At 41.4% G+C, this 261,809-nt stretch overlaps 4 protein-coding genes and 1 non-coding gene across 18 annotated transcripts; 3 read left to right on the top strand and 2 right to left on the bottom strand.

Annotated features, from left to right (window-relative positions):
• Positions 1 to 9,931: 9,931 nt before the first annotated feature.
• max (myc associated factor X) lies at positions 9,932 to 26,792 on the top strand. 7 transcript variants are annotated; one of them, XM_049589566.1, is made up of 5 exons: positions 9,933 to 10,105; positions 10,403 to 10,429; positions 20,511 to 20,672; positions 23,653 to 23,776; positions 25,869 to 26,792. In XM_049589566.1, the coding sequence occupies exons 1-5, from the start codon at positions 10,070 to 10,072 to the stop codon at positions 26,057 to 26,059; spliced, it is 540 nt and encodes a 179-aa protein (XP_049445523.1). In that variant the 5' UTR covers positions 9,933 to 10,069; the 3' UTR covers positions 26,060 to 26,792. The 7 variants fall into 7 exon arrangements, with proteins under 7 accessions (XP_049445524.1, XP_049445523.1, XP_049445529.1 ...); XM_049589565.1 differs by having other exon boundaries at positions 9,934 to 10,105; positions 23,638 to 23,776; XM_049589570.1 differs by having other exon boundaries at positions 9,935 to 10,105; positions 20,511 to 20,618.
• A 3,429-nt stretch (positions 26,793 to 30,221) lies between these two features.
• On the bottom strand, positions 30,222 to 64,396 carry fntb (farnesyltransferase, CAAX box, beta). Its single transcript, XM_049589549.1, has 12 exons — positions 63,979 to 64,396; positions 60,172 to 60,236; positions 55,510 to 55,582; positions 53,220 to 53,311; positions 48,482 to 48,628; positions 46,154 to 46,237; positions 43,529 to 43,615; positions 43,304 to 43,433; positions 36,243 to 36,375; positions 34,905 to 35,016; positions 34,644 to 34,758; positions 30,222 to 30,705 (listed from the first exon to the last, which is right to left on the bottom strand). Exons 1-12 carry the CDS (start codon positions 64,075 to 64,077, stop codon positions 30,538 to 30,540), a joined length of 1,305 nt encoding a protein of 434 aa, XP_049445506.1. The 5' UTR covers positions 64,078 to 64,396; the 3' UTR covers positions 30,222 to 30,537.
• Positions 64,397 to 67,222: 2,826 nt separating this feature from the next.
• Positions 67,223 to 94,565, top strand: rab15 (RAB15, member RAS oncogene family). Its single transcript, XM_049589564.1, has 7 exons — positions 67,223 to 67,567; positions 81,885 to 81,945; positions 84,510 to 84,570; positions 87,173 to 87,250; positions 87,835 to 87,924; positions 90,204 to 90,269; positions 90,550 to 94,565. Exons 1-7 carry the CDS (start codon positions 67,444 to 67,446, stop codon positions 90,709 to 90,711), a joined length of 642 nt encoding a protein of 213 aa, XP_049445521.1. The 5' UTR covers positions 67,223 to 67,443; the 3' UTR covers positions 90,712 to 94,565.
• trnat-ugu (transfer RNA threonine (anticodon UGU)) lies at positions 90,410 to 90,482 on the bottom strand. Its single transcript has one exon. It is a non-coding gene; the product is annotated as a tRNA-Thr (tRNA).
• A 25,568-nt stretch (positions 94,566 to 120,133) lies between the features above and the next one.
• Positions 120,134 to 248,534, top strand: sipa1l1 (signal-induced proliferation-associated 1 like 1). 8 transcript variants are annotated; one of them, XM_049589540.1, is made up of 29 exons: positions 120,167 to 120,389; positions 136,013 to 136,161; positions 159,944 to 160,012; positions 176,800 to 176,952; positions 177,220 to 177,290; positions 187,702 to 187,758; positions 194,080 to 194,215; positions 195,337 to 196,905; positions 197,176 to 197,398; positions 199,384 to 199,514; positions 203,107 to 203,295; positions 203,949 to 204,123; positions 205,879 to 205,982; positions 206,839 to 206,996; positions 217,124 to 217,703; positions 221,209 to 221,307; positions 222,051 to 222,226; positions 224,094 to 224,381; positions 224,899 to 225,048; positions 226,375 to 226,505; positions 231,212 to 231,309; positions 231,584 to 232,065; positions 233,644 to 233,835; positions 238,433 to 238,598; positions 239,611 to 239,845; positions 240,199 to 240,369; positions 240,575 to 240,686; positions 240,855 to 240,933; positions 244,396 to 248,534. In XM_049589540.1, the coding sequence occupies exons 8-29, from the start codon at positions 195,472 to 195,474 to the stop codon at positions 244,537 to 244,539; spliced, it is 5,517 nt and encodes a 1,838-aa protein (XP_049445497.1). In that variant the 5' UTR covers positions 120,167 to 120,389; positions 136,013 to 136,161; positions 159,944 to 160,012; positions 176,800 to 176,952; positions 177,220 to 177,290; positions 187,702 to 187,758; positions 194,080 to 194,215; positions 195,337 to 195,471; the 3' UTR covers positions 244,540 to 248,534. The 8 variants fall into 8 exon arrangements, with proteins under 8 accessions (XP_049445493.1, XP_049445497.1, XP_049445496.1 ...); XM_049589539.1 differs by lacking the exon at positions 187,702 to 187,758 and adding an exon at positions 140,823 to 140,903; XM_049589537.1 differs by lacking the exon at positions 176,800 to 176,952.
• The last annotated feature ends 13,275 nt before the right edge of the window (positions 248,535 to 261,809 follow it).

Raw genomic sequence — 261,809 nt, 5'->3', positions numbered from 1 at the left:
CAATGTAATTTGATATCTGTTGGTTTTTTTTAAATAAAGCTGTGATGTTGATCATATTTTTTAGAGCAGGCAGAGTTGAAAAACAGCATTTCAGAAACAAACTTGTTAACAGATTCGTACTTGGAATATTGTGTCAGCAACAATCGTGTCATGCAATTCAATTTTTTCAGTTCCACTTAAAAGCACTTAAAAATACTGTGATCAGAGACACATACTGTACATATGCAGTACTGCACACACACATATATATACACACAAATGGCTCATAAAAAATGCAAAATGTTCACGAAACATGGGGCATGTTATTCAAAAGCCACTACACTCATTTCCAGTGCAGATTACGCCAGGGACCCTACCACAAACACTTTCCATGAAACGGCTTATAATCCTCTCCTGATCAAATTTTAAGATTAAGCTGAAACACATGGGATTTACCTGGTGCAGACATGCAAGAGCAAAGACAGATTAACTAATTTTAACAACAACAAAAAAAGTATAGACACAAAAATGAGGGGAGGGAGGATGTGTGCAGCGAGCTTGGAAGTGGTGGGTTGTTTGCTGAGAAAGCTCAACAGTTTTTTATTGTTTTCACCTTAATAAGGATCTCAAATGTAAACATACTAGTGAAGACATAGTCTGCATAGCCTAGGATCTGAGGAGGCAATCAGAGTTTTAACTACTCTCAAAATGAGACAGTTTGTCAAACTAAAACTACTTTCAAAAAGTAGTTCAACTACATCCAAACTACATCATGGAAAATTATCACAATCTGAGTCTGGAATCTCATGTTCTTACACGGAGGTACAACAGAACTGACTGAACTGAGTAAAGTTTGATTTAGGGACTGGGGCATCCAGTCCTCACTGAGGCAACCCGAGGATGTGTTTTAATGAGAAGGCAGGGAGCAATTGTTGAGGTGGTAGATCCAAAATTTCTAGGGAAATTCATAATATCCGATCGCAGACATCCTGGTTGCAAACTACAGGTGTTTTTAATCTAATATCAGGTGATTGTCATTTAATAACAACCATGGCCAATGAGCTGTGGCATTGTGCCATATTATATGGCAAAAAATGTCATGAGAATACAATGAGTATGTAGTTTGTAATTAACTACCTAAACTACATGACCCAAAGTAGTTAACTACCGAAAAAGCTACTGAGATTTGAATGTAGTTAAACTACAACCCAACTACTGCAAATTGTGGTTAAACTAGAAATTGAACTACATGTAGTTAAATACTCCCCAACACTGGTATTAATCCATGCTAAAAATTAAGCACAACGTCTCACAATCATAAAAGTTGTTTAGTATGTTTAGTAAGTTAGTTAGTTAGTTAGTTAGTTAGTAGTTTTAGCGGCATAATTCTAAGTTTAATAATTAATGCCAGATTGCCTCAGCTGCAAAAACAGGTCAATAGTCCTGATGGTGGTGCTACAGCAAGCCTCTACAGTTCAAAATTTTGAAAATTCACAACAAATCAACCATATGTGCTACAGATTTGCAACTTTCACCAAAATGTAGCCCTAATACTTTTAACTTTTGTACATTTAAACCTATTGCAAATTATGAAGTCCATCACTCTGTTTTTTCAAAAACTCTAAAACTTATTAAACCTATCTCCTCCCACAATTTTTGCTCAATTGACACCAAACTTGCTACAGAGCATCTTCAGACTGACAGATTTTTGATTTATCGAAAATTGAGCCTACAGTGCATCAAAATGTTTGACTGTAAACAGTACTGTAAACATATACTTGCAAATTCTTGCTCAATACATTTTCAATGTTCATTAAAAAAAATGACATAATTCTAGAGTCATGGTAGATGATATTTGGAAAATATCAGAATTTTATCTCAAAAACTGAATTTTTTTTACAGCATTTTGAATTTCGCTCTCATGCGAACAATTGGAGTCAGTGTAAAAATGGCATTTTTAAACATCAGTTTTTCACTTATGGAGCCAATAAATCATTGTTAAAAACAAATTACCAACATCTCCATGCTGTCTAGATGCAATTTGTGTATTTTCGGATTTTTATCTTAATAACTGAATATTTGACAGCCGTTTGAAATCTGCCTTTACACACTAACAGCTGCTGTCTTGCACACAGGTGACTGGCTTAGTCAATTTGTGAAGCTACATGTGACATTTCTGTTTGCCAATTAGCTCAGTGAGATAGAGGATAGTTCTTGGTGTTGAAGATTGTGAGTTCAAGCCTCAGCTCGTGCAACATTTCCATATGAGAAATCTACCCAAGCTTTTCATAAAGGTCCAGTCCCATGCCAGATGTTCTCAACTGGAAACACAAGACAATAGTCCTGATGGTGGCGCTACAGCAAGCCTCTAAATTTCAAAACTTTGAAAATTCATAACAAATCAACCATATGTGCTACAGCTTTGGAACTTTCACTTTGAAATTTGCTTTTCCATGGCATGGATGGCTACTGTCTGGCACCCTGATGCTTGGCTTAGTCAAGCCTTTCTAATGTGAAAGTCCTATGTTCAGGCATCATGCTATGTGGATTAGAGATTATAATAATTATGATCCAGGCAGTTTTGCGGAGAGACAAATACTCTTTATCAACACTTATCCCTTGTCTCTTTTCCCTGTTTATTTGGCTTAGCTATCAGTCAATATGCAGAGTCTATCCAATAGCTACTTTTACATTTTAAAAAATGTTTTCATCTTTGTCAGCATGGATAATGTTTAGCTTTAAGCTAGATCAGGCCAGTTTGTTCATAATTGCTAGCAGTTAATGTTATTCTTACTTTTTTGTTCTTGAGTTTTTTCTTTCCTTTGTATATTATGAGTCTGATCACTTCAGCCACTCATCCACAATTTGAAGGGCATGCCATAATTATATAATGTAACTTCTGTGTTGTGATATGCTTTGTTTTAGTGTGTGTGTTGCTCAGAATTGCCTAATTTTGCCTAAAATTGCCCGGCCCTGACCATTGCTGCACAGCAGCTATAATTTATGGTCACTTCTGGCTCCAAAACACCAAGATGGCAATGGCCGGAATACCAATGTTAAGGTTTTAAAACGGCAGTCAAACATCACAGTAGCTACCTCCATTATTTTATACAGTCCATTCTTTATTCATTTACCTAATTTTGAATTAAAGCTCCTGTGTGTTGGATTTAGTGGCATCTCACAGTTAAGGTACAGAACTTCAACTTCTCCAGTGTACCAGGCATGTATGAGCCAACTGCGATGACTAACGTGAAGACACAGATGGCCACATCAGGAGCCGTGTTTGGTTTGTCTGTTCCGGGCTACTGCTACTACAGAAACAACATGGCAGACTCTGTGAGAGAGGACCTGCTCTGAATGTAGATATAAACAGCTCACTCTATGGTAATGAAAACACAATAATTCAGATTTTCAGGTGATTATACACTGATGAAAACCTGTTATGATTATTATATTTCTACTATTATATATTATAATTTTTTCCCTATATATATATATATATATATCAGCCATTGCCTAGAGGGTCATGGCAATAAGAGAAATGTGTAATTTGCACTCAAGTAAGTATCTGAAACAATGCAGAGTCCTTTTCAAAACTCTCATTTTATTCACTCTCCTCTCCTCATCTTCTGTAAAGCAAAGCAGGTTTATTTATAAAACGCATTATATGGCACATTTCAGCAACTCTATAAACATCAAAAGCATTTAGACAAAGTGCAGAATAAACACATTTTAAAAGGACATTAAACAAAATTAAAAACGTTGTTAAGGGGCTGGACAGTAGAAAAAAACATACTAAGACAGGTTTCAAATACAAGAATAATATTAATGTAAATATATAGATAACATGGAAGTGCCAAAAACTGTAGTTCTTTGAAAGGCCATTTGAGGCTGGCTCTGGAAGCCAGTCAGTCCCTATGGACCCCTGTGTTAAGGTGAATTTATTCTTGTGTGTCAGCTCTATGTAGAGCCTGTGCCGTAGACTACGTGCATGGATGGCCTATGCCGTTGTGAGCATTTATATTTGTGCAGTTGTGTCTGTGTCACTCTGCAGTTACACCTCCAAAACACTGGTCGGCTGTGGGGTTTCTGTGAAGTGCTGAAAAGTTTAGTTGGAAACAGTAAATGTGGCTTAATAAGCTACACTTTCAAACACAAGTACACAAATCGGCTTCACTGAAACTCGCAGCATTCACAGACAAAGCACTTGTCTTCTGCTAGACTCATTTACCTACAATTACAACATGCTAATCTTTTTAGCACAAGCCTATGGCATTTTATATTATATAAATTAGCCTAGCGACAAGCAGAGATTTCCTCTGCTTATATGAAGCCAGGATAAATCACACACAAGACTTAAAATGCTATCTTAGTGGAGGCTTTATTATCTTCACAATTTATTGTTTCTTATCTGTGAAATGAAAGTGAATAAAAGCTTTGTTTCCACTGAGGGGAATGGTTTCAGCTTACAAAAATAGACAGGAGGTCTGCGTCCCCACAACCTGTAGTTACATTTCTGTTGAGGTGCATGTCAGGCTATGGCGTAGGCTACAGCGTTGGCTCTGCACCAACACAGAGCTTACGCCATAGCTACGGCATCGATTCAGCGCAGTATAAAATATAAATCCTGCTTTAAATGCCCAATTTAAGAGCATTAATAAACATGTTAACTGTCTTGTACAAAAAAACAGTGTTGATCTCTCTAGCTAATTTCCTCATTAATGACAACTTTTAAAGAACAAATTTTATTTAAAAAATTACCCTGATACATTTTCCTAAGGCTTAAAGTTACGCATAATTTAGGGTGGGACACTTTGAGTGACAGGCTGTCTGTTGATAGTGTCCTCCGCTTCTCAGTCAGATCCATCTCTCTCGCCCAAATAAGGTCATGTTTAGCTCCAAAAAACCAGGATGGCGACGACTGAATGGCTTCAGCCTGGAGTCCGCAAACCAATGGGTGACATCATGGTGGCTACGTCTATAACTTTTACAGCCTATGATTGCAGTTTACACCTCATTAAATCCTGCGGTCACACAAGACAAAATATTGATTATGACCGTACAAGTTTAACTGCATCAGTTTGTATTCCATCCTATCACTTGTAGGTAAAATTCCTGTGTAATGAAATGTTAACACGGCACAATTAACTGCGTTTGAAACTATGCTTATCCAAGACACTTTGCGTGGAGAGAGAAACTGCCTTAATCTGATAGTGCCCCCCCCCCCCCTTTCAAAAATCATGCACTGACGACAACAACAAGAACAAAAACAAAAAAATAAATAAATAAATAAATAAATCTCTAATGGTGACTGGGATCCTTCCAGTGTAGTCTGCAATATGCTGGAAGGGGACAAAAGGAGGGCATTTTAATGGTTTAGCGGGCTAGCCCTATAAAGACACAGGGGGAGGGGAGGGAGGCTCTGCCTGCACTGATCAGCCTCTCTGCCTATAATTACAGCCCAGTGCTGCACATACCTGGATTTTTACTACTATTCCTCCTGCAGCCTCAGCCACAGCTAATCAGTGTTGGAGCTCCCTGCAGCCTGAATATTATGGACTGAAATGGTACTAAAACACTTCATAACTCAGCTCAGGCCTTGAGGGGGAAAAGCATTAAGGGTGTGGCGAGACGGCAGTAGAGAAAAATCTTGGTTTCTGTGCGCGCTGCCTCATTATCATATTTTCCTCTGTAACATTACCCATCCCCGGAGGTAATTTAAATGCGATTGTGGAGCGCAAATATAGCTAGATGCTTTCTCGCTGTCGTCCATGAAGACAGAGAGGCTTCACTGCAGCAGATGCATTATTAAAGCCTGGCCTTATTGTGTTGTCATCCTTTACATAGGCTATACTGTTACCGACCATGTTTCCGGGTGACCCCGTTTGGCTCTGCTGCTGCAGGACATACTGTATGATTCTATAACATGGTAGATGGGGTGTAAAATTGGTGGGAGGACTAGATATAGGGGTAAGACAGAAAAGGAGGGGGGAGATCCAGGCTGGTTAGAGAGTGGAGGACGAGATGGTAGGATCAAGGTCAGTGCAGGTCTAAAGCGCTGTGTCGCATGGAGGGCAGGGTGTCGCTAACAGCTGCTGTGGCCTCTTGACCTGCTGCAGGGAGGGATGAGGCTGGTCCCAGCTTGTTTTTTTACACATTTACTGATCCACTGTTGCAGCGCAAAATAATCCACAGTGTAAGCTCCTTATCCACAGCACAATTTTGTGAAAAAGGAAGCACCAGAGCAGATTATTTGGTCCTGAGACCAGCCTTTGCACTACATAACACATTTTCCCCCCATCATTACATGTTTATAAAATAATCTTAAAGGTATGTTGTGGGGAAATTAATGCATCATTATCATGGCTGTATGTCAGAATTATTGGGCTGCAATCAACAACAGGTATGTAATAATTCTCTTGATTAATTGTTTGGTCAATGAAACATCAGTAAATGCCAAAAAAGATGTACATCAAAATATCACAGAGTGCTTGTTTTGTCTGGCCGACAGTCTAAAACCAAAAGATATTCAGTTTACAACCACAGAAAATAACAAAAAACACAAAATACTTACACTTTAGTCACTGGAACTTTGTAATTTTTTGCCATTTTGCTTGAAGAATTACTTCAATGAGTCATGGGTTATCACAATATTTGCAAATTCATTTTCTTTTAACTGGATTTACCAGTTATTTGGCACCCTGCGCCACAAGGATAATAAATAGTAAATAGTAAATGGACTGCACGTGTATAGCGCTTTTCTCGTCTTCCGACCACTCAAAGCATTTTAACACTACATGTCACATTCACCCATTCACACACACATTCACACACTGGTGGCCGAGGCTACCATACATGGTGCCATCTGCTACTCAGTAACCATTCAACATGCTTACACACACTCATTCAACACTTTGGATCACTGCTATACACCTTTAAGAGGCAGCTGCAGACCGGAGTCGCTGCCCATGTATGGGAGGAGTGACCATGTGACCATCTTGTTGAGGTCAAGCAGGCCCCCAGAAAGTGCTTTCGAGACAGTTTGACTTAGTGGCCAAACTGTGGAATTATTATTTCAGAGCCAGTCACGTGATGCCATTGGGTCGAAAAGACTTTTTCCCTTAGACTTACATGGGGAAAGAGACATATATATAACTCTTTTTCAGCCCTAGAGTTTCATGCCTCAGACTGGCCCATTTTAGATCACGACCTATTATAACCTTACATGTTAAGTCTACAGTAGCGCACTGTTCTCTAAAGCCTTGTAATTCAGTGTATTTTTCTAAAATATTTCCAATTCAGTTGGATGGGTTGCTTCACAATGTAGATTTATTTCAACATGAGTGCACATCTCCAACATTATTCTTAACAACACAACATCCTTTTCAACAACATCAGAATCTATATTCTGTTCAAATAAGTAGTGCCCCCTCTGGACTTGTGGGCTCATGGCTGGTGCTTGGTGCTGGATCTTGCTTCTGAGGGGCTACAAGACTAAGTTTCCCAGTTATGTGGCGTCGCATCATACTATTATTTAAATTATATAATGTTATGTTATATGTTACAATGCCACACAATTCATTGACTTGATAATTAATTAACTTGAACGGTGGTAGTTGGAGATGTATGCGTAGTCAAACGCAGCTGCTGAGCTCCGTGGAGCCGTTGTCTCGACCCCAGGTGCCGCAGGGACTTCGGCTTTCTCCGTCCACTCTTCTGACGAGGAGGCATGTCAGTGGTCGATTCCACAAATCGTTGGAGATGTGTGCGTAATCAGACCACAGCTGCAGAGCACCGTGGAGCCAGTGTCTCCACCTCAGAGGGTGCCAGTGAAGGCAGTCCAGGGATAGCGGTAGCAGTATACGTGATACCCAGTGCCATGACTGAACACCAACCCAATAAAAAAAATAACTGAACACCGTCCCTCCCGATTAGCCACTCCGGGCCTGGTGGATACACCCGTGAAATGACTTGCATCACTATCGGGATTTGATCCATTCGTTTGATAACATTTGGAAAGTCTAGAACTGCAGGATTAAATAATTTTATCCCCATACAAGTTAGCGGAGTGCTAAACTTCAAGTAGCCCACTTGGCTAGCTGTAACCAGCCACTAGGCTAGTGTAGTCTTAATTGTCCCTGCTCAATGGGCTGAATGATGCAGAAGATCCGGATAATTTTACACCGGCAAAGTCGAACTTCTCTGGCTTCATGTGCCACTGAGCCAACCCGGTCTCACTCCGAAGTCGTCTAAACCTGGGGCTTGGGCAGTGACTTGCGGCATAAGATACTGACGAAAGAAAGCCGTCCTTTAACAGCAGCATGATACGTGACGGGTCACCATTATAGCTTAACTGCACGACAGAACAAGAACAAAAGTTAAGGCAGCGAAAATCCAAGTAGGGTGACTGGGAGGGGTGGTGCATGGGTCCAAGATTATAAAGCCAAACCCTGTTCTTTTTTTCTACACTTAACCATGTACTTTTGTTGCCTAAATCCAACCACATGATTTAGTTGATGGAGGAAAATAAAACTTCAATTTGCGTTGTTGTACTGACAAAGTGTGTTCATTTTGAAAGAGACTGTATGTAAACGTATAATTTCCTGTGAAAACAGAAGTGTATTTTGAAAGAAGACAATGCATTTAACAGGCAGAACTTGACCAACACAACCAGGGTACCTTGCATATTGTATCTGAACGTGGAAAGCCCATGACCAAATGTCGATATGTGATAAGGTCAGAGTGAGAATGTGTTGACTGAACAACTTTCATAGGAATGAATGAGCACACACCGTTGACGTCACCAATGACATCAGTGAATTTACTGAGTCTGTGGTGGATTTAATTTGTGAAACAACAAAAGCAACTGTCCCAAAAACTATGGTTAAATCGTTCCACAACCATCCAGGTTGCCATAAAAGCACACACTGCAGCCACTCTGAAACACAGACTATTGAAAAGCAGCAGCCTCCAGTGTCAGAAAAGGCAAGAAATAAAAAAACTGCACCACACAAGCTGAAGGAAGTGATTAAATTGCATTTCACTGCAGTTGTACTTTGTATGACTTTATTTTGATTTGTTCTGTACACACAATTCTAATTGCATGTCTGCATGTCCTGGAAGAGGGATCACACCTCAGTTGCTCTTCCTGAGGTTTCTTACATTTTCTTGCCTGTTAATTTTTTTTTTTTTTTTTGGCAAAAGGAGTTTGGACACAGGGGAAATCATATGTTGCAAAGGTCTCTGAGACAAATTGTGATATATGATATTGCGTTTTATCAATAAATTTGAAATGAATGTTACAAATAAATGATTGATTAATGTGTTTTTCAGCTCAATTGTAAGTTGTTTCAGTTGTAAGTACAGTCATATAGATAAAGGCTGTGAGTGAAAATAAAAGCGAAATATAAAGAAAAACTACAACAAATATCAGTAAATAAGGTTGAATTTGTGACTAGAGAAACCAATCACATGATTGATGTTTGTTTGTTTGTAGGCTGTTGTATCTGGGACCGTGTGTGTGTGTGTGTGTGTGCGTGTGTGGTTTTGTGTTCCTTGGGTGTATTCTTAAAATCCACGTGTCTCGGCCATGGCCTTATTTAGCTTCTCTGACATACAAATATGACTCCGACTACAATTCCCACATTGCTTCTGAAGCGAAGGGACGCTGTGACGTCGGAAGCTAGCTAAATGACTCGTGGATATTGTAGTTTACGAAAAAACACTGCTCTCTATTTTTTTTATATTTAACGAGCTGAGTAATGTCTCTGCCGCTCGGCGCTAAATAAATCTATCTTTTAAAATTAGTATACATGAAAAATCATTCGATAATTTGAGGTGTTTATGTGGCGATTTACCGAACAACTGCCGGAGCGACTACATTTCCCACACGCCCCTGGGTTGCCGCGCATGTGCGGTGCGCAGCGGTGTCTGTGTGTGTGGAGTGTAGTCACGTGGAGAAGTCCTCCTCGGCTCTGTCCAAACAGTGAGCGTTTAGCAGTCTGTCTGTTGGAGCGCCGCTCGGTGCTAAACTGCTTCATGTTGTTTTTTTAGCCTCCCGTCCCTTTAAACTAGACTATTTTATCGAAGAATGAGTGATAACGATGACATCGAAGTCGATAGTGACGTGAGTATGAACACTTTTAGCCTTTTACCGATGTTACTCTTGCTAACCCGACGATTTAGCTGAACTAGCGGCTCAGCTAGCGTTAGCTACCAATAAGCTGGCTAGCTTTTTCTGTCTTGATAAGTATGTGTGTGTTTTTTGTCGGATTTCTAGTTAAATTGATACGCAGCGCTAGCCTTTGTTGCTTCACAGCATTATACACATGCTAAATTTGACTTTCAAGTGACTTCAGCGGAAGAGTGAGATGTGCTGAACAATTATGGCTACAATTGTACTTTTTGTTCTGTTTCTTTGCAGGAAGACTCGCCGAGATATCACTGTGTGGTGCGTAATGCTGGGGGGATTGTGTCCAATGTCGATAATGTCTCACTGTTATTGCAAACTTGATTTTATCCATCACATTCTGCTTATTTTTATGGTGTTTTGGGGAAGGTTACACACTTGGAGGTTGATTGAAAGTGAATGGGAAAGCACTGTTTTTTTTGTGGGGCAGCTGTATTTAGGTGTAAATTAATATTTGTGCACGGCAATATACCGTCATTTTCTGTAGCTTTCTACACCAGTGCGGCTTCAGCAGCGTTAGCAGTGCACTGCAGGGTATCCCCCATCCTGTGTGTACACGGCCATAGGGAGACGGTGACACGACATCTATATTTAGACCAAAGCTTTATCCCGCTACAAAGGCTTTATTGTTGCTTGTTTATTATTTTTTTTCCGGTTAATACAAAGCTGTCTGTGTTCGGTGGCAGCCGGTTAGTCGCTCCGAGTCGTTTCCTCCCCGGTGGTTCACCTCACACCATGGGGATTCCGCTCGCGATCTTTTTTTTATGTGCAAATTACACATGTAGGTCATCTGAGTGACGAGAGAGCGCTTACATTTGTGCTGCATTCATGGTGATGCAGATGAGGCTTGTTGCATGTGTCTGAGGAGCGGCAGCCGCGCCTGCTGCCTGCTGCATCTCGGGTCGGACGAGCCTTCGTGTCAGGAAGGGGTGCTGCGGGATGTTTTCCTGTGTTGCAGCCGGTGATTAGAGCCATCTTCTCTCTACAGGCCACTAAAGGGCTGGCAGCCTAAATGAATGACGTATAGCTGCATCGCATGCCGGCGAGAAAAACACCCTGCACGACTCGGTGCACAACACGACGCCTCACCTCCTATCACATAACCTGAACCTGAATTCAGAAATATAACATTAATGCTAAATTGTAGAGCATGCATTAGTAATATTAAGATAGATATATCTTTTTTTAAGCTGGTGTCCTCCAATAGACCTTTCTCCCTTGATCACGGGCACTTTAGCCTCAATTGCAGAGCCACAAAACAAACTGAAACATGATTTCAGCACACTTACTGTTAGTAAATATGATTACCAAAGCTGTAAACATAAAATATGTATCTCCTGATCACTGTTTGTCTTTTATAGTCACACAGTTGCCTCCATTTCTGCATTTCTTGCCTTAAATTAATAAAAATGAAGCCTTTCACTGTCAACTATATAAGTGATAATTAAATATCAGCTCTTCCAGTTTCAAAATTGCAATTTCAATATAAAAAAACCACGAGTAATTCCGCCATGCATACAAGCATAGGAGTAAAACCATTAAGCGGTAATGGTGGGTGGAGGGTGGCAGACACTGAATGGGTTTTCCAATCTAGATAGTGGGTGCTGTTGTCGAGTTGGGCAGATAAGAAACTGACCCTCGCGTCTAGACACAAATTGAAATGGGTGGGGAACACTAAAGACTTGATGTATAGCGTGCATGCAATCCAAAGGACTTGACTTACAGCCAAGACTTGAAGTCAACAGACAAAGTTTGGGCAACAATTAAGATAAACATTAAAGTCATTTCTAACCAAAAATGTCATAGAAACACAGATTTAGATCCTCAAATGTGAGGCTTGATATTGTTATAAATTGAATATCTTTGAGTTTTTGACATTTAGATTAAACACATTGGGTTCTGAGAACTTGTATGAGCATTTTTTACAATAGAGTGATGCAGATATGACTTTTTTTGAAGGCTGATGTGAAAGTTAAGGTCGTCCTGGTCAAAATTCAGTGGGAAATCCCATTGGATTTCTTTGATGAGGAAACCACAGCGACTGTAGAGAGATGGTGAAAATGGGATTTTCCCTTTGGATTGTGGATTATTGCTGAAAATAAGCTCTGTGATAAACAAACGTTTTGTTCAGCAATATCATCTTCACAAATGAATATCACTTTTATGTTCTTTGAGTGTGAATGCAGTCGCCACAAGCAAAACCCAAACATTAGGCTATAAACAAACTACACGACAGTCGCATGACTTCAAAGTCTGGCTGTGTTTGCTGTGACGATTTCCTGCAGTCTCATTTAGCCACTTGTGAGCAGCCGCCTTTTTGAAGACATCTAAAGGCGTCAAAATTCACTTACTGATGTATTTTATGTTGTAGAGCACAACGTGAAAGTCTCTGAAGCTTGTGTTAACCACAGACCTTATTTCAGGCATCTAACCAAAAACCAGTTTAAAACAAACACTGAATTAAAGACAAGGGATACGGGAGTGCAAAGATGCTAACTCCAAGTTTTAGGTCTCATTCCTTCACCACTACTTGCTGACATTTTATAGATGAAATAATTGACAACAAAAATAAAAATATACCAATCAAAAATGAAACCAGTTGTTGTTGCAGCTCAACTTGAACATAGCTCCATAGCAGGGAAGAACATTGTGTTTATCTTATACTTTCTACTTTATCTTTGCCACAGTGGTGTCAGTCACCTGTAGCTGGAGCTCCTGTACTATTGGTGTTTCCACCGAGAAGGTTCTCCACGTTCTCCACCAGCTCGACAGAAGTGTAGGTTTTCATGCAGAGAATGTGAGACGGCCACCAGTGGCTGGGAAGCGGCAGCTACCAGCTCTTCCACCTGGAGCCGTTATGTAATGTGTCATGGTCAGGTATGAATAGAATGGAGGCAGCAGCTCAGCTGGCGTGTCCTCTTAGGCAGCCAGCGAAAGGTATCGGTTTTATGATGAACTGATAACGGTTGCACTGAGGTAACTGGACACCTGTTTTTCAAAGTGCCAGATGAGCTTAGCCACTCAGATAGTTTATACTATATAGGTAAGAAGGCACAAGAACATGTCTGAGTACAATCCGCTGTATTTATAATGCAGTTTGTTATTACTGAATCAGCACTTGTGATTAAGCACCAAATAAGATGTTCATAAAACTCTCATGTAATAAACTTATTTCACTAAGTCTGGAATACACATATGCAAAATAACATAATTTCATGGTGAGGTTGGAAGTTGTGCAGGATTCTAGAAAATAAGTATGGAAAAATAAGTGATTTTGTTGTACAGTTTATGCCGTTGTGTCACTTAAACTTCTCAGTGTTTATTAGACCATGGTACACAACATTACAAATCAGTTAAAATAATTTAATTTTAGCAATATATATATTTTTATATCATTTAAGTATCTTGATTTACCAATTATTTAACATGCTGGATTATCCAAAAAAGATTTCCCTGTTTGATAACTGTATCCATCCAACAAGTGTTGATCCTGATGCATCACGTCTTGTGATCAATTTAGTTGTAGATGACGGCCTAAAAGATGGCCACACCTATTGAATACTGTACGTGTCATTTCCTGTGTAAAAGAGAACATCTGACCTCTTCTGTGAAAATCAACATTTTAATTCATAAAAGTGTACAGAGGTGGCCTACCTCGACAAAAAACACTGGAAAGAATAACTGAATTCTTTAAAACAAAATATATATATTTATTTATAAAATAGAATTTAAAATGTCAATTCAAAGTACTGCACCTCTCTTAGTCTACAAAGGCAACTTGATTTTGAGCAAGTAAAAACAGACAGGAAACAGACAGACGTTTACAAGCAAAGAAGCCGTTTAAATTCTCAGACGCCCCAAACCGACATCAACAAACTAGAAGCATTGAAGGCCAACTGTTGCGTCACCTCACGTTGCCCGTGACTTGGCCAAAAAGTTGCACTTCAACACACCTCAATGACTACAGCCAAAGGCTAACTAGCGTGTATGTTCTGCGCCTGCCTGAGAGGAAATAACTTCATTCATCAATTCAAGACACTAGTTGGCCTGTTGGCACATTAACAACCGAATCCTAAGGATATTCACCGTGTGTTAGTGAAGAACAATCCATTACAAACCGTAACTGTTGAAGAGCTCAGTGGCTAAAAGTTTAACCTTACCTGACATAACATGTTTGTATTGATTTCACACCCTCTTGACTTAAGTGGTTTGTTTGCTTTCCTCACTTCCGTTTCGCTTCTTGTGCACGGACTTAAACTGCCAATCAGAGTGATTTTTATTACTGACAGACTCTGCTATCACCAGAGATAATTCACCATGCTGAATTGGCCGAAAAACAGCCGATAAGGGCAAAAAAAGCGCGAATGGTGTGGGACACACCGCAGAAACTAGGGCAACAGACGCTCACCAAACTTGTAGGCTATAAACCTTATATCCAACCTGACCTGGTATGTAAAGAAAAAAAAGTCATGATAAAATAATGATTAAAAAAATGAATAAGGAAATTGTCCACATGGCAGATATGCAGCTAAGTTTTGTGCCAAGCTTCAGATAGAGCACAGACTTGTCCTCCAGCTCCTTGTTCACCAGGCTGATGGTCTCTGTGTTGAATGACGCTCTGTACCTGTTGGTAGAGCACCTGGGAGGCATGAGTGTTGCCTGAGAGGGAGTATCTGGAACTGGGGTGGAGCACATCGGCACTACTCCATGATGTCATGGGCCTCTGCCCTGACCTGCTCCTCACAGAATAAGGTGAAACTCCAGAGGGGCACTCCAGTAATTTTGTCAAGCCGTTTTATCATTATAGGATCATTTTATTAAAGATTACTGGATGATTCCACTTGTAAAAGCTTCACAGTATTGACATGTAGAAGTAGCTGATTACAGAGTGTTCACATTAAATCACCCTGGGGCACTTAATACCCATAATGGAGCGGCTCCAGGGAGCTGTGCTTGAATACATGTTTGCATCATAATTACCTTTTTAAAGATGAGTGATATTAAGTACAGTGCCTCATAAATGTGTGTGCGTTATGTAAGAGTTAAAACAAGTCAGCTGATGCTCACATCCTCTCTTAAGACCCAGGCATACCAAACTGGCATAAAAAAACGTGTGGCGACGGAGGCTGACTGTTGCCTCACGTTGCCTGTGTCTCGGGCAAAAAGTTGCACAACTGGCACGTACGTTCTCCGCCTGCTTGAGAGGAAATAACTCTTGTCTGTATTTGTTGTTCAAAAACTGAAACTGGAAGACCAACAGGACAGATTCAAGATGCTAGTTAGCCAGTTAGCACGTTAACAATACTACCATATGATGAAAGAACAAGTGATATCTGTGGTGCATCCAGAAATCCTGACACCAGATCACCATGTTCAGGGACTACATTGACGGCTGCGTTGGAGAACAGTTACATGAAAATTCGGAACAGACGCGGTGTTGTTGGAGCTTCCACAATTGGTCATGCCTAAAGGCACTTTCGATAGTGAGATACTGAGCGAGCTTTGAAAGAGAGCAAACAGTTACGAACCATTTTTGCTAAACAGCTCAATGGCTAAAAAAAGATCTTACCTCGTATACCACAATAGTTTCAATCTCATGCCTTTTAGCTGTTTGTTTACTTTCCTCACTTCCATTTTTCTTCTCATGCACTGAGCTGAACTGCCAGTGATTTCACTCAATGACAGGCTCCACCGATCCAATACGCTGAATCGACTGAAAAACAGCCGACCAGGGTCGGCTAATGCCAACGATGCGGGACACGCCACAAAAACTAGAGCGACAGATCCTCACCGACAGCCTGACATTGACCAACCGCTGACCGTTGGTTTGGTGTGTCAGGGCCCTCAAGTGTTTAGTGGAAATTATGTGTCACCAAATGTGCTCAACGCAACTTGAAAATGTTAAAATGTAGTGCTAAAGGCAAAAAACAAAGCAAAAGACATTCAGTCTCACATGGGATCTGAAAATGCAGAAGCAAAAACTTAAATACAGTGAGCGTGACACAGGATAAAAAAAAAAACTCACGTTAAGTTAACATAACCTGTTAATTTTAAATTAGGAGCAAAGGCTGATGTGTAATCTGGTTTCTATTATAATATGGTGTCTTCAGCCCTAGTTACAAGGAGGAAATCATCCATGTATACTTTGTTAACCTCCTTTCGATTAGTGAAACAGTGAGAATCACAATGGCTGCCAGACTTGTAATTGCACATGCCTTCAATGCCAGTCATGTGTTTGTGCCGGGGTTAATGAAGGGAGTGGAGTCTCGCCTCTCTGGGCTTTGTGTATGATACGAGGAGGAGGCACATAGTCCTCGTGGATTTGTCTCTCCTGGATGGTTTGTGGCTCTTGTGCAACAGGCCGCAGGAGCAGTTGTCACCATGCCAGCCAGACTAATCACAAGGCGAGCATTGTGAGGGACATGCCTCGAATTTTGATGAAGTGTTGTTTATTACGGTGTCAGTTTCATATGTGTGGCGTTTAAGGTGATAGTTTACAGTGCAGGTTGGGTCATTTCCTGTTTTGTAGCATTAAGTTGCTAGCCGTTAGCTTGTAGTCGTTGCAGATGTTGGTAACTGAGTCACACTTGACACACTGTTCCTCCCACCCAACATATGACACCCTGAAGGCTTGTCTTAACCTGCGTGTCGTCTCACTTGTGGCTACTCCGTCGTGGACAAAATGAGTCAGATGATACCAGCTCGCGTGACTTCCACCTTGTCTCCCGTCTGCCCGAGGCAATGTCATGACCACACCATCGTGCTGTTTCAGACCTAATATTTAAATCAGGCCCTGCTTTAATAGAGTATGAAGCGAGATGATCAGTGGAGCTGTGTGAGCTTTGATTGGGTGCTGGATTTAATGTCCCAGCCTGGTGACAGTGTGGATTAGGCCAGACTCAGATGTGATTGGAGGTTGCGATGGTTTGGCCTTAAAACAGGTCGGACCACAGGCAGCAAACTGATCTCCTGCCTGCCTCTGGTCATGTGATTATGGCAGCCATCTTATGCCTTAACACAGTAATTAGAAAACAAGTATGTGGTTGAAATTTGGAGCCTGTTAGATGCAGCTGAACAAGCCTGTGTGTGTGTTACTGGTAATGTTTAAGATGAGGACTGGGCTCTTGTGATGAAGCCAGTTATTTAACTTGGCAAAAGACGTGAGAAATGTGGCTCAGTGCAGAAGGAAAACCAACAATCCCTGCACATCATCCAAGTAAATTCTTCTGTGCATAAACCCTTTAATCTTTAGCTGCCAAACTCTCCCAGAAGTACCATCATAAATCTACACGTAACTAAGGCTTTGACGGTCATTGTGCCGTTTTATTCAGTTGGTTTAATCCTCATCCAGGATCAGCTGTTCGTGTCCGCCCACCTCTCACCCCAATTGAATGACTTGAGTTCCTTGACTTTGGCCCAGGTCATGAATTTGAAGGGCCACTCCTGTGTGCTCCTGCAGAGAAGGAGGGACAGAAATGCACTGAGGGTGGGGTCGGCTCGGCTCACAGTGAAGGAGGGGGATGGAAGCTCAGGAGGAGGCCCAAAGACAAAAAGACCACAGAATGCTCTAACCTCTAGAGAGCAACATTTAGATTTGTTTTCAACACTGTTTGTTGAGCCTTTTTACCATATATCAGTCAGGTGACAGACAATTAATGCTATTTCACTATTGATTATCTGTATGTATGTCTACCTGGGTGGCAATCAAATTGCTCAAAATGGGACTAACACACTGAGGTAGTGTGATTGGGAGTCCAATTATTCAAGTCCGATTATTCCTGTAAACATGTATACCGTTGGACCCAAACTGGGTTAGGCGCTTTTTGCGTGCTCCACAATTTCCACCACAGACTTTGACCTGGAATTTACATAGCATCAAATGTGTAACAGAAGAAGAAGCCAGTAACAACATGACAAAATCTACATTCTGAGCCGTGCATTTTTTTGGACAGATGAGGAGACGCAGTTCATGCTGTGTCAGCAGAAAGAGTCAAACATTTTAAAATACATGGATGGGAGGAAAAAACACAGAATGGCGATTGTTTGGTCTGTGATGTAATAGGTCAACCGGAAAAAGTACTTGTTAATACTAACAAGCTGGAGTGGAGTCGGACATACTTCTGTCAATAAATGGATTCCCCTCCCATGCTTGTGTACTGGGACAAGGACAGGAGTCCAATTAAATGGCCTAGTTGAGCTTTAGGCGTAGCTCCACTTAACTGTACATGTAAACATGCTGATGCTGATTTCAGTTGTGTGAGATTGTGCAGTCTTGTTGGAGATACACAGATTATTTAACAACAGTTTTTTGACCCATGGCATCAACTTTTGGTTGCCGCAACTGAAAATATATTGTCATTTTTAGTCACCTTGGATTTTGAGCAATTAAAATACTGTGCAGTTAATAATGAAAATATGGCATGAAGAATGTTTTAAAGCTTCTTAAAATAACCGAACAAAAGTCCTTGTACTGTAAAACTTCAATTAGTAGCCCGGGCTATTATTTCCTCAAATCACTGAACTCAGCAGTTTATATTTGGGGGACATCTATATGGGACAGGCCTTTAATTCCTTTAACCCAAAGCTATTGTGCTGCAAAGATGGGAAAGAGAATCAACTTGTTCATGTGAACCAGTATGAATATAGCTTGTGTAAAAGTTAATCTTCAAATAATATATCAAATATGTGTTATGACACTCGCTTCACCGCACCCAAGGATTACGGCACCCAGCATACCAACACAATGTCACTTTATCCTGTTCAGACAATACTCACAACTTGGATTGGTTTTTACGAAAAACACTTGATTCTTTTGATCAGTGGACTAAAGGAATATAAATAACTTAACGGGTAATCAAGGAATGGACACATATTCTGACTTTATGACTTTATGACGTCTTCTCTGGTGCTCATGGTTGCAGTAGAATGAACCGAGCTAACTTTTAAAACTGTGTATGTACGATCTAAACAGCTAACATTAGCTCAAGTGGGTAGCCACTAGCCACGAAGTAGCTCAGGTTCATCTGGTTCTTTGTTAGTTGATCTGTAAGAACATTTGTTTGTGATGTTGACAGGTTAGTTGAAGGTGTCGACCCTCAGTCAAACAACATAATTTGCTTTGGCTCTAAAACAGCTGCTTTTGCACACACGAGTTAACGCACCAACACACTATCGAGTTCTGACTGTAACAGCAATATTTAGATATCACCAATGCATCCAATATCTTTCATTTTTTTCAGGTTACACATTCTGTTTTTGCTATCCCTGTTTTTTTTGTATTTTATTTGCTAAATCGTCCAAAAAGTAGTTGCTGATTTCTCAAAATGGCAGCCTGGCAGCTGTTACAGTCTAGCCCTGTGACCCCCTTGATACACTGAGTAACATCCTCCAAAAATAAATTTATAAATATATATATATATATATATATATATATATATATTCATCAGTAATCTGTATGTAAACTAAGTGAATTTTGTCAATTTTGCTGCTGCTACAATGCAGTTTTTGTGTTCGTTTTCTTTTAATATTTCAATTTGATCTATTCACCGGCTTTGCCCAGAGTACACAAATATTTACTACAGGATTTTCTTTCCTTTTGTTGTGTAGCAGACTGTGACCGACTTCACTAGGTCGCCACCAAACAATAGCATCCTTATCAGCAACCAACACAAGAACTTGTGTTAGTATGTCAAGGTTTGATGTCGGCTTCAGTTTAAGCTTTAATGTAAATAACAGCTGTCCTCGGAGTGTGACAGTCGTTTGTCTGAGGTTTGATTGATACTGAAGTTGTTGTTATCTTTAGTAAAGATGTCGTGCAACCAAGAATAATTACGTCAAGGTTTTTGATGAATTATAAGCTTTTACAAATTAGGGTTAGATCAGTATTTTGTCTGTAGCTGGAACAGTTAGTTGATTAATTGATACACACTTCATCAGCGGGTCTTATGTGATGGTAAATAAAAAATCTTTAGGGTTCTGACTGTTGGTCAGACTAAACAAGCAGTTAAAAAGATGTCACCTTGGGCTTGAGAAATTTGTGAAAGGTATTTTTTACAGAGCAATTCATCAAGAAAATAGTTGGCAGATAAATCAATAATGAAAATAATCACTGGGGCTTTGATGTAGTAAATGTTGGCTTCTTACTAAAAATCTCACACTAGCTTGTCGTTCAGATCCGATGTGATGGATAGAAAGATGTCTGTATATGTTTTGGTTGGGGGTACACTGGGGGTGTTGTAAAGGCAGCAGAGCCGTTTGTGTAGGTCGACCACGGATGCCCGCTGTCGTCTGCCCACGCTGCTCTGCTGCCAGGCTTAAGGCCTTGTGACTCTTCTCATTGCAGGCAGACAAACGGGCACACCACAATGCACTGGAGCGCAAACGTAGGGACCACATCAAAGACAGCTTTCACAGCCTCCGGGACTCGGTACCTGCCCTGCAGGGAGAAAAGGTTGGTACAGCTCAGCCTGCAGCTCCTCCAGGCACACGATGTTCAGGCTCTCATGTAAGAAATTTTTGAACTTTTGCCGTGTTGTTTTTACTAAAAGGTGAAGTATAATACTGTGGTATGTTCTGTGAGGTCTTTACAGCAGAGGATATTTAGCGATGAGTGTGTTTCTGCCATGATGTAATTTTAATGAACGTACAGAGATGCAGATGTCTTTACTTGGCTGTGTGTGTGTCAGTGGAGAGAAGCAGTTGAAGGGACTGGGCGGAGGGCAGATGGTGGAGGACGAGTGCAGATTGGCAGCAGCGAAACAGTGATGCAGTCTAAATACTTGGACCAGCGTCAGGAAGTTATTATGGGGAAATTTTGTTGCTCTCTTCCTGTTTTGACATCCACAACATTGAGAATATTTGGAGAGCTGGTTCAGGAACTGGGCACACAGGGTTTTAGTTTCCCCTTAAAGACCAGTTCATGGCTCTAACACCGTGTGAGGGGCGGGGGGCTGATGAGATGATGTGAGGGATATTTGCTGATCATTTGTAAGAAGTGTTGGGTTACAGCTGCTTCAGTGCTCGACCCTCTCTTCTCTCCCAGGACCATCCTGCTATTATAGCTCTGATTTAGGGCCAGCATGCAGCATTTTTCTTCCTGTGAGAGGAAACAGAATATTAAGAGAGTATTAGGGCTGGGTACCAAACCTCAAGTACTTTTTACAGACTAAAATCTGTCTGTAGCATCAAGTTCTCAAGACTGCTGTGGTAGTTGGTGTCACTGTTGTTACACGGGGCCCTTTAACACTGCCTGTTCAAGGTGGGGATGTTGCGGAGTTATTCCACCTCGCCATTCTGTCTAAAAGGTACGGTCACGGAATAGTGGGACAGAGTCGTCTTGTCTGAAAGCCAGCAGCGGAGGTAGTAACAGTGCAGAATTGATGTCTGTGTAAAAGGGACAGCCAGCAGAACGGGACGGGTGTGACGTTTTAATGACGTGTTAAATATGTGACCCACTGCTGGGAGACTAAGGGGCCGTACACATGCCATGTCTTAAACTGCCTGGAAAATGCGATGTCAGGCACTGGGTGCTACTTTTGTGCCTTTTTGAGCCAGCTTTCAAGACTTCGATGACAGGTTGTGCCTGAGGTTGCAAAGCAACCTTAACAAGCACTGTATCATAGCCTTTTTACCTAAAATCCTAAGTGCAGAGCTGATCTTCTTCCAGGCACTGTTTATAAGTGTGTAGGCCTATTGTACGTAGGACAGAAGAAAGCTTTGAGTAGCCCTGCACTAACATGATAAACTTTCCCGTATTTATCAGACTATATTTATTGATTGAAGTCGATTGCGATTGGTTGTTCCTTGTCACATGACATGCAGTGTACGTTGCTGCGTTCCAAAAGTTGAACTCAATGGCATTGCTCTGGCGTTTGAGCTTGCCTGCTGTGCATCTACATTGAAAACAATAAATTTGAGGGTGCAAAAAACCCAGCATGTGTATAGCCCCTTTAAAAATATAGCTAGCAGCAGTTAGCAGCTAACTCAAAGAAGATGAACAGCAACTGAAAATGTTTGCAAATTGGGAAAACAAAGAAGTCCAGGAGCTCCTTAGCCTCCAACCAGAGGGCGAGATCAGCTGCCACATGACAGAGACGGCAAATGATTGGTATTGCCACATTATCCCATTAAAGCGCTGTCGATGCAACTGTTACATGTCAATATGTCAAACTAGAAGCTGACACTGTTGTGTTACGTCACGCCTGTCACCTCTTTAGCTTTCAGGATGCTGGCATGCAGTCTAAAATCATAGACTTGGGCGCCATGATATTGCTGTTGTTTAGTTCTGTATAAAAGAGCAAAGCAGGTGTGATGAAGGGACTTCATTGCAGCCCTATAATGCAGTCTCTGTGTAAAAAGGGCTACAGGGTTAGGTAATAAACCAGTTATATTACTTGCCCTCTGCCCCCACCATTGTTTCGCTTTCTTTTTGTTAATCAATACGATTGCTGACGTGCTCCACAATTAAAATCTGTGCTGCTGTTGGGTTTATGTGTGCATGTCGCACACAAAGGCCTCCGTTGTTACTTGCACCCAACAAGCTAGAAATTGAACACAAGTACAGAGTTGTAGCTATGGAGACGATACACCATCTCATCTCGTGGTGTTGGATTAAACTAGCAGATTTTCAGAACAAGTTTCAACTCCTGTCATCGCAAATCTTTGGTATAAACAGGGTTTTATTATTATTATTTTTTTAAAGATATTTTTTAGGGCATTTTGCCTTTATTGGACAGGTAAGCGTGAAAGGGGGAGAGGGAGGGGGGATGACATGCAGCAAAGGGCCACGGGCTGGATTCGAACCCGGGCCGCTGCGGCAACAGCCTTGTACATGGGGCGCCTGCTCTACCACTAAGCCACCGACGCCCCGAACAGGGTTTTATTTAATAAAGATTTTACTGTATAACATAACAGGAAGGCGACTTGCTCTTAGGTGATAAAGTGAAACTGGGGTTTTGGTGTTGATACAGAAACTTGAATCTTGTGTCCACGCTACTACAGAAAATGATACCCAGCCCTAATGAGTACAAATCTCTGTGATGCTGATATTAAGTCAATAATTGGCGGTGCCAGATAGCTCGTGGACAAAAGGGAAGCTCTACAGCGAGGCAGCATTAATTAGAGATGAAGCAAATGTCTGTTTTCTGTGAAGACTTAGGAGCTGATTTGCAGCCAGCTGACGGGCTGCTGCGGCACTTTTGTTTGCTGTAATTTTGTTTGCGCGGCGAACACGCTGACAGTAATGTGTCAGGGTTGTGACCTAGCCTGTGGATGTCAGACAGAAGTGCCGCAGGAATTTTGAGAGGTTAAGAGGAGGCAAGCTGTGCAGAAACACACAGCGGTGTCCTAGATTTGGCATGCGGTAGTTTGAGTCTGCAGTATCATGATAGGAGTTATGACTGTGTGAAAAATGTGATGAGAACTCTGTATACTTGCGTCATTGCTTCAATTTTTGCATGTGTCACTAACAGCAGTCTACCAAACAGGCGTCTCGAGCTCAAATCCTAGACAAAGCCACAGAGTACATCCAATACATGAGACGAAAAAACCACACGCACCAGCAGGACATCGACGACCTGAAGAGGCAGAACGCACTGCTGGAGCAGCAAGGTAACAACGCCACCTCTCCTGTCACTGTGTTCCTCAGGGTGGGGACGCTCTACATGACTGCATTTGTTTTCAGAACTTCAGTTTGGGGCAGTGGCGAGGTTTCTGTGGTTGTGAGTATTACCTAATTAAATTTGACCTGCCACAGTCAGAGAGAGTGTGTGTGAGGAAATGCAAATGCTCCACCGCCATGTTTGTTTTAGTTGGAGTTTAAGTGATTGTAGTGATAAGAGAGCATGTGGGTGAATAGTTTTGAGAACATGAAGTCCCAATCTCAACATCAAAGTGTTTGTGCCACCACAACTCATCAGATAAGTAGAAAGCCAATGTTTAGCCCCTCTCCGAGCCTAATTTAGCTTTTATAACTCAGTGTGTTTTCTTTCAAATGTTGACAGCGTGCCAGCGGCTGAGATGCCTGCAGGACTTGAGCCAGGATTCTCAAAATACTCAATCAGAGCCCTCCCAGCCTGCCCTGATTTCTTATTTAATTTAGATCTTCACTTTTTAAAACAGTTAAATAATGTTTTATTCATTAATATCAGCCCCAGAAACACATCCCCAGGTTTCCCCTAAAGGAGCAGTGTGTAGGATTTAGTGGCATCTTGTGGTGAGGACTGCAGATTGGAACCAGCCTTTAGTGTTCATTGTTGAGGAGGTTTTAAGCAAGAGTTGAATTATCCGCAGAGGTCTCTTCCTCTCCAAAACAAATGGACCAGGTGATTAAAACCAGTAAAAACACTGCAGAAAGCAGTGTTACATTACAAATCAGGCTTTCTCCTATGCTCTGTGGCTCATCGTTGACAGGTCGCTAGCCCAATCTGTGCTCACCTTTTCCTCTGAAACTTAAGATCCAGACGTTCAGGAGATTTTTACCGGGAGTAGATTTATCTGCAGAGGTCTGTTCTTCTCCAAAACAAAATGACTCAGCGATTAAAACCGGTAGAACACTAAGTAAAGCACTTTCTCGGGTTATGTTTCTGTGATGCCCATCCTCTGTGCTGCTGGGTTAGGCTAGCATTATCAGGAATATTTGCTACATGAGTGCAGTGCAGAGTGATGATAAGCTCACCAGTGGAACCACAGACTGTACATGAAGGTGAACATGACAGCACTTCCTCGACCGCCCCCTGGTGGCTGGCTGCAGTACAGGTCATAATCCCCAACTCCTCCACATTAGCGGATGGGACATGGGCCAAACTAAAAACTCTAAGTACATGGCAAATAAATTTCTCCCAAAGATGGATTTTCCGCCATTTTAGGTCGTTCTCATCACGCTGCTTTATGTTCAAGTGTTAGTCTTTCTAAGTTTGTTTTTAATACGTTATTTGATGCTATAAAAAGGGGGTTGACATCAAGATTGACAGCTGTATGTGCCAAATCAGTGTGCTCAAAATCAGTGGTGCTGCACGACATGTTGGACTGGTGTCTGGGTGGACTTAATACCATGTAGACTGCTACCGCGCAGACTCTGGCTCCAAATAATGTCACCAGTGCCAGATGGTAGCAGCAATATCCATGATATTTAGCCTTCATTTTTGTACATGTGTCAGTCATAGACTGTATATAAAGATGGACAACACGTCTCCACTTCCTCCCACAGTGGAGACGCAATGTACATCTTTATATATAGTCTGAGTGACACATGAAGGGGGGCACTTGCATGCACATGCAGCTGGACAGAGGAGCTTTTATAACAGCATGCACAGAGGCAGGAGGCCTTTTACTTGGAGTATTAATTGAAAATCTGATGAATGTGTGGCAGGTTTTTGAAAGTAAATACAATGAGTATCAGATGGCAGTGGAACAGAGGCGAGCTGGAAGATGGGGCATGACTGGATATGCAGAGGAAATCTCTGTTGAGGGTGCTTCCCACTCAGCAGAGCAGGGTTATTTAAAAGCTGGTGGTGCAACACAACAGTATCCATTTTGTATTCTGAGATCATCTGTGGAGACTGTTTGCCACTGGTCAGCATCACAGATGTGCTGGTTAGACTGGGTCCATTTAAGGACAGCATGTTGAGTCATGTTTTGAAATCCTGCCGTTGACCTTCCTCACCCTCCTCCTCCCTGTTTCTTCCTGTGTGTGTTCGTGCAGTCCGTGCTCTGGAGAAGGTGAAGGGCTCCGCGCAGCTCCAGGCCAGCTACTCCTCGTCTGACAGCAGCCTGTATACCAACCCCAAAGGCAGTGCCGTGTCGGCGTTCGACGGGGGCTCTGACTCCAGCTCCGAGTCCGAGGCCGAGTCGGAGCCTCCCAACAGGAAGAAGCTGCGCGTGGAGGCCAGCTAGAGAGCGGAGTCGGTTAAAACCTAGCCAAGGTCGAGGCGGCAGGGGCACAAAGGAGGGCCAGAGGAAGCGCAGCCATCGAGGCTCATCGACCCCTCCCCTCCCCCCCCTCTCATGCCAACAACCACCACCCCCCGGCCTCCCTCACCGTCCTCCTCGCTCTCTCTCCTCCATCTGTGGGTGGGCTCGCACTGGAGACTCATGACCCCTCTAACCTCCACACACCGACGCCACAATTGTCTCTCTCTCCACCCGATTTCCACGAACAGGAGGGATGAAGTCAGCAGGGTGGAAGACGACTGCTTCAGTCCATGTAGAGAGCTTCAGGTTTTTCTCCCCTCCTCTCCCCATCCCTCTCCTTCTCTCTTTTCTTTCCATCATTGGTATTTCCCCCCCTCCGGCAACATCTACAATCCAAAACCCAAAAAGAGGCAGCTTGGCTACTTAAGGACTTGATGCTTTTTTTGTACCCTCAATAAAGCCCCTCCTCCTCCCCGGGTTCTTTTTTGGGGGGGGAGGGCGCGCCTGGCGTACTCCAAGCACTGCTATATTATATATTTTTGTTTTTGTTTATTTTGTTATTCTTGATAAAAACCTGTTTAGAATTTACACACACACACCTAGATAAATTGTCCCAGAGAAGTTTACCTTTTTAAAATAAAAAAAAAAAATCAAACATTTGTAGCTTACTTTTTTCCACTAAAGAATGTGAAGATGCTTTGAAGCAAATCTTAAAGTGATGATACCCACCTCAGGCCCACTGGATTGCAGATGTTTTCTGCCTGACACGTTTGTTAACACAAGATTTAAAGAAAAGAAAAAAAGAGAAAACATGACTCCTTTGTTGAAATTGATGTTTTGAAGGAGAATATTCCTAAACCTGTATCGTAATTTGTCCTTTAGCTTGAAGTAGTGAATGACTTTAGGTGGCTGAATACGTTAGGCATCTCGTTTTATATATCATTTAAAAAAAAGAGCATTGATTGGATGTTTTGAAGTTCTAAAGTATGTTATGCATTTTGTAGTAATCTCACGAGTCATGGGAAAATGCCAATTTGTCACATGTAGTTTTCCTTAAGGGTATGAAATAGGTATTGAATGTCAAAAAGGTAGCTCCCGTCTTTTGCAGTACAAGGAAGCAAATTAACCCCTGTCGATGTGTCGTGCTTTACACAGTAAAAATCAATGTTGCTGAATTCCCCCCCCTCAAGGAAAAAAAGGAAGCATTTTTGCGTGTCTAGGAAACGTGTGTGTATGTATATTGTTTCCATTTTATTTCCATTTAGGAGGATATAATTAGTGTAATAGGTCTTTGTTTGTCCGATTCCATTCCATGGAAATTACAAGTATGTTGTACATACTGCCAACAATTGTCTTGCAAGTTGAGGCCTACCTTTACTATGAGACTATAAAATAAACTATTTTATCCTTTAACACGCTCCGTGTGGTTTTTTAGCTTACAGACCAAAGTGTTAAATAACATTTCCTGTCATCTCGGGGGGACCAAGTCAGTGGTTTGCATGCAAGTCTCAATTCTTTGCATTCAATGGTGTTCTCACACTTGGTCCTTTTCAGCCCTCTAAGCCAACGCAAAGAGGTGACTCAGCACTTTTGCCCGTATGTGAACACTCCAAGAGAACTCCGACCACTTCGGTTCACTTCAAGTCCGCAGTGCAGTTTGGTCCATAGGAGATACTGCACGTCTCCAGATGTGGAATGTAGAATACATTTAACAGCAACAGTTTACGGCACAGAAACGCTAAGGTTTTCCTCTGATTTTAAGTTCATCCAAAGGCGAGGGGTTTCATAACTGCACTGCACTGCAGTGCAGCATCAAAGTAAAAACAAAACTATGTCAGTATAGTGTGAAAACACTCTAACTTTTGAGTTTTGATCTCTATAAGTCATAATGCACTCTTCATCAAATCTAATGCCATTTTACCAACAGAGTAATAATATATTAAATTTAAAAAACTCATGAATGCTTTTTAAAATAAGTATCTGTTAAAATAACTGTGAAGCTAACATTAGCATTAGCTCGCTCACTATGTTAATATTAGTCTTGACTTACTGTTCAAATGTCGTATGAAGTTATAAGTTCTTGCATCTCTGTAATGTTCCACCTACATGCTTTGCACAGGGAGCTGCAATTTGTTTTTTGTCACCTGCTGCAATGTCTTTGTACACAAATTAAATTATCTTGTGTATAATTTTTTCCAACTGGTCCTTGGTAACATAATTTTTTCATATTTCTTTGCTTCAGCTTGATTGGATGCCATCAAATTGGTTCATACTAAGAATATCTGGGGTCCCATTTTTAAAAGAATGCTTAGGATCCATACTCAAACCCAAAAATGGTGTGTGCCAAAAAATATTCAACACTTTCTACAATCAGGCTTCCATCTCACCATCTGAGTCGCCAATTTCCCTTCTACAAAATGTTTGTGAGCATGGGACAAAGTTTCATCAAGTCTGTTTTTATGCATCACAACTTTTGCGTGGGAAGTGGCGTACGCCTCCCTCGGGCCACACTTGTGCGTACGCAGTGTTTTTAAATGAGACCCCTGGGGAGTTAAGTGTCGACTTGCTGGGAGTGGAGAGCATTGTTACTTGATTCAAAAAATGAAGGGAATTTGATGTGTGGCAACCTTTTTAAATAATGGACTTTTAAATATTTGGGGTTGGATGAAGGTATCGAGTATTTTAAAGTCAAAAGGTTCAAGTCCAAGTGAAGTCACAAGTCATTGGTGTAGGAGTTTATATTGAGTTCTGAAGTCATCCAATTTGTGACTTGAGTCCACACCTATGACAGGTATGGGATGCAATTTCATGTCTCAATTCTCCAGGATAAAATAATTGCAATCAAAGATGTATTACTGGGGACCCAGGGACGTGTAGCGTCAACTTTGGTGCAATTTGGACACGCCACACATTTAGTATTTATATATCATTTTATGAGTGGTTTTATGAGAAAGCTGCTAGCAGCAATACCTGGCCTGTTTGAAACCGGCTCTGTACTACCACTAATAATCAGTCACCTTCCCCCCTCTCACTACCACAACTGCTGCAGCAGAGCTCTCAGGACCAGACGGACAGCAGGCAAACATGACTTCAGGTTTTTCTGGTTTCCAGAGATGCTGGCAGGTGTCTGCAATAAAGACTGAGGGCACACTGTCCTTTCATGTCCTGTTATGTAACCATTCTCCCCTTACACTGTAGTGTGGAGTCTTTAACTATGTGGAGGAAAACAGACTGCAGACTGGGCCAGCTGATGGTTGTGTCATGTGTAACCAACAACCAGTAGCCAACCTGCCTACCCACAATGCAACATGGTGAATCTGCCTTTTCTTATTTCATGCATGCAGTGTTTGTATTTGCTGCTTTGAGGAAGAGACGTCGCCTGGATGAGTCAAAGTCTAACAGCCCCATGCTGACCCCAAACAGGAGGTCTAACATGTTTAATCATTTGGATCATATTTTATTTACTGAGTAAGCTGATTGTTCTGCAAGTTTGATTTGAATGGAGCTGTGTCTTATGTGCTGCTGTCCCTTTTCTCTCCACTGCAGATCTGCCCAGGTGTGCTGCATTAGTTAACGAGGTGCAGCACACCTGGGCGTGGAGTGGAGGAGGGGCTTAAGAGCTCCTGTGCAGCAGCAGAGCAGAGAGGCTCTGGTGTGGGGACTGCTGGTCCTGCTGCCTCTCAGCCTGGGATTTTTGTTGTCTTGTTTGATTGTTTAATTTGTAATAAATCCAATGGATTGTGTGTGTGTGTGCGCTATTTGCAGTTCTTCGCAGATGTTTTTGAAGGAAATGACAGAATATAAAATTCTAGTGGAGATACAGCAAATCCTTTATTCTTCCAGTTTGTTGTCCTAAAAATAACAATTTAAATATACTGAGTCAAAAAATATGCACCATGTGTCACTTTAGACTGTAAACTCTCCCGAAGGTGGATAAAATACCAGAGAAAATACTGAGGACCAAACCTGAAGGTGCTCAGTCGGAGTTTCAGCCCTGCTTCAGTCTTGGTTTTTGCAAAGATAATAAAGATATTGTTAAGATGTTGAGGTGTGTGTAATGTGTTTTATCTGTTGTATCTTAGTGTTTTTAAAGTAATAATGTGTCTGGAGTGTGTGTGAAATTGCAAATCAGTTTATAACACCATTATGAAAATTGCTATATAAAGTTTTATTCATACTGAAACCTTACCATGTCTCCCTTTTATTTCAGAGAATGAAAACATGAGGCATTGCAAGCACAAATTCAGCTGAATGCTAAGCTGCCCACACACAACCGCTGACCTTTATTCAGGCAAACTCCTCCTAAACTCCAGCCCTCATTTCTACCAACGGTCGACCCTCCGACCGTTTTTTATTTAGGGCTCGTCTACATCAGACTGCTGACTGCTGTTTGCTGGTTCGAGCCCGTTCCCCAGAGTCGGCTGGTTCACACACACAGTGACGTCTCCACCAATGACTAACTAGGACTGATGGTCGTCTGGTCCGGAGGCAGTGGTGGAGTCCGACGGTGTGTCGTCAGCAGAGGCTCCTGGCTGTCTGTTGTCATTGGGGACGGGCAGCCGGTGAAAGAACTGCAGGGCCTGAGCCACCTTCTCTGGACAGATGTTGTAAACTGGATGAGTTGGAGCCTACGAGAGAGAACAAGAGGAAAATCAGACTCCTGCTGAACCAGAATATTTTATTTTAAAGCTTCTGGTTGCTTCTATTGATCTGTTTTTGTGTTTATCCTGGGCCCAAATTTCCAGCAGCTTTATTTAATCTGGGTGTAATTACAGCTTCAGTATTACCTCTACAGTACATTTCAGTTACAGTGCAGTGTAAACCGTACTCCTCTGTCCATGGAGACTTTTCATTGATTACTTCAGAATATGACTGGTCTGCTTAAGTATCCATTTCTTTAAACACTTCCACACTGTATAAAGTTGTATGTAAACTGTTTATTCTAAATGTTTATGAAACAAAAACATCCCTCAAACATAACAAGCTTAGCACAGTGGTTCCCAACTGGTGGTTTGCAGTCCAAAAGTGGGTCGAGGGTGTATTCTAAATGGACCCCCAGTGACTCACAATGTGTCAAATTTGTAATTTAAAAAAAAACAAAACAAAAAAAAAACACTTTATTTTGAAGTGCAGTGAAGTTCTGCCACAGAGCTTTTATTTTGAAGTGGTGTTACCTGCTGTAGCGTGAGCGAGGGACAGCTACATGACAGAGGCAGCAAACTAGCAAATAAAAACAGCTGTTACATGCAGGCCTGATCCCAAAAAAGACTGGACGCTGTGTTAAATGTAAATAAAAACAGAGTGCAATGATTTGCAAAACCTTTTTTACATACAGTGGAGGCAAATGAGTATTCAACACGTCAAAAATGTTTTCAAATGTTAGCATAACATGCTAACTGAAATGTATTCAACTATAGGAGAGGCCTTTGTTTGCGATAAAAAATGCTTGCTGTATGAAGAAACTTAATCTCTCACAGTGTTCAGACTTTGGCCCATTCTTTCACACAGGCAGGCTTTAAATCTTAAAGAGTTTGGGGGCCGCTTGTGAATCTTGAGAAAAAATTTTTACTTTTAAAACTACTACAGTTAAGCTTGGTTTCCACCGAGCCGTACGATAGAGTACAATTCGGTACAATTTTTTTCCATTTCCACTGTGAAAAGTTGTGGATGGTACCAATAGAATCGTTCCATACCGTCCCCATTTTTGGCCCCCCTCTGTTGGGGTACCTAGCACACAGATCTGGAACTAAAAGGTGGAGCTGTGAACACTGCAGCCCACTGATTGGTCAATAGAGGACGGTGACTCTGCTCAGGGCTGAGTTGTGGCTGGTTTTGAGGCTCATGTAACCACTGTTCATACCGTGGAGAGTTTTATTAGTAAACTGTAACTATAAAATGAAAGGATGTTTTGCTGCCTCTCACAGCAGCTGGAGTCAGAGAAAACATAACTTAATTCACTGGGTCAACTGCCGGCAACTTTTAAGGTGGAACTTTAACTTGTAATGTTACTCAGTGCATGAGTTGTGAACGTCGTGAATCCATCAACATACCTTAAATTTCACTGTGACAACTTTGACCATCACTTTAGTTTTTATATGACATACACTTTTAGTAATGAGTGGATGTTCAAGCATTCTGTGGACAATAAACGAGGTGCCGACTTCCAGTTGTGTCACTGGTAATGAGGAAATACAGTGAGTGCTGGACAGAGCAGTGAGTGACAATAACCCCGCCCACATTTAAGAGTACTGTGTGCAGTTGAAACGCTAGGGTCTAGGTACCTAGGTTCCAAAGGTACCATACTAAAAGTGTTTGGTGGAAACTGGGCTGTAGTGTCCTCATTCTGAAACACTGACTGAGTGTTGTTAAAAGAAAAGATGATGTAACACAGCAGTAAGCATACCTCTATCCCACCTTTTCAAAATATGTTGCAGGAATCAAACTCAGAATGAGTGCATATTTACAAAAAACAAAGTGTATCAGTCTGAGCATTAAATATCTCGTCTTTGGACTGAATTCAACTGAATATACCTGAAGGTCTGAAAGGATTTGCAGATCATTGCATTCTGTTTTTATTCACATTTTACACAGCGCCCCCACTTTTTTTTTTTTTTACATTACAACAGCCCTGCAATAAATACCACCTTTGTCCTGTCCTGTATTTTGTCAACCTTTGTCTGTGGTGGGGACAAAACAGTGCAATGCAGTCTAATGCAACACCACCACTTGTGCAGCCTCCAAACTTTCCAGTGTTGAATCAACACTTCTCTGATGACGTCTGAAAAAAGGAGAAGATGTAATAACGCTTACTGAGGCAGCATTTGTTGCAGGGCTGATTTATTACACTGAGCTTGTGTCCCTAATATTCTGTCCACACCCTGTGGCTTTATACGTACATGGTAGTGTTGTCACGATACCAAAATCTTTGTTTCGGTACCAATACCAATATGAATTTCGATACTTTTCGATACTCTTCGGTACTTTTCCTAGGGAAAAGTCCTTTTGGATACAAACCTTCAGAACAATAAATAGTAGGGGTGTAACGGCACCAAAAAAATCATGGTTCGGTCAGTACCTCAGTACAGACGTCACGGTTTGATAACTCAAATGTTCCACCAAGTTTGTGTTGTCTTGTGATGTCTCCCTTTGCGAGGCAGACTTTCTCTTGTCTTTTTTCACGTGCGCCAGCTGCGAATGTTGATACAGGTGTTGTCATACGCACCACTTGTGCAATCTGTGCTCCAGTAGGAACAAGAAAGGCGTTTGTGTGCATAATTGAGTAAAATAAATTAACTAAATTAATGAACTGAATCAATTTCAAAGTACCGGTATTTTCCAAATGCAGTATAGTACCGTTTGGAATACTCTAGTACCGCGATACTATTTTAGTACCGGTATACCGTGCAACACTAGTACATGTCCACTCTTACTGAAGACACAATAAAACAAACCAACTGTTGTGCACATCGGCTGCAGACTCCTGTGCTATAACCTAAGAGGTGCTGTGTGCATGTGGCGTGGGCAGATTTACTGTAACCAGCTCTGTGTGCCAGTAATACAACAGGAAACAGGAAAATAAAACCAACACCACTGAAATCTTTAAGTCAAACCACATGACATCTTACTCTCAGCACCACCCAGACATCAGTGCTTCTCATTTTAAATTTCCATCAGAATGCAACCTGATGATGAGGAAGTGAACCCACAGACCATCACGCTGAGAATTAAAGGCACGTCTTTCATTCAAAGGTGCAGAAATGAGGAACACCGTCATGCTCTCTTGAGTAAATTCATCAGAAAATACATCTGTGTGCTGCAAAAATGGCAGATGACAGACAGCCAATAGTTTAATTATTTACTGCTGGTGGAAAAATGAAATGGTGCGACTGCATCTGAGGCAAAATCAGACTTTAAAAGGCGTTCAGCTCATTTAGATTTTTTTTTTCTTTTTCATTTTCAAGGAGACTCCATTAAATCATCAAAATGATGTTGTTTGCTAATTAATAAAATAACCCTCTGACTAATGCTGATTATTTGGGGCCACTTGACAGTAATTTGGGAATAAAAAATGTTTTGATTTTCACCATGAGTCACTTCAAGAGTCACTGTGGAGCTTTTCTTGCAGCTCCTGCAGCAGAATGTAACAACCAGTGATTCCTAACCAGGGCTACTTGTACCGCAGGTGGTACACGGCTGGCAGGTACCCTCTCAGAGAATATGCAGAGTTTTACAAAATGTCCGATTCCTTTAAGCACCACCTGCCGGCTGACTGTGCAGAAAGACTAGTTTGCAAGGTGGCTGAGAGGTCGAGACAGAGTAATGGGTACATGGGTAGCACACCTGGTTTACAATAATTAAAACATGACAGGTAGTTTCAATAAAGAAGTATTTCAGCTCATGTAATAGGTGTAACAAGGTTTCCAAATTACTTCAACTCTTAAGGAACAGGAGAGAAGTCATTTGTTTCTCCTAAAACTGGATCCATTCTTGATAGTAAATAATCCATCTCTGAAATAATCCACCTTCGCTCAGCCGTTCCTCCCTCCCAGCCCTGCTGCAGCCTCACCAATCTGTTCTCCTCCCTGCCAAGGATCATCTCGTGATGGAGGTCCATGTTCCCAAAGTGCTGCGCTACGGAGAGGCCGCTCAGGCAGTAACACGTGTGGTAGAAATCTCTGGACCTGCACACAATAAAAACACAACAACACAGGAGAGAGTTAATGATGTGAATGAGTGAAAACCGTGTGATTACATTTGATAGTGTCACCAGCCTTTAATGTGGGGTGTGTGTGTGTGTGTGTGTGTGTCCAGATGGTGCGGTACTGACTTGCCAGGCTTATCCAGAAGGCCCCCTGTTGGGTTCTGACAGCACAGGAGGATGTATTCCTGCAAGGCCTGCTGCTCGAACATCCACCGCTGCCGACTCAGCTCCGACTCTCCTGCACAAACACAGTTCAGCCAAACGTGAAACTTCAGACTCACGAGTTTCCCTTTTTGTCCTAAAACTAACGAGATTAATTAAATAATAATAATAATAATAATAAAAAATAACAAAAAGTCAATTAAAGCAGGGATTTAATGAGTGAATGAGAGAGAAAATCAGAGATCTAATCAAAAATCCAGGTGAAAATGCAATAATAAAAATGACATTTCAAATGTAAACACGAATAATTTTTTGAGTTACTGTGACGTGCTCTTTCAGCAGCTTGTTTGCAATTAGCACCCATCTCCCTCTTTACTTCCCACTGTACAGTACGATGCATTCCCTGGGCAGTGCCTGCTACAAGACGACCTTGTTTACTGTAAACTGTGATAATCAGTGTCTTTAAAATGCATCAGCATATACATTCCATGTGAAGTTAAACATGACCTCCAGCACTTCAGATTTATGGTGAGAAACTGGTTAAACTGGAAATGACAAGTCCATATTTATCATACTGACATTCATTGTGTGTAGCAGGGATAAACCCAAGCCAACACAGGAGAAAAACTCTTATTAAATCTTGCTGTGAGACCTTTGTGTGTATTGCACGGTGTGTATCCATGTGGGAAAAATCCAGGAAGTAAACAAAACGTTGAAGAAGAGTACACTTGCAAGATAAATGTGACACTTTCTATGTCACAATGGAGGGACAACTACGCAGGTTGATTTTAGCACTGCTCATCGTGGACTATATTGCTGTCATTGTTCATTTTAGTCAAACCATACAGTTTGAAAACGAGGCGCGGCTCCAACTAGAAAACAATGTTTTGATGCATTGGATGTGCTGAATGTGCATATTAAGGCAGTACAGGAGGAGGTGCACATTAATAATCCTCCAGGACTGTAACATGCTCATGTTTAACCCAAACAATGTGTCATGTGACTGCAGTTGGTTCAGATCCAGGCCTGAACACGTTCTCAACACAAATGAACCGCACCAGAGTTCGTTTGTAACCGGACCAAGACCACCTCTTCAAGAAGGTCTTGATCCAGTTGTTTTGGTGGAGGCATGCAGCAGCCTGACACTGACATTTGTTTAGTCATTACACACTAATTAAAAAAGCAAGACGTTTGATTAAGTTAAAAAAAATGCAATTAGCAGTCAAAAGCCTGTCCATGTGATTATACAGTACAGCCACTGTACACAGCCTCGGGGCTTTGCTATGAGCAGAGATACAGTACCTTCTTTGAATAAGGCTCTATGGAGTAGAGGCAGGAGTCCAGCCTGCCAGAAAGAGTAGCAGCCATCCACCAGCTTATTACAGCGGCCCTGGAAGCCTCCTTCAAACCGCATCTGTCTGCTGACCACCCACCTCTGAGGATGACACAGGACAAACACACAGTTAATAGGATCACATGTCCATCCTGTGGAAACTCTGAGGATGGTTTAACTCTGATGGAGTCACTTTGACTGTAATCACATCGACCCTGAGCACTGCCAGAGACAGAGCTGGAGCCCTGCAGGGTCACACAGGACCAGAGACAGAGGCGAAGGGATAAAGGAAAGCCATGTCTTATTTTCAGAACTGGAAAGGAATTGGTTGTATCGTTGCCACGGAAACCACTAATTGGTGCACATCCAGTCTCCCCAGCTTGGATTGGGCAACCATGAAATATTGGGTTTAATACCAGCTGGGGTCTGGTCTGTCTGCGAGGAAGAGGGAGGATGACGTTTAGCTCATTATTGTTAGTTTATAGGGATTCATTCCAGACACTGAAGAGGGAAAACTCAGTGTCAGTGAAGGAGGGATGAAGAGGAGGAGGACGAGGAGGTCCACAGTATTTCTAACTTTGATATGTTATTTTGAAATACTGATAGTCTGTACCATTTTTGAAACCACTGGGAATACATTTTTATTAAAAGACAAATATAACAAGGCAACTTTTCTACAAGTGCCACCTGACACGCTCCACCCACCTAAACACTAATGCAAACCATGTACCCCCCCTCATGGCAACACCACTCCCCAGTAGCTGTGGCCCCCCAGCAGGACAATGCACCATGCCACACTGCAAGCATCGATCAGGAGTGGCCCATGGAACATGACCGAGACCTCAAGACATTGACTTGGCCTCCAAATTCCCCAAATCCCAGTCTGATCAAACATCTTTGGGATGTGCTGGTACCCCACCTCACAACCCACAGGACTCAAAAGATCTGAAGCTAACGCCCTGGTGCCAGACACTATAGGTCACCCTCCAGAGGTCCTGTGTCCATGCCTCGACAGGTCAGGGCTGGTCCAAAGAGGACCCACTATGGATCAGGGGTACCTCTGGGGTACCTGCATGTCCCACAAATGTTTGATCAGATTGGGATCTGGGGTGTTTGGAGGCAAAGTCAACACCTTGAGCTCTTTGTCCCGTTCCTTGGGTCATTTCTGAGTTGCTGAGAATTCTTCATCGTCCAATGATTGTGAACAGTCTTTGAGTCTTTCATGCTGGAGAAATTTTCACGGTAATGTGACCGAATGTATTTAAGACCCATCGGATCCAAAGACATTTTAAGGCTTTTTAAGGACCTGTAGACACCGTGTACAGTGGGGGACACATTCAAAAGCCTCTGAGATGGTCACACATTCAAAAATGCAGTTAAGTGCAAGTAAGAAACCAAAACGGTGCCACAAAAGCCCGGATGCAACCTGAGCGAACGAGACAAGTGTCGAGAAGACAGGACTGTGAGTGACGGGAGTCTATCGGAGGCCCTGCAGCAGTGTGTGTGTGTGTGTGTGTCAATTCGCTGTTGGAGAGAAGAGATAGCAACAAAGTGGTATTGACAGTGTGGAAAATGAGTATTATGCATGAATAAGCAACTTTACAGTGGAGAGACTTTCAACATCGCTAGTTATTTAGCTGTAACATGCAAAGATCCTAATGTTCTACTATTGTTTTGAAGGAAAGAACTTTGTCCTCTTACAGTTACAAGGACATTCAAAATAATCATTTAATTTTTAATCAGTAATCTAGATCATACATGCTTCATGCTGCTGCTGCTGAGTTTAGTGGGAATTACGCTGCTTCCGTCTCCCTGTACTCGACAGAAAGGGTCCAAATTAACACCAACCAAGTGCCAAATGTGGGTAGATTAAATACGAGACAAGTAAATCTCAGAAGAAATGTTTGCACCAAAACAGTCATGTATTAAAAACAATGCAGAGAACCTCTATCTTGTTTTGGTGTCATTGACGGCCACGCTGCTTCTGTCCTCTGTCATCAGTGTCAGAGTCTGACATGTATGCACCCACTATGAAATGTGTTTTTACATGCATCTTAATTGTGCCGCCAAACTGACAATCTTGAGCTCTCCGAGGTCATTTACTCAGATGCAGCACCTAGCATTCATTAATCAATGGCAGCGACACATCTGCACCTCTACTTCAAACTGCCATTTTCAGGTTTTGAAAACACTCAAAAGGAGCAGTTTTGTTTTTGCAGCCTTGTGCGCGCTGTACAAATTCAAGAGGAAGAAGAAGAAGAAGAAGATACATGTCCACACTCATCACCGGATTGTCAATTGTTGTCCCTGAAAATGCAACAAAAGTACAAAAAAAAGTACGAGGCCAGATACATTTGAGAGTTGCTTAAAAAAATGAATCTTTTCTCAATGTTGATTATTCGTTCATTCTTTCAGAGATGAAACTGGGGCTGATTTACGCAGCGTGACTCATCCTACATCACTCGATAAAGGACAACTTCATAAAAGACGTTTTTGTTCACACCCACTTCAATACTGCGCCATTTTAAATTCAATTCAATTCAACAGAACTTTTTAGTTTTCCCGAAGGAAATTCTTGTGCCAGAGAACGCTTCAAGTAACCACAATGTTAATGATTCACAACCAGAACAACCAGTGGGCTCCCCGGGTCAGGGTCACTCTCTGGGCCCAGTTTTAGAACAACACAGTATTAAATATCTGGCAAAGTATACAAAAGTGTAAACAGAAGTTTTTGCCTTGTCTTGTAAGATGTAATAGCTACAGAATAATGACACCATCTGCGATTACACTGGTTCCTTATAAGCCTAATTTTCACCACACAAGTCTGTCTGGCACCAAGTACGATCTGCCGGGAAAATGAGATGGCACTTGTGTTTTCCCCAGTAGCTATGCCCAGTTACTAAACAGTACTAATATAAGTTGACGAACTAAAAATAATAAAAACAAATAAGATGAAATCTATGTTTCCAGTTTCGTTGATGAGACGAAACGCGATGACAATGTTCATGGTCAACTATCGGACATTGAAAACGGAGAGCGGGTGAGCTTGTAATTATCTTCATATGTCACAAAACGACAGGCTGGCAAACTCCAGTCAATAGTCTGCACCAGAATGTTTTGCTAGCCAGCAAAAACACTCACACATTATTCACAAGTTATTTTTCTGCCTCTAAACAGGTAGATCGATGAGTCAGAGTTTACAATGAACGTTGGTACAGGTTAGTTATTTGTGGTGTCAAAGTTTTTGAGAGCATAAATAGAGAGATGTTGAGCTTTGCAAATGATGATCAGTAAGTGTGTGCTTGTAAATCACCCCTTAAATCTGTCAAACACTGCTGGAGAAATAACAGTCTGTAAGTGTGAAGAAATGATTTGTAGCTGTGGAAAAAAAATTCTAAATTAAATTTTTATACAAACTGTCACCTTGATTCTAAGTTTTGATACCTGAATTAGCCTGACTGGATTAAATTAGAGATTTAAAAAAACAAACAAAAAACAAACACATAATGACGTCATGTCTTCAGACATGTCTCAAGATGAGATATTAACATTCATTTGTTATGACGACTAGAGCTTAAGTGTCAGAACGCAGAGGAAAATGTCCATCATGTTTTCTTCAAAGCTCACTGTCTTTAAATGTCTTGCTTTGTATGACTAAAACTCCAACTGCTGTGTTTCAGTTGTCATCGACCATCCCCAAAATGTAGTTTACTTGGTGATTAGTCACAGGAAATATATGTTTTTTTTTCACCCAATAGCAATCACATTATCAAAAAGGTCTTCAATACAACCAGTAAAGGGTTAACTATTGTAGGCAGGAGCCACCTGGCTGCAGGTGAAATATCAGCGTCCTTGACTGACTCTGAGAGGCTGTTTATAAATGAAGATCTGATTGGACCAAACCTCCAGCATGCTCGTCTGAGCTGCGAGTCTTACTGCAGTAACCCTGTGACCAATGTCTTGCAGGGATAGCAGGAGTCTTTACTTTTCTACATACCTTAAATTCTGTCTATTAACTTAAGAACTGATTGTTCAAACAAATCCATATTGAACAACAATCAAAGTTATGTCCACCTTCGTCCTTCGTCCAACTCAGAGCTATGACTGTCAACAAAAGCTGCCCACACAACGCCCCCAGCTGTATATTTGCTGTAGATGCCACTGCTTTATTACTGGGCATCTTGCTGAAACCACAGATGCACGATTAGTCTCCAGCGATGCACACTGTTTACTAGTCGGCTATTCTGAGAAACCCCTCGTCCAAAGCCCAAAGAGATTTGATTTACAGTGACATAAAGCAGAGAAAGACGTTAAATCCTCACATTTTAGAAGCTGTACACTCGCATTATAAAACCTTACAGGACTCTGAGTGTCACCTGCTCTGACACACATCTGTCACGGCTCAGCAACGGAGGCGACAGCGTGCAGCAGGTGAGTCATGCTGTTGTAGATATTCTCGACCTGGTGTCGACTTACAACCTTTGCTGAACCGCCACAGACCATCTCTGGCAGCTCCAGCTCCGCTGACACTCAGGTTAAACCACTGAGACAGAAATCCATATTACCAGGGAGGGTTTCAGTGACAGAGGATACTTTAGAGCGCGCGCTCTGTTAACCTGTGACTTTGGCTGGGTGTCAATGGATATTCAGATCTGTGAAGCTGTTTAAAGAAGGGGGGGGTGTTCCTAATGACTAATTTCCCTGACGGGGGGGGTTTGAACTTAGATTAGTCCACCTGCCTGAAAGTAAAAAACACACTTGATTTATTTCCTGCATGATGGCTTAAAGAAATTAAAGCACTGATTCTGAACATCAGCTGTGTTTCTCCTTTCAATAGTAGATTTACACGCTGCAGGTTGGCCTCCTGGTGACACACCATCTCTGTTTCTCTTCCAGATGACCTTAGGCTCCGTGTCACTGAGCATCTGCCCTGCTGCACAGTCCCTGAGCACAACTCTAAAGCTCTACCCAAACTAAAGCTCCGGGGCCGCTGCTCAAACCTCATCCTCCTCTGGAAGCAGTCAAATGACGAGAGAATTTCCCCACAGGCATCAACACAGTATCTCAAATGGTGACAACTCCAGCCACTGAAAGAAAACGGATGGAAACTTTGTCCTCTGATATGCCGAGAGCCCGGTGGCTACATAAACAACTAAAATGAAAAAATGTCACGGTATCGCTGACGGCGACGTCTCTAAATAGATCTGCGAGACACAAAATGGTGCTGAACACACATTCAGGACAGAATCTTATCTAAATAAGCAACAAAAAAAGAGCCAGGCTGTGTACTATTTCACAGCACAATGGCTCTCTAGCAGGCATTATCAGTAGTTTTACTTAATGAAATCTCGCTCTGGGTTATAACATTTTATTCTATCACAGCTGTGTGTTTGTGCTCGGCCCTGCACAGCGGTGAGACGCCTATAAAAGGGATATTGCTTCAACGCAAAGGCTCTGTTGTCACGGATACGGATAGCATCTTTTATTGTTGTCTTTAGGACTCGATATGCAGCAGCACCACAGGTCCTGTTTAATGTTATTTCAATACTTCTTTGTTAGGGGTCTCGAGATTCTCCAAATCCATGCTTCAATTTGACTTTCCACTTCGAGGTCCTGATTCGATTTATACGATTTAACTGTTGTTAGATTATCAAGTCTCAAATCGTTAATATCAACAGATCACTGTCGTTTCATGTCAGTGACTGTCATTTGCATTTTCAGATTCTTCTTTAAAAAGAAGCCTACGTTTGTGTATCTTCCAGTTTGCTTTGTTAATTACGTGCTGCATCACGACATGTGCTAGCTTAGATGATTTGAATTGGCTCTCTACCATGTGTAATCTTAGCATGGGTGGAGAGATGTTAATTAGACTTGTTTAAAGGAGGGAAACTGGATGTAATGATTTAATAATTGTAAATGTATATTTTGTAAGAATTGAGTTTAAAGATATTTTTTCGAACAACACACTTCCTGTCAGTGTTGTAAACTTCCTGCATTTGGAGATTAAAGTATCCTCTCTCGCTGGAATCATTCATGCGATAGTTGTCCAACCCAAACCAGTAACCTATTTGTCGCAGTTCACGCGTGGGAATTATAGTGTGTGACACATCAAAAGCCCTGACTGGCAGCCAGTGTGAGGGATAATAACATTTAAAAGGAGAAAGCCGTGAGTGGGACAATGGATCGCTTTATTGTACAGAGCAAATTACAACAAAGCACTAGTGAAGTCGACCAACCACTGAAAGAAAAGTGAAAGAAACTGTCAGTAGACTCTATCATGAAAGCTATCTATCTTATTTCTACTTATGTTTATTGTCTTACATCGTGATAAGAGTGACACACATTATAGAGGCTGTTGTGCACAGATATAAATACAGGTGTGCCTTGAGATTTTGGGCTTGCTCTTTGATGTGCCCTGGGAACAAAAAGTTTGAAAACCACTGGGCTACATGGAATCAAGCGTGATACGTTTTTTTGGAATGTATCACACTTAAGCCATTTGGTCAAATTTAAATAATTTATTTGTAAATTAATAGCAATGACTTATTTCATCAGTCAGTCGGGGACAAAAAGCAGAGCCACTAGATGACAGCAAGCAGCTTTCACTTTCAGTTTACTAGCTCAGCCTATAAACTAGTTTTTCCGTCAATGATGCATTCGTTGTTTACAAAACTCATGGTGAAGGCAAAATGCTGGCACGCCATTAACTTTAGAGGAGGGGGAGGATTTTCCAGTTCTACTGTTCTTCCTCCATTAACTTTGACTCAGCGAGTGGCCATGTTGTCTCAAAGGGCAGCTGCGTGCTATGGTAAGCTACGCCATGTCGTCAGTGAAGCGTTGTGTTTGTCTTTGGACACGCAAGCACACAGGGGAGAAGGGAATTGCTTATCTTTGCATTTCAATTAGGGAATTTGACAGCTCATTTGTTTGATTCTCGATTTAGAATCAGAAATGTGACACCCCATTATCCACGAAAATGTGCCTGTGATTGAGAAAGTGAGAAAATGTCAGGTGAATGAGAGTTCCTCACCAGCAGCGCTCTCAGATCCAGCATATGCTCTTTGCCCAGGATGACGAGGGCAGCTGTGCCGCAGAACGTGTAGCCACCGTGGGCCTCCAAACCAGGCACTCCGCTCAGACCTCCCTCCCAGTTCTGACAGCTGCAGACAGAGGAAATAAAACACACACTAAAACTCTGCCTGGTTTACGGAGGAATGGTGGCACAAAACAGTTTTGTGATGGTGGCGGCATGTACCTAAGGATCCAGTTGGTCGTGTCCTCGAACAGTTTAGGTGTGATGATGTTCGTGAGCGACGCTACAGACGCTGCACAGTATGCACTCCTGTAAGAGAGAAACACAGGCTGATGTGGATGGACAGAGAGAGGCGTGGGTGAGCAGGAAGTCTGCTCCTCCTACACTTACACATTGTCATCCAAAGCTTAGTATTTTTAGACCGCCAGCAGGCCAAATATAAACATCCATTTTGTTTTTTGTGGCTCAGAGGGAGAGCGTGTTGCCCACCAGTCCACATGTTGAAGTATCCTTGTGCAAGATAGTGAATTGCTCCCGATGGATCAGTGTGTGAGTGTGTTAAAATCTGAGTCGCAGGTGACACCTTGTATGGTAGCCTCGGCGACCAGTGAGTGAATGAATGGATGAATGTGACATGTAGTGTTAAAGAGCTTTGAGTAGTTGGAAGACTAGCAAGTCAATGTGAAGTCACCTTGGCTTTTATGCGTTTCATTTTCCTTTGTCAAGAGACTGTAAAGCTTTAACAAATAATAAGATAAAGCTGGTTAAATTATCTCGGTGTTATTATCGAGAAATCCCTTGAAGAGACCAGAAACATTAGTGAATTACCAAACTAACTGGTACCGTCTGTGTAGCCAAAGCCTGACGAAGCTTGTTCCTGTGTGCATGACCAGTGTTTATTCTTCTCAGCAGTGTTGATGTGGAAACACAACTCTGAGCATGCTCAGTGACATCAGGGAGCTTCTTCCAGAGCTTAAAAATGCAGTCGTAAAATGCTGTCAAAACTTTCATATCTAACTGCCAACACAGCTTTCATATTTCTCCAGAGGGACAGAGGCAGACGACGCACAGAGAATACAAAAACCTAAATACAACCCTAAATGCTCTGCTGAGTTAAAAGTTGATTTTAAATGCTCAGAAAACAAAGTTCATGGTCTTCTCAAAAGCTTCTCAGATGCTTGCCTGTACCCTCATTTGTAATGAGGGTACAGGCAAGGGGAGTAACAGGTACCCCTAGAGGTACTTTGGAGTACTGCAGAGGGTACAAAAGATTTTTTAAGAAAATGGTAATTTAAAAATGTCAATCAAGCATAATCTTTAAAATAATTGTTGCTAAAAATAAGTTCAATGAAAAAATGCAAATGTAAGTTTGATAAGCCATATTTTATATTTTTTTCCTATCTTAAATGCAATCGCTAATGGCTATAAATCTTCAACAACAGTGGTTGTATTGGTGGTAATAAAAGAATGTGAAGGGATCAGAAGGGAATAGGATATATCAGGCTTTGGCTACACAGACATAGGGTTGCCCCCCTAATAGCTGACCAAGCATTAGTCAACCAGAAAGGTCATTAGTCGGCAAGATTTCATTGGTCGCTTAGTCACAGAAATTAACAAAACAAGCAAACGTGAAACTCTATTAAGAGCTGCGCCTTGTCAAAATAAATCAAATCTTATATGACTGGACCATGTGGGAATTTAATTTGAAAGGTCAGGCAGGAAATCCAAAGTGTGGGATCATTTTGAGAAGGTGAAGGACGAACCCAAGGTGATACGTAAACTCATCTTCGTTGGTCGACTACAAACATGACGTATCATCTGAAACATGGAAGTAGCTACATGCCCATTAGCCACTTAGCACAATCATTACTGCTTTGCCCACAGCGTCATTTACAGGCGGCTCGCTCAGTGTGTGACGTGCACTTGTAGATAAAATATAGGCCTATATTAATGAAGGGTCATTAGTACGGTTTTGTATTTCTCTGTAATGTAGCACAGTGTTAACAATGTTACTGATACTATTCTTTCTCACACCTTTAACTCAAACCATTGTGTTGCCCCACTAGACTATTGGTCGACTAGAAAAATTCTTAGTCCTACACAGACAATGCTTGTCAGTAGGATCAATATAATGTTGGTTTTAGTCTTTTAATGGGGTTTGCTGACATTAAGAAAAACACTGAATATCACAAGACGTATCCTTGAATGAATATTAACAACCTTTAAAACCCACTGTGTTCTCTCAGAAATTAAAACAAGGCTTCGTGAATAATTACGATATGTGGTTCTCACAGGACAACGTCAGATAAAGAAACCCGTCGCAGAGGAAAAGAGTTTAAATAACACATAATGACAGCAGAACATTAATTGGCTGGCAACAGATAACAGCCTCCTCTGAGAGTGAAAAAGTAACTTTGACTTCTGAGCTTCTTTGTTGGAACAGAAGACGATACCTCAAAGCTGCTTATTAAAAAACCCACTGTGACACACACACACTAATTCAAATAATATAAATCCACTCTTACGCAAGAAAGATGTGGGTATTTCTCCTCTTTTATATCAACACTCCAGGGGAACAAAAGAGCATAAAAGGAGATGGAGATAAAAGGAGAGGCGTACTTTTTAATAATGTCCTACTTATTTGGTGGAGAGACTAAATGTGCAAATTCATCTGCAGAGTGTGTCGACTGTCACACAGCAAACACACAGTAATGTATAACTGTGGATACCAAACGTGTTTTTAATCGAGCCTGTGATTGTGGTGATTTTATCTTCCTGCTAATAGAAAAAAAAGAGAGAACAGAGAAGAGAGGGTGGAGAAGGTAGCGTTATCTTCTGGGCACTCACCTGACATCCACCTCCCCTCCGACGTGCATCACAAACGAGCCATCTGGCTGCTTCACTGACATTAGGAAATCTAACAGCTTCTCCCTGGAGAGGGTACACACAGGAGGAGAGAGGGGGGATTAGAGAGAAGAAGACGAGGGGAGATAATGGACAGAGCAGAGAGAAGGAGATGAGGCGAGAGAAATAACGGGGGGGGGGGGGGTTTGCACAGTGAGAGGAGCAGTCTAAGTACTGAAGGTTTAATAAACAGTCAACACAGAAATTACAACTGGAAACAGTAGCATCAGTTACTCAGATATAAATGCAGTCGATAAGGAGTCATGTAAACGCTACCTCTACATGCTCTTATAATTAACTACTGGTAAATAACACCAACAAGATGTGTCTGTAATATTCTCCTACAACTGTAATAATGTCATAATAAAAATTCAATTATACTAAAAGAGATTAAAAAGCATCATTATACAGCCACTGATTAAAGCTTTGACATGTAAATATGATTATACCTACTGATTAAAGCTTTGACATGTAAATATCATTATACCTACTTATACGTGCCATCAAACTGATTTAATATAAATGGAAATAAAAGGCCTTGCTTTATTGTTTTATTTATAACCTGAAGCCCTCGACACCATTCAGACTGCATGTGACTTCAGTATAAAAACAATGTGATACTCTTGAGGTGATTTGTACGGTGGTTGGCAGAGAATTAGGGCCGTAGTATTCTTGTCACAAACAACGCGAATGCGACTGAATCATGGCTGCCATGCATGATCTGCATTCGTTTGATGCGTCGGTCGCACATCTCAACGTGAGGTACTGTGACACGTGCGCTCATGCGAATGAACACGATGACCGTGAGATCAGACCAGATGGAGTCGCTGTCGGAGCAATGGCAGAAACTTGCAGGCTGACAGACCTGGTGCGGAACTACCTGCATCTCTATGATGTTTCCACGCCGTTATATAGTGACACAGTTCTACCACTAAGCCACCCCAAGGTCGCCAGTATTGTGTGATTTGCCTAGGTAGTGCTGCAGCAAGTACATACACAGACACGGCGCATTGTGTAAGCATACGTTCGATCAAGCGGCAAGTCTATATGGCCCTAAATCAATGTGTTCAAAATCTAATTTGTGGCCTCAATTTATGTAAATCATTCTCATGTTTTAATTAATGCGTGCCCAAGAGGTAAGTGCAGATACAAAGAGCCAGCACAGCGCACCCTGCCGTCCTGCCGCAGCCAACTCCACCATCAGGGGTAACAGCAGGCTAGTGGCCAGCAGCAGTGCTTGGTTTAACCTGAGTAATGGCAGCAACAGAAAGTTTGCTAACTCGGTGGTGGGGAGTCGGAGCAGCCTGGGATCAGACAAACTTGACAAAGTTTTGCTGGCTACCAGCCCACTGTGAGCCCTAGCACTGGGGTTAGCACTGGCTTATTTTGATTTGATACAGCTGCTAACTTACTGCATTCCATACAAAGCAGCCGTGAAAGACTGGCAAGAAAGAACGGTCCTGAGGGAGTCTAAAGCAGGGTGAGAAGTTTTAAGTGCAACTTTTCAAGGAGCTGTATCAACTGTTTTCATCGTGTCAGTCTCCAACACAACTGCTGATCTGCACAAGAAACTGAGTGGAATAATTCATCAAAACGACATGTTCTATGTGTGCGTTAACACGAAGGGTACTGTGGTTATTTTACAATGATCTGATACTGGTTGCACAAAATGTTACCAGCAGATCTGTCATGCATTTTTTGTGGCTTCATGGTTCACAAACACACTCCGGTTAGAGACTGCAGATGGAGCAGATACTTAATGCTTTCAGATGGCTGTATAGAGTCACCAGAGTAAAGGAAAGGCCTTCAGTGTAGCAGTAAGGTGCAGCAGAGAGCACGAGTGATGATATTTACATGTACAGGAAAAGGAAAACTACCACAAACAGCCCAAACTAAATTGGAGCTGGACTCATTGTGCTGGCTCTCTGTATACACACTTACCTCATGCTCAGAAATGAATAGAAACATGGCCTCAATTTATTTATTTTTCCTCCCTATGGCCACTCCCAGGCACCGTACATTTATATTATATAGTGCATCGTGTTACTCAGAGTTAGCCTTTTTTTGTACTGCCACCAAAGTGACTTGACTCTAGGCTGCATTTTGACATTGAAATATCTACAGAAGAAGCATCCAATCATCTACGTATAAAGGAGTATTACGACAAAACAAAAGTCAGCTTTGACAGAATATTTTCTGTGTTCTTTAACATTATGTTTGGTGTTGTGTTAGAACAGTGAGGTAACTGGGGCTGTGTGACCATCACCATACCTGTCTATAACATTATAGGCCTCTTCTGTGCCGATGATACAGAGGGCGTTGACAGCAGCATAGGTGGGTGCAAGGTGAGCATGCTGTGCTGGTCCACCGGCGAAACCGCCTGTTGGGCTCTGACAGCGAGCCAGAAACTGACACACACTGGAAGGAGAAGAAGATCAAAAAGTTATGACCTCAAACTGTTTCATGTACTTACACAAGCAGACACTATAACAGCTGAATGTTACTGACATATCAGCCTACAAAAAGAGAATGAGCGAGTGTGTCCTGCATATTTGATCACAGGATGTGCACTGATTATGTAACCTTAACCAACAGAGATATTTGGGTTGGAGACAGAAGCATTAACAGTGGTATAAAACATGAGGGTCTGCATTTTTTATGGGTTTTGTTGCACAGTTCTTATCAGTGTAGGTTATACACACTGTTGTATATTATTCTCTAAGTTGACCTCACTGCATTCTTAAAACTAAAACTTCAACAAATCTGCACATTTGTTCAATGTATAAAACAGTAGTATGTTATCCTATGAATAGATTTTATGGTTTTGTATTTTAGTACATATATTGTCTATTCTATTGATGTATATTTTGAGCGGTGGTTCCCAACTGGTCCAGCGAAGGGGCTCAGATTTCTTAATACATATTTCTCTCTTCTAGTTTGACATATGTGTCTAAGTTTTTACTGTTCCCATGCAATGCCTAATAAACCTGTTGCTGTGACATCAGAATTTCCCACTTTGGGATCAATAAAGGACTGAAAGACAAATGCTAAATATCATGTTGTGCATCATTTTGGGAACAGAGTGAACGCATTACAGTCATGGCTTGTTACTGTTTGAGTAATCCTCTCTCCTCTTGCACAAATCCCAAATGTTGCCACTCTGTTTCCATCAGACGTTGCACAGTACAGATTTCAACGTGAATGTGCTCTTTCATAGCTCAGATAGCTCACTTTCAACAGGTCAGATATTAATATTCAGGTGGATGATGATGACGAACCACACAGAGAATGTGGAGACAGAAAGGGAGGACAGCTCCGCCCTTAATGCAGCTGTGGTGCCAAAATAAAGACAGGGAGGGAGTGGTGACGGCCAAATAGGTAACTCCAGTGGAGAGAGGCAGAGGAGGGAATGTGTCTTTTAATTCTGTCATGTATTGCCAATTTTCACAAAGAATAGAACAATAAAATGCATCGGAATCAGTGTGCAAGGTTTGTGTGCTCAACGATTTATTTTTTTTTTCGGTTGTCAGATTAAAAAAACTAACCCCCCCTCCCCCAACACAGAAAGTCTGATGCATTTTATTGTTCTGTTCATTCCAAAAATTTGCAATATGAGACAAAATGGAAACAGACATTTGCTCCCTTGCTCCTCCCCACTGGAGGAACCTCCCCGGTTGTCTCCACTCTCAGCTCATGTCTTGCATTTGGCACCGTTGCTAACTGAAGGGGCTGAGCTGTCCTCCCTCTTTATCGACACAATCGCTTTCTGTCTGTGTGCTGTCCTAATCCTTTAATACATCATCATGCACCTGAATGTTACTATGAGAAAGTTTCAGAGTCAGTGTATAAACATGAGTGACACGTGTTTTTATTTTCAACTGTGTGTCAAAGCCCAGTCAGCTCTGATTCTTCAGCAATTTCAGGTCTCGCTCTCAGTGTCTCTGCACCGTCACTGCAGCTGGGGAATGACTGTAACGGCGTATATCGGCACTTTCTATCGTGAAAAGTCACAAAACAAAACCAAAACCTGAAGCAGATGACCATATGGAAACATTCAGAACAGTCTGAGGCTGTTGGTCACATGGATGACTTTTACATATGTTGACCTCATTATTTGAAACTTTGGCCTTGTTTAATATGAATATCCGACACTGTAACATTATATATATGACAGGAAATAAGGGAAAGCATAATAGGTCCCCTTTAAACACCCAGTTTCTATTCACTAGTTAATCAGAGCTCTAATTCTGCATCTCAGATCTGCAGGACTTCATCAGGCTGTAAAGTGAGCACCGCTGGCTGAGCTCCCTCTCCCTGACGTGGCACCGAGCACGGACCATCTCAACCCCAGTTCTCATTTCTTTCCAGTCCTGTGCACCGAGCTGCTTCCCTCATAAACGTCCTCCTCATCCTCCGCCATGGAGAGAAATCACAAAACTGTGAGCACGCCGTGAGCCAACTGAGTTGGAAGTGAAACCTACATTAACTCTGGCCGAACAGCGCAGTGTCAGTACTGACCTGAGAACAGTGTATGTTTCATGGGACGGCGAAAGCAAGCTGTTGTAGGTTGCATTGTTGAAAATCCTTGAACAGGGCCTGTGTGTTTGTGTGTGTGAGCACGAGGGTGTCACATTGGCGCTGGGCAGTGCCAGCCGGTGTGTTGGCACGCCTCGCAGTCATAATGAGAGTGTGGGTTGGCAGCCTGGCATCGCTGCTTGCCACGGGCTCTGCTGAGCGTTACTTTGGACTGGCAGTAATTTAATCAAATGACATTTTGGTGGCAATAAAAGCGACAGCGTTTGAAGTCACGGCTGCATAAACATGTCTAAAACAATACACCTGCTTGTTCTGCTCAATGCTGTCATTACACTAATCACAATTATCAGTCACAGTGATCGGAGGAAAACATTAATTTCTTCTTACACAAACGCCATGGCGATAATTACTGTGGGTGTTCGATTACAGACATGAATTAAGATTAATTGGGGCAGTTATTTATGAAACAACAGGCAATAAATGATTTAACAGCACAATCCTGAATATCAATGACTCACTGGAGAAATAGTAGAAAATGGATCATCACTCATTATATGGTCATTTTAGGGTTTATATTTTAGTATAAAATCTACCTCTCTATCTTCATCATGTTCAGTATGATGCCTGCAGTAAATAACACAACCTGGAGCTCTTCTGTTTTGTACTGACATTAACAAAAATAGGAGGTCAGTGGTCAGGTCAGTGCTTTTTTTTATGAAACAAAGTGATGGGTTATTAATTCAAATTTTTTGCACAAATTTTGTATCTATGTTATGGTTTAGTTAACACAGATGTAGTTTGGTCATATTTTGTGTTTGTCCTTTGACATCTTGGGACCATTTCAGGGTCCGACAGCTAAAGGATTTCCGACTTTTATAATGCCAATCAGAATGACAACTTTTGAGTGTAAGACTGTGTCAGACTAAAAAAGAAAAAGATAACTAGCTGAGGAAAAATAAGAACTGGAACCCATTACTTGGGTTCAGGAACAATTTTGTCCAAATGTTTTATTGAGACATAAGACTTGACTTTTTTTGGTCTCATGGAGGGAACAAGGGAAGAAGAGAACTGAGAAATATGTGGTGTTTGTTCTCACACTTCCTCACTCTGAGTCTGCATGTGGGACTCCACTGTCTTGATTCCCATTCTGACGAGTTTTAAAAACTTCCTGCATAAAATACACCAAGCCTCGTCTGCAATGCCCTGTACCAGTTTCAGCCAGGCTGAAAAATCTTGCCTAAACAGTCAATTTTCCTTGACTGTGCATTTCCCCATGTTCTCCAGGGTACAGTAACAACAAGCTAGCAGACAGTGAATTCTCTTCTCTGAGCATCCCAGCTGTAAACGAAATATGAATGTTGTTGGTTCCACTATCCTGGTCTGTGTGGTGTTAATGTGAGAGGCATTTTTAATTTCAAAGGGGAAAAAAATTGGATTATTATCATTAAATCATCCAATTATCCAGTTATTTGGAAATTTTAAAATGGAGCATCAGAAAAAAAAATAATTACTTTCCGATGTCTGAGCATTTATACGACTACTGAAACACTGATTTTAGACATTTTAATACACATTAAGGCCTTATTTTAGATTAATGAAATTAGTGCCTTTTAATCCTTTGAAATCAGGAGCGACATCACTTTTCTTGCGCTGCTTTCAGACCCCTTCCACAAGTATTTAAACCTTTGAACCCTGAGCACGCTGGTGCGATTTCTTAAAAAACATGGGAAAAACATTTGGTAAAAATAACCCCATAAATTACAAAGACTTAACAGATTCAGAAAATGATTTAACAAATAAAACTAGGGACAAAAAGGAAAAAAATCTCAGGAAAATCTACATTACAATTTTTTTTCTTACATAAAATTAAGTTAAGTAATTAAAATTATGTTACAGAATTATTATAATTTTCTTTTTTCCCCAGGTCATTTTCTTGTTTGTTTTTAACTCTTTTTTTAAATTATTATTTTTTTTTTAACAAATTTTCTTGTTTTAATTTTCTCTTTTTACTAATTTCTCGCAAATTTTTGGGGTCATTTTTTCTTTTATTTCTCGTTGCCCTCGTCCCATGTTTTAGAAAGAAATTAAGCCAATTTGCTCAGGTTTCAAAGGGTTAAGACTTTTCAAGGATCTGCAGGAACCCCGAAGTTGGAAATAAGTCTAAATGACATTTAGTCTTATAAGTCTATGTGCGTAGGGCAATTGTATTATGTTACTTGTTTCACATATTTATATTGTATGACACAATAAACCAAAACTACAACCGCTCATGTTGCAGTTAGAGAGTGTGTGTGAAGCTGAAGTTAATTATCAACATTTTTCATTTCATTGCAGCAGCATTATTTGCTCTACTCCAGTAATTATGAGAATTATGCAATGGCAATAAATAATAAAAAGTCTTTGGCAATGGCTCGCTGTAGCAGCCTAGTTGTGAGAGTGAGAGTGTGTGTGTGTGTGTGTGTGTGTGACTCACTCAGAGGCAACCGTAGCGGGAATGTGCTCCTCTAGTAGCTCCAGACTGTGAAGAATCCAGAAGCAAAGCCACGGTCTGCTAGCATCCAGACACTACCCGCACGCACACACACACACACACACACACACACACACACACACACACACATACACACACATCACATGATCAGATGGGCATCAGATGACCAATTACAGCAGTAAATGAGATAGTGAGATCAGTCAGTCAGAGACAGAGACGAGAGTAAACAGAAGCAGCAGAGAGCGAGCCTGCAGGAGGGGAACCATAGCGCTGAGAGATGATGGTGTTTGTGATAAAAACAACACACTGATGGGCTGTTTCTTTATTACATAATATTGTGACTCAGCTTCTAATTTCCATCAGCAGATCTCTGCAACATTGCTGCAGTGTTTGAAGTGGACATATAGATACTGAGCAGTGTGACAGTAGAGTAACACACTGGCTGTCAATCAAACACTGACATGAGGGCTGAGTGGACGACACACGCCTTCCTCTCTCTTTTCTGGTGAAACGAGAGAACAGTTAACACACAAAAACAGAGGTGACCTTCCCCTGAGCAGACGAGAATATGTTTTGCAAAGTGAATAGAGTGGTATTTCTATTTAAAGCAGAGGCAGCGAGTGTTACTGTCCTTCTGTCCTGGCTACGACTGACACACTGGTACTAATGCAGCCGCTGAGTGAACGGACCGGTATGATAATGTTATTAGTCAGACTCATCTTTAATTTTGTTTATTGTGCGTTTTATCTCGTTTTTTGACAAATGAATCAAACTGATAATACGAGTTCAGGGAGGTGAAGAGACAGTCTGTAACCATAACTGTACAAAGCGTACAAAAAGAGCAGTAACACTTAATAAATAGTCAAAAAGCACCCAGATGGCGCTGGGGGAGGGAGACAAAGCGACAACAGAAAGAAATGGAAATGATTTAAGAGGTGCTGGATAACGTACATGGTATTATTATGTTTTTTTTTTAACATGATAGTGATATTTCATTTTTAAATATCATGGTTATCATCAATACTGCTATACTGCAACGTGCCTAGTTGCAATATTTAGTTAACACTTTGACACCTGGAGCGACATCACTTTTCTTGTGCTGCTTTCAAACGCCTTTCGCACATATTTAAACCTTTGAACGCTGAGCAAGATGGTGTGATTTTTTTTAAAAAAAAATCATGGGCAAAAAGGCAATAAGCGACTTGGTGAGAAATGACAAAATGCAACAGTAAATTAATTAATTAATTAAGAAATGAAGAACAAAAATAAGGAAAGCAAGAAAAATCTAGGGGAAAACTATATTTATAATCATTATTATTAATATTAATATTATATTTTAAAATCGTGTTACAGAGCTGCTGTAATTTTTAAGTAGTCTTTCCAGGTCATTTGCTTATTTGTTTTTAACTTTTTTTTTTTTTTTTAATTTTCTCTCTTTACCAATTTTTGAGTCATCTCTTCTTTCGTTGCCTTCTTCCCATGTTTTTAATAGAAATCAAGCCACTTTGCTCAGGTTTCAAAGGATTAAAGGGACCAGTTATATCATTGGTGTTGAACTGTCTGATCCGTCTCATACCTTCCGTAAGAGTGAAATTTTTAAGGCTTAAGATATTCACAGTGTCCTCTTCATCCTCTGTATGGAGAATATGAGCTGTTGACCTCCACAGGCCAGGTCTAACAGGCTGAACAGTCAGTCCCGCCAGGATTCCATGATGTTGGGATCACAACCGTTAATGCAAATGTGTTCAATCCCTGTGAATTCAGCACGACTTTGCAATTTTGTCCAGTCATTGCAACTTTACCGCAAATTTGACCATTTAAACAGTTAAAATCTGTATTTCATTGTAGAGATGTGTGCAGCGAATTGATTTACTCAGCCACTCTCTCTCTGTTTATCATGAGACTGCTGCTGTAGGACCACTGCTCTGGCCTGACGGCCACTTCACTGGATAACTTTGTAATGTTATTTATATGTGGTATAAAAAAATGTGTATATGCTGGTTTTTCCCCTTATTTATTTATCAAAAGTGTCTCTGGTACAATATTGGGGTAAACATATACATATATAAATATTCTTGGTTTATCTGTATCATAAATAATGAAGTTAGGGTTGAAAATTAACATTTTTAGTCCAAAATCTACCAACCATTCAATAGGTTACCAGTGTGTTTTGACTGGTGACTGATGCAAATCCAGCAGCCAGAAGTTGGCTGGTGGCTGGTGTTAATTTCCAACCCTGTGTTGGCTGCCTGCTGGACGTGTGATACTGTACCTCATAAGCATCTGACAAGTGACGTAAGCCCTTCTTGAGATATAGGTAGTGCTGTTCCCGCAACAACGTCGGCCTGGACACCAAACACAGGACAGAAGGATCAGGTAGAAACAGGCAGCAGCGTGAAACAGGCAAGAAAATGTCAAAAGAGACAGAACAGTTAAAAAGGAGACGCTCAATTCAGTCCCTTTGGAGAAATGCTATTCATGGACACTCTTGTTTTTGCCATTTTAAACATCATGTGTAACCTCATAGCTATGACACAAAATGAAAAATTGTTTGTGTTTCCATCAGATGTCCACCAGGTGATCACTCTGCGTGCTTCACACTTTCATAAGCAATACACTTAATACTTTTCAAAATTAAAACTATGTCACAAAATCTGAGACTAACTGAAATCTTTTCCTCACATAAGGCACTGCTATCAGCTTGTTTATTTATTTATTAACCTATATATGTTTTGAGGTATCTTGGCTCCTCTGCAGCCTCATTAGTGTCTCCTTTGTGTTTCTCTTCCTAATTTATTATTCACTTCCTATCAGCAGGAGAGTTTCATGGTCTGTCCTCATTTAGAACAGGAAAGAAAAAGGAACATCTGGCAAACAAACACAGGAGTTTGAACTGGTTTACTACTTTCAGGTGCCAATAATAATAAATGTGCTGTTTTGTGCCTTTGCATAAAGGTCCGTTTCAGGATGAGAGCTGCAAACTAGCTTGAGCTAATAATACTTTGGTATGTAGCATTAGTCCAAGATAAACTCAGTACTTGTCTCTCTAAAAAATGAACATGACATTTAAAAAAAAAAAACTAGGCCCCAGACCAGTTTAAATACGTAGAAAAAAAACTGTACAAATATTCAAATATGAAAGCTATGCACTCTATAAACCATGACTGTGCTTTGTGTGCATTGATGTAGTGTGTGTCAGCCAACAGTGAAGTTTCCTCGTATCCCTGAGCAGAGTGACAAAGTAGTATTTATATATGAGCACATAAAAACATAAAACCCTCTGAGCCTCAGTCACACACTGTTCCCCTCCATCCTTTGAATGTCAGCGTGCTCCACAGGAACTTTCATCTGCATCTGTAGCTCCTCACACACACACACACACACACGTACGTGTCTGACAGTGTGTGTGTGTCACTGAGTCAAAGACAGCTGACCCTCGCCTCCTTCCTCTCCACCCACCCAGTCCGATTCCCCGCCTGCGTTCTCTACGACCATTGTGATTACACTCTACCTACACAGAGTTAGTCACAGACCGCTGCCCAAGGTTTCATCGCAGTTATTCTGCAACACAACAACAATCAGGAGGGAGAAGAGGACGAGCGCTAAGCAGCTAAAACCCAGCCCGCCCACCTCAGTGACGCTCGTCAGACAAGGCTTCCACTCGGCTGTTCAGGAGCTGAGGGCAGACGTAACTACAGACGAGCGTGGACATAAATGAAACCGATAATTTCACGTTGAGCAGAACTTACATTTAAAAAATAAAGAGCAGTACACACTTCTTCACTCTTCAACTGCCACTCAAACTGTATGTTTGTTTTAGGCCGTCTTATGTTGGTTTCAGTGGCATATTTGGACAATTGTACGACTTTCATGTAAGACTGCAATTACCTTCCCAGAGTCCAGGCCAAACACATGATCACTACCAAACGCACGACCTCCACTGATGAACACGGTTCATTTTCTTGTACTACATCTCCCCATTGACTGCAGCGCTGGTGACATTGAGGTCCGCGCAGTTGTCATAGAAATGAGATGAGTCACCCCATTAAGAGGAGACTGATGACAGCTGATAGCAGGAGCAAAGTATGTGGGCTGATCAACACGTCGTTTAGATAACAGCCATCATACATCAGCGTCTCCGCGGGCAAACAGCAGGTGTCACAGCCAATGAGCAGTGTTCCTGGAAATGTCTCGTAATGGCAGTGAAATGAATTCATCATTATGAGTGTGATGAATAGATGCTCCTCATCACTACGGCTACACATTATCTGAGCAATTTGTTACCCCGGGTTTGAAAATGCATGTTTTTCCACACTCAGTATATACTATATAATGGCTTTTATTATCTACTGAGGTTAGGTCAGGACAAATTAGGGCACTGATTTTATACGTAATTATTGTACTAAAATCTGACGAGACAGAGTCACACCTGAAGCACAAAGCAAGGCTACTTCATTTTCCATTTCATATACCAACATGAGGCAGTTCCACCTCCATAAAAGAGTACACCACAGATTTAATATTTCACTTCTCTCTCATAGCTGGACTCACACTGATTTATGCTCAGTATTTGGGATATGAAATATTTTGCCAGTCATTTAACCCTTTGAAACCTGGAGCAACATCACTTTTCTTGCGCCGCTTTCAGAAACCTTTAACAAGTATTTAAAACTTTGAACCCTGAGCGAATTGGTGCAATTTCTTTCAAAAATATGGGAATAAAGGACAACGTAAAATGTCCCACAAATTAAAAAAACAAAAACAAAAGAGTCTAGGGAAAAACTACCTTAACTATATTACAATTATTTTTATTACATATTTAAAATTATAGTACAGAATTCCTATCATTTTAAGCACTTTTTTTTTTAACTTTTTTTTAAATAGTTGTCCTGTTTTTTATTTTCTCTTTTTTACTACTTCGATAAGAAATTTCCCACAGATTGTAAAAATAAATAGATTCAGAATTTTTTTTTTTTAAACTAGGGGAAAAGGAAAAAAGGTACTGAAAAACAATATTTCTATTTTTTTCCTATATTTTAAAATTATGTTACAGAATTCTGTATAATATTTAAGAATGTTTTTTCTGATCATTTTCTTGTTTGTTTTTTAACTTACTTTCTTTTCTTTTTTTGTTTTTACTTGTTTTCTTGCTCCTAATTTTCTCTTTTTACTAATTTCTTGCAATTTTTGGGGTCATTTCTTCTTTTGTTGCTTACCGTCTTCTTCCGTGCTTTGACAGAAATCCCACCAATTTGCTCAGGTTTCAAAGGGTTAAAGAATAACTACGGTTTAGATATTCCTAGAGATGTTCCGATGCCATTTTCTCGTTCCCGATACCGATCCTGATACTTTAACTTGGGCAATGGCTGATATTGATTACCGATCTGATATCATTGCATGAGAAAATAATAATAATAATAACAGCTGTATAGTACTAACCCTGTATTGATGTGGCATAGCTCAAGATAAACCCTTTGTAAAACATGAATACATGTAAGAAATGGATGACTTAAAACTTTCTTTTTTTATCCAGTATATAATATTGCCACATTACATTTTATTAATGGCTTATGTTCCAGTATTTACCAGATACTGGTTCTTCTTCATTGCTCTAAAACAGTAGTCGCCAGTGACTCCACAACCTGCCGTGTAGGTTAGTGTTTTAGAGCGGCAAAGACAAATTGATTTCCAGGAAACTGCTATTTTTATCAGAGTGTAAATCTATTATGCAGTTTATTGATATATTACTTTGTATCGGATCTGTGCATAGACTTGCCTACTCGCTGATATCCGATCTAGCATTTTAGACTGTATCAAAGTCTTGAGCAACATTTAGGGTGCTTTCACACCTGCCCTGTTTGGTTTGGTTCAATATAACTCAAGTTCATTTGCCCCCAAAGTGTGGTTCGTTTGGGCAGGTGTGAACACAGCAATCACACTCAGGTGTGCACCAAAACCGAGACCTTCTTGAAGAGGTGGTTTCAGTAAGGTTACAAACGAACTCTGGTGCGGTTTGCAGTCACATGACACATTGTTTGGGTTAAACATGAGCATGTTACAGTCCTGGAGGATTATTAATGTGCACCTCCTCCTGTACTGCCTTAATATGCACATTCAGCACATCCAATGCATCAAAACATTGTTTTCTAGTTGGAGCCGCGCCTCGTTTTCAAACTGTATGGTTTGACTAAAATGAACAATGACAGCAATATAGTCCACGATGAGCAGCGCTAAAATCAACCTGCGTAGTTGTCCCTCCATTGTGACATTAGAAAGTGTCACATTTATCTTGCAAGTGTACTCTTCTTCAACGTTTGGTTTACTTCCTGGATTTTTCCCACATGGAAATTCTGACCAATCAAGAGCAGCTTTTTCGCTCAAGGCATTTGATCTGGTCCGCTTGTAAATGCTGCTGTGAGAACACGATCCAACTCTAGGCAATTATGCAACTTTGTATCAATTTAGCCCCTGATTCAGACCAAAGCAAGACAACTCTAGGTCTGAAAGCACCCTCAGTCTTCCCTCGATTATTTTGCATGCATATCAGATTTTTGTTAAACACTGTGACGTCTGACCAAAGTCAGGGAAGTTGAATAATGTCTGTAGGGCAGAGCTTTTCCTGGAAGAGACTTTCCTGTCAGATGTTGGGTTAATGTTGGTTAGCAGCATTAAGCAGTGTGTAACATCCTCGCAACCACTGATGTGAAAACAGCTCAGACCTAATGGAACAGCACTGCGACAGAGAATTTTCACTATGACAGTGTAGCTTGGTTTTAGAAAATGCTGTGTAAAGGCAAAGTGGTACAATAAGAAAAGAAACATATAAGTCAGAGACAAACTCTCCAAACCCAACCACTGTCTGTGCTCCCATTTGCTGGAACTTGTTATTTCAGAAACAGCTGTAGCAGCACACGGCATCTCTTTGGATACTCACTGTGGTAGGCTGTGTATTTGCTTGTAAACACTGATGACTTCTTCAATGCTGCGCTCCACTTTTTTCTGGTTGAAAAGGACAGGCAAGAAAAGAAAAGGGCAGAAAGGAGAAGAGCGTAAACAGTGACTATGAAGGTCACTGTGAGCTAAAGACAACCAACAGCAAAATCAGCCTTTCATCAGCTGGTTGTTTTCATCAGTCAAATGCAGAGCAGAGGTTCGGTTTGCTTACAGAGCTACAGACTTAAAGATAGAAGCATCACATATGTTGCATTGTGCTGATTCTAAATTGCAGTAGTTACATTTTTGATCTGGCATGACTTTTATAATTTCTCTGTGATAGATAAGTGACACTTATAATTAATTTTTTTGCCACAAAATAAACAAATGATGACAAAAGAGTGGAGGCGTAGTATGATTTAGTGTAAATAAGTTGATTTGTAATAGGATAAATCTAAAATATGACTTAGTGACAGGGTTTCTAAATGACCTTAACTTATCTTTGGCAGTTTCTTGGTACCTATCAGCTGATGGATGCAAATTATCTGCTGAGCTCACCATGATATTTTACAAAATGTCACTGTTGAGGAACATGAACTGTCTCCTGTGAATGAAAAAAGTAAGCAATCAAATACTATGTGTCAGCTGTTAATATCATGAAAGCAAATCGATCAGCCAGGCTCTAAATTGGGTAACTTCTGGTTAAAAATAAAAATAGCAGTTTCCTGGAAATCAATTTGTTGGCCCTGGAGAGGGCCAACACAAGTGTGTAAAAATACTTCGCTACAAATTGTCCTGCATTCAAAATCTTACTTAAAGCCCAGTTTGTAGGACTTAGGGGCATTTAGGGACAAGAAATCTTCTCCCTGTGCTGTTATGTTGTTGTGGTGCAGAGGCTTATGTACTTCTAAGACCTTGAGAGCGATGCTGGACGGGGGTTTAGGACCCCTGGTAGGTTCAACCTTACCACACTGGTCTCAGGCGATGAGCCAGACAAAAGTCAGCACACTGGCCCTCTAAGCTTGGGGGTTGAGCCTGGCATTAACAACATTAGCCCAGAACAGATTAACCAAACACTGGCTTTATACAGTGCCTTTTGCTATATATATATTTGATATATTTTACATACTGCTGGGTGGGTGGTTTGATCCATAATAATACATCATAAATAAGTTGATTTATATTTTGTATCAGTAATCTAATTCTACAAAGTAACTTGGAACTGATGTTGTTACATAAATATAGAGGAATGAAAAGTAAAATATTGGTTTCCACAAGGCAGTGGAGCAGAAATATGAAGTAGCATGTAATAGAACTACTGAAGTAAAGTACAAGTACCTCATAATTGTACGGTAAAGTACAGACAAGAACACTATTTTTACCTCTACTACTTTTACTATTTATTATTACTTGTGTATTTCTGACTTGACTCTACAAATGGCAAATAAAGTTATCTGATCTTATCGTACTTGAGCAAAGATACTTAGTTAGACTCTATTACTAGGAAAGGGGGTCATTTCTCTTTTCGGTATCTCTTACTTTAAAGGGAACTACATCCTTATTCAAAATGCATACATTGTATTCCTAAGGTTGAAGACAGTCCAAATATGTTAATAAAAAGGACTATCTCTCCTCCAGATCCAAAGACAAGAGTGCTGAAACTCAAATTTAAGATTTCATAGGGTATAAAGTCTGGAGCTGCTCCATGGACAATGAATTGAAAAGGTGCTATAGGTTAGTGGTTCCCAACTGGTGGGTTGTGGTCCAAAAGTGGGTCACGGGTCCATTGTGATTGGACTGCAAGTGACTCGCAAATAGGGATGGGCAAACGATCAAAATTCATTATTTGATCATCAAAAAAATTAACGATCAATTATTGATTAATTGATAAGCGAGTATTTCAAAAGACAGAAAACAAAAGAGTGCAGCGCAGACTGTTGCCGCAAGAGAGCGCAGCTGCCCCAGTTTTGAGCTTCAACCCCCAAGGCCAAAGAGGAAGAATGGCACGCATACGCAGTTCACCCGTGGGTGTTTACAACTGTTGCCAGCCAGAGTTACGGGCTTCAGTTTTCAGCAAAACCTCCGTCTTTCAAGGGCATAGTGTTTTCAGAGGCCTCAAGGGAAGCCACTGAGGCTTTGGAGAGCGATGAGAGCCTCCGTCTGTTTCTGATTTTTTGCCTGGCATAGGTCCAGCGGGGGTCTCGTAGGACCGTCGAGCCGCCGTGCTCGGCAGGCGGAAGGGTCTTGTTGGCCCGGGGACTCGCCGGGCGGAAGGATCTCGTTGGCCCAGGGACTCGCCGGGCAGGGGGGTCTCGTTGGCACGGCGGCTCGCCGGACCTATGCCAGGCATTGTAGGGGAAACACTGCGACTATCGATCAAAATTATTTGTGATCGATCAAAAGCCTTAACAATCAATCATCGATAATCAAAAACTGATGCCCATCCCTACTCGCAAACATGTCAAGTTTGTAAAAAGAAACATTATTTTAGAGTACAGTGAATTTCTGCCACAGAGCTTTTACTTTGAAGGGCTGTCTCCTGCTGTAGAGTGAGTGAATAACTGACAGCTACTCAACAGAGACAGCAAACTAGCTCAGTGACATGGCCAAACGCAAGTATGACGCTGATGTATTAAACTGTCTGGACTTTGATCAAGGGGTGGGAATCACCAGAGGCTCCATGTATGATATTATCGTGATACTTAAATCACGACACAATATTACTGTGATTTTAAATATGTTGGTTTATGCTGAGTTTTGCAATAAGTATATTACCATGTTACCTTTTTTTTCAATTGCAAATTTATGTCCCCAAAGAAAACTTTTGTCAACGTCTGTTTTATTATCCAGTAAGATTACGCTTGCAGTCTGTTCATCTCACTTCAGCCATTCAATTGCAGCAGCAAAATGTTCTTAGTAAACCAAATAAGCAATTGTTATTTTTTCTGTTATTCTTCTGCTGTATTGATTATTTCCCCCACCCCTACTTTGAACTAATGACTGGAGAAATTGGACCCCATGGTTAGACCAGTTGGGAACCACTGCTATAGATGACACTGAGAGCACCCAAAGGAATATTCCCTGTATACGGGAACATTTTCTGTCTCAGGACTGTACAGTAGAATAAAGATCATTTGGGTACTGAAAAAAAGACCCATCCTGATGACAACATCCTGATGGTCCACAAAATCAGGTTCCCATTCATTGTCTGTGGAGCAGCTCCAGACTTTATACTTCATGACATCACAAGTTTCTGGTTTCTGTCTTTGAGAGAGAGAGAGAGAGTAGCTCATGTCCACAAATACTGATTAAACTTTACTAAACCACAAAAACAACATGTCAGAATTTCACAATTTAAGTGTTCTTCCCCTTTAATTGCTGTATCCTTGAATTAATAAACCACACTAACTCAAATCCAGACCATAATAAGTCTATTAGATGTGGAGTTTTCCTCTCAGTCTGGTCAACAGTCTCACAGTAAATTGACATGTGTTGTACTCAGGCTTAACTGTTTAAGTTACTTAGCTAAAGGCTAACTTAATTCATAATCTCATTAAGGTACAATGCTAGCTACCTAAAAGCTCAACTTTGCTAACCAGCTAGCTAATTACTTCTGATCAGTTTCCGGTCGTTCTCCTAATCTACAGATTGATTCATGGTGACAGAAATAAAGTGTGTGAGAGTTCAATCTCTGTCACACTTCTCCGCACGCGCCTCCATCCTGAGCAGAGAGGCTGCCACTCAATCTCAGCATCGGCATTAGCATTAGCCACATTACCTAACGGAGCTAATCTGTGCCGCCACTCACCTGCTCCACCGAAGTCACAGTCTCCACACCGTCATCCACGAACATTTCCGCGGGGTGGCATTCATCGAAGCACCGCAGAGGCGTCGGTACACCGTCCATGGTGCTGGTGGCGACAGGACCCGTAAGCTGCAGGGGAGCGGGGAGTGAAGCGATGCTGTTAGTTTGTTTTGGTAGTTTAGTTTCTCTGGACTCCGCTCACTTCCTGCTGAGGTTGGAGTGGGCGGAAACTGCGCGCACTTCTGCTACGGCGTCTCTAAGGGAACAAACTTTAGTCATTCACAGTGCGATAAAAGGCACACAAACACTCAGAGCCTCTGGCAAAAGTGTCTGACGTGAGTTTTATGACAAATTATGAATAAACGAGTAAGTAAATGTCTGTGTTATCGTTTTATGTCATTCCCACTCTCTCATTGGTGTTATGTCACTGACGTCGAAAGAAGCAATACCACCGCGCGCGTTATTTCTATCGTTGATCTGCGTCAAGTCGCCTACAAACAAAATGGTGCACTACCGGAAGTGGTGTGACCTAGCCTTCAAAATAAACGCTCAAAATGAAAAAAAAAATCACATTTCTACATGATTTTTTTTATTTCCATACAGCCTTAATGGACACTAATGACAAAAGTGACACAAAGTTAGACACCCCTGTAGTTAGCATGTTTTTAAAGCTTTTTTTAAATTTGCATTTCTTTTTTATTGGGGGTTTTCAGAGTAAAACACACGGTAAGTATTTTATAAGTGCAGAAGACATCAAAAAACAACAATTATATAAAATAGAAATTAAACAAACCCATATTTTACAGTTGAATTATCACACACATAAGGAAAAAGCAGTAGCTGCAGTACTTTAATTTTTTGGAATTTCAGTTCTTAGAGAACAGAAAAAATGTATTGAGACAAGTTGAATAAGACAAAATAAAAAGGGAAGAATGCAGTGGGGAAAAAAAGAATAAGCTGGAAAAAAAGTATTTCAAATATGTCAATAGTGCTTTTGTGAATGGTGTTTAATCCAGGCTAGTTTGTGGAAAGGATTAACAACATTTTTGAAGTGGTCAATAAAGGGTGGCCAGATCTGGTAGAATTTGTCTTCACATCCTCTCAATGAGATTTTTTCTCCAGCATCTTTCAAAGTGCAGGCAGAGTGTGTTGGAGCTGTGCCTGCTTTCAGTCCAGTAATACCAGTCTGTGTGATAGAAGGGTTACAAACGTTATCATGTTTTATTGAAAGGCGGTTTACACAAGGTCAGATCCTTTGACTCCAAACACAGCTGTGACACAGCTGTACACACAGATGGATTACCAACCAGGCAAAGCAGGAAACTTTTCAGTTGGCTGAGATCTTAAGAGGTCCTGTAGCTTCAGATTCAATTACTTAATCACAAATTTGATTGTAAATAAATGTTAAAAATGCAAACCTGTCAGATGAGAAACAGGAAATGACACCACTGAAGTTTTGAACACTATATTTGTCATTGTCACACTGTTAGCATATATGAGTTGATTTTTGAGATGTGGTTTGATTTAATAACAAATGCACACAACTAAGATTAGGGTGTAGGTTGGAGTGTTGGCTGGGGAATCCTATTGGCTGCCAGCTGAGGTACAGCTATTATACCATCTGACTGTGGAGACAGTGTAGTTAGGACAGTAAGGAAATGTTACTGGATGTGATGGGCTTTTCAAATAACCAGCGAAGCATGTTGTACATGTTTGTCATTAGCCTTTCTAGTCTTGAGGTCCCATGTTGCAGAGGGGCCCTGAGTTTAAATCTGGTTCTAATATGTCATGCTTGCATTGTGCATTTTACTTAACAAATATCCCACTACTAGTTTGATCAGTTTGAAGCAAAGTACAGATACTTTAATAAACATTACATAAAAAGTGGATGATATGTAACCTGCAATAAGCAGATGTAATAAGAATATGCTGTGAGCTTTATAAACTATCACACATATAAGAAATCTTATTCTTTTAAATGTCCCCAGGGTGCGCTCAGAGCTTGGTAAAACTGCTTTCTCCAAAGCTCTAAAGTGTTGCTACCTTAGAAGCACTCCTGTCCTTGAACATTATAAAGGGCTTTTTTAAAACTGCCTTGAAGGAAACATGTTGCTGCTTCATAAAGTCCTTGACCTATTCTGTATGGTGGATTGTGTATGGACATCATTGGTTTAGCCTGTAAACCCGTTTTCTTCTTACATTTTTCTCTTGTGTTGCTTAACATATTGTGTATGTTGTATGTGACTTAGCTTTTTATTTTTTATTTTTTTATTCTTGTAACTGCCTGTGCCGCTGTCTTTACGAGGGCTCCCTGGAAGAAGAGATCTTGTATATCGATGGGACCTTCATGGCTAAATAAAATAGAATCACATTAAATAAGATTCAATTCAATTCAACTGAACACAGCCAGTAACCTATTTACAGGTAGACTCTCTTCTTATATATATATATATATATATATATATATATATATATATATATATATAATATAAAACACAATTTCATTGTATTTGGAAGTTGTTAAAGTAAAGTAGTATAAATTTTATTTTATTCAATTTTATCATTTATATTTTATTTCAGTTGATTTCATTTTATTATTTTTATTTTATTTTATTTTATTTTATTATGTTTACATGTTATTTCATTTTATTATTTTTATTTTAATTTATTATGTGTACATGTTATTTCATTTCATTAATTTAATTTAATTTTATTCTATTTTATTTCAATTGATTTCATTTTATTATTTAATTTAATTTAATTTTATTATGTTTATATGTTATTCATTTCATCATTTTTATTTTTATTTATTATGTGTACATGTTATTTTATTTCATTTCATTATTTTATTTTATTAATTTTATTTATTTCATTTCATTTTATTGTTTTTAATTTCTTTTTTTTCTAATTTCATTTTATTTTGTTATTTTATTTTTTTTATTTCATTTTTACTTTTTTTTAATTTCATTTTGTTTTATTAAATTTTTCCTCTGTTGTCTAATGTATTTTCGATACAGTTAAAAACACGCCCTTTGTGATAATATGTCATGGTTGCATCACAAGATGTTTATATTTATTTTATTTACTACTGTAACTTCTTTGCACTGACCTGTTTTTATAATGAATGTGATTTTTGCCAGAGGTGTTTTCGTTCTCATAAAAAAAATCCTTTAAAATAAGTCCTCTGCAGCTTTTATGTTGGAAAGCAGCACCGGAAGTCTTATTTCCTCACTGAGTCCTACCTGACTATGCTCCACCGCACCCACTGGAAGCTGGAGGCTGCCTGGGAAGCTGGAGCATCCCTGTTTTGTCACCTACCGACCCAGCGTCAGTGAACACAAAGCAGCAGAGCCACAGCCTCATGGTGACCGTGTGAGCAGACATGGGATGCAGGAGGGGAGGGATCGCTCATCCATCGCTGAGTTAGCTGACTGGGGCTGTTTCTAATCCAACACTACATCCAACACCATGGCTAAACAGTATGATGTGCTCTTCCGACTCCTGCTCCTCGGAGATTCTGGGGTTGGGAAAACATGTTTGTTATGCAGATTCACGGACAACGAATTTCACCCGTCTCACATCTCCACCATCGGTAAGACTCTACACTGCCACCAGGAGTTATTGCTTCATTTGTATCCATCATATTTGCCTTAATTATCAACCCCATTGCTTTGCATGGTCTCTCAGCCTTTTCTCTTGATGTCATCAGCCTCTGTTTGTGGCCACTGGCTCATCACTTTCTATCCCACACATTAGATCTGATCAGGAATTTAACAGGGCTTTGTGCAGATTTAATTAGAGAGGTTTATTCACGTGGAATAAAGACTGTAAAATCAGTGTAATTGCATTGGCTGGGGAAGCCCTGAGGGGGAAGATCCAACACTTGGCAGTCACACAGATGAGTTTACCAACTATCAGCACTTGGCACTGCCAATGGAAGCAAGTGCCACACAGAATATAGCAACGGCATACGTTCATACATGGGAGCAGGTTGTGCGTCAGGCACCCACCAAACTGATAGGGGCCTCAAAATGAAGAACAGTTTTTTTTTCAGTATCATATAAGTTTGCAGAATTAGTGCGTGGCTGCCTGTCACGTGTAGAGAAGAAGATGTGGTGATTGGTAAAGACATTTTTAAGGAACCTCTGATCCTCCAATCCTTGAAGACGTCTCAATGCCTACTTGCCAAACAATTATGGTACAAATATAAGTTGTTTGACTGAAAATTAATCAGTAACTATTCTGGTAATTGGTCAATCGATTCAGTTGGTTTTCAAGCAAAACGTGATGGTTTCCTCCAGCTTCCTTTTTAATCACAGTATTTTTTTGTGTTTTGGACAAAAATATAAGGCTGGACAATATGGAGAAAATCAAATATCACTATATTTTCGACCATGTCCCGTGATATCGATATTGCGACGACATTGTAGGGTTGACTATTGGTGCTTTCACAAAATATTTACACAGTAAGATATTGATAAATAATCATCAGTAATGTGAGGAACATAATCTGGTTTTAAATGTCAAGAAAACAAAAGAAATGGTGCTCGACTCTAGGTCCATTGGTGATCATAGTGTAGTTTTTATTAATGAGGAAAGAGTTGATCAGGTTACAGTACACAAGTACTTAGGCATTCATTTTGATTTTCAATTACAGTGGGCTTATCATGTTGACGATGTGTGTTCAAGAGTCAGTCGACGTCTCTATTTTCTACGTAGGCTCAGGGTACATGGAGTAGATAAAAATGTATTGTTATTGTTTAACAGGGCATCCATTGAAACTATTATCCGTTATGGCATCACAACATGATTTGGTAACCTGACCGTCAAAGCCAGATCACAACTTCAAAACTTGATTAAGAGGGTAGGTAAAATAATTGGCATGCTGCCCCCATCTTCAGTACAGGACATATTTGAGCAGACAGTCATGAAGCAAGGCCAAAAAATTACTACAGATCCGAATCATATCCTCTATAAGGAGTATGAATTGATGCCTTCAGGCAGAAGGTACAGGTTACCCAACTATAAGTTGAACAGGTACAAATTTTCATTTATCCCACTGTCAATCAAGCTACTTAACAACAAGGAAATGAAGGTCAACTTTTTAAACTTAGGGGCAATGTGCAATACTTGGGGATATTGGGGCGGGGGGTATATATTTGTCTTCTTAATTTATATGTTGTCTGTATATGTGGCAGCTGTGTGATGGTGGACGGTCTCTCACAGGTCCAAAACAAATTTCTTCTAAGAAAAACAATAAAGATCTTATCTTATCTATCTTATCTTATATAATGACAAGGTAGGTAAAGGCAATAATTAGAACAGCTGGAACGGTTTGGTAAGTTCAGGAAATGACATCACTTTACTTCAATGCAGGCTTTACGATATTACAATATCCAAAATCTAAGATGGCAGCATGGTGGTACAGTGGTTAGCATTATCGCTTCACAGCAAGAGGGTTCCTGGTTCGAACCTGGGGTGGGGGGTTCATGTGGAGTTTGCATGTTCTCCCTGTGTCAGCGTGGGTTTTCTCCAGGTACTCCGGCTTCCTCCCACAGTCCAAAGACATGCATAATTGGTGACTCTAAATTGTCCGTAGGTGTGAATGTGAGTGTGAATGGTTGTCTGTCTCTATGTGTCAGCCCTGTGATAGCCTGTTGACCTGTCCAGGGTGTACCCTGCCTCTCACCCAATGTCAGCTGGGATAGGCTCCAGCCTTCCCGCAAACTTTAACAGGATATGCGGTTACAGAAAATGAATTAATGAAAATCTAAGATAATGTCTAGTCTCATATAGATATACATTCATACATACATTTCCCCTAACCGCTTATCCTGTTAGGGGTTGTGGGGGGCTGGAGCCTATCCCAGCTGACACTGGGCGAGAGGCAGGGTTCACCCTGGACAGGTCGCCAGACTATCACAGGGCTGACACATAGAGACAGACAACCATTCACACTCACATTCACACCTATGGACAATTTAGAGTCATCAATTAACCTGCATGTCTTTGGACTGTGGGAGGAAGCCGGAGTACCCAGAGAAAACCCACGCTGACACAGGGAGAACATGCAACCTCTGCACAGAGGGGCTCCTCCACCCCAGGTCCGAACTCCCCATCCTGGGTTCACACCAGGAACCTTCTTCCTGTGAGGCGACAATGCTAACCACTGCACCACCATGTCGCCTCACACACATATAATATTGATATTGATGTTGCTTTGACCAAATAATTAATTAATTGACAGGGAAAACAAATCCAGCACCATACACACATATATGTGTATATATATATATATATATATATATATATGTACATATATATATATATATATATAAATATATATATATATATATGTATATCTAGCTGTAGAGTAAACTAACAGTACCTCTTCCTACCTGTGCTCGTGGATTTGCCTCATCCCTGGATATGACTATTGACTCAGCAAAGCCGAACCAGCCTCTTTCCTCTATAGTTAATATGGGCTGTGCAGTATATCTACCTCCATAGTTAGGATTCAGAGTGCAGAGCATGACAGGCGCATTACCGTGCTTCACTTTGAGGTGAGCGAAATAAGGATGTACAGTAAGCAGTGGGGGGGTTTTTTCTTTCCACATGCTACGGTTGTGTCTCTTATCTCTTCTTCTGTGGCAACCGGGCGGCCGTGTCTGAGTGTACGTTTGGGCGTGTGTTGAGATATTTTCTCCCAGTAAGCTCCTACTGTTTGTGGGAGCAACTACTTTCTGACATTGTTTGCAGTAATTGGACATAATGTGGACGGAATACAGGATACAGACATCCCTGTGGCTCAAGTGTGAAGTTAAAGTCAGGAAATGCTCCTCCTGGTTTCCTGGTTTTGATGAATAGCTGACTTTTTGTTGTGAAGATAGAGAATATGTTGTCTGATTAAGGTCAAGACAATAAATCATGGAGCTGGTGGTCAGGCTGGGATGTGCTGACAGATGGTGCTTGAAAAGATCTGGCAGTAAAGAGAATACAATTCCAGCATTAATTGTTAATTTTGGCATCATTTATTAACATGGTTTGGACCACTGGTGCGTTTGCATGGAGGCTTTTATGGTGGATTCAAAGCCTGTATGAATTCTGAGCGCTCAGTGAACTCCTGCAAACACCCCACTGCCACAGCATGAGACTCAAACTCATGTTTCAGACTCTCCTGCTTATCGCACTGCATTTCAAAGGCTTTTGTTGTTTCACCAGCTCCACCCAATAATGATAGGAGCTCATAAGGCTTACTACGACTGCAGTATGCTATTTAAAGTCGTGCACCTATAGCGCTCTACAGGACACTTCCTCCCTGTAGAGTCATGTTCATATAATTGCAGCCTTTTACAACAAAGGTCCATCCTCTCTTCATGTAGTGATCTGTTTGTGCTTTTGTTGCAACTGCTCTCAACCACAGCTGGGTGCTGAGGTATCAGGCTCTTGTGTCGGCACAGGTGGCGGAGTCCAGATATTTATACTGGACTGAATAGTTGTGGGCAGCAGCCTGTGTCTAGAAGCCGTGCTGGGAGGTCTTTCACAGGCGATAATTCAGACTCGCCTCCTGAGACTGTACAAGCCCGACAAAGTCCAAAGAGACAGAGAGATCAAGAGTGACCACCATCAGTGCTCTCCTGCAGACGATCAATAAATAATTTCCCAACCTTCACGGTGACAGAGGGATATAAATTCTCTCCCATGTCCCCCCCTCCATGGTTAACTCCATAATTCATCAGTTTCCATTTCAGTCGACTCCCCTCTCTCAGTTTTTGCTCTTAATTATCTCAAAAACTGCTGGACCTCTCACCCATGCAGGGTTAGATTCAACAGAGCATCACAAGTTTTTGTAGAAACATTAGAGGATAAAAATCTGATGAGAGTCTTATTTTGCATCTCCTGCAGGTATGCATAAAAATGTACCCATGAAATTCATAGACTGAGCAAATAGATGCTGATACAGTATGTGGGGACCCAAACATTACTCCTGTGTGATTGATGATGAGCATCTTATTCTAAAACCATGAACATTGATGCTGCTTCTCATGCCCTCTTGACATTAGCTGTTTGTTTACTTTCCTCACTTCTGATTCTGTCTCTCATGTGCTGATCTAAACAATACAAATGACTGCATTTACTCCACCATATTTAACACTGATTCAACATGCTGAATTGGCCAAAACAAAGCCGACAAGGGCCCGCAAGTGTCAACGGTGCAGACACTACAATAACTAGGGCGACAGATGTTTCCTGATGGCTCAACACTGACCAACAGCTAGAGCTTGGATTCTCTGCCCAAGCCCAAGCCAGGTCGGGCCGGGGCCCCCCACCCCTCTGACGGGCCCAGGCCGGGCCAGTCAGATATGAGAGAGAGAGAGAGAGAGAGAGAGAGAGAGAGAGTCAGATATGAGAGAGAGAGAGAAATGGCTACAGGTTGGGTTTTGCAATTCACACATACAGAAAGAAAGAGAGAGGGGGGGTGGTAGAGAGAAGTGGGAGGGACACCAGCTTTCCGTGCCTCCAAAAAATATGCCCTATTCATTCAGTGTTTACCCAACACGCTCAATACATGGACATGCAATGGCAAATTGTCATTAACTTATTACGTTATAAAAAACGATGAAAATATGGACTTACCCATGTTTAAAATGACCTGTTGAAGTGAAAAAACGAAAAAACAAGAATGGTTTAATGGTTATCCCATTGGGGATAACGTTATAGAACAAGTAAAAAGGCAAAGGCAGAGAGAAACAGCAGGGAAACAATGTATTTCCACATCTAACTCAGCGAATTAAGGGTTTGTTTTGGCCAAAGCAGAGTTGGTGATTGTTGGAACAATGGACTAACTAACTAGACGACCAGCTAGACCAACATTAGACTAAGGTTAATTTTGTTTCCACTGACTTTGAATGAAGTGCATTTTATGACAGCTTGACAAGGCAATTAACTTAGTCTTATAAGAAGAAAATACACTTTATTGATAACTGAGGGGAAGTTCAATCTTTATACTCTGTTGTCATATACACACAGACCTGGAATACACACACATGCACAAACAGGACCTATACATGCATTAAATGGAGAGATGTCAGAGTGAAGGGGCTGCCCATGTACAAGTGCTCCAAGCATTTGGGGGTTTGGTACCTTGCTCAAGGCCACCATGACAGTGCCCAGGAAGTGAACTGGCACCTCTCCAGCTACCTGTCCACACTCCATATTTGGTCGCGATGGGGACTCAAGCCGGCGACCCTCTGGTTCCCAACTCAGGTTCTTATATGCTGAGTTACTGCTGCCTGCTTAGTGTGGTGAAAGAGAGAAACTTGAATTCAGAAGGTGCACAGGTATATTTTTCTGTTTATTAAGTGAAATATGCGTAAGAATATGACCTTTTTGACAACTTGTTAGTTTATGTTGTTTATTCATTAGACTGAAAAAGCTACAAGAGCTTGCAAAACGCTGCAAACTTGCCATTAAGAGGGCAGGGTCAGGGTAGATTGCGCTGCACACAAATATCATCATATACTGTGTACTCCGTTAAATTTTAAAAAGCTATTAAGCCTCCTTTCAGCCACAGGACATCATTTGAGTTCATCCCAGAGGTGTTGGACTGTGTTGAGGTCAGGGCTCTGTGCAGCGCATCAACCTCACCCACACCAATCTCAGAAAACCTTCACTTTATGGACCTTGTGTTGTGCAAGACGGCATTGTAATGTTGAAACAGGAAAGGGTCTTCCCCATCCTGTTATAAAGTTGCGAGTACGGTGTTGTCTAAATCAAGATTTTGCTAAATATTCAACTCAAACCATGACAGACAGCCCCAGAACACAAATACACAAAAGAAAAAAATTGTACAGAGGTACCCGCTTCCAGAGTTGTTTGTTTCCTGTGCTGTAAACAGGTATTTAGAGATTTTTATGTTTATCTTGGTTCATGTTTAACACGACTTTCTCCCAGCCTTTATATGTTTTTTTGGCATTCTACATCAGGTCAGTGGTGTCCATTTAAATTGATACAGCAAATAGTCTTCACAGGCAACATGATGAAATACAGCAGATATTTATTTTAACCTAATGGTCTTGTTGAAGGACATCCTGGGTTTTTTTTTAATTCAAACTTTGAAAGAGTTTCTCACACAAAAGGAAGAGAGTCGTAACCACAGAACGAGTCATTCAGATCCACCATTGTTGATCCACCAAGGCTTTTCGACAATGCATGGGACACTCAGAGCTGCAGATAGCAGTTGAAAATATGTATGAAAAATATTAAAAGGGTATGACATTTTCCCCTGGTCAAAGCTCATGATAAAGCAAAAGTTCCAGCTTTTACTCTCCTTCAGTATCAGTAAAAATCAGTAGTGGGCTCTAACCTGGAGGAATAAACCACCTTGGCTCATTCAGGTATCACATATTATTTTAACAGGTCACTCTGTTCCACATAAGACTTTCATCTGGGCCCCAGAGAGCACATTGCTCTGGCAAAGAGCAGCTGTAGAGATGATTTATTAATGCTATTCAGTCACACTGCTCAGTTTAATCTTCCTCACCATTACCTCGGCAGCCTCGTCACCGGACTCCTGCGAGCTCCTAGCTGTCACAACACCTATAAAGTACGAGCACGGCCCTGCCCTATATCATAGCTCAATAAGCAGCTGTCCTCCTGGTGGTGATCCCTGTGGTGTTATGGTCACGGCCTGGTCGTACACCCGGCCCTCCGCTGCCGGACGAGCTCATTAGTCTAAAGGGCGGGGCACGGGTCACAGCCGCCACAGACAGTTATCAGCTCATAAAGAGCTATCAGAGAAAACAGAGGGGTTGTCAGAGCTGTATTTCTTTCTGGGTTTTCCAGGAACATAAAAGCTGTGGCCTTATATCTCTAGTACGGAAGTTAGAGTTTTATGAGTCTCTTTTTTTGGTTTGTTAATCTTAAAAGCTGCAAACGGTTGCTCTAGTGCTGGGGATGTCTAAGAGCACAGCTTTGCAAACTACCAGTTACTTTATAGTGGATGAAGTTGAACAATTAAACTGACTTAGAATTTTACTTGTCGACCAATAGTCATCATTTAGGGCCATTAGTTGACTAGTCGCCGCATGTTTATGATGTTAATTTAATTATTAGATTATATATTTTGGATGGGGCAACACAATGGTTTGAGTTGAAGGTGTGAGAAAGAATAGTATCAATAACATTGTTAACACTGTGCTACATTACAGAGAAATACAAAACCGTACTAATGAACCTTCATTAATATAGGCCTATATTTTATCTACAAGTGCACGTCACACACTGAGCGAGCCGCCTGTTAATGACGCTGTGGGCAAAGCAGTAATGATTGTGCTAAGTGGCTAATGGGCATGTAGCTACTGACAAGTTTCAGATGATACGTCATGTTTGTAGTCGACCAATGAAGATGAGTTTACATATCACCTTGGGTTCGTCCTTCACCTTCTCAAAATGATCCCACACTTTGGATTTCCTGCCCGACATGTTATTAACTGGCCTGTGGAATAACCGCAGGTACCAGCCCTGGAAATTAACCTGACTCCTGTCTGACTGCTGAGTGTGGCCACTTCCTGTGTCTGCCCTTTCAAATTAAATTCCCACATGGTCCAGTCATATATGGTTTGATTTATTTTGACAAGGCACAGCTCTTAACACGCTTTTTTTTCTGCAACTAAGCGACCAATGAAATTGCTAACTAATGACCTTTTATGTCGACAATGTTTGGACGACTATCGGGGCAGCCCAAGTACTTTCAGTAGTTATCTACACAAAAATGGAATAAAAGTAATGTAACTACTTGAATCTCTATGCACATGTGAATGAACTACCAGCAATCTTAAGTGCTATATCTTAGGCAACTGGATTTGCTTGAGTTTCTTTCTTTTTTCTTTCTGTTTTTCTTGTCACAATAAAATCTCAAAAAGACCCGGAGTGGACAGAAAGGAAGTGACACAAAAACGAAACAACACCGTCATTCCTTATGTCGCAGGAGTATCCGAGAAACTCATGAGGATTCTCAACAACCACCACATCCCTGTGCACTTAAATCCAGTAAGGGGAGGCAGAAACTCGTTCACCCTAAGGACAAAACACCCAGGCAGATGCAATTGAGTAATGTCATATATGCAGTTCAATAGAGTCAGGAATGCACATTCAAGAAACTCAAGCAGGTCCAGTTGCCTACGCTACAGCACTCAAGATTATTACCATGACCTGGATGACTGAGAATCTTCACCAATATAAACTACCAGCACGCTTCTGCAAAATGGAGCAGTGTGAGGCTGAGGCTTTTTAAGTCTTCCCACACAACTTTAAACCAGGTGCAGACCTAACTGTTTTCTTAGTTTTAGTGAAAGTGATGTTTTTCCTCTCAGTTTTCACTCAGCCTTTATCTCTTGGAAAAGATTTAGATACAGTTATGTCTTTAATTAAAATCCTGATCCAAATATAAATACTGTGTAACACTGCTCTGGTATAAAATAACCACAATGAGTCATCGTACAAGTTTCATCACATTAGAGGCCAATACAAAGCTTAATTGTTCAGTCCAGGTTGATAACAACTTCTTAATTGGACAGAAAGTGTCCCATGTCCTGTTGCACCATAAAGACAGCAGCTGTTGACAGTTGTTGGCCATCCTCTGATAGTCGTGGATGACAGACCTGTTCCCCGGTGAATTTGTGTCAGTGCCAAAGCGCCCATCCGTCCGTCCATTAGCGAGTCTGTTGCCATTACCTACAGCACGCTGACACGTGTCACCGCCTAATCCGTCTTGCACAGTTGAACACAGTCATCCTGGTAATTCGTCAAGTCAATTTTGGGTGTGTACCCATTAGTTTTTACATGACTTTCACACTGCTGATTGTGAAGGGCTGCCATGTTAAATTAACTGCTGTCTCTGCCTGCACATTGCGCTTGTCTCCATTGTCACAGCTCGCTCTGAAGAGGAGAGGGAAATCTGTAGAATGACTTCTTTTTTCTTTACAAGCTGGCGTTCGTGATTTAGGATGGACAGCCGAATTATTCTCAAAACCTGGCAAATGCGAGGGCCTTCAGTCAGTGTGAGGTGGGAGCTTTTGTTTGCAGTGAAAGAACAGTTAAGACAAATGTGTCATTCACAGTTTAGTCTCAGTTTGCATATGAAAGCCTGCAGGTGAGTTTGTTCCCCTGACGACTGAACTGATGCCAGATACCCAGCCAACATGTGGATGTTGTTGTATGTGGGGCCCATGTGGGCACTACATTGGCTGAAAAATGGGCCCTATATGGGATTGTTCATGGGTTCCATCTTGGCCCCATGCCAACTGCCCACATGGCTGGGTTTACCCAAGAGGGCTCCACATTGGTTAGGCTAGGGCTACCTGGGTAGCACCTGTGTATGGGCCATAAATGGACACCTTACCTTATTTACTTGGGTAGACCCATCCTTGTGCGCAGTTGGCATTGGGTCAATATGGAACCTGTGAACAATCCCATATAGGGCCTATTTCTCAGCCCATATACTACCCACAAGGACCCTATGTACAAATGTTGGCTAAGTATTTGCACTGTAATACTGAAGGCTGCTCCTGAAGAACCCAGTCGCCAAAAAAAATGTTGGCATTGTACATTTCTGCAAACCACGGATACGTTATATTTGTACCTTTCATATGTATGATATCAACCTTTCTGACTTTGTCATCAGGAGGTGTAGGGGACGATGGATGGTGTGACACAGAGGCAAGACAACTGCCACTGCTCAAGACCAGCGAACAACAAAACTAGTTGTTTTTAAGTGAGACATCAGTGGTATTTCCAGCAGTGATATAGCCATTAAAAGGGGTTGTTTTTTAGCAGGACATTGGCTGCATTTTCTGTTACATTTCCAGTGGTGTTTCCACATAGGCGAAACAGCTACCAATCTGCAGACCACTGTTCAAGACCAACAAACAACAAATTGCCAGAGAACAGCAGCATTTCCAGGGGCCTACCAGACGAAATGTGATTTTTTTTGGTGAGACATTGGCGAGACGACTGCCAAGCTGCAGACCAAAGTTCAAGCCCAATGAACAAAACTGTTTTTTTGTTTGTTTTTTGAGTCAGACATTAGCAACAGTTCCAGCAGCAATCGTGTGACCAAAAGTGGTTGTATTTTAAGGAGACATCGGTAGAATTTCCAGCTGTGATTGCACCACCAAAAACAGGCATTTTAAGCCAAAATATCTTTTTTTTGTGCCTAAACATAACCACATGTTAATGTGACCAGTGGACTCTAGTGTTGTCTGCGTTGTGTTGCTATGAAGAAACCCAGACTGTGGATATCTTTGGAGGCGATCTCCGTTTATTCCTTTATTCCTTTTACCCCCAAACGTTAACGTAGAGGTACAGAAACTGGTTACATATTGACTATGGAGGCCTAAGCGTGTCAGGTAATAACAACTGAAACAAATTTTGTGTAATCATAATACTTAACATTACAACTGCACATTTGACTTTGTTACACATATTACTGCTGTAGAATTGACCCTGTTAGATTAACCACACCATTTTTGAAACATAACGTGAAGCTTCAACATACTCACTAAATCATAATATACAAACAATCATAATGTTTGTGGTTTGCAGAAACGTACAATGCCAACATTTATTCTGGTGATTCGGTTGTCTTGAACATTTTTGATTGCAGACGATGACATAACGAAGACCTAACATTCAGGACTTTCTTTACCACTTCTCAGCCAGTGGGACTTCTGCTGTAGCAATGGAGACGCCCAGAACAATTTGAATATCAAACCTCTAACAAGGAGACTCATTTTTCATACCTTCACGACAGCCGTTGAGTTATTCATTGTTTGCAAACAGCCTCATTTCACCAGGCAGTCATAAAACAATGCAGAGCAATCAGATGGGTGCTCATACAATTTATTTGTTGAGCAGCAGGAAGCAGACAGTGTGGGCGGAAGCATCTTTTGTTTTCTGGTAAATATAACTCAAAACGCATTAATGTCTGAGAGACCAGTTACTGATTTTGATTTATTCTCATAAGAGTCGTCTGGGTAGTCATCTTGACTTACTTTCATCTTTCCAGACTTGGTCCACCCCCTTGCCGTAGACTAGACTACTGTACAGCTGGAGAATGCATTAGTCCATATATGCAGCTCATATTTAAGAGGAGGTTTACACACTGCTAATACAGCCGGACGATGACACGGGAGGACAGCCTCTATTTCATGATCTCCTCTCCAGCCTGAGGCAAGGCAAGCCACTGATTGTTATGCTGACCTTTCACTTAGTCTGAATGCTCTCTTGTCAAAGGCAAAGGCCGCCTCGCGACTTAAATGAGGCCTCATGCTGTCGACCCAGTGAGCTCCAGCCTCTGCGGAGTCTTCCCTTGACTCCAGCTTGTTTTTAGCAAACAGCCAGGCCAGCCATAGTACATATGTCAGCTGTTTCTTTATGTCAATCTCCTGGAATACAAACCTTGCAGAAACGAAGCAATAAAAACCGGCACTTCTTCCAGTTACGTGAATCGATTGGACTCAGTGGCTCTTTCTCGGAGCGTGATGCCTACTGTGACATATTGGTGTTGAGTGTCAGGTTAATTGGGATGAACTGTTAATTGATTTCTCAGGGATTAGTGTGGTCTGTAGAAGCCTGTGGGTTTGCTTTTCTCTAACTTGGATGCATTAGTCCGAGGAGACAGTTGTGGAGAAGAGAGACAAGAGGAAAATAACTCAGTAGAGACAGAGTTAATGGTTAAACTGGCATATTTAAATGGTAAAAGCTTGATTCTTTGACTCAGGTTTTTGATTGTACCCATAATGCTGTCTAGATTATTTTGGTATGAGTTGCCGAGTGTTGAGCAATGTCTCTTTCCAGAAATCATGACCTGGTTACTCAAGATAATCCACAGACCTTATTGTGAGCAGTTTCATGTAGGAACTATTTGTTTTCTATTGAACTACACCCACCAATTGTACCACCATGCAGAAGGAAGCGTGCAGTCATGGACGAAAGGTTCATGACAGTGCGAGATGTAAACAGTAATAGAGTCCTCCTCGGTTGAGCTGTAACATTAGCTTGTTCAGTGGTGCTAGGTAATTCATGATTGATTCATATTTGGTCAGCGCTGCCGCTTGTCAGTTTGACTGCAGTTCACGAGCAGTGATTGGCAGCTGACTTCGAGACTCCTTAGATTTGATTGCTTGTTTTCATCCACATGTGTAAGGACATCATAAGAAATATGACAAGGCAGAGAAACATTCTTGTTTTCACAGATCATTTGTCTTATGTAGACCAACTACAGCTTTAAAGGGACACAAAAACCGACTATACCCACCAACTGTATCTGTGCGCAGAAGGAAGCGTGCATCTACTGTTAGCTCACCTAGCACCACTTAGCTAGCTAGATGTTAGAGCTCAGCCAAGGAGGACGCCATTAATGTTCACATCTTGTGCTGTCACGAGCCTCTCGTCTATGAGTAGATGCACTCTTCCTTCCGCGTGGTGATACAGTTGGCAGGTGTAGTTCAGTAAAAAGAAACTAGTTCCTCCACGAAACTGCTCACAACAAGGTCTGTGGATTATCTTGAGTAACCAGGTCATGATTTCTGTAAAGAGACATTGTTGTTGACTTTTTAAAAAAAAAAAAAAAATGGCGCTTTGAGCACCACAAGCTGAGTGCCATCTAGTTCCTGTATATTCGAGGGAAGGCAGACATCTCTACAGCCGATATCTCCAACACTCTGCAACTCACACCAAAACAATCTAGACTAATAAACAGCACTACAGGTAAGAAGAAAAATATGTATTTTTGATTTTGGGGGGATCTATCCCTTTAAAAAACAGAGCTTTACAGTTAGAGGTGCTGCTGTTGGTTAAAAACTACATCTGAACTTCAGTATTTTCTCAAAGCTGTAGATAAATATAGGCTGTCTAAACCCTGCAGTAATCCATCCATCTATGTTCCTCTGTCATATCTCTGTCAATAAAGACGAGCTTACATTCTACGTCTGAACATGCTTTACATATGCTGGATTTTTAAAGCTGATTCTGATTAGTCTATAATAATAATAATAAGTTATTTGACTCTGTAGAGGCATTTACAATTTAGATATATTATTCTCCACATTACACAGCTGAGACTTGAGTTTGGTTATTGTGCAGTGAAATAATTCTCATGGAAGTGAGGTTGTGCTACAGGAATTTAGATTCGTGACTTGTTGTATCCTGTATAGATAGTCTTTTTCCACCCTGACAAAATGAATTCCTGGTAAAGTAATCGATATATGGATTTATTTTTTGTTATAAAAGCATAAAAATATACTTAGCATGAGCGGCCTCTCTTCACGTATATCAATATCTAGTCAGGCCTTTAAAAATGAACTCAGGGTGAGTCTTGATAGAAATAAAAAATGGGCCCCGCCTGTGGTTTTCCATCCATGAACAATATCACAGCCGTCTGAGAAAGATCAGAGATCACTGAAGCATGAGTGACCCCCCCTCCCCCCCTCTCCATCTCAGCTCTGCCCCTTCTCTCTCATCTCCTCCTCTATCGTTTTGCCCTTCTCCCTTATTTCACCTCCTGTATGATCGATGCAGAGAAGTGAACTAAACGAGGACTGTGCTCGCTGGATCATTAGCCCCATCTTCTAACAGGCTGATTATACAGGGATGATGTGGCTCTCGTTGCGTTAATGCCCTCTATGATGTTGCAAAGCTGCGGCAGATACTGGTGAACCTTCGTCTGTAAAAGACACGCCTGCTTAATTGATTTCAGTCAATTATGGGGTGGAGAGTGCAAATGCCTGTGAGAAGATTCAGAACATTTAGTCAGAACACAGCACTCACAGGTCTGGAGGAAGATCACATACATCCAGAGCTCCTATGTGAGTGTAATGTTTCCTAACCTTTTCTCTTCTCTCCCACAGGAGTCGACTTCAAAATGAAGACACTGCTAATAGATGGTATCAAAGTACGGATACAGATATGGTAAGGCTGTGGCATGGGACGCCATGTTGGACGGCCTTGTGCAGGAGATTAAAAAATGTTATTAGATATTACACAACAGCAGTTCATACAGAGGGGATATTATGGGATATTATTTATTTGTAGTCTTTGACTTCAGCCCAGAATTAAACCTCACACCTAACGGTACCTTCAAACAGAGATGATTTACAAAGATACACAGATTTTCAAATTATTTTTACCTGACTGCTTATAAATTATCAAACTGACCATCATAATATTATACCGGAAAATATGTGCAACTAAATAGTGCTAAAAAATATATTGACAATTAGATGGACGACATTATGTCAAACAACAAAAATCTACTCAGATGAGAGGGTAGTGAGGGGATGGTTTGTATTCTGATATCAGTGTAGTATGTTGCATCAATAGATGCCCAAACAGACTTACAAAGCTGACTCTCAATTTTCATGTACATATGTGTGAAACCAAATATACCAATTATAGGAACACATTATAGTATATTCTACGTGCCTTCATACTTTTAGTGTATATTATTCAGTCTAGTTTGCCTAATTTTCAAAGCTTTAGTAATAAAAATGAGTCCATACTTTGACACTCAGTCCACATTCTCATTTTCATCCAACCAAAATAATTCAGGATTTTTGTTCTGCATTCTTGCAAAGGTACATGCATGCTGTCATATAAAGAGGAAAACTCATGAACATGCACTTAAAGCACAGGCTGGGACGGTCGAGAAGCTTGCTGAATTCAATTCAACAGAACTTTATTTATCCCAAACGGACATTTTTTGTGCCAGCGAATGCTTCAATTACAATAACACAAATTACAGTAACAACAATTAAAATTCACAAACCAGTACTAACCAGAACAACCAGGGGGTTCCCTTGGTCAGAGTCACACACTGGGCCCAGTATTCAAACAACAGTCTATTAAGTATCAGTCAAAAATATTCAAAATATACAAGCATGCACTGCTGCATCCTGCAAAACCACGCCCATCCTAGTACATACCAAGTTTTTAGGGAGTCCACAGCACTGAGGTCATGTCCTTTGTAATTTTGGGGAATTCTGTTTGCAGCCTGGAGCAATTTTAAGTTTGACATTGACAAATTTGCACATTTTGTAAACTGTTCTCTGTAGTTTTAGACTCAGTATGTTTATGTTGAACTACTTTCAGGTCAATTGAATAATAGTACTTTCATGCAGGAGACTGGAGTTTGTGTCGCGTCACAGACCTAAAAGTAATGCTATAGTTTTTATAAGCTGGAGCCATGATTATAGTATAGTTTCCATGCCCTGATATTGTAGAATTAGAGAATTTTTAAAAACCTAAATGTGGAATTTTTTAAATCATATTTTAAAAAATGTGTCTCCTCCAATATCAATAGCATTGGTCTAGTGTCTTTGTGGGGCTGTTCTTATAGGCACAGGGGTGATTCTGAGCTAACATGCTCACACTGACAGTGCTAACATATTGATGTTTAGCAGGTAAGGTTTACCAGTGCTGTGTCTCAAATCACGTACTTCTGTACTTACACTTAATATTTTGAGTGCATAAGTGCATTCACACTGAGAAGTATGGAAAAATGCAGTGCACTATGAGTACCCGGATGGTGCACTCAAACGGTCAAGAAGTTGAGTGTGGAACTATGGACACTTCTCGCACTCAATGGTCGCCATCTTGGCTACGTATCGGAAGGGAAGGGAACACTTTTCAAACTGGAAATGGCGGCCGAAGACTGTGCGACTGTGAACGGCGCTGCGTTATACAAATACATGTGTTATTTGCACTATGCACCACTATACTGTTGTCGGGTATAAGCCAGCAGTATGTTTATTGGGTTCATTTAGCAGTCTGTAATGATTTGGCGAACAATAACGTGAATGCAAATGCTAGTTTGCTAACTAGCTAATTTGCGGTCGTTTATTTCCGGTAAGTGCACAACGGCCGTGTTTGGCTTGAGACAACACTACCCTGTCGAAATTCGTGCACTACGCCAATAAGTACATAGTGCACATAGTATACTACATAAAAGTGTACTAACTGAAGTATGTGATTTGAGACACACCACAGATTTACCACTTTAGCTTAGTCTGTTAGCATGCTAACATTTGCTAATCAAAAGTAAAACACAATGTACAGGGGAACTGCCCATTGGTTCGACATCCCATTGTTCCAACCATATTAAACTCATTGTTCCGAAGTCCGTTCCGAAATCATCATGATGCCCTGTGGTTAAGGTCTGGTTAGGTTTAGGCACAAAAACCATTTGGTTAGGGTCAGGAAAAGATCATGGTGTGGGTTAAAATGAAAAAGAAAGTGACAAACACATAAGCCGTGAGCCTGCTCCGCCTCAAGCCGGTCGCGGCGCACCATACGCCCGCCGCGAGCCGTTCAGCACCATGGACAGTCGGACTAATGGGATGTCGAACCAATGACATGGACCCATGTACAGCAGCTTGGGCTGATGGTAATGTCAATAGTTTTACAGGTATTTTTGCTCATGAACCACAGTATTGGACACATTTAACATTTGTCATTTATGGCTGTTGTCTTTCCAGGGACACGGCAGGCCAGGAAAGATACCAGACCATCACCAAGCAGTACTACAGACGAGCACAGGTAGTCCTCTACTCTCCTCCACTGACTCTGCTGCTGCAACTCACTTTGTAAACTTTTTTTTTTTTTTTTTGGCCTGTATCCTATTTTCCCTCATTCACATGTGACTAATGGAGACAACATTTTCGGTTCAGCAAAACAGGCTGTGATACAATCCTTATAGGCAATTGTGCAGCATGAATTTACAATCTGACAGGCTCAGATCGTTATTTGATATGTGACAACATTATGGACCCTACAAAGAAATGAATCATCATTCTGGCTCACTCAAAGAAAAGTCTCATTCTGAAATCTCATGGACTTTTTCACATTGTTGAAATCAGCGAAACATTCAGCCATAGCTTAGTGTTATCTTTTAAAAAGCAATAAGCTACACTGTCTGTACTCCAACACAACAAACTCTTCCCTGCACTCCTCTCACCAATGTTTCCACTGATGTTTTTCCTGCAACATGTCACCTCTTACAACATTTCAGAACGAGACTTCTCCTTGAGCGAGACTTGGTCATAATAACAGATAAGCTAAAGGTAAAGAAAAATGTTCAGTTTCACTTCTAATAACAATCTGAGCCTGTCAGTGGCAAAACAAGCACTTTAAATGGATGTAAGTTGATGGTGCACAGTTGCCTGTGGGTTTACATCGCAGCCTGTTACACTGCTGTGGCTGCAGCAGTCTGACTCAACACTGGATCACTTTCAGGGACTGTTGTCTTCATTAGTCACTTAGATACAAAAACATAGGAAAATTGGTTTCAGGGTGAAAAACATTTAAGTTCCCCCTTAATGTGATATTATTATGATTATAAAGTAGCACAACAAACTGAAATCAAACTAATCTCTGAAATTAAATTAGTCACAGCTACAAGAATAACTCATGACTCATAGTTGGCACCACTTGAGGTGCTGTGATGAACCATTTTAAAGGGATCTCTCATGGATCAAAGTTTCTATGTGTTGTAATGGAACAACCCACTGAGCAAGCAACGTCTGTGGACGTCCAAGTCTAGTTGATATCACGTCTGTGGACCTTATATCAACTAGACTTGGACATCCACAGACATTGCTTGCTCAGTGGGAAGAACTGTAAGAAAACATCACAGAAACTTAGAACAAGACCAGTGCAGTTTAAAGTATCAAACAGGGTATGCCAGTCCTCCTCGAGGTTATTTAAGGTGAAATTAACAGAGGCAGCCCGTATTGCTGGAGATGTAGGATGAGCGTCGGCACACTCGTCCTGCCCTGCTGCACAGAAATCCTGGTCTTCCGTACATGAGGATATCAAAATGATCCTTAAATTAGACATCCCATTTTGCCCAAACTTTTTTGTCCTGGGAGATCCCGTCCCTTTAAAACCCTTGCCTGCACCCTAGGCAGACTGGGTCCAGACATCAGTCATATTGGGGAGAAAAGTTAGTATAACAGAATGGAAGGCAGTCACCTTACCACCAGCCAGGGTGTGGTTCACCCACCTGGGTGTTGTGGCTGCACATGAGGTCCCCTCCTTTAGGGTTATTAATCGGGTGGTGAAATACTATGCAAAGTGAGTGAATTACACCTCCTTCATTAAAGGTCCCTGAGGTAACTATACGATAACATACTGGGTCAAATCCTTCAAAATGATTAAGAAATGTGTCTTGTGATATTCAGTTGTTTTCACATTTGCCGATTATTATTTAATTCATTTATTTATTTATTTTATTTTTACTTTTGTATTTTATTTTTTATTTATTTATGTATTTTTATTTTTTGTTTTTTATCTACTTATGTATTTTTTCATTTACTCATGTATGTTTTTTATTTACTTATGTATTTTTTATTCACTTATGTATGTTTTTTATTTACTTATGTTTTTTGTTTACTTGTGTATTTTTATTTTTTATTTTTATTTACTTATGCATTTTAATTTTTTATCTACTCATGTATTTTTTTAATTTACTTATGTTTTTTTATTTTCATTAACTTATGTATATTTATTTATTTATTTTTTATTTACGTATTTACGTATTTTCATTTTTAGCATTGTTAATTGTCATTTATTCATTTTGCCTCAGCATTGTCAGATTTATATGGCCATATGATGTATCCCATTTGATGCTTTTTTTCTGCTCAAAAGAAAACAATAAAAATGACTGACTATAAAAAAAAAAGTTTCTATATATAGCAGCTTTAAATTATCACTAAAACATTGGGAGGATTTCACAGCAGCTGTGTTGTAAGTGTGAGGATGTTACGAGTAGGTCTTCATGGCCAAACACAGCCACCACCCTGACACTGCTTTATTTTGCCTCTGCTTTCTGTCGTTAAAGAGGTTACAGAGGTTAAACAGACTGAAACTGAATTGTCCATTTCCCAGAAACTGGTCAGTGGTATTGTGTCCTGTTCCTGTCTTGTGCTATAAAAATCAGCAGATGTCTCATCCAGCCAGTCTCACAATGTAAAATGAATTGTTGGCAGAGGCTGCCAGCTCTCTAAGTGGTGGTCTGGATTCTTTACAGGAATCAAATTAATGTTTCTAAATGTATTGATTTTTAAATTCTGCGTTTAAGTGTCACAACATGCTGTAAAATGCGTTGTCTGTTTTTTAATCCTGGAACATCTCTCCTCAGGGAATCTTCCTGGTGTATGATATCACGAGTGAGCGATCCTTCCAGCACATCATGAAGTGGGCCAGTGATGTGGACGAGGTGAGTCACACAGATTTGGGATTTAGTATCAACAGACAGTTTTCTTCTGCAGTGTAGAAAAAGGGCAAAACTGACACAACTCCTCACTGAGCAGAGGCCTCGGGTTGACAAAGAGCAGACGCCTGACGTGGTGTGATAAAAACCAAACTGCTCTGTTTATTATTTTCCATCTTCCATCAATACTTGTCATCTTATTTTTAAATGTGGACTCATGAATATTTGGTAAAGACATTTCTTTCTCTTGTAGTCACATTCTTTTAATATCTTTGAGTCTTCATAAAGCCATCTCGTCTGCCCTGCTTCCCCCCTGTCATTTCCCACATGATTTTATTCTATTAATTTAGTCATTATGGACCTAATATCCTCCATGCGTCCCTCCAAATATACACTCTATTGATCTTGGCACGCTTCCCATTTACTTGTAATCTAGGTCTCATTTCCTGAGCACTGTGTTTTCTCCCCTCTGCAATCTCTTGACATTTGAAATCTCTCTCTTCCAGTCTCTTTAATGTTGTTTTATATTCCTCTTCCTTATCTGTAAATATCCCTCATTCCCTTTATATTCATATGACAACCGCCTGCAGTACGCTCCGGAGAAGGTCCGGAAGATCCTCGTGGGGAACAAAGCAGATGAGGTAGACAAGAGACAGGTGGCCACAGAGCAAGGCATCAAGGTGGGTACATTATTATTATGCTGGTTGTCTTTGCTGTATTAGTTTAGCAGAAGATTGTGGGTTCAGTTTGGGTTCTGTAAGAAATTATTAGGATATTGATGCCACTTTGATGTCTGTATTAGTTTTGGAGCTGGAGGCTGTTAGCTTAGCTCAAAATGATGCCTTTCATCACCTCTTAAGCTCATAAATTAACACGTTGTATCCTATTTGTTTAATCTGCAAATATAAAAATGTCAATTTGTTGTCTTAGACAGAGTTATGTGCTGTTACAAACAACAGTTATCCATTTGCACAGCACTTAGATATACTTTATTAATCCCCGAGGAGAAATTGGATTTTTTTTCACTCTGTTGTCATATACACACAGGTCTGGAACACACACACACGCACAAAGATATACATGACAGATAAAAAAAACAACAACTACGTTTTCCTCCAAGAGTTTGAGATGACAGAGTATATAAAGGAGTGTTTGAGTCTGTTGGTTTAGCTAGAGGAAGTCTGAGGAGGGTTCCAGATGGCAGAAAGTGAATCTGTTGATGTGAAGGATGGGAACAATCAGACAGGATGGATTCTGTTTTCTTATATAACGGCATGTTGTAAAGATCCTGCAGAGTTTCCTCCAGTTATTCTGCTGCAAACACTGGCCACTTTATTGAGGACATTATTTTAGCGCTGTTTATGGAGGGTTGTTGATGATTTGGTGATTCAGAGGGTGAGCCTGATTGCATCCTGGAAGTCCTTCTTTTTGATGGTGTCTTTGATGGGTCTCTCTACAATATCGTCTGCCATGCTGACACTGACACCCTGTTGATTCGGATGGATTTTGATTGGCTGTCAGTGTTTCTATCAATCATGCTCTGAAAGTGATCCCAATGATATTGTTTGTCACTGTCGCCATCTGCCATCTGTGATAGCCGTAGCTGGAGGCATTATGTTTTCATGATGAGGTTGTCCGTCCGTCCGTCCGTCTGTCCGTCCGTCCGTTCGTCTGTCCCTCCCTCCCATTCTTGTGAACGCGATATCCCAAGAACACTGTGAGGGAATTTCCTCAAATTTGGCACAAATGTCCCTTTGGACCTAATAATGACTTCATTCAGTTTTGGTGGTCATAAATCCAAGGTCAAAGTCACTGTGACCTTGTCTGTCTGATTTTCATGAACGCAAAATCTCAAGAACACCGTGAGTGAATTACTTCAAATTTGGCACAAATGTTCACTTCTCTGTTCACAAATGAAGAATAAAATGATTAGATTTTGGTTGTCCAAGGTCAAGGTCACTGTGACCTTGCATCCATCTCATTCTCATAAATGCGATATCTCAAGAACACCTTAAGGGTTTTAACTCAAACGTCTTATAGGATATAATGATGGAGTGATGACGCTTTATATCCAAGAGGTCAAAGGTCAGCTGCAATCTGACATCATAATGTTCTGCATAAACACTTCTCTGGCCAATATTTAACAACATATCTCAGGAACAGAAGGGGAGACATTTGGTCAGATACTGAACTGGTGACACTAACCTTGAGTGTCCACCATGAAACTGTGCTGATTGTATAGATCTTCTGTGCTGCCCAGGAGAAGATATGTGTGAAGTATCCATGTTTTCACAGACTCAGATGTAAACTGTAAGAGAAACTTGACTGGTGTGCAGAGGCATACAGCTGTGGGACAATAATTAAAGTTTTAGATATTTTATTTTTGAACTTTGAAGAAAGCCAGGCTAACTGTCTTCCTCTGCTTTACGTCTTTATGCTAAGCTAGGCTAATTGCTTCACGGCAGTAAATGTATAGTTATTGGAAATTAGGTTCTTTTAGCAAGACAGCAAATTAGGTTATCTCCATAAATGTTGAATTGAACAAAGGTACTTTCTCCAGGTTGCCCAAAAGCTTGTAATCTCTAGAATAATTTTCAGTTAGAAAATCAGGCTCAGAATTCTGTCTGGGTTCTGGTAGAAACTTTGGCTCCAAGTTCATCAAACCATGTCACCCTTTGGGCTTGACATGGACACTGGTATAAAAACAATTAGTGCAGTTCCAGTCAGGCACTCATGTCTGCTCTGTAGGCCCTGACACACCGAGCAGACCTCAGACTAAGACTGACTAATGTTTCACCTCCTGTTGCCTCACATTGCCTCATATTTTCCATTAAAAGCAGACAGGCAGCAGAGCACGCTGCACCTGTGTGGAAGGAAATAACGAGTCAGTTGTCTGCGCTCCTAATTCAAAATGACAAAAACAGCGAAGTGAAATGCGTCACTGTTATCTGTCTTGCAGCTGGCCAAGGCTTACGGAATGGACTTCTTCGAGACAAGTGCCTTCACCAACCAAAACATAACAGAGGTGAGCTGATCCAAACTCATGTCGTTTTATGACCATGTGCAGAGCAGCATTTAGCCATAATTATAACATGAAAAGTCCCAATTAGAACAGACAGATTTTTATTGAATACAGGCAATGAGACAGTACTATTTAAAGGAAACAGGCCCCAGTGAGATTTGAACTCACGACCCCTGGTTTACAAGACCAGTGCTCTAACCCCTGAGCTATGAGGCCTTCATATGAGGATATCAATGGATCTTATCTGTTTTATCTTATCCTGGTGGCTTTGTTTCTCTTCCAGACTTTTACACGACTGGCTGAACAGGTGCTGGCAGCCAATAGAAAGGACCTGGATCTTCTCCGGACGTCCATTAATGACGAGATTAATCTTGCTGCTCTAGAGGAAGAGGAAGGACTCTGCGACAGCGCGGCTGGCGACCAAGGCAAAGGCTGCTGGTGTTAAAGAAACAATTTAAATTAGTCTGTTATCACCAAACACTCTGCACACGCTGGGCAAAATGTGTCTCCTTTTGTTGAAATAAATGGGAACATCAACCTGCAATTTTTAAAGCAGCTATGTTCCTCTGTTTCACATTAGCATTGCCAGAAATGCTAACGAGCCATTTGAGAGCAGTTTCAAGGACAAAGGTGGAAACATTTTGCCACGCGGTGCCAAGTGTGTGGTGGATTAGCTGACTGAAGGTCCAAATGTCAAGGTTTCCCTCAGTGGGCCTGAATGTTCATTGTCTAAAGCACTAATTCCTGCTCAGTTCAGTGTGTCTTTGGTGTAAACAAATGCAAACCCTGTCCACTACTAATTCTGCAATTGACAAATAGTTGAAAAGACTAAACACAAAACTTCCAGGAGAGCTGTAAATGAAGATTGCATCATCTTTTCTTGCAGAATTTGTACAGTTGTCTGATGTAGAGGACGGGGAATGACTTCATCACTGACTTGAAACTTTTAACAAGGTTGTGTTTCATGTTATTTTCCAAGCGCTGTCTCTGATATTGATCATAGGGCTGGCAAATCAATGACTGATTACATTTGGCCTTCATCCACCCCTTTGTGTTGTGGGTATTAGCTCTCCTGCACCCATAACCTTTCTACCTTTGAATGCATGAGATGTAGTGTGAGGATTTGACCACAAGAGGGTGCTCCATGCATTGAGAAAACAGCACACACACTGGAGAGGTGTTCAGTGTTAAGTTATGCTAGTTTACTCTCTTATGTGTTTGTTTTAAGTTGTAATTGCACTTGAAATCATGGGTGGATTATGAGACAATGGGCCCCCGGGCACAGATATGCAAAAGGCCCCATCACCTCTTCTATGTAGGAGTAAGACACACAGACTTTGTGGTTTGGTATTGCCTCTTCTTTATTGTTGTTGTTGTTTTACTGCGCTTTGTAGTCTTTTTGTGTCACTTTTAAGTTATTTTGCGTCTTTTTTGGTCGTTTTCGTGTCTCTTTGCAGTTCCTTTGCATTCCCTTCGCTAAGTCCCGCCCCTGGACGCAGACTGGCCAATCATAACGAAGCATAGGGCCGGCTCAGACCAGGGTCCAACACCAACACAGCTGTGCTCCATTGATTCTAATGCAATCGTTTCAGATTTCCTTCATTTTCAGGCTTGTTTTGTGGCTTTGGAGCTAAATGTTGTGCCTGGGGCACGTTGTGTATTAATGAATCCCATTACCTGGAGAGGTTGGAAAAAGATATACGTTTCTTCTCTGTTCCAGAACCAAACCTTCAAGCTGATTTTGTAGAACCCTCTGTCTGCTTCTCTCTGGAATCACTATTTAATTTTTCCAAAAATATGATAATGTTTCTTCTCCATGCTTATTCCGACAGCTTGTTGGACCATCACAAAGGGCGGGGCTTAAAAAGGTCAATTCCATGCCATTATGCTGCCTCGCTGTTCTGTATTAAGGGTACAATCGCAGAATGGGGGACAGAGTTGTCTCACCTTTAAGCTGGCAGTAAAGGTAATAACAGTGCTGAAATGTGTCCATGTAAAAGGGCAGCTGGCAGGATGGGACTATGGATGGCACCTCTTATGAGGTTGAAAAAGACATGTTATATGTGTGACCCACCGTCGGAAGATTTAAAAAGCAGCTGGTAGTAGTAGTAGTTAGCAGCTGACTCAAAATAAGAACAGTGGCAGAAAATGTCAGCAAATTGGGAAAACAATGAGGTCTGGGAGCTCCTTATTCTCTGAGGAGAGGGCGAGATCAGCTGCCATGTAACAAGGAAGATAAATGATTGTTATTACCATTGCAAGTGGGTAGGGATGCTGGAGAATATTCCCACCTTATGTTATTCTATGTAAAAATTCTGCCCATTTTTTTTCACGATCCCTCCACATTGTTCAACAAAGAAACCGAACATCAAAATGTTCTGCTCAGTTAGGACGTGTGCTTGTATTTCATATCATAAAAAAACTTTCCAAAATATTCAGTTTATTGAGAAATTTTCACCATTTAAATGAGGAACGCCCACGTTTAATACAAATGGAAGGTTCTTCAAACATTTTCAAAATCTATTTCTACATTCACGTAGAAACTCCAAAAACTTTAAAATCTTTCGTACCTTCTGGCTTGTATTCAACTCTGAAATCCTATTCACACTTTTTGAAATATTCAGACTTTTTTTGAAGCATGGTAGAAATGCCCTCCTCAGGTTTTTACATTGGTGTGTATAGGACAAAATGTTCAGAGTTAGAGTGGGGGACTCAGCTGTCAGAGTGCAGAGAGCTTCTTAAACCTTTTCTCTTTAGCTCACTGTCACACCCACAATTTTTACTCCACATACATCATTTTTGGTCAAAATGGAGTAAAACTTGTGCTCTTTCAAAGAATGTAGCTATGGAAACAATCCGACTTACACGTTTGGCACAGTGAGCCTGAAAGTCAGAGAAACTCCACCAACTGTCGCATTGAACTCAGTGTTAACTGAGACCAGGAATCTTAAAATAGTCCATAGATTTCATGCATTAATGGTATTATTCAACATTTAAAGCCAGTCAGCTTTGCAAAATGCAGCATTCACACCCGCAATTCTCAAGTTGTTCATAATGTGCTGGCAATGTGTATGTCACACTAGAGGCTAATGTTGTTTCATTCTGTGTAAAAATGCAAAGTTGACATAAAGAAGGGACTTCATAGCGCTCCATCGTGCAATCTCTGTGTTAAAGAATAAAGGCCTTTGGAGTCTCTTCCTGGTTAATCTGTGTTAATTTAAGGGACATTGTGCAGATGAAGGCCAGGGGGGCCCTGACACTTTGGGCCCCTGGGCCTGTGCCCAGCAGACCTGTTCAATAATCCATCCATGCTTGCAATGACTACCTTTAATGTGATGAAAAGATTTTAAGTATATGCAGCCATTTTATTCTTTTCTTTGTTTATATGCAAATATTTGCTCCAGAGGAAGTTTTGCAGCTTGTAAAATCATCCATGTAAGACCACACATACACTCTGATTGTTTGCCGTTAAGTTTACCTGTTTAAGTCGTTAACTGAGGGAAACATTGAGAGCAAAGTGATTATATTTCCCTGTAGCAAAACTGAAGATATTTTTCATTTTATAGTGTGTGTTTATAACAGAAAGTATCTCAAAGAACAGATAGCTTGATAATTGCCCACTGCATTGTACATACCAGGTTTTTCAGAGAATTGTAGATCGGTAGAATCATGAGAATACGCCATTTATTTAATGTGTTACCATTAGAGGGCTGTATAAAAACGTTGATATCCTAGATGGTCTGAAATATTCCCTCTGTGAAGATAATAATGTCTTGGTCATTCTGTCCTTTTCTCACTGTTTTGTACAGAGTCCAGTGGAGATGCCATTTCTTCTTTTCCCCCCTTAGACTTTAAAAGGGACAAGCGAGAGTTTTGCATGCGACCCACTCTTCTTTCCTTTCCTTTATTGCAACTTCAATGAAGTTAATGATCAACTGACCGTCATACAAGTATAGCATTTGACCAGAGTTGCCTGTTTGAGACTTAAACAGAATGGCCATCATCGGACGAACTTTGGCTACTTTTTTCTTTTTTTTCTTTTTTTTTTTTTTTGCAACTTAGTAATACGAAATGCTACTCAAAACAGTTGTTAATCTGTGCACTGTGTGAAATGGCAGTATGTTGTGCGGAATGATGTTCTGGACTAAGCTCTAGATACACAATGTATCTGTGTTGTTTTCAAGAACTCTTTTTCTTTCTTTTAGACTACTTCAACTTGTATTTGTGGAAATATATTACATGCAACATGTAAAATGCAACATGTTATTCTTGGAGAAAAGATGTCAGATGTTTATGATTAAATACTTGCAGATATACGACTTAGTGCCAGCGTGTCTTCTTGGTTATGTTGGGACCCAAGATGCAATATATAGGCTACTATATACAATATACTTCAACACTGTGTTGGAGTGATGAGTACTTAAAGGGATAGTTCGGATTTTTTGCAGTAGGGTTGTATGGGGTGCCTGTACATTGTCAGTGTATTACATACAGTAGATGGCAGTCAGCACACCCCCAGTTTGGAAAAGCAGGCTGCACAGAGGCTAAGCAATGTACTGCTGTGGGTGGGGGTCAGCAGGAAAATGTATTTAGCCACCTAAAAAAAGTCCCACCTAAAACTATCAATATCAGTTTAAGTGTACGCTATATTGAGAGTATCTCCAATGCTTTACCTTTCTGTCAGACAGTCTGTTTCCACAGGGAAGCTGTTAATGGTTTCAGCTCCCCATTTATGCTTTTGTCAAATCCACCAGACTCCATTGGGAAAAACAGTAATTTTAGCTTGCTTACCATGGAGCTGCTGGTCTACTGCTGCCTCGATCAGTTAGTTAGTTTGTGTTATGATGTGACTTTGGTGAACCTGAGCTAAACCTTTTTAACACCCAAGTCACACAGTAACACAAACAAACTAACTGATCAAAGCAGCGTTAGACCAACAGCTTCTCTGTTCAGCGATGTTAAATCACTGATTTTCTCAATGGAGTCCGGCATTAAAGAAAGTGATACGACAGCTTCAGTTTCCCATCGTAAATCGCTGTCTGATGGAAAGGTAAAGCAGTGAAAATACTCTCAATATAGCATTTTGATTTTTTCTTTTTAGGTGGCTAAAATACATTTTGTTGCTAACCCCCCTCCACAGCAGTACATTGCTTAGCTTCCATGTTGGAGTCCAGCCTGCTTCTCCAAACTGGGGGCGTGCTGACTGACATTTATTATTTGTAAAACACTGTCTATGGATAACTACACAATACAACCTCACTTCAAAAAATCTGAACTATTCCTTTAAAATCCCAAGACCCTATCTTAACTACAATACAAAGACACAACAGACTGTAGATTGTGCATTTCCTCCTCATTTATACATTAAAACTGAACGTGCCTCAGTGTCATGGCATACAATGACTACAGCTGTTGGGGAAAGTACAGCATGCACCAACAGCACTTGATCTATCATACTAATGAAGGCTATAAGTAGTACAGATGTGATGCAAACCAGAAGTTTAGTTTCCCACATTTTCTAATATTGGTATTTATTCATAAATATTGTTTTATTTTCCTGAGCTGTGCATAAAGGCTTGAGTTACTGATACCATGCACATTACAACCAGGCAACCAGGTAGGTAAGAGCACACGTGTTTGTGCTGCATCGATCTGCAAGTGATTCGTAACATGTCACTATTTGTTTAGTATAATAAATTGTACACATAAAGGTAGTGCAGTGAGCAAAATAATGAAAAAAAGAAATAGGACTGAGTGATATGGCTAAAAATATCTGGAAATTAAGAATATTTTTAAGGTACTGATATACAGGGGTGGGCAGTATGAAGTATTCTTAAATAACAATTAAGGAGTTTAATAGGAATAAAGTATAACTCAAACTAATAAATCACTTCGATAAATCACCAGATAGGAGTGCCTGATTTTGGCTAAACCAGTGATTAAATTCATAAAAAAAATTAAAGTACATCATCACATTAAAGCAAAACATCTTGTAAATCCAGTACTGTCATAAAATCTTTCACATTAACAATGGTGACAGGAAGCAACTGAAAACAGAGAAAACTCCTGAAGACTGTGAGGTGTGGCTGAAAGCTCTTGAAAAAGGACCTGAAGTAATAAATAAATAAATAATTAATGAACTTTACCACACAGTATAGCAAAAAAATAATGAATATTTTATCGAAGGTTTGAGCAATGGAACAAAAACAAACAAGGATCACTTTACCTAATAGGAGACCAGTAAACACACATAAAAAATAAAGAAAAAATACACTGTAAAAAGGTTGCTGCAAATTTTACAGAAACTTACTAGCAGCTGGATGCTATCAAGTTACTGTAAAAGTTTTTTACAGTATCATTACTGTATTTTTCTTACAGATTCATGACTGTATTTTCATGTATCATCACTGTATTGTCATTTACAGTATCATACTGTAAACACTGATCACAGTATCAGTCACAGTTACAATTACACTCACACACACACACACACACACACACACACACACACACACACACACTGACATCCAATGCTAAGCACATCAATCCAGCAGTAACACTTGATTATTGATTACTACTGAATGATTAACACTTGATTATCTTAAAATGACTGATAACCAGGGGCCCTATGTAAATATTCATCACGCTAGAGCCATTACTGTAGTCCATGGGACACTTTATCCTCCAGTGTCTTTGTAGTATCCATTTAACTGTTGTAATGGTTTGGTAATTGGTAATCTGTGATGATACCTGTCTGGGGGATGAAAACAATATTTAGTTTAAATGTAAAAACACAAACACTGTCAAAAACAGGAAGAAGTACCTGTTAAAATACTTTGTAAACCACTCGTCCATGTTTAAACTTAAATTATTTTTTATTTAATGTGAGTTTTTTATTTTATTTTAACAGGCACATATCTAAGGTGGCAATCTGAATCACCCACAAGGCCCTGTGTATCTGTGGGCGTGGTCTCATCAGTCATGCTGCCAATCTGCCTGCTCACCTGAAAGCCATCCACTGATCAGCCCCAGCAGTACAAGTAACTCAGCTCTGCAGTCCAGTCTCTGCCAGATCGCTCAGTCTACCTTACTACCAACAGTCTACTTGTTGCTTTCTTTGCTCTTGAATTTTTTTTTTTTTTGCCTGTACCTTGTTTCCCTGTGCCTCAGATCCACACCCATCAATCACCAGTTTGCCTGCTACTCCAGTCTGCCAACCTGTTTCCAGCCCTGCTCAGCCTGCCTGCCATGTTTCTCCAGTGACCTGGATCAACACAAGACATCCCTTCTTGCCTTATTGAAAATAAATCCATTCATACCTGCAGATACGACAGACGCAGTGTTGATAAAATGATCTATGAAATCTTAAAACATTCATCTTCATATATTAAAACCAGATGGGAGAAGGAAGGAGGGATAACTATGTCTGAAGAAGAAAAGCCAATGAAAAGTAAATTACAATTTAAAAGAAAAAATCTTTAAACTTAACCGCCATCTGAATTACACTCTTACACTCTGTGGATAAACACCCTGATTTGGAGGATATACTCTGGACAAAAGTTGTTGCTGTACTGATACAAAGAGGTTTCTCTTTCATGTTAGTTCACAATTTGACCACTAGGTGACAGATTCACCCCATGATTTGGTTTTACTCAGTTTGTCACAGTCTGCTTTTAAGAGTGCAAGGCACTTAAAAATGTGTCATAGTGAGAGTTATTAGTCACTTATTGTGTTACATAGGAAATATTTACAACAATAAACAGAACCACTAGTTACCACAGAATCATGTAATCACATCTGTGGTGACTTTTATTCACATAACTTGAATGCTTTACATAGCCAAGAGTCCACTTTATCCCTAAACCCCTTTGAGGCCTGACAGTTTTACCATCCTGCCATCCCCACACATTAATTTAGTGTCCACAGGAAAATTACAGTAACATAAATTTGTCATTAGTCGTCTGTGCTGGGGCTTTCTCAGTAAGAGCTACAGAGAAAAAAAAAGCTGCAAAGCTTTTGTTCATCACCTCATCTGAGTTGTTAATGTTGTGAACTCATTAAAAGCTCTTTGGGTGAAAATCAGCATAATAATGAATATGCATGCAGGACTGTTGTCTGGTTGACAGATATGACAGCTCAGTATCTATCACACGGCTGAGTGACACACGGACACACGTACAGAATAACAAGTCAACTTGCACGCTGACACATAGCACCCACGCGCACACATGTACACACACAAATATATGTACACAAGCAGGGAGCTCAGTGTTGTTGTTGTGAACAGAAGCCCATCATCATCATTTTCTGCAACACAATCCCCCACCACATTACTCCAGGTCTTGCAGCTGTCTGACATTCGGCCATATGGTGTGTGTGTGAGTGTGTGTCAACGTATGTGAGTGTAAATGACTGAGTGTTTGGGCGTATGGGTGATAAAACTGTATCTGCGCGTGGGAAAGTGAGAAAAAAGGAGTAAGACAGAGAAGCTCTGTGATAAGGACAGGTACAGAATACTGAGAGGAGAGTTCATTCATGTTCACACGAGGGAGTGAGCTCAGTTTCCTTGACCTTCACACCGTACAAGCTTTGACTTGTTCAGTATTATCAACATGGAAGTCCAGCTGGCAACACCCAGACAGGAAAATGAGAAATAAAAGTAGCCTTGAGTGTTGGGAGCATAAAAATGATGTTCACTCCAAAATCAAAAATATTTTTCCTCTCACCTGTGATGCTGTTCATCAGTCTAGATTGTTTTGTTGCGAGTTGCTGAGTGTTGGAGATATCAGCTGTGGAGATGTCTGCCTTCTCTCCAGTGTAATGGAACTATATGGCACTTGGCATTTGAAAAACGTTGTATCTGGATGTGGAAAGTCCATGACAAAATGTTAATATGTGACAAGGTCGGAGTGACAATGTGTTGAATCCACAGACCTTGTTGTGAGCAGTCTCATGGAGGGACAATTTTCTTTCTACCGAACTACACCCGCCAACCGTATCACCATGCTGAAGGAAAGGTGCATCTACTTATGGACAAGAGGCTCGTGCTTGTGCCAGCGCAAGATGGAAACATTAATGGCGTCCTCCTCAGCTGAGCTTTAATGTTGGCTAGCTCAGTGGTGCTACGTGAGCTAGCAGTAGATGCACGTTTCCCCCTGCACAGTGTTATGGTTAGCGGGTGTTGTTCAGTAAAAAGAAAATAGTTCCTACATGAAACTGCTTGCAACAAGGTCTGTGGATTATCTTTTGTAACCAGGTCATAATTTCTTGAAAAGACATTACTGCTGAGTATTTCAAATGTGTTTTTTTTTTGTGGAGCTTCAACAGGGCCGCTGCTGGACATTTGGGTCCCCTAAGTGCAGTTACTTTGTTGCGTGCCCCAAACTCTGCAAAGACAGTATATATATTCCACACATAGACTGTATAGAAGAACTGTAGACCAGGTATTTCTCATCAGTCGCGCGAGGCTCTACAAAGGCACACACATCTGCATTACCTGGCTGCAAGGTCATTAATTAGCTTCTGAGGGAGTTCTGCATTGAAGCAGATGACAGCAAGACCACTCAGACATTCCTGTACCATTGTTGAATGCAGGTATGTTTTAATGACCTTAAGCTTTGAAAAACGTTGCTCAGCAGAGGCAGCTGACTGCAATAATAACTGTAATAATAACTAAGAATGCAAACACACAGCTTGGTGAGCTTTGTGCTTCAGCAGCACTGTGCGATGAGCCAGTTGCAAGCTGTTTTGGTGCACCCTCCAGCACTGGTGCCCTATGCACAGCACCTGATGTACGTGTCACTTTGAGCACCACAAGCTGAGTGCCATCTAGTTCCATTATACTGGAGAGAAGGCAGACGTCTCTACAGCTGATATCTCCAACACTCTGCAACTCACACCAAAATAATCTAGACTGATAAACAGCACCACAGGAAAAATATGAGGAGGAAAAATATGTGTTTTTGACGTGGGGGTAAACTGGTGCTTGCTGTCCTTGCTGCAGTCATAGTCAATGCCACTGGAACGGCCCCTTCTGTTGAGCTGGTCACACTTAGCCTGCAAAGGTCTTGTGGCTTGTGGGAAACACCTGTGTTTAAGAAAAAGTTTTTCTCACAGTTTCACTCTGTATATCCTCTGCCGATGCTAACTTCTACTACAAAAATGTAGAGACAAGTTTATAATTAAAACACATTTCAGACACAAGGGTATTTTAAAGTTCTTTACATAATCATAAACGCAGAGAACAAATAAAACCATGTAAGACAATTAATAAAAGAGAAATTGGGAAAAGCAGTGATCAAGAGACAAGTTCTGAGCCTCGATTTAAAAGAACAAAAGGTTTTCAATCAATTGTCTTGGAAGTTTGTTCCAGACCTGTGGTGCATAGAAACTGCTGTCCCAAATTTCATCTGAGCTCTCTTAAAGTGTCATTATGATTATTTTTTTTTGATCACCTGGGGACAGAAGAACTCCAAAGCAATCTGAAAAACCTCTGTTTCCAACATATTTCATTATTATGTTATTGTGTAAATGTATTAGCAATGACTGTGTTACTGACTCACCAGGCACCCATGGAGCATCACTAGCTCTCATTTGGAGTGCAGAATGCTTTCCTCATTAGCAAGTTGCTAATTGTGTGTGGTGACCAGGTAGTGTACAGTCAGTTTACCTGTGGGTTCGTTTGTTAAGATAACTGCCTGCTGCTGGACACAGGATTGATGAAAGTGGAATTTGCAGACCAAAACAATTGGCTAAAAAAGAATAAAAGGAGTCGACAGACCCGGGGACAGCTGCAGACCCAGCGCTGTGTGGATTTTTTGTTTCGCAACACATAGTCTCTTCATTCATTGTTAATATGAAAATGTTGTGCAGCTTTAGAGATCACAAGAAATCAAAGTTCTTCTGTCTTTATAAAAATGTTTTTGTGGCTTCATGCCTGTTTTCTCTTAAATATGCTTTGACAAATTATTTCGTCCACGATATTGTTTGAAATTAATTACAAGCCATTCTGCTCTTGATCAAAAAATATTTATTTTTTATGATGAAAGAGAGAGAGAGCAGGAGTGATATGATCTATGGAGGGGGTTCTGGTTATGATACGGTCGGCTGAATTCTGGATCAACTGGAGTTTATGAAGACACTTGAGAGGAAGACCAAAGAGGCAGGAGAAGCAATAATCAATACAAGATGTAATCAGGATGGCTGTGCTCAGAGGTGTAAGTGATGGGCGAAGACGATTAATATTTCGTAGATGAAAGTATGCAGAGAAAGTAACATTATTGATGTGGACCTCAAAGGACAATGTACTGTCCAGGAAGACACCCAGACTCTTGACCTGAGGGGATGGATGGACTTTGGAGTTGTCAATGGTTCAAGAGAAACTGTGCGGTTTAGCCAGAGTAGATTTAGTTCCTGCAAGGAGAACCTCAGTTTTTATCACTGTTAAGTTTGAGGAAATTGCATGAAAGCCGAGATTTAATATCCAATAAGCAGTCAGAAAGGGAACGGGGGGGGAGAACGGAAGTAGGCCTGGTGGATAGATAGAGCTGGATGTCATTGGCGTAACGGTGGAATTTAATAGCAAATTTTCTGAAGATATGGGCAAAAGGTAGAAGATAGATATTGAGTAAAGTCCTATCAGCACATTGATCACGTGATGGCAACTTTATGTCAACCTGATTACATGTGTTATGTACAAATTCCAGTGCATTACTTTAAGTTTAAACTGTGCATAAGAACAACTGATTGGGCAGTCTGGGGTACCTTCTGCATGAAAATTTGAGGGTCAAGAACTTCATTTCCTGCATTTTACTGAATTTTTATGCATCAATTTGTGCCTTTTCTGCACCGCCTTATGGAAATTTGATGGTACTTCCTGCTTCAACCTTGTGTAGATGTTCTTCTTTCTGCTTTATGATAGTTTGCAACTTGTTTTTTGGGGTTGCATACTGATACCACATACTTGACCAGAGGTATTGTTGTATCTATGAGTCACTTTCGAGCAGTTCATTGGAATAAAAGTCCTCTGCTTTATGTTTTTACTAGTGGAGACAAATGCAGATGCACTACATTTTGCCCCCCAGAATCTACGCCTATGTTGCTCTGTTAAAAAAAAAATCATAATACACATAATAGTACAATACATAATCACACAGTTGTATCATGGTTAGATGGATATGTAGGCTATGATTTGCTAGCCAGCAGGATGGCACCTTAACACAAGATTAATCAAATGTATCACTGACAAAAATGCTCCGTGCCCAGTTGTAACAAATCATGAAATGAATCCCTCACAGTCACTGTTACCCACGAGATGATGACTTCACGTGAAGGCCACCAGAGGACCTCTCTACACACCCACTCCTAATCCTAAATACCTGCCCGGCAGCTTTAATTAACTGCTGCAGCGCCCTGCTGCCAAGCCAGACCCAGACACCCCCCCTTCCGCTCTGCACTTCCCAGTATCCTCGCCAATGCCTCCATTCCAAATGGAGCTGTAGCTTCATGTTCACAGCGAGCCAGAAAATCAGTGGAGAAAATAGACTCTAAATCACACATTCAGATGGAGCAGTGTAGGTGGAAGGTTTCTTGTACATCCAGATCTAGCATTGAATCATTTTGTCCTCCATCTTCTCATGCCACCTGTGGTTGCACTGTGCTTTTTAAAGCTACCTGTGTTCTCAAGAACCACCTCCATCTATCCTCCTTAACAATATCTAAAAAACAAACTGAGTGGGTAGGGCTAGTCTGCAGCAGGAACATCTCCCTCCAAAAAGCAACAGCAGTGGAGGCATTTGCCTGACTCTGTTGTTGTCGTCGGTACTTTGGAGTAATTTTGCAGTTCATATTCAGTGCTCTCACTTAGTTCAAAGAGAAAAGAACATGTAATGAGGAGATGTTAGGAAAAGAGGACTAATGGTATAAATGATGTAGCTACTGTTATGTCTCTCTGAGAATAATAAATGCTGCATAGTTACAATTTAACATATACAGCAGCTATTGCAAACTAAAGCTGCACTATTCAATACTTATATATTAACAAGTGATCAAATGACTATGGGTAATGTAAAATGTGTTACTCATAGTAACAACCAACAGAGAATTATCACAGATTTTTTAACAGAGTTTAAAGGACTTGTAGGCGACATCCAGAGCAAAAATACAGCAGCAGACAACTATTAATTATGTAAAGATATAGTGGAGTAATGGCGCCCTGAGCAGAGGATGAAGTCATGCTACCTCTGTGTAATCCAAGCTTCTCTGTTCTTTGTTGTGGTAAGGTGGTCCGACTAAATGTGCATGTTAGTGCATGTGAGTTTCTGTGTGTGTATCCTTCCAGCCACCTTATCGCTGCCTCTCAGCACTGCGTTGATATGGCTGTTACTGCTGATACTGGGACAGCGTTGTTGCAGAAGCTAAGCACCCACTCCGGTTACCCTGCAGGTAACAATGGCCCTTTTTACACTTTATGCTACCTTTGCAGTTTTACACAGAAGCAAACAACAGCAGCATCACGCCGTGTAATTTTAGATAGCATGCCAGCGTACTGAAAGCGATAGAGATGTGACTAGGGTTGCGATACGTTATGGTTTTCCCTGGATTTCCCAGTGTAGGGAGCTCCCAAACCTCATTGTTTTCCCAATTTGTGGACATTTTCAGCTGCTGTTCTTAGTCTTTAAGTTAGCTGCTAACTGCTATCAGCTGCCTTTTAAATCTCCCAGCGGTGGGTCATACACAAAATATGTCATCAAAACATCACACCTATTCCGTCCATAGCCCATCCTGCTGGCTGTACCTTTTACACAGATGTTGTTTTGATGCTGTCACTACCTCCGCTGCAGGCTTATAGGTGAAACAACTCTGCCTCCCCATTCCACAATTATACACTTTTCTTAGAGAACAACAAGGCTGCATAATGTCATGGAATTCCTGCCTTGAAGAGGCAGCATAAAGGTGCTGATGTTAGCTTTGTCAGCACTATTGTTAGCGCTGTTTATAGAATCAGCACTGCTAGCTGCTAGCCGCTGGCTCAGCCACCTCCATCTTGAGAATCGTGTGCAGACAATCCCAGACTCTGAATCATAGATGTGCTCTGAATGTCACATTCAGCTCCTTTAAGCATCTTTCAGATGATTGTTTTAGCTGATTGTTTTATTTTCTCCAACCCACAACTTTACTGTCTTGATTTAGCCTACTCTCAAATATCCTTTCGTCCTTGTTTCCAGATGCAGCAGGCAGCTGCGTCCCAGATAAAGCCACTGTATGCTTCTTGTCCAGAGGCAAGCAGTAGACAAAGTTAAGGCAAGCTAATGAGCATCAAGCAGCTATTACTAGCCCTCTTGTGGATAGATCTGATTTATCATAAATGCTGGCAAAGCGACACAGTCCATAACATAAGCATAGCAGAAATGTCAGATAGGTCTGATAGCAGTGTTAAATATATGTTTTTAAACTAGGGCTGTCAGCATTAATGCCTGAATGAAATGAAGACTGAAGATAACATGTTTTTTATTTTTTGTCCTTTCAACGCACCCTTACTTGTAGTCAAGCTGCCACAGCGGCTTTCCACGTTCCTGCTGCTGCAGCAATGAAAAATAACAACACCACTGTGCTTTAAATGAGCTACCAACTAAGAGCTAAGCACTCAGGTGCAGCTAATCAGACTGATGTCAGCGGGGAACTGAATCACAAAGCCAGCAAAGCACTATTTTGGAGTAAGTGAATCGCCACAGACCTGTGGATGAAACTAAATCGAAAAAGTTACCCACAGCGCTTGCTAAATGGGTGGAAACTGACTGTAGACCAGTCAACACTGTGGAAGTCTTTGGGTCTAAGGGATGTCCTTAGATTGGCATGTTGTGATCAGCCATATGACGTACTGTCTTGTGGAGCATTAGTTTCATGTAAACAGGACCGTTCTCAGAGTATCTGCACATCATAATACAACACTGATTTATAAGAAATAAATCTACAAGTCAAGATCATAAAGTACATTTCCTTGCATTCATTCATTCACCTTGTTAATGTGAACCTCAAAATTGTCTTAAAAGGCAAAATACTGGAATTTTAAACATGCTATTAAAAATGTGATTTATTACTATTAACTATTGATTGATTGATTTTAAAAATTAATCATTTGACAGCTCTCATAAATAAATAAATAGGTTACAGTTACAGCTGAAAATGATAACTGAAATTAACAAGTTTGCCGATTTCATCATTTCATAAAACTTTATTTGGTAGCCCAGGCTATTACAGGTATTTGCTTAAATCACTGAACTCAACAGGCCTATATTTGGGACAGACATTTAATTTCATTCACACAAAACATTTGCTCAGCAAAGACGGGACATACAATCAAATTGTTTATTTAAACTGGTATGAATATTACAAGTCCAAAAATTAGGATTCTCTTTTTACAGCACTCGAGGATTAAGGCACCTGACATACCGACAAAACACCACTTTATCCTGATAAAATAATACTCACAACTTGGATTAATTTTCATAGAAAAATCTTCTTTATTCTCTTTATCATTGGACCCTTACAGACTAAAGGAATATGAGTAAATTACTGGGTAACTGACGAATGGGCACACATTCTGACTTAATGACAGCTGCAGAGGAAGGGAGTCCCCATTTTTTTGGTCATGCCAGTAAATCTGAATAAATTATGGTCTTCTTTGGTGCTCATGGTTTCAGTAAAATGAACCAATTGTGGAGAATCTAACCAAGCTAACAATGTGTAGCATCTCTACTTTGACAAAAGTTTAAAAGTTTATATTCGTATGTGCGATCTAAACAGCTAACTAACCTAAGTTCAAGTGGGTAGCCAACAACCTGTTTTTATTCATCCAAAGAACTTAAAAAAATAAAAATGAACTGCTTGGCAACCAGACCAGGCCTCTAATTGAGACAGGTGTTTATTCATCAAAATGTGTAGCCACACCAGGCTAGTGAAAGGGACTGGGTGTTTAATTGGGACTAGGCTTTTAATTGAAGTTTTATGGTGCATACACATTGTCACAATTCAAAACAAATGCCAGTAGTCTACCCTGAGGTATACCAGAATATTACTCAAACATGATTGACATGATACATTTTCTCTCTTTTATTTCTCATCTGCAGCTCAAAATAAATCTTTGCTGCTTGATGTTGATAATAAAACAACTAGTGAGCAGTTTCTTTTTACAGGGTCCTTGCAGTTATTAATTCTGCCCATATATGCACTTTAATCTAAAAAAAAGTTGTGCCTCAGACTTACAAACTAATAACTGCGGGATTCCAGGGAGTGCTCTAAAGCAACACAAAGCCAACGCAATTCAAATGAGTCAGCTCTGCCATCCTCCCACCTTTGTACACACAAGAAACACACTTGATTGCACTGATTGCATCACATAACAGGTAACATGTTTTCACATGAAGCTCTCAGTGTGGATTTTAATCCTTTAAAGACGTTTCAACAAGAACCAGAAGCTCTTAAAGTTGCTCTAATCAATATTTTAAAGGGATCGAATGTCTGAACGTGGAAGGTGAAAGGGTTGCCTGTAGAATGAACCCACTCAGCTCTGCAGTTCCCCTTTGCTCTAAAGAGCTTTTGAGCACTTTTTGTTTTTAGGGCACTTTGAACATTTACAGTTCTATGATAAATACGCAGCCTATCAGCCAATGGAGATGTCTTATGATTCAAAGCTCCAGAACAGCTAGGAAATAGACTTTGTTTTGTCAAAGGCAGCCATGTTTGCATGACTCAAGCGTGTATTCTTCTATTTTTAATCACTGCCAAGGAAGACACAGTGCTTGTCGGAAGCATGGTGAAATGTGTTTTTGTTGGTGAATCACTGCATCAGCAACTTGTCTCAGAGATCAAGCTTTAATCCTGCCTCCTTCCTTTCAATCGCGTTAGAAACACTGAGCATGTGCGTGTTCTTGCATTTGAATGCGGTATGTATGAGAAAGGGGGGGGGGAATTTCTGTTTGACAATTAATCACACTTCCTTTCTACTTGTGCTATCATCACAGGAGCTGGAGCTCTGCCCTAGCAACAGGGGGTAAACATATACTGAATGCAGGTGTTGTACATAGACGTGCGAGATTGGTGGAGATTCACAGCATCTGAGTTGGATGGTACCTTCTCCTTTCTAATATCTATTTTTTTCAACTGCGGCCCCCAAATCCCATCAGAGCGTGTCCGTATCCAGGCCAACCATTGGCTCGCCTCTTCCCACGCCCCCCCCCCTCCTCATATGAAGTTGGGAATCAAAAACATAACAACTCCAAAGTCTCCTCAGGACAACAAACGTTATTTCTGGTGAGGGAACGTTCAGTGTTTGTGTGCACGTGTGGCGGGGGTGGTTGGTGAAATTGAGAGGCGGAGGAGGAGGAGTGTGTGTACGTGTGTGTGTGTGTGTGTGTGTGTGTGTATACATATATATATATATATATATATATATATATATATATATATATATATATATATATATAGGTGTGTGTACGTGCCCTTATATGCATTCCTGAACTGGGTCCAACTCCGATGCACTTGTTCTTCTGCAGGGTGCTGTGATGTCATCCTCCCACCTCTCCACTGTGTTTTCACACCAACATGAGTCACACTGCTCCAGCTCTCTTCGTGGGGAGGTGTGTGTGTGTGCATACAGAACCAAATGGGGGGTATTTTGAACTTGAATTCTGTCTATGCCTCTGCCTTTTTAAACATATCTTAGAAGAGTTCTCTGTTAGTTCCTGCACTCTACAAAGGGAGGCTGGGATCGAGAGGATCATAGAGCAGCGCAGCCTTTGACAGGCAGCTCCGATGTTAATCCTCTGCGAAACCACCTGCCTCTTTGCCACATGCAGAGATGGAGAACAATATATATGCTATGTATTCATCTCTAATGGCGCACTGTCTTTAATATACAAGTTTCTTAATAAGTAATACAAATCTAGTAATGGAGTTTACATGGAGCATGCAGAGTGATGACTTAAATTCCCATGGGACGAACCTGTCTGGGTCCCTGTAGCTGAGGAAAAACTGATCTGTGGAGAAACAGCTCTACAAATTGGCTTCAGCTGCAATTCAGCTACATTTAATGAACAAGAAAACAAAGACAAATCATTATGCATTACTGAGAGTGAGGGTGATAAAGGTACACGAGGAGCTGAAAGCCTGTCTCTCTGTTTTGCTTTTATTTCTAACTTCCATTCAATAGATTCAATATGCTCCCGGCATACAGCTGAAGCTGCGCCCATAAAATATACACATGGTAAATAATTGATGATTTATCCTTCCTTAGTCTGTCTTTGCTGTGTTTGTTTTAGCAACTGGCATTCAAGTTGGTGGACAAGACTTTAAGGCGTGTTCAAATAAAGCTGATTGCGCAGGGCTTGTGATGAAGGAGTTTATTTGTCTTGCTCTAACTGCTTCAAACCAAGTATGTCTCAGCCATATGCCCTAGGCTACAGACTCCAACATGTGCAACGGCAGGAATAAAACATACAGTTTTTATGATAATGTCACCTCCAACCAATTATCAGTTCATTCTCTTAAGTGTTTCTTCTGTTCAAGGTCATGGTATCAACAGATTAACTAACGTTTCATCTAGTTTATCACCAGGTCAAACTTTTAATTCCTCACATATTTTGGTTTATGGCAAATACCTGAAAAAAAAATAACATTTCCATCAGCCTCAGCTGTACTTTGTGTGTGGTACTACTTTACAAGTCTTAGTAACAATTGTTGTGCTCACAACAAACACGATGCAAATTTTTGCGTTGCGTTACTCACGCAAGTTTGAACACTAGAATCTTTTGTGTTGACTCACTTCATGCGCCCGAATAACTGGTGTCTTACGTGTGTGAAATTGCTGAATTGATGGATGAACTTCCGCCGGTACATCCACAGAGTCATACGTCCCTGGAGGATCTCAATGCTGATTGGCTATTGTGGCTGATTTTCAGATTTTTCAATTCTCGCGAATAAGCGCATGATGCAAATAAGCGCTACTTGCTTCATTCGTGCAGCTTCATTCGCCTAATTTGCATCACGTCCATCGCGCTGCCTGGGTGAAATTCGTGTCTAATCACGTCTTTAAATTGACTTTACATGTAATTCAGTTTGCGCGCATTGTTTATTAGCGCCTGGTGTGAACGCAACACAACACTCTCGACAAAGAGCACGGATGTATTACAATTATTATGAACAGGTCTACTGGGCAGTGGCCCAGGGGCCCAATGTGTCAGGGGGCCCCCGTGGCCTTCACCTGTAAAATGTCACTCAAATTAACATGTATGGAAAAGACTCAAAAATACCACCATGAAATGCAAAGGAACTGCACAAAATAATTACAAAAAAGGCCAAAGCAACCACAAAGAAACACAGTCAAGACAGACACAAAATCAGTTTGAAGAAACACATAAACACTCAGAAGACAAAGTTGTCTCAGAGACACAAAATGAGCAAGAACATGCACAAAATTACCACAAAGAAACACAAAATGGGTGGAGAAGACACAAAGTTGCCTAAGAGACACAAAACAAGCGAAAAAGACTCAAAATGAGCTCAAAGAGACACAAAATGGCACAGTGGTGCAGTGGTTAGCATTGTTGCCTCACAGTAAGAGGGTTCCTGGTTTGAACCCAGGGTGGGGGAGCCCTTCTGGGGGAGGCCTTCTCCCTGTCTCAACATGGGTTTTCTCCAGGCACTCCAGCTTCCTCCCACAGTCCAGAGACATGCAGGTTAATTGGTGACTCTAAATTGTCCTTAGGTGTGAATGTGAGTGTGAATGGTTGTCTGTCTCTATGTGTCAGCCCTGTGATAGTCTGGCGATAGTCTGTACCCTACCTTTCAGCCAATGTCAGCTGGGATAGGCTCCAGCCCCCCCTGCGACCCCTAACAGGATAAGTGGTTACAGAAAATGAATGAATGAGAAACAAAATGAGCGACACAAGAACCCAAAAAGATGCAAGGCAACTACAAACGCAGAACAACAATGAAGAGTCTTTGTGTCTGGCTTCTATGTTGCAGAGGTGGTGGGGTCCTCTGCATATCAGTACCCAGGGGCCCCTTGTCTCATAATCCTCCAAGACTAAGATGGTGAACACAGTAAACATTACCATGCTAACGCTGTATTTGTGTGTATGCTAGCATGCTGGAGTTTAGCTGACATCACAGCTGTATCTGAGCACAGCCTCACAGAGCTGCGGGCGTTGCTTCAGACTTTTAATTTGTGTTTCTTCTTCATGTGCAATCTTGTGATCACATCCTTTAGGAATGCATGGGGCATAAACTATCCACTTAGCTCAAAATGTCCCACAACACTGATGCAGCCTAAAATGTAAGTGCTGAGAAAAATGGTTGTCTATCTGTGAGCATGTTCTCTTTCTTTTTAAGTAGCGATTGGACTGAACATCATCAGCTGCTGTTCTTCTCCTGTCTATCCTAAAAAATGTCTGCCAATCACTCAGTCTAGTGAATTAACCCCTCCAGTTTACTCTCAGAATAACAATGTGCGACAAAACACTAATTACACACACACACTCCAATCAAGAAACAGTGGTCTCCACTTATGAAAAACAAGCGCATCAAATTCTATCTATTTTAAGAGCGCACTGTCTGCATAATGCCCCTTAGTAAAGGAGACAAAAGAGCCAGTGTATGTGAAAACAACTTGTCGCCTTTCTTCATGTCAATCTCTATTAGTGTAGGAGCGCCGCTTGAGTGGAACTTTGTGAATGGGGCCCATTCTTTTCATTCCTCCGCTTCCAGGGGCAACACAGCCAGGAATTTCACCACTCTCCCTCTCTGGGGCACTGCGGTCATGTATCCTATAGGTGGTCGCCCCATGTCTGACTCCACTACTTGACATCTTAATATAACTGAGACAGAACGTAACAGTCGGCCCCATCAGACATGATAACATCTTGTTTGATGCTGTACAGTAAAGGGCATGCTGTAAAAGAGTGGAGGTCAAAGGCTGAACTTTGAAAACAGCCTCGCTCATTAAGATGTCTTCTTTCCCCACAGATCAGTCCATCATACCACCAGGAGAGAGCATCAAAGATAATGGTGGAGGTATAGGCCAAGACGCTGCAAGTTCAAAGACAGGCCCCATACCTCATGAAATTAGAAGAACATACTGTAAAATAACCTGTGACAGCCATTGCTATGAAATAGGAACTGTGACCTTATCTATGGTTTTGTACTAATTTCATATTACAAACTAAATTCCATAGTTTATAGTTTAGTAGTTTAGTTTATAGTTTATAATGTGTCCAAATTGGTGAGGTGTATTCAAGTAAGAAGAATTAGAATCAGCCTAAATGGCCAAGTACCAACACATGGAATTAGACTCTGCATTTTATTTTTGATTGTTTGTTTTCTGTGCTCTCAATGTACATGCACAGAAAGCTGAGCAACGACTCCTATAAACATTTGACCACTATACAGTGGTGGAAAAACGTTTTCGGACACCCTTAAAATTTAACACAATCTCAAATATTATCATGAAATATTTGTGGAAAAATATTTTTTGTGTTTCAAAAGGTGTGGCTGCATTAGACAGATACAAACAAATACAAATTATATTTTTTTGTTTATTGTTTACAAGAAAAACTAACAAAACTAAATTCTTGACAGTTTCAATATGTCAGTTCTCAACATTGTCGGTATCAAAGTCAACAAATAACAGAGAATGTGTTCAAAACTGAACAAAAAATAAATAAACCATCACATCATCAAATTAATATTTAGTAGTCCTGCCATTGGCACGTAGTAGAGCTCTAATCCTGGCATGTTCCCCACGAGCCTTTCACACTGTTGAGGGGTAATCTTGTCCCATTCTTCTTGAATTACTGCTTTTAATTCTTCTAAATTCTTTGGTTTATGCTTTGAAACAGACCTTTTGATAATCCACCACAGATTTTCAATGAGGCTCATGTCCGGTCCGGGGATTGAGCTGGCCACTCTAAGACCTGGATACTGTGCTCCTGCAGCCAAGTTCTACTGGCCTTGGATGTGTGGCAAGGGGCATTATCTTGTTGAAACATCCAGTTTTTACCTCGACGGAACAGTGCACGCGCAGAAGGGAGCATGTGGGTTTCGAGAATGGTACAATACTTGGTAGAGTTCAATGTGTCATCACAGGCAGTGAGATGACCAACACCAGCAGCACTCATGCATCCCTAAACCATGATACTGCCTCCACCATGCTTGACAGTAGGTACTGTACATGCTGGAGATAATGCTTCGCCTGGCCTTCTGCGTACCCTCACATTAGTAGGAGGAAGATAAAGCTGGAAACTGGACTCATCTGACCACGAAATCTTCTTCCAATTCCTGGCTGTCCAGTTCTTGTGTGCCTGGGCCCAACGACGCCGGGCTAACCTCTGTCTCTCATTGATCAGGGGCTTCTTGATAGCCTTGTAGGACCTTAGGCCATGATCTAGAAGTCGGCCACGTACAGTGCGGGTGGAACACTGGACACCAGTTTGGTTTGACCACTGCTGCTGAAGCTCCTGTGATGTCATTTGGCGGTTTTGCCTGCACATGCGGATCAGGATGCGGCCATTTCTTGCTGAAGAAACCCTTGGACACCCAGATCTTGGTTTGTCTTCCAAGCTGTTGGTTCATCTGTATTTCTGCAGAGTGTATCCAACTGCTGAAGGACTGCATCTGCACTTCCTGGCTATCTGGCAGCAGCTGTACCCTTCCTGGCTGAGAATCTTTATCTTCAGGCGTGTTTCCTGAGTTAGGTTCCTTGTTTTAGCCATTTTTGTGTCTGAAGAACTTTCAAATGTGCTGGCTTTATGTAGACACGAAGCTTGGCAACAAAAATTGTGTCTTTTAATAAAAAGAACGACCTTCATCACTGGTACCAAAATGACCCAATACTCAAAATTTCTTATGTATTTTTATGGAACCAATCAATTTTAAGTTTTTTTTAGGATTTATTTAGTATTTTAGCTGTGACTGTACTAAAAGAAATTGCACTTGAAGACCTAAGAGTGATTCTTAATGCAATATTTCACAAATGCATGGGGTGTCCGAAAACTTTTTTCCACCACTGTATGTATATCAGTTTATCAATATCAGTTTAAGGAGGGATTTATACTTTTGTGTCGAATCGACACAAAAGTATAAGCTGAGGAAATCTCCACTCATCACTAGGCTAATTTACACAAAGTAAAATGCCATAGACTTGTGCTAATAACATTAGCATGTTATATTTGTTTGGAAAACGTGTTTAGTATAAGACAGTTGTTTTGTCAGTGAACCTCGTGAGTTGTAATGGAGCCGAATTTTGTAACGTTACCTTTGTTAAATGTTGCTGTTGTCCCTGGCTTCATATGAGAAGAGGAAATCTCCGCTAGCCACTAGGCTAATTTATACAATGTATAGTGCCATAGGCTTGTGCTAAAAACATTAGCATGTTGTATTTATGGGGAAAATGTATGAAATTGTCTCTATTAAGCCATGTTTAATGTATGTTTAATGTGTGTCTTGGGTGTGTTTTGAATCAACTAAACTTTACAGCGCTTCACAGAAACTTCTGCCACTGACTAGTGTTTTGGAGGTGTAACCGCACAGTGACACAGACACACCACCGCACAAGTAAAAATGCTCACAATGGCATAGGCCATGTGCGTAGGCAATGTTGTAGGTTCTGCATAGAACTGACGCACAAGTATAACTATAGCTTAAAACTGTACGCTATATTTGGAGCATTTTTACTGCTTTGCCTCACCCGTTAACCTACGGAGACAGTGGAAGACCAACAACTCCAGTGTTCTGCAAAGTAAAATTACTGCTTTTGTCAACAGAGTCTTGTGGCTTTGAGATAATGGCTTCAGTTCCCTGTCAAAAAGAGCAGTTTGACAACCAGGGAAAGATGAGAAAATTCTCTTAGTATCGCATACACTTAAAACTGATACTGATTTTTTTTAGGTGACTAAAAACTAATTCGGGTAAGGTTTGCTCAGCACTGTTTATATACATGACACAGGGGGGTTCTACCTGGAGTTAGTTACTGTAAACAAATATTATAATTTGGTCTATAGACTGTTTCAAATTAGAAAATGTAAACATGCTAAATAGGTTCAAGTGTATTTCCTGTTTCCTGTTCAGTGACAGCGTTCGAGAAGCCAGACTTCGCTGTCGATTCTATTGGAGTCAACGTTCCTCTTCGGTGTGTTTGCCCCTAGCTCCCCCGCCTGTCTTGTGCTTTATTTTGTTGTTTTCACATTGATAACTTGTATCCTACTATTTGTTAGTCATTTGTTTTGTTGTTAGCATTAACGCTGGAAAGTTTAGAATTGCATAATGTTCATGGATAAAAAGATAAACAGGATTTGGACAAACCTGAAGACTCTTTCATAGTTCCCACTGACCATATAAACAACAGACTACCTGTAACCACCAGTCCACCTATAACTGTCCACGTCATGAAACAAAATGAAGTCATCAGAATTTTGAGTTGCATTAATTTCAAGTTAAACCATGTTGCAGCACACATTCAAACGAACCTAGGTTTAAGAAATAAAAACTGCACTGCAAATCACACTATAATGCATCATATTTCACCTTTGACTGAAAAATCCTTCCACCATATTAAAAAACACACATTACCTGATGTCAACTGACGTTTTTCATCTCAATATGCACTTTTATTTTCCTTGTTATTTGTCTCCAAACAGATCATGGCTCTGTCCACCAGCGGCTGAGATGCCGCTTTTTCAGTCGAAGTAGAAACAACAAAGATATGATGGGTCATAGTGTGATTTGCAGTGGCCGCCCCATTGACTCTAATAGAACTGACACCAACGTCTGGCTCCTACAGCGCTGTCACTGACGTCATGACTGTTCTTTCTTTCATAATTTCCTTCAACAGCTCCAGGAAGAATATGGAAAACAACACAGAGAAATGAACAACACATAAATAATTCTGAAATCTTTAGAGAGACATTTTGCTTTCTCTTTATTATTGTTTATTAGCTGTGGTTATCTGAAGTTGCAGTGTTGTTGGAGTGCATCAGGACACATGCTGCATCATTTCCTGTGGAAAACTGAAAAGTATTATGCTGAGTTTTTGTATGCTAATGGAAAAAGTGGTGTATGAGGACACACTGTTTGCTATATACAACAGTAAATAGCAAACAGTGTGTACAATTAGTATGGAATTAGGACACACTTATTGTTTTATTGCATACCAACAGAACAAACATGATACATTACAACTGGTATCTAGTACAAACTGTACATAATTGATATAAAGTATGGAACTGGGACACAGTTTGTGATACGACCTGTGTCCTGATTCCTAACTACATATAAACTGTAGCCATACTTTCTTTATGCAGTACTGTACATTCACACTGAAAGTGTGACTTGTGAATGGACACTCGGCATTAGCACGTACCGCAGGTTGAAGTGTCAGAATTGATATTGGCTGCACCCCTAAAGACTACTATCTAGAATGACACATTAGTAGGCTATATACGCCCCCTCACACACACACACACACACGCACACACACATTTTTGCAGTATCAGTCGTATGCTCGGGGAAAATGAGCTGGAAAGTTTTCAGAGGAAGAAATGTCAGCAGCTGGTAAAGTGTATGTTGCGTCATTGCCACACATGCTGAAGGACACACACACGTTCCTTTGCATCAGTCAGTATTTGGAGATGCTGTCTGCCTCTGCTCTGCACAGGGTCTTTTCTTATGAGTGGTGTGTATCACATTGTTATCATAAATAAAAACAGATGAAGGACACAGGACACTTCTCAGACTGTATAAACCTCATAATTTCTCTTAAAGTCCAACCACCAGATGAATAAAATGTTCTCAAGTTGTCACACTTATTTGCCGCACTGGAAACTAATGCCTCATTATTTTATTGGCATAGCAAACAGTAAAGTTTCACTGTCATCATCTACTGTCGGTGATGTTGTCTTCTCTGTGCTTTAATCCATGCTGAATCTCATTCTGTGGCTAACCCAATTAGACTACTTGAGCTAATCCTGGGGGAGCATTTTTTTCCACCAGAGAACAATACAGCCCGCCCACACAAATATCCGCCCCATGACAGAATGGGGTGGGTAGTGTTAGGACCCACAGAGCTACAGGAATAGAGAGGTTTTAATGACGGTAATCTCTTTTCCTTTGTCTTTATTAGATTGTTATGTAATCCTGGACGACATTTTAGAATAATGGATGCATAGATGGAAAGTGGAAACGAAAGGAAGGCAGAGGTAAATGTGGAGAGAACGAGTAAATGAAGATAAGAATGTGAAGTACTGTCGCTGGGACCAGAATTAATAATTATAGAGAAGAAAAGACAGGACAGACTTTGTAGACAGCAAGCACCGAGAACAAGGTTGTAACTATTCGCAGGTGATTATGTAGGAGAGAACGATGAATTCCTGTGACTCCCATACTATTCACCCACTCCTTATGTTGGTACCTGCTGAGCTGCTTTAATTAGGGCAGTGTTCTTTCTCTTATCTAATTAAAATTTTATGCTGAAATAATTAATGTATGTGAGGAAAGCAAGCAGGTGGAATTTGCAACGCTGAGCTCACAGCATTGAAGTTATATCAGTTATATCAGTTATATCAGTTTTTTCCCCCACACACATAAATACGTCACCATTTCTGGTAGTGACATTTAATGTTGGGTGGATGGCGCATAGGAGGATGTGATGTGTTTTATTATTAATGCCGTGGTGCCAAAGCTGTCTGATGGGTGGCATAAACAACCATGGCCATGGTATATTGGTTATAATCTCTCTGTAGAGGTTTTAATAAAGGAGTCTCACTGGTTGTGATCTCAGGGATGCTCAGAGGCCATCACAGATCAACTTTTCCTCAGGGTGCCAAACAATCAGAAGTGGGAAAAAAGTAAGTTCATTTACTCAACACCTGTAAAAGTCTGTTTACAGGTGTTGAGGAGCACGATTACAGATGTGAAAAAAAGTTACATAAAGTCTTTGTGGCGCTGGAGAGAGCTGTGTCAAGTCTGGTAAACCACTTCAAGTGATGTCACTTGGTTGTGTCAGAGGACTACTGCTTTGAAAAAAAAGATCTGGAGGTGCAGAGTTAGAAGCAAGTGAGTTTAACAGATCTCTAGCCTGCTCCTGTAGTGAACCTATAAACCATTTTAAGGCTGACGTCACAATGACATCAGTTTGTTAGCTGGAGGCAAAACACGACTCATCACCACAGGGCTGTAGGCTACATAGGAGTCTTAAAATGTTGTCTTGTTGTGTTACTGGGAGCCAGAATAGAAGGAGTCATGGCTCAAAACTAAATTCTATCACATACCAGCCGCCACTGCCCGTCAACAAAAACAAAGACAACGGTATGGTTAAATGCGATAAGATGAAAGGGCTGGATATATAATTGCGCAGCAGACCCTACGCCGTAGCCTACGCAGGTCTCTTACGCCGTTGTGAGCATTTATACTTGTGTGGTGGTGTGTCACTGTGCAGTTCCACCTCCAAAACACCAGTCGGCAGCAGAGGTTTCTGCGAAGTGCTGTCAAGTTTAGTTGATTCAAAACACACCTGAAACATGGCTTAATAGCAACAATTTCAAACACAAGTACACAAAGTGGCTTCACTATAACTCACAGCATTCACAGACAAACACTGCTGGACATATGTTTCCCACAAATACAACATGCTAATGTTTATAGCACAAGCCTATGGCATTTTACATTGTATAAATTAGCCTAGCAACTAGCAGAGATTTCCTCTACTCATATGAAGCCAAGATCTGTCTCGTCGCGACGTGTAGTTACATTTCTGGAGAGGTGCACGTCGGGCTACAACATAGGCTCTACGTTGATGCAGAGCTTACGTAGCTACGGTGTCGATTCAAAGCAGAAGTATAAATTCCGCCTTACCCTATCCTTAACTATCTCTCTTTTAACCATAGACTATAGCTTTTAACCTAATTCCTCATAGCTAGCTAATCATTAACTTAGCATTCTTGTCAGGGCTTCCACTTCTGGGCAAAGAGCAGAGGGACTGATTGTGGACTGACGTGTAGGTTAAGGTGGGCGAGTCATGTAGTGACCTACTTGCATTTTTCAGCCTCTGGGGTTGCCATTTTTTTTTTCAGCACAAAAGTTCTGATAAACCCTTTGTGTGCTACATGCACAGCACCAACATGGCAGTGAACGTTTGAAATAATGGGTAAGGAAAGTCAAACATCTGCAAACTAAAGTCCTTAACATTTTTTGCTCAGGTAGTGGAAACCAAAACAGGCCTAAAAGGAGAATAAAGGCCAATATTTGACTTGGCCAGAAACTGATGTCTTTTCTTTTCTTGTCATTAGATTTTTCAAATAAAGCACATACATATAGAAACAAACAAAGCCAACCAACATAAACAACACCTAGACATTAAAGACAGACAAGAGAGAAAAGTATAGAAAGGAATATCCATGGGGTGTCGGTGGCTTAGTGGTAGAGCAGGCGCCCCATGTACAAGGCTGTTGCTGCAGCGACTCGGGTTTGAATGCAGCCTGTGGCCCTTTGCTGCATGTCATCCCCCCTCTCTCTCTCTCCCCCCTTCACACTTACCTGTCCTGTCCAATAAAAGTAAAATGCCCTAAAAATATCTTTTAAAAGAAAGAAAGAAAGAAAGAAAGAAAGAAAGGAATATCCATAAAAAATACACCCCCAAAAGAACAAATGCTGCAGTATATTAGCCTACAACTAAGAATTAATATGCTAATAAGTTTTAAAAAAGAGATTGTACAGCAATGTGATATTGACATCGACGGATGGAGCAATCAGCTACTGCCTTCCAGGGATAAGCAAGTCAGAGTTTCTGTAGGAAAATGTGTAATGGTTCCCAAAGTTGCCAGAACTTGTGTGATTTATTATTGAGATCCAAGTCAGTTTCTCCAGAGGAAGCACAGCTGATATCTGTGATAACCACATGTCAGCCGAGGGGACGTGTAGAGCAGACCATTGTAGCAAAATGCACTTTTTAGGTCCTGTTTACATGACAACAATTTCAATTGAAAAGGGTAAACTTTAGTTGTGTTTTGGCTGATCGTTTACATGACAGTATTTTGGGTGCCTGAAAACGGGTTCCACAGTGCAATTTTATGGAAAGAGCATCATTTCCGTTGTCATGTAAACTTGCAATATGCAGTTCCTCTGAAAACTGAGACTTTTCGCACATGCGCATTACGGTTCCAGTCACAAAGCATGCGTGAGAAAGTTGACCATCACAACAACAATGGTGGACTCCTGAACTCTGCTTGTGCTGCTCACCCTGTTGAATTTATCAACGCTTGTCAAGCAAAGTGTAAATTTACTGTGGCAACTCCACCTCGTCGTCCGTCCAGACAAATGTTCGTGTGGTTACCATTTTGTTTGTTTAAAGGCTAAGAATGAACTCTCTAATACTGGACTTATCTCTTTAACTACATGAGGTGCTACACAATATAACAGTGGCTCATTTTGATGTCTTGTCAAAGGACCCAGAATTCCCAACAACACACCTTCCAGCTAGGCTTTATGGCTTCTGATGGCTGTCCATACCTGGATGCAAACTGCAATAGATGATGCAACAGAAGCTGCCATGATTTCATCATGTGCAGTGATCATCATCAACACCCAAACCTGCCACACAAACACCAGTTGCTTGCGGAGAAAAGCTGTCGCTGAAAAGCCCATCCGATTCTGTTGCCAGAGCAACACTCTCCCTCTCTCCCCCATCCTCTCACCAGCAATCCGCCCATTCGCCTTTTTGCTCCACTCTCGCGAGACTGCGCAGTGTGCTCATTCGCGTATAGCACCGCTGCTCCGGTTGGTATCGCGAGAGCAGAGCGCAGAAGGAGAGGCGGTGACCTCATCGTCGTCGCGAGGCGGAGCGAACCGCTGCAACTTTGGATGAACTTCTGATTTGAACAAACCGAGAGGCGGTCGGCGGAGTGCTCGGACAACAACACACACAAAGGTGAGGACGTGTAGAGGTTTTCTGCTCCGAAGTCTTCACAGCAGGTTCGTCTTATCTCTACCGGCCGTGACGGTTTGTGTACGCCGGTGACTGACCTGCGAGAGCGTGATTTTTTCCTCTCGAAAACGCCGACAAGGTGGAAATTAATAAAGGTGAGTGCGCTCTGTATCCTCGTTGGTATTCCCTCTGACACACAGGCTGTAACAACACCGTTAGTTTGGGGGTAACAGCCAAGTTGTAGGCGGTTTGTTCCATATATGTACATTCAGTGTCTCAGCAAACCTTCATGTGAGGCATTCACGGATGCCAGGTGGGAAAACTACACTTAAAAGTTTAGCTAGCAGTCGGTTGGTGATGTTAGTGGGTGGTGTGTCAGGGCGCCTAATATCTGATGAAGTTAGCTGTATGTTAACGAGCTCTGTCATGTCATTAGCTTATTAAACACACACCCTCCGTACCTCTCATTGAGACAGACCACAGTTTAAAATTTAACGGTGGCTCTTAAAGAAACAGGAAACCCCAGCGAAATCACCATCAGATAGAGGTAATTGTTGTTTGGTTAAGTCCCTGCGTGGCTGCTGTGTAATTGGGATGGCTAGCTCCAGTTGTGGGTTTCCTGTCCATCGACACAGACAAACCCTGTCATACTTCTGGTGAAGCAGCTCCTGTGTTTTTCCCGAAGCTCTTCGTGCAAAGTCAGTGCAATGTTGCTGTCATGCATCGCTGCAGTTTGCACGGGGTGCTGGACATTTGCAGTGTGTGCATGCACCGACCGTGTGGTTTTTTTGCAGGAGAAAGTTTAAGAATTGTTTCCCTGCAAACCAGACTTTTAGGGTATTTAAATCTTATAAATAATGCATGATATGTTGCTAAAGAAAGCAATGCACATACCTGGGAGCCTGCAGGGAATCACACATTAAGTTAAAGCATCAATTCCACCCTGTCAAAAGCAGTCTCATTAATCAAAATGGCCGTCTGTGTAGTCAAGTCAGATTTGAATAGTGATGTAACTGCCACATTTAAGTGATCGTCACATGATTTAACAGCAGAATGAGCAAACTATACCCTTATGATGCTTTAGCTCAACGCAAAAGTTAGTCTGCAAGTTTGTTAGTCTGCTCCTCCGAGCCCTCCTCTGCCCTAATGACACCCTGAGAGGGATTCTTATTCTAAGTGCCCCCCCATGGCTGCCATCTCAACCTGTGGAGTTTGTCCCCAGGCTACCAGCTTCAGCCTCCCAGGGGGCTCACACACTCACACACAGAAACACAGCTTCCTCCTTTGACAACTCCTAAATGGACACGTCAAAGAGATGCCATCTCTATTCATCGGGGTGGCCGGGGTGGGTCAGATTCTCAACTTAAAACACAACAGCAGCATTAGAGATATATTCTCTCCAGGAGACAGCATTTCAGCTGCTTTGTCCGCTTTGCTTTAGCTGCTGCAGCCTCTGTGTCGACACCACCCCCCCTCTACCCAAAACTCTTATGTGTGAACATGCCATGAGCCCTCCCTTGTTGGTGCTTGTGAATGCCAAGGCTGAGCAGATCTGGGGGCTGTGTTGCATTTACAATATTAAGTAGGCTATTGAGATTGAGTGTGTAGGTGGCGGCACACATGTTCTGTGACACATGTAGCTGCCGACTAAAGGAGAGGTGGGAGAATGGAAAAAGAGAGAAACAGAAAGGGCTGCTGATGGGCAGCTAAAAGATTATCAAAGGGCTTTTGGGGATGTAGAGCAGCCGAAACATCTCTCCAGGTGTTCCTGGATTAAGCAGCTGGGGTTGGCTGAAAACTTGTCTTCGGAAATGCTTCAGCCCTCTCCAGCGTGCGCACAGACGGGGCTCTTATTGGGAGTTTCAAATGAAGGTTTTCCCAGGCCCTAGTTAAAGCTTGCAAGATAAGTCTTTAGCTTTAAATTTGTATCAGATGCACTGTGATCGAGACGTGGTCACTCTTTCAAAAAATCCTCTAATGTGTAGCCTGGGCTGATCTGGAACAGGCAAGGCTTTGGCAGCGTGCACAGAGAGAAATCTGGCAAATGCAAAGTCAGGAAAAAGAGGACATTTCAATCTCATAGCTGGCCAGCTTGCACTTTCACTGTTTACATGCGATGCGTTGCACTGACAGGAGCTGAAAATGGGGTCTCACCTATTTATGATCTCCCACACTACGCCCCCCCCCTCCCTTACCCGGCTACTTTCTCGCATCTCTGCCTCGTCCTCCCCTTCTGTCTCACTTCTGTCACTACTTCTTTACTCTCCACCTCCCACGATTCCCTCCTCCCATCACTGACAGTGCCTTTTCCTCTCGTCTTGCTTCCTTCCTGTTGTGGGAAGCATGACAAGACTCTGACATTCTCATCATTTCTGTCCACATCCCTCACCTTATCTATCCTTCTCTCTTTCCCCCCATACCCCCTCCCGCTCCCTGGTCTTCATTTCTCCTTTTCCTCTCCTCCGTGTCTCCGTCTCCCTCCCCTCCTCGTCTGTCTCTCTGCATACTGGAGATTGGAATGTGCGTTCCCTCTGTTTAAGGTCTTAGGGTGGGCTGTCTCTTGAGAAATACCAGAGCAAGAAATACTCGTTAACAGTGAATATATCACACTGCAGGGCAGAATGATTTAATAAAACTACTAGGCTCCGGCAAATCAGGGTTTTCCTTCGTAGAGAATTCAAAGGTGGCCTTCTGGCTCAATTACTGTGCAGATTTTTTACCTTAACCTTAACATAACATATTTCAAGAGCGGTATGTTAAATGAGTCACTGCCAACTGCGGTTGCAACAACAGAATCCGTCCAGGATGGCTCAAGGATGCTGTGCCAGCTGATTAGCAGAGTCAACTTAATTCTCCCACACAGGGTAATTCATTTTGTCTACTGCTCCAGATATTAAAGACAGCATTAATTCCACACCATAAACATTAGAATAACATACACAGTAAGACCACAACATAATCATACACACTGACCATTATAGGCAAAATTCGCATTACGGACAATACATGGTCTATTTGTCAGGTCTGACAGTAGACAGAATATAGGAAGAGAAGGTCTGATGATGGAAAGACGAGTCAGAGTGCAGCTGTTATTGATCAACTGGTGTCCCTCTCAAGTGGTGACTTTCCTGTGAACAAATTGGTGGTTGTTTGTCGTGAAGGTTGATATTGAAAGATAGAAATGCACACTTTTCTGTTGCTCTCTTGCAAGCCTAAAATAAGAGAATGTAAAGCTGCTCAGTCACAACTTTGATGCATTAATTCAACTTATAAGATCCATTTATAAGTAGGGTTGTAGAGCACTGGTTTCATCACGATGTGACACTGTATCAATTTTTTGACAACGATATGATATTTGTTGATTGCAAAGTCTATGATACAGTTTCAGTTTGGTTAGTTTCAGAGGCCTGCAATCCATATGAGTGGATATCATATCCCATTTAACACAGCTGGTTACAGAAGAAGCTGCCAACCCTTTCTTTTTTGCTTTTGGCTATATAAGATAAAGACAGAACCTAACTAATGTAAATAATTGTAACTGGTTAAGTTACTTTAAGTTGACTTTAAAGTAACGATCCATCGGTCTGGATCAATCTCTCAATTCAGTGATCAATGATCCAGCACCATTGATACAAAGTAAAAACATTGATCTGTATCGTCAGCCGAGAGAAAGACAATGAGGATAACGTTATTTACTTGGGAATAAATCAGCAGTGTGGAAATAAAGGGGTCAAGAGACACAGCACATGCCTTATGTAAACAATGTCATTATGAGATAAAACATGACATAACGTTACCTGCCTGGTCGGGCATTTTATCCTGCTAACTTATCACTACAACAGAATTAGCAACTCTGTTTTAACAATGTTCAGCTGAATAAACGTGCCTACAGGCTGATATTGAAATGTGCTCTTCTGTCAGGAGATGCAGTGATTTTTACCAACAGTGAGTAAGAAAAACTATAAATAATTAATGTAATCATTCATGTAAGTTATGAATGGAGGAAAGTTCGCTAGCTGCTAGGCTAATTTTTGCAATGTAAACATGCTTAAGCTAGTAATGGGTGACTTGCAAAAGACAATTGACATGTCTATGAACCTTGACAGTTATTAGTGAGCTGAATTTTATACCTTTTGTTAAATGATCTTGTTATTAATCCATGTTTTATGGCTGTTTGGAGACGTTTGCCTTCAGGGATAGAGTTTTAGATAAAGATCAGGGTTTGGGTTAAAATTAAAACATTAATTAACATTAATTAATTAACTTATCCCATGTGCTGTTTCATGTGTGTTAGTGGAGTCGGTTTGAAGTAAATTTTATTGCACTTAAGCGGTTACAAATACTTACATAAGTCGTGTCATTTTAAAACTTTTATGGCCAAAAGCAAAAAAGAAATGGGTTGCAGCTTCTTCTGTAATTGATTATGTTAAATAGGCAGACAATATCGTTTCATATTGATAGCATCATATCAAAATTGTTTTGTGGCAGACTTAGTAATATCAGTGAATATTATATCGATGTTCAGAAAATCGATATAATACTGTATCGTGATGAAACCAGTGATTTACATCCCCACTAACACACATAAATCAGCATATAAGATAGCCTTCAGGATTTTCTGACAGAAATCCCTTTCTAGAAGCAATATCTTAATTTTAACCCAAACGATCACAATTTTTCTTAAAAAATTAGGGCGATGTGGCTTGAAGGCCTGAAGGCAAACTTCCCCCAACAGACATAAAATGAATGGACTAACAAGAGAATTTAACAAAAGAACAAAATTTGGCTCAATTGTAAGTGTCAAGGGTAATAGACAAAACAGTTTGTTTTTACCTAGTCACCATTATGGTCTCAAGCACTTTTACACTGCATAATTTAGTCTAGTGGCTTGTGGACTCTTTCTGTATTCATATAGCTTAACAAATTACATGTATTATTTATACTTTTTCCTACTCACCATTGGTTTAAGTCACTGCATCTCCTGACAGAACAGCACGGTTGAATATCAGCCTGCATGCACATTTTTTCAACCTAGAATTATTGAAATAGAGCAGCTCATATTGCTATAAAGAAGAGTTAGTGGAGTGAGATGTCCATACGTTGTGTTTCCTTAGTATTATATCTCATAACGGCATTGTTTACATATGGCATGTGCTTTGTTTGTTGACCCGTATTTCTCCTAAATCCAAACTATTTCCACATGCTGATTTTATTCCAGAATAAATAACATTATCCTCATTGTCTTTCGTTTGGCTGCCTGCCATTATCTGCCTGGTGCTGGCCGATGGTGACACAGACTTTCAGAATAAAAGCATATCCTAAAGATGATAATATAAATCAGTGTTTTCACTCTGCATTGATGACATTGGATCATTGAATCAGTACATTGATCCGGACTGATGGATTGTCACACTCCTGTTTTCAGAAACATTAGCTTAGCTGTATTAAAGCTTTAAATGCACCTACGAGACTTTTATTCAGTCTTTCACTTGAATGAAAGCATTCAGTTGCACGATGAATGTGAAAACAAACTCATCATAGTGACCACTATCATTCAAGGATAATTAACACTTGTAACAAAGGTGCCAATCTAAGCTGTTTCACCACCAAACACATTCTCATTTTGGCTGTGCATGTACACCTCATACCTGTCTTTAAAGATAATAACAGCCAGATGAACTTGAAACAGTTCTATTAATTCAACAGATAGGTGGGCATGTCTGGCTATTTTGCAATGATTGCAAAATCCAGAAAGTATTTTTAAATATTGCATCCCTGAAGACTGGAGCGCAGCGTTGTTAGAAAGGCTAGGTCTGTGTGCTCTGACACATTTGAAGTGCAAGCCAGCATATTGTTTTCACTTAACAAACAGCCCTTGCGGTGTTTTCTCTGATATGTGAAATTGCATATCTCTTTTGATCCATGTCTTTTTGCAGAGAATAAATCGGAAACCCTGTGGAGGCTTTCAGTTGGTCGTGTCAGGGCCTTTCATAGCAGCCAGAGGAAGGAAAGAGAGGGCACACGAAGAGCCAGTTAATTTTAGCTGTTCCACCTGAGGTGAGGGGACTTAAAAGCTAAATTTTCCCTGCTATCGGATCCCTTTCTCTTTCTCCATTTTTCTCCTCTGTGTCTGCTGAAATAACTTCTTAATTAGGGCTGTAAGAGTGGATTATGGAACATGAAAGCAGTGTGGATTATAAAAAAAGCCCAGATTTCAGTTGTGACAGATGAGCAAAAAAAATCTATAAAAACATCATGAAACAATGACTAAGCAGGCTAATCCATGCAGAAGTAAACAGAAGGAACATACTGTACAGATGGAGAGTCCTGAGAGAGAGAGAGGGAGAGAACAGCCGGGATATTATGAGAACCATGCTTAAATACTGTCAGCATTAGCTAGCAGTCATAATTCTTACAGTAGTACAAGCCAGGGTGGTCAGTTAGCGCCAGATAAAACCTAATCTTTTATATAAAGATGGAAAGACTATGCACTCTTTATGACTATTTTGGACATCATTTAATGAAAGTCTATTAGGCATGTGTGGATCCAACATTTTCTGTCCTGATACCGATCCAAACACCTCAAGTTTGGGTTTCTGCAGTGTCCAAAATTAACTCTTGGACTCCCCAGTCAAGGGGACTGAAAATCCACCGCTCAAGGATATTGTTTTACAGACCGATATGTTAAATTGGGTTTTTGTACCATATAAAGTATATATTAGTTTGGCACATTTCACAAGATAGTGAGGCATCATGTTGAATCCTGAATTAAAGAAGAGGCCAGACAAAAATCAGTTGTTTCTGGTTTTGTCTTTGGCATACTGGTGACAAGCAGAAAAATTCATCACCATAGCCTTAGCATCATTCTGTACCCAGTGTTTTACAACTCCTTCATCTTCAAATCTCCATTTCTGGCAGAACTTTCATTTTGTATTTGCCTCATCCTCCTTTACATAGGTGGATTTTTGTTCAAAGGTTGGCTAACCCCCAATTTCCACATACTTAGTCAGCGCTGCGCAGCGCAGCACAGTGTGTGGTAGGTACGCTCCCATTCTAGTGAATAGCTTCATTTCCACAGCGAGCGCTGCACAGCATCTCTGGAGTGTCCCAGAAGTGCCACTGCGCTGCGCTTCGTCGGAGATACACACCAGGTCTATTTTTCAGCGAGTGAGTGTCCATTGCACGTCAAGCCACGAAGCTTAGATCGCACCAAACCGGAAACGGAACGCACACAGCATCCCGTAACTTTCCAAATACAACACAAAGCGTGGACTACGGATTGTAAACTCTCAGTTTTTTAAAAATCACGTCACATCCTGTCGCGCAAGTTGTTAGTCAGTGCGAGAGTCTGAGGAAAGATGGACGAGGAGAAACTCAGAGTTGAAGTGGAAAACCATAGTATTTTGTATGACACCGCACATCCTTATCTTACAAGGATACAAACCGAAAGGAGAAGATGTGGTGTGAAATTGCAGGAATTTTGGGAGTGAATGGTGCCTTTTATCGTGTGATTTCGCAGTTTCCACGTGTGACCTTGTGGCTCCGCTCTGCGGTGCAGCGCTCCAGCAGGCAAGGGTACATGTCGCCAGTTGCTCCAGATCCGCGGCGCTGCATAGCGTGGTGCAGACGGAGTTTGTGGAAATTAGTCCTCATAAAACTGTACCTAGCAGAAGATCAGCAGGAAGTGATAGTTTTGTACATGATGTCCCTCATGGTAAACAGTGCTGTGGAGCTAGGTGCTTTTGAGATGATCAGTTGTGTGTGTGTGTGTGTGTGTGTGTGTGTGTGTGTGTCAAACTCCAACACAGACCACAGAGGACAGAAGCTGCATGCCCGAAAATGACACCAAAACATGATGGAGACAATCAGCATGGTCTTTTATTAGGCTACCTCACTATTGTGGTACAAGCATTTACCTCTCCGGAGAACCCGGAGAAAACCCATGTTGGCACAGGTAGAACATGCAAACGCCACAGTGCTAACCACTGCACCACCATGTCACCCCAAATAAATTTAGATAGCTCCAAATTGTAATTCAAATGAGGCTTGTATTGAAGACACGAAATCCTAATGCTAGTCTTCATAACAGCATTGGCAACCCTCTGCTCAAGCACAGCAGGTTGATATAGCTGAACCTTTGAAGTTTACTTTGTGAACCCTTCAGCTTATTTAATGTGTGTAAACCCTAAATCCTTTAGAACTATGAATAAAATTGATTGCACTCCTGCTGAAGGCAGAATATCCAAGTGAGAATTTCACTTTGCTTCTGTTTTTTTCCATCATGTGGCCTCAGACCCCTTTTAGGCCGATGATTGATCCAGAGTGAACCGATTAAAGGGATAATTCAGGTTTTTGGACATGAAGTTGTGTGAAACGCTGACCATCTGTAGCTCTGATGTGACTGCCTCCTGCTCTGAGAAATCGCCCGTAGCTTACCGGAGAAAAAGTAGTTCTTAAGATATAAGGGGGACACGTAACCAAAAGGTTTTAAGCTACAAAAAAGTATGCATGTGTTTTGTTAGACTATTTCAATAATTTTAAAACATCCCCGCATTACGTCAGACCTTGCTATCAACTGGGACTATTTTCTGGCCAGTATCACTCCGCCGTGCAGGCCCGCAAGATAGCACGGCAACAAAAATCAATTAGACAGTTCATCACCACACCGTGCAGGTGCGCAGGATAGCAACGGCTAACGAAAACTTCATCGGCTGTTTCCAACAGAGAACCAGTAGGCTATTATTAGTGAGGAAGAGGATGTACTAGCCCTATATATACCTACTACTACAGCGCAAACACCGGCTCAGGCTCACGACACACCCTCGTCAGCTGCTGTAGGTAAACAGAGGAATACCAAAATAGTGCAAACTTGTGATTCCCCAGCTGTGGGAATAAAAACATCGCCGGCTCCCAATTCCATCGGTTTCCTGTTACAGATGTAACCCGTAGGCAACTTTGGCTAACCCACCACCAGAACAAAGCAGAGACTGGTCATAATCACACGAATTCACATTTCTATGTGATTGATTACTCATGTCATGGATTTAGCAGTTCGCCTAATATAATAAACTAAATGCCGACGGTAAAACGAGGCCGCGTATAATGTAGCCTACTCTCCACAACACAACAGGCTATTAGTTCAATCAAACATTTTGTTTTACAGACAATCAGTTACAGACATCGTTATATAGACTGGTATTAGGTAATATATCTCTCTTTGGGCACAGCAATGCGGAAATTGCGTTTTCTCTGTCCGTCGGGATCTGTGGGCAGCTGAAGTGAGCCTGACATACGCGCAGTTGCTTCACCCTCGCTGGCTTGGTAGCGAGGTTCATCCCAATTGACACAAGCCAAAGTTGCCTACGGGTTACATCTGTAACAGGAAACCGATGGAATTGGGAACCGGCGATGTTTTTATTCCCACAGCTGGGGAATCACAAGTTTGCACTATTTTGGTATTCCTCTGTTTACCTACAGCAGCTGACGAGGGTGTGTCGTGAGCCTGAGCCGGTGTTCACGCTGTAGTAGTAGGTATATATAGGGCTAGTACATCTTTTTCCTCACTAATAATAGCCTACTGGTTCTCTGTTGTAAACAGCCGATGAAGTTTTTCGTTAGCCGTTGCTATCCTGCGCACCTGCACGGCGTGGTGATGAACTGTCTAATTGATTTCTGTTGGCGAGTTGTCTTGCGGGCCTGCACGGCGGAGTGATACTGGCCAGAAAATAGTCCCAATTGATAGCAAGGTCTGACGTAATGCGGGGATGTTTTAAAATGATTGAAATAGTCTAACAAAACACATGCATACTTTTTTGTAGCTTAAAACCTTTTGGTTACGTGTCCCCCTTATATCTTAAGAACTACTTTTTCTCTGGTAAGCTACAGGCGATTTCTCAGAGCAGGAGGCTCGTTGACAGTAGTGACACCGTCACATCAGAGCTACAGATGGTCAGCGTTTCACACAACTTCATGTCCAAAAACCTGAGCTATCACTTTAAATCGTTAAACACATATTCCATCTGACTTTGTGATTCGGCTCCTGTCCAGGGATGTAATGTAGGGCTGACACTATTCACCTTTGAGTGATGATAGATTTTGGAATACTGTACTACTGTAAAATAATTGTATGATGCAGATCATACGGCAGCTACCGAAGATATCGGAAAGGCATTGTTGTGGAAGTTAACACTGTTAACTTTGTCAGCACTGTTGCTGTTGTTTAGCACTGTTTATGGAGTTAGCACTGTTAGCTGCTAGCCACTAGCTCAGCCACCTCCATTTTGAGAACTGTGTATAGACAACTCATATCCTCTGAATTTTTGCACAGAGCCCCTTTAATCTCTGAGAAGCTCAAATATGCTGTTAAGTGTACGAAGTTGTGTGAACTTTATATCTATAGAAAATAGTCACAACTGTACTATCACTGCAGTGATGATCCAATACCATTATTGCAAAAAGCTTTCTCATACAGTGTTGAGTACAATTCTGTTGTGCTCTGTTATAAATAGTTTGCAGAAGAGGGAGAGCAGTCGCAACGTGGCAACTGTCAGCTTTGAAAAGTCGAGTGCAGGTGGAACATGTGTTCATTAATCTGCATCAAAAATGGATTGTGTGTGAAAGTGGATGATTTTGTCAGTGTCAGTCCTTAGCCCCTCCTCTCTTAGGCACCACATTGACATCGCAAGAACGCGACTGTGCACGAGAACTGTAAATCTTATCCCCCAAACATGTATGGGAGCATTGCCGAAATTCCCACCAACTGCCTTGCCATCTGTTTCCAAGCAGACAGAGCTCTCAAATTTCTGTCTTGCTGGATGACTAAAAGGATGTTCCTACTGTTGGCTGCCTGGGTTGGTATTACTGATAGAAGTGCTCATTCTGACCCTGTTGGATTTGTTAATTGTTGCCATCTCTCCTGTGCCATTTTGGGAAAATTAGTGAGTGTGTGTGTGTGTGTGTGTGTGTGTGTGTGTGTGTGTGTGTGTGTGGAGCCGCAACCTGAAATTTATGCAAGCTATTTGTCAGGAAATTACATAGCTATTTCAACACTCGATGGGATGGGATGAAGATGTGATTGGATTGTTGTCAGTCTGAGCTAGATTGAATTTCTCGTATGACATGGAGCTACTGGCTCAGGTAGAATTAATATTGGGTAACTTGAGTTTAATCTTCACCTTAGAAATGATTGTAATGTATTACACGTATGTTGCATGTTGCATTTTGCAAATTCTTATGACAGGCTGAGCATGAAGCTTTCTAAATATTCAATCAAAGTCATCAGATAAATTCAGATGCAATTTGTGTGACTTAAAGCTTTAAAAGCAGCTCATCTTTTTGAGTTTGGTTTTGGATATGGCATTACTTGCAGCTTTGATAAGTTTTATAAACAAAGCACACAGGCAAGTCTTACACAGTGTCTCTCCCCAGTTGGATTTTTGTCTTTTTGAAATATAGACAGTTTGAAGGAACATATCAACCACTTTGCCTGTTGGTGTTTACAGTCAAGCACCAACCTGGAAGACATGCCTATAGTGGGACAGAACATAATGCACCATCTATTGTAAAACACAAATGATCCTGTACCCAATACCAAACATGCTTTAAGCCATCTGCTCATCCAGATGTTTTTGAAAATGGACATTTTTCTGTCCACACAACCTTTGTCATAAAATATCTATCCACACTAGAACACAAAAATGACCTCAAATGCTTGGTCTTCAACAGCCTCCCCTCATTACAAAGGTAGTAAAGTATACAGCCTTAGGCCCTGATCACACAGAAAGCAATTTGCAACCTGTAAAATGCGAGGCACACCACACTGCCTTTTTTAAAAGAATTAAAAAGGCAGTTAAAAAAAAACTCTTGCTGTGCCAAAAATGGACAGGTTGAGTGGCAAAATAGTTTTTCAGACACAGGGAAATGGAGATCTGTGTACATGAGACCCAAAAAAAGAGGGTGGATCACGGGGAGGACCATTAGTTGATCCACGAGCTTCGTCTCGATGATGGCTGTTTCCAGGCATATTTTAGGGTGACTCAGGGGCAGTTTGACAACCAGCTGTCTATTGTCGAGCCGTGTACCTTTGGGTATCCAGCAGCTAGTTTCTCCTCCATTGTTTAGCAACTGTAAACTTGTTGTCGTGACCACCACAGAAGGCCTGCCTCTCAAATTATGATGATAAGATGACAAAAAAGAGATGACATGGGGCGCTTTTCCGCTCTGAGCTCAAGGTTTTTCAGCTGGAGGAGTTCCAAGCTCTCCCACAAATACGCGAGCTGCCTAGAGCGCAGAAACACGAGGCGCATTGCAAGGCAAAAACTGCGAGCAAAATGTTTCATTCTCATTAAAAACAATTACAAAATGGCACCTTTTACAAAACCTACTACTGGAGATCTCATCACCGTTGATTCCCGTTCGATAAAAGCATGGAAATACTCACTGAAACATAAGAGTGATGCACTGGACATGTGAAAGTCTTATTTTTCTATTCTTTATCTACTACAGTCCCATTCTGGAAAGCATCCCACCATCTGCTGGTTTCACTGGGACCAGTCCAAAACTGTCATTTCTGGAGCAGATGCATTTGTTCATCCATGAATTGGCATAACAATATTGAGTTTCAATGTAAAGTAGTCATTAGACCAAGCAGTGCTAACAAAACTTAAGCACGCTGGTAGTCTGCTTTTATTGTTGTTTCTAGCATATGCACATTACACAAAGCAACAATGGGTATGCATGAATTTATGAGATGACATCATAATTTCTAGGACTGCCCCTAATAGTTGACCAAATGTTTGTCGATCAGCAAGGTCATTAGTCAGTTAACTCAGTGTTAACAATGTTACTGATACTATTCTTTCTCAGACCTTGACCTCAAACCATTGTGTTGCCCTGCCCAAAATATAGAATTTAGTAATTAAATTGATATCGTAAACATGCAGGCGACTAGTCGACTAATGGCCCTAGTTGATGACTACTGGTCAATTAGGAAAATTCTTTATCGAGGGCAGCCCTAATAATTTCCCAAATGCTCTGTTTGGTGCCCTATTAGTGGCCTAAAACTGTGTTTGCGTGTGGACGAGAGGCCAAAGCTCATTATAGTTTTACACGAGCAAACCTGTACCACAGCCCTACATGGAAAAGAACAACAGGATCTCATCAGTGTTGACGTCAGTATCTTTGGATGTTGGTTCAGTGTTACCTTTAGAAAATTCCACACTTTAAGTGACATCAACACTTTGTGGAGTTAACATTTCAACATCACATTTTGAGGATGTATTTGTACATAGGATAGCCAGTGTTTGGGTGAAGTTGAAGGAAAAGGAAAATAGAGCATCAGTTTTGCTCTTGACGCTTGCCAGCAACAGTCAGTATAAATGCAAGCAGCTGAAACCATGGCAACAATGTCAAATACTACATCACATTGCACACTGAATCCAGGCCCACCTAAACTGATTGGTAAATTGGTGTCAGGAGCAAAATATGGAGCCCAAAAAAACCCCACACTATCTGAGTTTATGAGTATTGCCCTCCTGTGGGCAAACATTCAGCCAGATAGGCATGCGTTTTTGCTTTGTAAGACACTGAGTGAAGAACAGAGTGAGATATGAGAAAAAATGAAGAATGGTTTGCATTTTGCGACAATCTATTAAGAGATTAAGGCACTTTTATTATGTGATAGGTTTTACCTGAGGAGTCTCTGTAATTGGAAGTTTTATCCATTAAAGCCCTGTTCAGACAGGATTAGTTTTATCACGGAGATGTACTGTGATTTTTACTGCTGTATGAAGTGCACAAGATTTTTCTCTCCCATCTCTAAGTGGATCCATAAATAGTCTCTGTTTTTTGACATGCTTCTCTTTTTTCTTTTTATTAGTGAGCCTTCAACTAAAATAATTTGTCAAGGACAACGAGACATCTTATTCTTTGCAGTACTTTTTTTTTTTATTTTAGTGTACTTGACCTCTGTCGGGTGCAATGAAAGGTTTTAGTTAAGATTTTGTTAATGTGAATAGAAACTAATTTACACAAACAAGTAAAAAACAAACTGTATTTTGAGTCAGAGCCAGCAGACTCATCCAATAGACTGTTGTTATTTCAGCCACTTTGCAGCAGTATATCTAGGCTCTTAAGCTGTGTTTGTGTAACTATATGTTTAAAGGCTACTTACATTCAAAAAGCCTGCTGGGGATGCACTTCACCTTCCACAGTGTATCCAGGGAAAGTGGTGTTCATTACTAATCACTTACTGTGTTTTTGCACTGGCTAACATGCTGTCCAAAGCAATCCAGTTACACCAAGGAGTATGGCTATTTTTTTTTATCACCCAAATGCCCCTGGAACATTTGACCCATCCTTGTGGGACTGAGTTGGCATCCGAGCATTCTCATGGCATGAGACATCCACTCAATTTGATGCCTGAATTACTCAGATAAAACCTAAAAAAGAGCACGGTCAGTTGAGTTACATAATGCACACAGTTTGGTTTGGGAAAAGAATATTCCTTCCTTCTGCATCTACTGCAGACTCTGCCTATGTTTATGACTGATGAATTTGACAGACTGTATATGATACGTAATATTCTTGTTGTAGCCTGTCCTTTTGTCGGTCCAAGCTGCCCAGAAAGTCTGCACTACTGTATTCATTTCAATGAAAATGAATGAGAGTGCACCATGAAATAAGATCATCCTCTTTAATAACTGATAACAGTATATACTGTATATGTACATATATTTTGACAGGATTAGTATAATCAGGCAGTTAGAATTAAGTCAGGTTTTACTTTTTTTTACTTTTTATGCCTCCATGCCAGCAACATGAACGTGGTATCTCAGGAACGCCTTAAAGAAATTTAATCAAATTTGGCACAAATGTCCGCCTCGACTGAAGGATTAACTGATTAGAATTTGGTAGTCAAAGGTCACTTGTGCCCGACCTCACAAGAAAAAGTTTTGGCCATATCTCAAGAATTCATAAGCTAATCATGACAAAAATTTCATACAAATAGGGTAAAATGATAAACTGATGACATTTTATACCCAAAAAGGTAAAAAGTTGGCTTCACTGTGGCATCATAATGTTCTGCAAAAACATGTCTCTGGCCATTATTTAATACCATTTACCAGAATAGAAGGTGGGACTCGGGGTGTGCCATAACATCTCATTTACGATAATATTGGTATAATTTTAATATCATAAGAAAAATTCATATTGTGATATTCACGTTATATAGACTTGTTGACATATAAACGTCATACTGTTACCCACGGCAACAAAAAGCATGGCTGAAAGTGAAATTATTACCGTGGCTCTGAAAAGAGGAGCAGCTTCAGTAGTGTGGAATAAACTGTGGCGTTCTGAATGTGTTATTTAACAGCCCCGGACTTCTCAGACTCTTAGCGACTTACTGCTAAGAGGAAACTCATTCAGTGGCTCCTCTGGTAGCAGCACAGCGTCAGCCCAAAAAATATCTTTAAAAAAAAAAAGAAAAAAAAAAGTGTAATTTATGGTAGGTAGAATTCTTTCAAAGTCTTTCATCGTAGGCCTGTGTGCAGCGCAGTGATTCACTCAGCCTCTCCCTTACTCTATTGAATCCGTGCCTGGGATCAGGTCACACAGACACAGTGACAGGGCTAACTGTACAACTGTGAGGCGCAAAATCAAGTTTGTCAATTGATAGTTGGGTTCTGGCAAATTTTTAGGTGTTCAACACAGGCTGTGTCTGTAGTTTGTCAAATATGCAATTTCCTTAACAGACTCCTGCTTTTCTCATACACAGCTGAAGGGAAACCTCCTCTGATAACAGTAGGCACAGGATTAAAGGAAGACATATCCTGGTCATTGTTTATCGCTGCTGGATGGAGTCGTTTCCCTGAGCTCAAGGAATCCGCCACCACTTGAAGTTGGGAAAGCTGTCATCCTTTGGCAGTAAGTTTTCTTTTCTGTTAAAATACTGCATGCAGTGTTAAAAAAAAAAAGCTATCAGCAACTTTTGAAGCAGCTGCCTTTTATGTGATGAAGAAGGAGATATAAGGGATGTTGTCTTCCTCTGTGTCATAGCATGCATCGCAGATCCACCACAGCGTGAAGAAGAAGTTCAGAGGGAAAAATCTGGCTTTAAAGTCAACAGGCTTTTGAGTTGTTTCCCGTCCTTGGAATTGATTCATTAAGTGTGCTGTAATTGACAGTCTCTGTGATTTCACTGTCAGTTTGAGTTCTTTTCCACGGCTTTAATGCCCCACTGAGCCACAGCAAACCCAACAGATAATCTTGTGGTCATGTTGATGTTTCTGGTAATGTGGCTGCTTGGGAGGGGTTGTGTTAAGATACTGGAACACTGGTTAAGTTCTCGAGATACTTCAAAATGTCAGTCACGAAAAGGGAATCTGTCAAAAGCTCAAAATAAGTGGACGTTTTTTAAAGAAAGAGCTGTTTTTAAAACAAAGTATGTAGGCAGTTGTGTTGGTGCTATTTTTGCTTTCTTAAAAAACGGTGCTCCTTAGCAGCTCTGTTGAAGTCTTTGTACAGCACCTATCTATAATACTAATAACTGCAGAACAATGTTACTGTCAGCTATGATTATCATGGTGGATTAACATCATCCTGTAATAGATTGGATCTGATCAGGGTTTAGTTTTTTAAGCTCCTGGAGACTTGGTTTCAAATGTTATTTCTCCATAAAATGTAATATTATGACAAAATCAGCAGCAATCAAAGATAAAGTTTGGGAAGTTATTATTTGTGAAGCACTAAACTGATGAAGCAAAGCTGCCTCATCAGACTGACATGACTGTGTGGGCATGGTTTGATCACATTTGATTGACAGTGCTGGCAACATAACATTATATGTATATTCAGTCCTTGTGTGAACTGTTATTTAACTTACCCCAGCATGCAGGGAATATTTGGGGAGCGCATAGTAAAGGCTCCAGCCTTCTGCGACCTTGAATAGGGCAAGCAACAAAGTATATATGGATGTTTTTTTCTTGAGCTCAGCCGTTGCCATCTTACTAACAGTGATTCTTGTGCTGGTTGGAGCTACTTTTGTTGCAGAGGGTTGGTGGTGGTTTCATGTCTGTGGGTATAATGTTTGCATCATAAAGCATATCTGCTGTTTAGCTGATCACACGCTGGTATGAAAGTCTTACTGTAAAAAGTAGCATGGATCCGGATTAAAGACTGCTGTAAGAAAAGTTGCATTTGATAAACATAAGAAAAAACGAGGCATAGTTTCATTGATGTAATTTCACTAAGAAAAGTTGAATGAGGCTCCAGCACTCACTCATTGTGCCAAGGAGAAGAAAGCTCTGGTGAATCCTTGTAATTAAAGTCATCTTGCTGGAGTTTGTGTGTTCCAAGGAGGTCCTCGATTGTGCCAGGAGAGGTAAACACATAAATCCATCCTGATGTACTGAGAGCAGCAGCAGCAGCTTTTGGCTGAACCTTGGATTGTCTTCCTGCTTCGCAGATCCATGTACTGACACAGAGCCAGAGATAATGCTGATAGTGGTGGATTCCTCACTGACACTTGTCAGGAGCCGGATATGATGCTCATTTTGCAGTTATAGTTGGGCTGAGGCTATATTGTGTTATTTATTGTCACTTATTTACTTTTAGGGATTTAATGTCCAGTCTATGGACTGAATTACAGCGATGCCAGGCTAACAACAGCAATCACTTCCCAGGAGACAATTGCCAATTGATTTGAATTGTAGTGATGTATGAAATCAGTGAACTTGCTTTTTTCTGTTGTCATTATCAGCCGGAACTGTAATGTTTAAAGATACATAGTTTAACACGGTGGTTTGACCTGACATTTCTGCTGTGCCAATTTTGTAGTCTGAGAAACACTGAATTCAACAAATTCAGTGCCCCATATCATAGTTTCAGTGCTTCCCGGGGCTGAAAAAATCTCTGAGGAAACACTGACATGTGAGATACATTGTCATGTTTTGGTTTTAGCTGGCTAATGTCATTTAACATCTTGCTTTCTAATGCAGACAAATTGCTAGCTAGCAAACACAGCAAAATACTGTATTGAGAGGATAATGAAAGCTAATTCACCCCTTCTCTATGGGCTGGTTTGCATATTACTTTATCAGCCATGAAGTGACCAACAGCAGATCCATGCAGCGTAGCAAGGTTACAGTGAGCTGGGTGGCCAACGCACGAACTGTAACCCAAGCCAAGGTTAGCCAACTAGCTGTTAAGCTACACTGCATGGATCTACTGTTCATTGCTTTGTAACACCAGTTGATCAAGTAATTTGCAAATAGCAAGCTAGTTAGTATCATGGCCATACTTAACAGGCTCAGACAGAGGTGTCACTAACAGGAAGGACTTTCTGAAAGTTACATACAGAACCTTTATGTGTCTTGTACGCAATATTTAGAAATTTTTCTTCACTTAACCTTCACACTAATCAATTGAGGCAGTCGTAGACCACCAGCCCCCATGTTGTGGGAAGTAAAATTACTGTGTTTGTAAATGGAGTGTGGTGGCTTTGAGGTAACTGCTTTAGTTTCTCGTTGTAAAGTGGTGTCTGATGGCAAGGTAAAGCAATGAAAATGTTCTTAATATAGCCTACATTTATTAAACTGATACTAATTTTTTTCGGAGGGAGCTTTTTTTAGGTGAGTAAAAACTAAGGAATTGAGGCAGCATTTGCTAAGCCCCATTTTACGTAAGTGATGCAGGGATTTGCTATCTGAAACTTACTGTAAACAAACATTGTGATTCGGTCTATAAAATATCTGTTCATGCTGAAAAATACCCATCACAGTCAGGCTTCATATTGCTTCTTTAAAACTCATAGGCAGTCAATTTAAATGATATAAAACAGATTTTTTTTAGAAACTTGAATTGGCTTTGTTGGCGTTTTTGATTGATGAATCACTTGAACAGTGTATTATTGAGTTAATGTTGAATTTTCCTTCAGTCAAAAAAAAGATGAATTGGGCTCATACTGTTGATTCCAGTGTCAATTCCAGACACAGACATAAACTAGGCGAGAGGATTGGACCGGCGCAAGTGGCCCTGCAGATGCTTTTCTTTAAAACCAGAGAAACGAGGTCACAATGCCCAGGCGTTCAACATCTGGCTCGCAGGTGGTGGAAGCAGAAACCAAAACAGGAAAGTGGCCTGTCATGATCTGTGGTGCTCGCCGCAACCTCTGCGTTCACTGCGCTCATCCAAGAAGGGGAGTGTTTTGGCATGTAAGGTGATGGCCTTGAGAGCCGGCGTGGAGTTTCCATTCTTGGTTTAATGGATTTCAGGTTCATGGCTTTGTGAAGACCAAATGTCTGGTAAAAGTGCATCAGTCTTTCACTAGGTTCATCCCATCATGCTTTTAGTTGAGCCATGGGTGTGCAATGGCATGCAGCAGAATGTGTGAGAATACGGCGTGTACACAATAGGGATGACCTCATTGTTTTCAAATTCATCTAAGCTCAACATACAGAAGAACAATGAATTCTGCATGCCACACTGCCCTGACCTCCCTCTCCTTACACTGTGTATGTGTGTGTTTACGTCCCCCCTCTCTGAGGTGTGTGTTTACCTTCTAGTTTACAGAGGTTCTTAAAATATTTACTCAGGGCTGAACTAGTTAATGATTATTTGGACAATCATGATTGAAAGTGTTGGGCTACACACACTGGGGTATGTTGTGGCAGAGGAGCCAGCTCCATTGGGCTTTGTTCCTGGTGTCAGTTATTGAATGCAGTCCCAACCTCACTGACCCTGTTGAACTTTTGCGCTGATAGACTGTAAACTAAGAGAAAATCTAATTTGTGCTTTCATCTCCCATCACAAAGATTTGCTCAGTGAAGCTGGCCTGCATTATAGTGTGTTGTGATTTTTGTTGTGTATTTTTTTTTATAATTGTCTTGACTAGGGACGTCAGTTTTGGTTAATCCTGCTTTCGATAGCCTGACACTAATTAACCAGTAACTAACTGTTTAATTTTTAAGAAAAAAAAAACAATAACATGAAACAGAAGAGGCCTTGTTTTTCAGTTCAGTGCTCCATTGACTCAGTGAGCTTTAGCACTGCATTTCAAAGTGCTATCTATCGTGCCTTTTATTTTATTATCTGTGGGCTTTGCTAACAGAAAACCAGCCAGCTGTGTTAACACGTGGAAACACAGTACTCACTGCACACCCTCTGGTCTCCACTGGATAGCTATCGTTAGCCTTGGCTGCTCTGTACTGTGCACTGCCTGGGTCAGGAGGAAGCTAACTAGTAGCACCTCTCATTTGGTCGCTACAGCCTCTGGTCTCCCCACATATAGCCCTGGTGAGTAAGCACCGCTAGCAATGCTGTTAGTTTGGTACGGTATTGCTAGCAGTAATTTACCCTTTGCTAAGCCCCGCCCCTTTGTGATGGTCTGTTTTGACTGTCCAAGAAAAAGAGCAACTTGAAGACGTCATACTTCAGTGGTGTTCATTATGTATTCAGTTTCTGATAATGACTTTAGTTGTTATTTTATCTCACACGTGTTAGGATGTTACATACCTTGACATGTTTCGGTGGAATCTTCCTCAGAAGTGTCACGTGGTGGTGGTTGTGACCCCTCTTTCTCTTGACAGATCAGCTGATAAAGATGCGTCACAACCACTACCAAGTGACACTTCTGAGGAAGGCGGAAGTTTCCGCCGAAACATGTCAAGGTATGTAACATCCTAACACATGTCTGAGATAAAATAACAACTAAAGTCCTGATTGAAGACGTCATGTTATGCTCTGAGAAATTGTGATGGGAAATTTGTTTTCTGTTTTTTTGACATTTAACCCTTTAAAATTGTTCTAATTTATTGTTGTTTCCCAGTGTTTATAAAACCAGATTTTTTTTGTCATCTCCCATAGGACTGGGTGGCGTACCAAAAACCAGTGTTTATTTTCATTATGATATGAATTTTTCATATACTGCAATACCGGTGAATAGCCCAAACAACGTCCGGAACACGTGTGGCGGGAAAGTGTTTCAGGGGGGGACCCATTTCACCGCTGCACACCACAGGCGTGCTAGAGCTGGCAAGAGTGAGAGCATAGAGAAAAGTTTAGAGGCGAGAATGGCTGCCTGAGAGAGTCCTGAATGCAAAGCAACTGTACATGTTGCCGAAGAACACGATGACCCAGAAGAACTCCTACCAAAACGAGCAGTGTTTCCCCTATATGCAACGAGCAGCGACGCACCGCCGCCACTGATACAATTGTCTCTGTATCGCGCACGGCGGAGTTCGCCCCGATGTGCACACACACACATACACACACACGAGCGCATACACACACGGGTGAGCACGGCTTGGGCCGCATTTTCCTGACCGAACCCGACCCAAATCAACAGTTATAACCGAGCACGGCACTAATGGAGCGGAGCCTGTGTTGCGTTCAGGCGTTGTCACGTAAATAACCAATCCCAGCACTTGAACAGGCCATAGCACAACACAGCAGCATGTCAAGTGGGCCGAATCCGAGCAAAATACCGTCAAATACCATGAAACCGATATGATTTTAAAAACAAAAACCTGATATGAAAATTTTGTCATACCACCCAGCCCTAATCTCCCAGTAACCTGCTGTCACCCCTCAGTCCTGCTGCAATGACACTTGACTCAAGGAACAAGTGATGGTGACCTTGTCTGTTGGAAAGCCTCCCTGCTCTTCTTTTCTCACACCTGTCTCCTCCGCATCTCTCTCTCCTTGTCACCACGAACACAGACTGTTGCTGCCTTGTTACGCAGTCACTCAAATTGAGCGGGCCCCTCTCTGGCGTTAGAGTGCTTCAAATGGTCATCGGAGGCGATTTACCACACAGAGCTTTGATCCATTCCAGTGGCGTTCTGACAACTTTTAGCTAATGCCTCTGCTGGGTCTCTCCAGCTGTGAGGAGGAAAGCTCGATCAGTGGTTTATGGATGTGAGACGTGTGAGCTTAAGCGAGCTGCTGTTTTTCATTAAGAGGCAACTGACGCATGGGAGGAGAGTTGACTGCCCTGGCGGTTCTTTCTAATGACAGCCGGCTAGTTTGGAAGTAAAGCGTCTTCAACAAGGGCCCACAGGGTTGTTTTTAATGAAGAGACTGCCTGAAGCCCTTTAGCATCTCATAAAGCACTTGGGGAAAATGGCCACGGTTGAGGAGAGGTTGAAATGAAGGGACTCACTTCAGCATGTCTCCTTCGCCTCCTCTATTATATGGTCTCATCACTGACACACTGGTTTGAAAGAAATGGCCTTTTTCGTCGACTTTGTAGTCAGAGAGTTCGAGAACAGACTTTTAGAAAATAAACAATGGACCCGAGTAACTGTCAGGGGGATACTTTTGCTTCATGAATTCATATGTATCAGGTTTGTGGCTGTGTAGGATTATATCAATGGCTGCGAGAGGCCAGGTGTAGAGATTTAATGGGATATCAGATGACTTGAATAGCATGATTGTAGTCGGACATCACAGTCTGTACCCGAGATGAAAAGAGTATCTAGAGGGTTGTAGCTCAAAGCACCACTGGGTTCTCGTTGCTTCCTGATATGAGATTCAATAAGCTAATGTTGCCAGGCAACGGGTGCAATTCCACTTTTGGCAAGTATTGCTTAGTAACAAAATTTGTTTCCAAGAAGTAAAGGCAGAATCACTGGTGGGATCAATGATGGATACAACCCTGGAATTTAATCACCCATTTTAGGAATTTAAAGCAGTTACTGTGTTAGACTACAGCTGAGGGGAGTGTATGTCCCTCACAGGATCCCTTATGTTTTTATTTTCAGTGTAATTAATTAAAACAACAAAGGTAGGGGGAAAACAAACATTAACACAGTACGCTGTGAGCTGATGCATCTCCATGCACGGGCGTCATCTTTTTTAGTTTTCCGTAGCTGAATCCTCCACAAATATCCCCACAGGTTGTGTCAGAGCTGGAGCACTCTTGTCTCACAATGCACCTCTGCCTGCAAATGGCCAATGGTGCACTAGTGGGAGGTAGAGTAGGAGGAGAGGGGTAGTGTGAACAGGGCCTGCGGGGGTGGTGCTGCCGCGTTACATAATGTCAGATGAACCCAGCTGTGCTGTGTTGTTTAGCCCATGGGTGAAGCGGTGCCAGCCCAGCCGACTGATGAGTCCACCTGCGCTCATCACAGTGGGTTCGGCATTAGGGTACAGGTCAATGAACAGATTGACACTGCTCAGACTGATCACATGTCGTCAGCGTGGATCAGAGGCAAATTGAAATGGGCAAATCATGAAACGGCAGCGCCAACATCCTCTCTTCCGGCACTGTGTTGCCATGGCAGCGCAGTTGTTGTGTTGTCAGAAACCTTGGAGTGTAATGATAATGCAGGGTTCTAACAACGGTAATTAGAAGCTATTTTCCTTTTCTTTTTCTAACGACTAAAGCTCCCTTCTGTAGTGCTCTCTTATCCCTACAGCCACTCATCAGTGGAGCAATGCACCAAGAGGAAATATCCCTTCATCATATGTTGTAGAAAAGCGGCAGCTTACACTAGTTAGTACTATCTTCTCCCCTCATATTGGCAATGTGTTACTCTATGATTGTGGACAGCAACCTCTGCAAAGACTCGCTTACCATTAATTTCCCCGGCCAACTGGTGTGTTTCTTTTGGCAGGCTCTGCAAGTAGCATAAACCTTGAATAAAGACTGGATAATACACTGCAGGTGTCTTCCAGGAAGGGGCCTATCACCCTGCAAGCTCTATTTAAAAAGCCTGTATCAGAGTCACTATCATTAAAAGCTCGTCATGTTGCCCTCCCAGACCTCTGTAATTAAAGGAAGAGGCGTCTGTGTTTTATCTCGAACTCTGTGTCTCTGATACGACATAACAGCTAGACGCACAGACAAACTCACATTTACCATGAACTAGAAGTTTGTTTTTAACAAACAGGCTGAAACTCAAACTCCTGCGTACACGTCAGTCATTAAGGGACATCAGCCATTAAAAGAAATGTCAGCAGGACTGTCGGCTGTGTTCTGTTTGTGTATAGCAGTTTATCTTGTTATAGCCAAAGGAAATGTCTAAACTAAAAAGCATGAGGTTCAGCTCATTCAGTTTGATGTTATGGTGGGCATGTTCAGTGGAAAGTTTGAGTTGATGTATCTATTTCTGGTGTGCTTGTTGTGTTGATGAAAATGTAATTGGGGAAAAGTGAACATTTTCAAAGTTGCCAGTAGATAATCACATTTTTGTTAAGCCAATTGTGATGTAGCACACTATACACAATGTCTTTCTTTGAGTGTACACTACATAGAAGAGAAAAAATGGGACCACACAGACAGGCCTCAAGTGATTGATGGATGGATGATACCATGTAGCAACGATTTGTTAAGCGCTGCCCGAAAACACCCAACAGGAACTCATCTTATGTTGGCTTCGCCCCGCCCAGCCTCTCCAGACCTCTGCCATTTTTGGCCCCTTTGACAGGATTTGATGGGAACATGGTGGAGCCTCTGCCACTGTATGTCTGCATCCAAAGCAGACCCTGCAACTCTGTTTCAGACCTCAAATGAGATTGGGTGAGAGTGAGATGGCCACAAAAATTACAGAGATTCTTGGATAGCCACAAGACTGGGTAGAGATATGCAGGGGAAGGAAGACAGATGGAAGACAACAAGTTAAGTTTTGGCTGGTGAAAGTGGAGAGGACAAAATGAAAAATGAAGACATTTGATCTGCACAAGGGGAAAAGGCAGAAGGTAGAGAGTAATATACGAGCAGAAGAGGTTTTAGAGTGATGAACTCGAGGGAGGGAAAGGTGGACCTCAAGAAGATCCAGCCCCCGGACTTAATTGTTTTGTTTTGCTAGGAAAAACCCCAGATGCCTGTAGTCAAGCAACGGCTTGACCCTTTCTTTGGTCGTGAGCTGCAGGGCTGAGGGCACTGCACAGAAAGCTTAGTGGTAGGCCTTTTATTCAAAGGCCTTTTCTCTGTTTTGGCCCTTTAGGAGGTGCAAAGCTTCACATCAGTCAAAGTGTCACAGGGCTAGCTGTCTGTAGCCCTATCCTCCTCCTCCTATCCCTTATAACAGCGATTACCCAGGAACCCCTGCACACTGTTTCTCACGGCTATTAAACATGCACTTGTCAATCTGCCTCCTCATCGTGTGACTGATTGCCTCACAGCCATTTGCCTCTCAGCTGGTTCAGGCCCTATCGATACAAGTGCAGATTTTCTACCCCAGTGGTCTCCAACCATGTGGCTTTGAGAGACGCATCTATGCATAGTTACATCCCGCCTCATCAATTTTTACTTAGAAGTGATTAATTCAAAAATAATGATTAATTGCCTTTTCAACTGGCTGCCATTAGGGCTGGATATCAAATGCAATACTTGTAATGCCACAGGTACTCTTACATATGTTCTACTGAGCACCAGTTTACGTTAAATGAATCAGTGCCAGATGTTGGTACCTGGGAGTGCATCTTGGTGAGAACACCAGGAAGCCAGTCACAGAGCTCCAAGGCCAGCAACAGAGCTCCGTGGAGCGAGGTACTTTTTAGTCTATTATTTATTTATTTGTTTTATTTGTTTATTTAACAAGGACAGTGCACAGCTCTCAGCTATACCAGAGTTAGCTACTAGCTAATTTTCATCTGTAGTGCCTGAGCAGGAACAGAAAACATATAGCGTTAAGACAGAAATCTAACACTATAGTCTATTATGTCACCCCTGCAGCTTGTTCAAAATTTTGTTATAACAGAGGAAGTAAAGTACCAAAAAAGGTTTAGTTAGGTACTGTTACTGAATTTCAGGCACCAGTATCAGTTCAAATGTGAACAGTAGCCAACCCACGCTGTCAGTAAGGGTGCTTACAGACTTAGAGTTGTCTTGCTTTGGTCCGAATCAGGGACTAATTTTGTCACAAAGTTGCATAATTGTCTAGAGTTGGTTCGTGTTCTCACGGCAGCATTTACAAGTGGACCGGATCAAATGCCTGCATGAGAAAGCTGCTCTTGATTGGTCAGAACTTCCATGTGGGAAAAATCCAGGAAGTAAACAAAACGTTGAAGAAGAGTACACTTGCAAGATAAATGTGACACTTTCTAATGTCACAATGGAGGGACAACTACGCAGGTTGATTTTAGCGCTGCTCATCGTGGACTATATTGCTGTCATTGTTCATTTTAGTCAAACCATACAGTTTGAAAACGAGGCGCGGCTCCAACTAGAAAACAATGTTTTGATGCATTGGATGTGCTGAATGTGCATATTAAGGCAGTACAGGAGGAGGTGCACATTAATAATCCTCCAGGACTGTAACATGCTCATGTTTAACCCAAACAACGTGTCATGTGACTGCAGTTGGTTCGGATTCAGGCCTGAACACGTTCTCACCACAAATGAACCGCATCAGAGTTTGTTTGTAACCGGACCGAGACCACCTCTTCAAGAAGGTCACAGTCTGGTTGTTTTGGTGCACACCTGAGTGTGATTACTGTGTTCACACCTGCCCAAACGAACCACACTAAGGGGACAAATGAACTTGAGTTCGATTTAACCGAACAAAACAGGGCAGGTGTGAAAGCACCCTAAGATTGAATGGAATATGAATGGAATGTGGTTTGGGAACACTGTCTCGTCTCATGGTGCACGCACGGTATGCTGTAGCAAGATACAGATAGCGTCTGTTGCTAGACCTGTACGTACAGTTAAGAATGTTAAAAAAATCTGTGAATATTTGCCAAACTAAATATTTGTCATCAAAAAACCACCTTACATTAAGTGCATAACAAGATAAGTAATGTATTGCACTGCACATCATGGGTTTAAAGCTAAAACCACACCACCAATCAAAGAGCTATCTTTGTGTTTGTCAAGACATGGATATTTGTTTATGTCTTTGTTTACAGTTGACCACGTTCCCCTGTTAGGTTGATCTGTTAACTTAAGCTGTCCGCCCACTGAACTTATCAGACATTGTTTTTGGTTCTGCCTGTTAATGATGCTACCTGGGACCATGTCTGGAGATTGTTTAGACTGTTAGCACAATAAAAAGAAGAGTGAGAACAAACCCTGGGGTAATTGCTGTAAGTACGGGGCATGTGTCCTCAGATGTCAGGATTAAAAGCATTAGCCTACAGTTGCCTCCCTCTCCCTCCTGTGTTTACCTTGATGTTAGAGCTACAGTTTTTCCTACATCTGGTTTAGGAGCCAGGCATATGTGTGTCTGGTTAGTAAACTGGCACACATCTCTGACTATCATTGACTCCTGACTTTACGTCCTATAAAATAACACACTTGCAGACAAATGCAGTTAATGATAATTCATTTGATTCAGAATGGTAGGATAAAGATCAGATCATATTGTGAAGAAACACAGAATTAGATCCGTTTGTGCAGATGAGTGTTCTGGCTATCAATTACGTACAGCTTCAGCTGTTACTATGTATACACAAATAAACAAAGCATTTGGTTCCACTGTACAAAATACACAACAAAGTATGCGGACTAAATGACAGATTGTTAGGAAATACATCTTGGATCACAAAACAACATTAGTGTTTGTGCCAAACTGTCACAGTACAGGGATCACAGTTTGGTGCATGCAGCCACACGCGGAATACACAGGATGTAGACTAATGGATGGAATGTGGAACCAAAGTTTTGCTCAGAAACTTTTGGCTGTATGTTGTTAGCAACGAGCTGATTGGTGTACAAGTCTGTTTGTTTTGCATTTTCAATTTCATAGCATAAGAGATTCTTTTCAGTTTTATAGCCTGGTTTGACCTCATTCAAGCATTCAGTGCTTAATGCCCTATAGTGCTGTTATCCAGGCTACTGTTACCGTTGCTGCTACAGACTCTCAGCAAAAAAGACTCGCCCACCATGCTCTGGGATTGGATAGTGAAATGTTACATTAATCTAAGCATCCCCCATTGGCTATTCAGGTGGAAGCATCTAAAGTGTGTCCCAAGTATTTGTACTTTTAGGTTTGAAACCTGGGATCCACAGCTCTGTGTGAACTTTTGTTTACCCACAAACACATTAATTTTTAACTGCAAACACAGTGTGTACCTGCAAACCTTTTTTGTAACAGGAAATGTTGGTGCAAATATTCTTTATGCACTCACAAATGTTTTTCATTTATTCAAAAATGACACACACAGCAGCAGATCTCCTTTCGTTTTCAAAAATTGAATCTGTTGAGATATTTTTTTACACATTCAAACACTTGAACTCACTTGATCAAAACATTTTTTACACACTGACACACTGAATTAATAGAAGATGTTTTCACACATTGAGATATGGTCATACACAGCTACAATACTTCTGACCCCCCAGATTGTCCACCCTCCACCCTGGCAGACACACTGCACTAAAGGCAGCACCCTTCTTGACCTCATGTTTGTAATAAAACTCTTTCCGGTTGCTGTAACGTGACATGTTGCTGGGGTCAACATATGCAGTAGATGTCAAAGTCTTGCCCTTTTTGTCATGGCTAAAGGGCCAATATGAATTTTGTTCATACTGGCCAAATCAACTGTAGTATCATCATATGCCAACAGAATATATGTGCTTATTTGTTCAGTCCTGTTCTCAGAATTGGCACCTTTTACATCTCAGGAGATTGCAGGCCTGCATATGTAGTTGTCAAAAAGATCACCAACTAGAAAGACGTGTGGTCAAAATCACCTTGGACTACATCTCCTAGTGTCGGGTGAAATATAGTAGGGAGAAGCAAGAGGCAGGAGTCTTAATGGTGACTTTGCTGTGCCATGGCTACCCCTGCCACTGCTGTTGTTTATAGTGTGAACGGTAGAAAGAAGAAGAAAAGATCGAGAGAAGAAACTTAAAAAAAAAAAGAAAACGACATATTATTGTTGTCGGGCTGTTGAAGGCTGGAGTTTTATGAGCTTCGAGGCCGGGGATGTGGTAGCGGTGATTTATAGCTTTCATTATCAAGGTTTAACCACACTGTTGGTTTCCAATAGACACCACACAGACCTACACACACTTGAGATAACTGAATGCTTGTACTTCACCAGGTTTTGGTGAGCCAGAGGTGCTGGGCATTTTAAGTTTTCTAAAGTGCAGTTTTGACCACAAGGATTAAATGTTAATGCTGCCCAAGGTCTGTATCAGAGGCTGAGGTGCAGGTGGCCTTTGGAGACAGACACACACACGTACACATGACCACACACTCACACACACACCCTTGGCTACCTGAATCTTTTATATTTTTCTTTTCCCGTTCTCACTGTCAAGTGCAGACGAGGGGGAAGTGGAGAGAGCGGAAAGGTTTTTTCCAGCTGAACTTGTGAACTCAAGTTGGGACTCTACACTCCTCTGTCTCCTCAACATTTTCTTCTCTGTCTCACTTTATCTTTTTGTGTTTCTATCTGTAGCACTCTCTTTGGGCTTCAACCCCTCTTTTTTCCCTCTGATTTAGCCTGTTTTTCCTGGATAACACTCTCTCTTATTCCTCTCTCCACCTAACCTTCCTCTCTTCTCTCCCTGCCTCCTCCTTGTGGACTTCAGCTGTGGCGTGATTTACAGTCGTTGCAGAGGAACTGCTACTTTGGTCATGCTTTTCTTCCTCGCCACATTTTGTCAATTCCCCTCTGTACACAGATGATTCCCAGGCTTCTTCAGACACACGCAGACTTGTTCCTTTCTTTTCCTTCCTTTTCTTCTTTCTTCTCTGTCTTTAATTCTACTCATCTTTTTGGCTTGATTGTAGTGATACTTGGCTAAAAAATCGACCACATCGCCGCCACGGCACTCAAACGCCCTCCCCTCAATACCCTTGTGATTAACATTGATTCTCTGAATAGACTCTTCGACCACGCTCACATTACAGGGTTTAATGCTCAGTTCTTATCATTTCCTTAGATCCGTTCATCACATTCATGTTTAATGTGACCCATATCTGAGGCCTCACATGCAACCAATAACGTCACACACGGGCCAGTTGGAATGGCATCAGAAAATGTCACATTTGTAAAACAGCCGTTTTGGGCCGAAATTAATGACATAGCGGTGCAAGCTTCATCTCCAAGTGATCGCTATAGTAGGAAGGTCTGATGATGTCATCCCACATAATAAGTAGCCATGTGCTTCTGTTTGGAAGAGTGTGTAGTGTATTTTCTGAGAAATAGCCCTTCAGAGCAATGGGTGTTTGTTTTTGGGATAAGGGGCTGTTGTACAAATGGGCTTTGGGTCCACCAGCAGTTATTGCTGGTGGTTCTGTGGAGAGCTAAGTGTGGGTGGAGGAGAGGAGTCAAGAGTGATTGGGCCGTGATGTTTAGGGTTTCCCTGAGGTAAAGTTCTTCCGAACGTTAGACTGTCCAGTGCTATGTTCTAATATATCTGTCAGCACCTCACGACAACGCTGTTACTGCATGTAGGTAAGGGGCCAGCTGCAGTCAGGCTGTATTGGCTGGCAACTTGGGCAGCCTAGCGCAGCAGCAGTATGGCTACGGCAGCCTTCTGTAGTTTTGATGAACCGCTCCCACACTGTATGATGAATGATCTGCATCTGCACAGCGACATATGATCGAAAAACCATGGATCTATGGGAAAAGCACACATGAATTCAGATATGACTATTCTCACAGCTTTCGCATGGTCAGTGATAGGATACCTATCAGATTTTGTACAACATATGACAAGCTGCACCGTTCATATGCTCTCCTGTGAAAAGTAATGCGCCACATTCGTATATATCGTATGTTAGGTTGGGGTGGTAGATGGGTCACAGAACATTGGACTTTCTCCCAGGAGACTCATGTAAAGGTACTTTGTCACCATGTTTCCCTTTCTGAATCCAACCATAGTAACTTTAGCTTAAGTACGTAACTTTACATTAAGTATGCCATGTCGTTTGTGGGGCGCTAATTTGTAGCATATCATAGGAACTGTTGTATCAGGATACATAACATATGAAAGTGGCCCTGATCTGATTGGAAAAAAAATTGAGTTTCTGTGTCCACACTACTCTGAAAAAAATCAGATTTGTGTCACATGAAAGCAAGAAAATGAGATTTGGGTCACATTTTCTTGTTATGTGACTGCAGCCTCAGTGTGTTGACTCGTGGAAAATTACACAAAGTTGCACAGACCCACATATACGCAGTCAAAAGCACACACTTCTCATGACTAAAACCATGATGATAGTAAATTGGAGGCTTTTGTGGCCGTTGGGTGAACTCCTCCTGGCATGTCAGGAGCTTCACGAATAGCTTGGCCCATCAAAGCACACTGGCCGTCAGTGCAAGCAAACGCACACGCCAGGTTTCGCTGAATAGCAGCAGCAGCGGCTAAAAGCAGGCCTAATCCAGGCTCCACTCTGAAGAAGGTTTAACCGACAAATAGATTTGATACAGCGGCTCGGCCAGCCTGTATCCCTGTTTTCCGAGGGGCTGAAGAGTGTGGGAGAGGAAAACTGAAGCTTATGTCCCCATGACTAAGGAATGTGAAAAGCAGGCAGCTGAGACTTGATAGAGAGCTGTGGCCAAAACAATGAAGATAGGTTTAGAATAGGCAGAAAGTGAGGATAGGTGGCAAAGGAACAAAGCTGCTTATGCTGGCTTGTGGTGGCTTTGAAATGGCTTTGAAATGGAATCCACAGAGAATTTGAGTTTCTGCAAGTTCTCTGAGCTTCCCCATACACCTTCATGGGGCTTTACAGAGAGCCCTTCTTCACTCCCTCTATGCATCACATAGCACCCCTCATTTTATTGACTCATTCTGTAATGTGGGGCATTCTCTTAGCATTGGGCGTGAGGTTGGTATTTTTATGGGCTATTAAAAAAAAAGGTGTTGATTTTATATCAGTGCAGTTTTTCTTTTCACAGTCTTGGCATTTGTAAAGCCTTGCCAGCTGAGGATTAGAGCCCAGGCTCAGGTAGAGTGGGTTACATAAGAAGTACTTAAAAGGTGCTAATTATTCTTGTAGGTTAAATGCTTCTTCTCAGCTAGACAGGAAGTGAGAACCTAATAGCACACGTGGCAACACTTAAATTTATGTCTTAAGAAATGGGTTACAATGGCAGCTTTTTGGAAGCATATTTTGGTTGAGGCTAATTTATATCAATGGAATTCTTTGTGAAAGAATACAAAACATCACTAATTCTCCCTTTTCTGTATCACAAGATCTACAGCCTTTCATAAGTCTGCATGATTAGACCAAGACAGGAAGAAGTGTGTCATCGTGAGACAGGTTATTTCTAGTCTCTTATGTCATCTCTTGCTCTTCAGAGCCCCTGACATCATTGTTTTGAGAAGAATTGAGCGTAGCGTTAGTTCAGGCAGGACACGATGTCAAGATGTCAAGCTCAGCTCACATCCCAGCTACATAAGCTGATCTCAGACAGCCCAATCAACAGATGGAGCAGCTGATTGATGGAAGGGAGTCAGCTGATAGATCACATGATTCCTTTCTATGCAACCAATTGACGAATCTCATTTAGGGCGCCCCATTTGAACTGCTTCAGCCTACCTGCTGCTGCTTCCTCTGCAAGCTCCATTGCAACCCGTCTCCACTCCAGCTCCTACTTTTCATGCTGTGTCTGACTTATCAGTGTCATTTCTGTTTGTTATTGATGCTGCTCTGTTCTGTTCCCGGGTTTTTTTTTTGCTGCTGCTCTTCCTGTGTTACGCTTCCCCTGTAGGCGCATGGAAGGGCAGTGAGGTTTGCTCTCCTTGCCTCAGGCTGTCCTTGTTAGCACGTGGAAGTGCAGAGTGGTGGGCTCTCTCCGCCTTAGGCTTTTCACATAGACACGTGAAAGACACTTTCTGCATAGGCCCAAGGAAAGGCAGAGAGGCCCCAGAACAGAGCCATACTACCAAATATAATACTGCAACTGGAAATAGAGTTTTCTTTGACTGAAGTGTTTCTGACTGAACTGTAATGGTGAAATTATGACATACCTAAGGACAGCCTAGCAATCATATAGTAGGATCCTAAAGTCCAAGATTACAGAAAAACAAGAAATTTACGTTAAAATCCCTCAATTTCTGGATCAATAACTGAACCTTTGCCAAATATAGCTATATAAATGTTAAATTTTTCACAGCATTGAAGGACTAGCAAAAAAAAAATCTAATGTGAGAATAGGAATGTAAGTTGTCCAACAACAGAAAATAAAATGCAAGTTAAAATTCATGTGTTGAACAACCATGCTTCAGTTAACCTAATAAACTATAAATTCAAAGTTAGCATTAGAAAAAAAAAAATGCAAACTCCCTTTCGCTACTATTGTTGTCGGTTATATAAGTTACACACAGCACTGATGGACTGTCTCCGAAAGCTGGAGATGCTCTCGTCCCGATCACTTCCGAGTCTGCCCAGTTAGCATGAGCTAACACAGCAGCAGCAGTTAACATCCATCGCCGAGCCGTTTAACGGTCCCAGCAAACTAACACCAACATTGAAACGAAAACTGTCTTTAAACCTGGTAATGACCATTAAGTAACGTTAACCGGGTGATGCTTACAGTTATCCCTACACAGACTGCATGGAGCTCACACTCCTGCAGCAGTAGTCTCATGATAAAAACACAGAGGGTGCGACAAGGGGGCAAGGAAGCGCTGAGTGAAGCAGTAAACTGCATGGAGCTTTACAATGAAATAAGATTTTACTTATTTTAAACAGTAAAAATGATATCTAAAAGTCATGTTCACATGTGGGAGGTTGGGTGGCGAATATTCTTTAAGTTGAATTAATACTAACGTCCAAATACTCGAGTACTTATACCAATCCCTATTTGTTATCCATTTTTTGATATATGTGAACTGGTCAACACTATGTGCGGCAGACAGGGTAGAGAAGATGTAAAGTATTGCAATACGGACGACTGCACTGTCGGTTTTGGTCTTTCCCAGGGTTTGTTGACATTGACAGAGATATTCAACAATGCTAACTTTATCCTTTAAAAACACATTAAGGATGAAAGGTGGTTTCTTTGATGTGTCCAGTGCAGTTCCCAATAAGGATTTGATCCCACAGCCCAGAGGAACCATGACCATCAGTAGCTGACTGGGAAGAGAACTAGCTCCTTAAACCCTCTGCTGCGTTCTTGTGCATCCTGCCAGACATCTGGACGTTGTCTCTTTTACGACCTGCAACTTGAGCTAATGCTCTGTCTGAATCCAGTATACCACAGCATGATTTGTATTGTCAAGCTGTCTCCTAAAACAACCCTGCCAAAGTACACATTCTTCCTAATCACAGCATTTACTCTGGTCATATTGGATTTTGTTTTATTGCTAATGGATGGAACATGCTTCAGATCTGCAGTAATAATGCATTATGGAGGGAAATCAGCTGTTGGTCTTGTAAACTTTACATTTTATGGAATGTTTTGCAGATTGAATTTGACATTTGGTGCTTGACTTTACCAGACATGATCTCTAAATCCAAGGTAGTGTGCAGTTGAGAGGCCTGAATGTGTTTGATCATCCCTAACAAACAAAAGCTGATGTTGAAAATCACAACTGACTTCTCACGGAGCCCCCACACTTTGTCGTTTCAAAAGACGTGAAGATCTATCAGCTTGTTTTTCTGTGATATTTTTTTTTAATTTCAAGGTTACAGTAAGCTGCCCTAGCTCCAGGGCTGGTGTAAAAGCATCTGGAGGAGCTTGTGGCTTTGGCCTTGGACGTGAACTCTCCTGCCAGCCCACACGATGACTTTACCAGCTCTGACCTGTTTTGCCCTTCTCTTTTTCTTCCGTTCTCCCTTTCTCCCTGCTCTCCAGAACCTGCATCTCTCTTTCATTTCTCTGCCATCTGTCTGCCCTCTCTCTGAAACTCTTTTGCCCTCTCCTATCTAGCAGTCACAGTACCGGTCGTAGCTGCAGCTGCGTGTGCTTCCCCAGACAAGCTTGATTGGATTATGCAGTTTCATATGAAGCTCTGATTCCATCGCATTCCTAATAAATGACTGCTTACAGTTATGTTTAATAAATTATTTCATGTTGATTTTTTTTTTTTTTTTAGGTTATCCAGCTAGCACAGCAAGCAGGCAGTCACAGGCAGTATTTTCATATATAATTTTCTTCTCAACTTTTACAAAAGCTGGCAAAACTGGGTACTTTGGTGTCAAATTTAACTCCTGTGTGTCATGTGAACCCACAGTCAGAGGCCACACTTTATAAATGTGTTGAAACAGAGCTCACAATCATTAACTAGTAACATTAACAGAGCATGACTAATGGACAAGTTCCTGTTAGCGTGTGGCCTTGTGAAGCCAATCGAAGTTAGGCCATGCGGCAGTAGTCATCACCAGCATCCCAGTGGATAAGTGGTGGGGTGGAACAAAAGGTTGTCCACTTAGTTACTGTACTGAGTGTTTCATTCCAGTGTGTATGCTCACTTCCATTACATGCTTTCCTATTATCTCCTACAAATGTGGGTCATTGATGTGTAAACTGTTGGCTGCTAACATTGTTAGACTCAAGATTACTCAGCCAGAAAACCTAAAAAAAATCTTCTGTAACATGACTAAAGCAGGCTTAACTAACCCAAGTTAAACATCTGCAGATTGGTCAAGCAGGGGAAGATGAATGGACTGGTGAGATACAGTATGATAGGATGACAGAGGTTTGTTGTAGTTGACTCATGCCTCAGCTATGTGTGTCCTTTTATCTGCTAAGCGGATAGTGGTAGAAAGTGTGTGTGTGTGTGTGTGTGTGTGTGTGTGTGTGTGTGTGTACTGAGCAACTGTGTACATGTGTTCCAGTTTGCATAGAGAAGATGGTTTCCCCCAGATTGACATGGGTGGACCATTAGCAAGCCTCATTAGGCTGAATGCCAGCATGCAGAAACAGACGATGGAGAGGTCCAAGGTCCAGGTTAGCAGTCTGTACTAATAGCTTGGCATATAAAGAGATGAAGCTGACTGTTTAGGTTCGGAAGATACAAATGAGTTTGGAGAGTAAATCTGAGTAAGTTTGGAGTAGAGGATCGGAATATTAAAATAAGTTTGTGGTTTCTTGTGATCGGAAGTTTTGTAGAGAAGGAATGCAGTTTTTTTTCTGGCTGATAATAGTGCTCACCTTGAATACTGCTTTTAATTGTCTCTCTTAACACCTCTGCTACACAATTCCCTCAACTGTTACAAGGTGTTGAATAAGGCTACATTCACACCAGATCAGGCATTTTGGCGATTAGCTGCAGGGTTGTACAGCGGTGTGAGAGTGTCACTAATATGGCCCATTTGTGGATGGATGGAGAACAGCTACAGTGAGCCAATCTCCCCATTGTCTTCGCTAAGTTGTGTTCACAGACACAAACAAAGCGAGTGCTCGTCTTTGTTCTTTTTACTCACTATAATATTTAACTATAGAAATAGACTGTATTTCTTTTTCCAGTGGTCTGCAGGTGTCTTTTGGCGTGATCGCTGGTTACGTTATTGGCCAGCCCAGTGTGACATCATGTTGCATTTCTCCAAAAGTTTATATTGCTTCTACTTTTTGCCCCATGCCGCTGTGTGTTATTTTTCTGCATCCCCCCCTCCTCACTGCAGCAGCCTAGATGCACTACTCACATTTAAATTAATGGGAGGACTCATTGCATGTGAATGCAGCCTAAGAGATCACACACATGCTGCATCTTTAACCTCTTGGAAAACGTGAGGTCAGGCGCTGCCTCTGCTGCATCTGAGGATGCTAAGCAACCTTGACAAGCACTGTATCACAGCCTATTTACCTGAAATCCTGAATGCAGAGCTGATTTTCTTCCACATGCTGTTTTTACGTGTGTAGGCGTATCGTCTGTGGGTCAGACTTTTATGTATGTACCATAGACTTATACTTACGGAAGAAGGAAAAGATCTGTGTCGACTGTGATTGGTTATTCCTTGTCACATGACATGTGGTGCGTGCTGCTGCATTCCAAATGTTGAACTCGGTTTATCTCAAGAGTGCAGCCGTTGCACCCTGAAAAATAAGTGTTAGGGAAGGCGTGCGCGCCGTGACGGTGTTGCTCTGGCGGGCCTGCCATGCATCTACATTGAAAACAATGACTTTGAGGGCACAAAAGATGCGGCATGTGTAGGCCCTCTAAGAATGATAATAAATATGTGATAAAATTCTTGTTACTAAGTTTGAACCTCAAGTGTGATCTAATCTCAGTTATGAGACAACATGCTGCATGGCATCTTGGATATCAGATCTCTCAGGTTAATCGTACAAGAGACTTGAGTGCTTCGCTAATACCTTGCACAAATCAGTTCCTTGTTTTTTTAATATGTTAAGCCAGTTCCTGTTAATACTACTTAGTGAAGTCATTTTGTCTCTCTGTATAAATTTGTTTGGGCAGAGCTGGTTTAATTAAACTTTAAATCACATCAAGTCAAGTTCATACAGATTGTGTTTGTCAGATCTGTCAAACCGTGGTGCCATGAGTCGGGGCTAACAAGGTAATTACTGGATTGCCGATATCTGGTGGGAAGCAGAAAGTTAAAGTTGGTTGTAATGAGTCAAATCAATTGAATCCACAGGACCACACAGATGGAACTTATATCGAGTCTGCAGAGTTGGCGGCTCCAGGAAATCCAGCCAACCTCCACAGAGAGAAAATGAAATGTGTGTGCTGGTGGATGTGTGTTTAAAAACAACTGCCAGATGACTTGTTGAGCTCTGAATACACTGGACACCTCTGTCATTGACTGGTTTGAAGCACGATTTGCGATTTTTCCTTTGCATTCTCTGCTTTGTTGCTGTCAGCACAAGCTGCCTATGAGCATCATAAATGTAGATCCCTTCTGTCTCTGCTCTAATGGATAATATTCATTAGACTGTGAAAATTAAAGCTTGTGCATCATTAGAGGCATGATGGTTTTAGAGTCTTGTTAGCGTGATGGTCCTTGAACTTGGATTACCACTACCATTTTGAGATACTCCATTAAAATCCATACTGATATGTTTTCCCAGAGGCTTTTTAAGCTGATTTTAACAAGCTGAAAGATTTTGTGTCACCTTGTTAAAGATACAGAGTGTGACCCATCCTTTGCAGGGATGTGCCGCATATTCCCCTCAACCATTTCTGCAATTTAAAATGGAATAAAATGCAACCAGTCATTAACTCATACACACTTTTTGCAGTGGGACCCAGCTTAGATTTTGCATTCTCAAAAAGAAAGCCAAGGCTCTTGTTGTTATCTCTGTCTCAGTTTTCATCAGGACGCTGTCGTGAAAGAGGTTATTGTTCTCAGGGGGATTTAGCTTTTAAGATAATGGTATCACATAAAACTAGTCTCCAAAGCAGGAGGTGTCACTGAAACCAAAACCAAACTCTGGCTTTCCAGTGATTTCAGGTTCTGTCTTGAGCAATGTGAGAAGATTTTCTGGTATGCACAACACCTGTTGTATTGTAATGAGGAATCTAACTCAGGCAGCAGACAGTCCAGAGCGCCAGCTTCAGGTCTCTGTGCCTGGTCGAGCTGAAATTATGAGTCTGTTTATTGTTGAATAAATGCACATACAATTAGTTGACAATGATTTTGATAATTCGTGAATAGTTTCAAGCTTCAGTTAATCAGTTAGCCTGCTAAATTCAGCCCTAATTATTTCTCACAAACTTCTTGATCAACATAATGAAGGGCCTGGTTAAAAAGTCTCAAATTTGCAAGCTTAAATGTTTGATATTATATGAATGAAAGATTAACAGGGAGAATATGAGTCCTGAAGTTGACGTGACATGACCATCTTGAGAGGAGATATATCACTCTGTTGGAGTTGTGGGAACCACTCAGTCGACTGTTATGACCTGCCGCCGGTGATGCATTTCATTTTAACAGAGGAAAGTGACGGTCAGCGCTGCTGGCAAAAATTGAGAAGATGCTACCTGAATGTTTTATAGACTGCTTTTGCTAATGAGAAAGAGAAAGTGTGTTTTGCCAACGTGGGTGTCAGAAACTGTCGCTCTTCAACCAAATAATTAATCTAAACTGATATAAATTTAACTTTCTGGTGCAGTAAAATGCTGGCACTGTAAAGCCAGGCTTCCACTAAGGTGTTTGTGTTTGAGGAGGGCAATTCAGTAAAATTCAATAGAGTAAAGTTCAGTAGAATTGTATTTTTAGGCTTTTTAGCCGATACCGATCCTTGAAAATATCCCTGGATCGGTACCTGTATCTTAGGGTTGCTAATTTAGAAATTGTTTTGTGGCGGATAGCTGATCTTCTTTAGCCAATCATTGACCGTAAACTGACATTGTAGAGCTGCATCTAGTGTTTTGCTTCAATTAGGGCCTCCTTTCCCCACTGTCACTGACTTTCTCTTTATCATGACACTACTGCTGTGGGAGTGTGAGCGCCACACATGCACAGTGACTGGACTAACTGTTAGCATCACACGGCTAATGTTACCTAACATGTTTAACAAGAGCTGTGCAGCTGTGAATTTGTTGGGAGCGCTTAACAGCTTGGTGTTGGATATTAGCCGCTGCTACTGTGTGAGTTTGTGCTAAGTGGGCAGGCATTGAACTGACCTCTGCCTCTGGGTCATAAGCTTGTTGAGGGGTTTGTGGTCGTCTCCTACAAGCAATATTGTTGCATTGCCCTGCCGGCGTCGTACGAATCCAAGCTAGGTAGAAGCAGACTCTGCTTTCTCATCATCTCCCTGTGTTGCCAGTATAATACATTTGATGTACATTTCAACTGTTTAACTGATTAGTATTAATTGCTCAGTTTTTTTTATTGTCAGTTAATGGTTAAACAGCCAATCATTAATAACCTTACTGTCTCTCTTTCAGGGTCGCCTTAGAACCTTCAGACCGTGTCGTCTGCAGTTCACTGGCCTCGACGAGATACTGGAATCATCAGTGAGTATCCAGCTTACTCACTTTTGGTTTGAGGGTCTGCTGTTCAAAATCTGTTTGTGTTCAGGCTGAGTTAAATTTACAGGCAACACTTGTACAAGTGTTGTCAAGGTAACTGTTCTTCTGCTGCACTTATTTTTTCAAGAAAGACCACTGAAATTCCTCAAGTGAAAGACCCTGTACGACAGAGCTGTTCAGGAGAAAATACACAAATTTTCATCAGTCTTATTGTCCCCACCTTTGGGGAAAATTTACTGATGACAGATATTGACTACCATCAGGGTTTAGTGACAGGGTTTTCTTTTTACATCGCCACTTGAACAAATGACCAGCCATTTTTCTGTTTTTTTTCTTTCTCTAAACATTTATTCTGTGGCCTTACCATCATTTTTTTTGTTGTATCCCATTATTATAAACATCTCAATTCATTGTAAATGTGTTATTCCTATTATCCACCAATAAGTTAAAAGGTCTGTCCCAGCACTAAAAAGTTAATGCCTCCTACTTGAGATCTGGAGTTATACTCAACAGATGGGGTGTCTAGCAATGTAGTTAAGTTGTGTGAAGAAAATGCCAAAGGATAATGTTCTGGTTGTCTTTGGCTATAAAAAATGTAAGATATAGACTTAGAAATTCTAATATAATATAGTATATAAATCTTAGGGAATAATATGGATTGTAAAAATGAGGAGTAATCTGCGTTGAGATGAAACATGGTGAGTAGGTGGCCCTTATCTATGAGATTGAAACGGCATGTTTTGTTCCAGTAAATGCTTTGCTTCTCTCTCTCTCTCTCTCTGTTTCTTTCCCTCTCTCGCTTCTTTTTCTTTCTCTCTCACCTCCTCCTCCAGCCAGCAATGCCGCTCTCCTCCCCTCCCACACACACACATAGACACATAGATACAGACACTACTATGCTCACACAAGTATGAAGGAGGAAGGGGTAGAAAGACAAGGAATGAGAGATAGCACGGAGCATGAAAGAAAAACACACCAGGGAAGAGACACAGAGATGATGATCATAAAAAGTGGGAGAGGGGAATATAATGAGAGTAATCAAACCAGGGCTGGGGTCGATATTGACAATTATCACAATAAATGTCAGATCATTACTTGAAAAATAGACTGATTTTTTTCTTCTGAGTGAAAGGTTATTTATTGTCAGAATGTGACAAACAAACAGCAGAGCATTTCACAAATCTGAGGTAGATACAAAACAATGATAATCGAAATTATGATTGTAAATAATGAATAGACAGTGAAATCTGAATTTTGGTCAGCATAATGTCAAACCCAGACAGTGTTTTAGCTGACAGTGTGAACAAAATAAATGAACAAAAGAATACTGTGGTCTGTATTTTATGTAAAAGTTTTAAACACACAGCAAGTAATTTTTGCCATTTCTCAATCAAAACATCAATGACAGACTTTGATGACATTGTGAAGTAGCGCAGGATCATTCATTGTTAAATGACGTGGGAAAAACCTGACATTATAACATGAATTAAATAACTTATCATTAGCATTAGACGAGTCGACTGTGAGCTACTGTAGCTAACGTTATGTCGTGAATTCAATTTATGTTGTAGCACTGCGCTGTTATCCGGGGCCAAAACAGTCATACTAAAATTTATCAGCATGTTGAATGTTGTTGTAACATTATCATGTTACTGCTGTGGTTCCCAACTGGTGGGTCACGGCCCAAAAGTTGTATGGGGCCCATTCTGAATGGACCGCAAGTGACCCGCAAACAAGTTTGTGAAAAACACACTTAATTGTTAAGTACACTGAATTTCCAGCACAGAGCTTTTATTTTAAAGTGCTGTGTCCTGCTGTTTACTCGTTCAACAACATGGCCATACGCAAGTTTGATGCTTAATGTATTAAACTGTGTGGACCTGGAACTAATGACTAAGGAGAAGTCTGGCTGAACCAGTTGGGAACTAGCTTGGTGGCTGGTCTTGACTTCTTTTGCTTCCACTACTACTTCTTATTTTGTTTAATGGCGGTTGGCAGCTGGCATTTATGGTGCCCTGTTCTCCTGGTATAGGGGTAGTTTATTATCTTGAACATTTATCCAACATTTGTTATATTTTAATCAAGGAAAATTATATTGAGATAATCATTTTATCGCACAGCCCTAGATAATTGTTATATTGCTAAACCCAAACAGGAGGAAACAAATTAAAATTAAATACTTGAGTGCATTTTATTAAAAGCTACAAGGGCCCAAAATTAACACCAGTAGTCAATAAAGTTAGTAGATTTGTGGAACTCACTCTGTCTGTTAAGAAACAAAGATACAATCCAAATATGCAGTGTAAGTTAAAGAAAATGTATGTGAAAATTACAAAAAACCTAGTCTAGCATCTTCTCATGTACATGAAGCATAATTTGAAGCAGTGGAAATCAACTTTGTATTTTAACACAGACATGGTACTGGACAAGCTAAGTTTCTTCATGCTTATAGTAGGTCCTAGAAGATAATGGATTTTATCTATTTAAAAATGATTGCAACCGGGTCCCGTTTAAGGTCTTGGTGCTTCCAAATTTTAAAAGATTTGTCACCTTACATTCTAAATCACCAGAGACCACAATCAATTTCAAGCTCAGTAAATGTATTTTTGTTTTTTATGTTGAGGCCTTCAAGCTACAGAGACAAAGCGCAACACATCATGTTCTGAAAACCACGCCCAGGGGGAGGAAAACAAACGGTGTCATAATATGCAACTTAGGGCTAGAGCGCTAACAAAATGCCTGTAGCTCAGTAAAAACAGTAGATATCAGCATGTCAAATGATTGTTTTAACACCTTATGTCGATATTGTCGGTCTGTCTCAGTGTCCCTTCTCCTTAAGTTACTAAAGATTCCACTAAATGGCCAATGGTGACATACTCTGATATTTACAGCTGTTTGATTGAATCACCAAGTAAGATCATTAGTTAAGGTGACACAGTTCAAAACCAGGCCTTGCAAAGCTTAGTTAGCTTCAGCCTCTACAGTTTGTCTGGCTAAATTAGCAAAATACTTGCTGCCAACGATATACTGGATATCAGGATCCTACGGTTTTCCCATTCTCCTTGCTGATGCCTCATGTCTGTATCCACTTTTTCTTAAAAGCTCAGTTTTTTGGTTTGGCACCTTTATAAAAACTTAGATCTGGGTCCTTTACCCTATTGGCAGTGCATCCCATCACACAGCAGCTTTAAAGCATTTTTCTGTTGTTTGCTTGCAGATGGAAAAGATAAGGAGGCACTTTTACTCAATATAAAGTCAATGGAGAACAATGGATTGTTTTCCCCTCTGGTGGGGGTGGGACTTAAATGTGCTCTGTCTCTAAAGACTGTATCAAATTTGACAACAGAAATATTCTAAATGTGTCCTTTTGTATTTCTTGTTGGCATTTTTGCAGTGTATGTGAATGACATCAGCCGACAGGAAGTAAACATGGACTCAAGCTGTTGCCTAGCAATGCAATTCCAGTGGAACGGTCCATAGAGACAAACTATTTTGCCCTTTATCTTTAAGCTAAAGCATGCCAGCTGTGGATGTCTATCTTTTTTTGCACACAATAGTATCCATTGCATCAATTGTGCCTCAGTTGTTCATTAGTTGTCTGGGATTCTCTGAACAACCTCTGTTGCCAAAGTGCAGCACCGATTATGTAAGACTGTATGCTTATACATGGATGCAAGGGATGTACAATAGCTGCGTCTGCATTCAGTCAGGTACAATGCACTGCTGTGTCCACACAGGCCCATTAAATTTTGTCTGAATGGAAATAGAGTGTCTATGAGCAGAGCTCTCCCTTCCTGTCGAATGTTTGCCCTGGTTTTCCAGGTTTTGTTCTGCTTGTAGTAAACTCTGCGTGGCCTTGACAAATCGTCTGTGGTTGTATCACAGGCTTAGATATGTTTGTATGCAGTGAGGCTGTACTTTGAGGACTTCTGTCATTGCGGATGGTTCCCCCAGTGCTGCCTCTGACAGCTGTGCTTTTACTGGATGGATGGATGGATGGATGGATGCATGCATGCATGGATGGAAAGAAAGAAAAGAAAAGAGAGAGAGAGGGTAGTTGACTGGATGGACTGACTACTCACGTACTTTCTGTATCCATCTCTCTTTTTCCCACTTTCAGTCTCAGCATCTCATCTCCTCCCACATGCTCTCACATTGAGTGAGGAATCAATCCTTCTCACTTCTATTATATCTCCCTATCAATCTCTATCGCTCTTCCTGCCACTTCATTCTGGCCATTCTCTACGAACCGAATACGCTTGCTGTGGGCACAAATGAGCGCGTGTCTCTGCAGTCCCACAGCAATCATACCACGTCCTCATTAGGTCTATTCTAGTGGCCCGCCTTATCCTGCTTCATCCCTTTCCTCCTATAATTGGGCAAAAGCCTCTGCCTACCTGTCAGCTAGAGCCCCAATACAAATGCTGCAATTTATTCCTTACTGCCACAGGGTCTATTAGCTGTGTGTAGGTTTTGACAATGGCCTCAGAGTAGCCATGGGTCACTGCTGTCCAGTGTCATTTTCAGTAAATGGTTGGACCCTGTGGAGTCAGATATGGTTCAAACCACCACCACCTTTGCCGCCTTATTGATAATGGCTGCACTCCACATAGAAAGAAAGGAGGATTAAATGTATACTGTTTGTTTCCCGGCCCTTTAGGTCAAAGTAGAAGATTTTTAGCCTCATTATTGCTCTGTTTTTTTACATCATGACTAGTGTTAAAGATAAAGGTTGCTTGTTTGGCGTGGTTCCCTTTACAGATGACCTTGTGAAGGGCTCTCTTCAGAATGTTTTGAGAATGTTCTGGACAAACAGACACATTAAGGATTTGCATTTGCATGCACAACATGTAAATGAAAAATGATTTAAAATACTGTAAATAGCAGGGCTGTACGTTAAGTTTTTGCACACAGCACTGGAGCTACAGAGGTTTAAAGGTTTGCAGCACAGGACACAAAACTATAACATGAGTATAAAAGTATCAAGTAGGCCTAAATATATTGTAGTTTGAAACAAAACAAAAATGTTTGTGGGGGAGGTAAAAAGTTGCTTTCCATCTGTTGGCCTTTCAAATGAATCTAGTGCTGGAATATTATTTAAATCATTTTATTTATTTAGGCTTTTAATCTTATTTATGCACAGAGTATCAACAGAGAGGCCGAGGGACAGAAAGAGCGAGAGACATTTTGTCCACGTTATATACGTCTTGTATGTGAAACGTCTGTGTTGCCGCTGCATTTTTTAAACACATCTGTCATCTGCATCCAGGCGCTGTCTCCATGTCACAAAATAGACTACAACGACAAGAAGACAAGAAGAATGGCAACGTGCTATGATCCACCTCACACATAAACTAGCAGCACAGCACTGGATTGCACGTGTGCGGTGCTCATTTCATTCATCTCACAGACTAATTTAGTGTAGCACGTGCAACATACAGACTGAGTCCGTGCCACTCTGCAGTTACACCTCCAAAACACCAGTCGGCGGCGGGTTTTCTGTGAAGTGCTGTAAAGTTTAGTTGATTCAAAACACACCTGAAACACACATTAAACATGGTTTAGTAGAAACAATTTCAAACGCAAGTACACAAATTGGCTTCACTATAACTCGCACATTTACAGACAAAGCACTTGTCTTCTGCCCGACACATTTTCCCCACAAATACAACATGCTAATGTTTTTAGCACAAGCCTATGACATTTTACATTGTATAAATTAGCTTGGCGGCTAGCAGACTTTTCCTCTACTCAAATGAAGCCAGGTACAACAGCAACAGTTAACAAAGGTAACTTTACAAAATTTGGCTCCATCACAACTCACAAGGTTCCCTGACAAAACAACTGTCTTATACTAAACACGTTTTCCAAACAAATACAACATGCTAACGTTTTTAGCACAAGCATATGGCATTTTACGTTGTATAAATTAGCCTAGCGATGAGCAGAGATTTCCTCTACTCATATGGAGCCAGGACAAATCACACACAAGAATTAAAATGCTAGTTTAGTTTTAGTTTTTACTGTTTTTTTAACTAGTTTTTACCTTCACAATGTATTGTTTATTATCTGTGAAATAAAAGTAAATAAAAGCTTCGTTTCCACTGAGGGAAATGGTTTTAGCTTACAAAAATAGACAGGAGGTCTGCGATGCAGCAATGGTAGTTGCATTTCTGGGAAGGTTCATGGCACCGGCATAGGGTACGGTGAAGGCTCTGCGTCAACGCAGAGCTTATGCCGTTTGTGCCGGGTTTGAGAATATTTTGGTTATCCAATGGTCAACCATGTACAGAATGGTCCTCTTTATTTATTTAGCTTATTTCAAGTTAATTAAAAAGTTGATCTACTTAAGTGTTCTCTTGTTCTTAAATGTTCTTGTAGTTGATTTAATACCACCCACACCCACCCGCCCCCTCAAAAAAAATTTGGATGGATTTGAAGAATCATTAAACCCTTACATTAAATATCTCTTCATTATCAAAATAAGACAAGCACAAGGCTTTGTGCCAAATTGGGTTTGAAGTGAGGGTGCATTTTCACAGTTTTGTTCTTCGGGGAGAACCCTGCTGTTGTGTTTAAGAATGCAACACATGTTGAGTTGCATGAGTCTTGAGAACAAGAGGAAATGTTGAAGCAAAATAACCTTCACCTTTACAGTTGTTGTGCTTCTGTATTGTGCTGTCGGCAGAGCTTGTTGATATAATAGAACTAGTTTGTGTGGCAGGAAAGTGTGTGCAACATGCAAACCCATTCTTACTGTTTGTGGCAAGTATGGTTGATCCTGAAATGGCCTCTACTGTGCTGCTATGTTTATTTATATCAGTGTCACATATGTCATGAAGGCAGAAGCAGTAGATGTAAAACACAGACAGTAGAAAAAAGCTTTTGTAGAAGCGTTCGTATGTGACGTTCAAGACTAAATACAGTTGTATGAACAAACCGCTTTCATGTCTTAAAAAGTTAAACCTTAAATTAAAGCATGCATGCTGTGAGCCTTTTCATTTATGCAGTAACAACAACTAGCAGGAACATAAAACAAAAACTGGCAGCATAAAAATATTGGCAGCAGTAAGAAGACACATCACAAAATCTTGATCAAAGAGTCTGTATTGAGGCTCTGTACATAAGCGTCTGATTGCAGTAGTATAATTTGCAGTCCTACAGAGCATGTGCTGTAAACACAACAGAGTAGTATTAACACACTCTAACACTTAAGCAAATAATCCCCTGTTTATTGAGCTATTGTTGAACTACTTTGGAAATGGTTTTTATTTTTCTTGAAAGCCACTCTTACCCAGACTTCAGTCATGAGCATGCCTGGCTCACCCATTCCCTGTATGACCTGTCACTTCCTCACGGGAAGCAGGAAGCGGCTGAGATGTGTTTCCTGTTGGAATGTGAGACGGCTTCCTCGGCTACAGCAAAGGCTTTCACAGCCCTGTCGGAAAGAAAAAGGAAGGAACAGCGTTTCCTTACTATTTAGTCACTGCACATTACAGCCACGTGCATTTAACTTTTACTTTATCCACACCTTAATGCAAGGTATTAAACCACTTTAATTCTAGTTTAACTCAAGTGGTTTTTTTTGTCTTTTTCCAGGGTGTCTGCAGGTTCTTAAAAAGTCTTAGAATGTTACATTTTATAACAATGAGGCCTTAAAAGTCATTAAATAGTCACAAATTTGAATTGGCTGTGAGGTCTTAACTACTACAAACTTTTGATCCTATTTAATTGATCCATTTTTTAAATTTCTTTTTATGAAAATGAGTGAAGCCTTTCTATGTAAAAGTCCACAAGTCTAATGTTACGAATCTTTAAAAAACTATAATACTGTCATTTTACTTCACACTTACTTTTACCTGTTGGCAAAATGCAGATTGACTTAACTCACTCTGATAACCATATTCCTACGTAACACTCACCTCTGCGCAAGACCACATACATTTACTACTTACCTGCAATGTGTTCTTATGATGCTTGTCCAAAAATCTGTCCTAAATTTAGTCAAAAGTTGTCTTGAACGGATCTTAAAAAGCATTAAATTGAACTATCTGATACCCATAGACACCCTGTTTTCTCTTCTGATAAAAATGCAAACATTCCCTGTCATGAGACTTGGGTGGTGTATATCTTTTCATACCTTTTTCACCCTATTAAACAGAAAAATGCAACCACACACCTTCAAAATTCAAGTTTTTGTCTTTCACCGAACTTAACTGCCTCGTTAATTCATCGTAAAACACACTTTATTAAAACTCACCAAAGCTGTCTCGGTAAGTCTTTCCAGTGTTCACATAATTACAGTCTATGGTTTGGTAAAAAACAACTAAGACTAAAAGCAAAAACACTGATTCACTGAGTCAGATGTGCTAGCTCTACTGCTGTTCTCCCCTGCTGTCTCTCTGCTGCTGCTGGCTGGCTACAGTCCTGTGACGTTATCCCCACCACTCACAGTCGCCATCTTTCTCAGTTCAGCTGCTTGTTTTATCAGCAGAGCCTGACATCTGGTGGCGCATGCTGTGCACTGCATCACCTCAATACAGTGTTGTCTTGATAGTTAATAGAAAGTATCTGTCTCTTTGACAGTATTGAAAATCATATCGCTAGGTTTTGTAGATATCATATCTTATGCCTCAAAACGAAGGGCTTGACTTGCACATTTCTACAAGTAGGGTTATAATAGAGTTGGTGCTTTTATGCTGCATAGCACTGATTGTGATCCAGGACTGTAACATGCTCATGTTTAACCCAAACAATGTGTCATGTGACTGCAGTTGGGTCAGATCGAGGTCGGAACACGTTCTCACCACAAACAAATGGCACCGGAGTTCATTTGTAACCAGACTGAGACCACCTCTTCAAGAAGGTTCCAGTCTGGTTGTTTTGGTGCGCAGCTGAGTGTGATTGCTGTGTTCATACCTGCTTAAATAAACTGCACTTAGGGGGCAAACATTCTGATTGGCTGAATTGACATTTGAAATGAGAGATCACTGAGAAAGTTTAGAGTCGAGTGATAGGTGTTCTATCCTGCAACCCAGGCCTTGACTCACTGGGGGGACGTGCACCATTGTTTTGCAAAGGCTCTTTTTTTCCTTGTACACACTAAACTGGCGTTCAAGATTCATCCACTGTCGAAATACTTTGGGTAAAGCTTAGTTTTTGAGTGATAAATGCTTTTCATTGTAGATAGAAGGTTGAAATGTAGAGAAAAAGATGCACTTGTAAAGTTAACCTGTTTAATGTTAGCGTACTCTAACATTGAGAGAACAGGTGGGAAGCAGTACATTTCCTCTGTGGCTTCATTCATATTTCTCCTCCTTGTCATTTTTCATGCGTGTCATTTCTTCGCTGCTGTCCATGTATCTGTCCGCCTGTCTCTCCTCCTCTGTCTTGTTGCACAGAAGCCACACATACACAAGTATTGTGGAGTGAGCTGCTCTCAGTTCTCAGTCCTACTCACTCCTCTCCTTACTGCAGTGCTGTAGCAGCCCACGCAGAGCAGCGCCATTTTGGAAATCTGCAGCTCTTTTCTGATGGCTGTAATCCATGTCTTTCTCTCTGTGGCTTCAGAAGTCACCTGTGCTATAAGGCAGCGGATAACAAGACGTCTTCATTCAATCTGTGGACGTCTGCATGAATGAATGAACCCTGTGTCACTACTTAATAAACTTTGCATTATAGAATTGAAGTAGAGCAGGTGAGATGTTTAGATATGTTCACGGTTTATTTTTATATATAGCGCCAATAGTTCTTGTATGTGGTCATATAATTTGAGTATGACAAGGTTTCTGCTGCCTCTAACTAGGATGTAATTAACTCTTTAGTTTTAATGACAGGGCTGCAGTTTGGTTTGCTCTCTCACCTCCCCCGTTCCTCTCACTTTTGTTTTCCTTTCTTCCAAAATGTTCCTCTCTTAAATTTCCCATTCTTTAATTCATTTAATTTCTTGCATATCTCTTCCCCATCCTCTCCTCACTCCCTTTCTTTATCTCTCTACAGTACATCAGCCCCGAGCCACCATGTTAATTACACCACAGTTCTTTTTTCTCTATTATTCACCACTCTGCTATTTCTGTCACCCTCGCTGCTGCGCCTGCTTCTGCTACGTTGCCAGCATTTTGCTAGGGTCTGCAGTGGCTGTTGAAGTGAGGAGGGGGCGTGCGCTGGTGCCCAATTCAAAAACAAATGGCTGTTTAGCGTCATCTGATTGGCACAGATTAGAGGGCTCTTGGTGCTGGTGCAGAGGTGGCTGTTGCAGAGGACCAGGCGGCTTCGTCGCTGCTGTCTGAGCACAGCTGACTGAACCATTTGCCTCCAATGTGTTTTTACAATTTTAATGACATTTTGCTCTATTAAATGTAATTTGATGAATGAAGACAGAGTAATGGGTTAGAAGAAGCCAAATCTCACCTGATTAATGGTTTTATTTTTTAACAGTGTCACCTCAGTGCTGAGGTCAGACCAGCCGACAGACTGATGCAACAGCCCTGGAAAAATACTTGTTTCTGAGATGTAGTTATCTGTTAAACAGCTTAGCACTGATGCACAAACCTTCCTAACTATAGTCCAGACATTTCCCCAAAGCTATTTGCATGACAGCTGCCATCATAACAGCTGACCATTAGCCTCTGAGTGACTAGATACTTTTATATACCTTATTGAAGGCAAATTTTGTGGAAGATTTACTGACTGAACATGATGTAATCGGCACAAGCAAATCTTGTCCTTTATCTTTAGTTTAAACAAGTTTAGTTTACTAGTCTTGACAAGACCAAAAAAAACGGGAAAATTTATATTTATAATTATTATTATTACATATTTAAAATTATGGTACAGAGTTATTATAATTTTTATGCACCTTTCCCAGCTCATTTCCTCCTAATGTTTTTTTTTTTAACTTTCTCTCTCTCTCTCTCTTTTTTTTTTTTTTTTTTTTACAAATTTTCTTGTTTTTTATTTTCTCTTTTCACTAATTTCTTGCAAATGTTTTGGGTCATTTCTTCTTGTATTGCTTCCCATGTTTTTGAAAGAAATTAAGCCAATTTGCCCAGGTTTCAAAGGCTTCATATTCATTTTCCCTTAGTATTTGATACTATATATACTACTTTCTCACACTGTACTCTCTCTGACAGTGAGTTGACGCACAAACACATATTTTGTGGTTGAACAAATGTTTTATTACTATGATTAAAACTTGAAACCATTTTTCCATGGAAGTATGAGTAAAAAGTCTCCCCTTTAAAAATAACTCAAATAAAGGTCAAACTCTCAATCCAGTTCCATTTTTTCAGTGTTATACAAAACCAAATGTACACTTTACGATAATCGTCAGTGTTCATATCACGGTATACCTTGAAATCCGTATATTGCTGCAACCCTACTGCAGGAAGAATAATAGGGATGCACCGAATATTCGGTAACCGAATATATTCGGCCGAATATCGCAAAAAAACACACATTCGTTATTCGGTGGAATAAGGTAAAAGCAAGGCCGAATAATAGCAGCGTGTTTTGATAACGCAATCAAACGGCGTGCCGTGACGGGCGGAGTAAAATGTTGGTAGTGTGGCGATCCGCCCGTCACGGCACTCGCATTTGCGACCAAAAATAGTTTTGAGCGAGCAAAATAGGCTTAAATCATTCAGCACGCTGTGCGAGCAGCCTACAGATTTCAACCAGCAGCAGAAACGAAAGCCGAATCCCATCGGTTGTGGGTTGAACGGGGGTCACAGACACAGACAGTAACGGTAATGTATTCCTGTCAAATACGGTGGCCATCGGCTTACAGAGCGACGGAGAAGTCGGTTCCAATAATATCCTCTTCTTGGCGTCATGATTGCCCAAAAGTACCTGAACAGCCGAGCCAGCCGAACACAGGTATGTGACTTGTCAGAGGAGAAACAAGCCGTTCACATTTCTCTCTTTCTGGCAGTAACGGCCCACAAACCTCACCGCACTTTAGGGACTGTTCTTTACTTATGAAGGGACTTGTCAGGGGAGGAGGGTGGCTGGTTGATTCTTATTTTATTTATTTATTTTATTTTGATCCCCCCTATGTTAATCACTTATTGATGTTGTTTTTGAAGTATGAATAAGTCAATAAGTAATTTATTCCATTGAAATATCATTGATGTATTATAGAAAAGTGATTTATCTTTTCATAAATGACAAAAGTCACATCTGCCTCATTTTCGCTGTGGTATCGTGATACTACTCAGAACCATGATATTTTCATTGGTATTGCACAGTGGGTCCCAATTTTGGTACCGTGACAACACTAATCTGGAGGGGGTTCATCTGCAAAAACTAATGAAAAACTAAACAATGATATTCGGTATTCAGTACTCGGTATTCGGCCAAGCGTTTAATATTATTCGGCTTTGGCTTCGGCCACAAATTTTCATTTCGGTGCATCCCTAAAGAATATTGTTCTCATTAATGCAAAAAAGGCTTTAATTATTGTTGTTTACTTCAGTCATTCTGCTGCTCTCTGTGACTAACCAAGAAAATTCATCGTGTGATAGCCTTTGTATGTTTATCTTTTAATATCAGTTTTAAATGTTGTGCCCTCACTGTCAGTTTTTACTTGCGGTATCAAAATTGGTAACGAATATTGATATTTTTCAAGGTGTTGTATTGAAGTTAGAAATTGTAGTATCATGACAACTCTACTCTGTATACGCTGCCAACTCATGTCTTTATTTATTTGAACTTTTTTTCACTTTCCTATAACTTTTTTGCCGGTGTTGCTCCAATACTAATACTGAGTGTCAACTTAGTGCATCACACATGCCATGCACCTACTGCCAAATCACAGAGAGTCTGAGGAGCCGGAACGGTGTTATTTTTAGGCACTGAAGAAGAGCTATGGTAAATGGGTTGGAACCTCTCAGACAGGACCCTTGTTCGGTCCGGGTGTCTCTGAGTGCATGTGTGTGTTCTCCTGTTTACTTATTTATTGTTTCATGGAGACACCTAGGAGTGAACAAGGTGTGACAGCATGCATGTTGCAGTAAATGTCAGCAAGTGCCCAGGTGTTAGGGGAAGAAACAAGCGCTAGTCAGGTAGGGCTGGGTCGATGGACCATGCTAGTTTCATGATGGCTGACAGTCATCGATCACTGAGCCCAAGATTGTGATTTAGTAGTTGTGATCAATAGTGGAGACAGTTCAGTGAGATTCAGGACAGGAAATATCTAAATAGCAAGAGCAGTGATGGACAGCACGGCTCAACAGGCAGAAAACGAGCGCAAAAAACTTCAACAAAACAGCTGTTTGACAAGCCACTTGGGAAAGTGTAAAGTTAAAACAAGTCAGCAGCCTCTGTTCTGCACCACAGTTTTTTCTAAAATCAAAACATGCAGTCCTTAACCAGCAGGCCTCAAGAAACAGGCACCTCTCAGGCAGGTTAGTAATGAGATGCGTCATACCTGCAGTTTGAATAAAATTAGACGAGTGGAGCAGCAGTTATGACTTTTCAGTGTTTGGAAATTTGACCTTAATACCACTCCAGTCAGGCCAATTATAGGATTGCATAAAAGTATGTCATCCCTCTAGCTTTTGGCAAAATGTGACCAGTGATGTAAACCTCACATTTTAGCTGAGGCAATTTATTATTATTTTTTTTTTTTGGCAAGGACGTTTTCTAACCACTAGTGTGGTGCAGGAAATGTTTGAACTTGTGCTGTACCTCATCAGGCCATTTAGCTGCCACCTGTCTTGTGTCATGGATGGGTGGACGGCCTGAACTAAATGTGCTTGTGATTAATGGGGTTTCTTCAGCAGAATAACATGGAACATTAAAATGTGCGTCTCATCATCCTAAACTGAACATGCACATATGCACAGTCCATGTACTGTAAAATCAGGGCTCTGGATGCCAACACAAATTAATGTCAGTCAGATCAAAGAGGACCTCACAGTCACCAGTGGAGCATGTTTGTTTTACATCTGACCAGTAAAATATTTCATGCTCAAATTAACCAGTGCAGCCTAAATGTGGAGCCAGCTGTGTCACCAGTATTATTGGGAAGAGCAGTGGAGGCACCCTAAGGACATGCCCACACTCCTCCATGTTATCGGTCAAAAATAAAAGTGACACGTCAAACATGCATAACTCAAAGATCTAACATGAGATGGACAGTGATACTTTCAGTTGTGAAGTAACATAGTTACATCACTATTATCAGTCTAAAAATAACACATCAGCCTGCAGGGAAAAATCACTCTACCTATCTACCAACCCCCACCCTCCCAAAATCCTCTCTGCTTGCCATAAATAATAAATCAGCCCGTTAGGAGGGCAATTGGCTGTATGGACCTGATTCATCAGAGCTCACGCGACCCAGATACCACCGTTCTGTGTGAACGGTTAAAAGCCAGTGTGATGGTGAAGAGCACAGTAGCTCAATAGTTCATATGGGATTTGATTGGATACAGATCAACAGTGGTTACAAGTTTAGTTCAATGATGATTGAACTGGTGTTGTCAAACCAACAGGAACACATGTCAGTGTTAAACAAACAAAGCTGTTCACATCAACATGTCACAAAGGTGTTATGTAATGCTTATTGGATTGGACTGCTGGACAGATATCCTTGTTGTGTTGTCAAAATGCTGCATGTTTTTCATTTGAATTAATACTTCATTTAGTAAATAATTGGGCAGCAGCTATTGATTATTATCCTCCTGAGACCTGAACTTTTGTTTGGTATACATTTTGAATTCCTCCTACCTATTTGGGATCAGTAGGACTCGATGGGTATAAAAACAAAACATTGGCAACGATAATTAAGTCCCAATGTCCTCAAACGAGTACTTCCTAATTAACAGTGTCTTAGCTTGTTACTGTTGCTAAAATTGGTCAAATGTGTTGCCATATCAAACTACAAACATTATTAATTATAAATAAACAAGTTTCAACCATAAAATGTGATCAGGTTTTGCTCCTTGTCCACTTTTGTGTCAGGATCAGCTGCAGACTGACTTGGCAGAGATGGCTGCCATCTTGTTTTTACATGGATTAATGTATTGTGCTCTTACTACCACTAGAGGGCACAAAAAAGCGTCCACGAAGGAGGACAACAGGTCTAAGTTTAAATCGAAGAAAGTATAAGGTGAAGTAAACCCGAAATGTGATGTCCTCATATGAGGACACAGGGTCTATTCTACCGATTATTCCAATAAATCAAGTAATTAGATAAGAATACTTTATTAAAGATCAATACAAAATATACAAAAGAGAAATAAGAAAGGTCTCCTATATGTCCTCTCACGCAGGTGCAGAACATGCATACTTTTTAGCTGTTAGTTTGGTGTGTTCATGTGCAATTTTTTGGCCAAGACGCAGTGATATGAGGTGACACAGCAGTGGGCTGTCGTCGCCACTAGTTCTCTGATGTCGGTTTTGTGTGTCTGGGCCTTTCTGCTGAGATGCTGAAGCATTGACGTCATACTGTGTTGGCTAGTTTGGTTTTTCAAAAGTTGCCATAGAGTATTTTTTTTTCATCTTGAAATGTCCCCAAACTTGGTACACTTTTGTTTTCTCTGGACTGTTGCTTGTCTTCACCCCTTCCTGTTTTCTCTCTCTTCCTCCATTTTGCAGTTCTGCACCATCAAACCTATCTACAACATCAGTGCCTTGTGTGACGGTAGTAAATATCAGTGTGAAATTTATTTTGCTGTATATAGTTACATGGATTAAACAAAGTTAGTTTTAGTAATCGAGTTACTCAGATTTGCATGTATTTCACATGTGCTTCATCTTCACAATATGAATCTGTTTCAATGAGGAGAAACAAAAGATTGAAGTGAAGATAATATTTAATACAGAATATGAGTTTACAGATTAACAGATGATTTGTGCTGGTTGAGATTTAACAGAAGTCTTTGGCGCTTGGACACCAAAGAAAGTTGTTTTGTGATCGAGGGACATCTGAGCGGCAGCAGGATAAATTCCTCATGGAGTCCAGACACTGGTGGTGGCTGATGACTCTGAGGCTGATGAGGCTGATGAATCCGTTACCATATTTAAAATGAGGAGCAGTAAGACGATAGGCTGACAGAGAAGGTGTGTGGCTTTGCTATTGGTTGATTGTGAATCAGCTGATGACTCAGTTGACCTACCCAGGCCATGACACCTAGAGATAGAGGGTGAGCATACGTGCAAGGAGTGAATTGCAGGTTGAGAAAGAAACGTACAGCCTGAGCATGAAATGTATTGTCCTCCTGACTGAACTTTCGCCAGAGCTTCAATTGTTTCATCCTGATAAAGGAATGTGGATGTGTATTGACTAGAAAAACATCTCCTTTCATCATGGCGGTAGAGAGGAGAGGAAACAAAAGTGTTGGACCCCTGAGACACAGTCGAAGGAAGGCAAGGAAGTGCGTGTTATGTCATATGCGTGAGGGCAAAGCAGGTATTGTTGTCTTGCTGTGGAAATGGTTTGTGGCTTTGAATAAACTGCACTGCTGAGCAGAAGAAGCAGTCATACATGTGATGCTGTGGTAAACTACCTCTTCCTGTATAAATGCTCAGTGTACTTGTATAATAAGAAGTCTTTTTCAACAGTTCTGCAGTGGGAACAAACATTGACACACTTGCATGTAGGGGGAGTATGACGGCCATGCTATTTGTGTCATCGTTGCACGCTGTGGACCGAAAAAACAAAGTGGCACTTAGCCTTAGTCACTCTCTCCTCTAAACCCCCGTAATACCCCCCCCCCCCCCCCACCTTCATTTCCTATCACTCCTATCTCTTCTTTTCCCCACAGACGGAGGCATCATCATAGCTGTTAATCCAGAGGGATGGAGTGAGGAGTGTTTGAACAGAGTGTTAACAAGTTCACTGACATGGGACACCGAAAAGTATTGAAAACTGTGTGTTCTCAAGCCAGCAAGAACAAAATGTTACATTACTGTTTCAGGTCAGGGCAGATGTGTTTAACAAAAATACATTTTATACATTGAAGACACTGTTTTTGTTTTTGATATATGCTTTATACAGCCAGTCGAGTACACGTCTGGTCCTTTACTTACCTGAGGTGGATCTGACTGTTGTCACTTGATGGATTTTCACAGCTCATCACATCTATCATGATTCAGAATAAAACAGACTTTATTTAGTCAGGATGAAACAGTTTGAGGTTGATTCTGGCAACGTTGGGCATTTCATCTTCTTTTCATCTTTTTAGGTGCTTTGTCTGAACAAGAGATCCAGCCACCCACAGTCAAAGGAGAGCAGCTGTTTTTGTGTCAAGGCCAGGTAAGAGTATTTTCATAAAGCATCCGCATATGCCAGCTTTGGTAACAAACAACAAAAAAAAACAAAACAAAAAGAGGAGTTCAGTAAATTATGAGTCACAATGAAATTAATGCAAGTGTCAATGGAGTCATGAAGAAATGAGTTCCAAGTATGGAAATGAGAAGTTATATATTTTTGACTGAGGACTTAAAATGGAGACAGAGCCTTCATATGGATTGTAAAGGCCCTGACTGCAGCTCTTTGCTACTCACTGGTGTCGAGCTAACCGTGCCCCTGGGTATTACTGCTGCTGTTTGAGGATTCAGAATAAATATGTTTGACATTAAATCTGTTGGCGGTCATTGTTCAGTATGAAGGGTCACAACAGGTATCAAACTTAAAGTATACATATGACAGGGAACAAAGCAAGAAACCCAATCACAGTCCTCCCCATTCCACCAACCCCTATTAACAGCCGGAATATTGTCAACAGGATGGTCCTCCTTATCCTGAATAGTACAAAAAATGACAGATGAGCTGTAAGTCAGGCTCAATATCAAAAGCGAGGGGGAGAGATGCCTGTGCAAAAGGCAGGTTGAGAATGATGAGGCACTTTATCAGAGTATACACTGACAGAAAGCACCAAGAACAAAAGACAAACACAAAATCTTAAGATAAGCTGACAGCTCTGGGAGTATTTCAGAAAGGAGCCCCAAACCTTTTGGTATTTTATATCTGAGATACAAATTGAGTAGCTGATCTTTTCAAGACTAAGGCAGGACATAATGTCCCTCAGTCGCTGGGCATGTGTGGGCAGGGCAGCATCCCTCCATCTGATTAGAGCTGCCCATCTGGCCAGCAGAGAGGCAAATGATAGTGTACAGCATTGGATTGGAGTCAGGTGTACACCATTCTCTGTGGTAGTGCCAGACAGAGTGACCAGAGGGTTGGGTTGCAAGACAAAGTTGAGGATGGAGGATAGGGTTTGGAAAACATCCCTCCAGTATTTTTAAGGCTCAAACACATCCAGTACAGCCTCATTTCTACCAAACACTTTTGGCATGGTACCTCTGGAACCAAAAGTAACCCTTCAGAGATGATACCTAGACCCTAGCGTTTCCACTGCAAACAGTACTCTTAAATGTGGGCGGGGTTGTTGTCACTCACTGCTCCGTCCAGCACTCACTGTATTTCCCGGTTACCTGGTTTAGTTACGCCCCAACATTTTCTGAACAAATTAAAACAGGCTGCAGTGAGAGTCTCTCTCCATGGGATAATAGAAAATAGCAGGTTTGTGCATTTAGTCCTTCTGAGGCAAGCTCAGGGGTTTAGTGTTGCCATAGCCCTCAGGAACAACGCTCTGTGATGCTTTCTTTTTTCTCCAAGTGAGGATTAGAATATATGCCATTCACATAACCCGGTCCAAATAAACATATATAAACACTGGAAGATCCACTCATTACTAAAAGTGTATGTCATATAAAAACTAAAGTAATGGTCAAAGTTGTCACAGTGAAATTTAAGGTGTGTTGATTGAGTCACATCGTCAACTCATGCATTGAGTAACATTACAAGTTAACGTTCCACCAGCCACAGCTCAGCCCTGAGCAGAGTGACCGTCCTCTGTTGACCAATCAACAGACTGGAGTGTTCACACCTCCACCTTTTAACACCAGATCTGTGTGCTAGGTATCCCAACAGAGGGGGGACCACAACTGGGAACAGTTCCATTGGGACCATCCACAGCTTTTCACAGTGGAAACTAGGGGTGTAACGGTACACAAAAGTCACGGTTCGGTACGTACCTTGGTACACAAGTCATGGTTCGGTTTTTTTTTCGGTACAGTAATGAAAAAAATAGACAACTATTAAATATCTTTTACTTATTGGTAACCTTATTAAAACATACCACCACAGCAGTTAACTCTTTTTACACAATTTTTGAATGAAACAAATATATATAAAATCCTGCTTTTTCACATTGTTTGAATGAAAATAGAAATATAAAAGTGAAAAATAAAATCCTGCTGTTTTTTTAACACATTTTTTGAATGAAAAATATAAATATAAATTTCTGCTTTAACAGTTTTACTCAATTAAAATAAAAAGTATAGTGCAGCTGGTCAGCTTTAAAGCCTGCTCAGATTCAGTTTTACAAGGAACTTACTTAGCTTTCCCACTTTGTTAAAGTGCAGTAAACAAAACATGCTTATATCTAAAGTGCAGCTTAAACAATTTTACTCAACTCCAATGGCGTTGATTATTTCTTTAGCGCAGTGGTCAGGGAAATGCTCTTTCTTTTTAAACGACGACGATATCGTAGTTTGCACCAGATTGCTTTTTCTAGTCGTGCCGATTAACGTTCAAACTCGGGTGGTGTCGCTTTAGATGCGTTAGCATGTTAGACGTGTTTCCAAGTACATACCCGACCGCTGTTCTGCAGTGTCGGCACACTGCTTTGTCTTGTCCACTTGTTTATTTCCATCTTCGTATTTTACCCTGAAACCAAAGTAGGGATGCACTGAAATGAAAATTTGTGGCCGAAGCCAAAGCCGAATAATATTAAACGCTTGGCCGAATACTGAGTACCGAATACTGAATATCATTGTTTAGTTTTTCAGTAGTTTTTGCAGATGAACCCCCTCCAGATTAGTGTTGTCATGGTACCAAAATTGGGACCCACTGTGCGATACCAATGAAAATATCATGGTTCTGAGTAGTATCACGATACCACAGCGAAAATGACGCAGATGTGCCTTTTGTCATTTATAAAAAGATAAATCACTTTTTTATTATAGGCTACATCAATGATATTTCAATGGGATAAATTACTTACTGACTTATTCATACTTCAAAAACGCATCAATAAGTGATTAACATAGGGGGGATCAAAATAAAATAAATAAATAAAATAAGAATCAACCAGCCACCCTCCTCCCCTGACAAGTCCCTTCATAAGTAAAGAACAGTCCCTAAAGTGCGGTGAGGTTTGTGGGCCGTTACTGCCGGAAAGAGAGAAATGTGAATGGCTTGTTTCTCCTCTGACACATCACATACCTGTGTTCGGCTGGCTTGGCTGTTGAGGTACTTCTGGGCAGTCATGACACCAAGAAGAGGATATTATTGGAGCCGACTTCTCCGTCACCCGGTAAGCCGATGGCCGCCGTATTTGACAGGAATACATTACTGTTACTATCTGTGTCTCTGACCCCCGTACAACCCACAACCGATGGGATTCGGCTTTCGTTTCTGCTGCTGGTTGACATCTGTAGGCTGCTCGCACAGCGTGCTGAATAATTTAAGCCTATTTTGCTCGCTCAAAACTATTTTTAGTCGCAAATGCGAGTGCCGTGACGGGCGGATCGCCACACTGCCGACATTTTACTCCGCCCGTCACGGCACGCTGTTTGATTGCGTTATCAAAACACGCCGCTATTATTCAGCCTTGCTTTTAACTTATTCCACCGAATACCGAATGTGTGTTTTTTTGCAATATTCGGCCGAATATATTCGGTTACCGGTTAACTAGATATTTTAAATGGTTCGGCTCGCAAAAATGGAATTAAAATAAAATAAAATAAAATAAAATAATATCCAATAATTCGGTACAGGGTCATGCTGAACCGAAAGTCGCGTACCGAGTGGTTCGACACAAATACATGTACCGTTACGGCCCTAGTGGAAACAGAAAAAAAGTATACTAAACTGAACTGAACTGTACTGCTAGGTGGAAACAGGGCTATAGATAGTGGATAACAAATGTTTGTGCGACGGGTTTGAGCAAAGAATATCATCAGCGGTGTTCATATCAGGCGGTTCAGGGAAGTTTGATATCTGAGAGTGAAGAAAATGTCTGAGTTGCAAGTACCTGAAAAAACTGATATTTGGTAGATTGAACTTTGCAGAGAGCTGTTCAAATGACACAGAACAGCTACACATTATAAGGTATTTGAAGTGCACCAAGCTTTGTATATAAGTGCAGGGTCAAGTAAAGCAGGCTGGAAAAGGTTTTTATGGATAAGACCAGTTTTTAGGTCTTTTATAGTGATGTTTAAACCTTATCAAAACCTTTTTAGGTACCTGGAACAAGAACAAAATTCAAATATTCCACTATTAAATGACAGCTACTCATTGTAACCATCGTTACCACACACACACACACACACACACACACACACACACACACACACACACCTCTCATCACTCGGTCAAATTTCTATGCTCATCTCCTCTCTGCCTCCATTGCCATCCTGTGATAGCCAGGGATAGGGGAGTGAACGCTGTAGAACGCCTTCGCAATTTCACACTTGAGAGAAAAAGACAACATCGGCAGACTTCAGAGCACCCAAAAAGCCCCTTTTTACTTCTCAGTGAGCCGGAGAGGAGACCCCACCCCACTGCCGGGCTCTGCAGAGGGAGGAAAAAAAACAGCCGAGCACGTTTATCTTTCCACACAATTACAATTTCACTTTGAAATGCTCTGAGCTGAAACTCCAACACATTGGACTGCCTGCTGCCTGGCAACTTTCAAAGAGAATAATGTTTGATTTATTTATTTTTTTCTCGCCTTATCTTCCCTCTGTGTCTCGGCCTGCCATTTCCTCATCTACACACAGACAAGCTGAGATTAAAAAGCTGTTTGGCTTTCAAATGGCTATGTAGAACACCGGGCCACTACCGTTACATTCTGACACACAAGAGCTTTAGAGTACCTGCAGCTCGTTTTAATATGTTTATTTTGGGAGCGTCTTTGGTGCAGAGCAGTCGTCGCTGATGTTTTTGTGAACTGCAATTCCCAGACAAACACTTACAACTCTCATTACTACTGTGGAACATTTTGCAAGTAGTTTATATTCAATCACATTTGAATATGACTGAAGAGTTCCCGTACAAAGTTTATAACCAACTGCAAAGTGAGACACTAATGACACTGAGCCTGGGAAAGACGATGGTGAGAAAATAATAATGTGATGCAACATTTGTCATCATCTGGGTACTTTGTTTGAGTGTACTTGTGTGTGAGACAGAGAAAGAGACCAAACGCCTGAGTCATTAACTGGAATTTGTCCATGTTTTTTTTGTTCCTAAGGTTCTTTGTATTACCTGCAGTGGCTCTACTCCCACACACACACACACACACACACACACACACACACACACACACACAGCCACACAGATACATGTCTTGCCTTAACGGTCACACCTATGCCCAGCAGCATCTTGGCAGCAGGTGTTTTAGACGACATGCTGTCAAAGTTTTAGTCAGTGTCGCTCTCTCTTTCTGATTTTTTTTATAATTGCCATTTCCCCACATACAGCCTCTGTCACACCCCCAGCCATCCAAGAAGGGGGATCTCTTTTTGAATTTCCTCTTGAGAGGTTCCTTCCTTTATTTTTTATTTTTTTGTCTAAAGGATCTTACTTCCTCCTCCTTGTCGTCTTAGAGAGCATGGGCTGGGTCTCAAACAGTCTCTGTTGCATGTGTTGTCTGGATTTACAGAAAACATGCCGTGACTTGACTCGACTCACCAGTTGGTGTGGTAATGATGGGTGTGTGTGTGTGTGTGTGTGTGTGTGGGGGGGGGGGGTGGGGGGGGGGGGGGGGGGGACGACAGGTGTATAATTGTCATAGATTTGGTCATATAAAAAGCAGCACGATTGAAACTTTGTTGACAGTTTTTATTATTTTCTCTTCTTTTGTTTCTTTAAATGTCCTTTTTTTGTTTCCTGCCTCCAAACTTCTGTCATTAAAGGACTGCTGTGTGATTGCAAGGTGGTGATCGGCACTAACTACAGCTCTGAAAAAAAAACTGTCTGTATTCTTCCACTACAATACAGGCTGATTAATGAATAACAAACACTAAGCACTCTGCAATTGTCTGAAAATATTAACCAGCTCCAAATTACAGTATTTTTGAGAATGGGGACAGGAAATAGAGGATAGCCTACAGCGTTTTAAGGTCTCTGCACCTGAACTACACTCACACTCACACTCACACTCACACTCACAAATCTTCTGCTCAACTTTTTGTGCCCTCTCTTTTCAAGTCTATCTATGACTGTGTCTCCTTTCATTGTTCGGCACTGGCCTCTTTCAGCCAGTTAGTCAGTCAGTTTGTCTGCTCTGTAATTTTCAGGTGCGTGTGACTCACTGTGCACTGGAGCAGATTCACAGTCACACAGTGCACGTACTGACACACCTGTGCTGCTCGACAACAACCTTGCACTGTAGCAACCAGAAACATATTAATCAAGTGTAAGCACATACTGTGGTTTAAATATTTTCATGTCAATGTTGTAAAAATCATGACACCCTCATGACATTTCACTCATTGGTGAATCATTAAAATCAGACCTAATTTATATAGCACCTCTCATACAGTCATACAACCCAAAGTGCTCCACAGAGCAGGTGTAGAAGAGCACAGAAAAAGTAACAAGTGAATAGCTAGACCTTACAGCAATAAACGATAAAATAGTTAAATTAAATAACATTTAAAAGAACAAATAAGTACAAAAAAAAGGTCGAAAATGCCAAAGATGACTTTAAAACAAGGGCAATAAATGATGAGGAGTATAAAGTAAAAGCCAAGCTAAAAAGATATCTTAAAGGGATAGTGCACCCAAAAATGAAAATTCAGCCATTATCTACTCACCCATATGCCAATGGAGGCTCAGGTGAAGTTTTAGAGTCCTCACATCCCTTGCGGAGATCCCAGGGGAGAGTGGGTAGCAACATAACTCCACCTAATGCAGGCTGACGGCGCCCCAGATTCAAACGTCCAAAAACATATAATTGAAACCACAAAGTATCTCCATACTGCTCGTCCGTAGTGATCTAAGTGTCGTGAGGCACAGAGAGGCAGTTAGAGCTACAGGCTACAATGAGGCTAAAAACAGAGTTCAGATGACGTTTTTCCAAACAACTTTTTATGTCGGGGCTTCAGGACACTTGGATCTCTACAGACAAGCAGTATGAAGATATTTTGTGGTTTCAATTATGTGTTTTTGGACGTTTGAATCTGGGGCACCGTCAGCCTCCATTAGGTTGTGTTGTGTTGCTACCCTCTCTCCCCCCCTGGGATCTCCGCAAGCGATGTGAGGACTCTAAAACTTCACCTGAGCCTCCATCGGCATATGGGTGAGTAGATAATAGCTGAATTTTAATTTTTGGGTGCACTATCCCTTTAAGGTTTCTTTTAAAAATGTCCACTAAGGTGGAGTTCCTCAGATGCTCAGGCAGACTGAAATTCATAAATAATTCACTGTAATTCATTCTTCATCAACATTTTTGGTAATACTTTATTTTATGGGCTGCATAGTTTCTTATAATTTCATAAAAATAAACTGATATGCAACTGTAAATTCATTAACAGGCTCTTGGAAAGGAGCTGTGTAATTTTGTTCCACCTGTTTCGCATATTGAGAGGTTGTTCAGTCGGTACACTTAAAGTCCATATGTACATGGGTATTTTTGAAGACCGTAATTATGCCCCCTTTGCTGTTTAAAAAAAAAAAAAAAAAAAAAAAAAAATCCCGTCCACACATGCAGTGTTACAAAAAATCTGTCAAAATGAAAACACATAAACACAACTGAAACACTTTCAAGAAAATGCCAAACCAACAGACAGTGGTATAACTTTAACCCTAAAGCCAGACGAAGAAGACGATGAAAAAGAAGAAGTTTGCCATTTGGAAACCTGAAAAAAGCTGGCACAGGAAGAGTATCTGGAGCAGGGATCTAGGTAGTGCATTCTGAAGCCTTTGTTCCTCAATATAGTGGAAGAATAAGTGTACATGTATGTGTAAACATGTAAAGACTTCTGTTAGCAAGGTTAGAACCAGCACTATTTTGGCCATGTCTGCCAGTGCATGAAATGTTGCCTCATTTGTGAAGCTTCACAAAGGAGATAACAGCGTGCACTCTCACTTCTCAAGCCAAAACCTCCCTGTCTACATGTCAGAAAATTGAAAACAAGTCTCTGATGTCACCCTTGATGGAGTTTTCCAGAAGGTCTGTTTTCAGCAGTGTTTGGTATTTTACTCAAAAACAGAATGCATTACTTAACTTTATTTCTCCGTGTAGAAAATAATTTGTAACCCTACTTGTTATATTACTTTTGCATTACTCTGCATTATCACCTCAGATGCACTGCCACGTGGCTAATTACAAGTTGACAATATAACATTAAACCTCACATATGCCCACATATCAGCACAAAACGAGGCTCAGGAGAATCAAGACGGCACTGTTGTAGGTTTTAACTACCTAAAAATAAAACTGTATCAGAGGTTGGCGTTCCTAACACTGCCTAGAACAAATACTAATTGCCTCAAAATAATACATCAACAGGCCTAAATAAAATAAGAGACCAGCTATACTAATGCCATTAGATGATGACAGACCTGAAAGGGAAAACACATTTAAATGATATATGAACTGCATGTAACAGGCCACACACACTCAAACAAACTCACTCGACTTGCTCATTCAGCAAAACCATGGCTTTCTAGCAGACTAGTCCTGATTATGTGACGGGTTTATCACTTATGTTTATGTTTATTTTATTTAATAAGGGACAGTGCACATTAATTAACATGATCACTTAAATGTGCCAGATTTAGCCATACAGGCTAATTTTCATCTGCAGTCCCTGGCAGGTTGATGGTATATACATATATATATGAACAGGCATTAAAATAACGTACAGAAGTACAAAAGCACATAAGCACGGATAAAAGCGAATTGATGGCATGTCCATAGAAAGGCAGATAAACATATATAGAAAGCACATAAGCTCAGAGCAAGTACATAACCACAGACAAAAGCACATAACAAAGCACATAACAGAAACAGCAAGATTTAAAGCCTATTAATAAAGTAACCTAACCATACAACAAAAACATTAAAAAAAAAAAGTAGAACATAACACAGACCAAAACACACAGCCAAAAAGAGACACACAAATTCGCAAAGCAAATCACATAGACAAAAGCCACAGCACATGAGCACAATTAGCAAGACAGTGAGAGAACGTACTATACAGAGCAGCTAAGTCCTAAAATATGTTATGAAAAATGAGGACATAGCCACTAATTCAGATCATGATAACAGGTTTGATTGTCCAATAACCACTGTTTTATTGATTTGGAGAATGAGTTAAGAGATGTGATGTTCCCGAGTTCTATGGGTACTGTGTTCCAGGTGTGTGCTGCTTGATAGGAAAAGGCTGACTGCCCAAAGGCACTCTTCCTGTATGGTATTTTACAATCCCCCCTGGAGGTAGATCTGGTAGATGAGTTTTGAATTTGTTTAATGAATTCTTTGAGTGGAGGGGGTGCCAGGCCATGAAGACTCTTATATACAAGTAAAATATCGCCAAATTTGATCATATTTTCCCAACTTAAAAATTTATATTTTGTAAGCCACATTTTCAGGTACACTTGTGTACATGTGGACTAGTCCTTAATTGAAGCCTAGAGACACAGCAGATCAGTTGAACAGGCAAAATGTTAAAAGTGTCTAAATCCAAACAAACACTGAGAGAATTCAGCACTTAAATAATGAATTAATATTGAGGAATATTAACTATTGACATGCTCAACAAAAGTTTCTTAAACTGCTCTTTTTTTATTACAGCAACAAAATAACGTCATGCTATCCCTGCAAGTATTAGAGAGTGTATTTTAGTGTAGTTTTAGTCAGTTTAAATGAGTTTAAATTATTTTAAAAACAGACAGTTGTTGTCATTGAGGCCTTTCCTACGGGTGTATTCATTAATGTTAAGTAGTATTATCATTTTTATATTGTTATGTGTATTATATACACACCCAGGACACCAGATGGAAATTAGCAGTGTGCTACATCTGGTGTAACACATTTACTGTACACCGCTCCTGTTTTAAATGAACTACTAAATGAGTGACATGAAATAACTATGTACCATCCAAAGTTACAGTCTTTTTAGCACATATCCGTCTGTAGAGAATTGGCTTTTAAACTCACTCTCCAGTAAATTACCAGATTTGTATCAGTAATATCAAATGCTCGGTAGAATATTAAAACAGCACTTTGATGTTTGGTAATGTCGTGCTCATGGTTCCAGCCACCATTATGAGTAAGATGCAAATAAGTCTCTGTGTTAACAGTTTCCAGTCGACTGGTCCAGAAGACAACCCTGGCAGCACTTTGCTCCATTGAGCAGTGATGCTACATATTTACCTCAGGAATCGACCTCATTTAGACACTGCTAAAGGTTACTGAGTATCTGTCAGTGTAATTGGTCCTCTGCGACTGCAGAGAGGCACGCTACGCCACATTCATTCGTTTCAATTCCCAGTCTCCCTACCTAACATACAGTATAATCTTCACCCCTCTCACTCTGTTCTCTAACTCCTCCTCTCTTTCACTGTTTTTCTCATTGTCTTCCAGCTCTCATTAAAGAGCACTACCCAGGCCTCAGCGGAGAAAGAGAAAGGCACTCTGCAGGTAGTTATTTGGGATATACTTCTTGAGTGTGATTTCAGAGGTGTCATTGACTTACAGTGGAGGGCAATGCTGTGTTCCTACTTTTTGACTTTCTACTTTCTCATAGAAACATTTTCTCTTGGACTAATTTTGGGGGAATAAAATTAAATTTTGCTCTCTTTTTGTACAAGAAGCCACCTATGGGGCATCCTTCAGCTTACCTTGTAGAGCAGGCGCCCCATGTACAAAGGCCCTGTCCTTGCCCTTCTTTTCAACCTAGGGCCCTTTGCTGCATGTTATCCCCTCATTTTTTTTTTTTTTTTTGCTTACCCTTGAGATCACGTTACTGGCTTTCTCTGGTATGATAATCTAAATAATATCTCGAAGTGTGTAATACGCTAAAGCTTGTAGTGTGTGATCGTTTGAGATTAGTGAGAAGAACATCTGTGAAGCTACTCCTTATGATTAAGATTAGGATTTTAAGGGTGCTTTCACACCTGCCCTGTTTGGTTCGGTTCAGTCAAGTTTGTTTGCCCCCTAAGTGTGGTTCTTTTGGGCAGGTGTGAACACAGCAATCGCACTTGGGTGTGCACCAAAACAACCAGACTGAGACCTTCCTGAAGAGGTGGTCTCGGTCCGGTTACAAACAAACTCTAATGCGTTTCATTTGTGTGTTTCATTACGCGTTCCAACCTCGATCCGAACCAACTGCAGTCACATGACACATTGTTTGGGTTAAACATGAGCATGTTACAGTCCTGGAGGATTATTAATGTGCACCTCCTCCTGTACTGCCTTAATATGCACATTCAGCACATCCAATGCATCAAAACATCATTTTCTAGTTGGAGCCGCGTCTCATTTCGTGTGTGTATGTGGCTTGGGGATTGTATTCATGCTGTCTTAGTTGCACAATTCACAATATTGTTTGAGATTTAATTGAAATTTTTTCATGTTTTCCACCCGAGATGATTTTATATCTGTTCTCCTAATACACCAGTTGAGACAACCCACATGGCAGCTTGTGAGCTTTCACAGTATGTACAATTTACAGTATGTTTTTATGCCTCCGCATCGGCTAGCCATAATCAGAGGCATTATTTTTTCGGGTTGTACATATGTACGTCTGTCCGTCTCTCCATCTTTCCGGCCATCCCATTCTCATGAATGTGATATCTGAATGCCTTCAGGGAATTTTTTTAAAATTTGGCACAAACGTCTTTGCCTTAAATATGGACTTATTAGATTTTTGTGCTCAAAGGTCAAAAATCTAGGTCACTGTGACCTTGCATTTATCTTACTCTCATGAACACAATGCAGTGGGGAACACCTAAGGGGAATTTCTTCAAATTTGGTACAAAATCTACTGGATTTAGGAATGAAATGATAAGAATCTGGTGATTGGTCAAAGATCAAGGTCACTGTGACCTCCAAAAACACGTTTTAAACATTCATATGCTAATTATGACAAGAGACAAATGTCTACTAAGATGTAATGATGAAGTGATGACATTTTATAACCAAAAGGTCAAAGGTCAACCTCACTGTGACATCATAATGTGTGAAAAAACACTTTTCTGGCCAGTACTCAACATCATATCTCCGATACTGAATTGGTGACTCTAATCTTTGGTGTCCACCATGAAAGTGTGCTGATTATATAGATCTCACGTGCTGCCACGGGGAGGATGTGTATGAAGCATTTATGTTTTCACAAAAATAGATGTAAAGTAACTGCAACTTGATGGGTTTGCAGAGGCAAACAACTGCGAGGCGATAATTCTAGTTTGCAATTTAATGTAAACTCCAATTGAAAACTGAGAGGCCTCTTTAGCATATCAAAAACATTCCCGCCTATGCAGTGTGTGTCTCTGCGAATGTAAATCTGCCGTTCTGACTCACATATGCTCACCAACACCTGGCTGTGAAATAGGAAAGAATCTGAGTTTTTGCTTTTGAGTTTCTGCCTATTAGACTTCAAACACTTGGGTGTTTAAAGCCTAACCAAAGCCCACACTAGGATGTTATGCTGCTCCAACAGACCCATCTAAACAAGTGACAAACAGCGCAAGAGTGGAGGAGATACTGTAGTTACAAAGTACTGCCTACAAAGCTGCAGAAGGCTCCAACACATCACCTCAGATCTTTGTTAAAGGGCCAGTGCAGCCACTTCACAAAAAGTGCCTTGTCAGACAACTTGTGGCATTGATCCATGCAGATTGTTTTGGATTTATGAGAGATCTGTGTTTTTTCCAGGGCTTAAAGTTCTGCAGCTCTGTGCCAGTGTTGTTCTAGATTAGCAATTATATAATTACATGTACGTCTTTAAAGTTTTTTTGTATTTTTTTTTTGTGCTGTTGCAAGAATATGGCTGTATATGTTTGTTTACAGCCATAAGAAACCCTATATATTTTTTTATCAATAAAGAAAACCTATAATAAAGCATAATAATAACCTTTATTTACACTGTGGCTCAGCTCAGAGATGTGTTAGCTCAGCAATGAACATGACTGCGCTTTGTTGAAAAAGCACTGCAATGAATATTTGTTTTGTCATCATATCATCGTCATAATGTTTTGTACTAATTTGGCCATTGTTTGACCGCAGTGTAATGCTCCATACGCTGCTTAGAAACCAGTCCAGAACAGAGGAACAAGTATTGAAAAGTTTGAAGTATACTGGATATTCTTTATGGCCTTGAAAGTTGTGCTTGGATATATTACAAGACTATGATTTCTAACTGAGGAAGTGGAGAGTAACGTTAGATATTAAGGCATTTATTTCCCTATTTGGACCTTTAAAGTTAATGGAAATGATTAGGTTTCATGTTAAGCCCATCAAGCTGTACGGTATGTAGAGCTTAGATTCTCTGCTCGAGCCCGAGCCCGAGCCCGGCCCAACGCGGCCCGCGGGCCCAAGCCGGGTCGGGCCGGGAGCCCCCCTCCCTCTGACGGGCCCAGGCCGGGCCTGGTCAGATATGATGTTTTTTTTTTTTTTTTTTTTAAAGCTATGATTTGATAACGTTATAGGCTATGTATTGTAGCGACCCTACAGTAAATGCTCTGTTATAATGTCAATATTCTGTGAGTTAATGGCATGTTTGGGATTGAATGAGGTGCGGAGAGAGCAGGAGTGCAAAGTTGGAGTTACAGCTAAGTTGTTGTTTGTTGGTTGTTTTGGCGTGGTTACAGCCAACAGTAACCTGTACTGTTCAGTAATAAACAGTGGTTTAATTGCAGAATAACTGCGTCATCCTTTCCACACGTCCTGGCGGACGCTACAGTATTATAAAAAATAAAATTAACCCACACTTTGTATGACACATAGCCTAAAGTTATAAGAAACTTAGGGCCGAATTCACAAAGAATGAACTGCGGTCATTGATAGCACCTTGAATTGCACTTCACTTGCACCCGCAGTTTGCTCCGTCTTGACGTCCTATTCACAAAGGATATTGCGCTAATGATATACCAGTGAAAACACGCCCACAAAGTTTGGCAGCTGAGTGCAGTTTGCCACTGATTTGCCCCTGATTGCAATAAGCCACACATGGCAAAGTATAAATGCTGGCTTTGCACCAAGAACATCGTGGCAGAACAATGGCAGACTTTGTTTGTCAAAGTACTGAATACTGTATACCCTCATGTAGTGATGTCTGCTGGTGAGTCAGTCTAACAGTGTCGGATGGGTTAAGGCTGTGGATTTGACCAAGTCTCACTATTCCCTCTCACTTGTAGCTGTTTTTTTCGTTATCTTTTGAATTTAATATGAATTATGGAACCGTTTTTGTTCATGTTTGTTTCCCCCGTTTTGTAAAGTAAATTATTGAAAGTTGCTTTTGAAGTGTGTGACAGAAGTGCGTTTTGAGAACGACTGCAGACTGTCACCTGTTCTATGCATCAATATCTTCGGATGCCATTAACGTAATAATGATTATCATAATAATAATGATGTCAAAATATTATTTACAGACTGATTTAACAGACAATCACTGCTGCCATGATCACTGGAAAGTCTGGGCGAGAGGCTTCCACAGAGGAGCACCAGCTTTCTAAAGACGTTATTTACTTCACTCAAACTGCGTGTGGGTGCGTGTATTTGACAATTTGTTATTGTTTGTTTTTTGTATTGTTTGTGTTGATAAACGTCTTAATTTTTAATTGATTGATTGAGCTTTTCGTAACCCCCATTTCATCCATTCTTCCTCCAAACCCCTGAGCACATTTCAGGAACAGAAATGTTCCTTGTTTTAAGACCTGCATTTCTAAAACAAGCCCAGAGTATAGAAATGATTGATGGTCTGTTTTTGCTGCTTAAAGCATTAATAATTACATGTGAGAAACTCAGCAGTAAGGTTTTTGAATTTTGTGTACCTATTCACAGTGAGGTCTGTGGGAAGGAATCAATCGTCCTCTGTCTGTCTGTCTGTCTGTCTCTCTCTCTTTCACACACACACACACACACACACACACACACACACACACACACACACACACATACACACACCCTGACAGAAACATGTACTGTACAAGTCCTTATCTCCATGGCGATACAAAGTGTGGTCTGGAGGAGAGGCATTGCACTATTATGGACAAACACATACTCAAGCAAACTGAAGTCTTTTCTCAGCTCTTCCATTTTACTGGCTGTGTTAGCCAGTAGCTGTCACGTCAGTTTTTCATTGTTTGTTTCATTGTTTTGCTTTTGTACATATGGTTTTATATTACATTAATCTCCTGAGCCCTTCATGGGAAATTCCACATTGCGTTGGCTGTCCAACAGCTTTGACAGCCAGGTCAGATGTGTCATGGTTGCTTTAATATTACGAAGAAAAATCCAAACAAGACAGACTGGACTCCCCTAGTGATGGCAACAAGAATTAAATCTTGAAGCATCTCTGATTTTACTTGTCAAGTTATTTAGTTGACACAGTTCTCTTGAATGCGGTAGAAATACTCCACAGAAATAAATGCATGACTACCTCAAAAGAATGCTTCAACAATTTTGCATCTCACTTTCCTGAATTTTTGAGATGTGCAATGGACATGTTTGAAAAAGGTTACAATCAGTGTAGCAGAGGCCCGCAAACAGTGCTCCAGGGATGATGTTCTTCTGGAGATTGATGCAGAATTTAGCATCACCATGGTTTCCTCGCCAAAAAGCCTGTGGGATTTTCCCATTGGATTTTGGATTACTGCAGAAAATAAGCTCTGTGTTAAACAAACGTTTATGATACATACATGTTTTGTTCAGCAATATAATCTTTCACTACTTTTTTTAAAGTTTTTTTCGAAGCCTTAATGCAGTCACCAGAAGTAAAAAGCTAACGTGAGGCTATAAACAAGCTACACTCTGGTTGCATGACCTAACGCCACAACCGTAACAAGACTGTAAAGCTGTGTTCAGAGCGGCTCGACGTGTTGACGTTCTGTAGTCTCATTTAGCCACTTGTTAGTAACCGCCTTTTTTAAGACATATGGAAGCTTCAGAGTTCACAAGTGGGATATTTACTGACATATTTTTTGACATAGAATAAAACATGAAAGTCTCTTAAGCTTGCTTTAGCCACAGACCTTATTTCAGGCATCTAATCAAAAACACATTCAAAAAAACCATTGACTTCAAGACGAGGGAACCTTGAGTGGACTCATTCATGGGGCACTCTATACCTCAACCTTTATTCCCTGCTATGGTTCAAATACCAAAAATGCTGCTACAGTTTGATGATATAGCTCAATCTTAGACTCTCTATGCCTGTAAATGCCCATGTATTAAAAACTTTGAATGGTTTCCTGTTTGTAACAAAAGCTTTCTGTTAAAAATTTTAGTCTCCAAGAAAAATGTAGTGGCAGAGTTGGAAATTAGCACCAGCCAACAGCCAAATGTTGATAAAATATGCAAGTGGCTGTTTCATTTCCTTCACTCACCAGCCCAAAATAAAAACCATTGGTAACCTACTGAGTAGCTGATAGAGTTTTGAATCCACCAGCCACAGTGGCAGCCGGTGGACAAAGGAGTTGATTTCCAACCCTGAGTGGTCTGGACCCTGCAGGATGGATTCTCAAAACTATAGACCACCTTGGCTCTCAAACATCATTTTTATACATTGTTCTGCTTGTTTGTGTATATTATGAACACGCAGTCCTTTTGTTTTGTTGCCATTGCTTACTTTATAATGGTTGCTCTTGGAGTGTCTGAAATTCAGGTTTGCGATACTCAGAGAGCTTTGATACTGTGCAACATGTGCTGCTGGGTGTTCTCTAATTTGATGTCACTGTGATTCTTTCTATTACTTTTTGACTTCTACATATCCTCTTTCTCTCTCTGTACTGTTTTTCTCAGTTGCTGCGTTGGCCCCATACAGACTGAATTGAGTTCTCCTGGAGCATGGTTGCCATGCAGACTGCTTTATAGAGACTTCAGCTGTGAAAGTTCACCATCAACACATTTCTTTTCATCAGGCTTCAGCTCCGTTAAGGTACAGAGTCTTTACTTTTGGATTCAAAGAATAAAAACCTTGAAAAGGTCTTGAACTTAGTGTTGTGTGATGAGAATATAGCTGCCAGTGTTTAATGTTCTGTGTAAGGTGTATTTTACCTTTTTACCTCAGTTTTTGATTTGTAAAAGTTTAAAGTCAGCCGTCTTTGGAACACTTCATAAGCTGGAGAGTATTGGTGAAATCCCACACATTTACTATATTCGCTACCATTCAGTTTGTTGCCAGGGACCTATTATGCTTATGGTTCATACTTGTAATTTAGGTTTCTACCATATCCTGTTTACATGCATTAATGGTCAAAAAATGTATTATTTTTCTTATACTGTTGGTGCTGGAACGACTGTATTCACCCTCTGTCTGAGTCACTCTGATTAGCGCCTGTCTCTTTAAGCCCCCCTACCAAAAAATCCCAGTCTCCTCTAATTTTTCAGGGTTTTCGGGTCTTCTGTATCTCGGCATCTCTGCACCAAAAACACAATGGGACATGTTCCAGCAGGAATGTGGTCTGAAATCAGAGAGAAATTAACATCAGCAACCAAGATTACATGTTCCTCTGATGTTAGCATGTAGCTACATGTAGATTATTGGTGTACTTGCAGGTGGGCAATGACTGTAACTGCGAGTAGTGGCACTTTTTATGGTGAAAAATTACCAATAAAAGCTTAAGAACACATCCAGACGTTCCAGTCAAAATCTGGAAATTAAAAACATCAGCAACCAACACAACATGTTTCCCTGATGTTAGCATGTCACCTCATTTAGCAGTGTAAGCTACATAATGTAAGCACTTACAGTAGTGTGCCAGGAACAGATGACCACATAAAGAAATCTGTCACACTATGGTGTCATTCTGTTGCCAGAGTGGAGTATTCTGAAGTGAAGTCTTAGGTTTTATGCTCACATGAATTACTTGTACATTTACATTTACCTCATTATTTGAAACTTTGGCCACATTTCATAAGAACATCCTTCACTGTAACACTATATATAAGACAAAATATGGAAAAGCATAATAAGTCGCCTTTTACATCATTTCTTGACCATTGATTATTCAACATTGAGCCTTGTTCATCTTCTCTCTGTCTTTGCTCTTTCTGCAGCACCAAATGTGTCCGTGAGATCCTCTCGTCACTTCACTCAGCGGCCATTATGTTGACCCTAATCTAAACCAATCAGCAAGCCATCCCTACCTTTCCCTCCCATCTCCCCTCCCCACACCCTTTCCCATTTCCATCATGACCAGCCTCAAGCGTTCTCAGACGGAGCGCTCGGTTGGGGGCTCAGTGCCGGCTTCTGATGAGTTCTACACCCGCCGCCTGCGACTGCCCAATGGAGGGGCACCTCCACCTCGCAGTGAGAGTGCCCACATCTCCTCTTCCTCCACCACTGGCACGAACCCTGGGGTCCCCAAGATGGGGGTTCGGGCTCGTGTGGCCGACTGGCCCCCAAGGAAAGATGGAGGAGGAGGAGGTGTTTGGCATATCACAGTGGAAACAGACTCACCCAGCTCTACCAATACCACCAGCTCTTCGGGATCAGGTAGTGGAGATAGAGAAAGACTTGGAGGAGGTGGAGGAGGAGGAGGAGGAGGAGGAGGAGGGGGAGGAAGTGGTGGTAGTGGTAGTGGTGGCAGTGGAGGCGGAGGGGTGTCAGCCGTCACAGCCCACAGCAATCTGTCAGCCAAGCTGGGCCACCTGATAAGCCCGCAGGACTCATCCATGCTGCGCAACATCCACAACACACTAAAGAACAAGATGCAGAGCAAGGGAAAAGACAATCGCTTCCTGTCACCTGATGGCTATCTGGGCTCACCTCGCAAAGGCATGAGGCGCATACGCCAGCGCAGTAACAGTGATATAACTATCAGTGAGCTGGATGTGGACGGCAATGAGGGTTGGTCATTCTCCGGGTGGACACCTATGCACCGTGAGTATGGCAGCACTTCATCCATAGATAAACACGGTGTTTCAGGAGAGAGCTTCTTTGACATGCTAAAGGGATACCAGTCCTCTGAGGCCCCTGATCAGCGAAGCCCAGCTCCAGAGAAGCTAACAGAGCTACTCAGTGTGGCCCCGACAAAGCAGGCTGCCCTGGACCTGCCAGATGGACCTTTGGGTCCAGCCAGAGGTAGTCCTGCCAGTCGGCTGAAGGAACGAGAGAAGCACTTGAAGAGGAGGTCAAAGTCAGAGACAGGGGGAGAGTCGATATTCCGTAAGCTGCGCAGTGTGAAGGTGGAGGGTGACACATCGAGGGGTGGCTCAGATGCAGAAGATGGGGGGAAAGGGGATGAGAGTGGCCCACCTCCCAAACCCTGGGCGTGCCAAAAAGGCTTCTCCCATTTCGATGTCCAGTCCCTACTCTTTGACCTCAATGAGGTAATCCATAGTCGGCAATCTGGGTCCAAACGCAAGAACACCACTACTGGTGCCTCGGCTGCTGCTGCCGCCTCTGCTTCGGCCACGTCCTCCCTTGCCTCCAATCAGAGTGGACTGTATGGGTCACCCTGTGGCTCACAAGAGGAGCTGAGCAAGGAGGGGACAGGAGGACACGGTACCAACCCTGCCTTGGACCCTGGTGATGACAAGAGCAATGACTTGGTGCTCAGCTGCCCTTGTTTCAGGAATGAGATTGGTGGAGAGGGTGAGAGGAACATCTCTCCTGCTAAACAGGTAGGTTTTTTGCAAGAGTAGGATGAGTAGACTTTATAAAACATTTATCTGGTTGTTCCTGAAAAGACAGCTGTCTGAGGCTCCTGAATTTTAATCATAAGACTGCAGCCTGCAATATTACTTCCTGAACTTTCTGGCCATTTTAAAAACACCAAGATTGAAGATACCATAAAAGTTGATTATTGCATGTTCAAGATGCACTGAAGATTAAATATAACAATATGGTTGTCAGCTTTTTTGCTTTACTTTTCCTTGTCTTCCATCCCTCAGCAGGGCAGCATTGGTAGCGGTGGGAGCTCAAGCAATTCTTCTGGCAGTACAGAGGAAGGACCTTTGGATGCCACCCTCACTACGCATTTTACTAACGCTGGGGTGGCTGTGTTGGAGGCCCCCAAGGACGGGCCAAGCCAACACGCTGACAGGTCCAAACGATACATTGTGGAACATGTTGACCTTGGCACCTATTACTACCGAAAGTACTTCTACCTCAGAGGTGAGCAAAACAGGATAGTATGTACTTTTTAAATTGGTTGTTCTGGACTTGAACACTATGTAGTATTGATGCAAAAGCTGGAGCTTGCATTCCATTAGAATAAAGAGAAAGGTTGCCAAGCAGTGGCATTAATGAAGTTCTTATTTTTTTGTGCAAGGGTAATTTTGTGTCAGGATTTACATCCCTCCCACACATGGAGCTTTCACACTGCCACATGGTAACTTGCTACCTCCAGTCATTTAAAATTAGGGGAAGGCAGTAGAGTGGAAGCCATTTTGAACATGGTAGTAGAGGTACGAGGCGGTCACTGCTTATGTGAATGCGCACAGGTTTTGCTCTGCTGCGCTGAGTTTGCCGTTTTGAATTTCTAGCATTAGTTGCCTGGCTTTGGAGAGTCAAACAGCGGGCATCAGGGAAGCAGAAAGAAGACCAGACGAAGGAGCTGATGATGTTGGTGTCTGAATACTCCGAGTTGTGCAACATGGTGCTAGCAACTTATAAGGGCAATTGGAAGAAAAACTGAGCCTGGGATAACATTTCTACCACACTTAAGATCACTGATAAATTGTCCAAATACACTCACTGGCCACTTAATTAGGTACACCTCGCTAGTACCATGTTGACACCCTTTTGGCCTCAGAACTGCCTTAATTCTTGGTGGCATAGATTCAACAAGGTGCTAGAAACATTCCTCAGAGATTTTGGTCCATATTGACATGATAGCATCACACAGTTGCTGCACATCCATGATGTGAATCTCCCGTTCCACCACATCCCAAAGGTGCTCTATTGGATTCAGATCTGGTGACTGTGGAGGCCATTGGAGTACAGTGAACTCATTGTCATGTTCAAGAAACCAGTTTGAGATGATTTGAGCTTTGTGACGTGGTGCCTTATCCTGCTGGAAGTAGCCATCAGAAGATGGGCACACTGTGGTCATAAAGGGATGGACACGGTCAGCAACAATACTCAGGTACGCTGTGGTGTTTGAACCATGCTTAGTTGGTACTAAGGGACCCAAAGTGTGCCAAGAAAATCTCCCCCACACCATTACACCACCACCACCAGCCTGAACCGTTGATACAAGGCAGGATGGATCCATGCTTTCATGTTGTTTACACCAAATTCTGACCCTACCATCTGAATGTGGCAGCAGAAATCCAGACTCATCAGACCAGGCAACATTTTTCCAATCTTCTATTGTCCAGTTTTGGTGAGTCTGTGTGAACTGTAGCTTCAGTTTCCTGGTGTTAGCTGACAGGAGTGGCACCTGGTGTGGTCTTCTGCTGCTGTAGCCCATCTGCTTCAAGGTTCGATGTGTTGTTGGTTCAGAGATGGTCTTCTGCAGGCCTTGGTTGTAAGAAGTGGTTATTTGAGTTACTGTTGCCTTTCTGTCATCTTGAACCAGTCTGGCCATTCTCCTCTGACCTCTGGCATCAACAAGACATTTTCACCCAGAGAACTGCTGCTCACTGGATATTTTCTCTTTTTTGGACCATCCTCTGTAAACCCTAGATGGTTGTGTGTGAAAATCCCAGTGGATCAGCAGTTTCTGAAATACTCAGTCCAGCTGGTCTGGCACCAACAACCATACCACGTTCAAAGTCACTTAAATCACCTTTCTTCCACATGTCTACATGCCTAAATGAATTGAGTTGCTGATTGGCTGATAAGCTGTATGTGTTAATGAGCAGTTGAACAGGTGTAGCTAATAAAGTGGCCAGTGAATATATGTAGAAATCTTTGATAATGTTAGTGATTTCTGTTGTCTTGATGTCTTGTCTTGTATGATGCTACAAGGGCAGTTGCCGCGTGATGGTGTGAAAGCAGCTTTTGGTCAACAGAGTTCAGCTTTAAAATGGGCAAAGTGGCAAAGCTGCCCTTGATGTTTCTAAGTTCTCCACTTTTCTCTAGTTTCCTCCTGTCTTTCACATCATTCCCTTCTGTCAGTCGCTTCCTTAAATCCTGTTCCTCCTCATTCCTAGAACACTGGAACTATCTGGGGGTAGATGAGAACCTGGGCCCGGTGGCAGTGAGTCTAAGGAGGGAGAAACTGGATGAACACAAGGAGCATGGCCAGCAGTACAACTACAGAGTCATCTTCAGAACGAGTGAGGTACATTAAAATGGACACATGACTTGTGCTTTGTATACTGATTCATATTGTGTTTTATCAGCTTCATTTGCTTATTGTTGTGTTCGTGCACTCACCAGGATGTACTGTATTTGTTGCTCTTCCCTCTGGAGCCACGATCGTTCATGTGAACAAATGTGTCAATATTTAGTACACTGTGTACTTAGTGATGTCACTGAGAAGCTCTTATGTATTTGATTTGTGTGGGTGTAAACGTGTAAGATCAGGACGCAGCCTTGCTGATAGAAAAACCCAGCTGGAGGGATCCATTGTAAAAGCTTCATCTCAGTGTTGTCAGATACGGCTCAAGACCTTGGATGCCTCCGCCTCCATTCCTTAACACCACCACAAATGATTGCATGTTTGATTTAATTTGTAATGTATTCTCCCAATTGTTCATTCACGACGCTCAATCTGCAGTTCACAGCGATAGGACATCTCGTGAATCCCTCTAGGCTCTGCTGCCATCCCCTCCTATAGACACACTAGAGCCAGGGATCCATGTCCTCATTCTCTGAGCTGAACGCCCACCTACCATCTTTGTCAGCCTTCATCTGTGAAGGACCGAGCTCTGCCATTTCACAGCTAAACGAGACTAAAATAGCGCCAAAGGTATTTGAGCAGAGAAGGGAAAGCATTGCTCTTGTATTAAAGAGCACCATGAATAATAGCCCTACCAATCTCTTGGGATGACGCATGGCCTACAGGCTTGTGTTTTCCCCTATTTTCTTCCCTTCTCTCGATTCCCTCTTTCCTCTCTAATTGCTATTTTCAGACCAGGGAGCTGGGCAGGTATGGATATATATGTGTGTGTCCGTGTGGGAGTGAGTGAGATGCACTGATGTTGAAGAGATAAGTCCGGTGTCCACTGAGGACAGCTATTGTCCTCTCTTCATGAGAGTATTTCTCTTCAGTTTGTGTAAACCTGAGGGTCCTGGCACTGACCCTGGGCCTACTGAACACTATGCGAAGACACACAAACACTGTAAGTGATTCTTAAGAGCCATGGGAGCACTAAGGGTATCCAGCTGTGTTTATTTGTTCATGATGGATATTCAGGTCCTGGTCCTTCTGCAGTCCTCTTGATTTATTCATGGATGCCCTCCTCGAGTTTGTTTTAGCCTCAAGCCCTGAGAGTCTTCATAGTGGAAACTACAGCAGCAAAACCTACATGCATTCTTTCTTCCTGCTTAGCCAGACAGTTTGTTTTTCCCTACACCAGCAGAGAGCATGGACTGGCAGAATCCATTTTTAGCCTGGGTTTTCCAGAGAAAAGGCTGATTTCATGAAGCCCATGATGCATCGATGGCCATGATTATCTTTTGAATAGAGACCTCTTATGCTGGTGAGCTGAATTTAATTGCACAGGCCTTTAGGCCGCATCACAGGCTTTCTTGCAGTTTTCCAAACATAGACTTAGTAGTGTTCTTCTGGTGACTGGACAGCTAGTTCTGCTTGTGTTGCCAGCTATAAGGGCATTTTGAAAGAACAAACACACTGCACGGAGCAAAAAGAGAGGGACCCTGACAAAAATGTTGAGAACTCAAAGAAGAATTATCAAAGCAACAAACATCAATAAGCCAGACTAAATCCGTTTCTGTTATTGTGGCAAAGCATCTGCAATACTGCAGTATAATATGCTCTAAAGATAAAATCTCACTGGGGAGTATTTGAGTGTTCAACATATAGTATTGAGTCATTGTGATTAAAAAAAAAGCACACAGAGGAAAACATCAAGCATTTTATACCCCACTGATGAGTTAAGAAGAAATTAGGAAATGGCATTCTTGTAGTTTGGGCCACAAGTGCCCTTTCATTCTTCCTGACCGCCAGACAGCGGTGCTTTAGCCCTGGATATCTCCCATCTTGTGTATGTGTAGGTTGAGCCACCTGTGACCATGCAATGACGTAGGGCGTTCACACTCGTATAAAACCCCACAGAATCTTCTCACCCAGACTCCGAGTGACAGACAACTCTGGCGGTCATCCAGAATTCATAGAACTGTGGTTACAGCTGTAACTCTCATTTTTTTCGTGCAACAATGAGTTTTCACTCTATTTTTTTTATGTATGACTTAAATAATTAACCATGGAACCACACAACTGCCACAACGAACCAAGACCAAGACAATGCAAGTCGCCAAAGATATGAAGCCTAACTGAAGCTCAAGGAGAGTCAGTTAGCTGAAAACACCCTGCAGCCACACTGCTGTTATATGACATGCGTTATGTGCTGCCCCTTGCACCAACAGCAAGCTGCAGTGTGTCAGTGGAGGACCACACACAGTTATGACTACTTTTACTAAAACATCTGTACTTCCTTTGGATTAGCCTAAAACCGTGTGTGGACACCCACTAATTAAACTTAATTTTTTAACTGAAGAACCAGGCAGTTCCTTTTTTGCCATTGTCTTTATAATGACAGGATTGTAGGTTGCATAACTCAGGATATTTCTCGACTTCATCAACTAGTCTCTTCTCATCCATTCTTCAACAACACATGAGAGGCAGTGACAGCAAGAGGTGAGGAGAGGGAGTGGAGCTGCTATGGGAGCTTGGATAGCTGCTTGAAAATAGGACAGTGGTGTGACGTGGTGTCGCTGTGGCCCATCCGCAAGTGCCGGCGTGCACCTAGCTGCAACAGGTGTGGGGGTTGTACATAGAAAATAACAGGGGCAACTGTGACTGCCATCAAATTTTTTTCAAGCCTCTATGCCTTCAATAGCCATGACTGGAGGCATTATGTTCTCTCTCCTGGCCATTACTCAATGTCATATCTAATAACAAGCTAATATTTTGTTTTGCTGAGGACACAGTTGTCACATATCTAGCATGATTATTATTATTATTATTATTATTATTATTATTATAGTGATATGTTTTCACATTTATCATCAGTAGTGCTGTGGTTAGCACTGTTGCCTCACAGCAAGAGTGTGCAAGGTTTGAATCCACTGGCCAGCCAGGGCCCCTCTGTGTGGAGTTTGCATGTTCTCCCTGTGTCAGTGTGGGTTTTCTCCAGGTACTCCAGCTTCCTCCCACAGTCCAAAGACATGCAGGTTAATTGGTGACTCTAAATTGTCTGTAGGTGTGAATGTGAGTGTGAATGGTTGTCTGTCTTATGTGTCAGCACCCTGGAAAGGTCGCCCAATGAGTCTATGATACTGCTTTTAGTCAAAGGGTTAAGTAACTGATGGGATCGCATGTTAACAAAGCTGATACTGATACGAATTTGGGCTACGATGCACATTACCCTACAATTTTATGTCCTGTACATGTTCTGTGTGATTCCTTTTTTGTGGTGGGTTAATACAAAAACTAAACTAACCAAAAAAAAAAAAGAAAACTGTTTTGACACACTGCGTTTAGTATCAATGTATTTTGGCATTTAGGCAACAGTATAAGGTGTAAACGTCAAACTACAGTATCGTATAATTGACTCATTATTTTTAGTTGGTATTAAATCATTTCCACAATTTGACAGTGAATGTTTTTTAATAAAAACTCAAGACTTTTCCTGATGCTTACATTTTCTAGTTTCTCTTCCCTCTCTCTCTGGTTGTGCTGACTGCAGCTGAACACCCTGAGGGGCTCCATCCTGGAAGATGCAGTTCCTTCAACATCCAAGCATGGTTTAGCTCGAGGCCTGCCCCTGAAAGAGGTGCTGGAGTACCTGGTGCCTGAGCTCAATGTGCACTGCCTGCGCCTGGCACTCAACACACCTAAGGTCACTGAGCAGCTAATGAAGCTGGATGAGCAGGGGGTGAGGAGACACAGTGGCTGGGTTACGTTGAATAATTCCTTTGATCGCGTATATTAAAAAACTTCCTTTTTTTTCTTTTTTTACTGCCGTCCATTTAGTAAGAAAGACAGTCTTACCAAGGCTTAATATTGTCATTATCATTCTCAGAAATGTGACATTTTCCAGTACTATGTACAGCAAATTATTTTCATGATGTGTTTTATGAATCATTTTATGTGTAGGTGTTATTTTTTCCAAAGGGGGATGTCTCATTGTAAAGCAGAATTATTTAGTATTAATTTTATTTCTGATTAATTTATCCGTTCATGCCCACAGACTATTATGTGGGATTTAAGTGGAGAAACACCCTCACACATCTGCCCACATACAAACACACACCTCGACCTTAAAAAGGAGAAAAACACAAAACAAGCTCTTTGATACTCGTGCTCCCTGATGCAATCATCAAAGCTGAACCTCTGAAAATGCCAACATGATTTCTCTGGAAAATGGCACACTGATCACTGCAGAACAACCCAAGGTGGTTATTCTTAAAATGCCAACATGAGTTCTGCCTAAAATGTCAACATGGTTACTCCGACATGATTTCCACACAGTAATATACGTACATGTGTTGCCCCTTCTCATTGCCACGATCTCTGCTCTCCCCATAGTTGAGTTTCCAGCGGAAAGTGGGGGTGATGTACTGCATGGCAGGCCAGAGCAGTGAGGAGGAGATGTACAACAACGAATCAGCCGGTCCTGCGCTGGAGGAGTTCCTGCATCTGCTGGGGGAGAGGGTTAGACTCAAAGGATTCACCAAGTACCGGGCCCAGCTGGACACCAAGAGTATGTACATGCACAGAAATCGCAAGTTGATGGTGTTTCATTGACACTAAACTAATGTCTGATCCACAGTAGCAGGGTAAACAAGCATGGGCACACTGTGTAGAAGTTCTTAATGATTAAAGGAGGCTTGTGTTCAGTCACCCAGCAAGCATTGGATGGATTGTGTCATGCAGGAGGTGACTAACCCCTGAGACATGGAAATTCTGACCAATCAAGAGCAGCTTTCTCACACAAGGCATTTCGTTTGGTTCACTTGTAGATGCTGCTGTGAGAACACGAACCAATTCTATGCAATTATGCAACTTTGGGACAAAATGAGACCCTGATTCAGACCAAAGCAAGACAACTCTAGGTCTGAAAGCACCCTTAAAGTCTGGATAAATTAAAATTAGAGATTTCTTCTAAACACAGTATACCTGTCGGAAAATACTTCTTAAAGCATGTGAAAGGACTGTGAGCTATACGATGCTGCATTGTTGGGTTAGACTGATGTTTTTGGGAACGCCTGAACTCATGCCATCCTCCTCCCCTACTATATAAAAACTATGTTACTACCAAAGTTAGAGTACATAACATAGGTGCCGTGTCATAATAATTTTATACACTTGCTGATTTTCATTCAAATGTAGATGGTAGGTTAGTGACACATTTGTCTGTGGTGTGAAACTCATAACACATTTATTTTGCGTTACGTTGACTTTAAAGCATTTGGTTTTAATTCACTACTTTTCTGTTGGTATCAGCCTTGCAGTGTTCACATTGTATAGTCGTGTCCTGTTGCAGTGTTAATTATTGGGGCCCAAGATGTTTAAAATGCCTCTGAGACTTCTGCTTCTCTCTTCTGCCCTTCACCCTCAGTCTGCTTAATCCCTCCTGCTTCCTCTCAGTGATTCTTCTGTTTCCTCTCTGTGTACCACCTTAAAAACAAAAGTTTCTTTTATACTAGACATGCGACAGATGGCCTTTGGTGTTGGATTAGTCTGCTGGAGAACCGATCCCCTATGTGTCTCCTTTTTTTCTCCTTTATCCGACCACTTCTGCATTGATGGCCACATCATGTCTGCTTTGATATTTAAGTCCGTGCTATTCTTAGATCAATTAAGTCATCTCCCATAATGCTCGGTGAGACAAAACCTCCAAGTCACTTCTTGCAGGACATGTAATAAACCTTCAGTGGCCTCATGTAAATTAAATACAGCCATGCAAAGCACTCCCTATAGAAGGAGTGTAATTAATTGCAGTAATCTAGCCAGGTTAAGTATGGTCTTTTAAACACCTTGTGACTGTTTTGTTCTCTGAATAGAGCGCATCAAAAGACTGTGGAGGTGGTTATTAACATGCAGTGGCTCTCTTTAGGGCCAGAGCCTGTTAAGAGCTCAGTGAGCACAGGGCCATCTGATTAGCCTTTGCAGCAGAGGAAGATGGGGAACATAAAGATTGTGTTTGCTCATACTTGTTCTTCATACTTGTTATACTTCACCAGTTGACTGTTATCTGTTAGTGTTCCTGCATGTGTTGTGATCAGTTCTCTATATGTGACAGCAAGAGCTGTTTGTGGAGAGGATGTTTATGGTTAAAATGCTGTTTTATTTTGTAAGCTCTAATACTGAATAGTGCTTTTACACTGACAACATTCTTATAATTGGACCCAGAAACAAGAGTGGCTTAAAGTAGTTAGAGTTATAACTGCATTACAGTGAAAATTAAGTTGTTTCTAACATGAGACATTGACATGTAATTTCGCCCCCCCCCCAGCTGACTCCACGGGCACCCACTCCTTGTACACCACTTACAAGGACTATGAGATCATGTTCCATGTGTCCACCATGCTGCCCTACACACCCAACAATAAGCAACAGGTAGGTGTCAACACACTGAAGTCTTTATGTCCATGAGCAAGTTGTAGTTATTTGTTTATTTATTGTTTCATTTCCTTTTTATTTTTGAAATGTAGATCAATATACAAGCAGTGAGACAGAGAGAGAAAGAAAAAAAAAACTGACAAAAATGAAGAAATTAATAAATTGATTAATAGATAAATAAATAAAAACTAAATAAATAACTAAAAATGAAATAAATAAATAAAATTAACAAAAAAAGTAAAAAAAAATCACCACACACTAAAAAGAGGTTGTAAAAAAGAATCTCGTATCACAAATAAAACCTTCTCACCCTCGTTTTCATTTAGACTAGTATTTAAAACACTTGTGCATATGAGTAGCGCACTTGAGCAAGAGCATGTGCTTGAACTCTGTTGTGCATTCAGTTAAGTTGACAAGGCGCATTACTTGTCCATGTTTGACACTGTTTATGCAGAAGTGTTTCAAAATGAAAAGTTCAGTATTTCCCAAACACATGTACTTTTGCTTTAAGGAGTTCAAACACATGCGCTCGCTCAGGTGCACTACTTGTATGCAGACTTGTTTTTAAATAGTAAGGTTTTAGCTGACATGCATGTGTTTGGGAAATACTGAGCATACAAGTGGATAAATAAGACTTGGATTATAATACATGAGTTGCATGAGAGTACGTAAACTGATGTTTTGTTATAGTTTTCTTGTTGTTAAATGTGCCCCTCCTTTACTTTGATTCATCAAGAGTGTTCGCTGTTTTTGAATTCTCTGTGCACACATGAGGCATACAAAATTCAAGTATTTCTTTAGTATCACTCAACATCTAATGCCAGTTTCTCCTGCTGTCTTTGTGGTCTTCCAGTTACTGAGGAAGCGTCACATTGGGAATGACATCGTGACGATCGTGTTCCAGGAACCTGGGGCACTCCCCTTCACCCCCAAAAACATTCGCTCACACTTCCAGCACGTCTTTGTGATCGTGCGCGCTCACAACCCATGTTCCGAAAACAGCTCCTACAGGTGAGATCACATTAAGTCATTCAAGGTACAGCTTCAGTGAAATGCAATCCTGTTGGTTTTTTTCAACTTGTGCACTGCAGTCAAGTTCTTTTTTGCCTCTTTACCCAAACATTGCTGCTCTGTTGGGCTTCTAGCTGTCCTGTAGATTGTTTTCTAGAGCTCTCAGCCCCAAAAGTGCTAAGTCAGTCAAGCTTAACAGACAGTACAGGGGATATCTACCTTATGTTACATGCTCTTTAAGCTATACTGTGCAAGATTTTCCTAAAAAACAATGTATAGACTCAATTATCCCTCTCAATCGTCACCTATGACCCACTATATCTTCCTGTATTTCTTATTTTCTTCTTATTTCACTCTGTTTGGGATGTTCCTGGGCACAGTGCACAGGTGAGGTCAGGACTTAATAAAAGGTAGCGACCAGGTGCCACACGGTAAGCAGCTCACCTCCAAGAGGAAGCTATGAAAATTGTGGACCCAGTGCCTCACAGGAGGGTGTATGTGACTGAGAAACAGATTTAAGGAATGCCAATTTTTTTTTTTACCATCTAAAAAACATTGCCAAAATCAAAGGTATAGTGTCTAAGCCTGACTTGGAGAGACTTATCCATGCATTTGTCTCTAGTAGGTTAGACTACTGTAACGGCCTGCTCACTGGCCTCTCCAAACGGGCCGTAAGACAGTTGCAGTACATCCAGAATGCTGCTGCTCGGGTCCTGACCAAAACCAGGAAGTACGAGCACATTAGTCCTGTGCTCAGGTCTCTACACTGGCTTCCTGTGGCTCAGAGAATAGACTTTAAAGCAGCTCTGCTTGTGTACAAGTCTCTCCACGGCCTAGCACCAAAGTACATCTCTGACATGTTAGTGCCATATGAACCATCTCGGACTCTGAGGACCTCAGGGACTGGCCTCCTGCTGGTGCCCAGAGTCAGGACTAAACGTGGGGAATCAGGATTCCAGTTTTATGCAGCTAAAATCTGGAACAGTCTCTCTGAAGATGTGAGACAGGCCTCTACTCTGACAATGTTCAAATCTAGGCTCAAAACAGTTCTATTTCACTGTGCATATGACTGAAAGGATCTTATCTTATCTGCACTCTTCTCTTTTAAAGTTCATTTTATAATGATTATTTATGTTTTTATTTTGTATTGTGATTTTAATGCATTTTCTTGTTCTGTAAAGCACTTTGAATTACTTTGTGTACGAATTGTGCTCTACAAATAAACTTGCCTTGCCTTGCCTTGCCAATTACCAGACCAATTATTCAGCTGATGGCTTTTGAAATCACTTAACAGCTGAATTCAGTGGTTCATGCTGATTTTCTTTAAGGTGGTACAATGGAGCTAGACTGAAAAATGGGATGTAAATTGTCAGTTTTATGGCGTTTTATTCACCTGCACAGTTAAAAAGGTTAACTTAATGTATTTTTGTTCATATGCAACGATACCTTTAAACATTTAAAGTGTGGTTTGGTAAAGTGTTTCTGAAGTTTGATTGTTTCTTACAACAGGTAGTTGTTTTATAATCATCACACATTGAAACCAGTGCAGCAGATGGATTTGAAAGAAGAAGTCTAGATGGATTATTTGGACTTTGTTTTACCTGAACTGCGCACATGACTTCTTCATGAATCACTCTCTGTCCCTGCTGAAACAATAACACTGTTATCTGTTGCTTCAAATGGTTGCACGTCTCTCAGTGCGTTTGCATTCCATCACTCCATCATAGAGTAGGCTGTGAATGTTGAGAGCCCTCTCCACAGCTCACGATTTATTACCACATTGTCGGAGACATGTGATATGAAATACAACGTGCCAGCCTGCAGTCATTTTTAAGAAATAATGAACTTTCTGCCTGCTCAGCTGTGAAGGACATTTCATTCTCTGTTTATTCCTGCCTCTGTCTTGTTATCTAGTTTCTGTCATTCTCTCTTATCTTGCTCTCTATGACTCCTCCTCCCTCTCACACTAATGGCTGTTTTAATTGCTGTCTGAGCACATTGTGTGAGGTCTTAATTGTCCCCCATGGGGCTACTTCGTTACTGAGCAACCACACACACACACACACACACACACACACACACACACACACACACACACACACACACACACGCACGAACAAAGAGCCCAGCAATAGAGGGAATATGGAGCAAATGCTGTTTACACGTGCCGTCTGTGATTCACAAATGTAAATGAAGTTTTCTGAAGTGAGAACTAATTCTTCACACGCACTATAGAGGTGAAAGATCAGGTTTCTGAAGTAAATTTACGATTCATAGTCACCACAGGGGATTTGACTGAGTCATAATGTATTAAGTAAGGATGACCTACATGCTTTGAAGCTGCCGTGTGTGTGTTTTTGGTGGACATTCACACACACATGGGGCAGGGAAATATTGCACACTTTATTGTTGTATTTAGTACGGTTCTGCCCTCTGAAGCAGCGGTTCCTTTTTTTAGAACCATGGCAACCCTTCAAAGGAAATGCTCCGTCATGGCACCCCGAGCCACCCAACCCCTGGTCTAGCACTGTGCTGGAGAACGGTCCGGCTGAACCCGTTATAATTCTGCACTAAAGTAAAAAACACTCTTGGTTATTTGTATTTCTTTAAACCAATAACGATGGTGCCCTTGCAGCATAGTGTCAGCTGGGGGTGGTAATCACCAGAGGACCTATGATACAATATTATCATCATACTTAGGTCACGATCCGATATTATTGCGATATGCTGAGTATTGTGATAAAATATATTGCAATATATTACCAACTGCAATTCTTTGTCAACATCAGTTTTACCTTATAAGATAAAGTTTATAGTCTGTGTTTAATCATTTTGGCAACACCCATGTTTGAAGCTTTGTCTGTTCCAACCACATCCCCCATTCTTGTGATTTTGCAGGTCTGCAATGTTTGCTCCGGTGTGACTTTCATGTACTGTTCTAGTTCAGAGAACGTGTGACGGCAGTCGGCAGTCCTCTGTGAGATAATGCACCATTATTGTCACATATGAATCCACTGACCTTCGGCGTCACAAGTCAATGCCACCCTTCCTGCTGTACTCAAAGATCTGTCAACTTCATGCTTTGTGGAGCTTGGGTGCAGCTGTGTGGGTGAAAAAACGTGGTGACGGAGTCACATGCAGAGGGAGTGTTTTTAGCATGTCACAAAGCCTTTGTTGTAAACAGCGCTGTATGAACGCAGATCTTAGCACATGAAGTAGGTGATGGACTATGTTGTTTTCTTAGCTCTCTCAGAGTTGGATGGTAATTTTGTCGTGCTAAGTGTGTCCAGTGTTGGTTGATTTTTCAGCGAAGCAGGTTTAGTGTTAGTTTGGCCGTCAGCGGCTAATGCTGTCTCTGGATAGTGGCATGTGAGGTGAGCCCTCATGTTCGTAGTACTCCCAGAGTATTTTATGCTCATATGACACTGCTTGCAAACTGCATGTGTCTTAACCAAGTCCCTCTTTTCTTCTGTGTTTAAAACTGCAAAATTAGTCCAGACGTTTGATTTAAACACAGATGGCACATTTCTGATTTCTGTCTCCGGTGCCTGTAAAGCTCTGGGTAGCCAGGCACTAAAATGATCAACTTCTCCTCCATATTTACCACAGACTGATATTTAAAGAAGAACAGAAAGGTATCTGCCCAATGTCATTGATTGTTTCTCATCACATGCCATGCGGTGTACGCTGCTGCATTCTGTGTTTATCTCAGGGCGCAGCCGTCGCACCCTGAAAAATAGGTAGTTGGGAACGTGTACTTGAAGTGACGGTGTAGCTCTGACGTTTGAGCACGCCTGCTGCACGTCTTGAAAACAATGAATATCAGCGCCGCAAAAAGGCGTCATGTGTACGGCCCCTGCAAGAGCTATTTGACTGGAGCAGTGAGGAAAATGTGGCGCAACTTGCGGGACGCATACATCTGCAACACGACTGAGGAATGGGGCACAAAAAAATCATTTTATAACTCAGGTTGCCTACTTTCAGCTGGTTCGATCAAGGAATATTCAGGTGGAGGTTGAGGAGGAGGAGGAGGATTTAATTGAGGATTAAGATTGCATGAGCACAGAGAGAGAGCAACAGTGTGGAGACAGAGAGGGAGGACAGGTCAGCCCCTTTGGGTGGTCTCGGTGCCAAATGCAAAACACAGGCAGAGAGTGGGGCTGCAGCCAGGGAGGTACCTCCAATGAAGAGGAGCAAGGAAGTGAATGTGGGGCATTCACATGCATCAGACTCAGTGTGCAAGGTTTCTGTGCATTTATGGATTTCAAAACATATAAGGAAAATATGGACATGGTGTCCAAAGGCTTTTACCTCTGTTCAGATGTCTGGAGCACATCACCGCATATTCCCCAGCCAAAGAAGCAACTACACAAACCTAAATTCTGTATAGACTGTTTCATTGCTATTCTGTTGCCAGGGCAACAGCTTTTGTCCCTGTTTACTTCCTGTCAGCTAGTGCATTAACAAACATTTCAACAGGGAATACAAAGGTATGTTTATGCTGTCAGGTTTGAAACAGTGTATAAGATAAATGGTTTGTGCTTTGAGGACCGGTTGTCACAAGTAGACGAAAACACATTGTGCGTACCTTCCCCACATCCACACATAGACATACAGTACACCTCTTAGCCACCCACTCCAACAGGTATTGACATGTTCTTTTTCTTGCCCTGCCTCAGTGGGCAGCAGGTCGTGGATACTGGAAGAGCGGAGCTGCCCACACACTGGATATTTATAAGACCACAAATCACTGAAACCACAGGAATGTGCTCTTTCATTTCTGCTGCCAAACCTCCTGCCACGAGGATCATACAGCAGCCACACAGCACCATAGCACTACACTCTCCTTTCCCTCTCTCCTTCCCTGGCTTTATCACCTTCACCCTCTTTTCTCATTCAGTCTCTCCTTTTTCTCATTCAGGTTTATTTTACTGCCTTTTCGTCTTGTTCTGCGGCTTTCATACCTCAACCTCTCTCCCTCCATCACTTCTCTGTGACCTGCATGAGTCACAGGTCTCTGGTCGACTGACTCACAGGTGTTTGAGATCAGTACAAGTGCTTTTAGAGCTCCAGTGTAATGTATTGAGTGATGTTTGTAGTGATGGAGAAGAATAAGAATAAAAGGTCACATTTTATTTTAACCATTTATTCAGCCTGCTTAAAACCACTTCAGCTGCTCCTCTCCGAAATACTCTGCATGATTCATTTGTCCCCTACAGGAGAGCAGACGAGTGTTGCGTAGAATCTTTGTTGCTTAGATTATACTTTATGTCGGCTGTCAGTTTAAATTAAAGATTTTATATGCTAGTATGGAGCAAGGTGAACGTTAGTTAAAAGGAAAAACTGTTGTTGTTTTTTTATCTTGGTTTTTGTTTTGTCGACATTCTCAGCATTGTAATTACAGTGTAAAGAGAGAGCAGCTTTTTAGTGCAATTCAACCAGCCCAGTTGTTGAGGAAAGCAACAGCAACAAATGTGTCTTTTGCAGCATATTAACACCCATAATTCGTGCTTACATCTGATTTTCAAATAATGAATAATGTAGAACTTGTGTGTTGTATATTGCCATATTCAGTGGCATATTAAACCTGCATTAACTGTTTTTGGCCATGAGGTGTAAACACAACGCTGAAATTGATGAATTAATTAAATGAAGTCCAATATTAACCTAATTATTATCTTTTTAGTTATGATTTGGTCACCACCGTATCCTGAGGAAAGTATTGTTCACTTTAGCTGCTAAATGCTCCACTGTGTTCACCAGAGAGTTGCTAACTTTGCCATTTGGTGCTGGGCAGGTAGTATGCAGTGGGTTTTTGAGCTTTTCCTTTAAAAAACCTGCCTCCTTCAGGTGGAAACAACAAAGATGAAAGCAGTGACAGTGAATTGAAACAGTAAAGTCACAGGCCAGAATACCAAAACAATGAGCTGACACACATATACACCTCCGCAGGCCTCAGGGGAACTATAAACTACTTGTATTTTATTTATTTACTTTAATTCATTTCAAGGGAACCATGTACAGTTTGAAAAATAAATGTCATCATTTGATACACTGTACCAGATTATAGCTTTAAGCTATTTCACATCTGTAGTCTCCCTTGCCAGGTCAAAACAATAACAAACAGCACAATAACAAACAGCACAATAACAAACACTTCAGAGTAAAAACATATTTCAAAGTTATACAAGGGCTCATCACTGCAAGGTACATCTTTCACATGTACACACTCATGTGATCCATTGTTAAAGGACTACTTGATACTGATTTTCAACCAGCTTTGTATCATAACAGTGTGAGCAGTATGTGTAAATGAATGATGCTAAACTTCCTCCATCTTTCCAGCACGCTAATCTCCCTGCTGTCTCTAGGGCTGTTGCTTGAACTACAGATTGTACTTAGCATTTTTGTATGGCCGCCACCATGGAAACAAAGAGTATTGAAGCAGCTTGAGAGAGAGACCTGCCCCCCACCCCCACTCTGAAACTCAGATCAAACTGTAAAACTAAGCAGTGTTGATTAAATATGAATCAAGATTCTGATGCTGTATTGTCCACGTCTCACCTAAAATGTCCTCAGAAACACATTTTAGTGCACTGTTTGGCTGTAACAGGAAATAGGCACCAAACTTTTTTACTCTCAAAATGGAGGCTGAAAAATTGGATAAAAAGGTAAAACTGAGCAGTACTGATCAAATATGAACCAAGATTATGTTCCTTCATTGCCCATTTGTCACCTTAAATGTTTTCAGAAACATATTTTAGTGCGGTGTTTCCCAACTGGTCCAGCAAAGGAGTCCAGATTTCTCCTTAGTTATTAGTTCAAGGTCCACACAGCTGAATACATTTAGCGTCATGTTTGTGTTTGGCCATGTTGTCGATCTAGTTTGCTCTGTCATCTTTCGTCTCTATCAAGTAGCTGTCCATTCATTTACTCAGTTTGCAGCAGAAAATGGCACTTCAAAATAAAAGCTCTGTGCCAGAAATTCACTATACTTCAAAATAAAGTCAGTTTTTTTTTTTTTTTTTTACAAACGTGACACACCGTTTAACTTTAATTTGAGATTGTTTGTCACCAGCCGGCCGCCACACTGATTCCTGTGTCAAAACGGCCAAGCTTGCATCACATCACCCACCAGCGGAGTGTTTATTGGTCTTGTGTGGCCCAGTGCATTCTGGTAGTTGTAGGTCCTATTTGGGTCTTCCTACTGCATTGCAGAGTCCTGCACGGGTCCAGTTTTCAAGATCCTTCCCGACCCGACCCGGCGACGTACAAACCCGCACCCGAACCGCAAACCCGCGCGTCAGGCCAATTAGTACCGCAACCCGGTCCGACCCGTTGAAACACGACCCGCAGCCCGACCTGTAACCCGGATTTAAAGTAATCATTTTGGGTCATATTGGCTGAATATTCAACAGCATATCGCCACAGTTAAGGTGCCAGTAAGTAAACAACGACCTGAATGAAGCAGCTCTCACAATAAAAACCTGACTTCAGCTCCATCATCAACCCTCTGTGTTCTTCTCCAGAATCCATCGAGGAGAGAAGTAATCCATCAGGGAAACACTTCAGAAACATTATAAAGTGATAGTTGTACGTTTTATCCACTTATTTCTCAAATACCTAAATAATTATTTACTGTTTTGGAAGCGGCGCTTGTTAGACGGTGGCAGCCATGTTGATTCTGTTGTCCAGTCACAAATTGTGTTATTAGATGGTGAAACGTATGTCAGCTGCTGAACCAATGACCGTTGCGAAATAGCGGAGGCGATCCTCAGAGAGTAAATAATGACCAAGATAGTTATCTGTAGTTTACCAAACTAATGACTGATGTGTATATCTAAAACCCGCGATCCAACCCACGTTATTTTTTCCCACCCAGATCCGAACCCGGGAAAAAATGTTTTTTTAAAAACCACCCGCAAATCAGCTGTTTTTGCGGGTACCCGTCGGGTACCCGTCGGGTACCCATCGGGTTGCATTGACGTCCCATTCTTATGAAAAGACTGTCCTTCCAGCAGTGAAATACTAATTTTATATGTGAAAATATGGATCACAGCCGCTTTAACTAAAAGGTAGAACATTCAGGTACTTATAATGTTTTTTGTTCATCTGATGGGAATTATCTGTAAGACAGCTGGGGAAGAGCATTTACATCAACCTGTGGATCCAACTACAAGTCCAATATGTATTAGGGCATTTACTAATGTTGGCTTTTTAAGGTATTAAAAATCCAAATTACATACCAGCACTTTTTTACACGAAAAAAAGTTCTAGTCATTGCATTGCAGTCAGTGGTGCACTTATGCTTAACTTTAAATTCAAACTACAAAAGCTTCTCAGAGTTACAGGGTAATACAGTGATGCTGTCAACCTCCAGGGAGAAAATATTCTCTTTTCTTCTCACTTTTTCTAATGTGACAAAAGCACCTTAAAAAGCATCAAACAGTGAACAACCCTAAAATGTATCACATCAATTATGAATTGACTGTAATCCAATTTTTATTCTGACTGTTTGAATTATTCTCTATGAAGGTAGAAATAAGGTTCACATTGAAAACATGCAAATGCCTTCCCCCATACCTGCAGGTATGTTTAATGCTAGTATGTTTATGTATGACCCTCCACCCTCACCCTCCTTCCCTACTTCTTACTTATGTCCTTGAGTTCAATACATACGTCATGTGGGAAATGCAGCATTTTGACAAACCACTGCAGCAACCGTTGAGGGTATTCCCAGCGTTTATTTATCAACACAGCACTATAAAAGTCTGTGTTCGCTCTCCAAGGTAATTTCAACCAGAAAAAAAATTGTTTCTTCTCTTACCTCTGTCTGGCACAAACAAGAACAGGTGGGAAATGAGGTGTCAACAATTTGACGGTTAGTATAATTGAACACCACACGTCTCCAGTGAGGACGTTGCGTCTCCGAGGTATGTTTAGAAATATGTGGGTGACATTTTGACTTTAGTTGCTTATTAGACAAAGCAATTAATCCGGGTGTCAACATGTGTGCTGATGCATGTCAGCGGGGAGGCGTGTGGGATGAGGGCTCACAACTTCCGGTGCTGGTAATTATCACCTGAGAGAGGATCTGTGATTGAACTCATTTGGGTCAGGACTAGGTTGAGACCAGAACAGGTGACCCATGTGGAGACATTGTGCTTTTTGGTCATATAAAGGCCATTTCAGGGCACTGCTCACCTTTTTTCTGTCAGCTGCTTCAGACTGAGACGCTCAATAGATCAGGTTGTGTCTGTTTGTCTCACATAACAGAAAAAAATGCAGTTTTTTCCAGCAAGCAATAATTTCCCTCTCCTCTCAGAGTCTCCCACACAGCCCTCCTCTTTCAGCCACATTTTCCTTTTCCCTCACTCTGGGTTCTGTGGGGCTTTGAGCAGGAGATTTGGAATAGTACTCTCCCCTCGTCCTCCTCCTCGACTCTCCTTCCTCTCCATGGCTGCTCAGCTGAGTTCCTGACATACCAGACGGGGCAGACAGCCTCAGATTGCCATTCCAGGGACTTAATCAAAGGAAAGAGGGGTTTGGGGAAGGGAGGTAGAGAGCAGGAAAAACAGGGAGATAGAGGACATGGGAGTAAAGTGCATGGCACAGAATGAGAAAAAGGCAAATATACATAGCCTCGACACAATAGCAAACTAGACAGATGAAGATAGTGGTAGACAGAAGACAGACAGACAGAGACTGGAAGTAGGTCTGTTGTCTTTTCCATTTTTAAATTCACTCTAAATGTTTTTGTTTTTATCCTGACAGATGATGCACCAGTCAAGAATTGTGCCTTTTATGTGGAGTGAGCAAACAGCATGGGGCTTTATATCAAACACACACTCTGCAGAATCTGGCAGCATTTCTGTTTTTTTCTTTTGCTTTTAAATCTTAATGACATAAATACTTGCCTGGATGTGATGTGAATTTCTAAGGAGATTTACAGTGTAATAAAACACTGAATCTAAGCCACAGGATCTATGATATCTAAATATGATACCCTTACGAAATATGGAAAATTGTTGGTCAATACTGGAACAACTGATTTGTTCACCATCGATTCTTCTCTCCCCCCACCTTCCCTTCTTCCTCCTCCTCCTCATCTGCTCCTCTCCCTGCAGTGTGGCTGTTACCCGTTCCAAAGACGTGCCCTCTTTCGGCCCCCCCATCCCAGAAGGCGTGACCTTTCCCAAGTCCTCTGTGTTCCGGGACTTCCTGCTGGCCAAGGTCATCAATGCAGAGAATGCTGCCCACAAGTCGCACAAGTTCCGCGCCATGGCCACTCGGACTCGCCAGGAGTACCTGCGCGACCTGGCTGAGCGCCACACCACCAGCACGCCCATCGACCCCTCAGGGAAGTTCCCTTTCATCTCCCTGGCGCACAAGAAAAAAGAGAAGAGCCGGCCGTACGGAGGGGCAGAGCTGCGCAGCCTGGGCGCGGTGACCTGGCTGGTCCACGTCGAGGATCACGGGACTGGAGGGGAGTTGGAGGCCCTTCTGGCCATCTCCAATGACTTTCTCATCCTGTTGGACCAGGAGGCCAAGGCGGTGGTGTTTAACTGCGCCACTAAGGACGTGATTGGCTGGACGCTGAGCAGCCCTGCATCTTTGCGGATTTTCTACGAACGGGGAGAAAGTGTGTCTCTGAGGAGTATCAATAATAACACTGAGGATTTCAAAGAGGTCGTCAAACGTCTGGAGGTAAGAAGACGCATGCTCTGATACATTTCATATGTGATATGATTGTTTGCTCAGCATGCTGAGATAATGAAATTCTAAAAGCTGTTCCCACCTGTGTTTTAAAAGTAGTTATTTGATCTATTTTTACAGTTATAGCAATCATTTATATTCGTTGATTTCCTGCCCTCCTAGGTCGTGAAAATCTTCAAACCAGTTTGATATTAAGGGTGCTGTCAGACCTAGAGTTGACTAATTTTGTTACAAAGTTGCATAATTGCCTAGAGTTGGTTCGTGTTCTCACGGCAGCATTTACAAGCGGACCAGATCAAATGCCTTGTGCGAGAAAGCTGCTCTTGATTGGTCAGAATTTCCATGTGGGAAAATCCAAGAAGTAAAGTTTTAGCGCTGCTCATCGTGGACTATATTGCTGTCATTGTTCATTTTAGTCAAACCATACAGTTTGAAAATGAGGCGCGGCTCCAACTAGAAAACAATGTTTTGATGCATTGGATGTGCTGAATGTGCATATTAAGGCAGTTTTGGAGGAGGCGTGAAAGCACCCTAAGAGAACTTCAGAATTGCACGACAGTAATAAATAAAAACATGGCGCCTGACAAAAGTTCAGCTCAGAACAACACACCACGTCGATAGAGGCCAGTTAGGACACCTCTTTCATCAGTTTCAGATCCAAAATGTTGCCTTATTGGTGCAATTTTAGTTTTGCTGAGAGGCCGTTTACACGTACACGATGATTTTGATAAACGAAGACATCTTCCTTTGTTTGTGCCCTTCATTTACATGCAAACGGAGATTTCTCCTCAGAAAACGAGTCTTTCTAAAAACTCCAGTTGCGCGTTTGCATGTAAACTGAGATAAACGGAGATAAACAGAGTTATAGGCAGCCGACGTCACAGTATGCGCCGGAACTTGCGCCTGTGTCAAAAGTGCGACCTGTGTTGCTATGGTGACAATGGATACATGGAAGGCTTGAGCTTCTCGTTACACTGCCACCTACAGGTTTGGCATGCTCTTTGAAAACGGAGACGGTAAAATGTCCGTTTATGAAAATAGCCGGCAACGTGTAAACGGCCTCTGAGAGTCTAACTCTGCCATGTCTTGTCTTGTCACCCCAAAAAAACACATGACCTTTATAGTAAATAAACACAAACTGTGTTGCTCCCCATTGCTCCATTGATTTAAACTCCACCCACTTCTGGCATAAACTCTGTACAGATACAGATAATTTAGTTGGTTGAACAGATACAGATAATAGTGTACTGGCTCATCCCTACATAATATTATGTTAATCACATTGTTATATGGCCGACAACTGATGCAGTTCAAGTTGGAGTTAGCGCTGTGTCGCAGTCACCACAGGTTGCTAATGTGGGCTGCTTTTTAATTTGCCAGAATGTATCATAATGTCAAATGCTGGTTCAGCTGGTTTGTGTTAATTCAGACCTGTTAAAGCTTGTGTGTCAGGCAGGACTGGCAAAACCAGAGAGCAAACCAACTCTCCTGTCCTTTTCTGCCATAGCTGAGGGTGTGGCAACTACACATTCAAAATCAAATCAAGCCATTTGGTGCCAGCTTTATTTGCGAAGATAATTAACATAATGTAGTTTGTCAGTGTCAACAGAGTGATGCTTGGTCCTTGTAATCAAATGGGTGTCACTACTCAACACTGCAAAATGAAAACAGACTCCATGTGGTCTAATAAAACCCAAGAGTGGCTGAGGGGACAAACATTCATTCATTCATGTCAGCAGACAAGTGCTGAGAAACCAAATCAATGGACTAAAATGCTGCTGGCTACCATTGATCATTTACCTGGCCCACTCACGGTCTCTCCTACTATTTACTGCTGGTTGTCAGTCTGCCAGAATGACAACGTTTTTGTGTCTACATGCCAAAGCTGCTGTCTCATTACTGGTCTCAGCTTATCAAGGGAGTTTCAGAAACACCTCTGGACAACATACTCCTAATGGCTCATACACCTACACATACAGTGAAGTGGTGCTAGCTCTTCCTTCGCTGTTTCCATGGAAACTGGTCAGGAAAAAAAGGTGTTTTCTTATGCAATCATCAGTGCTTTAGAATACATTCATTTCCCCAGCCTCTCCCCACCTTCAAACTGTGTGTGTGCGCGTGTGTGTGTGTGTGTGTGTGTGTGATGGTTTCTATCATGTATTTATGTAACCTGGATTGAGTCCACCATCTTTGATTTGCACACATGCATACAAATACATTTGAACACACACACACACACACACACACACACACACACACACACACACACACACACACATCGTTTTTTGGCCCAGGACTCAGAAATGTATCACTTTCATGTTGTATTTTATGCATCTGGCGTTAATCTTCAATCAGTTGGACTACCTCGGTGCCAGAGAGAGGAAGAAAAGCGGCCTTGGGCCACTCGCTTTTTTGGAACTCTGTCTCTGTATCCGTCTCTTTCTCCTCTTTTTTCCTCTTGTTTGCTCTTTATCATTCCCTTCTCCCTTGTACTTTCTTCCTCTCCCACGCACACATTCAGAAACATCAGAGAGCATCATAACAATTCCTATCAGGTGCCAGTCTGCAGCATGATTTATTCACACATCCTTGTGAGTTTGACTTCTATAGAGCTCTTGCTAACGCCCTGTTCAGGCAAAGAAGTGCAAGGTGCCCTGAAGCCGCCAGGAGCGTCACTAGAGGGAGGAAGAGACGGATGAGTTTTGACTGTCCGCATGAAAAAGTAGTCGGGAATGAGGACTGGCTTCACCAGATACTTTGTAAACTCATTGGTTGCCTTTTGCAGCCTGACAGGTGATCCTGGCTGTTTTTTTTCTTTTGCTTAAAAAATGTACCTGTTTTCAACTTTTCCACCTCCCTGTGATAAAGAAGCACAGCCGCATCACAGCTTTCCCCCGCCTGCCTGAATGCTAAGAGTCACATCCTTCCATGAAAAAAACATGAAGTTCAAAAGTGTCTCTCCTAAGCGACGCATCTCTGTGTGAACACAGCCTAAAGTGTCACAGCAAGAGACGCACCTGCTTTCATTTCTGTCATCTGTCAAGTGTGTGTGTGTGTGTGTGTGTGCACATCTAGCGAGAGGTGTACCGCTTATGCAGGAACGCTAATCTTTATTTATGGCCATAAATCTCTCAGGGATCACTTAAGTTGTTTCAAAAAAATCTCTTCTTCAACTTAAAAGAGGAAACGTGTAGAGATGCAGCGAACACACCTGCACTCTGCATATCTGAAGAGCTCCCATTAGTCGTCCCAGTATTCTATTAAAAGTTTTTCCAAACAGCAGCTGATGCTACGTATAAATTAGTGTTTGGTGGTTGTGCAAATTTGACAATGAAGTTTTAGACTGAGGAAGATAAGATAACTTTTTTTTTTACGTGTTTTGCACAATGTCCCTTTTTCTATGAACTTTTTTGTCCTCAACTCCTACCTGTTTTTTTTTTTTTTCTCATGTCATGATTCCTCTCCTTCTCCTTCTCTCTGCCCTCCATATGTCCAGTTCCTGACTAAGGGCTGTGAGACATCGGAGATGACTCTTCGTCGAAATGGCCTGGGACAGCTGGGCTTCCACGTGAACTATGAAGGCATTGTGGCTGAGGTATCTGTCCGTACATAATCACAATGTTCTTCTGAAAATGTACTCTAAAACAACCTTGTTCATTGGGGTAGAACATGTGTTGACATTAAAGATCAGACTTAGGCAGGATTTATACTTGTGTGTCAGCTCTATGCAGAGCTTACACCATAGCCTACGACCGTGGCCTGTGTCGTGAGCATTTACACTTGTGAATTTATACTGATCCAAAACACACATTAAACATGGCTTCATAGAGACAGTTCCAATCACAAGTACACATATCAGCTTCACAGCATTCACAGACAAACACTTGTCTTCTGCTGGACACATTTTCCCCACATATACAACATGCTAACGTTATTAGCACAAGCCTATGGAATTATACATTGAATATATTAGCTTAGCAGCTAGTGGACTTTTCCTCTTCCCATATAAAACCAGGGACAACAATAACATTTAACAAATTATGCCATTGCTCTCCCTCACTTAAGGCATGTGATCTATTTTTGTGCATTATCTCATATTAGAGGTGCTTCATTTTTACAAAATGTCCGAATATATGAATATGAAAAAGTCAGGTTACTCAAAATCACAATAGGAAAACAAATGGTAATATGTTTGATTTTTCAGTGGAGAAAATTTAATTGAACGTAACAACACGAAAACATATGTGCTCACTGTGACTCCCTGAATTGGATATCACTGTGGATAATGAAGCATGTCACCACTGCAGCTGTAACGTAATCAAACTTTGTTATTATTAGGTGGAGCCATATGGTTACGCCTGGCAGGCAGGACTGCGGCAGGGAAGCAGATTGGTAGAGATCTGCAAAGTTGCCGTAGCAACGCTGACCCATGAGCAGATGATTGACCTCCTGCGGACCTCAGTGACAGTGCGTGTCGTTATCATCCCTCCACATGATGACGCTACTCCACGCAGGTATGTGGGGATGGGAGAGGGTCCGTCATTTGTTTCCTGAAAAGGGGGACACCACCTAAATTAAGAAATCCAAACCGTTATTTCCATGGCCTAGGAAAGTTTTATTAATATTTGTGAACATGAGCTACTCTCTCTCAAAGCCAGAGACCAGTGAAGTAAGTCTCAAACTTGTGATGTCATCAAGTATAAAGTCTGGAGCAATGGGAGACTGATTTTGTGGACCATCAGAATGTTTTCTTTTTTCTACCCAAATGAGCTTTACTCTATTGTAGTGTTCTCAGTTCTGAAACTGAAAATGTACCGTTATAGTCAGAACATTCGCCTGGGTGTTTACAGTGTCATGTATAACATCTTTCCCAATTTATTGTTGATGGAGTAGCTCCAGACTTCATACCCTATGACATCACAAATTTGAGTTTTAGCACTCAAGTTTTTGGATTTGAGAGGGACTTGTTCATGTTTACTTATGTTTTTGGACTGTCTTAGACCATAGGAATAACATATACATTTTGAAAATGGGTGTAGTTCCCCTCAGAGTTCTTTTAACCACTCTTTTATTAAAATATTATTTCAGTTATCTGGAGAGACTGCTGCACTATCATACTACATAAATACATAACTACATAAGTTCTGTGGTACATCATATTACTTTAAGACAGTGGCTCCCAACTGGTGGGTTGTGGTCCAAAAAATGGGTCGCGGGTACATTCTGAATGGACTGCAAGTGACTTGGGAACGTGTCAAGTTTGTACAGTCAATTTCCATAACAGAGCTTTTATTTTGACGTGCCGTTTCCTGCTGAGGTGTGAGTGACTAACAGACTGCTACTTGACAGCTACAGCAAACTAGCTAGATGACATGGCCAAACACAAGTTTGACGCTGAATATATTAAACTGTATGGACCTTGAACTAATGACTAAGGAGAAATCTGGAACCCGAGTCTGGACCAGTTGGGAACCACTGCTTTAAGAGACCAAATTAGAGATGGTGAAAATCTTCTATCATAGGTTATGTAACTTTATATCACAGTAACAGTATTTATTGTGACAGAATAATTGATCTGTAAATTACATTAAGAGATAGTTTAAAGTAATCATGTTGTACTTCACCACATTTGATAATTTTCTTCTTCTTGAACTTACACACACACACACACACACACACACACACACACACACACACAAATGCACTTTAGTAAAGACTAAAGACTCAAAATGGTCAAATGAAAATTCTTAATTTTAAGTGTTATAGGTTTCTGTATTTACTACACTTTTCTCCTCCATACCTTCTCCAATAAAGTTACCTGGATAGGCGGCTGGGTTCCCTGAGATCACAATCCTGATTTGCTACATAGCCTGCCCCGAATGCCTGCCGTGGTAGAAACAGTATTATCAGATCTCTCATGCGTGGAGCAGGAACAAATGCACCGGAATTAAGTTAAAAAGCCTTTATTCAAAAAACATGGCTGCTTACATTAAAAACCGACCGGTTTCGACCCCAAGGTCTTCATCAGGGTGCATAAAAGATGGTGAAGACCTTAGGTTCAAAACCGGTCAGTGTTTTAATGTAAGCAGCCATGTTTTTTGAATTGATTTGTTCCTGCTCCACGCATGAGTTCATTCATTCTTCCCACGTGCTGCACCCTTAGAGCACCTGTTTTTTTTCTTGAGTTTCATATGATGAAGACGGTCCTTGAGTACACCACTTACCCCTTCTCCATTATCAAATCTCTAACAGCAGACACATTTCTGCTGTTACACAGTGTATACCATCATATTGTCCAACCCTAGACCAAATGAAATAGAGCACAGAGCCAGTTTGTGTCATTCGATATTCAAAACACTTTTTCTTCATCCTCTTCCTCAGGGGCTGTTCCGAGCTGTATCGGATGCCTGTGTCAGAATACAAGGGCAGCAGCAGCGACAGCGGCTCCTTCGAATACAAGTTCCCCTTCCGCAGCAACAACAACAAGTGGCAGAGGACGTCCAGCAGCCCTCAGCAGTCACTGACCGCCTCGCCGCAGCCCCACACGCCCAACCGGGCCATCAGCCTGGGTAGCTCAGTGGGGAAGACCCTGTCGGCTGAGAGGCTGGAGAGGGGCGCTGTCATCCCACGCAGTGTCAGCAGTGATGGCCGACCTCTGGACTCCAAGAGGTCAGAGCCCCTTAGCTTTTTATATATGGATTATTAGAACATACCATTAACATCAAGAGGAGGGTGGAGGTTTAAAGTAGAGTACAATATTTTGAAGGCCATGAATCTCAGCAGCATGTGAAGTAATCATCGACTATTTGTACGGTGTTTGTTTGAGTTTCTTTTTTCTCTTCATGTGAAACATTGAATATTTTCACCTCTGACACTGCTGGAATTAAAACAAATATCAAGCAGCAGATTCTGCTAGTGTATCAACAAAGCACACAAAAGGCAGCCGTTGAGTGTGAAGCTGATTTTTAAGCAGAATTCTTTGAGTATTCATTTCGTCCTCCAGTCTGTGTGGGAACTGGAACCACAAAGTAGAAATCAATGGGATTTCCTCTGAAGGCACAACGTAGAACATTTTGCTCTTACAGCGCTCTGCTGTGTTTGTTTCTTCTTCCTTTAGTTCCTCCGTTTCCAAGTGCCCATAAATTCTTACGGTTCCTGTGTATGTGTGTGTTTGTTGGAATACCAGGATGTCTCCTGGCAGTGAGAGCTACAGCCTGGCCTCCTCCCTGGCGTTGGGTCGCTCCCCTCACAATCGCAGCTCTCCCAGCAACCTGTCCTGTGCCAGTGACGCCTCCGGAAGCTCTGCTCACTGGAGACAGAAGTCGATGCCTGAGCAGTAAGGAAGAAGATTGTGTTTGTCTGTGGGATTTGGGTTTGTTTCAGAGTATTGTTTCATGCAAATTATGATATATCAAATCAGAAAAGCAAATCAGAAGCAGTTGCACAAAATCCTTTTTGCTGCCTTGGGATACTTTCCTTAGTTTTTTCTGTAATTATTAGTGATAAAAATGCTTGTTAATTTGTACGGTCATGAGCTGATTTATCACAATGTCACAAAGGGAATTTCTCTGTTTTTATTTTAGAAAACTTGATGTTTTCTAAACATCTGGTGTCCAGTTTTTATTTAACCTTTATTTAACTAGAAAAAAAAACTTGAGATTAAAAATCTCTTTTTCAAGAGTGTCCTGGCCAACACAGGCAGCAACATAATGTTCCAGATAGAAAACATAGAACAAAAATACAGGATAAAAATGTACAGCTCTTAAACAAGCACTATTATATAAAAAACAAAATAAGATTACTACAAAGAAAAGCCAAAAAGTATTTTAATGTGTGTGATAAGTGAACCATAAAAACGCAAAAACACCAACACATGATTACAAGGACCAGTTTTGACACACTGTGACATTGGCATATAGAAGATTGGGTACAAAAATTCTGTAACAGTGCTTTGAAACGGACAAGAGGACCCAATGAGTGCAACTTTAAATCCTTCTGCAGCAGATTCTTCTGCATATATCAATGCTTGTTTGCTAAACTCCGTACATACCCTTGGTACAGACAATAAAAACATGTTCTCTGAACGGAGCACAGCCATTTTCAATTATTTGCTTAATGTACACACATAAATATACTGGAAGCAAACCAAGAGTAGCTTTGTGAACAAGAGAATGCCAATGAAAAAGTCTATGAAATTTTAAAGAGAGCCATCAAACCCAAGTATACAAGATACAGTGATGAGTTAGGGTCTTACAGATGGTAATAAATCTCACTGCACTATGATACACATAGTCCAGAGCATGCAAACACTGGGAGGGTGCATTTATATATGATACATCCCCATAATCAAGCACATTCAAGAATATAGCAGAGACCAGTCTTTCTCATTAATTTCCACAGTTGTAACAGTGTATGACGATGAGGTAGGAGAGGGAGGTGATAACGTTTGTGTGTCTCTGAATAATATAATGCTCTTGTCAGAATGTCTTTTTTTTTTTTTTTTTTTTTTATACTTCCACCCACCACCACCTGTGGTCAAATGTATTGTCTCTCAGACTCTTATTCTGTCATTTCTAGCTCTGCATTTTTAATCAGTGGAAACACACATTTAGCTGATGAATAAAAAACTGATTGAGTCCCTATGTGTTCATTCACTCACCAGGTTTGCGGGCAGCCGCCACTCTCCGATGCCTGGGGAGAGACGAGAGGTTGGAGAGGGTGGGTCCAGTGGAAAGTCTACTCCTAATTGGTCGAGAATGGAGGAAGGGGGTGGAGCTGAACGAGGGTCAACAGGTGAATATATCTTCCTTCCTTGGTAGGAAGGATCCTTCCAAGTCGGGTCCTCCAGAGGCAAGGCGAGAGTCCTTCCTAGCATTCAGTGAACACACATTGGAAATGGGTAGCGTGTGTCCTCAGGTGTGCGTCATTAACCCTCTGGAGACTGAGGGGGTTTCAAAGTACTGTGATAATTTTGGCACTCTCTAATGTTGTGTAAATAAAAACAGCATTTCCAGAGTCACATGACTTTTAGGAAGAATGTATTTCTGGATTATACTTAAAAAAACATGCACTCCAACTCTGCTGTGACAGATTCATTTAAAAACTGTTATTTGGCAGTGGACACATTTGATCACAAATCAAGTGTAAAGAATTGTGGGTGCTTTATGCCCATTGAGGATCCACACACGCACCCTTAAATATTCTCTGAAAGAAGGACTCAGTCCTCGGTAGACTCGGTAGAATTCAGCCATTCAAGGATCCTTCCCTGATTTTGAGAAACACGCAAGGTGCACCGCGCTGCCTTTTTTTAAAAATTGAATGCCACTAGTAAAAAAAAAAAGCCTGCTGTGCCTTTTTATTGTTGCCAGGCAACCACCCCATCACCTCCTTACACTAACCTTCCTGTGTAATCAATCTACTGTTTATTTTAGTTATTTGACAGTAATAGGTATCTAGTCTCTAAAATGTTGAGGCAGAGGGTACTTGCTGTAGCTCTGGTTGAGGCTGAGAGGCTGTCAGTAAATAGTTTGTTGGGCACAGGGAAACAGAGATCTGTGTGGGTACATGAGACCCAATAAAAGAGGGTGGGTCATGGGGAGTACCGCCAGTTGGTCCAGGAGCTTCACCTCGAAGATTGCTGTTTCCAGGCATATTTTAGGATGACTCAGGGGCAGTTTGACAACCTGCTGTGTATCGCCGGGCCGTACAGCTCTCTAGCAACTGCTACCACCAGTTTCTCTTCCATTATTTACCAACTGTAAACTTGTTGTCGTGACCACCACAGAAGGCCCGCCTCTCAAATCATCGAATTGGACAATGGCGAAAAAAGAGATGACGTGGGGTGCTTTACCGATACTGATTTTTTTAGGTGGCTAAAATACATTTGGCTGCTGCCCCCATTCACAGCAGTACATTGCTGGTGGGGCTCCAACTGCCATCTACTGTCTATAATTGTGGGTATGTTTTCAGCAATATATATGTCTTAACTAACGCTGGTTTTCTAAACATCAGTCTGTGGTCGTGTGTGTGTGTGTGTGTGCTCATGGACATGTGTTTTTATATGTGAGGGCACTGACTGTTGAGCAGCAGGGGAAGGAGGGATGGCACCGGAAAGAAATTATGCATATTTATCCTTTTTACTGAATCCTTTGGAGCGACACGATCCAGAAGAGTGTGTGTACGGTGTTTCTGTTTGCCTCCTCATCTGCTCGGGACAGCTTTTTGGAGCTGAGATACCAACTCTGACAGCATCCTCTTCATCCTCCTCCTCTTCCTCCACCTCTTCTGCAAGCTGTGAATTTTATTGCCTTCACAGAGAAGGTCTTAATGTCTCTGCAAGCAGACAAAGGGGTGGGAAGATAATGAGACAAACAGAAAGGAAGGAGATAATTATTGAATGGTGGAATTGAGATCAAACAGTGATCTCAATTAAAGTATATGGCTTTCACTCTGTCACTTTTCACTCCTTTCTGGGAGGTTTAATAAAGATAAAAGAGAAAGGAGAGACATTCCTTTCTTTCCTGTCACCGCAGTTGGCCGACCTTCTCTTTGTGTGCCCTTCCTTCCCTCCCTCCCTTCCTCCAGTCTGCTCCCCATTCTTCCACTGCCACTTATGCTTGCCTCTCGTTCATCTTTTCATGCTCTTGTACACTGGCTCTCATTTAATTACCAGTATTCTCCCATGCATCGTTTTTGGGAGTTTTCTCCTTGTTTTCCAGCTCGGTCTCTGAAAGCCACAGAAGCTACATGCTCCTCTGCTGCTCCTCTAATTCCCAGCAGGATGTTGCTTTGGTTGATTGTTGACCAGCCAACTTTCAGCCGTGTCCTCAACCTGTTCCCGACCGCCACAATCACAGAGAAAAGGCCCTGGTCTCTCATTTTGTGGTTGTTTATAGCACTTATGTCTTTATTGGTCAGGGTGGAACAATGCAGGCTGGGCCAGCACTCACCGTGTCAGCCAAGTGTCCGGCCGTTCACAGTCTACTGTGCCGTCTCTGTGGTTCCTCTTCCTCCCGCTTTTACCCCTTTGACCCGTTAGTCTTCAGCAATCATGATGTGGCCGCGCTCTGTCCAGAAATAACACGAGTCACGCAGAGGGCAGAATACTCATTTTTGCTCTTTCAAAGCCTGCCACACACAAACGGGACATGACTTCAGTCCTTAATGTACAGGGTTTTACATTTGAGTAATTATTGCATCAGGGTTTCCAGCTGCATCTGTTTAACGCAGCATTTGCTCCATTTTCTTTTGATATCCTGTGGCAGGTTTATGATTAATTCATGTGATGGATGAGTGGTGAGATGCAGGAAATTGTTATTTGTCATGACTTCCCTTCCTATGCACAGAACTTTTTAAGTACCTGAACAGTGTTTTTAAAGAGTACAGGAGTGCATACATTAACCCAAGGTGCTGGCAAATCGTGATTTTGGTTTGTCACGACACAGGGTCTTCATACCCACACATCTGGTTGAGCAGTCCTATGAGCATAGATTTCAAGGAGGACACCGGGGACTGGTACCCCTCAACCACCTAAAAACACTGAAGTAGAAGAGGACTTCTATTTTGAAAGTTCAAGACATTTACACCATAAAATGATGCAGAACACACAAAAATTGTTGCATAGAAATTCACCAGAATGCAGGAAAAGAATTTATCACACGGATATATGTAGTCACATACACTTACCTGCCACTTTATTAGGTACACCTTGCTTGTACCAGGTCAATCTGAAAATCCATTTTTTTTTCTTCCTTTCTACAATGTAAATTGCAGAATCTGTCTTGAGAGATTAGTACCAGGTTGACTCCCTTTTTCAGAACTGCCTTAATTCTTGGAGTCATAGATTCAACAAGGTGCTGGAGACATTCCTCAGAGATTTTGGTCCATATTGACATGATAGCATCACACAGTTGCTGCAGATTTGTCAGCTGCACATCCATGATGTGAATCTCCCATTCCACCACATCCAAAAGGTGCTTGAGATCTGGTGACTGTGGAGGTCATTGGAGTACAGTGAACTCATAAAGGGATGGACATGGTCAGCAACAATACTCAGGTAGGCTGTGGTGTTTAAACCATGCTCAGTTGGTACTAAGGGGCCCAAAGTGTGCCAAGAATATATCCCCCACACCATTACACCACCACCAGCAGCCTGAACCGTTGATACAAGGCAGGATGGATCCATGCTTTCATGTTGTTTACACCAAACTCTGACCCTACCATCTGAATGTCGCAGCAGAAATCCAGACTCATCAGACCAGGCAACGTTTTTCCAATCTTCTATTGTCCAGTTTTGGTGAGTCTGTGTGAACTGTAGCCTCAGTTTCCTGATGTTAGCTGACAGGAGTGGCACCTGGTGTGGTCTTCTGCTTCTGTAGCCCATCTGCTTCAAGGTTCGATGTGTTGTTGGTTCAGAGATGGTCTTCTGCAGACCTTGGTTGTTACCAGTGGTTATTTGAGTTACTGTTGCCTTTCTATCATCTTGAACCAGTCTGGCCATTCTCCTCTGCTCTCTGGCATCAACAAGGCATTTTCACCTGCTGCTCACTGGATGTTTTCTCTTTTTTGGACCATCCTCTGTAAACCCTAGAGATGGTTGTGTGTGAAAATCCCAGTGGATCAGCAGTTTCTGAGATACTGAGACCAGCTCATCTGGCACCAACAACCATACCACGTTCAAAATCACAGATCACCTTTCTTCCACATTCTGATGCTCAGTTTGAACTTCAGCAGGTCGTCTTGACCATGTCTACATGCCTAAATGCATGGAGTTGCTGCCATGTGATTGGCTGATTAGCTATTTGTGTTAACATGCGGTTGAGCAGGTGTACCTAATAAAGTGGCCGATGAGTATATACTTGCCTATATATGCACAGACACTCAAACAAGCAGGCACACACACACACGTGCAGCTATCTGTAATTAGTGCAGAGAGCCCTTTGGGCTGCTATGCAGAGAAAACTATGCAGAGTAATGAATATTCTAAGTGTGATATGGGGGGGTTCACTACATTACTAGATTCACCCCAGCAGATGTTATGATACCTCCCTTAGCTCTGCCTCTCATGGTGCTGTGGTCATTAGCTGCCTACTCTGTATGTCTTGTTGCGTAACATGTAGACAATTACACAACAGTCCCATTTATACCCCGAGTTTTGCTCCAGGACAGATACACACACTCCCTCACGTGGAACAGCTTGCCCAGAACAAACAAAGCCAGCAGGGACCGTCTGGGGACGAATCTCTGTTTGATGTGTGTTACTTTTCATGACAAGTGATTTGGGTTTTTGTCCATGGCCACGACGGAGGCAGAATGAGAACGATGTCATTGTTATGAACCTTGAGGAAGCCTGAGTGCTGTAGTAGCAAAATACACACAAGTGAGCAGAGAGGAGAACGACTTCTCTGTTGAATCATCAACAAATCATCTGTTTGCACTGCAGGCTCTGTGCATGTGTTTGTCACTAACCCCAGCTGTGTTCATTGCTCTGTTTATTGCAGAGGCCCCAGCATCCAAGTCTGGCCAAGGCTATTCGGGGGCTCCCCGCATCCAGAGGCAGGAGCAGGTCATACACCTGTCCCCAAAGAAGGGCAGCCAGGTCAGGCTCTACACCCATCTTACACTGTTTACCTACACCATTAGAGCTCTGACAGTTTAGATACTCTCTAACACCTCTTTTTCCAAGTTCTGTGGCTGAGATGACTTCATTTTATTACTGTCTCCTGCACCTCTGTGAACATAGTTAATCATTTTGTAGACTGATATTTTAAAGTAAATTTAACGTTGTTGAAAAACTGATGTTTTCATTAACATGGAAATCTCTCTCAACTGTCATTTCCCCTCGCTTTTCCACTTCCTGTTTGTCCTGGCAGTCGGACGGCCCTTACTCCGGGCACTCCAGCAGTAACACTCTATCCAGCACAGCTTCCAGCGGGGGCCACAGCGACAGTGATAAATGGTACGAAATGGGAGCAGGTGGAGGCTCCAGTGGTGACCAGGGGGAGACAGAGCCTAATGGCCTGGGAGGTGGAGGCTACCTCCAGGGGGCGTCAGCAGACAGTGGCATTGACACCAGCTCTTATGGCGCCTCTCATCACTCACACCCCCACTCTCATCACGGCAGCGCCACCTCTCTGCTGGCTCCCAGCGGAGGCAGGGAGAGCAGGGAGCGGTCTCCATGGCACAGCCCCACAGAGGGAGGCCGCAGGATGCTGGAGAGGTCGCCGGCTGCTGCTGAGTCTCCGGGCCCTCCAGGAGAAAGGAGTCACGAAGGGACAGGCCGAAGCCCACCTACTCATCTCCTGGTTAGAGACAGCAGCACCTACAGTCTGAGTGAAGCTGGATCACACTCAAGGTCTGTGTGTGTGTTTGTGTGTGAGGGGAAGTTAGTGTGTCTGTGCAGAACAGGACAGTATACAGCTTCGTGATTTAATGGAGCGGTTACAAACCTGGGGGGTGACGATCTGATTAATGAGTTAAGACAGAAGAAGAAAAACATGTCTGCTTGTTCATTTTTGGACCTCTATTTAAACTAGTGAAATTAACGTGAGAAGGGATTCCCTCTTTGGCTGAACTGCTCACAGTTCATGAACATGAACACATAATCATTAATGAGTGGTCTCGGTAGGTATTGCTTGTCTTTTGAAGAAGTAGTGTGTACAATTTAGTGGCATCTAGTGGTGAGGATTGAGGATTGCAACCAGCTGAAACTTCTCCCATGCGCCAAGCGTGAACTCCTGGTTAGGATTCCTTTGGTGTTCACTGATTTTTACCAGGAGCCAAATTATTAGCAGAGGTCTCTTGTTCTTCAAAACAAACGCAACAGGCGTCTCACTTATAAAACTTTACGTAGGATCCATACCAAAAATGTACATACGAACAAAAGGCAAAAATGGCATGCCCCAAAAAATATTCATCAGTTTCTCCACCTCGCCATCTGCAGTGTACTGTCTTAAAAAAAAAAAGTTATTTATGTTATTATTTTGCCACTGATAACCTTAACAGGACAAGCAGCTGACCGTTAACATACACACTAAACATGTGAAACCAGCAGCGTAAAACAGCTGCGGGAGCACTTCCATCAGTACAGACTGATAATGAATAGAGCATGAATCTAATTTCTCTCAATAAAAGTTACATTTTACAGTTTTATCTAATTTCTGTTTTAATTTTAAATTTGACCTCTTCCACTTTGTCATGTGTCGTCGCAGTCTGTGCCTGACCTACGCAGCGTGTTTCCAATTCTCATTACTCAAGCCAATATTTCTTCGCCTCAGAGGGACACACACTAGACCTCCTCCCTCTCAATGAGTCTTTCCTGGAAACTGAGCACGGGAGCAATTTTAACTCCCTCTTATCTTTCCACATTAGGCCTCAGGAAATGTGGAACACGTGTCCAAATTTTCAGAGCTTGAACTGGATGTCTGTAGCTCAGAGAACTCCAGTGTCTCGCTCTTCCCGTTTGACCAACGTTCAGATAGAGTTACACTTCATGACCTGGGCATCATCTGTCCGGCATTTAAGCTCCATTTGTATTCTGTCACAGTGGCGGAGGGGGAGTAAGAGGGGGCTCTGAAATGAGTTTGCCAAGATTGGCTTGACCGCAGGTGAAACTTTGATATAATCTTACATCTGTTACTCAATAATGTATGTCCTCCCTGGAAATTCCTCTTTGATTAGAATGTTACACATAAAGATTTGTTATTAATGCTTAACCCAGGACCAAAATAATATCTTCAGGCGTGAAAATGTTTAGATTGTCCTCTCTGAACACTATAGAATCCAGGTAAACTATAAAACAAACCAGTCATTGCCTAAAGATGGTTTCAAATCCAGGATTATGATTTAACTTGTGTGTGTCTTTCATCAGTGTGTTGGTGCATTTCCAAGATGAATAACCCCTGTCATGCTCTCTGCTCTGTTTGTCCATCAGTGCCAGGCACTCAGGCCACAGCTCCCCAAGAGAGGAGTCTTCCTCTTCAGCCACCTCCCCGTCATCCCAGTCCTCAGCTTCCCCTGGGCCCAAGAGCTTCTACCCCCGCCAAGGAGCTCAGTCCAAGTACCTGATTGGCTGGAGGAAACCCGGCTCCACCATCAATTCCGTTGACTTTGGAGACACACGCAAGTAAGGACGGAGGAAAGAAAAAACAAACAACAGAAAAGAAAAAAAATCAAGGTTCTGCATGTAACTTGCAGACCCCTCTTTCTGAGGTCATTAATACACTGCAGTCAGCATTGTGATGCTCTTGCTTGCACATCATCATCGGCCTAAACAGTGACGAACACAAGACTGTCATTGTACATCATCGTATTGATAGAGTGCTGGAAACACAACACAGCGTAGCTTAGTTACAGCTAGCAGGCTAACCCTAACTCAGGTTATGGTTAGCCTTTTGGGCACCCTTGCATCGCTCTTGGCTAGTAGAAAACACTTTGTACCGTTAGGTCTTTTATCGTTAACTAAATCAGTGCCATTCATCATAATACATTAGTTAGTATAATATGGATCATTATGGCTGTACAAGTAATTTGGCAAGTTAGCAAACAAGCAGATCCACTCAGAAATATAAGCAAGCAAGAAGGTTAAGTTTAGCCAGCTAGCTGTAACTAAGCTACACTGTGTTGTTCTGGCGGTAGTTGCTTCGTAATGGTAGCTGATAAAGTAATGTGCAAACGGCAACTTAGCAAATTTATCAGCCAAATGAGCCCTGGAGTGAATTAGGTGATGTTTAATCTTTCAAGACAGATTCTGCAATCTACATTGTAGAATCTGTCGGCAGCCCTGTGTGAAAGATGACTAGAGAGGGGGGGAAGGGCGGGGCTTTGAGTCTGAACAATGCTGCACTTTAGCCAATCACAATGGAGGGGGCACAGCTGAGACATGCAGGTGTCCCCAGGAAATGTGTACCTACAGAAACAGCAAGCTCGGCGTCCATAGCGACCGCTCCACCCAAAACGCCGTCTCATCAACGTGAAAGAAAATATTTTTTCCAGCGGATGTCTGAGTTACAACATGATTGAGCTAACTGGAGTACTTTCATGTCATATCCGGCAACGGGAGGCTTTTAACAGATGTCGTCCTGATGTCAGCTTTGCTAACGGTCCCTGTCAGCTGCAGCCACTGCTGCTTTCTAGACATTGTGATTTCCCATAACTGAATAAATACCACACATAGCAACACAAAACTGCTTTGCTAGCTCAATCATGTTGTAACTAAGATATTCGCTGGAAAAAATATTTTATTCACGGACCATTTATTGAGTTATTACCTTATTTTTATACAGTCTATGGTTATAGACAACGCTAATGGCTAACGTTAACAGCTAACGGTTAGCCCAGCTAATCTACGATAACCATATTAATTACGTGCACACAGAAATAGTAACGTTTGTTCAGTCATTGTGTTTATAGACTTAACAAACACCAGATTAGTCTACATGGTGATATAGTGACGTGAAAAATGTGATACATAGCTAAACTCTGCTGGTTTTCTACCCCAAGTATTTGTAAACAACACAGCGATTCCCTGGGGGCACCGCCGGAAGTGAAGGGCGTGAGGCCCCTTCACTTGTGGTTAGTCGAAAAACTCAGGGCTGTGCCTCCAGAGGTAAAGGAAGAAATTTTTTTTTTTTTTTTTTGGATGGATTTCCAGATTGGGTGACGTTAAACACTTAAGACAGAGTTTTGCAACATTAGATAGCTAGCAATTTATCCATGTTAGCAAGCATGCCTACGTTAGCAAACATTAGTCAGCTAAAACTACAATATCACTATATATTTCACATCAGAATTGTTTTTTAGCATGAAGGAGAACTGAAATTATGATATGAGGCACTGAATTTGATATATTTACTGTTTATCAGACTAAGACTTAGTGTAGCTGGCTAGAGTAGCCTGCAGACCTTCCTGCTCCTAGGTCACAACTTTCCAGCTCAGACCTTAGCCACTGTGGCAACACGAATTCAAGCCCCATCTCCATGGTTCATGGCAGGCTGCTGGCCAGCAGCAGTGCTGCGTCTAACCTGATAATGGCAGCAACAGAAAGTTTGCTCATCCAGCAGGGACTCAGGGTGATCTGGGATCAAAATCAAACAGATCTGCAGTGCTTTGTATTTCTCAGGCTATATTTGAGTTGCTACAGGGCTTTGAGTAAAGGTCTTTTTCTGCTGGGCCACCGTTGCCGAATAAGTATAATAGAAACACAGCATGTTGTGACTCTGCTGTGGTGGGTGAACATTAGCAACTGTTGCAGTGTGCACTGCATGTCATGTGCCGAGGAACAACCAACCACAGCCAACCGATTTCATTCCTTTCTTCTGTAAATATCAGTCCATGGTAAATATGGAGGAGATGTTGATCATTTTAATGCAGGCTGCCCAGAGCTTTACATCTGTCCCACCGACATTATTTTAGGTCTAATACACATTTACAAAACAACGTCAGAGAGATGATCAGCTCTGCGCTCAGGACTTCTGGTAAGTAGGCTATGATATGGTGCTGGGTATGGTCACTTAGCAACCTTAGACACTACCTGCCTCTGCGCTCTTGAAAGTTGGCACAGAGTAGCACCCAGTGCCCGACCCCACATTTTACACGTGGTTAAAGACGCAGCACATGTTCGAGCCTTTACATAGAAGTCAGTCCACAGGCTGTTGTAAGCAACTCAGAAAGTCAGGTATGGTCTTAATTTTTAAGTTACGTTACAACCCATTGTCAAAAAAAACAATAAATACATGTAAAAAGTTACAAACAGAATCTTTAAATTATTAATTATTTACATTGTAGATTCTCACTGAAGGCATCAAAACTATGAATGAACACATGTGGAGTTATGTACTTAACAAAAAAAGGTGAAATAACTGAAAACATGTTTTATATTCTAGTTTCTTCAAAATAGCCACCCTTTGCTCTGATTACTGCTTTGCACACTCTTGGCATTCTCTCCATGAGCTTCAAGAGGTAGTCACCTGAAATGGTTTCCACTTCACAGGTGTGCCTTATCAGGGTTAATTAGTGGAATTTCTTGCTTTATCAATGGGGTTGGGACCATCAGTTGTGTTGTGCAGAAGTCAGGTTAATACACAGCAGACAGCCCTATTGGACAACTGTTAAAATTCACATTATGGCAAGAACCAATCAGCTAACTAAAGAAAAACGAGTGGCCATCATTACTTTAAGAAATGAAGGTCAGTCAGTCTGGAAAATTGCAAAAACTTTAAATGTGTCCCCAAGTGGAGTCGCAAAAACCATCAAGCGCTACAACGTAACTGGCACACGTGAGGACCGACCCAGGAAAGGAAGACCAAGAGTCACCTCTGCTTCTGAGGACAAGTTCATCCGAGTCACCAGCCTCAGAAATCGCAAGTTAACAGCAGCTCAGATCAGAGACCAGATGAATGCCACACAGAGTTCTAGCAGCAGACCCATCTCTAGAACAACTGTTAAGAGGAGTCTGCGCGAATCAGGCCTTCATGGTCAAATAGCTGCTAGGAAACCACTGCTAAGGAGAGGCAACAAGCAGAAGAGATTTGTTTGGGCCAAGAAACACAAGGAATGGACATTAGACCAGTGGAAATCTGTGCTTTGGTCTGATGAGTCCAAATTTGAGATCTTTGGTTCCAACCGCCGTGTCTTTGTGAGACGCAGAAAAGGTGAACGGATGGATTCCACATGCCTGGTTCCCACTGTGAAGCATGGAGGAGGAGGTGTGATGGTGTGGGGGTGTTTTGCTGGTGACACTGTTGGGGATTTATTCAAAATTGAAGGCACACTGAACCAGCATGGCTACCACAGCATCCTGCAGCGACATGCCAAAACCATCCGGTTTGCGTTTAGTTGGACGATCATTTATTTTTCAACAGGACAATGACCCCAAACACACCTCCAGGCTGTGTAAGGGCTATTTGACCAAGAAGGAGAGTGATGGAGTGCTGTGGCAGATGACCTGGCCTCCACAGTCACCGGACCTGAACCCAATCGAGATGGTTTGGGGTGAGCTGGACCGCAGAGTGAAGGCAAAGGGGCCAACAAGTGCTAAACACCTCTGGGAACTCCTTCAAGACTGTTGGAAAACCATTTCAGGTGACTACCTCTTGAAGCTCATGGAGAGAATGCCAAGAGTGTGCAAAGCAGTAATCAGAGCAAAGGGTGGCTATTTTGAAGAAACTAGAATATAAAACATGTTTTCAGTTATTTCACCTTTTTTTGTTAAGTACATAACTCCACATGTGTTCATTCATAGTTTTGATGCCTTCAGTGAGAATCTACAATGTAAATAGTCATGAAAATAAAGAAAACGCATTGAATGAGAAGGTGTGTCCAAACTTTTGGCCTGTACTGTATATTGGAGTGACAAAATGAACACTACCAGCTTTACAATGGTAGTATTTATTGTAGTGCTGATGTATAACACTGCTTTGGATCCCATTATTCATCCACCCACTGTACTCTCCTATTAATGTCTTTTGGTAGTAATAATATGTGCACTACTTGATCACCCCCTTGTGGTTGAAGATGGTATTACACTCAAGTCTTAATGCAGTAACTGAAAATAGTTTCCCAGTTACAGGCTCTACTGGTGAAGCTGACCACATGTTTTTATTATTTATTAGTTTTACTTTAAGAATATAGAGACGACACATTAACATTTTAGCGTGCATAATAAAACTCTCATGAATGGCTTTGATTAATTTTCTGTCTGTGTCTGTTTGTGTGTGTTACAGGAAGTCTCCAGGAGAGGGTGGAGTGGAAGTTCCAACCCCAGCAGCCAGGCCCTCTCTCCGGGACATGCACTCACCTCAGCCTCACGCCAAATCTACTATGGAGGAAGATGTGAAGAGACACAACGCCCCAGACAGCCCTCCACCTCCACGCAGGCATAAAGAAAAGGTACGTCTGCAGGCTCGTTGCAGGAACAACCTGTTCGTAAACACATAGGAACACATACTGTAGCAACATGTTGCTGCTGGAGTTTCTATAGGCTGTTATACTTCAATATTTCTGGTGAGTAAATTTGATTAACAGCAGATTATGGTACTCTGCTGCCATCATTTTAATCAGGTCATTGTAATTCTGCTCCCGACACAGCACCCTCTGAGTGTGTTTCTCATCTAAAGAAATCTTAGGTCTGTGATAGGGCAGGTACATTTGGAAACCTCAATGAGTTACATCCATTTCATTATTGGTGTAAATTGTGTTAGCAAATATCAAAGTAAAAATCAGGCAAGAAATGACAGCCCAGTTGCCAGAAAAAAATGTTGGTATTGTGCATTTCTGCAAACAACTAATATATTACATTTGCATGTTTCATAAGTATCATTTCACTTCTAAAGAGACGTGATGTATAAGATGAAGGTGGAGGTGATGGTGGATGGCGTGTCATGTAGGCTAGATACCTGTCAAGCTGCAGACCATTGTTTGAGACCATCAAGTAACCAAAACTGGTTGTGTTTTAGCGAGTCATTGCTGTGTTGTTGTTGGCTTTTTAGGTTCCAAACATGGAAGTTTTCTAGTGACCCACTTGCAGGGATAGCAGCATAAAAAGTGGTGTTTTTTTTCCTGCAAAGATTACGCCCCCAAAACTGGGTAGTTTAAGCCAAAACATGATCATTTCCTAACCATAACCAAGTGTTTTTATGCCGAAACATAAACAAATAATGTGCAAATGTAACGGATCTGTGGTTTGCCGACAATGCCAACATTTTTTCTGGTGATTAGGTTGTAAATGACAAAATCAGTTTGTGATTTATGTCATAAAAAATTACTTAAACTAGACAACGTTTTCCCACATACAGAACCATTGATGTCATTGATCGTAATGTAGGTGTTCACCCATGGCATGCGTGGGTTCATCCTGTGTTTCAGTAATATTACAATGACACTTCCCCTCTATCCTGTGCAGCATAGTCAGAAATCACCACCCAGCCAGCCTCTGAGGCGCCGCGGCTCGCTCCATCGTACCCTTTCAGATGAGAGTATCTATCGTGGCCAGCGCCTCCCCCCCCTGTGTGACGCAGTGGCTGAACCAGCACTTAGCCCTGATGTTCTCTTCAGCTGCTCCACCCTCCCACGCTCACCCACCACCCGTGGTGTTCCCCTACGACGGCCCTCCTATAAGCTGGGAGTCAAACTTCATGGTAAGAAGGATGTTGAAGAGTGTAGGTAACAGCTGGAGTCAGTTCATATTCAGAAGATGTTAATAGGGGCTTCTGTTGATTTGTAAAAGACTATATTTTGTAACTGTAGTTTTTCATGTTCTGTAGTCACTTCATCCATGGAGTGACAGCAGTGGAGGTTAATCCATCCACACTACATCATGTGATTTGTTTCTAATATGATAATAAATAACTGTAATAAACAGTAAAAGTGTGTGATGGACCTGATTCGGCTGGTGTGTATCTGCTGCCCCCTTGTGACTGAAAATACATGATGGCCATACAAACAGTAATTTTACATTCAGTTCTTTTCACAATTAAATTTCTGCTTACAGGCGACCTTTCGGCTTCTGACACATCATTGGTGGATTTGGTGGAGCGTCACCGTGGACCCCTCCCTCAGGAACTGATGCCCCTCCCGTCTCAGGACAGGGACAGTCCTCTAGAGTGGACACACCTGGTGGATGTGGCCAATACCTTTGAGAGTGAAAGAAACACACATTATGGTACTACAAATCACTAATTACTGTACATATCTGTCCTTTATGTGGTTTTGCTGTAGTGCATTTAACTAATCCTCAGACTTTGGGGAGTTCTGTGTGTTAAGACCCAGAGATAAAGTTAAAGGTAACATGAAATTAGCTTAAAGGTTGTGTCAAGTCATACGGGTATAGTCTGTCTTAACCTTTGTGCTTTTCTCTCTTCCTCCAGTCCAGAGAAGTTACGTGTTTGGAGATTCAAACCACCGAAGCAGCGGTGCCTCCAGTCCCCAACAGCCCCACATAGAGCTGCAACCTGCTCCACTGTCACGACCCTCTTCTAGGTAACACCATACCCATACACCAGGCATGTCCAAAGTCCAATCCTGGCACGTGGACCAATTTTAAACAGCCCTTGGCTTAACTTTCAAAATATACTGTGTGTGGTCAGCCACACAATATTGGGTAATGAAGCAAGATCACTTTGCGTTTTTCCCTTCACCTCTCCACAGTGAGGGTCACATAGGGCTGGAGAGGAAGGTGACCAAGCTGGAGGCCATGGTGAAGATGCTCCAGGAGGACCTGAAGAAGGTGGGAGAGAACACACATACACATACACAAACTGCTTATACTGTGTCAGAGTTTTATTGTATTTTATTGGAGCACTTCTGTATGCATGTTTACAACTTTTCCTCTGTGTTTGGCTAAAAGATCATTCTCTGGTTCCCTTCCTCTATTCAAGCTCCAGTAGCTGGAGTGAAAAGTGACAAATGAAAGTCTGTGGTTGATTTGCATACAGCGGAGCAGGGAGCAGGGCGTGTAAACAAATATTTTGTCTTCAATAGAAAATACACAGCCAGCAGTTGAGCGCTGCCACTGTTAATTTGGTTCTGCTCCGCTTCTTATCATTAACCGCTGGCTCAGATGTCACTGCAATCACTCAAACTATTATTTTTACTTCAGATCACCTGGAGGGAGGGGAACATTTTAATTCTGCTCCTCTACTCTTTAAAAAAAAACACTTAAAGTAATGCACCCAAATGGTTTCCTGTACACACTTTACCAATTTGTCTCTACATTTCAGTTACTTCCACCGTGTCCACAGTGGTTAAAGGGATGTGCTGCTTGCTGTAGAAGCAGGTCCAGATCCAGGCTCACTCCCCAGAGTCAAACAATTCTTGCAGATTTTGTGACATCACATCTATGCTGCAAACATGTTCACCTTCTCCCTAAAGGCCCTGCTCAGACAGAATGCATTTTGCAGGTTGCAATACTAAGGGTGGGCGATACAGCATAATAACGTGATATGTTGCTTGACAATATCGTAGCGATACATGGATGCCAAGTACCGATTTTTTTTGTTTTATAAATTATTAATTTACAAATACAAATCAAATTTTTGGTAGCCTACTAGAATGATGAAATCAGTTGCTTTCTCAGTCCATTTAGTTTCATACATTTAGCTGCAATAAAAATGAGTGTGATGAACAGAGTGAAAACTTTTTTCATGAGAGAAAACAGTTTTCCTTTGGGGACAAAATTTGTAATCTGTACCTTTTTAAAAAAACAAAAAACAAAAACAAAACTTACTTACCTCTGCACAAGACCACATGGATACTACTTACCTGCAATGCTTAAATAAGTAAAACATGATTTGTCCAAACATCTGTGCTTAATTTGGTTCAAAGGTGTCTTGAACGAGTTTTAAAGAGCATTAGATTTAACTGTCTGATACCTGTAGACACCCTGTGAAAGTAGCTGAGAAAGAAGTTGAGGCCACAGTTTGTTCAGACATGTTTTGCAGTAGGGCGATGATGAAAGTGTGCTAACGTTAGCTTAACACAAACCTATACGCTACCGCTTACTGTCATCGTCACTACAGAAGGCCAGACTCTGAATTAATCTGATTGGTCAGCAGGAAAAAAACATCAGTGACGCCAGGCCCCTTTTCACTCTGAGCTGAAGGAATTTCCACTTGAGACAACCAGTGCTCCTGCAAAAATGCAACACAAAAGCAGTGAACAAAACACCTCACTCCCTCTCATTAAAAACAATTACAAAACACCGCCCCTGACTGCTAAAACTCTGTGTCATCAGGGCCCATGTCTCTACTGTAGTCAAAAATCAAGAAACGAACCTCAGACTGTGACCTTTATCCTGTAAGTTTCAAGATAATAGACTCTGGCTGTGAAGAACCAGCCCAGAGTGTACCAAGAAAACCTTCCTCACACCTTTACACCAGCAGCTCCAGCCTTTAATGTTGATCCCAGACGGGATGAATTATTCACACCAAATTCTCTTTATGAAAGCAGCATCAAGGAAACTGTTTAGCTGACAGGACTGGAAGCTAAAAGGTCCTCTGCAGTTCCTTTAAAACATTTGGACTGCGAGCTGCAGACTTTATGGCCGAGCCGTTAACTACTTTGACCTGTTAACAGCGAGGAGTTCTCACCCACAGAATAGCTGCAGTCTGGTTGTGATTTATTTCTTACGCAACTCTTGGTAAACCCTCAGCTGTCTGTGAAATGCTGGAAAGTGTTCAGCTGTCTGCATTTTTTAAAGTAGCAGTAGATTAGTTTGACACCAGGAAAACTAATATGCTTCACTCTCGCCTCCTTCACCCTCCCTCCAGCCAGTAGCAATCAGCCTGCAGCTGACTGACAGCACGAAGCTAAACTCCCCACAGTTTGTTTTCTTCAACTGGATACGTGTTTATGTTCATGCATCCAACCAGGGATTTACTTTTGTTGTGCTTTTGGCAGATTCAAAATGTCAACTGATAAAAATCTACCCACAAAGCCCTGAAGTTCAATCGAGTGTGACTCACTGTCTGCAGGCCTGAGATGTTTATGTAAACAGCAAACAGATAGAGTTTATTGTATTTATACAGAGTGAGGTGTTTACATTGAGTCCTGAGTGTTTAATGGTTTTGTTTTTATTGTACTTGTGAGACACTCCATTACAACAACTATTCCATCAGTGTTGTTCTCCAGAGATAACTGCTTAAAGCTGCGGTATGCAGAAATCTGGGAGAGGCAAACAAAGATTCCAAAACAAACAAAGGAGAAAAAAAGGGCAGAATTTGAAAATACACCCTCTTCATGCAGCTTCCCCTTCGCCCCTCTTTTTCCTAAGCCCCCCCATCACACTACCATGGGCGTATACACACAATCCATACAGTAAACCATCTCACAGTCCCTCCACATTGCTCCACGCTGCTGTGGAATGCTTCCCCTGGAGGAGAGTGGGCAGCAGCTCAGAGGACGGACCTTCGTTGTGTAGCTGCAGCGGCTCAATTTCAGCCAGTGCACCCCCAGCACTGATTGACACAGCAGGCTGGTGGCAGCAGCACTGAGCACTGGGTCTAACTGTGTAATGGCAGCAACAGAAAGTTTGCTGATCCAGCAGCGAGTTTTGACTGTCTGGTCCCCTGGTGCTGGGGTTTGTGCTGGCTGGATTTGAGTTGCTGCAGCCACTGACATAGGGGACCATCTCTAGAGCTGCTGCCCACTTTCCTTCTGGTGAGGTGGTCTATAGTGGCGGGGAGTGAAGCGAAGGACACACTAATATTCGAAGCTTCCACTAACGTCACTTACATGAACATTAACTTGAGGTTGCAACCATGAGTCCTTAGCTCCAGTAAGCAAAAGGCTGAACTATTAGCAACATTTCTCTCCATCTTTGAAACGCTTCACTGATTAGACTCTTTGATAAGTCAGTTTGCGGTGTAGGCAGATGTTGCCAATGTGAGTATAGTAATTTTCTCTGTAGGATTCTCTGCCATTAAGTCAGACTTTCAATGAAGGGAGGTGCTCATGAAAAAAGTCTTCAATTCTGCAAGTCCAAAGTCTCCCGTCAAGGATTAGATTTTCTAAAGCCTGAAAACAAAGTCAGGAGGAGGTTCAGAACTTTTCTCTAAGTCCACTTAATAACAATAAGCTCCAAGTTTACTGTGGTATTTTTGCCCAGTTAAACCAGAATTAAACTGCCTACCCAGCTTTAATAACTGGTTTAATTTCTTAATTTTACCTGACCTTTGTTCATCTTCCACAGGAGCGTGAAGAGAAGGTAAGACTACAGGGTCAGATCAAGAGGCTGTGGGAGGACAACCAGAGACTGCAGGAGGAGTCACAGACATCCGCCGCCAAGCTCAAGAAGTTCACAGAGTGGGTCTTTAACACCATTGACATGAACTGACTCCGATCTGCACATTTTAACCCGCACACGCACGAACACAAACGCATACATCAGCACACACAGTCTGGACGGCGAGGCAGAGGGGGAAGAAATTGCGCACAAGAAAAGTGGAGACTTGCTTTTGGACTCAGTCGGCCTGATGCTGAACCCTCCGACCATGTTCCATTGGCTTCAAACATCTGTGGGTAATATTGTCGACCAGCCTCAGTCTCCACAGACCCCTCTGTTGACTTTCTCAGGATGAGACTCGTTTATCAGATGATGAAGGACTGACCTCTACTTCGCAATGGGACCACGAGAGCGTTGCTGAATTGATCTTTCTCTCATATTGCTGTGCCAAAATTGTTTTTGCAAAATTGCCAACAAAGAGGAAGCTCTTCCCCTCCCTCAGCTTTGACTTTTCCTGACGTGAATGGAAAGACTCCCTCCGCCATGTTTCCTCAGTGGATGTACTTCTCTTTTTACTGTAGGGACACCCTTCAGCAGATATCTGGCCTTTTTCTCTTTGCTCCATCACTTTTTTCTAATGTTGCCCATCTTCTCTGAGACGTAACTTAAGTCTCCTGTGCCAAACCAAACCCGCCACAGCAGAGGGTAGCAGAGACATCCATGTGACTTAAGAGAAGACGTCTCTGAAATGCCACGCAACAGATACGCAACCAATCTGCCAGCCCGGCCACAAAGAAACACACGTAGTAAATCTGAAGACCATAGGACACAGGAGAGGTTTTCATTTCCTTCACATGTAAATGGAGTGTATAGAAGTTTCCTCAGAACTGAAGGGTCATCGCGGCTGTTTGTCCGTCAGCCACCGACATGGAAGCAGGTCCATCTGCCTCTGAACATGAAGGAAACGTGGATTTGTACAGTGTTCTTTTCTTTTTTTTTCCCCTCCTCTGTGTCTCTCAGATCTGGATTACTGCATCCTGTCTGCCTCCACAGCACAAACCAACACCTGACAGAGGAGTGTATTTATAAGCCATCGGCAAGTGGTGCCATTAATGACTGATATCCAGAGTGCTTTGGTCCATCCCAATTGTATGTCTTAAAAGCAATAGGAAGAAGTCAGGACTCCTGTCCCTCTCAAACAAAAGGGGGAGAGTTTGCTCTGGGATAGAAGTTCGATGTGGGATTTTTGAAAGGTTTAATTTAAAAGACACCAGTCTGTGCTGCACAAGAGCCTCCATCTTCTTCCAGTGACGCATCATGCGTCACTGGAAGAGGAGGGAGGACTCCGCTCGCCATCCCACTGTCTGGAATACAGAGAGCCAGCTGATAAGAAAAGACAGAGACATTTTTGGGAGGGAAAAGTAAGAGGGGACTTTCTCCCCCCAGATTAATTTATTTCCTTGTATTATAATTCCAATAAATAAGTTGTTCTCTTGGTAAAGTACAACTGACATCAGTGTTTAGTTCCTCAAGAAAAAGGTCACTAGCTATATTATTTAAATGGCTTTCTTTCTTAATTCTGGCTAAAGCCTGACTATATGCTTTTTCTTCTGTATTCTGTTGTATTTTGTGGTGCCCAAGCCTGCTGTCGTGTTGCTTACAGTGCTCTCTAGTGATGACCAGTGGAAATGTCATGGTTATTAAATGTGCTGCCAGTCACTCTGTATTTTTCCCACGCCTCTTCAACAATCAGTCAGACATCGACCGGGAGGCCACGCAAACACAGAACAGGACTAAAAATCAGGAGCCGGCTTTGAGAGACAATCAAAGGTTGTTGTTTTTTGATAAAGGGAGCAGACCTTAGGTGTACTTGTATGCGTGTGACTGTGTGTGTTGTCTGTGCTTGAATTTAAACATCCGTAGTTTTCCTCCGGGTCAGTATTCATTGGAAACGTGAGGATTTTTTTGAAAAGGTAATTCAACAAATTAAACTTCCCACAGTGAGATGGAGGTATACTGTACCAGCGGCTGTGTGTGTGTGTGTGTGTGTGTGTGTGTGTGTGTGTGTGTGTGTGTGTTGTCGTTGTGTGAACGTACATCAGTCTATCCAGTCGTGCCTACAGTCACTTATTTTGGTTATTTACTCCCAGGCAGAGTAGGGATGTGCCTTTGAAACAGCACCTGGGGAACAGATGAAAGGAAAAGGCTCTTCTTCTCCATCCTGAAAAACAAACACACCTGGTAACACACACACAGACTCACCTTACACACTTATTAGTTTTAAACAGCGTCATACTCACAGCTGTAGACCTCATAAATGTCTGTACGGGGTATCTGCTGCGAGGCTTCAGCCTTTCTCTTTGTTCGTATGAATATTTGTAACGAACACAATCAGGCTGGTCAGCCTCCAGACACAGGGACAAACGAGTGTGTGGAGTGTATGGAAATGTGTCGGCGTGTGTGTGTGCCTTTTGCATTCAGTTACATGCAGTATATCTTGCAGGGCAGCTAGCCCCTGTAATGAGAGTGCATTGGAAGGAATGTTCCCCCAAATCACAAAGCTACTTACAGCCCAAGCAGGAGCCACAGAGCTGTTCCCTCAGCCAGGTGACTGTGTCGGGGTTATTTCAGGTCTCTAACTTGAGCATGAAACTGTTGTTCATAAACGTGGTGTAAGCCTTAATTCCCTGTCCTCTGCTATCAAAGCCATTTGATGGAAAAACGCTCCCAATTTTTGAATCACTTAAAGTCAATTTGCATCCTAAATTGATGCAATTAAAACCCTGCAGCATACAGCACAGAGCGGCACCCGGTCTGAATGTAAAGAGAAAATAAACAAGCCTAAAGAAATGTGATGTTTACTATAACTAACATTCAGCTCTGCAGTTTTGCAGTGAGATGAATGAACTCTTAAAAGATGTAGAAGGTTCTGTTTTAAGAATCTCTGTGGATTATAACAACACCAGTGAACAGGCAGTTGCTCAGTTGTTTTGCTTGTTAATATTATTTTGTTCCTCTAACAAGTCGGCCAGTTGTGAAAAGCAGTTCATTCGTCATCCAACAATGTGAAATTCTCAAAAACAGACACAAAATCCGATCCGTATAGGCAGGAATGTTACTGATCCAGCAGGTTCAGACTGTACATTGTTTTGAGCACTGGTTTCCTGACCAGACCTGCAGTGTGTCAATGCTTAAATGATGACTAATAAGTAGTTTCGTATTTTATTGTACATGGAAAGTGCTCTAGTTTTTTGTATTTCAAATGAAGTATGGCCACACAGCCAACTGTGCAGTGCAGATGTTTTGCTCGCATCTTTAAAAGTGTGCATCAAGTTGGATGTTAGATACAGTTGTCCACCTTCTACAGAGACGTATAAAAATACACACGCCAGTTACTCCAGTGTGAATGTTGAGTTATTTTACAGTGCATATGGTTTATTTCTTTCCTCAGCTTTGTTTTTTGGTGCTTTTCAGAGGGGGATGGGAAATGTGAATGTTCAGATGTTTCAAATGTTCCATTTTGTACTATCTTTTGATTTTAAGAACCTTTGCACAATGTTTTATAAAAAGGATTGTGTCGACAGGTTTTGGATAAGAAGGGTGAATTGATCCATTCCTGTACGATCTTGTCTTGATGTTGCTTCGTAGTTTTCCTGTCAGTGCAGTTCCTGACAAACAGAGGAAGGTGCTTGACTTTATTTACTTAAAAAAAACAACCCTGAACCCTTATTTTCCTCAAGCATCAGTGATCAGACAAGAGCAGGCTGGATGTTGTTTGTTCTGTAGGGATGCTGGTTTTCAGTCAAGCACAACTTGCGAGGTTAGCGATTGCAACAGGAGAGCAAGGTTCCACAAAGCTCAGAGTGACGGCTTATGCCGCTGTGTCAGGATGCGTTTTGTTTCCTTCTGTCAGAAGAACAAACTGAACAGTAAAGTGATCAGCCCTGACTGGAGATATAAAGCACACATTTCAGGAAGTTTGGAAGAACTGAAACTATGGTTTACATCCCGGATCCATTGTCTTTGTAAAATGTAAAGATATGAAAAAGACATTTGCGGTGATCACAGTATTAAAGTTTCTGAAATAAATAAATGCTGTATCGAGTTTTGGGTGCTGCTGACTTGTTTGTGTTTCTGCACTTGACTGCTTTTGCTTTTCATTTGTCTTTATTTCTGCCTTACTTTAATGAGTAAAAAGTAGAAACACTATACAATAAATGGACATTGGGAAGCTACGGAATATGCAGTGCAACACCCTGAGTAAAGGTTCATAAATGTTTATGTACATTAGTATAATATCCAAAAAAAAAAAAAGGATTTTAACTAGTTGTGTTTCCCCATATTATTGAGTAAAGTGGGAAAGTGATAGATAGAGAGTAATAGTAGATAATACAATATCCTCCTGAGGCCCTGTGTCCCCATGTAACGACATCACATTTTGGGTTTACTTGACCTTATACTTCATTCTACTTAACTTAGATCTGTTGTCCTTGTTCATGGACACTTTTTTGTGCCATCTAGTGGTAGTAAGAGCACAGTACACTAATCCAAAAACAAGATGGCAGCCATCTCTGCCAAGTCAGTCTGCAGCTGATCCCAACACAAAAGTGGACAAGGTCCAAGACCTGATCACATTTTATGGTTGAAACTTGTTTTTTTGTATGATTAATAATATTTGTAGTTTGATATGGCAACGAATTTGACCAATTTTAGCAACAGCGACAAGAGGAGACACTGTTGATTAGAAAGTATTCATGTGAGGACATTGGGACTTTATTATCGTTGACAATGTTTAGTTTTTTATACTTAAGGGATCCTATTGATCCCACATCGCTAGGAGAAATTAAAAAGGCATACCAAACAAAAGTTCGGGTCTCAGGAGGATAATAATGTATTATGATATGCTGAAATAAATTACAACAACACACACACAAAAAATGTATACACAGATAAATATACAATAGATCAATACTGATAATATGCACGTATTATATGTATGTATAATCTGAATAATAAGTAAATACAGCTTATAAGTGTAAATATTTAAAGAAAGGAATCTGTGTGTGTGTGTGTGTCTCTGTCTGTCTGTCTGTCTGTCGTTCGCATATTTCAAAAACTGTAAATCTGATCAACCTCATGCCTCTCTGAATACATCCATGCTTCACACTTGGTGGGTGTATAGGGTGCCCCAGTGAGGATGTTTTTCTGTAGGCCGGCATGGACGTTAGCATTGCACTGTTTCCCTCCTCAAAAAGCCTGTTGGATGTCTCCATTGGATTTTGAATTATTGCAGGCATTCAGCAATAACTTTGGCAAACAAACATTTATGATACACAGCAAGATAATCGTCACAAATGAACACCACTTTCATGATTATTATTATTGAAGTCTTAATGCAGTTGCCAGAAGTAAAAAGCTAACATTAGGCTATGAACAACACTACAGTCGCATTACCTAATGTCACCACCATAACAAGACTGTGTAAAGCCGTGTTCAATGCGGCTCGCTGTGAAGACCTTCCGTGGTCTCATGTAGCCACTTGTTAGTAACCACCTTTTTTAAGACGCATAGAAGCTTCAAAGTTCACGAGTGGGTTGTTTACTGACCTATTTGATGTCATAGAACAAAACATCAAAGTCTCTGAAGCTTGTGTTAGCCACAGACCTTATTTCAGGCATCTAACCAAAAATCCATTCAAAACCCCACTGACTATTAGACAGCAGAACCCTGAGTAGTAAAATGCTAACTTATTTCCGGTTTTCACGACTCATTCATGAGGCACTTCATGGTTGGGGCCCCGGGATGTGCAGTGTAGAGTTTGGTGTGATTTAGACATGCCCCACATTCAGTATTAATTTTCAATAAAAAGCAACGATAAACAACAGCACTCTGTGGCTCTGTGGAGTCATGTAGTGACATGTTTTCATCTAGTTAGCGGCCACTTTATTAGGTACACCTTATGAACCAAAAAAGCATAATCTATAGTTTTGTATTGCTATGTGTGGTATTTATTCAGTTTTGGGAAATCACGATGTCTAGAAAGCATCAGTGGCTGCAGCTGACAGGGACAGCTAACACTAGCAGCAAAGCTAACATCAGGACGTCATCTGTTAAGCCTCCCGTTGTCGGATACGACACGAAACTACTCCAGTTAGCTCAATCATGTTGTAACTCAGACATCCGCTAGAATTTTTATTTTTATTTTTTTCACGTTGACGAGACAGCGTTTTGGGTGGAGCGGTCACCATGGACACGGAGCTTGCTCTTTCTGTAGATACACATTTCCTGGGGACACTTGCACGTCTCGGCCACGCCCCCTCTATTGTGATTGGCTAAAGCGCAGCATCGTTCAAACTCCGAGAGGTTCTACAATAGATTCCAGAATCGAATCTGTCGAGAGACGAAGTGGTCGGTGAATGCACGAAAGTAGGGATATTGTCGCTCGCTACGGAAACGTAGCCACCAACAGGTGAAGACAGACAGACAGAAGATGTAACATTTTATTAGAGTCAAGCATTTGAAGTATCATACGGGACTTTTGGACCGAATGTATTTGTTCCGGTACCCGAGGAGGAGCGGGGCTCTGCAGAGCAACATGCCGTCCGCAGCGTGCCGGGCTCCGGCCACATGCACCTGGGTGACCTCCGACTTCTGCCTGGACCGCAGCACAACGCTACTGTTCACTTCCCAGGAGTCAACGACTGGAGAGTGTACAGGAGACTCTCTGCAACTGCAACTGCAACTCGAGGTGTGTTTGTCATACTAACTTTTAACACTATTAACTTTACCGCCCTGATTGATACTACTGTCTATATTATATACTACTGGCTGTTATGAGATGAATCAATTCGCTGAATGTGTTCACTGGGTTTTAGAGCTGCTGCAGCACATGAGTCTTTCAGGGGCAGATAGGCTAGTGATTTGGGGGCTCCAGGCCTTGTTACCTTTTCTCTAACTGGGAATGTTGGTATCTGCACTTTCTGAAGTACAACTATTCACTATTAAGAGGAAAATTATTGTAGTTTTAGTTAACGATTAAGAGTAGCTGCCACCACCTTTTGTTAACCTGCTCTGGTCTGGTGTCAGAGGCAAGAAAGCATTCACTCCACACAGACAGATGTAGAATACAAAAATAGCCTTTAATTGAAAATACAAATTCATAAAAACTAAAGGACACCCCACACAACAAGTCCCACAAGGGTCAATCATGATGAAACTCAGACGGCCACCCCATGTCCCTAAAACACACAGCACTGCAGGTGAGCTAGGATAAAGTTTGCTCACACCAGAGGAACACTGTGCATTTTGATACGCACAGCAATATGTGCATGTTGGTATGTTGGATCACAGCAAATGAGCACACTGCACACTACTACACAATATCAAAATGCACAGCAATCCAAAAAATGACGCTAAAACGGGCTGTATTGTGGGAGATCAAGTTGTCAATCATCTCATGTACGCTGATGACCTTGTTGTACTTTGTCCATATACTGCTGGGTTACAACAACTGTTAAGGATATGCACACAAAATGGCAGAAAATTTAACATTAACTATAACGCCAAAAAAAGTAAGATCATAGTTGTGAGATCTAGAGAGGACAAGAAATTGGTTTTTCCTGCCTTCCACCTTTCAGATAGATCCTTAGACATGTTGAAGGAATTGAAATATCTTGGACATGTCTTCTCAGATGATCTTATGGATGACAGTGACATCCGTCGTCAGTGCTGTAAAATATATGCACAGGCCAATACGTTGTTGAAGAAATTTTCTATGTGTTCTGCAGATGTTAAATGTGCTCTGTTCAGGGCTTATGTCACCCCACTGTATACAGCTCATCTCTGGTCCTCTTACAGAGTGAAAAGTATGCAGAGGCTTAGAGTGGCATATAATGATGCCATGAGGCTGTTGCTCCGTGTTCCTAGGTGGCACAGTGCCAGCCAGTTATTTGTGTCCTCTAATATACCAACGTGTCAGGCACTGTTACGAAAGTTAATGTTTAATTTTATGTGTCGACTGGATTTGTCAGAAAATAGCATGGCCTTAACCTGCCCTGTGTTGGGCTATTGGTTCACATCCAGGCTTCGAAATGATAGCTTGCACCTCTTTTTGAACAAACAGTGATGAATTACTTATATGAATGTATATATTTTTATATTATTTTTAAAATGATGTATTTTAAATGTATGTAATGGTTGTGTGTATGTGTGTGTGGACCATTTGAGTCTGTAATAAAGATTATTATCATTGTTATTATTAAACCATCGAGGGACTGGGACAAAAACTCTTAGAAGATGACACAAAACATTAAAAATGGAAGTTTTTGAACTTATCTCGCCTGGTCTGGTGACGACACCCCCAGTGGGGTGCGAACATGGAGCTCCTGTGCAGTCAGGAAACGCTCACAGGAACGAACACTTTATGCAGCCAGGACATCAGGGAAGTGACGGCAGACAACTTGCTTGTAGTGGCGTGGCAGTGTGGTAACATGAGGCAATTTGTTGCAACAGGATAGTTGAAGCTCCAGAAATTGCTGGCACCTTCTACATCCCGGTCCCTCCCTCCCTCACTCCCTCCCTAAAGGAGGGATTCAGCCTCCCCTCCTAGCACAAGAATGGCTCCCCTACTGAAAAGGATAGTGCACCCAAAAATGAAAATTCAGCCATTATCCACTCACCCATATGCTGAGGGAGGCTCAGGTGAAGTTTTAGAGTCCTCACAACACTTGTGGAGATCCCAGGGGAGAGGAGATAGCAACACAACTCCACCTAATGGAGGCTGACGGCGCCCCAGATTCACTCAGAGCACTGCAAGAGCACTGCAAGGTGGTAAATCTAGTTACAGTGTGATGAATCAAATTTTTTATATTTTTTTATTTATGAACATTTTATGTTTACTAACAAAGGAAAAGAAAAAAGGAAAGAAGTGCATAGAGAAAAAAAGAAAAATACAGATATGAGATCATGGGATGTTTACAGAGACTAGACTAATTATTCTAATTTAAGATAAGGTTTCATACATGATGCATACAATAAACGTGTAGCATTTGTCTCATTGGCTAAGCACGCCGCTTTCTCCACCTTTTTTCTCAACAATTCTTTCTGAAGTTGTATAGAGTATGTCATCTGTTCCAGAAGGTGCGAGTGTTTAACACTATTAATGAAGAGGCTAGTAGTAGGACCATTTTTCTGGAGCCAGTGTTATACTGTAATGGCCTTTTTACTCGTTGCCAGCAGGATCTGTAGTAGGTAGATGGTCATTCCTGGCTATTGGTTTCTTTTTCTTCCCCATGAAAAAAGTCTTGATATTTTACTCAAAATAAATAAAATCTTTATTATGAAAACCTTTATCATACAATATGTGGTCTCTCTTCTAATATGAACACAAAATAATGACTGTAAAATATTTTTTTCAGTAGTAATTTTGGCCTAGGTGTCCCTTTTTAAATGATGTCCCTAAAGGCAAATTTTCAGTTTCAAAGAGACAGTTTACATGTAAATAAATAGCAATGCACCTTCATTATTGGTTAGATTTAATTCAAGTCTCTCTAAATATAAATATATATCAATGGAAATTACATTTTTTAAAAAAATCACATACTTGTTTGATATGTATACTAAGGGAAAGTTTATATGTGAACAGATAGCTAGCTAAAATTTGCTGATTCATAGAGCAATGGCTAATTTGAATGAAAAATTTCCACCCTGTCAGGTTCCACCCTTTTTGTCTCTACCATGTTTGTCTAATCTTATCTAATATAGAATGTAAGGTAAAGCATTTAATGCTGATGTGTTTTAATTGCCATTTAATCTGTCTACGTAATTTACTAAAATGTAAAAAAATTTGCACGATACAATAAGGGACACATGGGGTGTAGGAAAAGCTAAGTATTGTTGGATATATACAATATTAACACTTTCCGATACCTTTGTATATGTCCCTAACGGGGGGAACGCTCTCACAATCCATGTCTGAACAGTCCACCCCTAATTATTATTTTTTAGGTGTTTGAGCTCTACCAGTACAAGTTGTTGAAGGTTAAACATGTCATTTATTTGATAAAATGTTAAAAACCTCAAAAATGTATTATTTTTTCTCCAAAAGTTATCACTGAAAAGTCACCAATAGCCAGGAATGACCCAGATATCATCTTTACTAAGTCCATCAGGGATATGTCCAAGAAAAAGAGATGTGAATGTTGTACTAATAAATCCCTGCAAGGGTTCTTAATTAAAGTGCTTTAAAAATGGATCAGACTTCAGACAGTCTACCTGCAGTGATTGTTCAGGGCTGTTTGGGGCCAGACCAGCAGTGACCACAGTCCTGGTGCAGAGGAGGAGAGGTTTAATGTGGAGGAGGCAACCGATTAGTCATCTGTGGTGCAGGTGGAAAATGTGTGGGCTGAATCACCTGGGTCTCCTTTCAAGGATATGCTACACAGAGAAGTGTGTGATACCAGCGCGATACTAACCCTAACCATAAGTCAAAGTGTGGTCAGGAAGAGCTGAAGCCTGCTGTGCTTTTGTGACTGCAAGAGCTCATTTGCAAACAGCTGAATGTGTACCTGGGTTTAAAAATCAGACAACTGTTCTGTATCGCCAAGATTCAGTGGTATCCAGGCTAGTTGTGTTTTCATGCAACCAGTGGTGGCCATTAGAGGCCCTAATAATGGGAGTGGGTGATGAAACATCTTGCTAGTTGCTAGTTTTTAATGGAAAAACAGTGGCATGCCTTTTTCGTTCCTGCCATTTTCCCCTAATCAGTTTAGAGGGAGAAACCAATAACCCTTTACTTCTGAACACAACAAAGCTGTACCAATATAAAAAATCTCTATATTTAAAGTGCCCAAACGTAAGTGTGACATGTGGAGCCTTTAGCTACAAACTGTAGAGGTGTCCCCGACTAAGAATTTTCATAGTCGAATCTGATTTGACAGATTTTTCCTTTAGCCGACTAATCGTCAAATCATGTTATTTTCCCCCTCATTGATTAATGAGCTCATTTGCGTCAGTTTCTGCTCCAGAGAAAAGAGCTAAAACACCCAAATAAACAAATTTAATTCTTCAGTTGGCATAATAAGATAATAATAATAAAAGTAAAAGGGTTATAATTTTATCTTTATCTTTATTCTTTTCACTTCATCAAGGTTTGATGCTCTAGATGAGCGCAGACGTACTGCAGCCTCATCCATGTCTTTAACAGGAGTCGTTTCTGACTTGTCAGAACTTGCCATTTCATTCACAAATAAACATCCAAAGACATCATCAAAAGGTTTAGAAACAGTTTTCCTTCTTTCTGACTTCAAGTTACTTCATTAATCAACTCAGTTTCATACAAGTTCATCCACACGGACCGTGTGTCACCGCTCTCAATTGTTTGGCCACGTCGGACAAAAAGTAGCCAAATAAAAAATCAGAGTCTATCAAGAAAACAATCAGCTGTAATTCGTTTCAAGACACTTCAGGTAAACGAATAATCCTTAAAAAAGGTTTGATTTGAGAGCACATACTTCCTCCAAAGTAAGTATCCAAATAAAAAATCAGTGCACAGGCCTCATGTCAAGCGCCACAAACTCAGCAATTTTGTCTGTAATTTCTTTTTTCCTCTTCTCAGAAAGTGGTGGTCTCAATTCCAGTTTCTTCTGAGTTAATTTAGGGGCTGCTGATGCTGCAGATGTGCTTGCTGAGCTGTCGTCATATGACTGTGGGTGTATCTGTCAGAAAATAAATCATAATATGGGTTGCATTGACAAGAGAATGGCATAACTGTTTTAAGTTAATTAGTCTTACTCCTTACCTGTTTCAAATGATATGCCATATTGGTGGTTGCGGTGTGATAATGACAAAAGCTGCTGGCACAACTTGCATTTAACTTTTGTGGGGTCATCTTTTACCATTTCAAAATGCACCCACACTTAAGACGTTTTTTGGTGGACATTATGAGCCAATAAACAAAAAAAATCACCGTAGGCCTCGATGCTTCAGCTTATTTGGATCGAGCAACTGGGTGATTTATTCATGCGTAGTAATGATTATACCTACTGATTAAATGCATGCGTCATTTTCAATTTTTTATTAACAGAAATTAGGCTGATGTTTGTATCAAAATAGGCTATATATCATGAATTACTAGAAAACAAATACATTCTATGTCAAATCAAGATGTTCAGCAGCAGTGTGCACCCCCATATAGTCAGAATGGTACGATCTTGTTTCATAACCACATTTTGCCACGATTCGACGGCGAGACTGGCAGTCGAATCAGACTTCTCCGAATCGAATCACCAAATCATCGACTATTCGGGGTCACCCCTAACAAACAGCATTATTTCTTTTACCGATTCAAAGAACTTTCTAAAGCTACTTTAATGCCTGTGCTTCCCCACAACAGAATAAAACTAGAAAATGCATTTCCTGCAGTAAATGAATGTAAGTGTTGACAGCTGAAATTGCAGAGCATTGCAAAAACTACAGAAATGTTAGGCGTGTATTGAACACTGGTGGAAAACCTAAAAGCTTTGTTGTAAATCTGGCAGAGTTAAAGTGATAGTTCATGTTTTTGGACATGAAGTTGTGTGAAACGCTGACCATCTGTAGCTCTGATGTGACGGTGTCACTACTGTCAACGAGCCTCCTACTCTGAGAAATGGCCCGTAGCTTACCGGAGAAAAAGTAGTTCTGAAGATATAAGGGGGACACGTAACCAAAAGGTTTTAAGCTACAAAAAAGTATGCATGTGTTTTGTTAGACTATTTCAATAATTTTAAAACATCCCCGCATTACGTCAGACCTTGCTATCAATTGGGACTATTTTCTGGCCAGTATCACTCCGCCATGCAGGCCCGCAAGACAGCACGCCAACAGAAATCAATTAGACAGTTCATCACCACGCCGTGCAGGTGCGCAGGATAGCAACGGCTAGGGATGTAACGATTACCGATATTACGGTAAATCTCGGTTAATTTTTACATGGTAAGAATTACCGTTTATGTTTAAATAAATTGCATTATTGCGGTGGATTATCAGCATATGTAATAACAGCCTCATTCAAGTCTCGTGATGCAGGCGCTGCGTGAATGCGTAGCATGTGTAAACACAACGAATGAAAACATGGTGGAAGGTGGTGATAGCGACACTCAGGAATCCCCCCCCCCCCCCCCCCATATTAGCAGTTATGTCACTAACGTTAAGTGTTTCAAAACGAAACGGAGCTGAAAACACTGAGTAGAGCCGACAGAATATAAACCGATGTAACATAATGCTAATTGAGATCAACTATGATTGAATCACTGTGATTATGGTTATTGTATGGCGAGCTAGAATCGATACAGATGGCCAGTTATAATAAGCTCAAGGAAACAACTTAAAACGCTGCCGTGTTAACTTTTAACTGAGAGCATGCACTCCTTTTCTCATACAGGTAATCCTCTGACTGACATGCACACTTCTAATGTGTGAATTATTCTGTGTAATGATGACCATTGCCCTTAGGTTTTTTTTTGGTTTCTCCTGCACGTTTGTGATATCTATTCTATATATTTTATGTCTTTTTTTCTACTCTTGCATTGTTTTGTTTTATATATATTTTTTCTCTCATGCTAATAAATAAATAATTAATATATAAATTGTTTATATATTTTGCTGACTGTTAAAATGCACTAGACAAATAAGCTTTGCTCCTGTAATGTGTTTACATATTTTGTTAATTTAAAATATTTTTTTCTGTTGCTGTGCCAATCCCTTGCCCCTTTTAATGTGAAAGTTATTTCAATGTATCTATTTTTTGGACATTTTACAGTGCTTAAAAAAATATTGCAATATTATCGTTTACCGTGATAATTTGGTCACTGTAATCGAGATATCAAATTTTCCATATCGTTACATCCCTAGCAACGGCTAATGAAGACTTCATCGGCTGTTTCCAACAGAGAACCAGTAGGCTATTATTAGTAAGGAAAAAGATGTACTAGCCCTATATATACCTACTATTACAGTGCGAACACCGGCTCAGACTCACAACACACCCTCGTCAGCTGCTGTAGGTAAACAGAGGAATACCAAAATGGTGCGAACAGCTGTGGGAATAAAAGCATCGCCCGCTCCCAATTCCATCGGTTTCCTGTTACAGATGTAACCCGTAGGCAACTTTGGCTTGTGTCAACTGGGATGAACCTCGCTACCAAGCCGGCGAGGGTGAAGCAACTGCGCGTATGTCAAGCTCACTTCAGCTGCCCACAGATCCTGACGGACAGAGAAAACGCAATTTCCGCACTGCTGTGCCCAAAGAGAGATATATTACCTAATACCAGTCTATATAACGATGTCTGTAACTGCTTGTCTGTAAAACAAAATGTTTGATTGAACTAATAGCCTGTTGTGTTGTGGAGAGTAGCTACATTATACACGGTCTCGTTTTACCGTCGGCATTTAGTCTATTATATTAGGCTAACTGCTAAATCCATGACATGAGTAATCAATCACATAGAAATGTGAATTCGTGTGATTACGACCAGTCTCTGCTTTGTTCTGGTGGTGGGTTAGCCAAAGTTGCCTACGGGTTACATCTGTAACAGGAAACCGATGGAATTGGGAGCCAGCGATGTTTTTATTCCCACAGCTGGGAAATCACAAGTTTGCACCATTTTGGAATTCCTCTGTTTACCTACAGCAGCTGACGAGGGTGTGTCGTGAGCCTGAGCCGGTGTTCACGCTGTAGTAGTAGGTATATATAGGGCTAGTACATCTTTTTCCTCACTAATAATAGCCTACTGGTTCTCTGTTGGAAACAGCCGATGAAGTTTTCGTTAGCCATTGCTTTCTGCGCACCTGTATGGCGTGGTGATGAACTGTCTAATTGATTTCTATTTGCGTGCTGTCTCACGAGCCTGCACGGCGGAGTGAGTGACTGGCCAGAAAATAGTCCCAATTGATAGCAAGGTCTGACGTAATGCGGGGATGTTTTAAAATTATTGAAATAGTCTAACAAAACACATGCATACTTTTTAGTAGCTTAAAACCTTTTGGTTACGTGTCCCCCTTATATCTTCAGAACTACTTTTTCTCCGGTAAGCTACGGGCCATTTCTCAGAGTAGGAGGCTCGTTGACAGTAGTGACACCGTCACATCAGAGCTACAGATGGTCAGCGTTTCACACAACTTCATGTCCAAAAACATAAACCATCACATTAAAAGCTGAACTGCATTACTCAAAGAAGCTAGGATGGTGAATCTGTAAGTTTTTCCATTAAAAACTAGCAACGGTGAGTCTGCAGTTACACTTCTGAGACAGTGTTGCCAGATTGGGCGGTTTTGGGTTACATTGAAAATGAGCTTGGGCGGTCGGACAGAATTTAGGCAGGTTTTTAATTAAAATACAAATTACAAGAGTGACATATAATCACAAAATGTATTCATCTAAGTAATTGTCTTCGCACTCAGTCACTCAGCACAAATCTGATTAATTTGTAATTTATTCTGTGGAGAGGCAACAACCGTGACGTGACGTGACCTCTGACCTCACAGCATCAGTAGTGTTGAGACGCTTTACTTCTTCGCTGTGTCTTGCACAGACTGAAACATATGTAGTAGAATAATTGAAGAATACATGAGCTCAGGTTCAATTCAATTCAATTTTATTTATAAAGCCCAATATCCCAAATCACAATTTGCCTCAGAGGGCTTTACAGCATACGACATCACTCTCTCCTTTGGACCCTCACAGAGGATAAGGAACCAAAACCCTTTAAGGATGGACAGATGTGCAATAGATGTCGTACAGAACAGATCAATATAACACATTTACTGTAAACCATATGACAAAAGGATACATAAAGAGAGACAGATGGTGTGTCTCAAATCACATACTTCCGTTAGTACATTTTCATGTAGTATACTATATGCATTATGTACTTATTGGCTTAGTGCGCAAATTTCGACAGGGTAGTGTTGTCTCAAGCCAAACACGGCCATTGTGCACTCACCGGAAATGACAACTGCAAATCAGGTAGTTAACAAACTAGCATTAGTATTTACGTTATCGTTTGCGGTACCAAATCATTACAGACTGCTAAATTAACCCAGTAAACATACTGCTGGCTTATACCCAACAACATTATAGTGGTGCTCAGTGCAAAAAAACACATGAATTTGTACAATGCAGCGACGCTCCGTACTACGTAGCCAAGATGGCGACCATTGTGTGCGAGAAGTGTCCACAGTTCCACATTCAACTTCTTGACCGTTTTGAGTGCACCATCCAGGTACTCATGGTGCACTGCATTTTTCCATACTTCTCAGTGTGAATGCACTTATGCACTCAAAATAGTAAGTGTAAGTACAGAAGTACGCGATTTGAGACACAGCAAGTGACAGAGAGACGGAGAGAGATGCAGGACAGACAGTAATGACAGTAGTTCAGTTAAGTTCAGTTCGCTTATTGGTCTCCTTAGAGAAATTTGACTTGGAGCTAGGGGTCAGCATACACATACATACAATCAACATATAGTCACCAACATAAAAAAAACATACATTACAACACATAGTCACCCAGTTAGCCTCAGTGCATCAAATTAAATACATAATACATACATCAGACACACTCCTCATTAATCAATTCGATCGACAATGGAATAAACAAGTTCTTGTTGTTATACCTGCAACGTGGTGCTCTGTACCTTCTTCCCAAATGCAATAACTCATATTCAGGATTCAGTACATGGCCAGGATCAGACACGATTTTACGAGCTTGTCTTATCACTGATTATTCAAAAATGTCTTGAGGAATGATCGGGGTGTGGACATACCCATTATATTCCCTGCCATATTAATCAGCCTAGCAATTTGGGATTTAATTTCACACTCAGGTTTCCAAATCAGCTGGACATACCATATCTTAACACAGACAGAATACTAGCATTGTAAAAAAAATCATCATTATGTTCCTATTGACCCCAAACAGTCTTAATCTCCGTAGAAAGTGCAGGCGCTGATGTATCTTCGCACAGACATTTTGCACATGTGAGTGCCAGCTCATATCCCTATCAATCTGTACTCCTAGATATTTATAGGAGCTACAGTAGCTTACAATAACATTACTGTAAGTAATAATATTATAATAATAATAATTATGGCTATTGTGGTACAATATGTTGTAAGTAAATGTTAATATATGATAGTATATGTATGTGACAATAATCATATGTGTATAATAACAGTAGAAGTATGGCTAATGATAACAGCAGCAGTAGTCAGCATCAGGCAGGACCATGGCAGCAGCACCACCACATCACATGGTCCAGGCACAGCTGCGATACGAGGTAACCTGCCACACAGTGGAGCAGAAAGGCTCCGGAGAAGAAGCCGAATTAGTGACATGCAGTAGA

Source organism: Epinephelus fuscoguttatus, linkage group LG11 (assembly GCF_011397635.1).
Source record: "Epinephelus fuscoguttatus linkage group LG11, E.fuscoguttatus.final_Chr_v1".
NCBI classification, from domain to species: Eukaryota; Metazoa; Chordata; class Actinopteri; order Perciformes; family Serranidae; genus Epinephelus; species Epinephelus fuscoguttatus.
The sequence above is the reverse complement of the archived record's forward strand: the minus strand, read 5'-3'. Positions and strand labels throughout refer to the sequence as shown.

What these genes read in the sequence shown, in the direction of transcription:
- max (XM_049589565.1), top strand. Translation starts at nt 10,070, where the DNA reads ATGAGTGATAACGATGACATCGAAGTCGATAGTGAC. An exon ending in CGCCGAGATATCACTGTGTG is followed by an intron (nt 10,430 to 20,510) that starts GTGCGTAATGCT and finishes TTCTCATTGCAG; the next exon opens with GCAGACAAACGGGCACACCA. An exon ending in CACGATGTTCAGGCTCTCAT is followed by an intron (nt 20,673 to 23,637) that starts GTAAGAAATTTT and finishes TGTCACTAACAG; the next exon opens with CAGTCTACCAAACAGGCGTC.
- rab15 (XM_049589564.1), top strand. Translation starts at nt 67,444, where the DNA reads ATGGCTAAACAGTATGATGTGCTCTTCCGACTCCTGCTCCTCGGAGAT. An exon ending in AAAGTACGGATACAGATATG is followed by an intron (nt 81,946 to 84,509) that starts GTAAGGCTGTGG and finishes TTGTCTTTCCAG; the next exon opens with GGACACGGCAGGCCAGGAAA. An exon ending in AGTACTACAGACGAGCACAG is followed by an intron (nt 84,571 to 87,172) that starts GTAGTCCTCTAC and finishes ATCTCTCCTCAG; the next exon opens with GGAATCTTCCTGGTGTATGA.
- sipa1l1 (XM_049589536.1), top strand. Translation starts at nt 195,472, where the DNA reads ATGACCAGCCTCAAGCGTTCTCAGACGGAGCGCTCGGTTGGGGGCTCA. An exon ending in AAAGTACTTCTACCTCAGAG is followed by an intron (nt 197,399 to 199,383) that starts GTGAGCAAAACA and finishes CCTCATTCCTAG; the next exon opens with AACACTGGAACTATCTGGGG. An exon ending in AGGTCGTCAAACGTCTGGAG is followed by an intron (nt 217,704 to 221,208) that starts GTAAGAAGACGC and finishes CCATATGTCCAG; the next exon opens with TTCCTGACTAAGGGCTGTGA.
- fntb (XM_049589549.1), bottom strand. Translation starts at nt 64,077, where the DNA reads ATGGACGGTGTACCGACGCCTCTGCGGTGCTTCGATGAATGCCACCCC. An exon ending in CAAATACACAGCCTACCACA is followed by an intron (nt 55,583 to 60,171) that starts GTGAGTATCCAA and finishes TTTGGTGTCCAG; the next exon opens with GCCGACGTTGTTGCGGGAAC. An exon ending in GCCTATAATGTTATAGACAG is followed by an intron (nt 46,238 to 48,481) that starts GTATGGTGATGG and finishes TACCCTCTCCAG; the next exon opens with GGAGAAGCTGTTAGATTTCC.